The sequence below is a fragment of the Rattus norvegicus genome, chromosome 9, assembly GCF_036323735.1.
Source record: "Rattus norvegicus strain BN/NHsdMcwi chromosome 9, GRCr8, whole genome shotgun sequence".
NCBI lineage: Eukaryota > Metazoa > Chordata > Mammalia > Rodentia > Muridae > Rattus > Rattus norvegicus.
The window spans coordinates 2,247,658-2,522,961 of NC_086027.1; the positions used below are offsets into that span (position 1 = coordinate 2,247,658).

General features: G+C 42.9%; 2 protein-coding genes and 2 pseudogenes across 6 annotated transcripts; 2 read left to right on the top strand and 2 right to left on the bottom strand.

Annotated features, from left to right (window-relative positions):
• The first annotated feature begins 1,198 nt into the window (after nt 1–1,198).
• Vav1 (vav guanine nucleotide exchange factor 1) lies at nt 1,199–48,248 on the top strand. 2 transcript variants are annotated; one of them, NM_012759.2, is made up of 27 exons: nt 1,298–1,558; nt 19,152–19,268; nt 19,727–19,785; nt 19,876–19,944; nt 20,225–20,333; nt 20,422–20,517; nt 23,876–23,944; nt 24,120–24,223; nt 24,832–24,931; nt 26,204–26,299; nt 26,912–26,980; nt 27,125–27,211; nt 27,316–27,401; nt 28,094–28,226; nt 28,840–28,949; nt 29,683–29,784; nt 30,147–30,238; nt 30,321–30,343; nt 30,521–30,566; nt 31,305–31,441; nt 32,209–32,274; nt 34,651–34,682; nt 36,991–37,107; nt 40,189–40,276; nt 42,129–42,243; nt 44,826–44,977; nt 47,960–48,248. In NM_012759.2, exons 1-27 carry the CDS (start codon nt 1,355–1,357, stop codon nt 48,011–48,013), a joined length of 2,532 nt encoding a protein of 843 aa, NP_036891.2. In that variant the 5' UTR covers nt 1,298–1,354; the 3' UTR covers nt 48,014–48,248. The 2 variants fall into 2 exon arrangements, with proteins under 2 accessions (XP_063122732.1, NP_036891.2); XM_063266662.1 differs by lacking the exons at nt 31,305–31,441; nt 32,209–32,274; nt 34,651–34,682; ... (3 more) ...; nt 44,826–44,977; nt 47,960–48,248 and adding an exon at nt 31,202–31,266 and having other exon boundaries at nt 1,199–1,558.
• Nucleotides 48,249–81,740: 33,492 nt separating this feature from the next.
• Nucleotides 81,741–237,302, top strand: Adgre1 (adhesion G protein-coupled receptor E1). Of its 4 annotated transcripts, NM_001007557.2 has the most exons (22): nt 81,783–81,833; nt 94,133–94,195; nt 131,975–132,121; nt 133,080–133,235; nt 133,313–133,432; nt 142,628–142,774; nt 144,098–144,247; nt 161,908–162,048; nt 162,133–162,279; nt 164,957–165,045; nt 171,387–171,470; nt 174,599–174,776; nt 191,378–191,497; nt 194,495–194,679; nt 195,606–195,776; nt 198,422–198,616; nt 222,661–222,896; nt 226,337–226,403; nt 230,270–230,361; nt 232,879–233,047; nt 234,974–235,078; nt 236,890–237,302. In NM_001007557.2, the coding sequence occupies exons 1-22, from the start codon at nt 81,803–81,805 to the stop codon at nt 236,893–236,895; spliced, it is 2,799 nt and encodes a 932-aa protein (NP_001007558.1). In that variant the 5' UTR covers nt 81,783–81,802; the 3' UTR covers nt 236,896–237,302. The 4 variants fall into 4 exon arrangements, with proteins under 4 accessions (XP_006244342.1, XP_038939396.1, XP_038939395.1 ...); XM_006244280.5 differs by lacking the exon at nt 198,422–198,616 and having other exon boundaries at nt 81,741–81,833; nt 236,890–237,298; XM_039083467.2 differs by lacking the exon at nt 94,133–94,195 and having other exon boundaries at nt 81,780–81,833; nt 236,890–237,298.
• Hspa14-ps1 (heat shock protein family A (Hsp70) member 14, pseudogene 1) lies at nt 105,592–122,026 on the bottom strand (annotated as a pseudogene).
• Nucleotides 193,575–194,134, bottom strand: LOC103690497 (U1 small nuclear ribonucleoprotein C pseudogene; annotated as a pseudogene).
• Nucleotides 237,303–275,304: the final 38,002 nt, after the last annotated feature.

Below are 275,304 nucleotides of genomic sequence, written 5' to 3' on the forward strand. Positions count from 1 at the left end.
GCATGGTATTCACAACACAAGTTTAAAGGAAAAAAGGAAAGGTGAGAGGGCTCTGTGGGCAAAGGTGATTGCTGCTAAGCCTGATGATCTGAGTTCAATCCCTGGGGTTTGAGTGGTGGAAAGAGAACCTATTCCCTCATGTGTCCTTTGACCTCCACACATGTACTGTGCCCCACATGTACATTCACACATACACACATACAACACACAACACACACACAAAGTGAGAAAATAAAATGTAATAAAAGTAAAAAATGGCCTTTAAAGTAGAATATATTTTCTAATTTTACTATAGTTATATCCGTTGGTAATTTCCTACATGTTAACAGGCTATCTTGGTTCTTCCCACCGTCAGCCCCCCCCTCTGACTTTCCCCAAGCACTCCCGATGAGAGTGGACTCTCTACCTTGTCCCCACTTACTTGCTCTTTTTTAACGCGCTGCGCCCATTACTGCTGCCTGTGGGCAGTTGGCTCCTTCCTGGTTTGATCTTGTGCTGCCACCACAACTGCACTGAGTTCATGAGCACAGTGGCCATGGCATGGCATGGAGACAGCGCTTCATCCCCCACCCTACTCTCTCTCTTTTTTTTTTTTTTTTTTTTTTTTTTTTGATCTGGGGACCGAACCCAGGGCCTTGAGCTTCCTAGGCAAGCGCTCTACCACTGAGCTAAATCCCCAACCCCCCCCCCCTACTCTTACCTACTTTCTATCCCTTCTTCCAAGCCTTGGGGTGGCAGCGGAGATGTTCCACGCATGGCTGAGCACTCAGTAGTCAGTGACATAGGAAACGACGGAGTGAATTAGTGTGGTGGGTACAAGTGCAAAGGCTCTGGGGCAGGAGGGAGTGAAGGACAGAGAGAGAAGAGGCTGGCGGGGGTGGGGCAGGGTGAACTTGGGTTTTGACCCTGTGGAAGAAGGAAGGTGGATCCAGAAAGGTTATGGGTGGTGGAAGAATAGTCGAGACCTGACTCAGTGTTCAATGGTCCCCTTTGGCTGCTGCAGGGGCAACAGACTGTGAGAGAACAGGGCCATAGACAGGGGACCAGGAGAAGACAGAGGAGGTGACAGCCTATGTGCCTACAGCTGGATGAGGTAGTGCAGGTGCCCAGGTCTGCTCAATGTGGGTGGAGAAGGGGAAGGTCACACTAGTGAGGGGAAGGTGTGAGGGTGGAACTGCAGATGCTCCCCTCCGCCCCACGGCTCCTCCCCACCCCCACCCCGGGGCGACAGTTACAGTCATAGAAGAGGAAGTGGTGTTGTAGTTGTCCCCACTGGGGCAGGCAGCAGCGGTGGTGAAGGAACGAGGGTGCACGGGGCCTCCCCGAGGGGCCAAGGGAGAGGCAGGCAGCCACTATGGAGCTCTGGCGACAGTGCACCCACTGGCTGATCCAGTGTCGGGTGCTGCCTCCCAGCCACCGTGTGACCTGGGAGGGGGCCCAGGTGTGTGAGCTGGCACAGGCACTGCGGGATGGTGTCCTCCTGTGTCAACTGCTTAACAACCTGCTCCCCCACGCCATCAATCTGCGGGAAGTTAACTTGTGGCCCCAGATGTCCCAGGTAAGTCTGCCGGGTGATGGCAGGGCATGGCTGGATGGAGATGGGGAGGTCTGGCTCTGGCTAAGGGGAGGTGTTGAGCAGAACAGAGCTCTGGGTAGGTTTGTAGACTCTTGGTTGCCTTGTGTCTGTCCTGGGAAATTTCCCTAATCCCCAGCTGACTCTGTTTAGATCCATTTAAATTAAGGGGTCCTAAGAGGCCTCCTTGTAGTTAGCCAAGAGGGTGCATGAGGTTGGAGCACCAGATTCAAGCATTGAAGAAAGAGGCCTTCAGTTTCTCCTCCACCGTGGGTGGCTCCTCCTCTTCCGCCTCTTTTGTCTCTCCCCCCCCCCCCACTCCTTCCTCCTCACATCTTCCTTCACCTCCATTTCCTGTCGTGCCTTTGTGCTGTGTGGCATGGAGCGCTGGGGGCTGCAATGTGAGACCCCGTGGCATCCTAACTCTATCCATTTCATGAAGGGCCCATTGAATGCAGGGCCCAGGCCTAGGATCCTAAAAAGGTCCTGGGTGACCCCGACTTTCTGCATTCTCCATGCTTCAGGTGGACGGAGGCATGGTCAGACTATGCCCTGGTGAGCTTAGGAAATGTATTCAAATCCTTATTTGAATGTGGCTAAGGTGGTGGTGAAAGGTGACTGGTGGCTTTGTATTCTCTTGTCTGCTTTCCCAGGGATGCTGGGGTTTTGGGGGGCCTGATAGCCCTAGAAATGGAAGTATAGGTTCAAGTTAAAGGGACACAAAGCTTTACCATGGGGTGTGAAGGACATAGTCATATCTAAGGGAACATGGCCTTGCCCTGGGCTCTGAAGGACACAGCCTTGGTGTAAGTGACATCTGTCCTCTTGCCCTCAGACTGCCAGTCCTGCACAGCCTGTTTGTACAAGTCCCAGGAGGCTGTCCTTGGAAATGATGGTCAACGGGACTGGAGCCTGGTCTTTTCCCTCATGTGAGGGATCCGATGGAGTTGAAGGAGGAAGTTACTTTAAGAATGGCCTGCTGGGGTCTCTAGGATATTTCTGGGGTTGTCAGTGAGGCAGCAATCCCCCAAGCTGTTGCAAGTTCCCTGGAGGAAGTAGGGAAGAGCAGCCCCTGTCCCCCGCGGACTTTCCCTCTTCCTGGCTGCAGGTCAGCAGAGATTTGCTTACATTTGCCTGAACTCCAGTAGCTTCAAGGGCTTGGGGAAGTAGTCATGGGACTCTTGGGCCCCAGCTCTGGCGGGACTGGAGGTGCCCTACGATGTGGCAATCGCAGCTCTTGGGAAAACAGTTAGAGTTAAGGATGAACTTCCATCCCTGTGTATCATAGCCAAGGCTGATTTTCTGAAGGGCAAGTGTGCATGGTGTTAGTCCCCAGAGGACCAGCTGTGTTCCAATGACAGTCCTAGTATGTGTCAGCCAATGCTGGGAACTTGGCTCTGGCCCCCAAAGAATTCTTAAACTCAAGGAGACAGAAGAAGATGCATCTCAGGCCCTTGTGCTCTAAGAATGTAAGAAAAACACTGCTTGGGAGAATTAGGACTTATACAAGAGGGGATATTTAAGCTGGGTTTTGAAGAATCAGTAGGAGTTTTCTCTTTGTTCCGGCTCCCTATGCTCAGTTGTGTGAAGCCTCAGGCTGGGCCAATGTTCACTGTAATCTTCCCCACCACCTTCTCTCTAGCCTCTGGTCTTTCTGACTTCTTAGGGAATTCTACATCTGGTGGAGGTGTGTGTGTGTGTGTGTGTGTGTGTGTGTGTGTGTGTGTGAGAGAGAGAGAGAGAGAGAGAGAAAGACAGACAGACAGAGAGAGAGAGAGAGAGAGAGAGAGAGAGAGAGAGAGAACCAATGGGTATGCCAGAGGAAATACCTTATGGATGTCCCCTCTGGGCCTCTGAGGCATTTGTTAGCAGAATTAAGCCAGGAACAGAGTGGCCCATGGGATAGGGAGGGCAGAAAGAAAAAGAAAAAGCCATGGACTGGGAAACAGCAGAGATAAAGTTGTAGAGATTGGAATGAGAAGACTAGTTTCTTCCTTTCCTTATCTCTCTCCTTTGTTGAGGAAATATGGAGGAAATAATCTATATACCACGCACCCACTCATCTACCCACCCATCTATGCATCCTTCTATCCACTCATTCACCCTTCCATCTGTCTGTCCATCCATCCACCTTCCATCCATCCATCCATCATCCATCCATCCATCCATCCAGCCAGCCAGCCAGCCAGCCAGCCAGCCAGCTATCAGGTTCAAAAGAAACTTGGGGCAAATGGCTTACCACAGTGCCTATTAGCACACCAAAGCACATGCTGGTGTTTAGACTTCTTACCCCACTCTCCTCCCTACACATCACCAGCTTAGGGGGTTGCCTTCCCAGTTTCCTCTTCCTATAGAACCCTGCCATGTTGACCATGTGCTCTCTGCACTCTTGGTCCCATCTCTTGGCCCGCCCTCCTCGCTTGCTCTTCCCCCTCCCAGCAAGCCTGGTCTGTTCTGCTGGCTATGCTCAGTCTACTACTTTCTCTCCATGCGCTGTATGCTCATAGGTGATTCTGGCTGTATTCTTCCTCATAGCTACAACAAAACTTCCCCATCAACCATACCTCAGGATGGTCTTGTACTCACTTTATACATGTGGTGCTGAAAATCCCACTTTATGCTCTCCTCCCTCGCCCCTCTCTCCTTCCCTTCATCTCTCCATCCATCCATCCATCCATCCATCCATCCATCCATCCATCCACCCATCCACCCATCCATCCATCTACCCACCCATCCACCCACCCATCCATCCATCCATCCATCCATCCATCCATCCATCCATCCACCCATCCACCCACCCATCCATCCATCCATCCATCCATCTACCCATCCACCCATCCAACCACCCACCCACCCACCCACCCATCCATCCACTCATCCATCCATCCACCCACCCACCCATCCATCCATCCATCTACCCACCCACCCATCCACCCACCCACCCATCCATCCACTCATCCATCCATCCATCCACCCACCCACCCATCCACCCATCCATCCACCCACCCACCCATCCATCCATCTACCCACCCATCCACTCATCACCCGTCTACCTGTCCATCCACTCATCCATCCACTTACCCACCAAATCTATTGATCCACTTGTTCTATTCATTTATTCATTTATCCACCCACCTACTCTCTACCCATCCATCAAACAGTGACTGTTCAGGGAAAGCCCTGCCCTTGGTGCTGGGGACTATGGGAGTGGGACACACATGCTCATTTCTTATCCCACTATATCCTAAAGGAAGGAAATGCACCAACGAGACAATAGGGACAGGGTACACTTTCAGGAGGTGGCTCATACTTTGAAGAAAGCTATGCATTTTTGAGTAAGGAGTCTAGGAAACCTCACTAGACTAGAGCAGACACCTGGGGTTGGTGAAGGGGAGCCTTGTGGATGTGTGGGTAGTGACCCAGGTGTGTGTGTGTGTGTGTGTGTGTGTGTGTGTGTGTGTGTGTGCTGCCCATTCAAAGGTCCTGAGGTATGTAGTGGCAGGCAGGTATCCATGTGCTCAGGGCAGTGACTTTCCAGCTGTTTGCACTGGTGTTGGAGGTCTGAGTAGAGCATTTTCAGACTGGCCAGGGCCCATGAGGTCTAAGACCCACAAAAAGGCTGATGACATCATGGTTAGAAACAGAGGCTTCAGACATCACAATCGTATGCTTCCCTCCTCTGTGGGTCTGTGCAGTCCTCCATGTGGAACTCTGGTCTGAGGAGAAAGAGATAAGTTTTGGGAAAGGCCCAGCAGGATTCCAGACTCAATATACTCCAGGAGAAGCAGGAATTGGTGTATAACACATTGACAAGCCCCCAGCCCCAGAAAACCATGCAGACGGGCATGAGCTGTACCGGTTGTCATGGGCATAGCCCTGAGTTGGCATGTCTGAACTGGAAATAGAAACTAACATAGCAATTGGCTTGGGTCTAGTGACTTGGATATAGCATTTGCACATACATTAAAAAGCAAGGTGAGGCCCTCCCTGCAAACCCTGTGGGCTAGCTACAGGTTCAGTTAGAGACCCTGTCCCAACCAGACAGAGACTGATAGAGCAGAACACCTGATGTCCACATCTGCCCTCTGCATGCACATGCACACGCGCACATGCGTGAGCACACACACACGAGACAGCAGTGTGGAAACACAGGTACATAGTGCAGTATAGATGGAACGCAGGGTGTCAGTGTCTGGATGTCAGGGAACACAGCAGGAGCTTTCGCATAGCCAGGTGTTTGGTGAAATGATCCATTTGCGTGACCGAAATGTAAAGATTCGTGGAAATGAAACCCCCAACACTGTCCCTTGCTGGGAGGCACTCTCCTTTTGAATTTTCCTGTCACTTATGAGCCTCCCTGAGTGCGTGCATGCAAACAGCAACTAGGAATTCAGGCAGTTGTGGGCAGGAGAATGACCCCGGAACAGCCAAACCGGAAGGTCTGCACTCCTTGTGGACGGTGGCTTTGCTATGGCTATGGCTGTGCAGATGGAGCCCTTCCCACGCTGTGTACTGAATCACCTCCCCAGACCCGGAGGCCACACTCGGTTAGGGCGAGTTGTGCACAGTGGCCTACGGAGAATGGCTGGACACTCAGGTCAGGGTCTGATGCTCCCTTCCGGCCCTCCTCCGTCCAGGCCCAGCTGCAGTGATCTTTTGTAGGAAGCGGAGCCGAGCTCGTGGAGGTGGTGGCAGTTGGGTTCAGATGACAGTCCTGTACAACACTTCACTTCCTGAGCGCTGGATGGTACACGTGTACCACCTGGTATACAGGCTGCTGGAGATGGAACCCAGGGCCTTGTGAATGCAGGGCGAGTGCTCTACATACTAAGGCCCAGAAGCAGCATGTAGTCTTAACCCCAGGTCCAGGCGAGTGTGAGGGGGGTGGGGCGTTGGCGGTGCCTGGGCTCATTGCTATCTCCAGGAAGACTGGGAAGTTGTTGCTATTTACAGTGTGTGATCAAGCCAAGGATGCTGTGAAGATCCCACGGTGAACAGGACCTCACCTCCAAGACTTTAATTCAGGCTCAGTTGGACGAGATTTGAGGCCCTGAGGCTAGAGACCTGCTATGCTCTGATTTCTAATTCCAGCTGCAGGATCTTGGAGAAGTGTCATAGTTACTTCCCTATTGCTGGGATAAGTTGCCAAGGCAACTTATAGAAGAGTTCATTAGAGGTTATGGTTATACAGGGATAAGAGTGTGTCACCATCAAGGTGGGAGTCATGTGGCAGAAAGAGCTGGGAGCTCCCATCTTGAACAGCAAGCGGGAAGCAGAGAGAGCAAACACCAGTGCTGTGAACCACCTCCAGAGACAGACTAACAGGGCCACCACATCTAAACCTTGCCAAACAGTGCCATCCGTTGACGGCCACATGTTCAGATTCCAGAGATGATGGGACAGTTTTCCAGTGTTTGTCAGGCTCAAAGTTCCAGGCTACCGTCTACCATGGTGGGGAAGGTCTGGTGGAAGGAGTGAGGCAGCTGGCCACAAACTGTATCACTGTCCGGAAGCAGAGATGGACTTTGGTGTTTGACTCTCACTCTCTCCTTTTCTCTCAGCCCAGGACCCCAGCCTATAGGATTGCAGACCTACAGTTACAGTTGTGTCTTTCCACCTCAACTAACCCAATCTAGACCTCACAGGCAGGTACAGAGGTTAAATAATCTCTCACAGGTGTAATTGGAGGATTGGCTCCTACCTAACCCCATATCCAGTCAAGTTGATGACACTAAACATTACAGGAAGTTACTGAAAATCTCCACGACTCAGTTCCCTATTTATATCTCTCTTTGTCTCAGCTGCAGTGGAACTTAGGACTTCCTGAACTAGACCAGTGCTCTACCTCTGAGAACTTCCACCAGCCCCTCACTGGGGGATTCTAGGCATGCTTCCATCCTGACCACGCCCCCAGCCCCTCACTGGGGGATTCTAGGCATGCTTCCATCCTGACCACGCCCCCAGCCCCTCACTGGGGGATTCTAGGCATGCTTCCATCCTGACCACGCCCCCAGCCCCTCACTGGGGGATTCTAGGCATGCTTCCATCCTGACCACGCCCCCAGCCCCTCACTGGGGGTTTCTAGGCAGGGCTCCACCTTGACCACACCCCAGCCCCTCACTGGGGGATTCTAGGCATGCTTCCATCCTGACCACGCCCCCAGCCCCTCACTGGGGGTTTCTAGGCAGGGCTCCACATTGACCACACCCCAGCCCCTCACTGGGGGATTCTAGGCATGCTTCTATCTTGACCACGCCCCCAGCCCCTCACTGGGGGTTTCTAGGCAGGGTTCCACCCTGGCCACACCCTCAGCCCCTCACTGGAAATCGAGTCATTCAGTCCTTATTGTTGTCCTCTCAAGGACAAATGTCAAGGTTGGGTCTTGTGACAATCACAAACGTTATGTTTGTTTCACAGGCCCTAGTTTTGTTTCCTCAGACATCTGGTTCAATTGCCCCTCCACCCTCGTCTGGGGGGTTTATTCCAGCCACAGGCCTCTTAGCCTTTCCTTCAACACACCTATCATGGTTCTGCCTTAGATTTTTTGCGCTGGCTGTTTCCTGTCTGGAACAGTGCTCTTGTCAGTTTCCACCTGGTTGCCCTCTCACCTCCTCCGAGCCTTTGCTTAAAGATCAGTCTCTCAACACCTCACTGAACTCCCACCTTTCATGCACTGCTTAATCCACTTTTTCCTTGTGTGTCGTGTGCTCCCATATGTGTGCATGTTTGTACACAAGCCTGTGGAGGCCAGAGGTCAATGATGGGTGTATTCCCCAAGTGCTCTTCTTCTGCATTTAAAAGATTTTTTTTAAGGTTTCCAATTGTGAGCACTTGTCGGTGAGGACACCACACTTGTGTGTAGAAGCCAGAAAAAGCCTGAGGTGCTGCACACCGTGGAGCTGAAGTTATCAGTGGAGTTGGCTGCTGGAACTGAACTTGGGTCCTCTAAGAAACACTACATGCTCTTAATCATTTTGCCAGCTCTCTAACCCCACCATCTTTTTGAGGCTGGCTTGTGATACCCAAGAATCCTCCTGTTTGCACCACATGCTCACCCCAGTGCTGAGATTACAAGTGTCACCACTACATCCTGCTCTTGTCCTACTGGAATCCTGTTGGATTTGAACTCATGTCCTTGTGCTTGCACAGCAAGTGCTCTACCCACTGAGTCACCCTAACCACACCTAATTCTTTTTTATATATTTTCTCCTGTGGTGCCCACAACCTTCTGACAAGCCATATGTAGTTCCTTGGTACATGAGAGACTAGCTTCATTGGTTCCAGTATCAGCCTACGATTTGATTGCTTGTAGAAAATGGTGTGTTATTTTGATATATTCTACTTGCATCCTCCCTTGGCTTTTACATCATCTGTAGGTGAGTCTCCACAGCGGGCAGAATGCTATGGAAGGAACCACACACTCTATTATTTAGGGAATGATGACATTACAACCTGTGCAAGCTGAGTACAGCATAATTTATATAAAAAAATTCTTCAGACAGAATCTTATGTAGCCCAGGTTGCCCTTGAACTCGCTGTGCAGCCAAGGATGTTTTTAAAATAAAAATAAAATGGAGCTCAATCAAGGAAGGAAGATCCCCAATGCTGACTTCTGGCACACACACGTTTGTGTGCACACATACACGAGTGCACACACACACTCATATACACATATGCACAGTACACTCATATGTACACACACACACACAAACACACACACACACACACACACACACACACACACACACGACTAAATTTAATTTAAATAGAAAGCAGAAGGAGGGAAGAAGGCAGGAAGTAGTGACAGTTCACTGTGCTCTGTCTCCTAAAAGCAGCAGTCTGTAAAGGACCACAAAGCCTTCAGAGGAACAAGGGGCGAGTGTATGGTAATGAGAGGGAATGAAGCCACCATTGATAAGTGATGCAAAACACTCTCTTTGTTCATATTCCTGTCTTTCTGATAATAAAACAAGGCGGAGGGAAATATATACGGCTTCTATGCAAATCAATCTTTCTTAGAGCCACAGGGGATTCAAAACTGCTCCTGGCAGGGAACAAGTAGGAGGCTCCCATTGAGCCAGTCATCTCTTTGTTGATTCAGCAATTGTTACTCAGTGCTATCAGATCTGGGTATGGGGTGCACACCTGGAAAAAAAGGTGCATGCATCTGTGCCTTAGAGAGGGTGATATTCTCTCTCTCCCCCCACCCCTCTGGAGAGGGAGAGGGAGTGGGAGAGAGACACAGAGAGACAGAGACTTAGATGAGAGCTAGTGAGATGGCTCAGTGGGTAACACTTGCTGGCAAGCTTGACCACCTGAGTTTGATCCCTAGATCCCACATGGTGCAAGAATGATGTACACACACACACACACACACACACACACACACACACACACACGTATGCACGCAATGTCCAATTCATTTCTTCCCCCATATCTGACTGTGCCATGTCTGAGTTTAACCAATCATGGCTCAACTAGTAAAGAGCTTGCCTTGCAAGCAGTAGGACCTGAGTTCAAATCCTCAGCATTCTGGGCTTCAAAGCTCAGGAAATCTATGAGCTCCAGGCCAGTGAGAGACTCTGTCTCAAACAAAACACAAGGTGAATGGCTCCTGAAGAAGAGCCTTCTAGCTTGTTCTCTGGCTTCTGCATGCACAGCAAACTGAGTGGAAGCCCTGGGGAGGGGACTCCAGCCTGTGTTGGTCACCACAGATCGTCTGCTTTGCAGCCCTCAATCCTCAGCTCTCTCCACAGTCCTTCCATTCTATCAGCTGAGAGAAGTCACCATGGGTGGCTTCAGTCTCTGGGGGGATATGCAGGTTTGTGGCAGACTGCCCCAGCACATAGAAGGGTCTAATATGCAGGTTTGTGGCAGACTGCCCCAGCACATAGAAGGGTCTAATATGCAGGTTTGTGGCAGACTGCCCCAGCATATGGAAGGGTCTAAAAGGTATGGCGATGCCTGTTTCATTTGTTTTTTTTTTTTTTTAACTTGGGGATGAGGGCAGGGTCCTGAAAACAATCCACTTGCAGATACAGAGGATCGGGAGTAGCTGTTCTTTGTAAAACAGGGGTGTGGGGCCTGTCAGATCCCCATCATCTGGATAAAGCCGCAGTCATGAGGACCTGAGTTGACCAGATATGATAGAATCTGTCTGGACTCTTTACAGTGAGAATATTGATCTCTGACCACCCAGCCTAGTCCAGTGGGCCAACTCAAGGTTGAGAAAGAGACTTTGTCTCTAAAAACCTAGCTGAGGTCGAAGAGATGGCTCAGGGGTTAAGAGCGCTGGCTGCTCTTGCTGAGGGCCCAAGTTCAGTTCCCGGCACCCACGTGAGGCAGCTCCCAACATCTGTAACTCAGCTTCAGGGGCTCCAGTGCACATCTTCGGCCTCTCTGGTTCCTGCAGTCATGCATCCGCACAGCCTATCGCTGGGGGATTCTAGGCAGGGGCTTCCCACCCTGAGTCCCATCCCAGCCCTTAGGTGTTTTTACTTTTTTGAGTAGAGCTGCTCATCAGGAGTCCAGGTTGCACAGCTTTGTGTGTGTCACTGTAGATGTCGGGAGACTCTTTTCAAAGTGGATGCAACTGTCCCGTTGAAGGTCATGCTGTCCAACACTCTTCCCTACACTGGCCATCTCCACACTGGCCATCGTCTCTCTGACTTACTGTGGCTGCCAGCTGAGCCTTCCTTCCCTTCTGCCACCCCACGGCTGTACAGTTCGTTGTCCTTGTTACTGCACACCTCAGCTGTCTGTACTTCCTACCCATACTCACCAACACTGTCACCAGCTGGTATCCAGAGCACCGTGGCATCAGGGCCCTGTTTTCCTGATCCATTCCTGGGTCTCAGTACTGGGTAAACAGTAAATGCTTAATATATGCCCGCTGAGTCAATTCATGACTGGGTTTTGGGGTCAGGCTTTGTGTTGGTGCTCAGCTCTGAAGTGGAGAGGTAGAATCTCCTTTTTCTCTCTGTTTCTCGGGCTTTCTCCTTCTCTCCCTCTTTTCCTCTTTCCTTTTCTTCCCTCTCTCCGTTCTTCTTCCAACCCCTCCATATTTGTCCCTCTCCTTCCCTTCTATTCCATCATCTTTATTGTATGAATAATATTTTGTCTTCTGGGGGAGATGTGAACTCATGTCTACTCACCCCAGACAGGGCCGACATCTAGGAAAAGCAAGGATACCACCAAACTCCAACTTGGTGAAGCACGTGTCACTGGGTGACATATAGGAACGTGGGTCAGGGGTCACTTAACAGGAATGGAAATGGCTTTTTTTTTTTTTTTGGTTCTTTTTTTCGGAGCTGGGGACTGAACCCAGGGCCTTGCGCTTCCTAGGTAAGCGCTCTACCACTGAGCTAAATCCCCAGCCCTGGAAATGGCTTAAATACAGCTGTATCACCAAAGCTTGGCAAGGATGGTGATTGGTGGAAGCTGCCTGCGGACAGCTCCGCAGCGGGGCAGTTGTCTCTTCCAGATGCCTTGTCTTGTCTGAACCTCTTCTGGGCAGTTGAGCTTGTCTGGGAATGGTCACCAGTAGTCCTTACAGTTTGTGCTTGGGGAGGGCAGAGCCTAGAGCATCTAGTCTGTTTCAGGGACTTCCTACTTCTTTCCCGAGCCTAACGGACTTTTCCGTAGGATAGAATGTTGCACCTCCCCTTAGCACATCCTGTGTCTTAATGAGCTTCCTTCCAAGGTAGAAGGTTTCATCTTGAGGGAAATTGCTACACAACACCCTCTTCTCTCTCCCCTTGCCTTCTCTCCTGTCCACAATCTTCTCCCCTGCCCCTCGTTTCCCACCCGTTTTTGTGGTACCCTGGCCAACCTGGAGCTCACTCTGTAGTCCGTGCTTACCTCAGACTTTAGCCATCCTCTGCCTCATCTTCTGAGTTTACAGACATACACCACCACACTGGGATTTCATTCCTGAATTTTGGTCGGAGAACCCAAGGCATGATGACCTTCCAAGGTCCCCTGTTTACCAACTTCAGCAGGGAGCCACCAGACACCTAGTTGCTGAGGGCTTGCTGGGGTATGAGGTGACAGGGAGAGAAGAGGCAGCCTGACTCCCAGAATGCTTTAGACTCATGGTGAAGAGAGGGTCATCAGTTCCTCAGTTCAAAGCTCTGGACAGGACAGACAGCATGGCCACCCTCTGGGAAGCCTCAGTGAGCCAGCAGGACATGAACGATTACAGGGCTGAAGGAAGGCGAGAGCCATCCTTACACCCCTTTCTATCTTCCCCAGTCAAGCCTGGTAACAGGCATTTCCTGTTTCCGGCCATCTCCTGGGTTTGGGTTGTGGGTGTGGAAAGCACAGAAGACAGAATTTTTGTTGAGTCTGGGTGGCTTTCTCCCAGCCCCCAACAGAGCCCTCTGACCTGACTGCTACTTCCTTGAGCAGAATTCTCTCTAGTTTGGGCAGAGGCACCAAAAGCCAACTTCCTGCTTGACCACAGAGCCTGGCTACTGATTTGCCTGAGGCCTTGCTGCTCATCTAGTGCATGGTCCTCTTGTGCTGGAGAATAAGGGCAGCAGAGGGGTTGTCTCCACAAAACAAGGAAGAGTTCTCCTTCCACGTGCCTCCTGCAGCTTCCTGTCCCTCATCATCTTTTTACATGTCTCATGATACCGGGAAGTTCTTCTGGTGGTCTAACCGCAGTCACTGCTTTCTGGTTCTTTTTTTTTTTTTTTTTTTTTTTTTTTTTTTTTTTTTTTGGAGCTGGGGACCGAACCCAGAGCCTTGTGCTTCCTAGGCAAGCGCTCTACCACTGAGCTAAATCCCCAACCCCTGACACTGCTTTCTGAAGGAGCCCTCGCTCTAACCAGCTACTCTAAAGTAGTGGAAGGAGTTATGAATCATACTACCTTTGGAGGGGTCATGTGACTTGAGGGAAGGCAGTCTCAAAGCTCAGCTGATCCTCTGAAGTTAGGAGGGGATTTCCTTTCTTAGCCCAGTGGCCTTAGCCTTAGCTTCACCTCTGGTGTTGGCCTGCCAGTCCTGTCTGCCTGTCTAGGATTAGTCCAGGGCCCACAGGACTTCCGAGTGGTATATATAATTCCTGTGATGTGCTGGTACCTACTCTGTCCCTCTGCGGCCTGGCTGTGATGGCTCAGTGTAGTTCATGGAGCCAGGGGCTTAGTTCTGTGTGTTTCCCCACATTCCTGCTTCTGCATGTGTGACTCTGGCAGGTGATGTCCCTTTGAGAAGCCTCAGTTTTCCCACCTGTCAGACAGACGTCCTTTGTTTAGTCACTTTGTCTTTCACCTGTGCATGTGTTTCTTATTACAATTAAGTGTGTGTGCATGTGCGTGTGTGTGTACATGTGTGTGTGCATGCATGTGTGTGTGTATGTGTGCGTGCGTGTGTGTGTGTGTGTATGTGTGCGTGCGTGCGTGTGTGTGTGTGTGTGTGCGTGCGTGCGTGTGTGTGTGTGTGCATGCGCGTGTGTGTGTCTGTGTGTGTGTGTGTGTGTGTGTGTGTCTGTGTACATGGGTGCAGATGCCGGAGGAAGCCAGAAGAGGGCATTGGATGACCCAGAGTTGGAGTCACAGTTGTTTGTGATATGGGCTGGGAGCCAAACTTGGGTCCTCTGCAAGATGGATTGCTGGACAGTGTCAGCACTCCTGGACATTCTTGAGGGTTTTAGGTATTGAACCCAGGCCCTTGCTTTAGGACCGAGTTGTCTCTCTGACCTTCAGTAACTTAGAAATCAGAATGCATTGGCCTTTGGTCCGTGTATGTATGGGTTTTGATCATGGCTGCTCTACTTGCTTCTCCTTTGGAATCTTTTCTGGTTTTTTTTTTTTTTGACCCCATGAGTTGAGTTAAGAGTTTCTGACAGGAGTTGGGGCGAGGGGCCCATGTACCAGTGACTGCAACATTGAGGAAAATACCTCTCTCTTCCCTGGAAGCTGTTAGCTGCTTACAAATCCCCAGCGAGGAGGGGATCCTAGTGTGACTCCCCCCCTCCTTCAACACAACAGCTTCTCTTGAGCTCTATCCCTAGCCCCAGGTCTTAAATAGTTGTCCAAATCTAAGAGCAAGCCCTTGAGTGACCTGTGGTCCTTAGATAATGGTGAAGTGTCATGTAGGGTTGTTACAAGTGGACCAGTTAGTTGTCTGTGGGCTTTTGATGGTGCAGAGTTATACACGAGGATCGAGCTCCACTTGGCCGACAATCCAAGATAGCTCAAAGTATACTCTAAAGCTGGGGCTATGGCTCAGTGGGTAGAACATTTGTCCAGTGTGCACAGAGTCCTGGGTACCAGGCACAGCACCCACCCAACCTGGGGGTGAACTCCTGTCATCCCCAGCCAACCAAGAGTACAGGACTACATCCTTATCCTTGGCCATGCCGTGAATCTGAGGCCATCCTGGGCTGTATAACAGCCTCTCTCACAAACAGAAAGAAGGACTGTAGAGCGATGGTTTGAAGAAGAAAGTGTGCTGGTTAGTGTGCAGACTGGAGCTTTGTTTCCTACAATCCAGTGGAAAGCCAGGAGGGAAGTGAGGCATCCTGTGATGCGATGGGACTCGGAGACAGGGGAGTCCCTAGAGGCTCACAGGCATAGGACAACAAAGAAACTCTGTCTCTAGCAAGGTGTAAGTTGAGTTCAATGCTTGAGCTTGTCCTCTGACTTCTCACATGCTTGCATGTATGTACTAATACACATAACATGCACAGTCACGTACACATGCAAAGTCTTAGACACAGGACAGTTACAGCCTCTCTAGGCAATGGATGTTAGCCCCTACTGGGGCTAACAATAGGTTTGTAATGAGTTGATGGCCACACCCTTCTATCATTTTACACTGATGCCACTGGGTCCAGGAGCTGGGGAGCGATGGTTGCTGAGAAATGATCTTCGCCATCGTGTGATGGATGAGTTTACTGGGACCCCATCATCAGTTCAGACGGTTACGACATGGTGTGATTAATACCATGCATTCATTAGTAGAGGCTTAGACATTGGAATGTGTAGGTTGATGGAGAACTGTGCACATTGTGGTGATGAGTGTGATGATGGCAGTGGAGAAGGTGATAGTGGTGATGATGGTGATGATGGTGGTGGTGGTGATAGTGATGGTGACAGTGATAATGGTGATGATGATGGTAATGGTGATGGTGGTATCGATGATGATGGTACAGGTCATGATGATGATGATGGTGATGTTCATGACTGATGACAATGACAATAATTTCTAGATACTGAGGGCTCACACCAGGTCAAGCTCTTTGGAAGGCTCTATCACTGCATTTCCAGATACTGTAGACAAGCTCTCCCTGTGTTTGTAGCATCCCCGTTTACCTGCTTATCAATGTGCAACAAATTACTTCCTAGCTTGATAGTATGGTTATCATAGGCTTTTTGGGTCAAGAATTCTGAAGTGGTTTAGCAGGGCAGTTCACCCTTGAGGTTTCTCTTGAGGTCACAGCCAAATGTTGGACGAGGCACTTGATGGTCATTGGATGAGTCATTCGATGATCTACTTCTCAGGTGGTTCGGCCATGCAGAACCTCAGATCTCCTCCACAGCACTGATTGGGCAGACTCGTCACATGGCTGCGGTGAAATGAGCAAGAAGTCAGAGAGCACACAAGGCCACGGTGCCCAGCTTTGAACGGTCCCTTGTCATTTACCAATGCTCAGTCACGTAGAGTGAGCTGCTTCAGCATGGGAGGGGTTGTAGGAGAGATTACTGCGTTCTCTTCACGGACACTGGGAGCTGGGCACCATGACGGCTATCTTGGAGGCTGGGAGCTGTTATCACACTTTTGAAATAGCTGTAGATTTATGATGATAATTCCTATGGACAGGAGAGATATCTCAGTTGGTAAAATGCTTGCTATATATATACATTTGAGGACCTGAGTGTAAGTCTCTAGCACCCACATAAAAATGTACCTGTAATTCCCAGCACTGGAGGGGGAGACAGCCAGCCCGCCTAGGCTAACTGGGGGGCTGTGGTGTACTGCTTCAGTAAATAAACCAGAGAGTGAACATACAGCATACCTACACACACACACACACACACACACACACACACACACACACACACACACAAGATTTCTGATCATTTTTAATCTCTTGCAAGGCCAGCAGCCCCACATGAATTTTTTTTAATTGTCAGAACACCTTGTTTAGTATTTATACTTCTATGACTTGCTGTACAATCTTAATGAGTCATGTGCCAAGCCCGGTCATTTTTAAAGATGATTTTAGTATGAATTGCATTGAGTTTATAGCTTAATCTTGGCATGGTTGAAATACATTTTCCCCTACTCCAAGGCTCAGAGAATGTCTCAGAAGAGGAGGCAGAAAGAATGCCAGGAGGGATGCTGTCAATGGCTGGTCTTCTGTACGTGCATAGCCATAACTCTCATGAGCTGACCACAGCTGTCGGTCAAGGCAGACGTCCCCAGCATGGACTGGTGGGTAGAGGGTGGTAGGCTCCACCATCTCTGACATTGACAGCACACAGTTTGTAGGGGTGCAAATCATTCTTTGTAGATGATGTAGCTACTGGTGGAATTCCCCTCTCCAGTGAATGCTCCACACCCATGGGCAGCACGAACTGGACTGAGTGGGCTGTAAAAACCAAGAAGGACATGGAGTTGTGAGGGGACCATGTTGAGGAAGACTTGGGAGGGTAGACAGAGTGGACACCATTATATTTCCATTGTATACATAAATGAAATTCTCAAGGATAAAGAAAAATTAATATTAAGATAAAAAAGTATGGAAAAATTAAGAAAAAAGATCACAGCCCAGTTTTCTTTTAAAAGGTTTACTTTATTCTTGATGTTAAAAATTAATCCCAGCACTTGGGAGGCAGAGGCAGGTGGATCTCTGTGAGTTCAAGGCCAGCCTTGTCTACAAAGTGAGTTCCAAGATAGCCAGAGCTGTTACACAGAGAAACCCTGTCTATGAAAAACAAAAGCAAAAAAAAATTGTTTTGCTTTACGTGATTGAGTGTCTTGTGTGTTTGTCTGTCTGTGCCTCATGAACTTGCCTGATGTCCAGAGAGGATACTAGGTCTCCTGTAACTGGGCCATGATGGTGGTGAGCCACCACACAGGTACAAGGAACCAAACCCGGATCCTCTACAGGAGCCACAAGTGCTCTTAACCACTGAGCCGTCTCTCTAGCCCTAATTTCTGTGGCTTTTATACATAGATACGATGACATATGATCGAACTTCCATCCACCCCGCCCCCTTCTCCTGTGTCCCGCCCAGCACAGTTTCTCCCAAGTTCGTGTCATTTTTTTATAATTCATTATACCCTGCTAGTGCTGCTTGTGTGGGGGGCATCCACTGGCGCCCCACCGAGGACCTTACCCTCAGCAGAGCATGGTTTTCTTGCCCCCAAAGCTATGTGCTGCCAAGAGCTCCTTAGCAAGGGTGGGGCCCAGGACGTCTACCAGTCTATGTCAAGGTAAGTCAGCCGCTGTTCTCCCCATCCTCTGGCTCTCATGGTCTTTCTGTCCCCCCTTGCAGCAGTCTCCGAGCCTCATCTGGGGTGGAGTTAATGCCGACGTCTCATTAGGGCTAAGCACTTACCCTCTTCTTTTCAGCACAGAGTCCGATATTCCTACAAGATGCTCAATTGTTTGGGCTCTCCATGCAGTCACTTCTGGTTATCTTCAACCCTACTGCAGCCAGGTCCTTCCTGAGATAAAGAATGTGTCTAGCCTTTGTGTCTTTTTGAGTTTACCCCCCCCCCCGCCCTCATGCAACCTCTGATAAGTCCCATCACCACCCCCTGCACTTGCTCTAGGACTTTGACAAACAGTATCTTATCTTAAAAAATAACATTTTCGGGGCCCAAAGAGAGGGCTCAGGGGTAAAGGTGTTTGCTTTAAAGCCTAATTGCCCGAGTTTGATCCTCTGGACCCACACGGTGGGAGTAGAGTGCTGACTGCTGCAAGTCGTCCTCTGACCTCCATGTGTCACTTGGTCACACAGAGAAATGTGTAATAAAAATGTAAGATTGCCTAGCTGGGTATGGTGACACGTCCCAGCACTCATGAGCCGGAGGCAGGAGGGTTATACAAGTTCAATGCTAGCAAAGGTTACACGGTGAATTCCAGGCCAGGTTTTGTTAATTACCATCATTATTGTGGGTGTGGCTGTACATGCATATGCCACAGTTCCCTTGTAGAGGAGAAAGGACAACTTTGAGGAGTCCATTCACCTTGTCCATCTTTGTGTCGGTTCTGGGGATTGAACTCAGGTCCCCAGGTTTGCACAGCATGCACCTTCAGCTGGTGAGGCATCCTGCCAGCCCAATTTTGTTTTTATTTACACATATATTTATTTTTTATACCTGTGTTTTCTGGTTTGCCTGTGTGGTATGTGTGTGTGTGTGTGTGTGTGTGTGTGTGTGTGTTTGTGTGTGTGTGTGTATGTGTGTGTGTGTGTGTGAGGCGGGGGAGACAGAGACAGAGAGACAGAGAGAGAGAGAGAGACAGAGAGGGAGAGAGGGAGAAAGGGAGAGGAGAGAGTGAGGAGAGTCTGTGTGTGCACACTCGGTAGTGTATCCCCAGCTTCATTTCTTTTCCCCATAGTTCCTTTGTCTTAAGAACATCCGAACCTTCCTGTCTACTTGCTGTGAGAAATTCGGCCTCAAGCGCAGCGAACTCTTTGAGGCTTTTGACCTCTTTGATGTGCAGGACTTTGGAAAGGTAAGCTGGATTCCCAATGAGTGTGTGTGCGCGTGTGTGTGCGTGTGCGTGCACGCGCACCTGAGGGCCTGCCTGTGCATGTGCCCATAGACTACTAGGGAGCCGGTAGCAGAGCCAGGCTGGCCTTCCAGGATGCTACCCGGTGTGGGCTTGGGGAACGGGAAAAAGTTCAGGGTCTGTTCTACTTTCTGTGCGACTGTGACTTGTGCTGTGTGTTTCTGCCTCTCTGATCCCTCATTTCTCCTATGTAACAAATTAATGCCTTGCCTTGCCTGAGTGATTGTGTAGATCTGATAGTGGGGAGATTTTGTTTGGGGTACAGGGATATATAGAAGGTGCTGGGCTATGCCCCCCAAAGTCTGGTGGGCATGTCTAACTGCACTGTATAACCTCAGGTGCTGGGAGCCTGAGGGGTGGTTGTGGAAAGGAGTTTTGAGCAGTTATGATCTTTATCACAGGTCATCTACACCCTGTCTGCCCTGTCATGGACACCCATTGCCCAGAACAAAGGGATCATGTGAGTAGAGCCAAGGCTGTGAGGCTGGCCCCTTCTTGAAGCTACTGCCCACTGTCCCACAGCCCTGCTTATGCCCATCTGGTTCCTCAGGCCCTTCCCAACAGAGGACAGCGCCCTGGGTGATGAAGATATTTACAGTGGCCTTTCAGACCAGATTGAGTGAGTACTAGGACCCGATAGGTGCAGGTTTGTGAGACACAGTGGAGACCGGAGCCTGAGAGACACGAATCGGTTCTGTGGTCTGAGGGACACAAATCTGTCCCATGGTCTCAGGACATGAATCTGTCCTAGGGTCTGAGGGAACACGGATCTGTCCTGGAATTTAAGGGGACATATCGCAAGACTGGGGAGAGGGTGGCTGACATTTTGGATTCATCCTTGATTCTGAAAGTTTCTGATGGGTCCTTGGCTTGGGGTGTGGCCTGAATCTGTCCCTCAGTGACACCGCAGAGGAAGATGAGGACCTTTATGACTGCGTGGAGAATGAGGAGGCAGAGGGGGACGAGATCTACGAGGACCTAATGCGCTCGGAGTCGGTGCCCACACCTGTGCGTGGGTCTGGGAAGGGCCGGGCAGGTGGGAAGGGTGGAGACGGCTTCTGGGAGCTTCACCGGCCTCTTTGGTCCCTACTCACAGCCCAAGATGACAGAGTACGATAAGCGCTGCTGCTGCCTGCGGGAGATCCAGCAGACTGAGGAGAAGTACACAGACACACTGGGCTCCATCCAGCAGGTGTGCTACATCCCTGGGTCCTGCCAGGGGCATCTTCTTCCTGCCTCCTCATAGGGAGTCTTAACTCATAATCTTTCTGCCTTAGCTTTCCGAGAGCTGGGATGACAGGCATGTGCCACCACACCTGGCTCCAGTGCATGCGTGCGTGCGTGCGTGCGTGCGTGCGTGCGTGCGTGCGTGCGTGTGTACGTGCGTGCATGCATGCATGCACGCGTGCGCATGTGTGTGTTTTAAATCTAGATTAATAGAGAAGGATAAATACAGTAAACAACCCACTCGGTTGTTAAATCCAACGGTGGGCAGCCGTTGCCATTGTTTAATTATGTAACGTGCTACTGTTCTAGACAGATACACTGTATACCTTATCTGTAATCTTTAGGCTCCCCACCTTCCCCATCTGCCAGAACCCATGAATCCTCTTTATGTTTCTGAATTCCTCCATTCCCGACATTTCCTGTTGAGAAGCCCCACCCTGCATGGTCTCATGTGTGAGGTTCTCTCACCTAGCACACTATCCTTGAGGTCTTTCCACATGTGTTGGAGCCTGCTCATTGCTGAGTAATTTCTAGCCAGTAGATGAACCACACATGGTCTATCATCTACTGGTCAACATTTGATGGCATCCACTTTGGGCTACTCGTGATAACTCTGCCTTGGAACAGTTGATGGCAATTTTTTAATGAACATTCTATTTCTTTTGATATTTCTTTAATTAAAAAATTGAATTTATTAATTTTATTTAAGTGTGAGTATTTTACCTGTAGATATGTATGTGCAACTTGTGAGTGCTTGGCACCTGGGGAGGTTAGTAGAAGGCACCAGATCCACTAGAACTGGAGTTATGGAGTTTGAGAACCACCATATGGTGCTGGGAATTGAACTGGGTTCCTTGTCAGATCAATGGCACTGAGCCATCCCCTCATCCCTCTTTTTTTTTTTTTTTTTTTTTTTTTTTAGACATTTTCATTATGTAGCCTGGCTGGTCTTAAAACTTTTGATGTCCTTGCCTACACACTCTAGCACTGAGATTTCAGGCATGTGCCACCATACCTGGGTCTCCATTTCATTTCTAATCTCTGTATTTGCTTGTCTCTATTTATGTGTTTCTGCACATTTCTCTGTTTCTGTCTGTACGTCTCTTTTTTAAAAAATAATTTTTCTTGGATATTTTATGTATTTACATTTCAAATGTTATCACCTCCCTCGCATCACTCATACCCCTACCCTTCCCCCTGCTTCTATGAGGATGCTCCCATCCCACCCACCCACTCCAACCTCAATGCCCTGGCATTACCCTACTTTGGGGAAATGAGCCTTCACAGGACCAAGGGCTTTTCCTCCTATTGATACTGGACAATACTATCCTCTGCTACATATGTGTCTGGAGTCATGGGTCCCTCCATATGTACTCATTGGTTGGTGGTTTAGTCCCTGGGAGCTCTGGTGGGATCTGGTAGGTTGATATTGTTGTTCTTCCTATGGGGTTGCAAATCCCTTCAGCTCCTTCAGTCTTTTCTCTATTTCCTCCATTGGGATCCCCATGCTCAGTCCAATGGTTGGCTGCAAGCATCCTCATTTGTATCAGTAGGACTCTGGCAGAGCCTCTCAGGAGACCCCCATATCTGGCTCCTGTCAGCAAGCACTTCTTGGCATCAGTAATAGTGTCTGGTGACTGCATATGGGCTGGATCCCCAGGTGGGGCAGTCTCTGAATGGCCATTCCTTCAGTCTCTGTGCCAAACTTTGTCTCCATATTTCCTCCTATGAATATTTTTGTTCTCCCTTTTAAGGAATGGAGAATCCACACTTTGGTCATCCTTTTTGAGCTTCATGTGGTCTGTGGATTGTATCTTGGGTAATTGAGCTTTTGGGTTAATATCCACTTATCAGTGAGTGCATACCATTGTTTGTGATTGGGTTACCTCACTCAGGATAATACTTTCTAGTTCCATCCATTTGCCTATGATTTTCATGAAGTCATTGTTTTTGATAGCTGAGTAGTACTCCATTGTGTAGATGTACCACATTTTCTGTTGAAGGGCATCTGGGTTCTTTCCAGCTTCTGACTATTATAAATAAGGATGCTACGAACATAGTGGAGCACATGTCCTTGTTATGTGTTGGAGCATCTTTTGGGTATATGCTCAGGAGAGATATAGCTGGGTCCTCAGGTAGAACTATGTCCAATTCTCTGAGGAACCCCCAGACTGATTTCCAGAGTGGTTGTACCAGTTTGCAATCCCATCAACAATGGAGGAGTGTTCCTCTTTCTGCACATCCTCGCCAGCATCTGCTGTCACCTGAGTTTTTGATCTGAGCCATTCTCACCGGGATGAGATGGAATCTCAGGATTGTTTTGATTTGCATTTCTCAGATGACTAAGGATATTGAACATTTCTATAGTACTTCTCATCCATTTGATATTTCTCAGTTGAGAATTCTTTGTTTAACTCTGTACCCCATTTTTAATAGGGTTATTTGATTCTTTGGAGTCTAACTTCTTGAGTTCTTTGTATGTATTAGATATTAGCCCTCCATTGGATGTAGGATTGATAAAGACCTTCTCCCAATCTGTTGATTTTGTCCTATTGACAGTGCATTTGCCTTATAGAAGCTTTGCAATTTTATGAGGTCCCATTTGTTGATTCTTGATCTTAGAGCATAAGTCTTTGGTGTTCTGCTCAGGAAATTTTCCCCAATGCCCATGTGATCGAGGCTCAACCCCACTTTCTCTTCTATAAGTTTGAGTGTATCTGGTTTTATGTGGAGGTCTTTGATCCACTTGTACTTGAACTTTATAAAAGGAGATAAGAATGGGTTAATTTCTTTTTCTTTTTTTTTTTTTTTTTTTTTTTTGGTTCTTTTTTTCAGAGCTGGGGACCGAACCCAGGGCCTTGCGCTTCCTAGGCCCTGAGCTAAATCCCCAACCCCAGGAATGGGTTAATTTCTATTCTTCTACATTCTGACCTCCAGTTGAACCAGCACCATTTGCTGAAAATGCTATCTTTTTCCCCATTGAATAGTTTTATCTCCTTTGTCAAAGATCAAGTGAACATAGGTGTGCGGGTTCATTTCTGGGTCTTCAATTCTATTCCACTGGTCTATGTCTCTATGTCTCTTTATCTCTGTGTCTCTGCCCCAATTTCTCTCTCTGTTTATGTCTCCATCACTTTGTCTGTCTGTCCTTCTATCACTGTGTCTTCTCCTTGTCATTTCTGAGTTGTCGTTCTCTCTGTGTGTCATTTCTGAGTTGCCGTTCTCTCTGTGTGTGTCCCTCCTGGCTCTTCCTTGTTTCCATCTCCCTGGTTGACCTAAATGGAAGACCCTCTTCCACTTTACCTTCTTTCCGATCTCCTCAGCACTTCATGAAGCCCCTCCAGCGATTCCTCAAGCCTCAAGACATGGAGACCATCTTTGTCAACATTGAGGTGAGCTAGCAAGTCCCTAAACATCTTTGTCTTTTCCAAGGAGATCCTCTCTGACTGTCACTTGTCCTGGGGCTCATGTATGACTCTCCTGTCCTGCTGTTTTGTCTGTGCCTGTGTTTGTGCCCAGGCTCCAGCCCCAGCCGCATCTCTTTTTTTCCCTTTTCCCTCTGGATAGGAGCTGCTCTCTGTGCACACCCACTTCTTAAAGGAACTGAAGGATGCCCTGTCTGGCCCGGGAGCAACGATGCTGTATCAGGTCTTCATCAAGTATAAGGAGAGGTAAGACATGGCTGACAAGATCCTGGAGGTCATAGTCATGCCTGAGTGGGACACTGAGAGACATTAGAGACTACTGGGCAGGATTCTTCATTGAATGATAGTTGGAGGCTGAATGAATCCAGGACTTGGGGGATTCTAGGCAGGGCTTCCACCCCTGACCACACCCCGAGCCCTTCACTGGGGGATTCTAGGAGAGGACTCCCTCCTTGAGCCATACATACCCTCAGAGCTGGCTTTTCCAGATCTTGTTTAATTTTTACCTCTGTTGTGTGTCACTGGGAAGCTATTGTTTCCTCATCTATGAATGGACATGTTCAGGGTTACAGTGAGGATCAAATAAACCGTTGTATAAGGTACTTAGCACAGGGCTGACACACAGTTGGTGCTCGATAATTGTTGGTGAAGTCAGCAACCACTGGTCACAGACTGTATGCGGCACTCTGCCATTAACAATTATGTTAGCCCTCTAGGAGGCATTGTTGCCAGGCCTGTGTTGCAGAGGGAGACTGGCTGGGGTTATGCATTTGGGCTGAATGAGGCCAGAATGGGTGCTTAGATATCCCTGACTTAATACTCACCCTTGCGTGGTGTCCCACCCTGGCCCACAGGTTCCTTGTTTATGGCCGTTATTGCAGTCAGGTGGAGTCAGCCAGCAAGCACTTGGATCAAGTGGCCACAGCACGGGAGGATGTGCAGATGAAGCTGGAGGTGGGGCTGTGCCACCCTTGTGGGATCCTTGTGGGCTCCCTCTGCTTTATGGGTCCTGGGGAGCACAGGGCAGATGGAGTTGGGTCCATTTTGTGGTTTATAACTTTTTGTGTGTGTGTGGGGTGTGCACAAATATGTATGTGTCTGTCCATGGTCCACACGTGTATGTGTGCCCACATACATGTGTGTGCACATGCTTGTGGATATCAGAGGACAACCTGGGGTCTTTCTACCTCCCTTGTTTTTGAGACAGGGCCACTCACCTAGTAGGCTAGACTGGCCAGGTAGCCCCAGGGACCTGTGTGTCTCTATTTCCCCAAGGCTGGAATCTCGTGTGAACCACCATGCCTGATTGTGTGTGTGTGTGTGTGTGTGCACATGTGTGCATGGGTATGTTCATGTAGTAGCCAGAAATCTACACCATGCGTCTTCTTATCTACCACATTCTACCTTCATTTTAATTTAATTTTTATTTTATTTTTGTGGGAGTTTTGCCTGAGTGTATATATCTGTGCACCACTTTTGAGCAGTGCCTGCGGATGCCAGGAAAAGGCATCAGATCTCTTGGAACTGAAGTTAAGGATGGTTGTGAACCACAGTGAGGGTGCTGGTAATTGAACCCAGGTCTTCTGCAAAAACAGCTGGCACTCCTTAACCACTGAGCCACCTCTTCATTCCCTCTTTCACATTTATGTATGTATGTATGTATGTATGTATGTATGTATGTATTTTCTCTGTGTGCACATGCCGCAGTGTGTCTGTGAAGGTACCAGGGACTGGACTCAGTCGTTAGGTTTGGCAGTAAGCCTCTTTACCTGCTGAACCATGTCATTAGCCTCTTCACCTTGTTTGTTAGACATGGTCTCTCCCTGGGACTGGAGGCTTGCTCATTCGATTAGGCTGGTCAGCCAGTGACCATGTACTACCAGGGGTCAACCTGCCTCTGCCTCCTGAGTGCTGAGCTCACAATTGACTGCTGGCACCAAACATGCCCAGTGTTTCTTATTTGTTTTGTTTTGTTTTTGCTGTGGGTTCTGGGGATGGAATTCAGCTCCTCATGCTGGTATGGCAAGCACATCACAGACTGTCATTGTACATAGTCAAGTCTGTTTGCCCCTCCTCCCCTGTGTCCTGCCCTCCTCCTCCTCCTCCTCCTCCTCCTCCTCCTCCTCCTCCTCCTCCTCCTCCTCCTCCTCCTCCTCCTCTTCTTCTTCCTCCTCCTCGCCTGTGCCCATCTGGTTCCCATGATGCTCTTGTCTTTTACCCTGCCAGGAATGCTCTCAAAGAGCCAACAATGGCCGCTTCACCCTGCGGGATCTGCTGATGGTGCCTATGCAGCGGGTGCTGAAGTATCACCTCCTCCTCCAGGTGCTGGCACAGGGCTGGGCCCCAGGGCGTGGCTGGGCCCCTGGGTGTGGCTGGCTCCGCCCTCGTCTCAGTTTTGTTGCTTTGATAAAAACATCCAAGCAAAAGCAACTGGAAGGGAGGAAGCTTGTGCTTGGGAAGCCTAGCAGGGAAGAAGCAGCCAATCGCACCCACAAAGTCACCCACAGAGCACAGAGCCTACTGCACGCTTGCTCAATTGTGGTTGGTTAAGTTTCCACACTTACACAGGTCCAAACCTGGGGACTGATGCCACTCACGAGGGACATCCAGCCTTCCCACCTCTGTGAACACAATTAAGACAATTCCCCATAAACACACACACAGGCCACCCCCATCTAGGAGTCCCTCACTGGACTCTCTTTCCAGGTGGTTTTCAACTGTGTCGACAGGACAATGAAAACGAATCATTACAGCATCTGGGCTGGGCCTGGATTGTAGGCCCCAGAGGGTGGGGAAGGCTGGCTGTGAGGGGTTGGAACATCAGCTGTTGGGCTGTGTGCCAGCCTCTAGGAGGACCTGGTGGGTCAGCATCAGTTGGAAGTTCTAGGGAACGGGGATAGGCCCAGGTTAAGTCTGACTCCTTGGTCCACACAGGAGCTAGTGAAACACACACAGGATACTACAGAAAAGGAGAACCTGCGGTTGGCCCTGGACGCCATGAGGGTGAGGGAGCAGGTGCTGCTGGTTGGGTACCCATGCTGGCAGCGACCTCTCTGCTCAACTGGGGGCTGACCCTTCACCCTTGGCTGTGGAAGGGATTGGGCCAGGGGGTAGGCAAGAAAGCTTCTCACCATTTCCTACTCACAGGACCTGGCGCAGTGTGTGAATGAGGTCAAGAGGGACAATGAAACCTTACGGCAGATCACAAACTTTCAGCTGTCCATTGAGAACCTGGTAAGGGGTGGAGCTGGGTGGGCCAAGAGTGTGTACCTATGGGCAGGGTGCTGGTCCCCTTCTAGGGGACTCTGAGCCTAGATTCCACTCTGCCTATTGTGCAGGACCAGTCTCTGGCCAACTATGGCCGGCCTAAGATTGACGGTGAGCTCAAGATTACCTCAGTGGAACGGCGCTCCAAGACAGACAGGTGGGTGGAGCCAACTTGGACCTGGGGAAGAGCAGAGGTTTTGTGAGCAGGGCCAGGGCTTGGGTGGCAGCTGGAGGAAAGGCCAATGAGTCTGGGGTGAGCCTTGGGCGGTAGGTTGGGCCTGATTTCCACATAGGCAGGTAGGTGAGCAGGATCACTATAGACTTGAGGTGAGTCTGTGTGGTGGTAGGGTCTGTTAGCTTTGAGAGACGGTGTGTAGACCAGGCTGGCCTTGAACTCAAAAGGATACCTCTTCCTGAGTGCTGGGATAAAGGGTGAGGGACACCATACCCAGCTGAGGCCAAGTTTTTAGGCAGGAAGGTAAACTTGGATCTGGGGTACAGTCTGGCCAGGGGGTGTGGCTACAGCCTAGATAGCTAGGTGAGTGGAGCCAAGGTACACCAGAAGGATTCTTGGTGGGGCTCGCTTCCTGAATGGACGTGTAGGCAAGGTCTTCCTAGGTTTTGGGAGCAGCCTGACTCAAGATGGAAGTTGGGCCTGATTGACAGAAGGAAAGATTGGGGGAATCACTCTAACTGTAGAGTAGAGCCTTGATGGATGTGTGGTTGAGCAAAGTTGGACAGGACCAGCTTGGAGCATGTGGGTGAATCTAGGATGCACAGGCAGAGGCCCGAGAGATGGCAGGGACACTGGGAAGGGTCAGTTCTGGGTCCTGACCTGGAAGCTTGCAGGTATGCCTTCCTGCTGGACAAAGCACTGCTCATCTGTAAGCGCCGCGGGGACTCTTATGACCTCAAGGCCTCAGTGAACCTGCACAGCTTCCAAGTTCGGGATGACTCTTCCGGGGAGCGGGACAACAAGAAGGTGGGACTCTGTCACCAGGACTCGGCGGTCCAGGAGCTGGGCAGCTTGGCCTTGGGGTTGCCTGCATGTGTGTGTGTGTGTGGGAGAGAGAGAGAGAGAGAGAGAGAGAGAGAGAGAGAGAGAGAGAGAGAGAGAGAGAGAGAGAGAGAGAGAAAGAATGTGAGAATTTAACTATTTGCCCTTCAATCTTTTCATTGAAAAAATCCGTGTGCGAGTGGAATTCAGAGTCAACCTCAGGTGTCATCCTTCAGGGACTGGCCATCTACTTTTTTTTTTTTTTGGAGACAGGGCCTCTCACTGAGCCTGGAGCTTGACTTTTTGCCTAGACTGGCTGACTAGGGAGGCCCAGAGAGTCTCCTGTGCTGCTTCCCCAGCTCTGGGATTATAAACACATGGCATCATTCCTGATATTTTTAATGTAGGCACTTGGGATTGAACTCAGGTCCTCATTGACTTTTGGACTTGCTGATGTGTGTTTGGATGGTCTAGACAGTCTTGTTTGAACACACCCATGTATATGCCCTGAGTATATGCCCTGACGGATGAGGGGCAGGTGGGACGTGATCCTGCCTTCTGCAGGAGATCCATTTGTGATATGTTTTTCCATATACAGTGGAGCCACATGTTCCTTCTGATTGAGGATCAAGGTGCCCAGGGGTATGAGCTGTTCTTCAAGACTCGGGAGCTAAAAAAGAAGTGGATGGAACAGTTTGAAATGGCCATGTGAGCCCCCTTTTTCTTGGTTCAATTCTCACATCACAAAAACACCACAAAAATAAACTAAAAACAAAAAAAAAACCCAAAAGATAAACATAAGAAACCCAAAGCAAACAAAAACAGCACCAAACAAACTAAAAACAAATAGACAAAAAACAAAAACAAAAGACCATACAAACAAAACCAAACCCCAAATCTCCCACACCAAAACCCAAACCAAACACTGTCTCCTCACCTTTCTCCTCTACTGTTTCCTTCATTCCCTGCTCTTCTTCCCTTCGTCCTCCATGCACATACTCCTTGCCCACTTCTGTTTCTCTTTTTACCTTCTCTTCTTGTACTCAATGCCCTCTTCCTGCTCCTCTGTCTCCTCCTCTCTGCCCTTCATTCTGTTGATGTGAAAATTGCATAACTAAACCCTAAACATCTCACAGCTAGAACTTCATGGCATTTAATGCGTTCGAAAGTTTAATCATCACCTCTTAGCTCAAATCCCTTTCATCAGCCTCAAAGGAGACCCTGCACCCACTAAACAACCACTTTCCATCCTTCTAGCCTTTGGCACCTGCCCACCTGTTTCCTCTCTCTGTTGATTTTCATGACAGCCTGGAGTTGGGTACAACTCAAACATCTATGGATGGATGTCCAGATATGCTGTGATACCTTTATTCTGTAGACTGCTATTCGATTCATGTACAGGATGAAGTGTTGGTTCTCTGATTTCAAATTCTCTCTCTAGCTCCAACATCTACCCAGAAAATGCTACAGCCAATGGACATGATTTTCAGATGTTCTCCTTTGAGGAGACCACTTCCTGCAAGGCCTGCCAGATGTTACTCAGGTGTGTATCTGGGAGATCCTGACCCCGAGCTTGCTTGGCCTTTCCTCTCTAGAAAGGTCACCTGCTTGAGAGGAGGGGAGCTCTACTGTGACTCATTACTCTTCTTCTACACCTCTTCCTTCTTCTCTTTCTCTGCTTCTTCTTCCTTCCCTCTTCCTGCCTCTTGCTCCTCTTCCTCCTTTAGATAGTGTCCCCCTCAGCAGCCCATGCTAGGCTTGGATGCAGTATCTGCTTCCTCCTAGTGCTGGAATTGCAGGTGTACATCACCAAATTTGGCCTTTGCTTTCTTTCAAAGGACAAATATTGGTAGTCAGGGTGCCAGTAACTCCTCACGTCTCTCCTTTTTCTCTCCTGCATTCCAGGGGCACATTCTACCAGGGATATCGCTGTTACAGGTGCCGTGCACCCGCACACAAGGAGTGTCTGGGAAGGGTGCCTCCATGTGGCCGTCAAGGTATTTCTAGGATAATGTGAGGGAAGTGGGCTAGCTTCTCTGTAAGGGAGTTTCCTGCTGAATGAACTTTTCCCTTCTGTAGATTTCTCAGGAACCATGAAGAAGGTAAGATCCGATTTCATTCTGTACCTGGGAAATTACGAGACTCATGAGAGGAACCAGAAGACCCCAGGAATGAGCATCATCACCCTTGTCTGGACGGGGACAGTGAAGGGCTAAGGAATTACCTGGCTGGGAATAGGTGCCTACTTCTATGCCTACTTTCTTCATTCCTCCCTCCAGGACAAGCTACATCGAAGGGCCCAGGACAAGAAAAGGAATGAATTGGGTGCGTATGCAGAGTGCTGTGAGGGAGGCAACTGCATGATATTCCAGGAATGGGAGGAGGCCCCACCCCAACCATGTCCCCAACTTCTCACTGGGGGATTCTAGGGAGGGATCCACTTCTGACCACACCCTCACTGGGGGATTCTAGGCAGGGATCCACTTCTGACCACACCCCCTACCCCCTCACTGGGGGATTCTAGGCAGGGATCCACTTCTGACCACACCCTCACTGGGGGATTCTAGGCAGGGATCCACTTCTGACCACACCCCCTACCCCCTCACTGGGGGATTCTAGGCAGGGATCCACTTCTGACCACACCCTCACTGGGGGATTCTAGGCAGGGATCCACTTCTGACCACACCCTCACTGGGGGATTCTAGGCAGGGATCCACTTCTGACCACACCCTCACTGGGGGATTCTAGGCAGGGATCCACTTCTGACCACACCCTCACTGGGGGATTCTAGGCAGGGATCCACTTCTGACCACACCCTCACTGGGGGATTCTAGGCAGGGGCTTTACCTCTAGGCAATTGTGTATTTTTGTTTTCCTCAATGTTTACACTGCAGTGGTATTGCTGGGAACCAGGGTAGATGCACTTAACTTTAGTGGATACTGTCCAACTTGTGTTCTAGTTTCTCCACACTGTCATCACCACTTGGTGTCTTTTTCTGGCTGGGTCTGAAGACACACCTTTGCGTGTTCTACTGATCGAGTTGTTTCATCTCCCGCCTTCAGGCCTTCCTAAGATGGAGGTGTGTCAGGAATACTACGGGATCCCTCCTCCTCCCGGAGCCTTTGGGCCATTTCTGCGGCTCAACCCTGGGGACATTGTGGAACTCACTAAGGCAGAGGCTGAACACAACTGGTGGGAGGTATGGACACTGGCTGTAGGAGCCAGAAGCAGGGCTTTCGTGTGGAGTTGTGGATCAAACGACCTCATGAGGCTTCCTTAGGAGTGCAAGAGTACATAGGGTCATAATTATAGGCTCAAGTCAAGGTCATGGGTGCAGGGAATCTGAGGAGTGCGGTCGCAGTCTCCAGAGTTGGCCCCTGTAGGGAGGGTATGTGAGTGGAGATGTCTGGGGATGGTCACCTTTCTGGGAGCCTGGTACTCCTTGGTAGCTCATAGTACAATATCTTATATTCTATGGGTTAGATTCTTTTCTTTTCTTTTCTTTTTTTTTTTTCGGGGCTGGGGACCAAACCCAGGACCTTGCACTTGCTAGGCAAGCGCTCTACCACTGAGCTAAATCCCCAACCCCTAGATTCTTTTTTTGTGGTTCTGGATATGAATCTCAGGGCTTCAAGGGTGCTAAGCTCATACTCTATCTGTTGAGTAATATCCTAGACTCTCACTAAGGGATTCTAGGCAGGAGCTCCCCCCATGAGCCATGCCCCCAGTCCCTCACTGAGATGGGCTCTACCTTTGAAACATGTCCCAGGTTCCTCATGTTGAATGAGAGATGCATTAATAATAGTATCCATTGAGAGGAGAAATGGATACACACCTGCAAGTGAGTGGATAGACTCTCTCTCTCTCTCTCTCTGTCACACACACACACACACACACACACACACACACACACACACACACACACAAATGGTCTGATGATCATGCTTTTGTATCTTGCCTTTTTAGGGAAGAAATACAGCTACGAATGAAGTCGGCTGGTTTCCCTGTAACAGAGTTCGTCCCTACGTCCACGTGAGTGCCTCGATTCTGGATTATGTGAGGGGCAAGGGTCCAGATAGAGCCCTAGTAGCCTGGGCCATTCGGGAAGGTGAGAATAGGTCATGAGTCATCCACATGTCTTAGCCCCTCCCCATCCTGACAGGTCACATCTTGTCAAACCAAGGCCGTATCTGCTTCTCTGAGCCACCTTTAGTCAGCATGTGACTGCTGATACAGAAGCCTCTTGCTTTTTTTATGAAACAACTTGCATTTTCCTTGGGGTGTCCCCTGACGGAGCAGATGCTCAGAAGGTGGGCCAGTCCCTAACTTCTTTCCCAAGCACTGAGCTGAGTCCTCTGAGGGCATCATGGCCTCCTTCTTCCTGGCCACGCTCCTGATGGACAGATCTGTTGTTTCTTCTTCAGTGGCTCCCTGTTCATCATTATCTCTCTTTTAGTTTGATAAATACAACCCTTGGAGAATTTCCTACATACGTAGAATATATTTTGATCATATTCACCCACCATTCATCCCCCCTAATTCCTTTCAGATCCACTCGCATCCCTACCAAATTTGTGTTCTTTTTCTTTTTCTTTTTCTTTTTCTTTTTCTTTTTCTTTTTAAAAATAATCCCGAGTCTAAGTTGTGCTGCCCATACACTCATGGCCATGAAGCCATTGACTGGAGTTAGGTTCATCCCCCTTTAAGCTCAGCCTTCTTTATTCACTTTTAGATAGTTTTCCTGTTACTTTCTGCTTGTTGATTTATTTTGTGTGTGAGCGTGCATTCCATGGCCTGTACGTGAAAGTCAGAGAACATCTTGTAGGAGTTAGGTCTCCCCTTGCACTAGATAGATCCTGGGGATTAGACTCGTGTGCCCACAGGTGGAGGTGAGAACCTTACTCGCCCATTATCTTGCTGGCCTTAAATTAACTTTACTTACTATCAAAACAACGGGCTTCATGATGACAGTTTTATATGTTTCTGTCATTGTCTGTTGCTCCCATTGTTAACTCCCCCAAATGCCCTCCCTTCCCCATCTTCCTGCTTTTCCCTATCTTCTTCCCAAACGGTTCCCCTTTATTTTCACGTTACATGCCCTCACTCTGAACTTCAGTATCTGTAGTGTCAAATTACATTGTGAGTTTCAAACTCCATCGTTCCTTCCAGATTGGGTAGTGTTGATTGGTTATCTCAAGGTCTAGGCTGTGGTTCAGGGGTGTGGCTAGTCCCTTCCTAGAATCCTCCAATGAGGGGCTGGGGTTGTGGTTAGGGGTGGAGCCCTGCCTAGGATCTGTCAGTGAGGGGCTGAGACATAACTAGGGGGTGGAGTATTTGCTTTTATGTACACGGCCCCAAATCTCATCCCCGTCATTGCCAACAAACTCTGAACGATGACAAAAACCCATCATTTGGGATTGACAATGTAGCCGAGTGGTGAGGACCTTTCCTAGAAAGCCCTGCCTGCTTCTCTATCTCCATGGCCATTCATGTATCCACTGGCCTCCTGTGCACTGATCACCTCTGCAAGCAAGGATTTGTATAATTCGCACACTTAGGAAATCTTTTTAAATACTGTTTTAAGTAGTGAGTACTTATTGCACACAGCTGTGGACTTTATGTGTGTGACGTTCCTTGACTGTATTCATTGCTCCCGTGTCCGTCCTCCTTCATCCTCCCCAGTCTTGTTCCCATTCTTTCCTCCAGGCCTTCTTGCTCCTACTTCCGTGTCATCTGCCGTTATATCTGTTATGTCACGTAGCTGTTCATCCTTTGTCAAAGTAAATAAACACCATCCTTGGTGTTCTAGTTTCATTTCTGTTGCTGGGATAAAATACCCTGACAGAAAGCAACTTAGGGGAGAAAAGGGTCTATTTCAGTTTACAGTTATAGCCCATCATTGTAGGGAAATCAAAGCAAGAACTTCAGACCGATGCTCACATCACACTGACAGTCAAGAGCAGAGAGAAATGGCCGCCCGCATTGTCACCTGCTCACTTGCTTGTGTTCAGCTCAGTTTACCTTCTTAGAAAGTTCAGGATCTCTTGCCAGGGGAATGATCCCCACACAGTGGGCTGGGCTTCCTACATCAGTTAATGTAATTGAAAAAATCCCCCACAGACACGCCCACTGGGGGCTGAGACTCTCTTCGCAGGTGATTGTAGTTTGGGTCATGTTGAAACGCTAGCCCTCCTACTTGACTTGAGGTTATTATATGTAAGCTATATGTGATATGATGTAAACGCACAGGGGAATGGGGTTCTAGAATTGTTTCTCCCATGAATAGCACAGACCTGGAACATGGAGCCAGTTCAGCAAATGTTAATGGAGGGGATGTGTGTGGGTGTCCCTTTAGTCTTCAAGGCAAGGGCATCTTCTCTGAGTCCAGGTTTTTGTCTGTGTTCCCAGGGCCCTCCCCAGGACCTGTCTGTGCACCTCTGGTGAGTACAGTCGTGCTTCCATACTTTAAAATGGGTGTCTGTTGCAGGGGGGGGGTGGGGGAGGGAGGACTCGGGCTGAATGTGGAGGCTTTCAGAACGATCAGTAGTTTATTATTTGGATCCCAAGCACTTCTGAGTTTATCCTGGGCTAAAAGCTGCTGGACAGGGGAAAGGAAGGTCCATGCTTCTGGGCAATTATGAAAGTCACACGACAGTCATGATGGTGGTGGTGGTGACCGTGGTAATGGTTGTGATGGTAATGGTGATGGATAATGGTGTGATGGCGATGATGCTTGTGGTGGTGATGATGATGGTGTTAATTGTGGAGAGAGTATGATTGTGATGAATGTGATGGTGGTGATGATAGTTGTGGTAAGAGTGATAGCAACACAAGTAGTGATGGGGATGAGGTGATGATAACAGTAGTGGTGACAGTGGTGATGGTGTTGCTGTTGATATAGAAAATATATTATATATATATACTTACAACATATAAAAATCTACATATGATTATACATTGTATATAACTATTATTCATGCTATGTAGCAGCATAACACATTCTACATGTACTTAAGCATATAAATATGGACACCAGCATGTATTGTGTAAGGAGACATACATGGCTGGTGGATAACTCAGAGGACAGAAGTGATTGCTAAGTCCCAGGACCTGAGTTCAAGGAACAAAACAAATCTTTATTTCTCGGTGGGAGGAGAGACCTGACTGTCAGTCTCCACTCTGCTATGAAATATTTTGTGCCTGGCCCTTTAAATGACCCTATGCTCCTCCGTGGCAGTTGGCTCTTCTGGGAACAGGGTAAAAAGCCAGCAGAGGCTGAGGCAGTGGAGGAACAGTGAGAAAGGAGACAGAGGTGAAGAGATGAGCAGCCTGGGAAGAGTAGAAATTCTGAGGAGTGGAAATAAAAGATAGATGAAAGTGAACCAGACTTGCAGACGGAGAAGACAGGTGGTGAAGCTGAGCCAGGAGAAGCTGAGCCACAGAAAATATTGTTAGAGACAGGTAAAAGAATAACCCATGAAGGACCCACTAACAAAGTAGCTATGTAAGTTTATGAAGACAAAAATGATAAAACAAAAGCAACGTTTTTACATTTTACTCTTTTCACCTTTAAAAAAAAAGCCACACTCTACATCTAAAGCAACAATAACAAAGAAACTTAAAAGAGACATAAATGTATCACACCACAATATATTATATTACAATCATATTGACATTTGTGTTCACCATGTTCTGGTGCATGGTGGCTACTGTCTATAGTTCTAGAACATTCTACCTATCCCACAGTCCTATTCCTCCAATCGGGATTCTCCTGACCTGTCTCAGCACCCATGAATCTGCTCCCCTCTACCCCTCTCTCTCCTTCTCCTTCTCCCCCACCCCCACCCCTCTGGTCTCTCCTGCTGTGGACATTTCTCACATGGAGTTACACATTGTGTGGCCTTTGGTGTCTTTTTTGTGATGGCCTTGATGTCCTTGAGGCCTCAATGTGTGAGCATGGTGTCCTTGAGGCCTCAGTGTGTGAGCATGGTGTCCTTGAGGACCCACTGTGTGAGCATGGTGTCCTTGAGGACCCACTGTGTGAGCATGGTGTTCTTGAGGCTTCACTGTGTAAGCATGTCATCCTTAAGGTCTCATTGTGTGAGCATGGTGTTCTTGAGGACTCACTGTGTGAGCATGGTGTTCTAGAGGCTTCACTGTGTAAGCATGTCATCCTTGAGGCCTCATTGTGTGAGCATGGTGTCTTTGAGGCTTCACTGTGGCTGTGCATAGGCCTCATTCCTTTTTCAGTTGGCTTTTAATTGTTCTGTTTTTTTAAACATTGCATTAAAATACTATTGATTTATTTCAGGCCTTCCCTTAAATGTTTTTACACTTTGTGTGTGTGCATGCATGTGTGTGCATGTACCTATGCATTCATGTACATGTGTATGTCATGTGTATATGTTCATGTGTACATGTATGTGTGTGTGTGTTTGTGTGTGTGTGGGGGGGTCAGAGAAAAACTTGCAGGAGGTGGTTCTCTTTTTATCTAGTGGTTCCCAGGGATTGAACTCAAATCCTCAGGCTTGGCAGCAAGCTCCTTTACCTGCTGAGCCCTCCTGCTAGACCTTCCCTTAACCTTTGTATCTGAGGCTGACACCTCATTCTACCGTGGTGCTCAGAGATTAGTTTCTAAAGTAAGCTCGGAAGATGCCAAATGGCCAAATTCCAGGGATTCCTCAAAAGCCTGAGCTTCAACCGAATCCTGTACCCCTTGGCATGACTAACTCAGATGTGTCCTGGCAGGTATGCGGGCCCCATGGAGCGAGCAGGCGCCGAGGGCATCCTCACCAACCGCTCTGATGGGACCTACCTGGTGCGGCAAAGGGTGAAAGATACAGCGGAATTCGCCATCAGCATTAAGTAACTCCTCCCTCCTTGACCACGCCCCCTTTGACCTGGTCTCCTCCCTCCCTCACCTTACTCCTCTGATCTGAGCTTGCAAAGGCTGTCTTGCCATTTACCACACAAAAGTATACACTTGTCCACAAGCATCTTTTATTGAACTACTGTTTTCTACTGACTTTCACTCTCCTCCCCTTCTCTTCCCTCTCTTCCCTTGTGTCCTTTGCATCTTGTCTTGCTTTTCTTGTTTGAGGACAACACTTTTAGCTTTAATGTATGCTTTGGAAGCAGTGGCATTTGTCTTCCTGTGTCTTACTTATTTCACTTAACATAACGTCCTCCAGTTCCTCCATATTGTAAATGACAGGATGCTGTCCTTTTTGTGGCTGAATTATGTTCCACTGTGTGTGTCTGTCACGGTTTCTTCACCTTAGCTGACTTCGCGTTCTGGCTGTGGGTGATAGTTCGCACAATGAACACAGGCTTGTTGGTGTCATGCTGATATGCTGACCAAATATCCTTGGGAAATAAAATCCAGCTGACCCAGGGCAGATCTCCTGGTCTCCACACTGTACTAACTTCCGTCCTTACTACTGAACTGTGACGTTTACTTGTATTATTATTTTTTGTTATTTGTGGACATGCATGTGGGCGTTTGCCAAGGTGTCCGTATGTGGAGGCTGCAGGTTGATGATAGGTGTTTCTCAAGAAATCAAAAATTTTACTTCTCTACTAATTATTTATGTATAGGAAGGCATGTGTGCACACGCACGCGGAGTCAATGACGATTTGTGGGAGTCAGTTCTCTCCACAATACAGGTACAGGGCTTGAACTCATGGTGTTAGGCTTGGTGGCAAGCACCGTCTCAGCAGTCCTACCTCGAGTTTTGAAGCATTGTTTTTCACTGAGAATAGGCTATGCTGGCAGCAAGTCCTAGGGAGCCCCTGATTCTGCCTCCCTGGGCTGGGGTTATGAGTGTCACCACAACCTTGCTCTTCTTACATGGGCACTGAATCAGACTCTAGTCCTCGTGCTTGTGCAACAAGCCTGCCCCAACTTAGCCATCTCCCCAGCCACTGCAGATATCTTACCTTGGTATTGGTTGAAGAGTAGAATTCTAGCCTAGTTTTCATCAAGAGTTTGCAACCTCACAGGGTCTTTTGCTCGCCCAATCCTCTCTAGAATTTTGGTTGTGCTTTTTCTTGGCAACAGCCATAGTGACTGGGGTCAGATGACACCTAAATGTAGTTTTGATTTGCATCTGCACAATAGCTTCAGAAAATACCCCATGACAGGAGCTGGGGAGACAGCTGTGTGAGAAGTGCCCTCCACACCACAATCAGGCCTTGGTGTGATTTCTCAGCAGCCACTTAAAGCCCAGTATGGCTGTGCTTGTGACCCCAACAACTGGAGAGGGAGAGGCAGGAGGAGCCTAGGGCCTCACTGGGCATAATCCCTGGACTCGAGGACACTGGAGGGTGGAAACACTGCCTGTGCTTGTGGAGGGGCCACATGGAGTGTGAGGGAAGTAGCCATAGTGCCTGCTGGGACCCACTTCACCCGTGCACGTGACTGGCTGGTGCAGCCACTTGCATGCCAAGCTTAGTGCAGCTAGCAGGGAGTCAGCTTGCACTGGCTGGCTGCTCTACCCTTGTTTCTGACTTTATTTTTAGCGTTGGGGTTTTTTGTGAGAGTTCGACGGTTTGAAAACGTTTATTTCCAGTGTGCCCATGTACCTCTTGCATAAGTCAGTTCTCACTTCCTAACATGAGGGGCATAGGGGTTGAACTCAAGTTGTCAAACTTTATGGCAAGCCCCTTTACTCGCTGAGCCATCTGGGTGGCCCCTCAGCAATTAAAAGACAAAAGCGTTTCCCCTGTTGGTAGAAATGGTCAACTTCTCCCTATGCTGTCTTTTTTAGTGTGTCATCTGACGTATTCACGAGGTTGGGTGTTTCTTTCCATTTTGTTGTTCTGCAATCCTCCACATTAACAGAACCCCCATTCTTTGAGTCATTTCTATTCCACCATCTTTCGTATTGTGTAGCAGTCATTTCCTCTCTATCTAAGGACACTGTCTTCTTTGCTGGGTCCTACTGGCTTCTCAACACACCCTCGAGGCAGGGGGTTTACTGTTGCACTGCAGTGATAAACAAAACCACTTAGTGGAGAAAGGGTTGGTTCAGCTTGCTGTTGGAGAGACCTGTCCACTTTAGTGAGGAAGGCACAGTGGCAGGAGCATGAGGCTGCTAGTCAATCGCACTCACACGCAGGGAGCAAGCTTTGTCGTCTTAGGGTTTCTATTGCTGTGGAAAAAACACCATGACCCAAAGCACCTTGGGGAGGGAAGAGTTTGTCTCAGCTTACACCTTGACATTATATGCTCCACCACTGAGCTCAAGGCAGGAACTGGGAGGCAGGAGCTGAAGCAGAGGCCATGGAGGATCACTGCTTACTGGCTTGCTTCCCATGGCTTGCTCAGTCTGCTTTCTTGTAGAACTGAGGACCACCAGCCCAGAGATGGAGCCACCCACAGTGGGCTGGGTCCTCTCATATTAATCGTCAAGCAAGACAATGCCCTGCAGGCCACTCCGATGGCAACAGGTTTTCAGTTGGGTTTCCCTCTTCCCACATGACTGTAGTTCATACCAAGTTGATATAAACTGGACAGCGCGGAGATGAATGCTGGATGTTTCGCTTGCTTTCTCTCTCTTTTTTTATTCAGTCCAGAACTTCAGTTCACGGGATGTTGCCATCCTCACTCTGGGCGGGGCTTTACCTGTCAGTTAATTCAAGGTAGAAACTCCCACACGGACATGTCCAGAGGTATACGCTGTTTCTAGGCCCTGTCAGATGAGCCACCTCAGGGGGAACAGGAAACTCCTTTCATATAAGGCAACGAATGGAAGGTTTAGAGTAGTACAGACCCCAGGAAGGGATGGGTAGGGCATAGTTCCAAACTCTTGAGCTTCAGGGCTCCCTTTGCCTGAAGGAGTCCAGCTTGATTTTTCTATCTGTGGGGCTAACCTGGGTGGATGCGTGATGGCGATTCTCAGCCTTGGGGCTCAACCTACTGATTGTCTTTCTCCCTCGCTCCAGGTATAATGTGGAGGTCAAGCATATTAAAATCATGACGTCAGAGGGGTTGTACCGCATCACAGAGAAGAAGGCTTTCCGGGGCCTCCCGGTAAGGGCTGCTGTCGCTGCTGTCTGCTAACCCCACCTAAGCTACTCAGAGCCCCCACAGCAGTGTCTGCACCTGTGTCTTAGGGTCCTTACTTCATGTTTAGAGAAGCCCTTCCCAGGGAGTCACTAACCATGAACTAGTCTCCCTAAGGATCAGTCGGAAGCTGAAATCAAATACAAAGTCTTTTACAGAGGCCAGTTCTAAAACACAGCTGCTACCCATGATATAAATAAATATTAATAAATCCTGACGCAGGGTTCCTTCCCATCTTAAACCATTTATGTTCTCAGATGAAAGACATACACGCATACACACAGACAACACACACAGACATACACAGACACACACAAAGACACACACACACAGACACACACACACACAAAGACACACACATATGCACATACACAGACACACACATATGCACATACACAGACACACACATATGCACATACACAGACTCACACAGACAGACACACAGACAGACACACACACAGACACACAGACAGACACACAGGCAGACACACAGACACACACACAGAGACAAATACACACAAACACAGACACAGACACAAACACAGACACAGACACAGACACAGACACAGACACAGACACAGACACAGACACACACACACACACAGACACACACACACACACACACACACACACACACACACACACACACATCCTTTATATTTTTAAATGTGTCTTAGGCATCACAGTAGCTGGGCAGCTGCCTACCTTCCATGCTGTTAGAATCTGCCTTCCCATCCATAACCCCAAGTCATCACTTACTATTTTACCATTTACTATGTTCTATCTTGGCTTCTCTTACCCCAATTGGGCAGCCCTGTGGGCCATGGTCCGTCCCTTGGCCCTTAGCCCATGGCAGCTCCCCCTGCTTCTTCCTTGTGGTCTCTAGGGAAACCTCAACCCTGCCTGTGTCTCTTCTTCCCAGCTATTGGCTGCTGGCATCTTTATTTACCAATCAGATTTAACTGGGGACAGAGACCCGGCTACAGCAGACTCCAAATCTTGGAGTAAGTGCTGGCATCTAGCATTACAATAAACAGTAAAAGACAAAACCTTAGCATTCATTCCCCAAACAAACAAACACACACACAAACAACAAATACAACATGAGAGAATTGTGAGCATCCTCATTACTTGGGGTTCCTAGGAGACCTGGGTGACATGTTCTGTGCACACTGGTCTGCACTTGGATGATTATTAATTTTAAAGGCATGGGCACTTGATGGGAGGCCTCGAATTTGGTGAGCCTATTTGGTAAGCTTGGCAGGGAGTAAAGTGAACTGGCTGTCTGGCGAGACCCGGCCTGCGCCTGCGGTGCCTGTCGGCTACTCTGTTCATGGCTGTGAGAAAACAGCTGACAAAGCAGCCTAAAGAGGGACAGGCTCTTCCACAGCACAGTCTGAGGGCTGTTGTGAGGAGGACGTGGTGGCAGGAGCATGAGGAGGCTGGTCATGTCGCATCCTAGTCAGGGAGCAGGGACAAACCGAGGCTGTTGCTCAGCTGGATTTTCCTTTTTCTTCAAATTGGGACCCTCATGGGAAGGAGCCATCCACGCTCAGGTGACTCTGCCCACCCCAGTGAGCTTAATGTAAACATGGCGGAAGGCTAGTCTCTTAGGAGTCTAGGTCGAGTCAACATTACCCACCCCAGCGTCCCTTCCACAGACGTCCTTGCTGTTCCGGTAGAGGAAGGAGTTTCCCATCACAGGAGCAGCCAAACAGCTGTTTGGAGTGCAGACGCGGGCTTGGGCTCTGCTGCACCGTGGGCTGGTCATTTGGGGTAATGAATGTTCTGTGGTTTTGTTTTGTTTTTTCCCCCCCAGGAACTGGTAGAGTTTTATCAGCAGAATTCCCTAAAAGATTGCTTCAAGTCGTTGGACACCACCTTGCAGTTTCCTTACAAGGAACCTGAGAGGAGAGCCATCAACAAGCCGCCGGGTAGGAGGCTGGAGGCTGCACAATGCCTCCTCTTGGTGGAGGGGGAGCCTGAGTTCCCGGGGCCTGCACCTTTCCTTTTAATGATTCTTTATCAAATGCTTATTTTTGTGGCATTGTGTGATGTTGGAGATGACTTTTTGTTTGTTAAAGATTTATTTATATGTGTGCTGTGTGTGTATATCTCTGTGTGTTTCACACTAAGTGCAGTATCTGCAGTGGCCAGAAAAGGGCACTATGTCCCTGGACCTGTGAGCTGTCCAGTGTGGGTGCTGGGAACTGAACCTAGGTCTTCTGGAAGAGCTGTAAGTTTTTGTTTTTGTTTTTGTTTTTGTTTTTGTTTTTGTTTTTGTTTTGCTTCCTTCCCTCGTTTTTATTCTTTTTGAGGCAGGGTTTCTCTGTGTAGTCTTGGCCGTTCTGGAACTGAAACTTGCTCTAGATCAGGCTGGCTTTGAACCCAGAAATCACCTGCATCTGCCTTCCCAGTGCTGTGCATCTTCCTTGCCTGAGTGCAGCCAGCACTTGGGCCTTGGTGGCAGCACTGGTTGGAACTTCACCATGGCCTCGGGTGGAGCACAGGCTACTCACGTCAGTTTGTTTCTCACCACCCAGCTGTGTCTCCAGCTCTGCCTCTTCACAGTGCACAAACCCGTTTCCTTCTCCTCCTCTCCCACCCCCTCCTCCTCCTCTCCCATCCCCTTCTCCTCCTCTCCCATCCCCTTCTCCTCCTCTCCCATCCCCTCCTCCTCCTCTCCCATTCCCTTTTCCTCCTCTCCCACCTCCTTCTCCTCCTCTCCCATCCCCTTCTCCTCCTCTCCCATCCCCTTCTCCTCCTCTCCCATCCCCTTCTCCTTCTCTCCCATCCCCTTCTCCTCCTCTCCCATCCCCTTCTCCTCCTCTCCCACCCCTTCTCCTCCTCTCCCACCCCCTTCTCCTCCTCTCCCGTCCCCTCCTCCTCCTCTCCCATCCCCTTCTCCTCCTCTCCCACCCCCTTCTCCTCCTCTCCCATCTTTCCATCATTCTTGCTCATCACAGTGTGCCCCCCACAGAGCCATCGCTGACATCTTCTTTTGAAAGGTATGATGGTTAAATGTTTGTCCCAAAGACTCCAAAGGGAACACATCCCTGGCCAAAGTTAAACACAGCCCAGAAAAATGCATGTAGTTGCACAGTCTCGTGGTTGAACCACAAGCAACCGGAGAGATCAGCAGATAGGCCGGTGACGAGAGGCCAGTGCAGCCAGGCACGGCATCAGCTGTGGGCTCCACTGTGCAGCTTCTGCTCCTCCTCCTGGGCTAGGATGCAGCTCTGGGATCACAGCCACTCACACTGTCGTGGGCTTTCTCAAAGGAAAGGCACAGTCCCACTGGCACTTGGGTTTCTTACTGGCTCTATAGAGTAACCGTGTGAGTCACCATTTCCCAAGGAGCAAGAGCAACAGTGGATTTTGTGTCCCCAAGCCCACCTCTCTTCATAGTGCACAAACCACTCAGCTTCTTCTATCTCTGCACTTCGCTTCCTGCTGTGCCTGCCCCAGCGAGGCCTGCAGTGTTCTCTCTCTGTGCCTCCCAGACTGCATCTGGGCCAATTCAATGGAATCTGGATGGAACTCTAGAGACCGGAGGCTGCCATAGCCACCGCCCTTCTCCCTAACAATGCTTGTCTCGGTGCCACCGACACCGAGCCTTATTTTGAATTTTAAACTGTGTACATACATGTGTGTCTGTGTAAGGCTCTGTGCACTGAGTGCACTGTTTACAGAATACAGAGGAGAGTGTTAAATCTCCTGGAAATGGAGCTATAAGTGGTTGGCAGTCTCCATGTGGGTGCTGGAATTGAATCACCTTTCTAGCCACCTGTAATGACTTTTTAAGTCTCCCTGTGAATCTGGACTGAAATATGCTGTCTAGGGACTCACAGATATAAAGAAATTGAGTGCACACAAAACACTATTAAAATTATAGGAGAGCCGGTTTAGCAGGTGTGGTGGTTCATGTTTATAATCCCAGCACTGGATGACAAGTCGAACCACACTGGGCTACTTCATGAAACCCCACTTAAACCATTTACATTTCCTAAACGTGGGTACTCAGGCTGGGAGGACAACGTTAGAAGTAGAGTTGTGTCCCGTCGGCCTAGAGGTCACTCTGTTGTGCATGCTCTAGCTTCATGTCTACTGATGAGATAAACTATCACTGTGTGGGGGGGTATCACACGGGCAATCAGCAGTCATGAGCAGAAAGAGGTGAATGCATGCTCGCTCACTTGTACTCAGCTTACTTTGTCCACTCTGACTCAGTTTAAGTCTCCCCTCAGCCCCCGCCTAAGAATGATGCCACTCATGCGAGCTGCAGATTCCACATCAAGTCACTTCACTAAGACAATTCATATAGAAATACCCACAGGCCACCCCAGTCTACACATCCCTTACTGAGATTCTCTTCCCGGGTGGTTCTAGGATGGGTGAAGTTGACAGTTGACACTGACCATCACAAAAGCCCAACTAGATGACACCATGTCCACGCTGTCCACAGAGGATGGCTAGGTGTCCACCTCAGACGCTAAGGTCTCTTTCCATTCCACAGTTGGAAGCACCAAGTATTTTGGCACTGCCAAAGCCCGCTACGACTTCTGTGCCCGGGACCGATCGGAACTGTCCCTTAAGGAGGGTGACATCATCAAGATCCTCAACAAGAAGGGACAGCAAGGCTGGTGGCGTGGGGAGATCTATGGCCGGGTGAGGCTGGAGGGATGGCCGTCTGGATGCTGTGAGCGCCCTGGCTGTAGTGAGATGGCGTGTGGCTCCTGTGCAGGTCACATGGGCCGACTGTGGCATGGAGATGTTTCTGGGTGCAAAGGGAGCATCGTCCAATTGTTCCCTCTGTGAAACAATGTTTAGTGAGATTGTGCTGAACCCTACCGTGCAGTCACACTAGGCACTGGTCAGGATGGTGATGGGAAATAGGACTCCTGAGGGAGCTTCTTGCCATCTTTCCAGAGGTGAGGGTAAAATGACTGCCAGCAGGCTGGGTTGGTACTCAGCTGGTGAAGTGCTTGCATTACAATTTGAAGACTGAGTTCAAATCCCAGAACCTGTTGATCCATCAGTTTATATATCCCTCAGATACCATCCACCCACCGATCCATCCATCCTCCCATCCATCCATCCATCCACCCACCCACCCACCCATCCATCCATCCATCCATCCATCCATCCATCCATCCATCCACCCATCCACCCATTCATTGACTCATTCAGTCACCTGTGTATACATTTGTTCACTGGCCCACCCTTCCCTTCAATCCTTCCATTATTCATATAAAAAGAAAGGTGGGAATGGCGGTATCCATATATAATCTCAGTGCTGGGAAGGCTAAGACAAACAGATAACTCAGCCTCACTGAACAACCAGCCTCATCTAATTGGTGAGTTCCAGGCTGATAAGAGATCCTGTACATGTAACCCCCCCTCAAAAAAACAAACCCAGATTATCAGTAAGTGTCTTAGTCAGGGTCATTATTGCTGTAATGAAACACCATGTCCAAAAGCAGAGATGGGATGAAAGGATTTATTCACTCACAGTTTAATATAATAGTTTATCATCAAATTAGAGAGGGCAGGAACCTGGAGGCAGGAGCTGATGCAGAGGCCATGGACGGTGCTGCTGACTGGCTTGCTCTCATGGCTTGCTCAGCCTGCTTCTTAGAGAACCCAGGACCGCCAGCCCAGGGATGGCCCCACCCACAGTGGTGGAACACTAATTTAAAGAGTGCTTTACAGTCAGATCTTATGGAGGCATTTTCTCAATTGTGTCAAGTTGCTATAGAACTAGACAGGGCAGTAAGGTTGGGGAATATACAGAATCCCCCAGCGTAAAGCCCCTGGGAGAGAGAGTGATTGACAGATGAAATGGAGAGATTTCTGTCTGTGTGGCTCACTGCTTTGTCACAGGGTGGGGCACACAATAGGTTCTTGGTAATTATTGAATGTGTGAAGGGGCAGACTTGAGGTGAACCACAATGCTCTTTGCCTGCTCTGGTTCTGGTTTCAAGGAAAAAGATGTTCCTGAAGACACTTGAGGCTGGCTTGCTTTGGCTGAGTTCCTACTTTGGACTGTGGATGGAGACCTTTCTTCCTTTCAGCACCTGATGAATTTGAGCATCTAGTATTCTTCCTTGCTGGAAAGGTTTCTCAAATATTTGTTGAGTGGAATAGACACTGGTTAGAACTTTTATACTATTGGGAGAAACACTTCACAAGGCTCCCATGGTTTGGAGAAATGCTTCTAAACTTGTCAAACACATTTGCTGTCACATTTAGTGAGTAGTGGTAGATTGTAGGGGTCGAAAGAGTCATTTAGAGTGTTTAAGAATCTGCCAGCCAACCATCTCTCTGCACAACCATCATTTTTATGTGTCTCTCCACCCACCCATCCTTCCATCCATGTATTCATTAGACTATCATCACTGATATCATCTATCCATTTATCCATCTAATACCACCCATCCACTCATCATTATCCATCCATTCATTTATCCATTCATCCATTCATCCACTTACCCATCCATCCACCCTTCCATTCACCCATCCATCTACCTATCCAATTTCTATCTCTTCATCTATCTATGCTCCATCCATCCACCCATCTGCTCAATTATCTATGTATAATGATACATATATCATCATGTGTCTGTCTGTCTGTCTGTCTGTCTGTCTGTCTGTCTGTATCTATCTATCTATCTATCTATCTATCTATCTATCTATCTATCTATCTATCTATCTATCTATCACATCTGTCCACCCAACATTCCAAGAAATAGTGTTTACTAAGCACTGGGTTCTAGGCTCTTGGGAGCCTGGCGAGTAGGAGACAAACACCCCTGCCCTTGTTTTCCTGTTGTGTTTTGGGAGGGAAGTTGGTTTATCAATTAATCCTGTAAATAGGCAGAATATGTGATCATTCAGATGATGGGGAATTCTGTGGAGAGCAATGGAGAGAAAGAGTGTGTGAAGTGGCTGGGTATAGGGTTAATTGGTCCCATGTCTGCTCTTCCACAGGACTTGGTGGCTCAGGGAGGCAGGACATGGGAGTTTGATTGTGCCTATCCCATGCTGGGCAGGGGTCCGACTGTAGAGCAATAGTCCTTGGCTTAACAGCGGCAGGCTTGGTTTGGCTTGGTGGTAGCTGCAGCTGGGAGCGCAGGGAGGCCTTCTACAGAGATTAGACAGCTGCTCTGTAGGTGAAGGCCTTCTCTGTGGCTCTTTTCTCAATGAAAAGAGGCAGTCCATGGTTTTAAGACATTGCCATGAAGGAAGGAGAATGAGTAAAACCGCACCCCACTTCTCAGCGTGGGCCTGAGATTCAGTACCTTTTGCAGGGAGGGAGGTCTGGGAAGGAGAGGGGGGGCCTGGTTTCCCTGCAGTCAGGCGAAATGCCTACTGTCCTGTCCCTTCAGGGTCACCCAGGTTTCTAGTTTTAGCTCAACTGGGAACCAGGCTGCCTTTCAGTCTCACAGGTGGGGCTTACTGCGATAAGCAGGGTGACTGGAAGGCTTGAATGACAGGGTGACACATGAGCGAGGTCTATCCTTGTGTGTGCAGAGAGGAGCAATCAGCAGTGTGAAAGTCCCGGAAGTGTGTGTGTGTGGGGTCCGATCAGCTCTGATGAGGCATGCAGATGACAGCAGCTGTTCTGATGGGTTTCTCTTCTCTCTGCAGATTGGCTGGTTTCCCTCTAACTATGTGGAGGAAGACTATTCTGAATACTGCTGAGCCCGATGCCCTGCAGGACACAGAGAGAGGCAGATGATGGCTGAGCCCAGGATGCCAGCAGGGTTGAGGGGCTGTGAGCTGTTCTCATTGGCAGAGGATCTGGATGGAGCTCAGATGGCTAGTGGCCAGCTAGCAGGGTTCCCAGGATGAAGCCCAGAGATGGTTAATTTATAGCACACTGATTTTTTCGAGTCCTCCAAGAAAGCTGATTCTAATAAAGTGAGGACAGCAGGAACTGGTGCGCTCCAGACTGACTGTAAGGGGAGCCTCAGGGAGGGTGCACACTGACGAAAGTTCACTCAACAGTGCCCTCCTTGTGTCAAGGCCTCTTTTCTCCAACTTTTACAGTACAGGTTGAAGAAGACCTGGGATTCCTACCTACCAGAAAAGAGTGCTGTGTTTGCAGGGTCTGGAACACAGAAATCAAGTCTACACCTCTCCCCCCCCTTCCTTTTTTGTCCTTGATGCCAAGGATGAACTTCATGACCTCAGCACGATAGGAAGACACACTACTGCTGAGCCCCTCACTGGGGGATTCTGGGTGGGGCTCCACCCCTGACCTGACCCCAGCCCTTATTGTGTGATTCCAGGGGCAGGGGGGAGCTCTACTACTGTGCCACACTCCCAGTCACATTAAAATCTTCGAGACAGGGTCTTACTATATAGACCAGACTGACCTTGAACTTACTGAAGCCCAGGCTGGCCTTCAACTGGTCATTCTCCTGCCTCAGCTTTCATATAATAGAAGTTAATGTTTTGAGTTCTTTTCTTCTGCATTATGCTGAATAAGGGGAAAAAATTTCAATATATGCTCTTCAAAAATATAGTTTGAATCCTATAAACCTTGGCTCTGGTGTACTGGGGAGATAGCCAGCTCTCCTCTGCCATCTTGCTTCCTGTGGAGACATTGCTTACATCAGGCCCCTTCTTTGCCTGCCAGGCAGAACAACCACACTTCGTTTTACCCAGAATCATTTTGCCTGCTGCTCTGGTGTTGTTATTAATCATGATCTGTGTCCTACTTTGATTTTTGTTGCTGTGGCAAATGATCTGACCTAATGCTACTCGTGGAGGCAAAGATTTGCCTTTGGCTACACTGTCAGCGTCACTTCCACCACTGACGGAAGTCAGGACAGGAGCTGCATCAGGAACACACACAGGCCATGGCAGATTGCTCTTACTGGCTCTCTCTCTGCTTTATCCTCAGCTGCCTTTCTCTTTTATTAATAAAGTTTTTATTTACTTTATATCCAGATCACAGCTTCCCATCCCTTCTCTCTTCCAAGTCCCTCCCTCTCCTCTTTCTTCCCTGCCATCCACTCTTCCTCCCCCTCTCCTCAGAAGAGGGGAGGCCTCTCATGGCTGTCAACCAGCTTTGGCATATCAAAGTTGCTGCGAGAGGAGGCATCTCCTCTCTCCTTGAGGCCAGATGAGGCAACTCAATAGGAGGAAAGGGTCCCAAAGGCAGGCAACAGAGTCAAAGACAACTCTTGCTCCTGCTTTAGGGGTTCCACACGAAGACCCAGATGCACAACTGTAGCATATGTGTAGGGGGCCTGGGCCAGTCCCATGCATGCTCCCTGGTTGATGGATCAGTGTCTGTGGTTCTGTAGGTTTTATTGTGGTGTCCTTGACCCCTTTGGCTCCTTCAGTCCTTTGTACCCTCTTCCCGAGCTCTGCCTGATGTCTGACTGTGGGTCCCTGCATCTGTTTCCATCAGTTGCTCAGCTGGATTTCTTGGATAGCCCTGGACCACCTGTCAAGTCATGGTACCATCCATATCAGGGATCATCAGTTAAGGTCTCCTACATCAGTTAAAGTCTTTTAATCTGGTGCATTGCTCAGTGTAGACTCTCTCGGAGTAGCGGCGTTAACTTGAAAGCTAAAGCTGAGCAGGCACTCTGTTTCATTCTCAGTGTCACATTTTCATGGAACCCGCTCTTGTCATTGGTGGGATAAGATACTCTGAGAAAAGCAATTAAGGAAGAAAGATTTACCATGGTCACAGTTCCAGTCCACCACAGTAGGGAAGGCATGGTGGCAGATGTATATGCTGCCTGGCCACACAGTATCCACAGTCAGAAAGTGGAGAGGTGAATGCTGCTGTTCAGTCTGGCATCCCCGCGTGTAGGATGGGGCCTGCCCACAGTTAGTTAATCCCTTAGCTAGATAATCCCTTAGCCGCCACCAGAGAATGGGTTCCCAGGGGATTCTAGAGCGTGTCCACAACACCACCATCATGAATTTGCTGTCCTAGGCTGTTCCATAGGGTTATGGTAGGGTCCCACGTCTGCTCTGTCACTTGGCATGGCAGGCAGGACGCAGGTGTTTGACGGCACTTACCCCATGCCATTGCCAGTTGTCGAGTTATATGAGGGATCCCACAGGGCTCGGCCGCCAGGTAGGTATTGGGCTTAGCGAAGCCACAGGACACGCTCCAGGGCAGTGGGGAAGCACAGTCTGAGGCACAGGACACAGCTGGGGCTGGCTCAGGGGGCTCTAGGCCTGCAAGGAGGTGGGGGCAGTCGGGTTCTTAGGCTCTTGGGCATCTAGGTGCTGCTGGAAGCCGAGGAAGAGCTGAGAACTGAGTAGGGGTCTGCGGGCTTGATTTAGCCCCGGTTGAGGGGGAAAGAGGAGGGAGCTCTGGCTGGTCCTGCGGACATAGTCCTTGCCTTGCCGGTGGCAGGCTTGGTTTGGCTTGTTGGCAGCCACGGCTCGGAGCGCAGGGAGGCCTTCTGCAGAGATTAGGCAGCTGCTCTGTAGGTGAAGGCCTTCTGTGTGGCTCTCTACAGCAGATCACGATGAAAAACAGCAGTCCATGGTTTCACGACATTCATTGTCATGGCAGAAAGTGGATGAGTTAAAACCGTACTGCACTTTTCAGGGTGGGCCTGAGATTAAATACCTTTTGCAGGGAGGAGTGTCTTGGAAGGAAAGGTTATTGGCTAAGCCTCCAGGCCTTTAGGTACCTTATAATGGAGATCTGTCTTGAGCCTATGTGACCTGTGGTCAAGTCCTCTACCTGTGGAGGGGCTTGGGGTGTTGCCCTTATGTGACTGATGGCCACAAATTTATGGAGGGCTGTGGCTAGGGAGGTGGGGCCTGGTTTCCCTGGAGTCCGGTCAAATGCCTACTGTCCCTTAGGGTCACCCGAGTTTCTAGCTTTAGCTCAACTGGGAACCAGGCTGCCTTTCATGGTCCCATACACATGTGTGTATATATGTGTGTTCATATGTGTACCAGTGCACATGTAAGTGTAAGTATGCTTGCACATGTGTGCATGTATATGTGGAGGTCAGGGGTCAACTTGGTATATCATTTCTCACATGTCATCATTGTTTCTTTTGAGACAGGCTCTCTCTCTTGTTTGGAAAGCTGTCAGTGAGCTGTCAGACAGGAGGACAGCTTGGGCTGGAGAACAGAAGACTGTTTTCTCTGGGTGCTGGGAAAAAAGAATGTCAGAGCTTCTTCTTAACAATTAAAGAGTTCTTTGTTCTGGGGCTGGAGAGATGGGTCAGTGGTTAGGAGCCCTGGCTGCTCTTGCAGAGGACCTGGGTTCAGCTCCCCACACCCACATGGCAGCTCACAGCCATCTGTATCTTCAGTTCCAGGGGATCTGATGCCCTTTCAAGCCTCTGCAGGCACCACACACACAAAACAGTTTAAAAATGTTTCTTTATTCCTAAGAATTTCATATATGTGTACAATGAGTTATGGTCATACATAGTAAACATGTATACTTCCTTCCTCTAACTCTACCCACACTCTACTCAACACTTTCCCCTCCAAACTCCACGTCTGCAAACAAGCACGCAGACAAACAACCCCACTACCAAAATGTAGTTAGTGCTGCCCACTTGCAGGGCTGCAGGCTGTGTGCTGGAGTATGGGGCAAAGACTAGTGGCCACACCTTCAGCAAAGAATGACTCTTTCTTCCCCAGCAGCTCCCATTGCCGAGAGCTCCTCAGCGGGGGTGTGGCCTGGAGAACATCTTCCCAGCTGTGCTGGGACTTTGGCTGGCTTGGTCTTGTGCATGTAACCACAGCGGCTGCGAGTGTCTTCACCATGCCAGAGTCTCACTGTACTCTCCCAGCCTCCTGCCCTTCAGTCTTCTTGCTTCCTTTGCTGTGATTTCTAGCAAGCCTCAATGGTAGTGGGGTTGGGCTGGAGAGATGGCTCAGCGGTTAAGAGCACCCGACTGCTCTTCCAGAGGTCATGAGTTCAATTCCCAGCAACCACATGGTGCCTCACAACCATCTGTAAAGAGATCTGATGCCCCCTTCTGGTGTATCTGAAGACAGCTACAGTGTACTTATATATAATAAATAAAATAAATCTTTAAAAAAAATGGTAGTGGGGTTAATTGTTTAGGGATGAGCACTTCATCTTGTATTCTTTGACCAATAAGGCATCTCTCTACTGACCACGGTCTACTGTAGAAGGCCCTTCTGTGACCAGGCTAAAGGCTGCCAGGGTTGTGGGTGTACACATAAATACCTAGAAGGTATTTTAATAACATGACCATTTAGGAAAATGACAGCAGCAGGTGCTAGCCTAGAGCTAGCCCTCCTAGCCCTGGGCCTCCTAGCTCTGGGCCACATCCTCTCAGCCATAGGTCATGACCTCCCAGCCCTGGCTGTGACTCCCAGCTGAGGGCCTTTGACCAGAGCCACAGTCCTGAGCAGGAAAGTGCTTCTGTCAAAGACCCTTCGATTTTATTTTCATTTTGTTATTATTTGTTTTGGAGACAGGGTCTCATGAATCTCACACTGGCTATGCACTCACTGTATAGCCAAGGGTGACCTTGAACTCCTGATCTTCTTTTTCTACCTCCTAAGTGCTGGGAGGTGTGTACCAACATGCCTGGTTTATTCTGTGCTGTGGATGGAACCAGAGCCTCACACATGCCAGATGAGAGCTCTATCCACTGAGCCCCAGCTTCCTCCAGCACAGAGAAATCTCTTTTCTCATGGTACCCTATTTGGGGTGTGGATGGACTTGGGGGATAGAATTCCATCTCTTTACCACCTCAGACCGTAGCTCATTTTCTCCTGTCTATGCCATCTGTCGTCTGTTCTTTTGGCTTCAGACTTCTGTTTATTTTTGCATGTTTTTTTTTTTTTTGGTTCTTTTTTTTTCGGAGCTGGGGACCGAACCCAGGGCCTTGCGCTTCCTAGGTAAGCGCTCTACCACTGAGCTAAATCCCCAGCCCCTTTTTGCATGTTTTTAATAGTGACTATTACTGAAGCCTAGTAATGGGTTTTCTTATAACATTTCCATATATGTACTATTTATTTTGATCATATCCTCTGTCATGTTCTCTTGCCTCCTTCCACTCCTGCTGATCCCTTTCTTTTCCTACGCAGTACCTTCTACTTCCACGTCTAGTTTTTGATAGAACACTGAACTCCATCAGGGTTGAGAGGAGAGACTGTCACAGGAGTGTGGGCCACTGACTGTGGTTACACCCCTGAAGAAATGTGTGTCCCGTCCCCGGAGACCTTGAACTGTCTATCAATCCCAGGAAGGGGTGGGGCCTCGTGAGCCCCTCCCCTCCCAACTGTCAACTCTATCAAGCCCAGGAAGGGGCGGGGCCTCGTGAGCCCCATCCCCTTAGCTCTGTTCATTTTGTTTCAGAAAAGCCTGTGCATCAGACTGATTCTTTTTTAACATATATTATTCATGCCTTGGTGTCTCTTTCTTATTGAATAGACTTTATTTTTAAGATTGTGGTTAAACACAGCATGCAGTCTACCGTACCTGCCGTTTTGAGTGTTTTAACTATTGCTAAGTGTATTCATGACTCCAGGATCAATGCCCACTTTCCAGAACTTTCCCATCATTTACATGACACCCTCCACGCTCTGCCCCCAGGCCCTGACCTCTGTCTGTCAGACTTTACCTGCGGTACTTTAGGGCCAGGGCAAGAGCCAAGAAATTGCCTTTTTGGGTGGATTTCTTTTGATCAGCCTGGATCACCTTTACCAAGCTCAAATAGAAGAACAGCTAGTGTGGGTGGCCAGGGATGGGACAGGGCTTCAGAGTGTACATTATTCAGGAAGGCGCCATTGTATTGAACATCCCCATGGCCCAATATTAGGTCCAGTTTCCTGGGCAGTGGAGAAGGTGGTTGAGACATAATGGACTTGGAGGTCATCTCAACCCCTGGAAAATTCACTGTACATTACCAGAGAGTCAGGGGTTATACTTTTTTGAAGGCACAGCATCATGACGTGTCTGGGAGATGGCTCAGAGGTTAAGAATTCTTGCTGCACAAACATGAGGACCTGAGTTTGAATCCCCAGAACCCAGTAAACTCCTGGGCTTGGCCATGTGCGCCTGTAACAACCAACCCTGTGCAGGAGGATGTCTGGGCTGTCAGCCAAGCCCTGGGTTCAGCAAGAGTGTTGGGGCAAAGTGGGGAGTGTTAGCCTCCTGTAGCCTCCATACCGGTGATACTATGAGCATCTGCACGTGCGGGTGTTACAGGTGTGAATGTATTCTACACAGCACACACACTAAAAAAGCTGAGTCTCAGGGCTAATCTGTGGTCTCAGCACCCTAGTACAGTGGTCACCACCCCTCTGGGGGGTCGAATGACCTTTTCACAGGGGTCGCATATCAGAATATCCTGCATATCAGATATTTACATTACAATTCCTAACAGTAACAAAATTACAGTTATAAAGTAGCAATGAAATAATTTTATGGTGGGAGACTACCACAACATGAACTGAATTAAAGTGTCACAGCTTTAAGAAGGTCGAGAACTACTGGTCTAGTGACTAACAGAGGCCACGGCACTCCCTGGTTCTCTCTCAGGAAAGCCAATGCCCAAGCATTGCCTTATTCACACACTTGGCCAAGGATAGACTATGGCACAGGAGTCTGGTATGAAATGCTTGTCATGTCTGAGGGGTCTGCCTTCACCGTAGGGAGAGCCAATGGATTCACAGGTATCAAGAACTGCATTAGAGTTCTGCACTAGAGGAACAGGACTGATAGAATCAATAGATATCAAGGAGAGATTTATTAGTCTGGCTTATATGATGCAGCTTGGGCTGCCTGTGTGCTACGGAGGCTGAGAACCGGGGAACAGCTCAGTCTATGAGGTGGTGCGGCAAAGTCCAGATCTGAAGGCCTGGGGGCAGGGCGGTGGTTTCTGGAGGGTACCAGGTCTTCAATCTATGTTAGATAAGGATTGTAGGAACAACACAGAGGCAGCAACAGAGTGGATGTGCTCTCCAGGAAGGGGCAAGAACAGGCTGAAACCCAATAACATTTCCCTCTCTGGAAGCTGCCAGCCACTGTCTAGGAGGCCCTTCCCCCGTAGATTCCCCCAGAAGCATGTGTCTCAGCCGATTCAAGTTCAAGTCAAGTTTGACCATCACAAGAACCATGACAACAGAAGGTTGCCCTTTCCCATGGCTTTTCCATGAGAAGGAGAGGCTGAATCATGTGATGTTGAGGAGTTAGAGATCATGAATTTGCTCTTGGAGCAATTCCAGCCATTCCCAGAGTGCTCACTCTGTCTTTAAGGCTCAGGGCGGCAGAAGTTTGTATTCTGTGGTGCAGGCTAGGTTTTGCTGCAGTGACTGTCTACAGGTTGACCTGTAGGGTCTGTGGGGGATTGTCTTAACTATGTTAAGTGATGTGGGAAGAACCAGCCCACAGTGGGGCACATCATTCCCTAGGCAGGGATACAGAACTGTGTGTAAATGAGTAAGCTGGCCTTCATTTCTTCCTTCTTGACTGTGGTTGTCCTGTGACCAGTTGTTTGAGGTGTCTGTTATAATTGCCCCACCAAGATGGACTATACTCTAGAACTGTAAACTCAACCCCTAGCTCTCCAAAACTCCCCTTTTTTTGTCGGGATATTTTATTATAGCATCAGAGACTAGGACAATCCTCAAAATACTCCCCCTTAGCTGTTTTAATGATTTAAAAAGACGAAGATGTGGGAAATCAGATACAAGTTAAAACGCAGAGGCGGATATCCAAGCAGGCCTGGTCCAAGGCAGATAGCTGGAAATTAAAGGCACGATCACCCCCTGGTGGACATGTGCGATAATGACAACGTCTGCAGCTGGGCGGGTCGCTGGCGGGCAAGTGGGGGGAGGAAAGGGGGAAGAAATTGAGTTTGTGGGTGTGCACACGCGTGTTTGCTCACAAATCTATGTGTATGAGTTCAGAGAGGCATCCAGGAAGGGACCCTGGTATTTCTGGTACCTCCATTCAGCCTTCTAGAAGGAATGAACAGCAGCACTACCGGGATGATGTGGTGTTTTCAACTTATTTTTAGTTTCTTATTACATTTATTTGATTTGTGTGTGTGTGTGAGTGCACCGTGCGTGAATTTCACAGGAGCATGCGGAGGCCAGAGGACAACTTGCAGGAGTCAGTTCCCTCTTTCTACCATGTAGGTCTTAGGGATTGAACTCAGGTCGTTAGGGTTAGTGGCAAGCTCCTTTACTTGCGGAACCATCTCACAGCCCTATCCCTCAGTAATTTATTGTTACGTATTTTTCTTAAAAAATGTTTAAAACATATTTTTGGATCTGTAGTGATTTCTTTCTGAGCTTCATTTGTTGAATTGGTCTTTGGACAATTTTATTTTGTCTTTTAAAAGAGAAATGTGTAAAAGGAATTTTACTATGTGTACTAGTGGAATTTCATACAATGAAGTCAGGCATAGAGCCGTTTTGTCCTTAGGACTCCAGCGAGCTGTGTTTCCCTGTCTGTGTCGCTGAGAGGCCCTTGTTTCATTTCTATGGGGCCTAAGCACACAGCATTCACTTGCAGTGGTGTGCTGTCACCTAGTGTCCATGAGTGATATGGTCCCTGGGTTCAACTGTGTATGTTCCTCAGACTCACTGTCATCCCAATCTTCTTCCAATGTCATGCCTCTTTTTAAATTTAAAATAGCCCATCCAGTCCAATTTGGGATGTCCATGAGTCCTTGGTACGTGGCTATCCACTGGAGCCTGGTCAGCCTATGGGGTCAGGGACAGAGTTTAAAAACCTGCCTTTCCTTTTGTCTAGCTCTTCAGGGTGGACTTATTAGTCTTTCCACTTGCTGCAAGGTGGACTGGGCTGATCGTAAGCAGCAGCCGCAGCTGCTGGAGTTCATGAGTGCTGGGGTCCTGCTTTGGTCATGCCTGGCCTCTGGCTCTTACAGTCTTCCTGTCTCCTTCTAAGCCTTATTTTTGGGACAGGTTCTTCCACAGGCCTGGAGTTCACTAAGTAGGCTGGCCAGTCAGCGGGCCTTGGGGATACACCGATCCCTCCACACCTCTCCCTGTCCAGGACAGAATACAAAGCTTCGTTTCCGTACCCGGACTTTTATTTTATTTTTACATTTCAATTTTTTTCTTTAAAAGCAGTGAGTTGTGTACAAGGGGGTTAAATGCTTTATAGACAAGAAAAAAAACTGAGCTAGAACCAACTTATTAATCTTCTTCCTCTTCCTCATCTTCTTCATCCTCATCATCTTCCTCTATCTTCCTTTTCTTGATCTTTTCAATCTTGACCACCTCTACCCTCACCCCCTTTTTGCTGCATCAGGTTTTCCTTTAAGCTCTGTAGGCAGCAATATCCTTCTCATACTTCTCCTTCAGCTTGGCGGCCTTCTTCTCATAGGGCTGCTTGTTATCTGTGGCAGTGTTGTTCCACATCTCTCCTAGTTTCTTTGAAACATCACCAGTGGACAAGCCAGGATGCTCACCTTTGATTTTGGGGCAGTACTCAGAACAGAACAAGAAGAAGGCCGAAAGAGGCCTCTTGTGTATATTGGGGTCATTGAACTTCTTTTTGGTCTCCCCTTTGGGGGAGATGTAGGTTTTCATTTCTCTTTCATAATGAGCCTTGTCAGCCTTTGCTGCATCTTCAAATTTCCCCTTTTCTTTTCTTCTTCTTCTTCTTCTTCTTTTTTATCTTTATTAACTTGAGTATTTCTTATTTACATTTTGATTGTTATTCCCCTTCCCGGTTTCCGGGCCTCCCCTTTTCTTTTTTTCTCTCCATCTTATACCCAGACTTTTAAATTAGGGTGTGCAGAGCTCACTCAGTAAACACTTACTGAGTCTGACTCCCCAGGTTACTCCCCTCACTCCCTTATCGTAAGCCTGAGTCTCTCTGTGTAGCAGATCAAGGCTGGGTTTGCACTCATTATTCTCTTGCCTCAGCCTCCTGAGTAGCTGAGATTTTCTAACTCTGCACCACAAGGTTCGGCTACTATGAGCAGTTTATGCATTAATAAAAACTTAGGCTGGCTGTGGTGACATAGACCTTTTATCCCAGCACTTGGGAGGCAGGGGCAGGGGCAGGGGCAGGTGCATGCCTGTGGGACCAGTCTGGTCTCCAGAGTGAGTTCCAGGACAGCAAGGGCTACAGAGAGAAACCCTGTCTCAAAAAACCAAAATCCAAAAACCAAATAACATCCCCCCCAACCAACCAACCAAAACCAAAACCAAACCAAACCAGACCAAACCGAAAAAGAAAACAACAACAAAACCCAAAACCCAAACCAAACCAAAAACCAAAAACCAAAACAAATCCACCCCTCTCCCACCAAATGGGTGTGGGTTGGCGGGGCTGGAGATGGCTCGGTAGTGAATGCACTTGTCAATTTCTGATGACCTAAGTTCGACGACCTCTGGGACTTATATGGTAGAAGGTGAGAACCATTTCTTGAAAGCTGACCTCTGACCTCCGTATGCACATGGTGGCAGTAGACACATTTAAATAAATAAATAAATAAATAAATAAATAAATAAATAAATAAATAAATAAGAATGAACAAGGAAATGGAGGAGAGGGGGATGCTGCCTCAAGAGTTCATTTCACTCACAATATGCGTACCAAATTACTAAGGGGTGCATCACACAGTGGGTAGAAAGAAACAAAATACTCAAATGGTCTGTGTGGTTTGAAGTAGAATTAGCAAGGGAGGTAGAGAGGAGGATGGTGGGATTGAGGCACAGGTTGTACACAGAGCCTGGATCTTTTTGAAGCCCGAATTAGAAACCGGTATCTCTGGATGGTTGTGCTTTTCCTGAAGCTTTGTTGGGTAAGAAGGATGGCGCAGCTGGTCTAGTGCTTGCCCCACAAACATGAGACTCATGTTTCTATTTGTGGATTCTAGGGTAATGAGAGAGACCCCATCTTGAGAAAACACCTGAAGCTGCACAAATTTGACTTAGGAGGTTAGAAGACCAACCAACAAGGAGGGCACGAAGTTGATAATGGTGGGTGGATAAAAAGAGTTGGGGAGAGGGGGAGCAGGTGGCAGTCGTGAATGTGATCAGAATACACAAGCACACATGTAGGAAATTCTTAAAGAACTAATGACAAATACATTAAAACAGACAGTGGATGTTGTTTGATGGAGAAGATTAAAGTTGGTCTGTGTATGTGCACTCAAGTTTGCATGCACCCCTGTTGGGGGGCCAGCTCCTGCATTAGTCTTTCTCCTGTTAGTTCTTTTTGAGGCAGCGGAAGGGAAAGAGCGTCAGCGGAGGGTAAGACTGGGTTGCTGTATAATAATAAGTTTACTTATCTAAGTCTAAGTTACTATGTTACTGTAGGTGATTTACTTATCTATGTCTAAGTCACTATGCTTTGCTACTGTAACTGACCCTCCTTCTGTGTTCCTCTGAGGCCAGAAACTGCAGTCTCTGGCATTTAGCACCTCATTCTGAAACAGCAGGGGATAAAGTAGAGGATTAATTTTTTTTTTTCCGGAGCTGGGGACCGAACCCAGGGCCTTGCGCTTGCTAGGCAAGCGCTCTACCACTGAGCTAAATCCCCAACCCGAGGATTAATTGTTAGAGCCGTTCCCTTTTGTCCCTATGCCTCTTGCTTGTCTGGCTAGGGGGAAGTTTGGAGCAATAAATTTCTATTGAACCAAGATAAGTGAATAGCGCTTGCAGAAGGAAAAACTTTTACATAGCCAAATATGCATAAACATATATAATTTCATACACAGATTCATAAATGCACATTTATACATTTCCACACAAACAGTTGGGTCCAGCTTACATACATTATCACAATTACATTCTTTTTTTTTTTTTTATTTCTTTTTTTCGGAGCTGGGGACCAAACCCAGGGCCTTGCACTTCCTAGGTAAGCGCTCTACCACTGAGCCACACAATTACATTCTTACACACACACATGCATACATTCTCACAATTACATACTTACACATCCATGCTTACATAAGCATATGGAGCAAAAGACCAAGCACCAGTGCAGAAAGAATTCACTCATTCTGGATGAAAGATGAGCTCCAATCTTTATTACATAAAGAAAGAAATGGCTTCTCTTCTTTAAATGCTAAGTGAATTAAACCCAAGTTTGTAAGAGAAAAGGCTTGTTCCTTTTAGTAAGACGAAGCCTGCCTTGTTATTAAAAAGTGACCTGTTCTGTCCCATCATAAGGAGAAACCTGCCTGCTCCTTCTGCTCTCTCCAGCTTCTTCTTCTTTCCTCTTTTCCTCTGCATTCTGCACATTGCTCTCTTATGTTACCTATAGTCTCTAAGTTCTACTTAGCTCAGTTCTCCTTATCTCAAACCTGACTCCAGCTCAGTCCCCTCCAGCTCAGGCCTTTTGTGTCTCTTCTCTTTGTCCTCAGCACTTAAACATCTTTCAGAATACATGATCATGTGTTACAAAGTTCATCACATGAACTTTCATATGAAAGATCAAAGCATAAACTGAAATAGAAGTTTACAACAGAGAATGTTTACATGAATATCCATCAGGAGTAATTATCTGGCTAAACACTCATCACCAGTGTCATCTCTACAGGTTCACTGAAGGTCTAAAACCATAGTTGTTAGTGAAGTTATGTATAAATAAACCCAGTCAATATTTTATCCTTTGTCCTTGCACCTATAATAAATCATTTGTTCTCTTTTTATGACCCTTGATAATTGTTTTACAACCTCTTGGAATGTGCTCTGAGTAGGAGAAAGTCTGGTTACTATCTCAGAGCAATTAACTGGTGACACCTGGGAGACTGGCAGAGTTCTCACTGCAGTTTTGATTATCAGAGAAAGACTTAATAGCAGTCCCACTATAAAGAGCTTAATAATCACTGATAAAATTTTAGGAATTCTTATAGGATCATCATTAAGACTTAAGAAGTCATCTATTTGTCTATATAGCATCACTACAAGACAGTATATCTTCATATATTTGCATAGATCTGCTCCAAAGGGGTGTGCTATTACTTAATGATTGTTATATGTGTTTAATAATAACAGGAAAAGCCTTTTAATAGCAGGAATCTTTCCTAAAATGAATCCCTTACAGCCTTGCTTAATAAGGGTGAACCAGTTGCAGATTATATAATAATCCGAGGCTGGCCATCTCAGGATGATCACCTGCTAGTTATTAGCTTGTCCTGTTATGACTCCCGAAACCCCCCCCCCCACCCCCCCGGCCTCGATGCCACTGAAAAAGATGGGCTATATTTCATTATTCCAAGTCCTTTCTTTTCTTTTTTTTTTTTTCCAGAGCTGGGGACCGAACCCAGGGCCTTGCGCTTGCTAGGCAAGCGCTCTACTACTGAGCTAAATCCCCAACCCCCAAGTCCTTTCTGATTCTTAGAAGCTTTGCCTTATCGAGAGTCATGGCCTGCTGCCTCAATCTGACAAAGATGAAATGCAGTAAACAAGATTTGCAAACTTCTCCTTTCTGAGTCTCTGGTAACCATGGTGACCATGGCTCCAAATAAAGAAACCACTCTTCCCCAGAATTCAGAATGGCCCCTCTTTTCTCAGTTGGTTCTTTTTTTATTTTTCAAAAATATGATTCCTTTTATGATTTCTTCAAGAATTTCATTTATATATTTTTCAATGTCCTTTTTAAAAAATAAATTAAATTTATTTAATGAGTAAATGAAAACATTTAGACTTATTTTATGAGTATTTTGTCTACATGTATATATGTGCACCATATGCATGTTTGGTGCCTGCAGGGGTCAAAAAAAGGTGTCAGGTCTGGAACTGGAGTTATGGGTGGTTTTGAGTCACTATATGGGTACTGGAAATTGAACTTTTGGAAGAGCTTCCTCTCTAGTCCCCATGCTATGTACTTTAATGACATTCATTCCTCATCAATCCCAGCAACTTCTCTTAGATCCCTCACCCATTCTTTTTCAACTTGATTACCCCCCACCCCCTATAACACACTGACTCTGGCTTGAGCTGCCTATGTACTCCTAGATGGCTGCCCATTCACAAGTCACATCCCTTAAGAAAGCTGACTCTCAGGGTTGGGGATTTGGCTCAGTGGTAGAGCGCTTGCCTAGCAAGCGCAAGGCCCTGGGTTCAGTCTCCAGCTCTGAAAAAAAGAAAAGAAAAGAAAAAAAAAAAGAAAGCTGACTCTCTATCTCCCCCAGCCCCCATCTATCCAGCTCCTCAGTTAGGGGTGGGGCCGTGAGTCCCTGCCCTCTGTGCTGCAAGGCAGCCTGGCCTGATCCTGCAGCTGCTGTATATAGTTCACAGGTGCTGGTGCCACCATGGGCAGAAGACAGTGTTTGCTCTGGTTCTGCCTGGTCAGGCTCTGACAGTCTTTTTGTCAGCCCAGCTGGTCATGGCCTTTGGTCTCTCTGAATCTCCTCTGGTGTTTCCCTACTTTGTTTCCTGGTTACCGTCATCTCCTGGGGTAATGTCCCACTTTGTTTCCTGTCTAGCTGTTTTTCAGCCTATCCTGTGACCTTTCTAAGATCCTTCATCCTTCTTCTCCTCTTCACCTCTGTCTCTCTTTCTCTCTTCCTCCGTCTCTGTGCACCTTTCCATTTCTTTCTCTCTTCCTTCAGATTCCTTACATTTTATATTTATTCATTTATTAGCCTGTATTCATTGTACATGCTGGGTTGGTAACATTTACACACACACGTACACACACACACACACACACACACACACACACACACATTTTGATGATATTCACCTCCATTATTCTTCCTGTCCCCTCTATCCCTGCAGATTCCACCTTCTTCTCAACCAGTTCCCTCTCTACTTTTATGTCTTTTGTTTTTAGTTATCCAGTGAGGTTTTTTTCTTCTTTTCCTCTTTATGGATTTATTTATTTATATCCCAAATGCTACTCCTGCTCCAGCTCCCTCTCTCAGAGTCCAGTGAGTTTAATTATGTTTGCTTAGGAGCGTGGCCATCTCACCAGTGACTACACTACTTTAGTGTAGGAAGCAAACCTCTCCCAGCAACCACTAACTGCTGCTGATTTCCCCCTGGGGAGCAGGGCCTTGTGAGTCCCTCCAGGCTCCATGGTGGTGTCTGAGGGTGCCATCTTGTCCAGATCTTGTGCAGGCAGCCATAGTGGCTGTAAACTCAAAAGTTCAGGGCTCATATTGCTCCCAAGAGTCAGGGACCTCTGCACCCCTCTGCCTTCCTCCAACTCTCATGTTTTCTCTGTCAGTTCTTCCCCGATGTTAACTGTATCTTGGGAGCAGTGGGCGGTACCAGTGCCCTGTTTGAGACTGAGCACCCAACGGTCATTGATTCTCAGTACTCTGGCCAGTTGTGGGTTTCTGCTGTTGTTGCTCCTACTGCACAGAGGCCTCTCTGAGCTCTGCTGAGAGCAATGTTAATCTATGGGCAGACAAAGAGTTGCCCAGGAAACAGTGGAGTGGACACATCATGTCCACTCAGCAAGAAAGCAGTGCCTGGGTTGGTGCTGAACTCAGAAATCCTCCTCAGATTATATGCATGAACTATCACAGGTGGCTTTGTCCTTTATTTAAACTGTGCCTTTAATTTTTTTTTGATTTGTGTATACATACACAATCAAATATGATGATATTCACTCCTATTTTCCCTCTAAGTTCCCCCAGATCTTCCACTGCTTACTCTTCTCCTCCCACTTCCCCTCTGCCTTTTCCTCCTATCTTCTCCGGTTAGTGGTTGTATTGCATTTTTAAAAAAATTTTGAGATTATGTTAGAATCGCAACATTTCTCCTTTTCCTTTCCTCTCTCCAAATCCTCCCTTACACCCTTCCCTCCCCTTCTTCAGGTTCATGACCTCCTTTTTCATTAATTGTTATTCTATCCACACAGGTATATGTATGCATACACATGCATGCACAGACAGGCAGACACACACATTCCTAGGTGTAACCTGCACAGTCTGGAGAATGTTACTTGTTGTATGTTCTAGGGATGGTCATGTGGTATTAAGCCATTTGGTGTGCTTCTCCTTAGGAAAGACTGTTTCTTGGAATCTCAGCATTCCTTAGTTTCCTGTAATTCTTTGTGTAGGGTTGAGGCCTCATGACCTTTTCCCTGTCTGCTTTGGCGTGTGTGTTGTCATCCTTGTTCAGCTTGTGTTTAGGTAGTCATGTTGGGAAGACTTTATGAGCACAGCTTTTGACAGCTGAAGACACACTTATATAGAAAGCTCCTTGGTTCTCTGGTTCTCACAATTTTTCCACCATTTCCTCTACAATGTTCCCTGAGTCCTAGGTGTTGTAGATAGATCCTTGGAACTGGGTTCCACAATTGCACATTTTGATTGGTTGTGGTTTTCTCCTTCTATTGCAAACAGAAGTTTCCTTTGTTGAGGGATGAATGCCACACTTATCTTTGGCTATAAGGACAAATGTTAAGACTAGAGTTAGAGACTACGCTGGTTTAGGAAGGTGGTGGGTGTGGTTTTCTTCTTAGATCCATGACTTCACTAGTACAGTTGTTGGTTACTGTCAAGATATGTGTGCTACCACTGCACCCCAGGATGCAGTTTTTAAAAGAATCCTTTCCTTGGAAGCTTCGCTATCTCAGAGACTCAAGTCTAAGTCCTTGAACATGTAAGCCAGAGCACACACTTTTTGTTATACTTTTCTAGGTGGATAAGAGTGCTGAGAAGCAGGAGAGATGGCTCAGCCAGCAAAGTGCTTGCCATACACAAGCATGCCTCAGCAGCCATGTGAAAGCCAGGCATAGTGGTTTTGTCTGTAACCACAGTGTCTGGGAGATGTAGACAATAGGGCCCACAGAATAAGTTGGTTGCACTACCCAAATGGTGAAAGACTTGTCTCAATATAAGGCAGAAGAAGACACTTGACATCAACATCTGACCTTCACATGCACCTGAGAATGGGCACGCCCCCATTCATCATTCATCTGCACTATGTACACTGTGAGCTTATGTACACACATGTACACACATCACACACATAAATAAATAAGTAAATACATACTACATACATACATATGTACATACATATGTACATACATACATACATACAGATCAGTGGGTAAGGGTCAACACTGCCCTTCCTGGACACCCAAATTTAGTTCCCAGAACCCTCGTTGGGTGGCTCACAAGCATCTATAATTACAGCGACAGGAGGTATGATGACCTTTTCTGGACTCTCTGGGTACTGTACTTAGAGGCCCCCCCCACACAGTTAAAGACAATATTAAATATTAAACCTAGGACCAGGTATGGTAGCACACACCTTTAATCTCAACACTAGGAGACAGAGGCAGATGGCTCTCTGTAAGTTGGAGGCAGCTTGATCTATGTAGTAAGTTCCAGGGCAGGGCAGGCAGGGTAATATAGTGAGACACCATCTCAAAAAAATCTTAAAATAAAAGAAAAGCAAACATTAAGGATTAGTGTTTGGTCTTGGACACCATTTTACATGTCAAGGGCTGACTGTTCAGTTATAACCTTCCCATATGTACAGAAGAATCAACTCTAGATTCTTTAAGATTGACTTCCCACAAACTGGGACTCCTTCCTCCTCCAGCTCTGGCCCCAGTTTGTGGGTGCAAAGATGATGATGATGATGATAGATCCTTGTCTTCTGCAGCCTCCATAACTCCACATCCTCTTCTGAATCCACTTGTGTTGGTGTAAGAGGTGGGAGGAGGGGTGCAGCAGCTCCACTTGTTGCTGCTTTTGTATGTGGTGAGGTAGATACAAAAAGTTCAGGGAACTTGCTGGGCTGAAGCTTTTGCAGAAACATGCAGAGGAAGAGTAAAGAGTATGTTCACCCAATATCCCAGCTCCAAAGAAATAGGCAAGCTCTAAGAAAGAAAAGGGAAAGGAGTTCCGAGATTCCTCCTCCCTCCTCCTTCCTCTCTCTGCCTCCTGAGAAGACATTTTGAGACAAATGCAACTTAAGGAAGGGTTTGTTTGGATCACAGTTTGAGGGGATATGGTCCATCATGGTGGGGAAGGTATGGACAAAGGAGCTTGGGGCAGCTGTCACACTGTGTCCATGCTAAGGAAGCTGAGAGCTGTGGTGCTAGTGCTCAGCTCACAGTAATGGTTTGTTTAGTTGACCCAGTCTAGGTCATGCCTCACAGGCATGTCCAGGAGTCTTTTCCCCCTAGGTGGTTCTAGATCCCATGAAGCTATCAATCAATGGTAAGCATTTCAGTAGTTGACATACCCCATGATCCAGCGACTCATGGATCAGGATAGTGGACCTCTTATGAATCTGTTCTATACCTTGATCAGGTGCACTGGTTGGTTCTTGTCAACTTGACACAAACTACAGTCACTTGGGAAAAGGAAACCTCAGCGGAAGAATTGCCTCCATCAGGTCAGTCTGTGGGCAACTCTGGGTTGTGTTTCCTTGATTGATGTTTGTAGTGGGTGGGCCCTGCCACACCTGAGAAGGTGGAAGGGGGTAAGAAAGCCATAGGAGCAAGCTACCATTTAGTTCCTGCTTCCAGGTTTCCACACTGACTTTCTGTCCTGACTTCCCTCAATGATGGACTGTTATTTGAGGGTATAAGCCAAATCCGCCTTTTCCTTTGGTCAGTGTTTTATCACAGCAACAGAGGAGCAAAGTATGTATCTAAATTCTGGAAGCCACTCATGTAGGAAAGAGTTAACAAGGCTAGCTCCTGGTTAATGTGTGTTTGGGGATGGCCTGCATCAGTCTTGGTACCCATAAAAATGACTCATGGTGACCACAGTACTTATGACTACACGATCTTGCTTCTGAGTCTGTAATGGGAACCCCTGATAGAAACCCTTTCTAATGTTGTCACAGATAGAAGGGTTGGCTGGGCTCTGTGGGACTGCATGGGGCAACCACCCTTGGATATTTATTTGGCATTCTATGGGCCTCAGACCACATACTCTTTGTCTTTGTTGATTTATAGTTTATTATGTGACTTTCCTGGAGGAAGATGTGTATAAATGTCTACTTACCCCAAGCACCAAAAATGAACCAAGGAAGTGACTACACATAGTTCGAGCATAGTAAACCACTGCATTTTACGTGGGTGACTCAATGGTAATTACGTCACATAAAAGTCATCCAGCATGAATGAGTGATGTATGGGCAGCCTGGAGCTGTCTATGGTTCTTGCATGTAATGCTCCACACTGGACAGTGTCCCCTTCTTAGCAGCCATTTCTGATTATGTAACTTGGTGAGGGGCCCTGCCAATCTTGCAAGCTTCAATGTGAGAAGGTGGCTGGTCATGCTCTGTTCACAGTCAGAAAGCAGAGAGAGAGAGAGAGAGAGAGAGAGAGAGAGAGAGAGAGAGAGAGAGAGAGAGAGAGAGAGGAATGCTGCATCTCAGCCCACTATCTTTGTTGTCCTCCATCAAACAACTGTCTGACAGTTCATACACATACACAAGGGACTTCAAACCTTGTTCCTCTCCCCATAAAACTCCCTCCCCAACAAGGCCCCTCTGACTTTCACTTCTTCTTTTTGTATGTTTGTTTTCTGCTTTTTATTCAGTTTGGGGCCCCAGCCTGTGAGATGCCACCACCTACATTCAGAGTAGGTCTTCCATGCTCAGCTAACTCTCTCTCTGAAAATGCCCTTTCAGGCAGTCCCAGCACTGTGTCTGCTGGCTGACTCTATCCTGTCAGTTTGAACAGCCAGCATAGTTAGGATGTCGGCTAACCTTGCACCCCGGCTCCACTCAGCTTGGAACCTGGGGGCCCGAGAACCCTAGATAGGTTTGTCTTCTCTTAGGGTCTGTGGATTTCCATGTTTCTGTGATCTTAATAATTTGGGTCTGTGGTTTTCTGCAGCTGGTCAGTGAAGAGCAAAGGGGAAGCCGAGAGCTGATAGCAGTAGTCAGAGCAGTTGGGTGCAGGTCGGGCGTTCCCAGAATACATTACAGGGGCTCTCAGATTTTGGCAGGTGTATGTGGCAATGAATCAAGATGGCAGATGGGCAGATATCTTGGATTTCTTTTTGTCAACTTGACACCAACTACAGTTGTCTGGGAAGAAAAACCTTAGTTGAGAAAATGCCTCATGGGGTTGCCTGTAAGCAAGTCTGTGGGGGCATTTTCTTGATTGATGATTGGTGTGGGAGGGCCATGTCCACTGTGGGCACTGGAGCAGGTGGTCCTGGACTGCATGGAAGGCTGGCTGAGCGAGCCTGTAAGCAGTGCTCCTTTATGGCTCTGCGTCAACCCCTGTCTGCAGGTTCCTGCTCTAACTTCCCTCAGTGATGGCGTGTGACCTAAGAGCTGTAAGATGAGAAAAAGCATTTTCTTCCTATGCCACTTTTGGTTATGTTGTTAATCACAGCAACGGAGATCCTGAATAAGACACTAGACTAGGCTATGCCTATGCAGGGTCTTATGCTCTACTGGACTCAAATGTCCTTTCAAGGGCAGTGGGGAGCCATGGAAAGACTTAGAGCACTAGAGGGACACGCTCAACTCCAGTGGGGCTTCACTGGAGCTCTTTCCTGGGGTCCTCCAGGTTCTCCCCATTCAGGGTGACAGCTCAGGAGTTCTGTTCATTGTAGCTGACTTCTCTAATGGAGAATGTCTCGTGCTCTCTCCGCTGCTGGGAAAGTTATAAAGGGCTTTAGCTTGTGTAAGCAGCTTGGCTAGAATTACTCACTTCCCTGATTTCCCCCTTCCTATCCCCCCAGTATCTCATCAGGCCACACTGGACAGCCCCAGTCACCTTCTAGGTTATAAGATGTGTAGAGTCTTCTGGCTTCAATGATTCCTCACAATCAAGACCTCACCTGGGGATATGACTCCTGACTCACCACGTTCCTGTGTCTTTGACAAGGCCTGAGCCTGTTCTCTTCCATGGAAAAGGGGCCTTGCAGATGGGGTTTGGTTAAGGACTTTGAGAAGAGGACATTAGATAGACGTTCCAAAGTTACCACAGGGTTTTTGTATGATCAAGAAGTAGAGAAAGAGGAGGGGAGAGGACAGATATATGAAAAAAAGAGAGAGGAGAGAAAGGAGGGAGAAGAGAGAGAAAAGGAAGGAAAGAGGGGAAATGAGAAAGAGAGGGAAGTGGGGAAGAAAGGAAAAGATAGGAAGAGAAAGAAGAGGTGGTTGGGGATTTAGCTCAGTGGCAGAGTGCTTGCCTAGTAGGTGCAAGGCCCTGGATTTGGTCCCCAGCTCCGAAAAAAAGAAAAAACAAAACAAAAAACAAAAGAAGAAGACAGAGAAAGGCTGAGTGGGGAGAGGGGGAAATAGATAGATAGATAGATAGATAGATAGATAGATAGATAGATAGATAGATAGATAGACAGACACTACCCTGCCATTTCTGTAGACAGGTCTCTCTACAGTGTGGGACTTAGGGATTGAACTCAGGAGGTCAGGCTTGGCTGCAAATGCCCTTGTATTGAGCCTCCTCACCCAGCACAATACTCTTTCTGGAGGCAAATGAAGAACCACAAGCCAAGGAGGGTGGAAGCCAAAAGACTCTTTCCTTCAGCCTCTAAAGGATACAGGTGCCATCAGAACCCTGATTTTAGCCCCCAGGACCCAGAGCCCTGACTTCTAGAGTCATACTTTGCTCTTGTAACCCAAGTGTGTGTCAGCTCGCATACCAAGTACATGACACGTGTCTACTGTCTCCTTCCACCCCTTGCCCTCAGGCACCTGGGCTTGAGGGTAGAACCAACCTTGTAGCCTCAGGTTCTAGATTCTCTCTCTGCCTCATTTCCTGTCCATAGCCAGGTGTAACGCAAATGTTCTTGGTTTATTCCTCCAACCTGTTCCTTTTTGCACATTTGAACTTTACCCTGGCCAATGCAAACCTTGTATGGTACCAGTGATATAAAAATACTGGAACCCATTCATATTGTCACAAAGGTCAGACCCAGGGAAATGAAGTTGTGAACAGCTAGACTGGGAGCTGGACCAGAGTACAGGCCTTTGGACAGAGCACTAAGTGTTCTTTTTTTTCCTTTTTAAAAATATGATATTTTATTTACATTTTAAATGTTATCCCCTTTCCTGGTTTCTACTCTGCAAACCCCTTTACCTTCCTCCCTCCCCCTGCTTCTATGAGGGTCCCCCACCCACCCACCCACTCACCCACTCCGACCTCACCACCCTGGCATTTACCTACACGTGTTAAGTGAGCCTTTACAGGACCAAGGGCCTCTCCTCCCATTGATGCCCAACAAGGCCATCCTCTGCTACATATGCAGCTGGAGCCGTGGGTCCCTCCGTGTGTACTCTTTGGATGGTGGTTTAATCTCTGGGAGCTCTGGGGGAAGAATGGTTGGTTGGTACTGTTGTTCTTATGGGGTTGCAAACCCCTTCAGCTCCTTCAATCCTTTCTCTAACTCTTCCATTGGGGTCTATGTGCTCAGTTCAACAGTTGGCTGTGAGCATCCACATCTGTATTTGTCATGCTCTGGTAGAGCCTCTCAGGAGACAGCTATATCAGGTTCCTTCCAGCATGTACTTCTTGGCATCCACAATAGTGTCTGGGTTTGGTGTCTGTATATGGGATGGATCCTCCAGGTGGGGCAGTCTCTGGATTGCGTCTGCTTCAGTCTCTGCTCCACTCATTGTCCTGGTATTTCCTCTAATGAGTGTTTTGTTCCCACTTCTAAGAAGATCTGAAGCATCCCCACTTTGGTTGTCCTTCTTCTTGAACTGTATGTGGTTGGTGAATTGTATCTTGGGTAGTCTGAGCTTTTGGGCTAATAACCACTTATCAGTGAGTGCATACCATTTTTTTGGGGGGGGATTTGGCTACCTCAATCAGGTTGATACTTATAGTTCTACTAATTTGCCTAAGAATTGAGGGAAGCCATTGTTTTTCATAGCTGAGTAGTACTCCATTGTATAGATGTACCACATTTTCTGTATCCATTCCTCTGTTGAAGGGCATCTGGGTTCTTTCTAGCTTCTGGCTATTATAAATAAGGCTGCTATGAACATAGTGGAGCAGGTGTCTTTGTTGTATGTTGGAGCATCTTTTGGGTATATGCCCAAGAGAGGTATAGCTGGGTCCTTGGGTAGTGCAATGTCTAATTTTCTGAGGAACCTCCAGACTGATTTCCAGAATTACCAATCTGCAATCCCACCAACAATGGAGGAGTGTTCCTCTTTCTCCACATCCTCGCCAGCACCTGCTGTCGCCGGAGTTTGATTTTAGCCATTCTGACTGGTATGAAGTGGAATCTCAGGGTTGTTTTTATTTGCATTTCCCTTATGACTAAAGATGTTGAACATTGCTTTAGGTGTTTCTCAGCCATTCGGCATTCTTCAGCTGTGAATTCTTTGTTTAGCTCTGAACTCAATTTTTTAATAGGGTTATTTGTCTCCCTGTGGTCTAACTTCTTGACTTCTTTGTATATTTTGGATATAATCCCTCTATCAGTTGTATGATTGGTAAAGATCTTTTCCCAATCTGTTGGTTGCCATTTTGTCCAAACAATAGTGTCCTTTGCCTTACAGAATATTTGTAGTTTTATGAGATCTCATTTGTCAATTCTTGATCTTAGAGCATAAACCATTGGTGTTTTGCTCAGGAAATTTTCTCCAGTGCCCATGTGTTCAAGATTCTTCCCCACTTTTTCTTCTACTAGTTTGAGTGTATCTGGTTTGATGTGCAGGTCCTTGATGCACTTGGACTTAAGCTTTGTACAGGGTGATAAGAATGGATTGATCTACATTCTTCTACAAGCTGACCTCCAGTTGAACCAGCACCATTTGCTGAAAATGCTATCTTTTTTCTGTTGGATGGTTTTGGCTCCTTTGTCAAAAATCAAGTGACCATAGGTGTGTGGGTTCATTTCTGGGTTTTCAATTCTATTCCACTGGTCTATCTGCCTGTCTCTGTACCAATACCATACAGTTTTTAATCACTTTTGCTCTGTAATACTGCTTGAGTTCAGGGATAGTGATTCCCCCGGAAGTCTTTTTATTGTTGAGGATAGTTTTAGCTATCCTGGGTTTTTTGTTATTTCAGATGAATTTGCAAATTGTTCTGTCTAACTCTCTGAAGAATTGGATTGGAATTTCGATGGGGATTGCATTGAATCTGTAGATTGCTTTTGGTAAAATGGCCATTTTTACTATATTAATCCTGCCAATCCATGAGCATGGGAGATCTCTCCATCTTCTGAGGTCTTCTTCGATTTCTTTCTTCAGAGGATTGAAGTTCTTATCATACAAATCTTTCACTTGCTTGGTTAAAGTTACACCGAGGTATTTTATATTATTTGGGTCTATTATGAAGGGTGTCGTTTCCCTAATTTCTTTCTCGGCTTGTTTCTCTTTTGTGTAGAGGAAGGCTACTGACTTATTTGAGTTAATTTTATACCCAGCCACTTTGCTGAAGGTGTTTATCAGGCTTAGGAGTTCTCTGGTGGAACTTTTGGGATCACTTAAATATGATCATCTGCAAATAGTGATATTTTGACATCTTCCTTTCAATCTGTATCTCTTTGATCTCCTTTGTTGTCTGATTGCTCTGGCTAGAACTTCAAGAACTATATGGAATAAGTAGGGAGAGAGTGGGCAGCCTTGTCTAGTCCCTGATTTTAGTGGGATTGCTTCAAGTTTCTCTCCATTTAGTTTAATGTTAGCAACTGGTTTGCTCTATATGGCTTTTACTGTGTTTAGGTATGGGCCTTGAATTCCTGTTCTTTCCAGGACTTTTATCACGAAGGGGTGTTGAATTTTGTCAAATGCTTTCTCAGCATCTAATGAAATGATCATATGGTTTTTATCTTTTAATTTGTTTATATAGTGGATTACGTTGATGGTTTTCTGTATTAAATTATCCCTGCATCCCTGGAATTAAGCCTACTTGATCATGATGGATGATTGTTTTGATGTGCTCTTGGATTCGGTTTGCCAGAATTTTATTGAGTATTTTTGCGTTGATATTCAAAAGGGAAATAGGTCTGAAGTTTTCTTTCTTTGTTGGGTCTTTGTGTGGTTTAGGTATAAGAGTAATTGTGGCTTCATAGAAGGAATTCGGTAGTGCTCCATCTGTTTCAATTTTGTGGAGTAGTTTGGATAGTACTGGTATGAGATCTTCTATGAAGGTCTGATAGAATTCTGCAGTATACCCATCTGGACTTGGGCTCTTTTTGGTTGGGAGACTTTTAATCACTGCTTCTATTTCTTTTCTTTTCTTTTCTTTTCTTTTTTTTATTAACTTGAGTGTTTCTTATATACATTTCGAGTGTTATTCCCTTTCCCGGCTTCCGGACCAACATCCCCCTAGCCCCTCCCCCTCCCCTTCTTTATGGATGTTCCCCTCTCCATCCTCCCCCCCATTGCCGCCCTCCCCCCAACAATCACGTTCACTGGAGGTTCAGTCTTAGCAGGACCCAGGGCTTCCCCTTACACTGGTGATCTTACTAGGATATTCAATGCTACCTATGAGGTCAGAGTCCAGGGTCAGTCCATGTATAGTCTTTAGGTAGTGGCTTAGTCCCTGGAAGCTCTGGTTGCTTGGCAGTGTTGTTCATATGGGGTCTCGAGCCCCTTCAAGCTCTTCCAGTTCTTTCTCTGATTCCTTCAACGGGGGTCCTGTTCTCAGTTCAGTGGTCTGCTGCTGGCATTCGCCTCTGTATTTGCTGTATTCTGGCTGTGTCTCTCAGGAGCGATCTACATCCGGCTCCTGTCGGCCTGCACTTCTTTGCTTCATCCATCTTGTCCAATTGGGTGGCTGTATATGTATGGGCCACATGTGGGGCAGGCTCTGAATGGGTGTTCCTTCTGTCTCTGTTTTAATCTTTGCCTCTCTATTTCCTGCCAAGGGTATTCTTGTTCCCCTTTTAAAGAAGGAGTGAAACATTCACATTTTGATCATCTGTCTTGAGTTTCATGTGTTCTAGGCATTGGGTAATTCAAGCATTTGGGCTAATAGCCACTTATCAATGAGTGCATACCATGTGTGTTTTTCTGTGATTGGGTTACCTCACTCAGGATGATATTTTCCAGTTCCAACCATTTGCCTATGAATTTCATAAAGGCATTGTTTTTGATAGCTGAGTAATATTCCATTGTGTAGATATACCACATTTTCTGTATCGATTCCTCTGTTGAAGGGCATCTGGGTTCTTTCCAGCTTCTGGTTATTATAAATAAGGCTGCGATGAACATAGTGGAGCACGTGTCTTTTTTATATGTTGGGGCATCTTTTGGGTTTATGCCCAAGAGAGGTATAGCTGGATCTTCAGGCAGTTCAATGTCCAATTTTCTGAGGATCCTCCAGACTGATTTCCAGAATGGTTGTACCAGTCTGCAATCCCACCAACAATGGAGGAGTGTTCCTCTTTCTCCACATCCTCGCCAGCATTTGCTATCACCTAAGTTTTTGATCTTAGGCATTCTCACTGGTGGGAGGTGAAATCTCAGGGTTGTTTTGATTTGCATTTCCCTTATGACTAAAGATGTTGAACATTTCTTTAGGTGTTTCTCAGCCATTTGCCATTCCTCAGCTGTGAATTCTTTGTTTAGCTCTGAACCCCATTTTTTAATAGGGTTATTTGTCTCCCTCCAGTCTAACTTCTTGACTTCTTTGTATATTTTGGATATAAGCCCTCTATCTGTTGTAGGATTGGTAAAGATCTTTTCCCAATCTGTTGGTTGCTGTTTTGTCCTAACCACAGTGTCCTTTGCCTTACAGAAGCTTTGCAGTTTTATGAGATCCCATTTGTCGATTCTTGATCTTAGAGCATAAGCCATTGGTGTTTTGCTTAGGAAATTTCTTCCAGTGCCCATGTGTTCGAGATGCTGCCCTAGTTTTTCTTCTATTAGTTTGAGTGTATCTGGTTTGATGTGGAGGTCCTTGATCCACTTGGACTTAAGCTTTGTAGAGGGTGATAAGCATGGATAGATCTGCATTCTTCTACATGTTGACCTCCAGTTGAACCAGCACCATTTGCTGAAAATGCTATCTTTTTTCTGTTGGATGGTTTTGGCTCCTTTGTCAAAAATCAAGTGTCCATAGGTGTGTGGGTTCATTTCTGGGTCTTCAATTCTGTTCCATTGGTCTATCTGTCTGTCTCTGTACCAATACCACGCAGTTTTTATCACTATTGCTCTGTAATACTGCTTGAGTTCAGAGATAGTGATTCCCCCTGAAGTCCTTTTATTGTTGAGGATAGTTTTAGCTATCCTGGGTTTTTTGTTATTTCAGATGAATTTGCAAATTGTTCTGTCTAACTCTTTGAAGAATTGGATTGGTATTTTGATGGGGATTGCATTGAATCTGTAGATTGCTTTTGGTAAAATGGCCATTTTTACTATATTAATCCTGCCAATCCATGAGCATGGGAGACCTTTCCATTTTCTGAGGTCTTCTTCAATTTCTTTCTTCAGAGTCTTGAAGTTCTTACTGTACAGATCTTTTACTTGCTTGGTTAAAGTCACACCGAGGTACTTTATATTATTTGGGTCTATTATGAAGGGTGTCGTTTCCCTAATTTCTTTCTCGGCTTGTTTCTCTTTTGTGTAGAGGAAGGTTACTGACTTATTTGAGTTAATTTTATACCCAGCCACTTTGCTGAAGTTGTTTATCAGCTTTAGCAATTCTCTGGTGGAACTTTTGGGATCACTTAAATATACTATCAAATCATCTGCAAATAGTGATATTTTGATTTCTTCTTTTCCGATCTGTATCCCCTTGATTTCCTTTTGTTGTCTGATTGCTCTGGCTAGAACTTCAAGAACTATATTGAATAAGTAGGGAGAGAGTGGGCAGCCTTGTCTAGTCCCTGATTTTAGTGGGATTGCTTCAAGTTTGTCTCCATTTAGTTTAATGTTAGCAACTGGTTTGCTGTATATGCATTTTACTGTGTTTAGGTATGGGCCTTGAATTCCTATTCATTCCAGGACTTTTATCATGAAGGGGTGTTGAATTTTGTCAAATGCTTTCTCAGCATCTAATGAAATGATCATGTGGTTTTGTTCTTTCAGTTTGTTTATATAATGGATCACGTTGATGGTTTTCCGTATATTAAACCATCCCTGCATGCGTGGGATGAAGCCTACTGGATCATGGTGGATGATTGTTTTGATGTGCTCTTGGATTCGGTTTGCCAGAATTTTATTGAGTATTTTTGCGTTGATATTCAAAAGGGAAATTGGTCTGAAGTTCTCTTTCTTTGTTGGGTCTTTGTGTGGTTTAGGTATAAAGGTAATTGTAGCTTCATAGAAGGAATTTGGTAGTGCTCCATCTGTTTCAATTTTGTGGAATAGTTTATATCGTATTGGTATGAGGTCTTCTATGAAGGTCTGATAGAATTCTGCACTGAACCCGTCTGGACTTGGGCTCTTTTTGGTTGGGTGACCTTTAATGACTGCTTCTATTTCTTTAGGAGTTATGGGGTTGTTTAAATGGTTTATTTGTTCCTGATTTAACTTTGGTACCTGGTATCTGTCTAGGAAATTGTCCAGTTCCTCTAGATTTTCACGTTTTGTTGAATATAGGCTTTTGTGGTAGGATCTGATGGTTTTTTTAATTTTTTCTGCCTCTGTTGTTATGTCTCCCTTTCCATTTCTGATTTTGTTAATTTGGACACACTCTCTGTGTCCTCTCGTTATTCTGGCTAAGGGTTTATCTATCTTATTGATTTTCTCAAAGAACCAGCTTTTGGTTCTGTTGATTCTTTCTATGGTCCTTTTTGTTTCTACTTGGTTGATTTCAGCTCTGAGTTTGATTATTTCCTGTCTTCTACTTTTCCTGGGTGTTGTTGCTTCCTTTTGTTCTAGAGCTTTTAGGTGTGCTGTCAAGCTGCTGATATATGCTCTCTCCTGTTTCTTTCTGCAGGCACTCAGAGCTATGAGTTTTCTTCTTAGCACAACTTTCATTGTGTCCCATAGGTTTGGGTATGTTGTACCTTCATTTCATTAAATTTTAAGAAGTCTTTAATTTCTTTGTTTATTTCTTCCTTTACCAGGTTATCATTGAGTAGACCATTATTCAACTTTCTCGTATATGTGGGCATTCCTTCCTTATTGTTATTGAAGACCAGCTCTAGCCTGTGGTGGTCTGATAGGACCCATGGGATTATTTCTATCTTTCTGTATTTGTTGAGGCCTGTTTTATGACCGATTATATGGTCAATTTTGGGGAAAGTACCATGAAGTTGTGAGAAGAAGGTACATTCTTTTGTTTTAGGATAGAATGTTCTATAAATATCTGTTAAATCCATTTGGTTCATGACTTCTCTTAGTCTGTCTATCTCTCTGTTTAATTTCTCTTTCCATGATCTCTCCATTGATGAGAGTGGGGTGTTGAAATCTCCTACTATGATTGTGTGAGGTGCAATGTGTGCTTTGAGCTTTAGTAAGGTTTCTTTAATGTATGTAGGTGCCCTTGCATTTACAGCATATATATTTAGGATTGAGAGTTCATCTTGGTGGATTTTTTCCTTTGATGAACATGAAGTGTCTTTCCTTATCTTTTTTGATGACGTTTGGTTGACACTCAATCTTATTCGATATTAGAATGGCTACTCCAGCTTGCTTCTTCAGACCATTTGCTTGGAAAGTTGTTTTCCAGCCTTTCACTCTGAGGTAGTGTTTGTCTTTGTCTCTGAGGTGTGTTTCCTGTAGGCAGCAAAATGCTGGGTCCTCATTGCATATCCATTTTGTTAATATGTGTCTTTTTATTGGGGAATTGAGTCCATTGATGTTGAGAGATATTAAGGAATAGTGATTGTTGCTTCCTGTTATATTCGTGTTTGGATGAATGTTTGTGCTTGTCTTCTCTTTGTTTTGTTACAAAACGATTAGTTTCTTATTTTTTCTAGGGTGTAGCTTGCCTCCTTGTGTTGGGTTTTACCCTTTATTATCCTTTGTAGGTCTGGATTTGTAGAAAGATATTGTGTAAATTTGATTTTGTCATGGAATATCTTGGTTTCTCCATCTATGTTAATTGAGAGTTTTGCTGGATACAGTAACCTGGGCTGGCATTTGTGTTCTCTTAGGGTCTGTGTGACATCTGTCCAGGATCTTCTGGCTTTCATAGTCTCTGTTGAGAAGTCTGGTGTAATTCTGATAGATCTGCCTTTATATGTTACTTGACCTTTTTCCCTTACTGGTTTTAACATTCTTTCTTTGTTTTATGCATTTGGTGTTTTGACTATTATGTGATAGAAGGAGTTTCTTTTTTGGTCCAATCTATTTGGAGTTCTGTAGGCTTCTTGTATGTTTATGGGCATCTCTTTCTTTAGGTTAGGGAAGTTTTCATCTATGATTTTGTTGAAGATATTTACTGGTCCTTTGATTTGGAAGACTTCACTCTCTTCTATACTTACTATCCTTAGGTTTGATCTTCTCATTGTGTTCTGGATTTCCTGTATGTTTTAGGCCAGTAGCTTTTTCCGTTTTACATTGTCTTTGACAGTTGTGTCGATGATTTCTAAGGTATCTTCTGCTCCTGAGATTCTGTCTTCTATCTCTTGTATTGTGTTGGTGATGCTTGTATCTACAGCTCCTTGTCTCCTCTTTTCGTTTTCTATATCCAGGGGTGTCTCCCTTTGTGCTTTCTTTATTGCTTCTATTTCCATTTTTAATTCCTTCACCTGTTTGATTGTGTTTTCCTGTAATTCTTTCAGCGATTTTTGCATTTCCTCTCTATATGCTTCTGCTTGTTTATTTGTGTTTTCCTGCATTTCTCTAAGGAATTTCTTTATGTCTTTCTTGAAGTTTTCTATCATCATGATCAAATGTGATTTTAAATCTAGATCTTGCTTTTCTGGTGTGCTTGGATATTCAGTGTTTGCTTTGGTGGGAGAATTGGGCTCCAATGATGCCATGTAGTCTTGGTTTCTGTTGCTTGGGTTCCTGCGCTTGCCTCTTGCCATCATGTTGTCTCTGGTGTTACCTTGTTCTGCTATTTTTGACAGTGGTTAGACTGTCCTATAGGCCTGTGTGTCAGGAGTGCTGTAGACCTATTTTCCTGTTCTTTTTCAGCCAGTTATGGGTACAGAGTGTTCTGCTTTCAGCTGTGTAGTCATTCCTGTCTACTGGTGTTCAGGTGTTTCTGTGGGCTTGTGTCCTGGGTTCACCAGGCAGGTTACTTGGAGCAGAAAAGTTGGTTTTCCTCTGGTCTCAGGCCTGGAGTCGCTTCTCAGAGCTGGGTTTCAGGTCTTTGTGAAGGCAGCAACCAGAAGGGCCTGCCCCTCCTTCGCTCGGGACCCTGTGCACAGGGGGCCCAGATGGCGCTAGGCATTTTCCTCTAGAGTCAGAAATGTGGGCAGAGAGTAGTGTCCTCTGGCTTCCCAGGTGTGTCTGCCCCTCTGAAGGTCTAGCTCTCCTTCCCATGGGATTTGGGTGCAGGGAGCTGTTTGACTGGGTCCCTTCAGATCCGGGTGGTGTCTGGACCGCAGCGTTGAGTGCCTCTATCTTCCTGTTCCCAGAGGCCCAATTCAGATTCCTCTTGGGCTAGGGATGTGGGCAGGGGTGGGCAGTCCTGGTAGTCTCTCCTGCCCTGCAATCCCAGGAGTGCCCACCTATCTGGGTGGTGAGCTCTCTCTCCCATGGGGTTTGGGAGCAGGAAGCTGTGGGCCAGGATCAGCGAGGTTTGGGCCCCAGCTTGAAACTGGAAGTGCTTGGTCCCAGAGAAATTTTGCCTTTGTGAGTCCTGAGTGCACCAGGCAGATCACTTGGAGCAGAAAAGTTGGTCTTACCTCTGGTCTCGAGCCTGGAGTCGCTTCTCAGTGCCGGGTTTCAGCTCTCTGGGAGGGCAGCAACCAGAAGGGCCTGCCCCACCTTTGCTCGGGACCCTGTACACAGGATGCCCAGATGGCACTAGACGTTTTCCTCTTTTCCTATATTTCTTTAAGGAAGTTATTTATGTTTTTCTTAAAGTCCTCATCATCATCATGAGATGTTATTTTAAATCAGAATCTTGCTTTTCCAGTGTGTTGGGGTATCCAGTATTTGCTGTAGTGGGAGAATGGCTTCTGATGACCCCAAGTGTCCTTGCTCCTGTTGTTTAGGTTCTTGCATTGCATTGATTCTCTACATCTGGTTAGCTCTTTTGTTAGCTGGTATTGATGTCTCTGACAGTGGCTTAACTCTCCTGTAAGCCTGTGTTTCAGCAGTCCTAGAAGACCAGCTATTTCCTATTGGGATTTGTGTTCAGAGAACTGTGGCACAGGGTCAGCTCTAGGAGGAGATGGAAAACTCCAGCATTTTCTTAATTAGTGATTGATTGGGGAGCATCCATCCCATTGTGGGTGGCACAATCCCTGGGCTGGTGTCTTGGGTTCTATAAGAAAGCAGGCTGAGCAAGCCATAAGGAGCAAGCTAGTATTCAGCACCCTCCATGGCCTCTGTATGAGCTCCTGCTTCCAGGTTCCTGCTTTGACTTTCTTCAATGATGAACAGTGATGTGGAAGTGTAAGCCAAGTAAACCCTTTCCTGACTAAGTTGCTTCAGTCATGGTGTTTCCTCACAGCAATAGAAACCCTGAATGAGACAGATATGGAAATATACTATACCTCCTAGACACTAGCTTGATGGTCCTCATTTTGGCTCTTTTCTCACTTCCTTGCTTTTCAACTGGTCTATTGAGAGGTCATCTCTCTGACAAGCTACTTTGGCAAGGACCATTGTGTAAGGGCCTTCACCAAGGGGACCCCAGGTAACATATGACTTGCCTTCTGTATTTCTGAGGTTGTGTTTTCACATGTGTTGGGGGCTGATGTGTATGGTATGGTGTATATGGTGGTGGTAATATGTGGTGTATGCTGTGGTATATGTATGGTGATGATGTGTGTTGTGTTTATGGTGTGATGTATGTAGTGTGGTGTGTGGTGGTGGTGATGGTCTCTCTGTCTCTGTCTCTCTGTTTGTCTGTCTCTTCCTCTCTCTCTGTCTTTGTCTCTTTCTGGTATGGTATATGTATGGTGATGATGTGTGTTGTGTTTATGGTGTGATGTATGTAGTGTGGTGTGTGGTGGTGGTGATGGTCTCTCTGTCTCTGTCTCTCTGTTTGTCTGTCTCTTCCTCTCTCTCTGTCTTTGTCTCTTTCTGGTATGGTGTATGTGGTGTGTGTGTATTCTACAAGGTTGACATGATGACAGAATTGAATTTTCTTGGCAGCAAGCCAATGGATCCTGGTGATAAATGCAGCATGGCTTTGTTGAAATGACCTTGAGATCTTGAAAGGTGGGCTTGATCTCACCATGGGCAGCACATTCAATGTCACCTGTTTGGTGAAATGGAAGAAGGGAATGAGAGGTGTGTGGGGGAGGGTGGTGTTGGAAAAAAAATGATGGAGAGGAAATGGGAAATGGGAGGGGGTGAGGGAGATTGAGAAAGATGAAGTAGATGGTAAGATAAGGAAATGGAAAGAGAGGAAGGAAGAGGGGAAGGGGGAGAGGGAAAAATGTGTACACCAGCCAGATTTCGGGGAGAAATTAGGGGATTGCCAGGCTGTCCACCTCTGATGGTAACAACTCAGCAGAAAGCTGCTGGGGCTTTGTTTGGCTTTGTTGAGCAACCTTGGCCCCACCCCTTTCCTTCCCCAAAAGCAAGCTTTTAAAGGGAAGGCTCTCTTCACTGAATAGTTGCCACAGTATAATGTGGGGCTTTTGGCTGCTCCTCTTCTGGGGTGAGTATGAGGTTGAATGGGGCAAAGGAGGGATGGCTGTGATGTGGGATGGAAATAGACTGCAGGGAGAAGGGCCAGCCTCAGAGGGATCCAGATCAAAGGCTAATGTATTGGGTCTGTAAACCTTACCTTGGGAGACCTTTGACAAAATTCCTTGACTCAGGGAAGTCCATTCACCAGGGTAGATCTTCCTGTAGCTGTTCATTTGGTATGTTTGTGTTTGTGAGCCATCTCAGTTCTAGTTGGAATTTAGCATGGAGTAAACTTATGGGGCTCCTGGGTGCATCTAGGTCTCCTGTGATGGTACAAAGGGTAAGAAAGCCCTCAGAGCAATGGAAACCAACCCCTTACCATTGCATAGCATTTAATCTTCATGAAGGCATTATCAGCCACATGTCACAAAGCAGAACATGGGAGTGAAGGAGGTAACTTGCTGGGCTTAGGCAACAGTTTAGTGTGTAAAGTGCCTGTTCTGCAAGAACAAAGACTGTGTTTGATCCCAGAATTCATGTTAAAAAGTCAAGCATGATGCTTCTGCCTCTGGCTCTGGAAAGTAGAGAAGGAAGATCCCTTGTTCTTGATGACCAGCTAACCTAGCCCACTTGGTGGACCCTAGTGAGAAAACCTGTCTCTAAACAATTAAGGTAGATGGCACTTGAAGAAAGGTGTCTGAGGTTCTTCTCTGGTCCCTGCATGCCTATATACACATGTGCATGCTTACCTGAACTACACACTGCACAAAATGCAGTGCACACACAACACACATGCAGTGCACACACAGTCAAAAAGAAAGACTGTGAGCAAGTCTTTGCTAACGAGGGGTAGAGCCATGGTGTAAAATCATTCCAGCTTTGGCTTTGTTCAAACTCTTAGCCATGGCTGGTTTATGCTGCGGGGCATCAGAGAAGACAGTCCCATTCTGGAAATAGACTGGGGACTGCACCTTCCTTTCCTGGCTCCTGTTGCTTTTGTTTTGGGCACCAGTGTGTTTCGTTTCACGATCTTCCACTTCCCTGGTTTTCTTGCATGTTCGCAAGATTTTTTTCATTGATTTAAATTTAAAGATGGGAGATACAGAATTCCTGTTTTAGTGATGAGGAGAAACTGAGTCATGGAGTATTGCAATAAGTTTTCTCAGGGCATAAATTGTTATCTATGAAGACATAATTAAAAAATACACAAACATTTAAAGTGTTTGTGTGCATGTGGTCAGAGGTCAGAGAACATCTTTAGGTGTTGGTCCATACCTCTTATCTTGCTGTGAAAGAGTTTCCTCTGCACATTAGATTACCTGACTCTCTAACTTCTGGGGATTATGTGGTCTCTGCCTTGAATCTTGCTGTAGGAACGCTGGCATTATAGGCATGCACCATGGATAAACTTAGGTGCTTTCTGAAGGTCTGAAATCAGCTTCTCATGCTTGTATGGCCAGGGTCCTACCCACTGTCTGGATGGGTGTCTGTATAGTCTAATATCTTTTTAAAATCTCTCCATATTTATTTTCTGTTTATGTATGTATGCATACATGTGTATTCATGTATGAATGTATGTAAGTATGCATATAGGTATGAGTGTATGTGTGTATATTATCTATTTATCTATTATCTATCTTTTCCTATCTATCCATTCATCATCTATCAATTCTGTATGTCCATTATCCGTCAATTATCTACTTATATACATATCATACTTATATCATTTATCACTATACCTTTCATCGCTCTATATCTATCATATATCTAGCTACCTACCAACAGATGTATGTCATTTGGCAGGATGCTTTCTTTCTTTTTTCATTTTTTCTCAGATATTTTGTGTATTTACATTTCAAATGTTATCCCTTTTCCTGGTTCCCTCCTCTCTCACCCCATAACCTGTTTCTATGAGGATGCTCCCCCTTCCACCCACCCGCTCTCACCTTACCGCCCTGGCATTCCCTACACTGAGGAATCAAGCCTTCATAGGACCAAGGACTTTTCCTTCTATTGATGCCATCCTCTGCTACATACACAGGTGGAGCCATGGGTCTCTCCATGTGCATTCTTTGGTTGGTGGTTTAGTCCCTGGGAGCTCTGGGGTGTTTGGTTGGTTGATATTGTTGCTCCTCCTATGGGGTTGCAAATGCCTTCAGCTTCTTTAGCCCTTTTTCTAACTCCTCAATTGGGGTCCCCATGTTCAGGCCGATGGTTAGCTGCAAGCATCTTCATCTGTACTGATAAGGCTCTGATAGAGCCTCTCAGGAGACACCCATATTAGGTGGTATAACATTCATAAATTTGTGAATTTCCTTCCCAACACTGCATATGACAGGTGTGTTGGTACACACATATGTTTTCAGCACTTGGGAGATAGAGGCAGGAGAATGAAAGGTTGAAGGTAATCTTCAGCTACATACGGAGTTTGAGACCAGCCCAGGCTACATGAGAACCTATCTCATAAAAGTCTATGATTATTCTCATAACATTGATGATAGTGAAGAATCATGAAGAAGATTACAGTAAGTACACAGGTAGTGCTTCTCGTGGTCATTACATAGGTGGTGATGATGGTGGTGGCTTCACAGGTGGTGTTGGTGGTGGTGACTACACAGGTGATGATGGTGGTGGTTACACAGGTGGTATTACACATGTGATTAAAGATGGTGATGGTGGTGGTGGTGGCTACACAAGCTGTGAAGAAACATAATGGAAGATGGATCTATTTTGCTCCACAACTTGAGACCGTATGGTCTGCAATGTTGTAGAAGCCTTGGAAGAATCATGGTTGGATTGTGGGGCTGGCACTGCTTTTTGATTGTTGACTGTGAAGCAGAGAGCTAAGAAATTAGACGGGATACAGATTTTTCAGGTTCCTTCCAGGGCCTCATCTTTAAACTTCCCCAGAGAACAGTAGGTTAAATACATGACGGTGGGGGGTACATTTCACATCCAAACCATAGCAAACAGGGAGCCTTAATGTATATGTGTCTTTAAAGATTTATTCATTTATTATATGTAGTACACTGTAGCTGTCCTCAGACACACCAGAAGAGGGCTTCGGATCTCATTACAGATGGTTGTGAGCCACCATGTGGTTGCTGGGATTTGAACTCAGGATGTCTGGAAGAGAAGTCAGTGCTCATAAACCCTGAGCCATCTCTCCAGCCCATGTACACACATGAGCTTACACACACAAAGCAATACTTTTAATATCTTCTCAAGAATCTACTTAAAATATTGCATTTGTTTATTTAAATATATTTCAATTTATTCTTTGAAGATTTCATACATAAACACAGTAATTTTGATCACGTGCATCCTCACACTACTCCACAACTCTTCTCAGACCCGTCTTCATGGTGACCACCTCTAACATAATGTCCTACCTAAAAAAATCCACTGAAAGGGGAAGTCCTGGGTCCTGCTAAGACTGAACCCCCAGTGAACGTGATTGTTGGGGGGAGGGTGGTAATGGGGGGAGGATGGGGAGGGGAACACGCATAAAGAAGGGGAGGGGGAGGGATTAGGGGGATGTTGGCCCGGAAACCGGGAAAGGGAATAACATTTGAAATGTAAATAAGAAATACCCAAGTTAATAAAGAAAAAAAGGAAAAAAAATCCACTGAAATGAATAAGCACTTCCTAGATGCACGTGAGCATAGGGCCATCCAACTGGAGAGCAGGTTGCCCTAGGCAAACCTTCTGGGGCACATCCCTGAAGCAAGAGGATTCTCCTCTCTGTAGCCACTGACTCTCAGGATTCTCCTCTCAACAGCCATTGATTCTCAGTAGATTGTTAGCTGAGGATAGGACCAGACTGGAATGTTCACTGGCTTGACTTTGCAGGTTTTGTGTAGGCAGCCACAACTGACATGAATCTTTAAGTACAATCATGCTTGGAAGGCATAGCTTTGCCTAGTCCTCTTCAACTCTTCACTCTGGCTCAGGAACTATTGCAGAAGATGGGGCAATAGTCTCGCCATCTACTTTATTTCTCATGGGATCGAACTTAATACCTGTGGGGTTTAAACTTCATGGGAGAGCAGGATGGGTATTAAGATTATTTATTGTCTTTGTGTTACCATTGCTGTGATGAAATACCATGGCCAAAAAGCAAGTTGGGTAAGAAAGTGCTTACTTGGTTTACACTTCACATCATAGTTCATTAGTGAAGGAAGCCAGGACAGGAAATGAAAGTGTGGGAACCTGGAGGCTAGAGCTGATGCAGAGGCCACTGAGGGGTGCTGCTTACTGACTTGCTCAGCCTGCTTCTTATAGAACACAGGACCACAAGTCTAAGGATGGCATCACCCATCATGGGCTTGGCCCTCCCGCATCAATAATGAATCAATACAATGCCTTATTAGCTTGCCTGCAATTACATCTGTACCGGCTGGTTTTGTGTGTAAACCTGACAGCAACTAAAAATCATCAGAGAGGAAGGAGCCTCAACTGAGGAAATGAGTCCACGAGATCCTGCTGTAATGCATTTTTTTCAATTAGTGATTGATGGGGGAGAGCCCAGCCCATTGTGGGCGGTGTCCTGGGTTCTATAGGGAAGTAGGCTGAGCAAGCCATGAGGGCAAGTCAGTAAGCAGTCCCTTCCATGGCCTCTGCATCAGCTTCTGTCTCCAGGTTCTTAGCTTGTGTGAAATTCTTACAATGTTAAAGAAAGTGCTGTAGGAAAGTATTTTCTTTTTTTTTTATTTTTTTTTATTTTTTATTTTTTTTTTTATTATCTTGAGTATTTCTTATATACATTTCAAGTGTTATTCCCTTTCCCGGTTTCCGGACAGACATCACCCTCCCCCCTCCCCTTCCTTGTGGGTGTTCCCCTCCCAAACCTCCCCCCATTGCCACCCTCCCCGCATAGTCTAGTTCACTGGGGGTTCAGTCTTAGCAGGACCCAGGGCTTCCCCTTCCACTGGTGCTCTTACTAGGATATTCATTGCTACCTATGGGGACAGAGTCCAGGGTCAGTCCATGTATAGTCTTTAGGTAGTGGCTTAGTCCCTGGAAGCTCTGGTTGCTTGACATTGTTGTACTTTTGGGGTCTCGAGCACCTTCAAGCTCTTCCAGTTCTTTCTCTGATTCCTTCAACGGGGGACCTATTCTCAGTTCAGTGGTTTGCTGCTGGCATTCGCCTCTGTATTTGCTGTATTCTGGCTGTGTCTCTCAGGAGCGATCTACATCCGGCTCCTGTCGGTCTGCACTTCTTTGCTTCATCCATCTTGTCTAATTGGGTGGCTGTATATGTATGGGCCACCTGTGGGGCAGGCTCTGAATGGGTGTTCCTTCAGTCTCTGTTTTAATCTTTGCCTCTCCCTTCCCTGCCAAGGGTATTCTTTTTCCTCATTTAAAGAAGGAGTGAAGCATTCACATTTTGATCATCCGTCTTGAGTTTCCTTTGTTCTAGGGATCTAGGGTAATTCAAGCATTTGGGCTAATAGCCACTTATCAATGAGTGCATACCATGTATGTCTTTCTGTGAGTGGGTTAGCTCACTCAGGATGATATTTTCCAGTTCCAACCATTAGCCTACGAATTTCATAAACTCGTTGTTTTTGATAGCTGAGTAATATTCCATTGTGTAGATGTACCACATTTTCTGTATCCATTCCTCTGTTGAAGGGGATCTGGGTTCTTTCCAGTTTCTGGCTATTATAAATAAGGCTGCGATGAACATAGTGGAGCACGTGTCTCTTTTATATGTTGAGGCATCTTTTGGGTATATGCCCAAGAGAGGTATGGCTGGATCCTCAGGCAGTTCAATGTCCAATTTTCTGAGGAACCTCCAGACTGATTTCCAGAATGGTTTTACCAGTCTGCAATCCCACCAACAATGGAGGAGTGTTCCTCTTTCTCCACATCCTCGCCAGCATCTGCTGTCACCTGAGTTTTTGATCTTAGCCATTCTCACTGGTGTGAGGTGAAATCTCAGGGTTGTTTTGATTTGCATTTCCCTTATGACTAAAGATGTTGAACATTTCTTTAGGTGTTTCTCAGCCATTCGGCATTCCTCAGCTGTGAATTCTTTGTTCAGCTCTGAACCCCATTTTTTAATAGGGTTATTTGTTTCCCTGCGGTCTAACTTCTTGAGTTCTTTGTATATTTTGGATATAAGGCCTCTATCTGTTATAGGATTGGTAAAGATCTTTTCCCAATCTGTTGGTTGTCGTTTTGTCCTAACCACAGTGTCCTTTGCCTTACAGAAGCTTTGCAGTTTTATGAGATCCCATTTGTCGATTCTTGATCTTAGAGCATAAGCCATTGGTGTTTTGTTCAGGAAATTTTTTCCAGTGCCCATGTGTTCCAGATGCTTCCCTAGTTTTTCTTCTATTAGTTTGAGTGTGTCTGGTTTGATGTGGAGGTCCTTGATCCACTTGGACTTAAGCTTTGTACAGGGTGATAAGCATGGATCGATCTGCATTCTTCTACATGTTGCCCTCCAGTTGAACCAACACCATTTGCTGAAAATGCTATCTTTTTTCCATTGGATGGTTTTGGCTCCTTTGTCAAAAATCAAGTGCCCATAGGTGTGTGGGTTCATTTCTGGGTCTTCAATTCTATTCCATTGGTCTATCTGTCTGTCTCTGTACCAATACCATGCAGTTTTTATCACTATTGCTCTGTAATACTGCTTGAGTTCAGGGATAGTGATTCCCCCTGAAGTCCTCTTATTGTTGAGGATAGTTTTAGCTATCCTGGGTTTTTTGTTATTCCAGATGAATTTGCAAATTGTTCTGTCTAACTCTTTGAAGAATTGGATTGGTATTTTGATGGGGATTGCATTGAATCTGTAGATTGCTTTTGGTAAAATGGCCATTTTTACTATATTAATCCTGCCAATCCATGAGCATGGGAGATCTTTCCATCTTCTGAGGTCTTCTTCAATTTCTTTCCTCAGTGTCTTGAAGTTCTTATTGTACAGATCTTTTACTTGCTTGGTTAAAGTCACACCGAGGTACTTTATATTATTTGGGTCTATTATGAAGGGTGTCGTTTCCCTAATTTCTTTCTCGGCTTGTTTCTCTTTTGTATAGAGGAAGGCAACTGATTTATTTGAGTTAATTTTATACCCAGCCACTTTGCTGAAGGTGTTTATCAGCTTTAGTAGTTCTCTGGTGGAACTTTTGGGATCACTTAAATATACTATCATGTCGTCTGCAAATAGTGATATTTTGACCTCTTCTTTTCCGATCTGTATCCCCTTGATCTCCTTTTGTTGTCTGATTGCTCTGGCTAGAACTTCAAGAACTATATTGAATAAGTAGGGAGAGAGTGGGCAGCCTTGTCTAGTCCCTGATTTTAGTGGGATTGCTTCAAGTTTCTCTCCATTTAGTTTAATGTTAGCAACTGGTTTGCTGTATATGGCTTTTACTATGTTTAGGTATGGGCCTTGAATACCTATTCTTTCCAGGACTTTTATCATGAAGGGGTGTTGAATTTTGTCAAATGCTTTCTCAGCATCTAATGAAATGATCATGTGGTTCTGTTCTTTCAGTTTGTTTATATGATGGATCACGTTGATGGTTTTCCTTATATTAAACCATCCCTGCATGCCTGGGATGAAGCCTACTTGATCATGGTGGATGATTGTTTTGATGTGCTCTTGAATTCGGTTTGCCAGAATTTTATTGAGTATTTTTGCGTCGATATTCATAAGGGAAATTGGTCTGAAGTTCTCTTTCTTTGTTGGGTCTTTGTGTGGTTTAGGTATAAGAGTAATTGTGGCTTCATAGAAGGAATTCGGTAGGGCTCCATCTGTTTCAATTTTGTGGAATAGTTTGAATAATATTGGTATAAGGTCTTCTATGAAGGTTTGATAGAATTCTGCACTAAACCCGTCTGGACCTGGGCTCTTTTTGGTTGGGAGACCTTTAATGACTGCTTCTATTTCCTTAGGAGTTATGGGGTTGTTTAACTGGTTTATCTGTTCCTGATTTAACTTCGATACCTGGTATCTGTCTAGGAAATTGTCCATTTCCTGAAGATTTTCAAGTTTTGTTGAATATAGGTTTTTATAGTAAGATCTGATGATTTTTTGAATTTCCTCTGAATCTGTAGTTATGTCTCCCTTTTCATTTCTGATTTTGTTAATTTGGACGCACTCTCTGTGTCCTCTCGTTAGTCTGGCTAAGGGTTTATCTATCTTGTTGATTTTCTCAAAGAACCAACTTTTGGTTCTGTTGATTCTTTCTATGGTCCTTTTTGTTTCTACTTGGTTGATTTCAGCTCTGAGTTTGATTATTTCTTGCCTTCTACTCCTCCTGGGTGTATTTGCTTCTTTTTGTTCTAGAGCTTTTAGGTGTGCTGTCAAGCTGCTGACATATGCTCTTTCCTGTTTCTTTCTGCAGGCACTCAGCGCTATGAGTTTTCCTCTTAGCACAGCTTTCATTGTGTCCCATAAGTTTGGGTATGTTGTACCTTCATTTTCATTAAATTCTAAAAAGTTTTTAATTTCTTTCTTTATTTCTTCCTTGACCAGGTTATCATTGAGTAGAGTATTGTTCAATTTCCACGTATATGTGGGCATTCTTCCCTTATTGTTATTGAAGACCAGTTTTAGGCCGTGGTGGTCCGATAGCACGCATGGGATTATTTCTATCTTTCTGTACCTGTTGAGGCCCGTTTTTTGACCAATTATATGGTCAATTTTGGAGAAAGTACCATGAGGAGCTGAGAAGAAGGTATATCCTTTTGCTTTAGGATAGAATGTTCTATAAATATCCGTTAAGTCCATTTGGCTCATGACTTCTCTTAGTCTGTCTACATCTCTGTTTAATTTCTGTTTCCATGATCTGTCCATTGATGAGAGTGGGGTGTTGAAATCTCCCACTATTATTGTGTGAGGTGCAATGTGTGTTTTGAGCTTTAGTAAGGTTTCTTTTACATATGTAGGTGCCCTTTTATTTGGGGCATAGATATTTAGGATTGAGAGTTCATCTTGGTGGATTTTTCCTTTGATGAATATGAAGTGTCCTTCCTTATCTTTTTTGATGACTTTTAGTTGAAAATTGATTTTATTTGATATTAGAATGGCTACTCCAGCTTGCTTCTTCTGACCATTTGCTTGGAAAATTGTTTTCCAGCCTTTCAGTCTGAGGTAATGTCTCTCTTTGTCTTTGAGGTGTGTTTCCTGTAGGCAGCAGAATGCAGGGTCCTCGTTGCGTATCCAGTTTGTTAATCTATGTCTTTTTATTGGGGAGTTGAGGCCATTGATATTGAGAGATATTAAGGAATAGTGATTATTGCTTCCCGTTATATTCATATTTGGATGTGAGGTTATGTTTGTGTGCTTTCATTCTCTTTGTTTTGTTGCCAAGATGATTAGTTTCTTGCTTCTAGGGTATAGCTTGCCTCCTTATGTTGGGCTTTACCCTTTATTATCCTTTGTAGTGCTGGACTTGTAGAAAGATATTGTATAAATTTGGTTTTGTCATGGAATATCTTGGTTTCTCCATCTATGTTAATTGAGAGTTTTGCAGGATACAGTAACCTGGGCTGGCATTTGTGTTCCCTTAGGGTCTGTATGACATCTGTCCAGGATCTTCTGGCCTTCATAGTTTCTGGCGAAAAGTCTGGTGTGATTCTGATAGGTCTGCCTTTATATGTTACTTGACCTTTTTCCCTTACTGCTTTTAATATTCTTTCTTTATTTTGTGCGTTTGGTGTTTTGACAATTATGTGACGTGAGGTGTTTCTTTTCTGGTCCCATCTATTTGGAGTTCTGTAGGCTTCTTGTATGCCTATGGGTATCTCTTTTTTTAGGTTAGGGAAGTTTTCTTCTATGATTTTGTTGAAGATATTTACTGGTCCTTTGTGCTGGGAGTCTTCACTCTCTTCTATACCTATTATCCTTAGGTTTGATCTTCTCATTGAGTCCTGGATTTCCTGTATGTTTTGGACCAGTAGCTTTTTCTGCTTTACATTATCTTTGACAGTTGAGTCAATGATTTCTATGGAATCTTCTGCTCCTGAGATTCTCTCTTCCATCTCTTGAATTCTGTTGGTGAAGCTTGCATCTACAGCTCCTTGTCTTTTCTTTTGATTTTCTATGTCCAGGGTTGTTTCCATGTGTTCTTTCTTGATTGCTTCTATTTCCATCCTTAATTCCTTCAACTGTTTGATTGTGTTTTCCTGGAATTCTTTCAGGGATTTTTGCGATTCCTCTCTGTAGGCTTCTACTTGTTCTCTAAGGGAGTTCTTTCTGTCTTTCTTGAAGTCCTCCAGCATCATGATCAAATATGATTTTGAAACTAGGTCTTGCTTTTCTGGTGTGTTCGGATATTCCGTGTTTGCTTTGGTGGGAGAATTGGGCTCCGATGATGCCATGTAGTCTTGGCCTCTGCCGCCTGGGTTCCTGAGCTTGCCTCTCGCCATCAGACCATCTCCAGTGTTACTTTGCTCTGCTATTTCTGACAGTGGCTAGACCGTCCCACAACCTGTGTGTCAGGAGTTCTGCAGACCTGTTTTCCTGTCTTCCTCCAGTCAGTTATGGGGACAGAGTGCTCTGCTTTCGGGCGTGTAGTCTTTCCTCTCTACAGGTCTTCAGCTGTTCCTGTGGGCCTGTGTCTTGAGTTCACCAGGCAGGCTTCTTGCAGGGGAAAAGTTGGTCCTACCTCTGGTTCCAAGGCTCAAGCTTGCTCGTGGGGCACTGCCTAAGTCCTCTCCGCTGTGGCAGCAACCGGGAAAATCCGTGCCGCTCCTTCCGGAAGCCTCCGTGCACCAGGGTTTCAGATGACGTTTGGTGTTTTCCTCTGGCGCCTGGATGTGCACAGAGTGCAGTCTCCCCCGGCCTCCCAGGCGCGTCCGCCCGTCTGAAGGTTCAGCTCTCCCTCCCACGGGATTTGGGTGCAGAGAACTGTTTATCCGGTCTGTTTCCTTCAGGTTCCGGCAGTGTCCCAGACGCAGGGGTCCTGCCGTCCCGGGCCCTCCCCTATGGGAACCCAGAGGCCCCACACAGTTGCCTCCCGGGCCAGGGATGTGGGCAGGGGTGGGCAGCGCCGGTGGTCTCCTCCGCTCTGCAGCCTCAGGAGTGCCCACCTGATCAGGCGGTGAGGTCTCTCTCCCACGGGGTTTGGGAGCAGAGAGCTGCTGCGGTCCGGGACCCGCCAGCGTGGGACCTCCGGTAAACACAGGAAGTGCCCGGCCCTAGAGGAACTCTGCCTCTGTGCGTCCTGAGTTCACCAGGCAGGTTTCCTGCAGGGGAAAAGCCGGACCTACCTGCAGTTCCAAGGCTCAAGCTTGCTCGTGGGGCACTGCCTAAGTCCCCTCCGCTGTGGCAGCAACCGGGAAGATCTGCGCCGCTCCCTCCAGGAGCCTCCGTGCACCAGGGCTCCAGACGGCGCTTGGTGTTTTCCCCTGGCGCCTGGATGTGCACAGAGCGCAGTCTCCCCTGGTCTCCCAGGCGTGTCCGCCTCTCTGAAGGTTCAGCTCTCCCTCCCACGGGATTTGGGTGCAGAGAACTGCCCATCCGGTCTGCTTCCCCCAGGCTCCGGCAGTGTCCCAGGCGCAGGGGTCCCGCCGCTCCTGGGCCCTCCCCCACGGGAACCCAGAGGCCCCACACAGTTGCCTCTTGGGCCAGGGACGTGGGCAGGGGTGGGCAGTGCCGGTGGTCTCCTCCGCCCCGCAGCCCCAGGAGTGCCCACCTGATCAGGCGGTGAGGTCTCCCTCCCACGGGGCCCGGGAGCAGAGAGCTGCTGCGGTCCGGGATCCGCCCAGGAAAGTATTTTCAATATCCTCACACAAAGAAATGACAAACTTTTGAGGAGAAGCATAAAAGTTAAAAACAAAACAAGACCTCCACACAAAAAAGAGACATGAGACTAGGGACAGACAGGGTTAGTTGGGGAAGAGAGGAGTCAACAGGAGTGGGAAGGGAGATAAAGGCAGACCATGGTGGGTGCATGAGCACAGTACGGAGCATACAAGTCAGAAACTCCCAAGTATACAAACCACCACCAGTAGCAACACCAACAAAATGTAGGCTCAGAGAGATGCTTCTGCACTTAAGGCACTGGCTGCCCTTTAAGAGGACATGGGTTCTGGTCCCGGCACCTATGTGATGTCTCACAGCCACCTGTAACTCCAGTTCCAGGGGATCCTTCTAGCCTGTGTGGACACTGCACCCCTTAAAACCAAAAGCCCTAACAAGACAAAGTGCAAAGAAATCAGGAGTGTTCTGTGAAAATTGTACAAAATGACAAGGCTTCCTCAGTGGGAGTTCCCATGCAGCTTTGTCTGGTTTATAGGAGGCAAAGCTTCAGTCTGAGCACATCCAACTTTTCAACAGTTTACGTCGTTTCCTCCACTTCACAGGCTTCAGTGGAACGCACAGATGGGGGATGACCACACTTGCCATCCTGGGACAAAGACTTAACGGTGAGTCAGATAAAGAGAACAAATGAATGGCCTGAACAAGGTGTGTTTTTGGGGGACGCTCTCGTGTCCCAGCAGATGACCCTCACTCTTTGTGGGACCAAGTTAAAGGCAGAAGCAATGGGATGTACATCCCCTGGTTCCTGCTCCAGGACAGTTCCTCCATGCTCTGAAATTACTGCACAACCCTAGGCAAAGTATGTAATCTCTCTGGTGTTCAGTTCCTGCAAGGGTGGGCTTTAGAGACCTATGTGTGCATTGTCACTGGATGCTGTGAGGCCTCTCCTGTAGTATAAGTCCATGCCCAACAATATTCTGCAGTCCTAACATAAATTCTCTTTTCTTGTTCTTTGTTTTGGAGACAGTAATAGAGACATTAGGATGTCTTTCTTTGTTTTGTAATTCTGGAATGCCATAATCAAACCTGGTTATTGGATCTGAGCTGGCTTTGGGTCTGTGTAATCCAGCTTTGACTACAAAAAATATCCAAGCCAATCAGTTTATACAGAGAAGAGGTTTGTTTTGTCTTTATTGATGGGGATCTCCATCTGTTGTTGGTTAGTGCTGAGAGCCTGCCTGGCTGGAATGGGCTGAAGTGGGATGCAGCATTGAATGCTGGCCCAAAGACTCTCTGGCCTTGTAGGAAACGTAACTCGTTCTTACTATTATGTGCTTCATTGAGTACGGGGGAAATTGAACTCTTTATCTCTCTGCTTACTTACTTTATAAATCTCTGTGTTTGATTAAGCACTGGAAAACTTAATTCTTACATACTTTATAATTGTCAATAAACATATGCTGTATAGTAGTGGGGGATTCATTAGAGGATTTATTGCTAAAGTTTCTTAGCTCGCCTGGAAGCCTGACCTCTCACTGGGCAGGCTTGGGGCAACTAATATTTAGTGAACCAGGAAAAGAGAGTCATGTTTGCAGAAAGAAAAACATTCACACAGGCAATATGCACAAAACACGTGAAATTATACACACACACAAAGATACATTCACACATATTGTCTGGCCCAACAACCTGTCTCATCCACTCCACAAGTATTCATGCATACTTACATACATACGCCTACTACACACACACACACACACACACACACACACACACACACACACACACACACACACACGTGTTTGCTGGATGGAGCAAAAGCCCCCAGGAGCAGGTTTCACTGGGCAAGTGCCAGTGCAGAAAGAATAAATAATAATGAAAAGTAAGTCCCAACCTTTATTGCTTAGAGAAAGAAAAAACTTCTACCTTTTTATTGAGTATAAAAAGGCTCTGTCCTTGTCAGTAAGAAGCCTGCTGTTGAGAAAACACCTGTCTCGTGGTAACAAGAAGCCAGCCTGCTCTGTCTGCTCTCTCTGTTCCCTCTGCTGTCTTATTGTCATTGTCCCTAGTTCCTGTGCTTTTGCAGAATACATGATTACATGGTATTATAAGCATCTTTTTTTCAAAAGTTCACAAGTTCAAACATAAATTCAAGCCATAAATTGAATAAGAAGTTACAACAGAGATGTTTTACATGTGTTTCAACTAAGCCTGGTTATCTAATAAACATTCATGGTCTGTCACTAGCTCCATAGATTCATTAAGAGTTTAAAACACTAATTCTTATGTCTTAAGTTAGCACGGTTTTGTCAAGAGCCAAATCTGCCTAGTGTCTCATTAGTTAGATGTTTTATACAGATAAATCCAGTCAATGTTTTATGTTCTGTCCTTACACCTACAGTAAATTGTTCATTCTCAATAAATTTACATATCTGGTCTTTTTCTTTAATTGATCTTGTGTTATTACTACACACACACACACAAACTCATATATACACACATACATATACAGAACCCCCCAACATACTAACACAACAGACACACAGATCCTCTCTCTATATAAACATATACACAGACATTCCCTCAAAATACCAATACAACACACACACACACACATGCACATTTACACCACCCCACATATATAATACTCCCTATTTACACACATACACACATATCCCCACACATATATACATGTATAAGCACCCACACATATATATATACATACCCACATCGACATACATATACATACCCTCATACACATATATACATATACACACATATACCCCCAGATACTAACATACACATATATACATACCCACACACCCACACACAGACACATAGATAGCACCCCCTTCCCAGACATGAATGTGACTTGCTTAGTCCATTTAATGTTACTTGTGTGTATATAATTTCAGGGCTGATCATTTGTTATGGGATAGCGAATTGGAGCTTTTCCCTGGGAAGAATGATTCTCCCTCTCACTACATTCCTTGGTTGCTTATACTTCTTTTCCAGGGGTGAGGGACCTGAGGTTCTCCTTTCCGCATTAGTGTGTCTACTGTTGCCATCCTTTTTCAGGTAATTTAGACCATTGTATTGCTGAGGTGTCATGGGTAAAGTGTTTCTGTCACTTCTTGGAGTCTGACTCTCTCAGCACACTTTCTTGTTTTGTTTTGAAATTTTGTTAGTTTTATCCGAAATATTTCTTTATTTACATTTCAAATGTTATTCCCTTTCATGGTTTCCTGTCCATAAGCCCCTATCCCCTCTCCCTCCCCCATATGGGTGTTCCGCCCGATCCATCCCCTTTACCGTTCCCACCCCTCCGACATTCCCTTGCACTGTGGGTCCAACCTTGGCAGGACCAAGGGCTTCCCCTTCCACTGGTCCCCCAACAAGGCTATTCTCTGCTACATATGCAGTTGGAGCCCTGGGTCAGTCCATGTATAGTCTTTGGGTAGTGGTTTAGTCCCTGGAAGCTCTGGTTGGTTGGCATTCTTGCTCTTATGGGGTTGCAAGCCCCTTCAGCTTTTCCAATTCTTCCTCTAATTCCCCCAAAGGGGGTCCTGTTCTCGGTTCAGTGGTTTGTTGCTAGCATTGACCTCTGTATTTGACATGCTGTGGATGTTTCTCTCAGGAGAGGTCTATATCTGGTCCTTTTCAGTATGCACTTTTTAGCTTCATCCATCTTACCTAGTTTTGGTGGCTGTATATATATGAGCCACATGTGGGTCAGGCTCTGAATGGCTGTTCCTTCAGTCTCTGCTCTAAACTTTGCCACCCTATCCCCTCCTAAGGGCATTCTTGTTCCCCTTTTAAGAAGGTGTGGGAGAATCTGCATTTTGGTCATCCTTCTTCTTGAGCTTCCTGTGGTCTATGTATTGCATCTTGAGTAATTCGAGCTTTTGGGCTAATATCCACTTATTAATGAGTGCATACCATGTGTGTGTTTCTGTGATTGGGTTATCTCACTCAGGATAATATTTTCTAGTTCATTCCATTTGCCTATGAATTTCACAAAGTCATTGTTTTTGATAGCTGAGTAGTACTCCATTGTATAGATGTACTGCAATTTCTGTACCCATTCCTCTGTTGAAGGACATCTGGGTTCTTTCCAGCTTCTGGCTATTATAAATAAGGCTGCTATGAACATAGGGGAGCATGTGTCTCTGTTGTATGTTGGAGGATCTTTTGGGTATATGCCCAGGAGAGGTATAGCTGGGTCCTCAGGTAGTGGAATGTCTAATTTTCTGAGGACCCTCCAGACTGACTTTCAGAGTGGTTGTACCAATTTGCAATCCCACCAGCAATGGAGGAGTGTTCCTTTTTCTCCACATCCTTGCCAGCATCTGCTGTCACTTGAGTTTTTTTTTTTTTTTTTTTTTTTTTTTCGGAGCTGGGGACTGAACCCAGGGCCTTGTGCTTGCTAGGCAAGTACTCTACCACTGAGCTAAATCCCCAACCCCTTGAGTTTTTTATCTTAGCCATTCTGACTGGTGTGAAGTGGAATCTTAGGATTGTTTTGATTTGCATTTCCCTGATGACTAAGAATGTTCTTTAGGTGCTTTTCGGCCATTAGATATTCCTCAGCTGAGAATGTTTTGTTTAGCTCTGTACCCCATTTTTTAATAGGGTTATTTGGCTCTCTGGAGTCTAACTTCATGAGTTCTTTTTATATTTTGGATATTAGCCCTCTATCAGATGTAGGATTGGTAAAGATCTTTTCCCAATCTGTTGGTTGCCATTTTGTCCTAATGACAGTGTCTTTTGCCTTACAGAAGCTTTGCAGTGTTCTGAGGTCCCATTTGTCAATTTGTCATCTTAGAGCATAAGCCATTGGTGCTTTGTCCAGGAAATTTTCCCAGGTGCTCATGTGATCGAGAATTTTTCCCATTTTTTCTTCTATTAGTTTGAGTGTATCTGGTTTGATGTGGAGGTCCTTGATCCACTTGGACTTAAGCTTTGTACAGGGGGATAAGAATGGATCAATTTGCATTCTTCTACATGTTGACCTCCAGTTGAACCAGCACCATTTGCTGAAAATGCTATCTTTTTTCCGTTGGATGGTTTTAGCTCCTTTGTCAAAAATCAAGTGACCATAGGTGTTTGGATTGATTTCTGGGTCTTCAATTCTATTTTGCTGATCTACCTGCCTGTGTCTGTACCAATACCATACAGTTTTTTACCACTATTGCTCTGTAATACAGCTTTATGTGAGGGATGGTGATTCCCCCAGAAATTCTTTTATTGTTGAGTATAGTTCTCACTACCCTGGGTTTTTTGTTATTCCAAGTAAATTTGAAAATTGCTCTTTTTAACTTTATGAAGATTGAGATGGAATTTTGATAGGGATTGCATTGAATTTGTAGATTGCTTTTGGTAAAATTTCCATTTTCACTATATTAGTCTTGCCAATCCCTGAGCATGGGAGATCTTTCCATCTTCCGAGATCTTCTTCAATTTCTTTCTTCAGAGACTTATAGTTTTTGTCATAGAGATCTTTCCCTTGCTTGGTTAGGGTCACAATGAGGTATTTTATGTTTTTTTTTTTTTTTTGTGACTATTGTGAGTGGTGTCGTTTCCCTAATTCTTTCTGAGCCTGTTTATCCTTTGAGTAAAGGAAGGCTACTGATTTGTTTGAGTTAATTTTTTACCCAGCCACTTTGCTGAAGTTGTTTATCAGGTTAAGTAGTTCTCTGGTGGAACTTTTGGGGTCACTTAAGTACACTATCTTATCATCTGCAAATAGTGATGTTTTGACTTCCTCCTTTCCAATTTGTATCCGTTTGACCTCATTTGTTGTCTGATTGCTTTGCTTAGGACTTTGAGTACTATATTGAATAAGTAGGAAGAGAGTAGGCAGCCTTGTCTAGTCCCTGATTTTAGTGGGATTGCTTCAAGTTTCTCTCCATTAAGTTTAATGTTTACTGGTTTTCTGTATATTGCTTTTACTATCTTTAGATATGGACCTTGAATTCCTATTCTTTCCAGGACTTTTTATCATGAGGCAGTGTTGAATTTTGTCAAATGCTTTGTCAACATCTAATGAAATGATCATGTGTTTTTTTTCTTTGAGTTTGTTTATATAGTGGATTATGTTGATGAATTTCCGTATACTGAACCATCCCTGAATCCCTGGGACGGAGCCTACTTGATCATGATGGATGATTGTTTTGATGTGTTCTTGGATTCAGTTTGTGAGAATTTTATTGAGTATTTTTGTGTCGATATTCATAAGGGAAGTTGGTCTGAAGTTCTCTTTCTTTGTTGGGTCTTTGTGTGCTTTAGGTATAAGAGTAATTGTGGCTTCATAGAAGGAATTAGGTCATGCTCCTTTTGTTTCTATTTTGTGGAATATTTGGACAGTATTGGTATGAGGTCTTCTGTGAAGGTCTGGTAGAATTTTGCCCTACATCCGTCTGGTCCTGGCCTCTTTTTGGTTGTGAGAATTTAATAACTGCTTTACATATCTTTAGGAGTTATGAGGTTGTTTAGATGGTATATCTGTTTCTGATTTAACTTTGGTACCTGGTATTTGTCTAGAAAATTGTCCACTTCATCCAGATTTTCCAGTTTTGTTGAATATATGCTTTTGTAGTAGGATCTGATGATTTTTTGAATTTCCTCATAGTCTGTTGTTATGTCTCCCTTTTCATTTCTGATTTTGTTAATTTGGATACACTCTCTGTGACCTCTGGTTAGTCTGGCTAAGGGTTTATCTATCTCTTTGATTTTCTCAAAGAATCATCTTCTGATTTTGTTGATTCTTTGTATAGTCCTTTTTGTTTCTACTTGGTTGATTTCAGCCCTGAGTTTGATTATTTCCTTCCATCTACTCCCATTGGTTGTATTTGCTTCTTTTTTTTTTAATCTTTATTAACTTGAGTATTTCTTATTTACATTTCGATTGTTATTCCCCTTCCTGTTTTCCAGGTCAACATCCCCTTAACCCCTCCTCATCCTCCCCCCATTACCACTCTCCCCCCAACAATTACGTTCACTAGGTGTTCAGTCTTGGCAGGACCAAGGGCTTCCCCTTCCACTGGTGCTCTTACTAGGCTATTCATTGCTACCTATTCATTCCTGGTTGGAGCCCAGGGTCAGTCCATGGATAGTCTTTGGGTAATGGCTTAGTCCCTGGAAGCTCTGGTTGGTTGGCATTGTTGTTCATATGGGGTTTCAAGCCCCTTCAAGCTCTTCCAGTCCTTTCTCTGATTCCTTCAATGGGGGTCCCGTTCTCAGTTCAGTGGTTTGCTGCTGGCATTCGTCTATGTATTTGCTGTAATCTGGCTGTGTCTCTCAGGAGAGATCTACATCCAGTTCTTGTCAGCCTGCACTTCTTTGCTTCATCCATCGTATCTAGTTTGGTGGCTGTATATGTATGGGCCACATGTGGGGCAGGCTCTGAATGGGCATTCCTTCAGCCTCTGTTCTAAACATTGCCTCCCTATTCCCTGCCAAGGGTATTCTTGTTCCCCTTTTAAAGAAGGAGTGAAGCATTTGCATTTTGGTCATCCTTCTTGAGTTTCATGTGTTCTGTGCATCTAGGGTAATTCAAGCATTTGGGCTAATAGCCACTTATCAGTGAGTACATACCATGTGTGTTTTTCTGTGATTGGGTCACCTCACTAAGGATATTTTCCAGTTCCATCCATTTACCTATGAATTTCATAAAGTCATTGTTTTTGATAGCTGAGTAATATTCCATTGTGTAGATGTACCACACATTCTGTATTCATTCCCCTGTTGAAGGGCATCTGGGTTCTTTCCAGCTTCTGGCTATTATAAATAAGGCTGCTATGAACATAGTGGAGCATGTGTCTTTGTTATATGTTGGGGCATCTTTTGGGTATATGCCCAAGAGAGGTATAGCTGGGTCCTCAGGTAATGCAATGTCCAATTTTCTGAGGAACCTCCAGACTGATTTCCAGAATGGTTGTGCCAGTCTGCAATCCCACCAACAATGGAGGAGTGTTCCTCTTTCTCCACATCCTCGCCAGTATTTGCTGTCACCTGAGTTATTGATCTTAGCCATTCTCACTGGTGTGAGGTGAAATCTTAGGGTTGTTTTGATTTGCATTTCCCTTATGACTAAAGATGTTGAACATTTCTTTAGGTGTTTCTCAGCCATTCGGCATTCCTCAGCTGTGAATTCTTTGTTTAGCTCTGAACCCCATTTTTTAATAGGGTTATTTATCTCCCTGTGGTCTAACTTCTTGACTTCTTTATATATTTTGGATATAAGGCCTCTATCTGTTGTAGGATCGGTAAAGATCTTTTCCCAATCTGTTGGTTGCCGTTTTGTCCTAACCACAGTGTCCTTTGCCTTACAGAAGCTTTGCAGTTTTATGAGATCCCATTTGTCGATTCTTGATCTTAGAGCATAAGCCATTGGTGTTTTGTTCAGGAAATTTTCTCCAGTGCCCATGTGTTCGAGATGCTTCCCCACTTTTTCTTCTATTAGTTTGAGTGTATCTGGTTTGATGTGGAGGTCCTTGATCCACTTGGACTTAAGCTTTGTACAGGGTGATAAGCATGGATCGATCTGCATTCTTCTACATGTTGACCTCCAGTTGAACCAGCACCATTGCTGAAAATGCTATCTTTTTTCCATTGGATGGTTTTGTCTCCTTTGTCAAAAATCAAGTGACCATAGGTGTGTGGGTTCATTTGTGGGTCTTCAATTCTATTCCACTGGTCTTTCTGTCTCTGTACCAATACTATGCATTTATTATCACTATTACTCTGTAATTCTGCTTGAGTTCAGGGATAGTGATTCCCCCTGAAGTCCTTTTATTGTTGAGGATAGTTTTAGCTATCCTGGGTTTTTTGTTATTCCAGATGAATTTTCAAAATGTTCTGTCTAACTCTCTGAAGAATTGGATTGGTATTTTGATGGGGATTGCATTGAATCTGTAGATTGCTTTTGGTAAAATGGCCATTTTTACTATATTAATCCTGCCAATCCATGAACATGGGAGATCTTTCCATCTTCTGAGGTCTTCTTCAATTGCTTTCTTCAGAGACTTGAAGTTCTTATCATACAGATCTTTTATTTGCTTGGTTAAAGTTACACCGAGGTATTTTATATTATTTGGGACTATTATGAAGGGTGTCGTTTCTCTAATTTTTCTCGACTTGTTTCTCTTTTGTGTAGATGAAGGCTACTGACTTATTTGAGTTAATTTTATACCCAGCCACTTTGCTGAAGGTGTTTATCAGGCTTAGGAGTTCTCTGGTGGAACTTTTGGGATCACTTAAATATGACCATCTGCAAATAGTGATATTTTGACTTCTTCCTTTCAATCTGTATCCCTTTGATCTCCTTTGTTGTCTGATTGCTCTGGCTAGGACTTTGAGAACTATATTGAATAAGTAGGGAGAGAGTGGGCAGCCTTGTCTAGTCCCTGATTTTAGTGGGATTACTTCAAGTTTCTCTCCATTTAGTTCAATATTAGCTACTGGTTTGCTCTATATGGCTTTTACTGTGTTTAGGTATGGGCCTTGAATTCCTGTTCTTCCCAGGACGCAAAAGGGTGTTGAATTTTGTCAAATGCTTTCTCAGCATCTAATTAAATGATCATGTGGTTTTTTTCTTTCAATTTGTTTATATAGTGGATTACGTTGATGGTTTTCTGTATATTAAACCATCCCTGCATCCCTGGAATTGATCATGATGGATGATTGTTTTGATGTGCTCTTGGATTCGGTTTGCCAGAATTTTATTGTGTATTTTTGCGTCGATATTCATAAGGGAAATTGGTCTGAAGTTCTCTTTCTTTGTTGGGTCTTTGTGTGGTTTAGGTATAAGAGTAATTGTGGCTTCATAGAAGGAATTCGGTAGTGCTCCATCTGTTTCAATTTTGTGGAATAGTTTGGATAGTATTGGTATGAGGTCTTCTATGAAGGTCTGATAGAATTCTGCACTGAACCTGTCTGGACCTGGGCTTTTTTTGGTTGGGAGACTTTTAATGACTGCTTCTATTTCTTTAGGAGTTATGGTTGTTTAAATGGTTTATCTGTTTCTGATTTATCTTCAGTACCTGGTATATGTCTAGGAAATTGTCCATTTCCTGTAGATTTTCACGTTTTGTTGAGTATAGGCTTTTGTAGTAGCATCTGATGCTTTTTTGAATTTCCTCTGATTCTGTAGTTATGTCTCCCTTTTCATTTCTGATTTTGTTAATTTGGGCACACTCTCTGTGTCCTCTCGTTAGTCTGGCTAAGGGTAATCTATCTTGTTGATTTTCTCAAAGAACCAGCTGTTGGTTCTGTTGATTCTTTGTATAGTCCTTTTTGTTTCTACTTGGTTGATTTCAGCCCTGAGTTTGATTATTTCCTTGCATCTACTCCTGTTGGTTGTATTTGCTTCTTTTTGTTCTATAACTTTTAGGTGCGCTGTCAAGCTGCTGATGTATGCTCTCTCCTGTTTCTTTTTGCAGACACTCAGAGCTGTGAGTTTTCTTTTTAGCACTGTTTTCATTGTGTCCCATAATTTGGGTATGTTGTGCCTTTATTTTCATTAAATTCTAAGAAGTTTTTAATTTCTTTCTTTATTTCTTCCTTAACCAAGTTATCATTGAGTAGAGCATTGTCCAACTTTCATGTATATGTGGGCTTTCTGTTGTTTTTTTTTTTTTTTTTTTTGTTATTGAAGACCAGTGTTAGTCTTTGGTGTTGTTATTTCATATTTGGAAAGCTAAATAAAATCTCATTTTGTGTGTTTGTGTGTGTGTTGTTAATTTGGTTCCTGATCTAATTTTCATATCAAGAGTCATGATGGTGTTTTTGTGCTTTATTATATAGCTGTTTCATAAATGAACCAGATTAAATCCCATACTTGTACTCTGGAACAAATTATACATGTGAACCCTATAGACTTTTGGAGATGAACTACTTCCATATATAATTCTCCCATTTTCTCCATGAGAAAATTCCAGGAAGTTTCTAATTCTGACACTTAAGCTTTTGGCCATATAGATGGAATACTCAGATATCTATGTACATTTTAATTTATTTAGTTTTGAATAACTAATTTTATTTTCAATGTAAATGTGTGTGGCATGTATGCATGTGTGTATGAATGTCCCTGTGTAGATACACCTCAGAAAATAATGATTCTTTATGGATTTTCCAAAAATCCTTATCCCTCCCCACTACCTTGCATTTCTAATTAAAACTCCCCTATTTTTCCATCTTCTTTTTCTGTTACCTGTATTCCAATGTTACCCTTTTTCAGGTGCCCTTCCATTGTGGCCCATCTTTACTTTCCTATTTTTCTGAGTTAGTCTAGAATTTGTACTCACATCTGAAGACTAGCACGGTGAGAGAAAACATGTTTCTATGTGCATGGGTGTGGAAAAGTCAGTCAGGGTTTTAAAATTGTTTGTACATGTGTGTGCTTGCATACATGTGTGTGTGTGTGTGTGTGTGTGTGTGTGTGTTTGTGTGTGCACACATGTCTTACCCTATAGCCCAGACTGGCCTTAAAGTTGTGAACTCTTATCTCCCTTTCCTCAGCAGCTAGGATTTCAGGCACAAAGTTCCACGACTAGTGTTAGTTTTCTTTTTAACAATAACAATCCTTGTGCTCTATTGGCTGTGCTAACAGGATGTATAGGGAATAAAGAAAGCAAAGGCACAGGGAAGAGTTGGAAAATTCCACAGCCTTTCACACCCCTTGATTTGTACAGTTTTTTCTTTGTCTCCAAAGACTTGGATTAGATCAAGAAGCTATTAGTTTTATTATGGCAAACTCTAGGCTTATAAAAACTTAAAGCATTTATTAGAATTTTATTTACTTTGGTGTGTGTGTGTGTTTGTGTGTGCATGTACATACATGTGGTACATGTGTGAAAATCAGAGACGAGACGAATTCTCTGTCTCTACTATGTGGGTCCTGGGACTGAAGTTTTTTAACTAATCAATTGTATTTTAATGGAAGCATAGGTTACAACATTCATTAAAAAATGAAAATTTTACTCTAAACAACACTTATACATAAAACAAAATAATGTTGATAGTATAGTTCTAAAAAATTTCTTTTTGGTTTGTCTAAAGGTTAGGACGTAATCTCAACAGTGATGGCTTCCCATTTCCCAGTATCTTGGTCTGTGCATACCATCTGCAAAGATACATCTGTTTTCATAGTAAGAACAGCCACTATATCACACAATCCATTTTCTTTTTTATCAGAATTCTGGAGCACAACCTGTGCAAACTTGGTCTCCTCTTTAGCAGAGTTCTTCCTCTTAGACTCATAGAGTTGAAGGCAAACAGAAGATATACTGCCAGTGGCTTGTAGTGTGGGCTGTCCTTGGGATGGCAGAGGAGCCCTCGATGGAAATAGTACTGGAAAGCTATTGGCACCTGATTCATTGCCCCCTTAACTAACACTATCATGACAGAGAGTCATCCCCTGAACTTCTCTCTTTCCCAACAAGAATCCCAGCTTCTATGGCTGCACCAGGTGAGAAGAGATCTTCAGTCAGCTGCTGCAGCCTTGGGATTCTTGAAGATCCACTACAGAGCACAACCTTGTTAATATCATGGGCTGGAAATCCACTTTGAAGTAAGAGTTCTTAGACTTGCTTCTATGCATTTGTTAAAAAGCAAAGAACAAAGAAGCACAAATCTTGCTCTGGATACATTGAAATCAAACTCCTGACCTTCACATAGTGCATCTGTGAAACAATTGGCACTTCCCAAGGTGACAAAGAGAGCTTGGCTGCTTTAGCACTGCTCATCAATCTCATCATGGCTTGGGCATTTCCCCTTAAATCGTGCTTGAACAACCTCTGGAAATATGAAGCCAGGTACTGGGATACGGTCTGTGTGAAATGTGCGCTCCCTATGTCATCACATACATCCTACTGTTAACTTCCATAACACTGAGCAATAAGATTTTCCTCCATGCTTAAACACCAAAACGTTGCTCTTCCCGGTAGGGCAGTCTCGTCCAGTCCCATAAGCAAGAAAAGCTCGCACACATTACATCCAGTGGCTCCAGCTGCTTCTCCCAGAACAGATTTTTGCTTTGCTGCAAAATCAAATGTGACAGCAACATTTCCCCTCTGAGCCCAAGACAGAACACGCTGTTTCTTTCAGTAAATGATTATCAGTCTGGCAACATCTTCTGGGTTTACAGATTTTGTTTCTTCTCCTGTATCTACTTCATTCCGCAATTCCCCATTTTCTCAATGACTAAGCGTTTACTTTCCGAGATTTATTTCTGAGCTTGTGGATTGGCAGAGCTGGTAGACAGCCGCACAGGCTGATGTGCAGTCCAGGTAGATGCTGATCCTTGAGGTGGAGACTATGAGGGGCAGAGGCCAGGGAAGCTCAATGAAGGATCCTTCAGCAGCCCCTGGACTGAATTTGGGTAATACGGTTTGGGGTAAGCACATTTACCTTTGAGACATTTATTTATCTGTGTTTTAATTTTAAAAATTCTTAAGTACTTTCTCACATTCATACAATGAAATGTAATCATTTCCATCTCTACTTCTCTTTCAGGTCCTAAGATCCCCTAACGCACCCTTCCAAATTCATGTGCTCTCTGTCTTTTTAAAAGTAACCCACTAAACACAATCAGAGTCCCCTGTACCCAATCTGCCCATGAACTCACCATGTATCCAATCTGGCCATGAACTCACCATGTAGTCAATTTTTCAAGTTTATTTTTTGAATGCTCCTATGTTCATCTCACAATTGCTGGAGTGACAGGAGTGTGCCATTGTATCCTCTCATTTATCTTCTGAGAATTATGTTCTTTTTAGAAAGAAGCACCACTTGTTTCTTGTAGGACTTTATAGAGAGAATCCCTCTCTTTCTCTTTTAAAGATTTATTTATTTATTTCATGTATATGAGTACATTGTTACTATTCTCAGACACCAGAAGAGGGCATCAGATCCCACGACAGATGGTTGTGAGCCACCATGTGGTTGCTGGGAATTGAACTCAGGACCTCTGGAAGAGCAGTCAGTGCTCTTACCTGCTGAGCATATCTTTCCAGCCCGAGAGGATCTCTTGAAGATGGGGCTGGGTATTCAAACTGACCAGATTAAACAATAGGGACAGGAGGCCAGTCTAGTAGCAAGACTTCATGTACAAAGGTCCTGGGCCTGCCAAGACGTTGACTCTTAGGACAGGGCAGGCTGTGATCTGGGGCAGTCAGTAGGTGCCCAGACATGTAGGAAGGACTTGAAGTTTGAGAGATTAAGAGAGATGTTCCTAGAAGTGTGTAAAGAGGCCATTGCAGAGAAAGAGGAACCTGGAGAGAGATGTGATCCCAGGCACTGTGTATGGGTAGACTGCAGGACCAAAAGGTTGGGTGTCAGAAGCAGTGTGACAAGAATAGAAGAGATAACAATAAGAGGAGTGATAGTCTGTTTCTGAGGTGTAGGGCACTTTTCAGGGGTTCCCATTCTCCCATTTGATGTTTGCATTATTTTTGTTTTCTAATGCTTTTTATTAGCACATGTTATAATGGGTTTTTCTATGACATTTTCTTTTTTTTTTTATTAACTTGAGTATTTCTTATATACATTTCAAGTGTTATTCCCTTTCCCGGTTTCCGGGCAAACATCCCCCTCCCCCCTCCCCTTCCTTATGGGTGTTCCCCTCCCGACCCTCCCCCCATTGCCGCCCTCCCCCCATAGTCTAGTTCACTGGGGGTTCAGTCTTAGCAGGACCCAGGGCTTCCCCTTCCACTGGTGCTCTTACTAGGATATTCATTGCTACCTATGGGGTCAGAGTCCAGGGTCAGTCCATGTATAGTCTTTAGGTAGTGGCTTAGTCCCTGGAAGCTCTGGTTGCTTGGCATTGTTGTACATATGGGGTCTCGAGCCCCTTCAAGCTCTTCCAGTTCTTTCTCTGATTCCTTCAACGGGGGTCCTATTCTCAGTTCAGTGGTTTGCTGCTGGCATTCACCTCTGTATTTGCTGTATTCTGGCTGTGTCTCTCAGGAGCAATCTACATCCGGCTCCTGTCGGTCTGCACTTCTTTGCTTCATCCATCTTGTCTAATTGGGTGGCTCTTTATGTATGGGCCACATGTGGGGCAGGCTCTGAATGGGTGTTCCTTCTGTCTCTGTTTTAATCTTTGCCTCTCCCTTCCCTGCCAAGGGTATTCTTTTTCCTCATTTAAAGAAGGAGTGAAGCATTCACATTTTGATCATTTGTCTTGAGTTTCGTTTGTTCTAGGGATCTAGGGTAATTCAAGCATTTGGGCTAATAGCCACTTATCAATGAGTGCATACCATGTATGTCTTTCTGTGAGTGGGTTAGCTCACTCAGGATGATATTTTCCAGTTCCAACCATTAGCCTACGAATTTCATAAACTCGTTGTTTTTGATAGCTGAGTAATATTCCATTGTGTAGATGTACCACATTTTCTGTATCCATTCCTCTGTTGAAGGGCATCTGGGTTCTTTCCAGTTTCTGGCTATTATAAATAAGGCTGCGATGAACATAGTGGAGCATGTGTCTCTTTTATATGTTGGGGCATCTTTTGGGTATATGCCCAAGAGAGGTATAGCTGGATCCTCAGGCAGTTCAATGTCCAATTTTTTGAGGGACCTCCAGACTGATTTCCAGAATGGTTTTACCAGTCTGCAATCCCACCAACAATGGAGGAGTGTTCCTCTTTCTCCACATCCTCGCCAGCATCTGCTGTCACCTGAGTTTTTGATCTTAGCCATTCTCACTGGTGTGAGGTGAAATCTCAGGGTTGTTTTGATTTGCATTTCCCTTATGACTAAAGATGTTGAACATTTCTTTAGGTGTTTCTCAGCCATTCGGCATTCCTCAGCTGTGAATTCTTTGTTTAGCTCTGAACCCCATTTTTTAATAGGGTTATTTGTTTCCCTGCGGTCTAACTTCTTGAGTTCTTTGTCTATTTTGGATATAAGGCCTCTATCTGTTGTAGGATTGGTAAAGATCTTTTCCCAATCTGTTGGTTGCCGTTTTGTCCTAACCACAGTGTCCTTTGCCTTACAGAAGCTTTGCAGTTTTATGAGATCCCATTTGTCGATTCTTGATCTTAGAGCATAAGCCATTGGTGTTTTGTTCAGGAAATTTTTTCCAGTGCCCATGTGTTCCAGATGCTTCCCTAGTTTTTCTTCTATTAGTTTGAGTGTATCTGGTTTGATGTGGAGGTCCTTGATCCACTTGGACCTAAGCTTTGTACAGGGTGAAAAGGATGGATCGATCTGCATTCTTCTACATGTTGACCTCCAGTTGAACCAGCACCATTTGCTGAAAATGCTATCTTTTTCCATTGGATGGTTTTGGCTCCTTTGTCAAAAATCAAGTGACCATAGGTGTGTGGGTTCATTTCTGGGTCTTCAATTCTATTCCATTGGTCTATCTGTCTGTCTCTGTACCAATACCATGCAGTTTTTATCACTATTGCTCTGTAATACTGCTTGAGTTCAGGGATAGTGATTCCCCCTGAAGTCCTTTTATTGTTGAGGATAGCTTTAGCTATCTTGGGTTTTTTTTTTTTTTTTTATTAACTTGAGTATTTCTTATATACATTTCGAGTGTTATTCCCTTTCCCGGTTTCCGGGCAAACATCCCCCTCCCCCCTCCCCTTCCTTATGGGTGTTCCCCTCCCAACCCTCCCACCATTGCCGCCCTCCCCCCATAGACTAGTTCACTGGGGGTTCAGTCTTAGCAGGACCCAGGGCTTCCCCTTCCACTGGTGCTCTTACTAGGATATTCATTGCTACCTATGGGGTCGGAGTCCAGGGTCAGTCCATGTATAGTCTTTAGGTAGTGGCTTAGTCCCTGGAAGCTCTGGTTGCTTGGCATTGTTGTACTTTTGGGGTCTCGAGCCCCTTCAAGCTCTTCCAGTTCTTTCTCTGATTCCTTCAATAGGGGACCTATTCTCAGTTCAGTGGTTTGCTGCTGGCATTCGCCTCTGTATTTGCTGTATTCTGGCTGTGTCTCTCAGGAGCGATCTACATCCGGCTCCTGTCGGTCTGCACTTCTTTGCTTCATCCATCTAGTCCAATTGGGTGGCTGTATATGTATGGGCCAAATGTGGGACAGGCTCTGAATGGGTGTTCCTTCAGTCTCTGTTTTAATCTTTGCCTCTCCCTTCCCTGCCAAGGGTATTCTTTTTCCTCATTTAAAGAAGGAGTGAAGCATTCACATTTTGATCATTTGTCTTGAGTTTCGTTTGTTCTAGGGATCTAGGGTAATTCAAGCATTTGGGCTAATAGCCACTTATCAATGAGTGCATACCATGTATGTCTTTCTGTGATTGGGTTAGTTCACTCAGGATGATATTTTCCAGTTCCAACCATTTGCCTACGAATTTCATAAACTCGTTGTTTTTGATAGCTGAGTAGTATTCCATTGTGTAGATGTACCACATTTTCTGTATCCATTCCTCTGTTGAAGGGCATCTGGGTTCTTTCCATTTTCTGGCTATTATAAATAAGGCTGCGATGAACATAGTGGAGCACGTGTCTCTTTTATATGTTGAGGCATCTTTTGGGTATATGCCCAAGAGAGGTATAGCTGGATCCTCAGGCAGTTCAATGTCCAATTTTCTGAGGAACCTCCAGACTGATTTCCAGAATGGTTTTACCAGTCTGCAATCCCACCAACAATGGAGGAGTGTTCCTCTTTCTCCACAACCTCGCCAGCATCTGCTGTCACCTGAGTTTTTGATCTTAGCCAATCTCACTGGTGTGAGGTGAAATCTCAGGGTTGTTTTGATTTGCATTTCCCTTATGACTAAAGATGTTGAACATTTCTTTAGGTGTTTCTCAGCCATTCGGCATTCCTCAGCTGTGAATTCTTTGTTTAGCTCTGAACCCCATTTTTTAATAGGGTTATTTGTTTCCCTGCGGTCTAACTTCTTGAGTTCTTTGTATATTTTGGATATAAGGCCTCTATCTGTTGTAGGGTTGGTAAAGATCTTTTCCCAATCTGTTGGTTGTCGTTTTGTCCTAACCACAGTGTCCTTTGCCTTACAGAAGCTTTGCAGTTTTATGAGATCCCATTTGTCAATTCTTGATCTTAGAGCATAAGCCATTGGTGTTTTGTTCAGGAAATTTTTTCCAGTGCCCATGTGTTCCAGATGCTTCCCTAGTTTTTCTTCTATTAGTTTGAGTGTGTCTGGTTTGATGTGGAGGTCCTTGATCCACTTCGACTTAAGCTTTGTACAGGGTGATAAGCATGGATCGATCTGCATTCTTCTACATGTTGCCCTCCAGTTGAACCAGCACCATTTGCTGAAAATGCTATCTTTTTTCCATTGGATGGTTTTGGCTCCTTTGTCAAAAATCAAGTGACCATAGGTGTGTGGGTTCATTTCTGGGTCTTCAATTCTATTCCATTGGTCTATCTGTCTGTCTCTATACCAATACCATGCAGTTTTTATCACTATTGCTCTGTAATACTGCTTGAGTTCAGGGATAGTGATTCCCCCTGAAGTCCTTTTATTGTTGAGGATAGCTTTAGCTATCCTGGGTTTTTTGTTATTCCAGATGAATTTGCAAATTGTTCTGTCTAGCTCTTTGAAGAATTGGATTGGTATTTTGATGGGGATTGCATTGAATCTGTAGATTGCTTCTGGTAAAATGGCCATTTTTACTATATTAATCCTGCCAATCCATGAGCATGGGAGATCTTTCCATCTTCTGAGGTCTTCTTCAATTTCTTTCCTCAGGTTTTTGAAGTTCTTATTGTACAGATCTTTTATTTGCTTGGTTAAAGTCACACCGAGGTACTTTATATTATTTGGGTCTATTATGAAGGGTGTCATTTCCCTAATTTCTTTCTCGGCTTGTTTCTCTTTTGTATAGAGGAAGGCAACTGATTTATTTGAGTTAATTTTATACCCAGCCACTTTGCTGAAGTTGTTTATCAGCTTTAGTAGTTCTCTGGTGGAACTTTTGGGATCACTTAAATATACTATCATGTCATCTGCAAATAGTGATATTTTGACCTCTTCTTTTCCGATCTGTATCCCCTTGATCTCCTTTTGTTGTCTGGTTGCTCTGGCTAGAACTTCAAGAACTATATTGAATAAGTAGGGAGAGAGTGGGCAGCCTTGTCTAGTCCCTGATTTTAGTGGGATTGCTTCAAGTTTCTCTCCATTTAGTTTAATGTTAGCAACTGGTTTGCTGTATATGGCTTTTACTATGTTTAGGTATGGGCCTTGAATTCCTATTCTTTCCAGGACTTTTATCATGAAGGGGTGTTGAATTTTGTCAAATGCTTTCTCAGCATCTAATGAAATGATCATGTGGTTCTGTTCTTTCAGTTTGTTTATATAATGGATCACGTTGATGATTTTCCGTATATTAAACCATCCCTGCATGCCTGGGATGAAGCCTACTTGATCATGGTGGATGATTGTTTTGATGTGCTCTTGAATTGGGTTTGCCAGAATTTTGAGTATTTTTTCGTCGATATTCATAAGGGAAATTGGTCTGAAGTTCTCTTTCTTTGTTGTGTCTTTGTGTGGTTTAGGTATAAGAGTAATTGTGGCTTCGTAGAAGGAATTCGGTAGTGCTCCATCTGTTTCAATTTTGTGGAATAGTTTGGATAGTATTGGTATGAGGTCTTCTATGAAGGTTTGATAGAATTCTGCACTAAACCCATCTGGACCTGGGCTCTTTTTGGTTGGGAGACCTTTAATGACTGCTTCTATTTCCTTAGGAGTTATGGGGTTGTTTAACTGGTTTATCTGTTCCTGATTTAACTTCGATATCTGGTATCTGTCTAGGAAATTGTCCATTTCCTGAAGATTTTCAAGTTTTGTTGAATATAGGTTTTTATAGTAAGATCTGATGATTTTTTGAATTTCCTCTGAATCTGTAGTTATGTCTCCCTTTTCATTTCTGATTTTGTTAATTTGGACACACTCTCTGTGTCCTCTCGTTAGTCTGGCTAAGGGTTTATCTATCTTGTTGATTTTCTCAAAGAACCAACTTTTGGTTCTGTTGATTCTTTCTATGGTCCTTTTTGTTTCTACTTGGTTGATTTCTGCTGTGAGTTTGATTATTTCCTGCCTTCTACTCCTCCTGGGTGTATTTGCTTCTTTTTGTTCTAGAGCTTTTAGGTGTGCAGTCAAGCTGCTGACATATGCTCTTTCCTGTTTCTTTCTGCAGGCACTCAGTGCTATGAGTTTTCCTCTTAGCACAGCTTTCATTGTGTCCCATAAGTTTGGGTATGTTGTACCTTCATTTTCATTAAAGTCTAAAAAGTTTTTAATTCCTTTCTTTATTTCTTCCTTGACCAGGTTATCATAGAGTAGAGCATTGTTCAATTTCCACGTATATGTGGGCATTCTTCCCTTATTGTTATTGAAGACCAGTTTTAGGCCGTGGTGGTCAGATAGCACGCATGGGATTATTTCTATCTTTCTGTACCTGTTGAGGCCCATTTTTTGACCAATTATATGGTCAATTTTGGAGAAAGTACCATGAGGAGCTGAGAAGAAGGTATATCCTTTTGCTTTAGGATAGAATGTTCTATAAATATCCGTTAAGTCCATTTGGCTCATGACTTCTCTTAGTCTGTTGACATCACTGTTTAATTTCTGTTTCCATGATCTGTCCATTGATGAGAGTGGGGTGTTGAAATCTCCCACTATTATCGTGTGAGGTGCAATGTGTGTTTTGAGCTTTAGTAAGGTTTCCTTTACGTATGTAGGTGCCCTTGTATTTGGGGCGTAGATATTTAGGATTGAGAGTTCATCTTGGTGGATTTTTCCTTTGATGAATATGAAGTGTCCTTCCTTATCTGTTTTGATGACTTTTAGTTGGAAATTGATTTTATTTGATATTAGAATGGCTACTCCAGCTTGCTTCTTCTGACCATTTGCTTGGAAAGTTGTTTTCCAGCCTTTCACTCTGAGGTAGTGTCTGTCTTTGTCTCTGAGATGTGTTTCCTGTAGGCAGCAGAAAGCAGGGTCCTCGTTGCGTATCCAGTTTGTTAATCTATGTCTTTTTATTGGGGAGTTGAGGCCATTGATATTGAGAGATATTAAGGAATAGTGATTATTGCTTCCCGTTATATTCATATTTGGATGTGAGGTTATGTTTGTGTGCTTTCATTCTCTTTGTTTTGTTGCCAAGACGATTAGTTTCTTGCTTCTTCTAGGGTATAGCTTGCCTCCTTATGTTGGGCTTTACCATTTATTATCCTTTGTAGTGCTGGATTTGTAGAAAGATATTGTGTAAATTTGGTTTTGTCATGGAATATCTTGGTTTCTCCATCAATGTTAATTGAGAGTTTTGCTGGATACAGTAACCTGGGCTGGCATTTGTGTTCTCTTAGGGTCTGTATGACATCAGTCCAGGATCTTCTGGCCTTCATAGTTTCTGGCGAGAAGTCTGGTGTGATTCTGATAGGTCTGCCTTTATATGTTACTTGACCTTTTTCCCTTACTGCTTTTAATATTCTTTCTTTATTTTGTGCGTTTGGTGTTTTGTCAATTATGTGACGGGAGGTGTTTCTTTTCTGGTCCAATCTATTTGGAGTTCTGTAGGCTTCTTGTATGCCTATGGGTATCTCTTTTTTTAGGTTAGGGAAGTTTTCTTCTATGATTTTGTTGAAGATATTTACTGGTCCTTTGAGCTGGGAGTCTTCACTCTCTTCTATACCTATTATCCTTAGGTTTGATCTTCTCATTGAGTCCTGGATTTCCTGTATGTTTTGGACCAGTAGCTTTTTCAGCTTTACATTATCTTTGACAGTTGAGTCAATGATTTCTATGGAATCTTCTGCTCCCGAGATTCTCTCTTCCATCTCTTGTATTCTGTTGGTGAAGCTTGTATCTACAGCTCCTTGTCTCTTCTTTTGGTTTTCTATATCCAGGGTTGTTTCCATGTGTTCTTTCTTGATTGCTTCTATTTCCATTTTTAATTCCTTCAACTGTTTGGTTGTGTTTTCCTGGAATTCTTTCAGGGATTTTTGTGTCTCCTCTCTATGGGCTTCTACTTGTTTATTTATGTTTTCCTGGAATTCTTTCAGGGATTTTTGTGTCTCCTCTCTATGGGCTTCTACTTGTTTATTTATGTTTTCCTGGAATTCTTTCAGGGATTTTTGTGTCTCCTCTCTATGGGCTTCTACTTGTTTTTTTATGTTTTCCTGTAATTCTTTCAGGCATTTTTGCAATTCCTCTCTGTAGGCTTCTACTTTTTCTCTAAGGGAGTTCTTCATGTCTTTCTTGAAGTCCTCCAGCATCATGATCAAAAATGATTTTGAAACTAGATCTTGCTTTTCTGGTGTGTTTGGATATTCCATGTTTGTTTTGATGGGAGAATTGTGCTCCGATAGTGCCATGTAGTCTTGGTTTCTGTTGCTTGGGTTCCTGCGCTTGCCTCTTGCCATCAGATTATCTCTAGTGTTACTTTGTTCTGCTATTTCTGACAGTGGCTAGACTGTCGTATAAGCCTGTGTGTCAGGAGTGGTGTAGACCTGTTTTCCTCTCTTTCAGTCAGTTATGGGGACAGAGTGTTCTGCTTTCGGGCGTGTAGTTTTTCCTCTCTACAGGTCTTCAGCTGTTCCTGTGGGCCTGTGTCTTGAGTTCACCAGGCAGCTTTCTTGCAGCAGAAAAGTTGGTCTTACCTGTGGACCCGAGGCTCAAGTTCGCTCGTGGGGTGCTGCCCACGGGCTCTCTGCAGCAGTAGCAACCAGGAAGACCTGTGCCGCCGTTTCCGGGAGCTTCAGTGCACCAGGGTTCCAGATGGTCTTTGGCTTTTTCCCCTGGGGTCCGAGATGTCTGTGCAGAGAGCAGTCTCTTCTGGTTTCCCAGGCTTGTCTGCCTCTCTGAAGGTTTAGCTCTCCCTCCCACGGGATTTGGGTGCAGAGAACTGTTTATCCGGTCTGTTTCTATCAGGTTCCGGCGGTGTCTCAGGCAGGGGTCCTGCCGCTCCTGGGCCCTCCCCCACGGGAGCCCAGAGGCCTTATACAGTTTCCTCTTGGGCCAGGGATGTGGGCAGGGGTGAGCAGTGTTGGTGGTCTCTTCCGCTCTGCAGCCTCAGGAGTGCCCATCTGACCAGGCGGTGAGGTCTCTCTCCCTCTCGGGGTCTGGGAGCAGAGAGCTGCTGCGGGCCGGGATCCACGGGTGTGGGACTTCCGGTAAACACAGAACGTGCCCGGTCCTAGAGGAATTCTGCTTCCGTGTGTCCCAAGCTCACCAGGCAGCTTTCTTGCAGCAGAAAAGTTGGTCTTACCTGTGGTCCTGAGGCTCAAGTTCGCTCGTGGGGTGCTGCCCACGGGCTCTCTGCAGCGGTAGCAACCAGGAAGACCTGTGCCGCCGTTTCCGGGAGCTTCAGTGCACCAGGGTTCCAGATGGTCTTTGGCTTTTTCCTCTGGCGTCCGAGATGTGTGTGCAGAGAGCAGTCTCTTCTGGTTTCCCAGGCTTGTCTGCCTCTCTGAAGGTTTAGCTCTCCCTCCCACGGGATTTGGGTGCAGAGAACTGTTTATCCGGTCTGTTTCCTTCAGGTTCCGGTGGTGTCTCAGGCAGGGGTCCTGCCGCTCCTGGGCCCTCCCCCACGGGAGCCCAGAGGCCTTATACAGTTTCCTCTTGGGCCAGGGATGTGGGCAGGGGTGAGCAGTGTTGGTGGTCTCTTCCGCTCTGCAGCCTCAGGAGTGCCCACCTGACCAGGCGGTGAGGTCTCTCTCTCTCACGGGGTCTGGGAGCAGAGAGCTGCTGCGGGCCGGGATCTGCAGGTTCTATGACATTTTCTTACACATATACAATGTATTTTCATCACATTCACTCCCACTCTCTTGTCTTGTGACCCCACTTCCACTGATCTCTCTTTTTCCAACTGAAAGTATCAGTAATATTCCTATACAAATGACATAGATACCAGGAAAGAAATCAGAAATAAACCCTGTAGACAATAGCTCCAAACCAAACCAAATAAAACAGAACATGTATGTGTGCACAGACACATATGCACATACATAGCCACATACATAGATACACAGAAAAATATGAGCACATATACATACATACATACACATATGCACACACATATTCACAAACTTACACACACATACACCCATACCATACACATACACACATATGCACAAACATATATATGCAAATTTGCATGCATGCACACACAAACACATGCACACACATAGACACATACACACACTTGCACACACATGCAACAAAATCCCACCCCACCCGGAAATAAACCTTAACAACAAGGGAACAGATTCTACTCTGACAGTTTTAAAACTGAAGGACAATATTGAGGCCATTTCTGTGGATGGAAGGCTCTCTTGTGCTCATGGGTACGGAGTGAACACTGAGAGCAACCATCTTGCTTACAAAAAACCACACAGCCACCACATAATCTTCAACAAAATGCCAAAACTGTTCTTCACAGAAATAGGACAAGTCTTAAAATTCATACAGAAGCCCAACAGACCCTGGAAAGTCAAAGGCAATTCAGACTCGAGAGGTCAGCGCTGGCAGTGTGACCTCTATGATTTCATTTTATGTCATAGAGCTGAAGTAGACAAATAGCACATGGAGTTGGGTCAAGCCAATATCTGCATACATTGTATCCATCACGTCAGCCTTTCTCTCAAAGCCAAACCAGAATCCCATGTTCTTCCTCTTTCTGCCTGGATTATACTGAACTTGTCACTCATGGGCATAGGGCAATTGCTCCACTGCCCATCCATCTTTCTTCTGAACCTCTGAAATTCACCAGTCTAAAGTTTCAGAAGGGTTGGTAAAACTGTCATCATGCTTATGCTACCAAACCCCCTGCCATGGCTCCATGCCATGGTGAGCACTACTAGCTCACCTCAGTAGCTGCTTCTCCCACTGCTGGGACCACATTCCCAGCAAGAAGCAACACAAGAGAGCAAGGTCTGATTTGAGCTTGTGGCTTTAAGGTATATAGTCCATCAATGCAGGGACAGGTGTGGTGTAGCTGTCACATTGTGTCTGTGATAAGGAAGCAGAATGATATGGATGATCATTCTCTGTCCCTTTGCTCTGCCTAGGTCTCTAGCCAATGGTGTACTGGCCTTCTTCCCAGAGGTATTTTTTCCTCTTTTTTCTCCATCTTTATTAAATCGAGTATTTCTTATTTACATTTCAATTGTTATTACCTTTCCCGGTTTCCAGGCCAACATCCCCCTAGCCTCTCCCCCTCCCCTTCTATATGGGTGTTCCCCTCCCCATCCTCCACCCATTCCCCCCAACAATCCCTTTCACTGGGGGTTCAGCCTTGGCAGGACAAAGGGGTTCCCCTTCCACTGGTGCCCTTACTAGGCTATTCATTGCTACATATGCAGTTGGAGCCCAGGGGTCAGTCCATGTATAGTCTTTGGATAGTGGCTTAGTCTCTGGAAGCTCTGGTTGCTTGGCATTGTTGTTCACATGGGGTTTCGAGCCCCTTCAAGCTCTTCCAGTCCTTTCTCTGATTCCTTAAACGGGGGTCCCATTCTCAGTTCAGTGGTTTGCTGCTGGCATTCGCCTATGTATTTGCCGTATTCTGGGTGTGTCTCTCAGGAGAGATCTACATCCGGTTCCTGTCAGCCTGCACTTCTTTGCTTCATCCACCTTATTTAGTTTGGTGGCTGTATATATATATGCGCCACATGTGGGGCAGGCTCTGAATGGGTGTTCCTTCTGCCTCTGTTCTAAGCTTTGCCTCCCTATTCCCTGCCAAGGGTATTCTTGTTCCCCTTTTAAGGAAGGAGTGAAGCATTCGCATTTTGGTCATCCTTCTTGAATTTCATGTGTTCTGTGCATCTAGGGTAATTCAAGCATTTGGACTAATAGCCACTTATCAGTGAGTGCATACCATGTGTGTTTTTCTGTGATTGGGTTACCTCACTCAGGATGATATTTTCCATTTCCATCCATTTGCCTATGAATTTCATAAAGGCATTGTTTTTGATAGCTGAGTAATATTCCATTGTGTAGATGTACCACACATTCTGTATCCATTCCTCTGTCGAAGGGCATCTATTATAAATAAGGCTGCTATGAACATAGTGGAGCACGTATCTTTGTTATATGTTGGGGCATCTTTTGGGTATATGCCCAAGAGAGGTATTGCTGGGTCCTCAGGTAGTGGAATGTCCAATTTTCTGAGGAACCTCCAGACTGATTTCCAGAATGGTTGTACCAGTCTGCAATCCCACCAACAGTGGAGGAGTGTTCCTCTTTCTCCGCATCCTCGCCAGCATCTGCTGTCACCTGAGTTTTTGATCTTAGCCATTCTCACTGGTATGAGGTGAAATCTCAGGGTTGTTTTGATTTGCATTTCCCTTATGACTAAAGATGTTGAACATTTCTTTAGGTGTTTCTCAGCCATTCGGCATTCCTCAGCTGTGAATTCTTTGTTTAGCTCTGAACCCCATTTTTTAATAGGGTTATTTGTCTCCCTGCGGTCTAACTTCTTGAGTTCTTTGTGTATTTTGGATATAAGCCCTCTATCTGTTGTAGGGTTGGTAAAGATTTTTTCCCAATCTGTTGGTTGCCATTTTGTCCTAACAACAGTGTCCTTTGCCTTACAGAAGCTTTATAGTTTTATGAGATCCCATTTGTCGATTCTTGATCTTAGAGCATAAGCCATTGGTGTTTTGCTCAGGAAATTTTCTCCAGTGCCCATGTGTTCGAGATGCTTCCCCACTTTTTCTTCTATTAGTTTGAGTGTACCTTCCCAGAGGTATTTATCCCTGGAAGTATATCACATACTAATTCAGAGATATAATGTACTTAGGTGATTCTCAATTCAATCAATCTGACAGTGAAGATGAATCACCACACTCATTTGTATATAAAAGAAATAAAAATCATGCTATGCCCTAGAGGTCCCGTATGATCTCCTTTCCCCTTCTTCCTCCCCTTCTTCTTACTCATTCTGGTCTCAAATTTGCATTGGCCTTCTTGCTACCTGTATGATCAGGAATGATTCTGCTTCAGGGTCCTTACAAATTTCTCTAATTCATTTGGAAAAGAAATATATTACCATATTATCTATCTATCTATCTATCTATCTATCTATCTATCTATCTATCTATCTATCTATCTTTATTTGCACGTACACATGTGAAGCTCAGAGGACAGAGTGGGGAGAGTTTGTTCTAGCCTTTTACCATATGGCTTTTAGGGATTAAATTTAAGTAATCAGGATTGGCCAGCAAGCGCCTTTTACCACTGACTCCTCTAACTGGTCCAAGATCTATAACTCTTTTGCTCATTTGTTTTATGATTTTGCTAAATGCTGCAGAGTGAAGAAAGCCTGTATGGGTTTCTTCTAAAAAATTTAATGCCTTCTCCTGCCTTCCAACTTTCTCCTCTCCGTTTCTCTTTATTTTTTAAAACTTGATCTTTGCTCTCCATCTGACATACTATGAAGTTCAATTATTTAATTCTTCACACCCTTTGCAGAGCCTCTTTAAATTCATTCACCAGAGAAAACCTCCTGTTGTTATGTTCTGGGCCCAGCTCTATGCAGCGCATCCCTCTCCCTGGTGGTTTTGTGGTATGATGGCTATGGGTAGAACAAACCACTTTCTAATTGGTTGTGAGGCCTAACCCACAGCAGGGAATCCATGCCTGAATATGTAAATGGAGTCAAAAGATAATGCCTGAAGAACATAGGTAGGAACCTACTGGTGTTGTTTTGATAAATGGTCCTATTGCCAATTTATGTCGATGTCTGTAGATTGGGGTTCTCAGCCTTGGCCAGAAGGTTGTGGGCCATCAGGCCACGCCTCACTGGTCAAAGTGATGAAAATAAGTGATGTGAACATCCTCCTCAGACTCGGGAAGTTAAAACATCTTCCATGTCAGACCCACAAGGCCTCTTCTCATGGTTATATGATCAATAAACAATTGAGCTGCCTCGGTGTGGGGCAGGGATAATATTTTTGGACAATGGCCAGTTTTCTATCTGGGATGAAAGTAAATGTTTATTCTTGTCTTTTGTTTATGTTGAAGCCATTGAACATAAACTCATCTTCACATTCTACTCTTGGCCTCTTAAAGTTGGGTTGTCATCTTTGGGCAGCAGTGATACTTTTTTTTTTTTTTTTTTTTTTTTTTTGGTTCTTTTTTTCGGAGCTGGGGACCGAACCCAGGGCCTTGCGCTTCCTAGGCAAGCGCTCTACCACTGAGCTAAATCCCCAACCCCCCGATACATTTTTTTTTGGTGGCATTTAAAGGCAGAGAGTTCTCTAATGCCATCTTCCATCATGTGTTTGCTTTCCTGCTTGGTGGTGGCTGTTGATGGTTTTCACCATGGTTTAAAAATATGAATCATGAACTTCAGTTGCCTTCTCTTTTCAACATGTCTCTTTATTTACAGCTTCCCCTCACCTCATGAACTTCAGCTTTGCTCTCTGGTTGGCTTTGCAGACTCCCATCTCCTGAGCTGGCTTTATCTTCTGTGTTGCAGTTCTTCCTCCAGCCTGGGTTGATTTCCTCATTGCACTTCCTGTTTTCTGACACAGCCTTTGAGGTCAGGTCACAGATCATTTTGTTAGCACAGTTTTTTTTTTGGGGGGGGGGAGAAATACTGATGCTATTATTTTAAATATATATATATATATATATATAATTTCATGTGCACTGGTGTTTTGCCTGTATCTATATCTGTGTGAGGGTGTTGGATCTGCTGGAACTGGAGCTACAAACAGTTGTCAGCTGCCATATGGGTGCAGAAAGTTGAACATGGGTCTTCTGGAAGAGCAGCCAATGCTCTTAACCACTGAGATATCTTGCAACCACAACATTTTTATTTTAGAAAGGTATGCTTAAAATTCCTGGTGCACACTTCACTAGGTTTTGTTTACTGAACTGGAAATTCTTACCTCTTCAGAAACTATGGCTTATCTTTTTTGTGGTGTCTGGGACCCCTTTGGCTCCTACAATCAATCCTTCATTCCTCTCTTCCACAGGATTTCCCAAGTTCTGACTTGCTTCCATGGGTCTCTGCATGTGTTCCTATCAGTTGATAGGTAAAGCCTCTTTGATGACAATTTTGCTGGGCTCTTCTCTGCAAGTATAATAGAATATCATTAATGGTGCCAGAGGGGCTCCCTCTCATGGCATGCTTCTCAAGATGAACCAGTCATTCATTGGCTGCTCCCTCAATTTCTGTGCCACCTTTACCCCATATCATCTTGTAGGCAGGACAAATTGTAGGTCAAAGGTTTTGTGTCTGAGTTGGTGTCTCAGTTCATCCAGTGGTTACAGGAGATAGTTGATTCAGGCTCCATAGCCCTGATGCAAGGAGTCAGCTAGGGTCACTTTTCTGAGAGTTCCATTACCCTTGATTTCTAGCTTGTCCCAGAGATGACCCCCCCCCATTCCGGTTGTCTCTTTCATCCTTCTCCACCTGATCACTCCTGTGCCCATATGCATCCCACTCCCATCCATTCCCCACTCTCACAAGATATCCATTCTATTTCTCCTCCTCAGTGAGATTCATGTGCCCCCTTGAGCTCTCCTTGTTATTGAGCTCTTTGCTTGTAGGGACTGTAGCATGGGCATTTTACATTTTGTGGATAGTATCCATTTATAAGTGAGTACACATCACGTATATCCTTTTGGGTCTAGATTATCTCAGGATGAGCTTTTCTAGTTCCATTTATCTACTTATAAATTTCATGATGTGATTGTTTTTAACAGCTGAGTAATACTCCATTTTGCAAATGTACCACATTTTTTAAAATCCATTCTTCAGTTGAAGGACATCTAGGTTATTTCTAGATTAAGGCAGTTATGAATAAGGCATCTATGAACATAGTTGAGCAAGTGTCTCTGTGGTGGGATGAAGCATCCTTTGGGTACAAGCCCAGGAGTGACATAGCTGGGTCTTGGGGTAGAACTATTCCCAATTTTCTAAGAATCTGCCAAGTTGATTTCCAGAGTGATTGTACAAGTTACGCTCTCATTGGCAAAGGAAGAATGCTCTCTTGCTTCAGACATCCTCATCAGCATGTGCTGTCATGTGGCTTTTTGATTTTGGCTATCTGATGCATGTAAGGTGGAATCTCAGGGTCATTTTGCTTTGCATTTCCCTGTTGACTAAGGATATTGAACAGTTCTTCTTTTTGTTGGGTACTTTTTATTTACATTTTAAATGTTAATCCCTTTCCCGGTTTCCTGTCCTCAAATCCCCTATGCCCTCCACCTCCCCCTTCTAAAAGCGTGCTCCCCCACCCAACCACTGATTCCTTCTGGTTTCCCTGCCCTGACATTCTCATTCCCTGGGGGCTTGAACCTTGGCAGGACCAAGGGCTTCTCCTCCCATTGGTGCCAACAAGGCCATCGTCTGCTACATATGCTGCTGGAGTCATGGGGCTGTGTACTCTTTGGGTAGTGGTTTAGTCCTTGGGATCTCTGGTTGGTTGGCATTGTTGTTCTTATGGGGTTGCAAGCCCCTTCAGCTCCTTCAATCCTTTTTCTAACTCCTTCAATGGGGATCCTGTTCTCAGTTCAATAGTTGGCTGTGGGCATTCGCCTCAGTATTTGTCATGCTCTGACAGAGCCTCCTAGGAGACAGCTATATCAGGCTTCTGCCAGCATGCACTTCTTGGCATCAGCAATATTGTCTGTGTTTGGTGGCTATATGTTTATAGGCTGCATCCCCAGGTGAGGCAGGCTCTGAATGGCCATTCCTTCAGTCTCTGCCCCAAACTTTGTCTCTATATCCCCTTCTATGAATATTCTCCCTTTTAAGAAAGTCTGAAGCATCAGCACTTTGGTCATCCCTCTTCTTGAGCTTCAGATGGTCTGTGGATTGTATCTTAGGTAATTTGAGTTTTAGGGCTAATAGTCACTTATCAGTGAGTGCATAGCTTTGTGTGTGTGTGTTTGTGTGTTTGTGTGTGTATGTGTGTGTGTGTGTTTTGTGATTGGATTACCTCACTCAGGATGATATTTTCTAGTTCCATCCATTTGCTTATGAATTTCATGAAGTCATTGTTTTTGATAGCAGAGTAGTATTCCATTGTGTAGATGTACCACATTTCCTGTATCCATTCCTCTGTTGAAGGGCATTTGGGTTCCTTTCAGCTTCTGTCTAATATATATATCCTTTTCAATTTGTATCCCTTTGACCTTTTGTTGTCAGATTGCTCAGGCTAGGACTTCAAGAACTATACTGAATAAGTAGGGAGAGAGTGGGTAGCCTTGTTTAGTCCCCGATTTTAGTAGGATTGCTTCAAGTTTCTCTCCATTTATTTTGATGTTGACTACTGGTTTGGTGTATATTGTTTTTACTATGCTTAGGTAAGGATCTTGAATTCTTGGTCTTTCTAAGATTGTTAACATGACGGGGTGTTGAATCTTGTCAAATGCTTTGTCAGCATCTAAAGAGATGATCATGTGGTTCTTATCTTTGAGTTTGTTTATATAGTGGATTACATTGATGGATTTCTGTATATTGAACCATCCCTGCATCCCCGGGATGAAGCCTACTTGATCATGATGGATGATCATTTTGATATGTTCTTGGATTCAGTTTGCAAGAATTTTATTGAGTATTTTTGCATTGGTATTCTTTTTTTTTTCTTTTTTCTTTTTTTTTTTCGGAGCTGGGGACCGAACCTAGGGCCTTGTGCTCGCTAGGCAAGCGCTCTACCGCTGAGCTAAATCCCCAACCCCTTGCATTGGTATTCTTGAGGGAAATTCGTCTGAAGTTCTCTTTCTTTGTTGGGTTTTTGTGTGGCTTAGGTATAAGCATAATTGTGGCTTCATAGAAGGAATTGGGTAGTGCTCCTTTTGTTTCTATTTTGTGGAATAGTTTAGACAGTATAGGTATGAGGTCTTCTATGAAGGCCTGTCAGAGTTGTGCACTAAATCCATCTGGTCCTGGGCTTTCTTTGGTTGGGAGACTTTTAATGACTGCTTCTCTTTCTTTAGGAGTTATGGGGTTGTTTAGATGGTTTAGCTGATCCTGATTTAACTTTGGTACCTGGTATCTGTCTAGGAAATTGTCCATTTCGTCCAGAATATCCAGTTTTTTTGAGTACAGGCTTTTGTAGTAGGATCTGATGATTTTTTGAATTTTCCCAGTTTCTGTTGTTATGTCTCCATTTTCATTTCCTATTTTGTTAATTTGGCTACTCTTTCTGTGCCCTCTGCTTATTCTGGCTAAGGGTTTTTCTATCTTGTTGATTTTCTCATAGAACCAGCTCTTGGTTTTCTTGATTCTTTGTATAGTTCTTTTTGTTTCTACTTGGTTGATTTCAGCCCTGAGTTTGATTATTTCCTGCCTTCTGCTCCTCTTGGGTGTATATATTTTTCTTGTTCTACTGCTTTCCAGTGAGCTGTCAAGCTGCTAGTGTATGTTTGCTCCAGTTTCTTTGTGGACACACTCAGCGCTGTGAGTTTTCCTCTTAGCACAGCTTTCATTGTGTCCCATAAGTTTGGGTATGTTGTACCTTCATTTTCATTACATTCTAAAAAGTCTTTAACTTCTTTATTTATTTCTTCCTTGACCAGGTTATCATTGAGTAGAGTGCTGTTCAGCTTCCATGTATATGTAGGTTTTCTGTCATTTTTGTTGTTATTGAAGACCACCCTTTGTCCCTGGTGATCTGATAGGATGCATGGGATTATTTCAGTCTTTTTTATCTGTTGAGGCCTGTTTTGTGACCGATTATATATGGGAAGTTTTGGAGAAAGTGCCATGAGGTGCTGAGAAGAAGGTATATTCTTTTGTTTCAGGATAAAATGTTCTATAGATATCTGTTAAATCCATTTGGTTCATCACTTCTGTTAGTTTCTCTGTATTCCTGGTTAGTTTCTGATTCCTTGATCTGTCCATTGCTGAGAATGGGGTGTTGAAATCTCCCACTATTATTATTGTGCAATGTGTGCTTTGAGCTTTAGTAAGGTTTCTTTTATGAATGTAGGCGCTCTTACATTTGGAGCATAGATATTCAGAATTAAGAGTTCATCTTCAATTTCCTTTGGTGAATATGAAGTGTCCTTCCTTATCTTTTTTTGTTAACTTTTGGTTGAAACTCGATTTTATTCGATGTTAGAATGGCTACTCCAGCTTGTTTCTTGGGACCATCTGTTTGGAAAATTGTTTTCTAGCCGTTTACTCTGACATAGCGTCTATCTTGTCACTGAGGTGTGTTTTCTATATGCACCAAAATGCCAGGTCCTCTTTACCTATTCAGTCTGTTAATCTATGTTTTTTTACTGGGGAATTGAGTACATTGATATTGAGAGATATTAAGGAACAGTGATTTTTGATTTCTGTATTTTTGTTGTTAGAGGTGGAATTGTGTTTGTGTGGCTATCTTCTTTTGCTTTAGTTAAAATTACATTACTTTCTTGCTTTTTTCAGGGTGCAATTTCCCTCCTTTTGTTGGCATTTTTCACCTGTTATCCTTTTTAGGGCTGGATTTGTGGAAAGATATTGTATAAATTTGGTTTTGTCATGGAATATCTTGGTTTCTTCATCTATGTTAATTGAGAGTTTTGCGGGATATAGTAGCCTGGGCTGGCATTTGTGTTCTTTAGGGTTTGTATGCTGTCCAGGATCTTCTGGCTTTCATATTCTCTGGTGAGAAGTCTGGTGTAATTCTGATAGGTCTGCCTTTATATGTTACTTGACTTTGCCCCTTACTGCTTTTAATATTCTTTCTTTATTTTGTGTATTTGGTGTTTTGACTATTATGTGATGGGAGGAATTTCTTTTCTGGTCCAATCTATTTGGAGTTCTGTAGGCTTCTTATATGTTTATGGGCATCCTTTTCTTTAGGTTAGGAAAGTTTTCTTCTATAATTTTGTTGAACATATTTATCGATCCTTTAAATTGGGAATGTTAGTTCTCTTCTATGCCTATTATCCTTAGGTTTGATCTTCCCATTTTGTCCTGGATTTCCTGGATGTTTTGGGCTAGGAGCTTTTTACGTTTTACATTATCTTTGACTATTGAGTCAATGTTTTCTATGGTATCTTCTGTCCTGAGATTCTCTCTTTTATCTCTTGTATTCTCTTGGTTATACTTGTGTCTGTAACTCTTGATCTATTTCCTAGGTTTTTATCTCCAGGTTTGTTTCCCTTTGTGATTCTTTTTTAATTACTTCTATTTCCAATTTTAGATTCTGGATGGTTTTGTCAATTCTTTCACCTGGTTTTGTGTGTGTGTGTGTGTGTGTGTGTGTGTGTGTGTGTGTGTGTGTGTGTATGTGTTTTCCTGTAATTCTTTAAGGGACTTTTAAAAAAAACCTGTGCTGTCCTGTATTTTTTTTTTTTTGTCCAATATTTTTTTAAGGGAGTTAATTATGTCCTTCTTAAAGTCCTCTAAAATCATCATGAGTTGTATTTTTTAAATAAAAATCTTGCTTTTTTGATGTTTTGGGCTATCCCAGGCTTGCTGTGGTGTGGGAACTGGGTTCTGATGATGTTAAGTGGCCTTGGTTTCTGTTGCTTAGGTTCTTGCCCTTGATTCTTGACATCTGCTTGTCTCTGGTGTTAGCTGGTCTTGATGTCTCTGACAGTGGTTTGACCTTCCTGTAAGCCTGGGTGTCAGCACTCTTGGAGACCAGCTTTCTACTAGCAGGATCTGGGTATAAAGAGCTGTGTCACAGGTTCAGCTCTGGGTGCAAGCCAAAACCGGAAGGATCCTGTCTCAGACTGCTACTCAGTTCCTGTGTCCAGAGTGCTCCAGGGGGTTCCCCCTGGAATGTGAGCAGTAGTGCTTGTCTCACTTGTGCTTTTAGGATTGTCTGCCCTTCTGAGAATCCAGCTCTCTACCCGTGAGATCCGGGTACATAGAGATTTTACACAGGACAAGCTCAGGGTGCAGGCCGAGGACTGGCTCATTATGGTGCCAAGTGACATTGGTTTCTTTTTCTTTTTATTAACTTGAGTATTTCTTATATACATTTCGAGTGTTATTCCCTTTCCTGGTTTCTGGGCAAACATCCCCCTAATCCCTCCCCCTCCCCTTCTTTATGGGTATTCCCCTCCCAATCCTCCCCCCATTGCCGCCCTCCCCCCAACAATCTAGTTCACTGGGGGTTCAGTCTTAGCAGGACCCAGGGCTTCCCCTTCCACTGGTGCTCTTACTAGGATATTCATTGCTACCTATGAGGTCAGAGTCCAGGGTCAGTCCATGTATAGTCTTTAGGTAGTGGCTTAGTCCCTGGAAGCTCTGGTTGTTTGGCATTGTTGTACATATGGGGTCTCGAGCCCCTTCAAGCTCTTCCAGTTCTTTCTCTGATTCCTTCAACGGGGGTCCTATTCTCAGTTCAGTGGTTTGCTGCTGGCATTCGCCTCTGTATTTGCTGTATTCTGGCTGTGTCTCTCAGGAGCGATCTACATCCGGCTCCTGTCGGTCTGCACTTCTTTGCTTCATCCATCTTGTCTAATTGGGTGGCTGTATATGTATGGGCCACCTGTGGGGCAGGCTCTGAATGGGTGTTCCTTCAGTCTCTGTTTTAATCTTTGCCTCTCTCTTCCCTGCCAAGGGTATTCTTGTTCCCCTTTTAAAGAAGGAGTGAAGCATTCACATTTTGATCATCCATCTTGAGTTTCATTTGTTCTAGGCATCAAGGGTAATTCAAGCATTTGGGCTAATAGCCACTTATCAATGAGTGCATACCATGTATGTCTTTCTGTGATTGGGTTAGCTCACTCAGGATGATATTTTCCAGTTCCAATCATTTGCCTACGAATTTCATAAAGTTGTTGTTTTTGATAGCTGAGTAATATTCCATTGTGTAGATGTACCACACATTCTGTATCCATTCCTCTGTTGAAGGGCATCTGGGTTCTTTCCAGCTTCTGGCTATTATAAATAAGGCTGCGATGAACATAGTGGAGCATGTGTCTTTTTAATATGTTGGGGCATCTTTTGGGTATATACCCAAGAGAGGTATAGCTGGGTCCTCAGGTAATGCAATGTCCAATTTTCTGAGGAACCTCCAGACTGATTTCCAGAATGGTTGTACCAGTCTGCAATCCCACCAACAATGGAGGAGTGTTCCTCTTTCTCCTCATCCTCGCCAGCATCTGTTTGTCACCTGAGTTTTTGATCTTAGCCATTCTCACTGGTGTGAGGTGAAATCTCAGGGTTGTTTTGATTTGCATTTCCCTTATGACTAAAGATGTTGAACATTTCTTTAGGTGTTTCTCAGCCATTCGGCATTCCTCAGCTGTGAATTCTTTGTTTAGCTCTGAACCCCATTTTTTAATAGGGTTATTTGTCTCCCTGCGGTCTAACTTCTTGAGTTCTTTGTCTATTTTGGATATAAGGCCTCTATCTGTTATAGGATTGGTAAAGATCTTTTCCCAATCTGTTGGTTGCCATTTTGTCCTAACCACAGTGTCCTTTGCCTTAGAGAAGTTTTGCAGTTTTATGAGATCCCATTTGTCGATTCTTGATCTTAGAGCATAAGCCATTGGTGTTTTGTTCAGGAAATTTTTTCCAGTGCCCATGTGTTCCAGATGCTTCCCTAGTTTTTCTTCTATTAGTTTGAGTGTGTCTGGTTTGATGTGGAGGTCCTTGATCCACTTGGACTTAAGCTTTGTATAGGGTGATAAGCATGGATCGATCTGCATTCTTCTACATGTTGACCTCCAGTTGAACCAGCACCATTTGCTGAAAATGTTATCTTTTTTCCATTGGATGGTTTTGGCTCCTTTGTCAAAAATCAAGTGACCATAGGTGTGTGGGTTCATTTCTGGGTCTTCAATTCTGTTCCATTGGTCTATCTGTCTGTCTCTGTACCAATACCATGCAGTTTTTATCACTATTGCTCTGTAATACTGCTTGAGTTCAGGGATAGTGATTCCCCCTGAAGTCCTTTTATTGTTGAGGATAGTTTTAGCTATCCTGGGTTTTTTGTTATTCCAGATGAATTTGCAAATTGTTCTGTCTAACTCTTTGAAGAATTGGATTGGTATTTTGATGGGGATTGCATTGAATCTGTAGATCGCTTTTGGTAAAATGGCCATTTTTACTATATTAATCCTGCCAGTCCATGAGCATGGGAGATCTTTCCATCTTCTGAGGTCTTCTTCAATTTCTTTCTTCAGTGTCTTGGAGTTCTTATTGTACAGATCTTTTACTTGCTTGGTTAAAGTCACACCGATGTACTTTATATTATTTGGGTCTATTATGAAGGGTGTCGTTTCCCTAATTTCTCTCTCGGCTTGTTTCTCTTTTGTGTAGAGGAAGGCTACTGATTTATTTGAGTTAATTTTATACCCAACCACTTTGCTGAAGTTGTTTATCAGCTTTAGTAGTTCTCTGGTGGAACTTTTGGGATCACTTAAATATACTATCATATCATCTGCAAATAGTGATATTTTGACTTCTTCTTTTCCGATCTGTATCCCCTTGACCTCCTTTTGTTGTCTGATTGCTCTGGCTAGAACTTCAAGAACTATATTGAATAAGTAGGGAGAGAGTGGGCAGCCTTGTCTAGTCCCTGATTTTAGTGGGATGTGACATTGGTTTCTATTCCTTATGTTCTTGAGCTTGTCTCTCACAATCTGGCTATCTCTGGTGTTAACCCAGCCTTGCTGTCTTTGACTGGATCCTGTCTCTCCTGTAAGCCGTGTTATAATGGATTTCCTCAAGTCAAGCCAGCTCTGGGTCTGTGAGGGGGCCTGGAACTTGCCTATGTCCAGGGCAGAGTTGAAGGCCAGAAGCAAGATGTGTCTTCAGCAGGATGAATAGTTTCTGCCTCTGTTGGGCTTTGTGGGTGTCCCAGTTATGCCAGATATTGGGGTGGGGATTGTTTAACCTGTGAACCTGGTTATGACAGACTTCCTGGAAATCAAGCTGTCTCTTCATGTGGGTCATGGGGGCTGGAGCATCTGATCCTCCCCTGAGCACAGCCATGGACTGAAAAGATGATATGTCTCTTTCTTATTGATTGATTGATTTTTACTTTACATCCTGCTCACTGCCCCTCCTCAGTCACTTCCTCCCACAATTCTTCCCCCTATCACCGTTAACATCCTCCCTTCTCCTCTGAGCAGGAGGGTATCCCACAGGTTTTCCCCAACCCTGGCACAAGTCTCTGTGAGGCTAAAGGCATCCTCTCCCACTGAGGCCAGAAAAAGTAGCCTAGCGAGAAGAATATATCCCATGTACAGGCAATAGCTTTTGGAATAGTCCCCTGCTCCAGTTTTCCAGGACCCACAGGAAGACCAAATTGCACATATATGTGGAAAGACCTAGGTCCAGTTCATGGAAGCTCTTTGGTTTGTGTTTAAGACACCTACTCTGGAGAGGGGCAAACATGCTTGTTTCTAGGGTGTTCTTATAAAGACCAGTTACTCCATCTATTTATTTTTGTTTCTCACATAGGCAAGACATGAATAAGATCTCTCCCAGAGGCAGGAAACTCTAGGGTATGGCTCCTCCATTCCTTTTTGTAACCCCTTGAAAACCCTGCTCTAGTGCTTTATACAGATCCATATGCTTTTTTCCATACTACCTAGGTGTGAATGAATGTCAAGACACTACCACTTGTCCAGCTTATGCCACCTGCACTGACACCACGGAGAGTTATTACTGTACCTGTAAACAAGGTTTTCTGCCCAGCAATGGACAAACCAACTTTCAGGGCCCAGGAGTGGAATGTCAAGGTGAGTTTATGTTGCATGACTTCTTGGGGAGACATGAATAAACATCTACTCTCACCACACAGATAGGGTACTGGCCACAGGCTGAAGAAATTATCCCTATATCACACTCAGGCAGTTCATTTGTGTATTGCTCATATAACCAAGGGAAGGGGCCTTGTGAATCTGGTGTGGAAGGTGTTTTTACTTCCTTAGTCTTAGGAGTTTCCTCTTCCCTCAGAAGGGAATGCTTCAGTTTAGAAGAAATCACTACACAAGTGTTCACATTCTAAAAAAGCCTGTAGTGTTTGGTAGAAAGTCAGTGCACACTGGCTAGGTTGTTACTACCTCCCATTCCTACCAAATGTTCCAACGTCCTTCCCTTCCCATTCACTCCTCATTATTGTTTTAGCTATCCTTTGGTACATCTAGATATACGCAAAGCTTTCCTTTTTTCCTTCCCTCACTTCCTCTCCCCCAGGTTCATCTATACACCCATCCATGCATTTGCCTATCTATCCATCCACACATCTGTGTATTTGCATGCCCAGCCATTATGCCTATCAATTCATCCATACATGTCCATATATAGGAAAGCCATCTACACTCCCTCCCTCCTTGCCTCATGCTCTTCTTTCTTCTTTCTTTTTCTAATCATCTATTCATCTAACCATCTATACATAGGGATAATTATTTCCACACACCCTACTCTCCTTCCCTTTATCCACTTCTTTTTCTGATTCCTGTTCCCTGCAAAAGTTCACAGATATCTGTTCTTTAAGACTGTATCTCAAGAGGAAAAGTATGGTGTTTAGCAACCCAATTTTATGAACTTTGAACAGAATTATAAGACTGCTTAGGTTTAAAAAGAGGGACCCCAGACCCCACCAAAGTTACCAAATAATGAGCTCACAGGATCTTATTTCAACTACTAGTTCCAGAACAAGAGCAGCTTGTCACTCCAACCTTTCTCTTTGCTCAGATGTTAATGAATGTCTTAGAAGCGACTCGCCTTGTGGTTCTAACTCAGTCTGCACCAATATCCCAGGACGAGCCAGGTGCAGTTGTCTTAGTGGCTTCTCTTCTTCCGCTGGTGGAAGTTGGATCCTGGGAAGTCCGGGTCATTTTCTCTGCACAGGTAAGGCTTTCTGCCATGAGTCTTTGGTGGTCAGCACACAGACATAGTTCACTAACTCCCTTTTTGCTGCCCTGCAGATGTTGACGAGTGTCTGACAATTGGGATCTGCCCTAAGAATTCTAACTGCTCTAACTCTGTGGGGAGCTACAGCTGCACCTGCCAATCAGGCTTTGTCTCGAATGGCTCCACTTGTGAAGGTTTGTAACACCTGGTTAATTTTTCATTTTTTCAATTAAATTAATTTATATCCCCAAATCAGCTCCCCTCTCCTCCCAGTACTTCCCTTACACAGCTCTACCCTTCATTGTACCATCTTCTCCTCTGAGAAGGCAGAGGCCCAACTTATGTATCACCTGGCATATCAAGTTACACTGCGGGACTGGGTACATCCTCTCCCGTTGAAGCCCAACAAGGCAGTCAAGCCAGGGAAAGGTGATCCAGTGTTAGTCAAGAAAGACAACCCCTGCTGAAAGATGTTAGGGGACCCAAAGGTAGACTAAGCTGCACATCTGTTACATGTGTGAATGTTAGGCTGAGACCAGGCCATCTTTGGTTGGTGGTTCACTCTTGGGGAGCCCACAAGTGTCCAGGTTAATTGACCCTGTTGGTTCTTCATGATCTTTTCAGGTCCCTCAATCTTTCCCCCAACTCTTTTTTTATTGGATATTTTTATTTACATTTCAAATATTATTTCCTTTCCTGGTTTCCTGTCCATAAGCCCCCTATCCCACTCCCCTCCCCTACTATAAGGGTGTTCCCCCTACCAAACATCCCCCCTTCCCAACCCACCCGACATTCTAATGCATTAGGGGGTCCAGCCTTGGCAGGACAAAGGGCTTCTCGTCCCATGGGTTCCCAACAAGGCCATTCTCTGCTATATATGCAGCTGGAGCCAGGGGTCTGTCCATGTTTAGATTTTGGGTAGTGGTTTAGTCCCTGAGAGCTCTGGTTGGTTGGTATTATTGTTCTTAAGGGGTTGCAAGCCCCTTCAGTTCCTTCAATCCTTTCTCTAATTCCTCCTACAGGGTCCCCATTCTCAGTTCAATGATTTGCTGCTAGCTTTCACCTCTGCATTTTTCACACTCTGGCTGAGCCTCTAAGGAGATTGGTTATATCAGGCTCCTGTCAGAATGTACTTCTTGGCTTCATCAAAATTGTCTAGTTTTTTTGGCTGTATGTATATGGGGTGGATCCCCAGGTGGGGCAGGCTCTGAATGGCCATTCTTTCAGTATTTGTTCCAACCTTTGTCTCTATATCCCCTCCTATGAATATTTTTGTTCCCCCTTTTAAGAAGGGCTGAAGCATCCTGACTTTGTCCTTCTTCTTGAGCTTCATGTGGTCTGTGGATTGTATCTTGGGTAACTTGAGCTTTTGGGCTAATATCCAGTTATCAGTGAGGGTATACCATATGTGTTCTTTTTTGTGACTGGGTTACCTCACTCAGGATGATATTTTCTAATTCCATCCATTTTCCTATGAATTTTATGAAGTCATTGTTTTTGATAGCTGAGTAGATGTACTACATTTTTGGTATCCATTCTTCTATTGAAGGGCATCTGGGTTCTTTCCCTATTCAACAGATGGAGCACTACCAAATTCCTTCTGTGAAGCCACAATTACTTTTATACCTAAACCACAAAAAGACCCAACAAAGAAAGAGAACTTCAGACTAATTTCCCTTATGAATACTGACAGAAAAATACTCAATAAAATTCTTGCAAACTGAATCCAAGAAGACATCAAAACAATCATCCATCATGACCAAGTAGGCTTCATTCCAGGGATGCAGGGATGGTTTAACATATGGAAATCCATCAACGTAATTCACTATATAAACAAACTCAAAGATAAAAACCACATGATCATTTCATTAGATGTTGAGAAAGCATGTGACAAAATTCAACAACCCTTTGTGATAAAAGTCTGGAAAGATCAGGTATTCAAGGCTCATACCTAAACATAATAAAAGCAATATATGGCAAATCAGTAGCTAACATCAAACTAAATGGAGAGAAACGTGAAGCAATCCCACTAAAATTAGGGACTAGACAGGCTGCCCACTCTCTTCCTACTTATTCAGTATAGTACTAGAAGTCCTAGCCAGAGCAATCAGACAATGAAAGGAGGTCAAAGGGATACAAAATGGAAAGGAAGAAGTCAAAATAGCACTACTTGCAGATGATATGATAGTTTACTTAAGTGATCCCAAAAGTTCCACCAGAGAACTACTGAACCTGATAAACACCTTCAGCAAAGTGTCTGGGTATAAAATTAATTCAAACAAATCAGTAGCTTTCCTCTACTCAAAGGATAAATCGGCTGAGAAAGAAATTAGGGAAATGACAGCCTTTATAATAGTCCCAAATAATATAAAATACCTCGGTGTGACTTTAACCAAGCAAGTGAAAGATCTGTATGAGAAGAACTTCAAATCTCTAAAGAAAGAAATTGAAGAAGATCTCAGAAGATGGAAAGATCTCCCATGTTCATGGATTGGCAGGATTAATATAGTAAAAATGGTCATTTTGCCAAAAGCAATCTATAGATTCAATGCAATGCTCATCAAAATTCCTACTCAATTCTGTCTATTCATTTGGAATAACAAAAAACCTAGGATACCAAAAACTATCCTCAACAATAAAAGAACTTCTGGGGGAATCACCATCCCTGACCTCAAGCTGTATTGTAGAGCAATAGTGATAAAATCTGTATGGTATTGGTACAGAGACAGGCAGATAGGTAAGTGGAACAGAATTGAAGACCCAGAAATCAGCCCACACACCTCTGGTCACTTGATCTTTGACAAAGAGGCTAAAACCCTCCAATGGAAAAAAGATAGCATTTTCAACAAATGTTGCTGGCTCAACTGGAGGTCAGTATGTAGAAGAATGCAAATCGACCCATTCTTATTGCCCTGTACAAAGCTGACATCTAAGTGGATCAAGGACTTCCACATCAAACCAGATACACTCAAATTATTAGAAAAAAAGTGGAGAAGAGCCTCGAACACATGGACACTGGGGAAAACTTACTGAACAAAAGACCAATGTCTTATGCTCTAAGATGAAGAATCAACAAATGGGACTTCATAAAACTGCAAAGCTTCTGTAAGGCAAAGGACACTGTCATTATGACAAAATGGCAAACAATTGATGGGGAAAAGATCTTTACCAATCTTATATCTGAGAGAGGGCTAATATCCAAAATAGACAAAGAACTCAAGAAGTTAGACTCCAGAGAGCCAAATAACTCTATTAAAAATGGGGCACAGAGCTAAAAAAATTCTCAGCTGAGGAATATCGAATGGCTGAGAAACACCTAAAGAAATGTTCAACATCTTTAGTCATCAGGGAAATGCAAATCAAAACAACACTGAGAATCCACCTCACACCAGTGAGAATGGCTAAGATCAAAAACTCAGGTGACAGCAGATGCTGGCGAGGATGTGGAGAAAGAGGAACAGTCCTCCATTGTTGGTGGGATTGCAGACTGGTACAACCATTCTGGAAATCAGTCTGGAGGCTCCTCAAAAAATTGGACATTGCAGTACCAGAGGACCCAGCTATATCTCTCCTGGGCATATACCCAAAAGATGCCCCAACATATAACAAAGACACATGCTCCACTATGTTCATAGCAGCCATATTTATAATAGCCAGAAGCTGCAAAGAGCCCAGATGCTCTTCAACAGAGGAATGGATACAGAAAATGTGGTACATCTCCACAATGGAGTACTACTCAGCAATCAAAAACAGTGACTTCACGAAATTCATAGGCAAATGGATGGAACTAGAAAATGTCATCCTGAGTGAGGTAAACCAATCACAGAAAAACACACATGGTATACACTCACTGATAAGTGGATATTAGCCCAAAGGCTCGAATTACCCAAGATACGATCCACAGACCACAGGGAACTCAAGGAGGATGACCAAAATGCGGGTGCTTCCACTCCTTCTTAAAAGGGGGAACCAAAGTATCCATAGGAGAGGATATGGAGGCAAAGTTTAGACCAGAGACTGAAGGAATAGCCATTCAGAGCCTGCACCACATGTGACCCATATATATATACAGCCACCAAAACTACATATGATTGTTGAAGCTAAAAAGTACATGGTGTAAGCGACTGGATATAGACCTGGAGAGAAACATCCAGAGCATGTCAAATACAGAGGTGAATGCTAGCAGCAAACCACTGAACTGAGAACAGGATCCCCTTTGAGGGAATTAGTGGAAGGATTGAAAGAGCTGAAGGGGCTTGCAACCCCATAAAAACAACAATGCCAGCGAAACCAGAGTTTCCAGGGGCTAAACCACTACCCAAAGACTGTACATGTACTGACCCAGGGATCCAACTGCATATGTGTCAGAGAATAGACTTTTTCGGGCATCTGTGGAAGGGGAAGCCCTTGGTCCTACCAAGGTTGGGTACAGGAGAATGTTGGGGGGGTTGTTAAGGGTGGGAAGGGGGGAACACCCTTATGGGGGAGAGGATAGGGGCCTTATGGACAGGAAACCGGGAAAGGGAATAACATTTGAAATATAAATAAAGAAATATATCCAATAAAAAAAGAAAAAAAAAGAAAGGTTGCAAAGAGGAAAAAAATATAAGCCTGATATGATCGTAGTGGAACATGTGTCTTTTTTTTAGGTTGGGACATCTTTTGGGTATATGCTCAAGAGAGGTATAGCTGGGTCCTCAGGTAGTGCAATGTCCAATTTTCTGAGAAACCTCTAGACTGATTTTCAGAATGGTTGTACCAGTCTGCAATCCCACCAACAATGGAGGACTGTTCCTCTTTCTCCACATCCTCGCCAGCATCTGCTGTCATCTGAGTTTTTAATTTTAGCCATTCTGAGTGGTGTGAGGTGGAATTTCAGGGTTGTTTTGATTTGCATTTCCCTGATGAATAAGGATGTTGAGCATTTCTTTAGGTACTTCTAAGCCATTTGATATTCCTCAGTGGAGAATTATTTTTTTAAGCTTTGTACCCCATTTTTAATAGGGTTATTTGTCTCTCTGGAGTCTAACTTCTTGACTTCTTTGTATATATTGGATATTAGCCCTCTGTTGGATGTAGGATTGGTGAAGATCTTTTCCCCATCTGTTGTTTGCCGTTTTGTACTAATGACAGTGTCCTTTGCCTTACAGAAGCTTCGCAGTTTTATGAGGTCCCATTTTTCTTTCTTTCTTTCTTTTTTTATTAACTTGAATATTTCTTATATACATTTCGAGTGTTATTCCCTTTCCTGGTTTCTGGGCAAACATCCCCCTAATCCCTCCCCCTCCCCTTCTTTATGGGTATTCCCCTCCCAATCCTCCCCCCATTGCAGCCCTCCCCGCAACAATCTAGTTCACTGGGGGTTCAGTCTTAGCAGGACCAAGGGCTTCCCCTTCCACTGGTGCTCTTACTAGGATATTCATTGCTACCTATGAGGTCAGAGTCCAGGGTCAGTCCATGTATAGTCTTTAGGTAGTGGCTTAGTCCCTGGAAGCTCTGGTTGCTTGGCATTGTTGTACATATGGGGTCTAGAGCCCCTTCAAGCTCTTCCAGTTCTTTCTCTGATTCCTTCAACGGGGGTCCTATTCTCAGTTCAGTGGTTTGCTGCTGGCATTCGCCTCTGTATTTGCTGTATTCTGGCTGTGTCTCTCAGGAGCGATCTACATCCGGCTCCTGTCGGTCTGCACTTCTTTGCTTCATCCATCTTGTCTAATTGGGTGGCTGTATATGTATGAGCCAAATGTGGGGCAGGCTCTGAATGGGTGGTCCTTCTGTCTCTGTTTTAATCTTTGCCTCTCTATTCCCTGCCATGGGTATTCTTATTCCCATTTTAAAGAAGGAGTGAAGCATTCACATTTTGATCATCCGTCTTGAGTTTCATTTGTTCTAGGCATCTAGGGTAATTCAAGCATTTGGGCTAAAGCCACTTATCAATGAGTGCATACCAAGTGTGTTTTTCTGTGATTGGGTTACCTCACTTAGGATGATATTTTCCAGTTCCAACCATTTGCCTACGAATTTCATAAAGTCGTTGTTTTTGATAGCTGAGTAATATTCCATTGTGTAGATGTACCACATTTTCTGTATCCATTCCTCTGTTGAAGGGCATCTGGGTTCTTTCCAGCTTCTGGCTATTATAAATAAGGCTGCGATGAACATAGTGGAGCACGTGTCTTTTTTATATGTTGGGGCATCTTGTGGGTATATGCCCGAGAGAGGTCTAGCTGGATCCTCAGGCAGTTAAATGTCCAATTTTCTGAGGAACCTCCAGACTGATTTCCAGAATGGTTGTACCAGTTTGCAATCCCACCAACAATGGAGGAGTGTTCCTCTTTCTCCTCATCCTCGCCAGCATCTGCTGTCATCTGAGTTTTTGATCTTAGGCATTCTCACTGGTGTGAGGTGAAATCTCAGGGTTGTTTTGATTTGCATTTTCCTTATGACTAAAGATGTTGAACATTTCTTTAGGTGTTTCTCAGCCATTCGGCATTCCTCAGCTGTGAATTCTTTGTTTAGCTCTGAACCCCATTTTTTGATAGGGTTATTTGTTTCCCTGCGGTCTAACTTCATTTTCATTAAATTCTAAAAAGTTTTTAATTTCTTTCTTTATTTCTTCCTTGACCAGGTTATCATTGAGTAGAGCATTGTTCAATTTCCACGTATATGTGGGCATTCTTCCTTGATTGTTATTGAAGACCAGTTTTAGGCCGTGGTGGTCCGATAGCACGCATGGGATTATTTCTATCTTTCTGTACCTGTTGAGGCCCGTTTTTTGACCAATTATATGGTCAATTTTGGAGAAAGTACCATGAGGAGCTGAGAAGAAGGTATATCCTTTTGCTTTAGGATAGAATGTTCTATAAATATCCGTTAAGTCCATTTGGCTCATGACTTCTCTTAGTCTGTCTACATCTCTGTTTAATTTCTGTTTCCATGATCTGTCCATTGATGAGAGTGGGGTGTTGAAATCTCCCACTATTATTGTGTGAGGTGCAATGTGTGTTTTGAGCTTTAGTAAGGTTTCTTTTGCATATGTAGGTGCCCTTGTATTTGGGGCATAGATATTTAGGATTGAGAGTTCATCTTGGTGGATTTTCCTTTGATGAATATGAAGTGTCCTTCCTTATCTTTTTTGATGACTTTTAGTTGAAAATTGATTTTATTTGATATTAGAATGGCTACTCCAGCTTGCTTCTTCTGACCACTTGCTTGGAAAGTTTTTTTTCCAGCCTTTCACTCTGAGGTAGTGTCTGTTTTTGTGTCTGAGGTGTGTTTCCTGTAGGCAGCAGAATGCAGGGTCCTCGTTGCGTATCCAGTTTGTTAATCTATGTCTTTTTATTGGGGAGTTGAGGCCATTGATGTTGAGAGATATTAAGGAATAGTGATTATTGCTTCCTGTTATATTCATAATTGGATGTGAGGTTATGTTTGTGTGCTTTCTTTCTCTTTGTTTTGTTGCCAAGACGATTAGTTTCTTGCTTCTTCTAGGGTATAGCTTGCCTCCTTATGTTGGGCTTTACCATTTATTTTCCTTTGTAGTGCTGGATTTGTAGAAAGATATTGTGTAAATTTGGTTTTGTCATGGAATATCTTGGTTTCTCCATCAATGTTAATTGAGAGTTTTGCCGGATACAGTAACCTGGGCTGGCATTTGTGTTCTCTTAGGGTCTGTATGACATCAGTCCAGGATCTTCTGGCCTTCATAGTTTCTGGCGAGAAGTCTGGTGTGATTCTGATAGGTCTGCCTTTATATGTTACTTGACCTTTTTCCCTTACTGCTTTTAATATTCTTTCTTTATTTTGTGCGTTTGGTGTTTTGACTATTATGTGACGGGAGGTGTTTCTTTTCTGGTCCAATCTATTTGGAGTTCTGTAGGCTTCTTGTATGCCTATGGGTATCTCTTTTTTTAGGTTAGGGAAGTTTTCTTCTATGATTTTGTTGAAGATATTTACTGGTTCTTTGAGCTGGGAGTCTTCACTCCCTTCTATACCTATTATCCTTAGGTTTGATCTTCTCATTGAGTCCTGGATTTCCTGTATGTTTTGGACCAGTAGCTTTTTCTGCTTTACATTATCTTTGACAGTTGAGTCAATGATTTCTATGGAATCTTCTGCTCCTGAGATTCTCTCTTCCATCTCTTGTATTCTGTTGGTGAAGCTTGTATCTACAGCTCCTTTTCTCTTCTTTTGGTTTTCTATATCCAGGGTTGTTTCCATGTGTTCTTTCTTGATTGCTTCTATTTCCATTTTTAATTCCTTCAACTGTTTGATTGTGTTTTCCTGGAATTCTTTCAGGGATTTTTGGGATTCTTTCAGGGATTTTTGCGATTCCTCTCTGTAGGCTTCTACTTGTTTATTAATGTTTTCCTGTGTTTCCCTAAGGGAGTTCTTCAGGTCTTTCTTGAAGTCCTCCAGCATCATGATCAAATATGATTTTGAAACTAGATCTTGCTTTTCTGGTGTGTTTGGATATTCCATGTTTGTTTTGGTGGGAGAATTGGGCTCCGATGATGCCATGTAGTCTTGGTTTCTGTTGCTTGGGTTCCTGCGCTTGCCTCTCGCCATCAGATTATCTCTAGTGTTACTTTGTTCTGCTATTTCTGACAGTGGCTAGATTGTCCTATAAGCCTGTGTGTCAGGAGTGCTGTAGACCTGTTTTCCTCTCTTTCAGCCAGTTATGGGGACAGAGTGTTCTGCTTTCGGGCGTGTAGTTTTCCTCTCTACAGGTCTTCAGCTGTTCCTGTGGGCCTGTGTCTTGAATTCACCAGGCAGCTTTCTTGCAGCAGAAAAGTTGGTCTTACCTGTGGTCCCGAGGCTCATGTTCGCTCGTGGGGTGCTGCCCACGGGCTCTCTGTGGCGGCAGCAACCAGGAAGACCTGTGCCGCCCCTTCCGGGAGCTTCAGTGCACCAGGGTTCCAGATGGCCTTTGGTGTTTTCCTCTGGCGTCCGAGATGTGTGTACAGAGAGCAGTCTCTTCTGGTTTCCCAGGCTTGTCTGCCTCTCTGAAGGTTTAGCTCTCCCTCCCACGGGATTTGGGTGCAGAGAACTGTTTATCCAGTCTGTTTCCTTCAGGTTCCGGCGGTGTCTCAGGCAGGGGTCCTGCCGCTCCTGGGCCCTCCCCCACGGGATGATAATTATGTTTTTAAGCTCTTTGAAACATTCCTGCTTACATACTTTTGTCCAGGATTTATTTTTATGGCTTTGTAAAGCTACAAGGGAGGATAAAAAGCATGTCTCTGTGTGCCAAGGAAGAAAGAGAACAGATGTGTATTGGGAAAGCCTTCATCTTGTCAGCTACTAGTTAGTACACAGAGTGCATCTCTACTATGTATTCTTCACTTTTTGCTCCCTCATTTGAATTCTCCTGCATTTTATTCCCAACACATCAGATGAAGATGAATGTGTGACTCGTAATGCTTGCCCAGAGCATGCAACCTGCCACAACACTCTTGGAAGCTATTATTGTACATGCAACGAAGGACTTGAATTTAGTGGAGGAGGACCAATGTTCCAGGGCCTGGAAGAATCTTGTGAAGGTAGGTGGAGGTTTTAACCAGAAACTCAAATAAAATCTATTGAAAGGACAGTGCTAAGAGGTTTGGGCTTAGGATGAGTTTAAAAATTTCATCTGAAAAGCTGAAGCAAAGATTCCTCCCTCCCCTCTTCTCCCTTCTTTTTTCTTTCCCTCCCCGCTCCCTCCTCCCCTCTCCCTCCCTCCCACTTTTCCTCCCTTCCTTTCTCTCTTCTCATTCCTTCCATGAGTGTGGGCATGTGTACATCATGTGTGGAGGTCAGAAAAAACTTTTGGGAGTCATTTCTTGCCTTCCACATTACTGAGATGGGGTTTTTGTTTCTGCTGCTGTGCTGCTTGCTGTCTACTTACTAAGATCATCTAACTGTCCCCCACTTTGATGTAAATTACAAATGCATGGAGGTTCTGGATTGTTGTGTAATTAGTACCACTCCATCAGAGCATAGCTTACCAAACTTCAGCTTTCCTGCACACGTGTCTCTGTGTCTATTCTTTATTTATTCCCTCACCGCCTCAGCCAGGTTTCCACGACTTCAGTGTGTGAGATGCAACACACTTCCATGTGCGTGAGTTTGAATGTGTGTATGCCAGGGCATGTGTGTGGAGGTCAGAGTGTCAGTCCTTGCCTCTCGTTGAAAATGGGTCTCTTTGCTGTTCACTGCAGCATGTACCAGGTTTCCTAGCCCATGGGAATCTGGATTCTCCTATCTCTGCCCCTTACCTTACTTTGAGAGTGTTGGCATTGAACATGAACTGTGAAGTGTAAATGGCTTCATGTCTTCACAATCCCACAGCATATTAGTTATTTCTGAGCTGTGAAAAAGGACACTCTAACCAATGGCACCTTGGGGAAGATGGAGTTAATTTGGTCTATGTGTACAGAGTGATGACTTCATTATGGGGTGAGAACATGGCAAGGGTAGAAGGCAAGGCAAGGGTTGGGAGACATGACAGCAGAAACATGAGAGACAAAGCTCATACACAAGCATCAAGCAGAGAAAGCAAACAGGAAATAGGGTGAAGCTATATACTCCCAAAGCTTGCTTAATTGCCCCCCACCCCCTGGTGACATACTTTCTCTAGCAAGTTCTCCAGCAGGGTTCTTCTGAACCTCTCCAAATAGGATCAACAACTGGGGACCAAGGGTCTAGATGCCTAAGTCGACGGAGGTCATTTTATTCAAGCCACCACGTTATACTACCTGACCTCCACCAGCTTGTGGCCATACCATAATGGGAAATGCATTTAGTCACAGCCCAAGGTTTACCTGCTAACAATTTCATGGTTCAAAAGTCATTGTTTTGTCTAACTCTGACATTCTGTTTAGATGTGGATGAGTGCTCCAGGAATTCAACGCTTTGTGGTCCCTCCTTCATTTGCATCAACACGCTGGGATCCTACAGCTGTTCTTGCCCAGCTGGATTCTCTTTGTCAACTTTTCAGATCCCTGGTCATCCAGCAGATGGGAATTGTACAGGTAATGTCCCCGGTCATGTAGAGGACTTGCCAATGGGTAGTAAGTTAACCTAAAACATAGTGTCTGATAGCAACTGCTGTTTGTCCTTGATTATAATAGGCAACCTTTTCTGTTTTATTTAGTGTCTCTAGGGACTGTGCCTACAGCAGCTGGCAGGTCTCAACAGTTGATCTCCTTTGGCTGAAAACTCTATTGAAACACCCAGTTTCCCCAGTGATACATGGGCTTCCTTATAACATGGTTCCTGTTTAAAAAAAAAGATGTGTTTCTAAAAGGAAGAATGCAAAATGTGCCAGGTGCTTGAGTCTGGGCTTAGAGAACTCAGAACGTTACTAATATTGATCTGTGGGTATATGTTCTTGTTTCAATCTGTTGCTGTGACACTATAACCAAAAGCAATTTGGAGAAGAAAAGGTTCATTTGGCTCATACTTCCAGGGCACAGTTGATCACTGAGTAAAGTCAGGGCAGAAGATCATGTCAGAAATATTGAGGCAGAAACCATGAAAAAATGTTTCTTGCCAGCTTACTTTCAGGTTTGCTTACAGGCTTATGCTTAGATACCTTTTTTATACAACCGAGGACTACCTGGTTGGTAGCAGGGAATGGTACCACTCACAATGGGCTTGGTTCCATCAATTAAGACTTTGAAGACAATTTCTCATAGACATGTTTACAAACAAATTTGATACAGAGAATTAATGAAGATTTTCTTTTAGGTGTTTCTAAGCTGTATCATGTTGATGGTTAATGCTAATTCTGTAAAGACTATAGGTTAGATCCTGGACTTCATGAGAAAGCATTCACACCTTCAGTTCTCTCTGCTCCATTTATTTATTTCTTTAATCTTTTAATTAATTCTTATTTTCATTATTTTTATATTTTTGGTTGTGAGCCTAGCCTTTAACGGCTGAGCCATCTCTCCAGCCCTATTTTCATTATTTTTATTGGATATTTTTTATTTACATTTCAAATGTTATTTCCTTTTCTGGCTTCTGTTTCATAAGCCCCCAACCCTTTCACCCTCCCACTTCTATAAGGGTGTTCCACATCCCCAACCACCCATATTCCCAACCACCCAGACATTCTGCTGCACTGGGACTCCAGCCTTGACAGAACCAAGGACTTTTCCTCCCATTGGTGCCCAACAAGGCCATCCTCTGCTACATATGCAACTAGAGCCATGCATTTGGCCATGTGTAGTCTTTGGGTAGTGGTTTAATCCCTGGGAGCTCTAGTTGGTTGGCATTGTTGTTCTTATGGGGTTGCAAGCCCCTTTAGCTCCTTCATTCCTTTCTCTAATTCCTAATGGTTTGCTGCTAGCATTCGCCTCTGTGTTTGTCATGCTCTGGTTAACACTCCCAGGCTCCTGTCATCATGTACTTCTTGGCTTCATAGATATTTTTTAGTTTTGGTAACTGAACATATGGGCTATATCTCCAGGTGAGGCAGGCTCTGAATGGCCATTCCTTCGGGCTCTGCTCCAAACTTTGTCTCTATATCCCCTCCTATGAATATTTTTGTTCCCCTTTTTAAGAAGGACTGAGCCATATGCCTTTTGGTCATCCTTCTTGAGCTTCATGTGGTCTGTGGATTGTATCTTGGGTAATTTGAGCTTTAGGACTAATATCCACGTATCAGTGAGTGCATACCATGTGTGCTTTTTGTGATTGGGTTACCTCACTCAGGATATTTTCTAGTTTCATCCATTTGCCTATGAAGTTCATGAAGTCATTGTTTTTGATAGTTGAGTAGTACTCCTTTGTGTAGATGTAACACATTTTCTGTATACAATCCTCTGTTGAAGGGCATCTGGGTTCTTTCCAGTTTCTGGCTATTATAAATAAGAGTGCTATGAACATAGAGGAATATGTGTGTTTGTTGTATGTTGGAGCATCATATGCCCAGGAGAGATATAGCTGGGTCCTCAGGTAGTACTCTGTCTAATTTTCTGAGGAACTTCCAGACTGCTTTCCAGAGTGGTTGTGCCCATTTGCAATTCCTACCAACAATGAAGGAGTGTTTCTCTCTCTCTCCATCCTCCCCTGCATATATTGTCACCTGAGATCTTAGGCATTCTGACTGGTGTGAGGTGAAGTCTCATGCTTGTTTTGATTTGCATTTCCCTGATGACTAAGGATGTTGAATATTTTTTTAGGTACTTTTCAGCCATTTGATATTCCTCAGCTGAAAATTCTTTGTTTAGCTCTGGACCCCATATTTTTAATAGTGTTATTTGATTCTCCGTAGTCTAACTTCTTGAGTTCTTTGTACATTTTGGTATTAGCCCTCTATCGAATGGAGGATTAGTAAAGATCTTTCCCTAATCTGTTGGTTGCCATTTTGTCCTTTGCCTTACAGAAGCTTGGCAGTTTTATGAGGTCTCATTTGTTGATTCTTGATCTTAGAGCATAAACCATTGGTACTCTGTTCAGGAAATTTTCTCCAGTGCCCATGTGTTTGAGGCTCTTCCCCACTTTTTTTTCTATTAGTTTGAGTGTATCTTGTTTTATGTTGAGGTTCTTGATCCACTTGGACTTAAGGTTTGTACAGGGCAAAAAGAATGGTTTGATTTGCATTCTTCTACATGCTGATCTCCAGTTGAACCAGCACCAGTTGTTGAAAATGCTATCCTATTTCTACTGGATGGTTTTAGCTCCTTTCTCAAAGATCAAGTGACCATAGGTGTGTGGATTCATTTCTGGGTGCTCAATTCTATTTCACTGATATACCTGCCTGTCTCTGTACCAATACCATACAGGTTTTATCATTATTGCTCTGTGATACTGCTTGAGGTTAGGGATGGTGATTCCCCAAGAAGTTCTTTTATTGTTGAGGATAGTTTTCGCTATCCTGCGTTTTTTGTTATTCCAAAGGAATCTGCAAATTGCTCTTTCTAATTCTATGAAGAATTGGGTTGGAATTTTAATGGGGATTGCATTGAATCTGTACATTGTTTTTGGCAAAATGGCCACTTTTACCATATTAACCCTACCAATCCCTGAGCATGAGAGATCTTTCCATTTTCTGAGATCTTCAATTTCTTTCTTCAGAGACTTGAAATTCTTGTCATACAGATCTTTCCCTTGCTTGGTTAGAGTCACGTAGAGGTATTTTATGCCATTTGTGAATATTGTAAATGGTATCATTTCACTACTTTCTTTCTCAGCCTGTTTATCCTTTGTGTAGAGGAACGCTACTGATTTTTTTGAGTTAATTTTATATCCAGTCACTTTGCTGAAGGTGTTTATCAGGTTTAGGTGTTCTCTGGTGGAACTTTTGGGGTCACTTAAGTGTACTATCATACCATACACAAATAGTGATCTTTTGACTTCTTAATTTCCAATTTGTAACCCTTTGACCTCCTTTTGTTGTCTGATTGCTCTGCCTAGGACTTAGTACTATATTGAATAAGTAGGGAGAGAGTGGGCAACCTTTTCTAATCCCTCATTTTAGTGGGATTGCTTCAAGTTTTTCTCCATTTAGTTTAGTGTTGGCTACTGGTTTGCTGTATATTGCTTTTACTATGTTAGGTATGGGCCTTGAGTTCCTGATTTTTCTGAGACTTTGAATATGAAGTGGTGTTGAATTTTGTCAAATGCTTTCTCAGCATCTAATGAAATGATCATGTGATTTTTTTTCTTTGAGTTTGTTTATATAGTGGATTATGTTGATGGATTTCCGTATATTGAACCTTCCCTGCATGCCTGGGATGAAGCCTACTTGGTCATGGTGGATGATTGTTTTGATGTGCTCTTGGATTTGGTTTGCCAGAATTTTATTGAGTATTTTTGCGTCGATATTCATAAGGGAAATTGGTCTGAAGTTCTCTTTTTTGTTGGGTCTTTGTGTGGTTTAGGTATAAGAGTAATTGTGGCTTCATAGAAGGAATTCGGTAGCACTCTGTCTGTTTCAATTTTGTGGAATAGTTTGGATAGTATTGGTATGAGGTCTTCTATGAAGGTTTGATAGAATTCTGCACTGAACCTGTCTGGTTCTGGGCTTTTTTGGTTGGGAGAATTTTAAGGACTGCTTCTATTTCTTTAGGAGTTATGGGATTGTTTAAATGCTTTATATGATCGTGATTTAAGTTTTGTACCTGGTATCTGTCTAGAACATTGTCTTTTTCCTCCATATTTTCCAGTTTTGTTGAATATAGGCTTTTGTAGTAGGATCTGTTGATTTTTTGAATTTTCCCAGATTCTGTTTTTATGTCCCCATTTTCATTCCTGATTTTGTTAATTGGGCTACTCTCTCTGTGCCCTCTGCTTATTCTGGCTAACGGGTTTTTTTTTTTTGATTCTTTGTGTAGTTCTTTTTATTTCTACTATGTTGATTTCACTCCTGAGTTTGATTATTTCCTGCTCTCTACTCCTCGGTGTATTTGCTTCTTTTTGTTCTAGAACTTTTATGTGTGCTTTCAAGCTGCTCATGTATACTCTCTCCAGTTTCTTTCTGCAGGCACTCAGAGCTATGAGTTTTCCTCTTAGCACAGCTTTCATTGTGTCCCATAGGTTTGGGTATGTTGTGCCTTCATTTTCATTAAGTTCTAAGAAGTCTTTACTTTCTTTCATTATTTCTTCCTTGACCAAGTTATTCATTACAGAGTTGTTCAACTTCCATGTGTATGTGGGCTTTCTGTCAGTTTTATTGTTATTGAAGACCAACATTAGTCCGTGGTGATCTGATAGGATGCATGGGATTATTTCAATCTTCTTGTGTCTGTTGAGGTTTGTTTTATTACTGATCATATTGTCAATTTTATAGAAGGTACCATGAGCTGTTAACAATAAGGGATATTCTTTTGTTTTAGGATTAAGTGTTCTGTAGATATCTGCTAATTCATTTGGTTTATTACTTCTGTTAGTTTCTCTGTTTCTGTTTATGAGTTGTTGAAATCTCCCGCTATTATTGTGTGATGTGCAATATATGCTTTGTGCTTTAGTAAGGTTTCTTTAATGAATGAAGGTGCTCTTGCATTTGGGGGCATAAATATTTAGTATTGAGTTCATCTTGGTGGATTTTGCCTTTGATGAATATGAAGTGTCCATACTTTTTTTTTGATAACTTTTGGTCGAAAGTCGATTTTTTTTGATATTAGAATGGTTACTCCTTCGTTTCTTGGGACCATTTGCTTGGAAAATTGTTTTCCAGTCTTTTATTCTGAGATAGTATTTGTCTTTTTTACTGATATGTGTTTCAGCAAAATGCCAGGTCCTCTTTCCATATCCAGTCTGTTAGTCTATGTCTTTTTATTGGGGAATTCAGTCCATTGATTTTTAAGAGATATTAATTAATAGTGATTGTTGTTTCCTGCTATTTTTGTTGTTAGAGGTGGAATTATGTTTGTGTGTCTCTCTTATTTTGGGTTTGTTGCAAGAAGATTACTTTCTTCTTTTTTTTAGGACATAGTTAACCCCTGTATTGCAGTTTTCGATTATCTTTTGTAGGACTGGATTTATGTAAAGATATTTTGTAAATTTGGTTTTGTCGTGGAATAGCTCGATTTTTTTCATCTATTTGAATTTGGAGTTTTGCCGCAGATAGTAGCCCGGGCTGGCATTTGTGCTTTCTTAGGGTCTGTATGACATCTGCCCAGGATCTTCTGGATTTCATAGTTTCTGGTGAGAAGTATGGTGTAATTCTGATAAGTCTGCCTTTATATGTTATTTGACCTTTTCCCCTCATCGTTTTTAAAATTCTTTCTTTGTTTTGTGCATTTGGTGTTTTCACTATTATGTGACTAGAGGATTTTCTTTTCTCTTCCAATCTATTTGGAGTTCTGTAGGCTTCTTGTTTGTGTATGGGCATCTCTTTCTTTAGGTTGGGAATATTATCTTCTATAATTTTGTTGAAGATATTTACTGGTCCTTAAGTTTTGGAATATTCTCTGTCTTCTATACCTATCATCCTTAGGTTTGATCTTCTCACTGTGTTTGGATTTCCTGGATGTTTTGGGTTAGGAGCTTTTAGCATTTTAAATTTTCTTTGATGGCTGTGTTAATGTTTTCTATGGTATCTACTGCCCCTGACATTCTCTCTTTTATCTCTTGTATTCTGTTGGTGAAGCTTGAACCTATGATTCCTGATATCTTTCCTAGTTTTTTTTTTTTTAATCTCTAGTGTTGTCTCCCTTTGTGATTTCTTTTTTGCTTCTATTTCCATTTTTAGATCCTGTATTGTTTTGTTCAATTCCTTCACCTGCTTGGTTGTGTTTTCCTGTAATTCTTTAAGGGATTTTTTTTTTTATCTCTTTTAGGGTTTCCCGTTGTTTACCTGTGTTGTCCTGTATTTCTTTTTTTAAAAAACTTTTTATTAGATATGTTTCTTTACTTACATTTCAAATGTTATTCCCCTCCCTGGTTTCCTTTCCATAAGCCCCTAGACCCCTCCCCTACCCCTGCCACATAGGGGTATTCTCCCATTTGTCCCCCTTACTGCTCCCCATATTCCCCTGCACTGGGGGTCCAACCTTGGCAGGACCAAGGGCTTCCCCTTCCACTGGTGCCCCAACAGGGCTATTCTCTGCTACATATGCAGTTGGAGCCCTGTGTCAGTCCATGTATGGTCTTTCAGTAGTGATTTAGTCCCTGGAAGCTCTGGTTGGTTGGCATTGTTGTTTTTTATGGGGTGGCAAGCTCCTTCAACTCTTTCAATACTTCCTCTAATTCCGTCAAAAGGGGTCCTCTTCTCAGTTTGATGGTTTGCTGCTAGCATTGACCTCTGTATTAGACATGCTCTGGATATGTCTCTCAGGAGAGATCTATATCCAGTCCCTTTCAGCATGCATTTCTTAGCTTCATCAATCTTATCTAGTTTTGGTGGCTGTATATATATGGGCCACATGTGGGGCAGGCTCTGAATGGCTATTCCTTGAGTCGATGCTCTAAACTTTGCTTCCATATCCCCTTCTATGGATATTTTTCCACCTTTTAAGAAGGAATGGGAGCATCCACATTTTGGTCATCCTTCTTCTTGAGCTCCCTGTGGTCTGTGGATTGCATCTTGGGTAATTTGAGCTTTTTGGCTAATATCCACTTATCAATGAGTGCATACCAAGTGTCTTTTTCTGTGACTGGGTTACCTCACTCAGAATATTTTCTAGTTCATTCCATTTGCCTATGAATTTCATGAAGTCGTTATTGATAGCTGAGTAGTATTCCATTGTGTAGATGTGCCACATTTTTTGAATCCATTCCTCTGTTGAAGGGCATTTGGGTTCTTTCCAGCTTCTGGTTATTATAAATAAGGCTGCTATGAACATAGTGAAGCATGTGTCTTTGTTGTATGTTGGAGCATCTTTTGGGTATATGCCCGGGAGAGGTTTAGTGGAATGTCCAATTTTCTGAGAACCTCCAGAATGATTTCCAGAGTGGTTGTACCAGTTTGCAATACCCCCCAAAATGGAGGAGTGTTCCTTTTCCTCCACATTCTCACCAGCATCTGCTGTCACCTGAGTTTTTTTATCTTAGCCATTCTGACTGGTATGAGGTAGAATCTCAGGGTTGTTTTGATTTGCATTTCCCTGATGACTAAAGATGTTGAACATTTCTTTAGGTGCTTTTTGGTCATTTTATAATCCATAGCTGAGAATGTTTTCTTTAGCTGTGTACCCCATTTCGCCCCTCCCCTAACCATGTACCCCATTTTTAATGGGGTTATTTGGCGCTCTGGAATCTAAATTCTTTTTTGTGTGTGTGTTTCTGCTTGCTCTTTTTTCTTTTTTTTTATTACCATGAGTATTTCTTATTTACATTTCGATTGTTATTCCCTTTCCCGGTTTCTGGGCCAACATCCCCCTAACCCCCCACCTCCCCTTCTATAGGGGTATTCCCCTCCCCATTCTCCCCCCATTACCACCCTCTCCCAAACAATCATGTTCACTGGGGGTTCAGTCTTAGCAGGACCAAGGGCTTCCCCTTCCACTGGTGCTCTTACTAGGCTATTCATTGCTACCTATGAGGTTGGAGCCCAGGGTCAGTCCATGTATAGTCTTTGGATAGTGGCTTAGTCCCTGGAAGCTCTGGTTGGTTGGCATTGTTGTTCATATGCGGTCTCGAGCCCCTTCAAGCTCTTCCAGTCCTTTCTCTGATTCCTTCAACGGGGGTCCCGTTCTCAGTTCAGTGGTTTGCTGCTGGCATTCGTCTATGTATTTGCTGTATTCTGGCTGTGTCTCTCAGGAGAGATCTACATCCAGTTCCTGTCGGCCTGCACTTCTTTGCTTCATCCATCTTATCTAGTTTGGTGGCTGTATATGTATGGGCCACATGTGGGGCAGGCTCTGAATGGGTGTTCCTTCTGCCTCTGTTTTAATCTTTGCCTCCCTATTCCCTGCCAAGGGTATTCTTGTTCCCCCTTTAAAGTGAAGCATTCGCATTTTGGTCATCCCTCTTGAGTTTCATGTGTTCTGTGCATCTAGGGCAATTCAAGCATTTGGTCTAATAGCCAGTTATCAATGAGTGCATACCATGTGAGCTTTTCTGTGATTGGGTTACCTCACTGAGGATGATATTTTCCAGTTCCCTCCATTTGCCTATGAATTTCATAAAGTCATTTTTTGTGATAGCTGAGTAATATTCCATTGTGTAGATGTACCACATTTTCTGTAAGCATTCCCCTGTTGAAGGGCATCTGGGTTCTTTCCAGCTTCTGGATTTTATAAAAAAGGTTGCTATGAACATAGTGGAGCATGTGCCTTTGTTATATGTTGGGGCATCTTTTGGGTATATGCCCAAGAGAGGTATAGCTGGGTCCTTGGGTAGTGCAATGTCCAATTTTCTGAGGAACCTCCAGACTGATTTCCAGAATGGTTGTACCAGTCTGCAATCCCACCAACAATGGAGGAGTGTTCCTCTTTCTCCACATCCTCTTGATCTTAGCCATTCTCACTGGTGTGAGGTGGAATCTCAGGGTTGTTTTGATTTGCATTTCCCTCATGACTAAAGAGGTTGAACATTTCTTTAGGTGTTTCTCAGCCATTTGGCATTCCTCAGCTGTGAATTCTTTGTTTAGCTTTGCACTCCATTTTTTAATAGGGTTATTTGTCTCCCTGCAGTCTAACTTCTTGAGTTCTTTGTATATTTTGGATATAAGGCCTCTATCTGTTGTAGGATTGGTAAAGATCTTTTCCCAATCTGTTGGTTGCCGTTTTGTCCTAACCACAGTGTCCTTTGCCTTACAGAAGCTTTGCAGTTATATGAGATCCCATTTGTCAATTCTTGATCTTAGGGCATAAGCCATTGGTGTTTTGTTCAGAAAATTTTCTCCAGTGCCCATGTGTTTGAGATGCTTCCCCACTTTTTCTTCTATTAGTTTGAGTGTATCTGGTTTGATGTGGAGGTCCTTGATCCACTTGGACCTAAGCTTTGTACAGGGTGATAAGCATGGATTGATCTGCATTCTTCTACATGTTGATCTCCAATTGAACCAGCACCATTTGCTGAAAATGCTATCTTTTTTCCATTGGATGGTTTTGGCTCCTTTGTCAAAAATCAAGAGTCCATAGGTGTGTGGGTTCATTTCTGGGTCTTCAATTCTGTTCCATTGGTCTATCTGTCTGTCTCTGTACCAATACCATGCAGTTTTTATCACTATTGCTCTGTAATACTGCTTGAGTTCAGGGATAGTGATTCCCCCTGAAGTCCTTTTATTGTTGAGGATAGTTTTAGCTATCCTGGGTTTTTTGTTATTCCAGATGAATTTGCAAATTGTTCTGTCTAACTCTTTGAAGAATTGGATTGGTATTTTGATGGGGATTGCATTGAATCTGTAGATTGCTTTTGGTAAAATGGCCATTTTTACTATATTAATCCTGCCAATCCATGAGCATGGGAGATCTTTCCATCTTCTGAGGTCTTCTTCAATTTCCTTCTTCAGAGTCTTGAAGTTCTTATTGTACAGATCTTTTACTTGCTTGGTTAAAGTCACACTGAGGTATTTTATATTATTTGGGACTATTATGAAGGGTGTCATTTCCCTAATTTCTTTCTCGGCTTGTTTCTCTTTTGTGTAGAGGAAGGCTACTGATTTATTTGAGTTAATTTTATACCCAGCCACTTTGCTGAAGTTGTTTATCAGCCTTAGTAGTTCTGTGGTGGAACTTTTGGGATCACTTAAATATACTATCAAAACATCTGCAAATAGTGATATTTTGACTTCTTCTTTTCCAATCTATATCCCCTTGATCTCCTTTTGTTGTCTGATTGCTCTGGCTAGAACTTCAAGAACTATATCGTATAAGTAGGGAGAGAGTGGGCAGCCTTGTCTAGTCCCTGATTTTAGTGGGATTGCTTCAAGTTTGTCTCCATTTAGTTTAATGTTAGCAACTGGTTTGCTGTATATGGCTTTTACTATGTTTAGGTATGGGCCTTGAATTCCTATTCTTTCCAGGAATATTCTTTTATCATGAAGGGGTGTTGAATTCTGTCAAATGCTTTCTCAGCATCTAATGAAATGATCATGTGGTTTTGTTCTTTCAGTTTGTTTACATAGTGGATTACGTTGATGGTTTTCCATATATTAAACCATCCCTGCATGAGTGGGATGAAGCCTACTTGATCATGGTGTTCTGATAGGATGCGTGGGATTATTTCTATCTTTCTCTATGTGTTGAGGCCTGTTTTATGATCAATTATATGGTCAATTTTGGAGAAAGTACCATGAGGTTGTGAGAAGAATGTATATCCTTTTGCTTTAGGACAGAATGTTCTATAAACATCTGTTAAGTCCATTTGGTTCATGACTCCTCTTAGTCTGTCTATGTCTCTGTTTAATTTCTGTTTCCATGATCTGTCCATTGATGAGAGTGGTGTGTTGAAATCTCCTACTATTATTGTGTGAAGTGCAATGTGTGTTTTGAGCTTTAGTAAGGTTTCTTTTATGTATGTAGTTGCCCTTGTATTTGGAGCATAGATATTTAGGATTGAGAGTTCATCTTGGTGGATTTTTCCTTTGATGAATATGATGTGTCCTTCTTTATCTTTTTTGATGACTTTTAGTTGAAAATTGATTTTATTTGATATTAGAATGGCCACTCCAGCTTGCTTCTTCTGACCATTTGCTTGGAAAGTTGTTTTCCAGCCTTTCACTCTGAGGTAGTGTCTGTCTTTGTCTCTGAGATGTCTTTCCTGTAGGCAGCAGAATGCAGGGTCCCCATTGCGTATCCAGTTTGTTAATCTATGTCTTTTTATTGGGGAGTTGAGACCATTGATGTTGAGAGATATTAAGGAATAGTGATTATTGCTTCCCGTTATATTCATATTTGGATGTGAGGTTATGTTTGTGTGCTTTTCTTCTCTTTGTTTTGTTGCCAAGACAATTATTTTCTTGCTTTTTCTAGGGTGTAGCTTGCCTCCTTATGTTGGGCTTTACCATTTATTATCCTTTGTAGTGCTGGATATGTAGAAAGATACTGTGTAAATTTGGTTTTGTCATGGAATATCTTGGTTTCTCCATCTATGTTAATTGAGAGTTTTGCAGGATACAGTAACTTGGGCTGGCATTTGTGTTCTCTTAGGGTCTGTATGACATCTGTCCAGGATCTTCTGGGTTTCATAGTCTCTGGCGAGAAGTCTGGTGTGATTCTGATAGGTCTGCCTTTATATGTTACTTGATCTTTTCCCCTTATTGCTTTTCATATTCTTTCTTTGTCTTGTGTATTTGGTGTTTTGACTATTATGTGACAGGGGTAGTTTCTTTTCTGGTCCAATCTATTTGGAATTCTGTAGGCTTCTTGTATGTTTATTATGGCCATCTCTTTCTTTAGGTTAGGGAAGTTTTTTTCTATGATTTTGTTGAAGATATTTACTGGTCCTTTGAGCCGGGAGTCTTCACTCTCTTCTATACCTCTTATCCTTAGGTTTGATCTTCTCATTGAGTCCTGGATTACCTGTATGTTTTGGACCAGTAGCCTTTTCTGTTTTAGATTATCTTTGACAGTTGTGTCAATGATTTCTATGGAATCTTCTGCTCCTGAGATTCTCTCTGCTATCTCTTGTATTCTGTTGATGATGCTTGTATCTATGACTCCTTGTCTCTTCCTTTTGTTTTCTATATCCAGGGTTGTTTCCTTGTGTTCTTTCTTCATTGCTTCTATTTCCATTTTTAATTCCTTCACCTGATTGATTGTGTTTTCCTGTAATTCTCTCAGGGATTTTTGTGATTCCTCTCTACAGGCTTCTACTTGTTTATTTATGTTTTCCTGCGTTTCTCTAAGGGAGTTCTTCATGTCTTTCTTGAAGTCCTCCATCATCATGATCAAATATGATTTTAAATCTAGATCTTGCTTTTCTGGTTGGTGTGTTTGGATATTCAGTGTTGCTTTGGTGGGAGAATTGGGCTCTGATGATGCCATGTAGTTTCTTGGTTTCTGTTGCTTGGGTTTCTGCACTTGCCTCTCGCCATCAGGTTGTCTCTGCTATTTCTGTCAGTGACTAGTCTGTCCTATAGACCTGTTTGTCAGGAGTGCTGTAGACCTGTTTTCCTGTTTTCTTTCAGCCAGTTATGGGAACAGAGTGTTCTGTTTTTGGGTGTGTAGTTTTTCCTGTCTACAAGTCTTCAGCTGTTCCTGTGGGCCTGTGTCCTGAGTTTACCAGGCAGGTCACTTGGAGCAGAGAAGTTGGTGTTACCTGTGGTCCCGCAGCTTAAATTTGCTCGTGGGGTGTTGCTTTTTAGCTCTCAGAGAGGACGGCAACCAGGAGGGCCTGCGCCGCCTTTTCTGGGAGCCCCCTGTGCACCGGGGTCCCAGAGAGCATTAGGTGTTTTCCTCTGGAATCAGAAATGTGGGCAGACCTCTGAAGGTTTAGCTCTCCCTCCCACGAGTTTTGGGTGCAGAGAACTGTTGATCCAGTCCCTTCAGGTCCTGGCAGTGTTGGAATCTAAATTCTTGAGTTCTTTGTATAATTTGGATATTAGCCCTCTATCAGATGTAGGATTGGTAAAGATCTTTTCCCATCTGTTGGTTGCCATTTTGTCCTAATGACAATGTCTTTTGCCTTACAGAAGCTTTGCAGTTTTATGAGGTCTCATTTGTCGATTCTTAGAGCATAAGACATTGGTGTTTTGTTCAGAAAAATTTCCGCAGTGCCCATGTGTTTGAGACTCTTCTCCACTTTTTCTCCTATTAGTTTGAATGTATCTGTTTTGATGTGGAGGTCCTTGATCCACTTAGACTTAAGCTTTGTTCATGGTAATAAGAATGGGTCAATTTGCATTCTTCTACATGCTCACCTCCAGTTGAACCAGCAACATTTGTTGAAAATGCTATCTTTTTTTTATTGGAGGGTTTTAGCTTCTTTGTCAAAGATCAAGTAACCAAAGGTTTGTGGGTTCATTTCTGGGTCTTCAATTCTGTTTCACTGATCTATCTCCCTGCCTCCGCACCAATACCATACCTTTTTTTTTTTTTTTTTTAAATCACTATTGCTCTGTAATACTGCTTGAGATCAGGGATGGTGATTCACCCAGAAGTTCTTTTATTGTTGAGTATAGTTTTCGCTATCCTGGGTTTTTTGTTATTACAAATGAATTTGCAAATTCCTTTTTCTATCTCTATAAAGAATTTAGTAGGAATTTTGATGGGGATTGCATTGAATCTGTAGATTGCTTTTGGCAAAATGGCCATCTTTACCATATTAATCCTGCCAATCCATGAACATGGGAGATCTTTCCATCTTCTGAGATCTTCCTCAATTTCTTTCTTCAGAGACTTGAAGTTCTTGTCATACAAATCTTTCACTTGCTCGGCTTAAGTCACATCAAGATATTTTGTATTATTTGGGACTATTGTGAAGGTTATCATTTCCCTAATTTCTTTCTCAGCCTGTTTATATTTTGAATAGAGGAAGGCTACTGATTTGTTTGAGTTAGTTTTATACCCCGACAGTTTTCTGAAGTTGTTGATCAGGTTAAGTCGTTCTCGGGTGGAACTTTTGGGGTCGCTTAAGTACACTATCATATCACCTGCAAATAGTGATATTTTGATTTCTTTCCTTCCAATTTGTATCCCTTTGACTTCCTTTTGCTGTCTGATTGCTCTGGCTAGGACTTCGAGTACTATATTGAATAATATTGAATAGGGAGAGAGTAGGCAGCCTTGTCTACTCCCTGATTTTAGTGGGATTGCTTCAAGTTTCTCTCCATTTAGTTTGATGTTAGGTACTGGTTTGCTGTATATTGCTTTTACTATGTTTAGGTGTGGGCCTTGAATTCCTGATCTTTCTAGGACTTTTATCATGAAGGTGTGTTGAATTTTGTCAAATGCTTTCTCAGCATCTAATGAAGTGGTCATGTGGTTCTTATCTTTGAGTTTATTTATATAATGGATTATGTTGATGGATTTTCATATTTTAAACCATCCCTGCATCTCTGGGATGAAGCCTACTTGATCATGATGAATGATAGTTTTGATGTGCTCGTGTATTCAGTTTGCAAGAATTTTATTGAGTATTTTTGCATTGATATTCATAAGGGAAATTAATCTGAAGTTCTCTTTCTTTGTTGGGTCTTTGTATGGTTTAGGTATTAAAGTAACTGTGGCTTCATAGAAGGAATTTGGTAGTGCTCCATCTGTTTTAATTCTGTGGAATAGTTTGGACAGTATTGGTATGAGGTCTTCTAGGAAGGTCTGATAGAATTCTGCACTAAACCCATCTGATCTTGGGCTCTTTTTGGTTGGGAGACTTTTGGTAACTGCTTCTATTTCTTTAGGAGTTATGGGGTTGTTTAGATGGTATATCTGATTCTGATTTAACTTTGGTACCTGATATTTGTCTAGAAAATTGTCCATTTCCTTCAGATTTTCCAGTTTTGTTGAATATATGCTTTTGTAGTAGGATCTGATGATTTTTAAAAAAAATTTCTTCAGATTCTGTTGTTATGTCTCCTTTTGCATTTTTGATTATGTTCTTTTGGATACACTCTCTGTGACCTCTCGTTAGTCTGGCTAAGAGTTTATCTATCTTGTTGATTTTCTCAAAGAACCAACTTTTGGTTCTGTTGATTTTGTGTATCGTCCTTTTCATTTCTACTTGGTTGATTTTAACCCTGAAGTTGATTATTTCCTGCTTTCTACTCCCCTTGGGTTTATTTATTTCTTTTTGTTCTAGAGATTTTAGGTGTGCTATCAAGCTGCTGACTTATTTGCTCTCTTTTTTTCTTTTTGCAGGCACTCAGAGCTATGAGTTTTCCTATTAGTACCACTTTCATTCTGTTCCTTAACTTTGGGAATGTTGTATCTTCATTTTCATTAAATTCTAAGAAGTCTTTAATTTCTTTCTTTATTTCTTCCTTGACCAAGTTTTCATTGAGTAGAGCATTGTTCAACTTCCCTGTATACGTGGACTTTTTGTCATTATTGTTGTTATTGAAGACCAGCCTTAGTCTGTGGTGATCTGATAGGATGTGTGGGATTATTTCTATCTTCCTGTATCTGTTGAGGCCTGTTTTGTGACCGATTATATGGTCAATTTTGGAGAAGGTTCCATGAGGTGCTGAGAAGGTATATCCTTTTGATTTAGGATGGAATGTTCTATAAATTCTGTTAAATCCATTTGGCTCAAAACTTCTGTTCATTTCTCTATGTCTCTGTTTAATATCTGTTTCCTTGATCTGTCCATTGATGAGAGTGGGGTTGAAATCTCCTACTATTATTGTGTGAGGTGCAATGTGTGTTTTGAGCTTTAGTAAGGTTTCTTTTATGTATGTAGGTGCCCTTGCATTTGGAGCATAGATATTTAGGATTGAGAGTTCATCTTGGTGGATTTTTCCTTTGGTGAATATGGAGTGTCTTTCCTTATCTTTCTTGATGACTTTTTGCTGGAAGTTCAATTTTGTTTGATATTAGAGTGGCAACTCCAGCTTGTTTCTTTGGCCCCTTTGCTTGGAAAGTTGCTTTCCAGCCATTTACTCTGAGGTAGTATCTGTCTTTGTCTCTGAGGTGTGTTTCCTGCATGCAGCAAAATGCTGGATCCTCTTTACATATCGACTGTAAGTCTGTGTCTTTTTATTGGGGAATTGAGTCTGTTGATGTTGAGAGATATTAAGGAATAGTGATTGTCACTTCTTGTTATTTTCATTATTAGAGGTGGAATTATGTTTGTTTGTCTCTCTTTTGGTTTCTTTGCAAGGAAATTATATTCTTGCTTTCTGTACAGTGTAGTTTCTCTCCTTGTGTTGGAGTTTTCCATCTATTATCCTTTTTAGCGCTGGATTTGTGGAAAGATATTGCATAAATTTGGTTTTGTCATGGAATATCTTGGTTTCTCCATCTATTTTAATTGAGAGTTTTGCTGGATAAAGTAACTTGGGCTGGTATTTATGTTCTCTTAGGGTCTGTATGACATCTGTCCAGGATCTTCTGGCTCATAGTCTCTGGTGAGAAGTCTGGTGTAATTCTTATAAGTCTGCCTTTATATGTCACCTGACCTTTTTCCCTGTCTTGTATTTCTTTATGTCCTTCTTAAAGTCCTCTGTCATCATCATGAGATGTGATTTTAAATCCATGTCTTGCTTTTCCAGTATTTTTGGATATTCAGTATTTGCTTTGGTCGGAAAACTGGGCCCTGATGATGCCAAGTAGTCTTGGTTTTTGTTTCTTTGGTTCCTGTGCTTACCTCTCAACATCAGGTTGTCTTGGTGTTAGCTGGTATTGCAGTCTCTAACAGTGGCTTGTACCTTCTGTAAGCCTGTGTCAGCATTCCTGAAGACTGGCTTTTTTCTAGCAGGATCTTGATACAGAGAGCTGTTGGACTAGGTCTGCTCTGGGTGTAGGGAGACACTGGCAGGGTCTTGTCTCAGAATCCTCCTAGGTTCATGTGTCCTGGGTACAGAAATCTCTCAGACCTGGTCAGCTCTGGCCACAGGCAGGAAACCCTTGCTTTCTCTTCTTTTGGTTTATGATTATCTATGTGTATGATCATGTATATGTTTGTGCACATGTGTATAAATGCATGTACAGATATGAATGCCATAGTTCAACGTTGGGTGTCATTCTTCGTGGTTTGTTCATCTTATTTGCTTGAGAGCTTTTCTCTGAGCCTTGAGTTCATTAATATTACGTGTAAGATTAGTTTTAATTGCCAAATTGACATAAGCTAGAACCATCTGGGAAAAGAGTCTCAATGAAGGATTGTCTGGATCTGGTTGGCATATAGGCGTATCTACGGAGGACAGTCTTGATTACATATAGTTGTTGAAGAAAGACCCAGCCATCATGGGTGACAAGCAGGGGCTTCTGAATTGCATGTAGTAAAAGCTAGTGACATACATTCATTCTCTTGCTGCTTTGGCTATGGGTACAAATGGCTGCATTGAGTGTCTTGACTTCCCTACAATGATGTCTTCAATCTGGACTTGTGAGCTGAAGCAAACATTTTTTTCCCCTAAACCACTTTTCACAAGAGTGTGTTTTATTCACTTTGCATCCTGTTCACTGCTCCCTAACAGTCACCCCCTCCTACAATCCTTTCTCTATCCCCTTTCCCGAGCTGGTAGGGGCTCCCCTGGGAATCACTGTATGCCAGGATATTTTCTTATCACAATAACAGAAGTGAAATCAGGGATCTGGCTTCTGGGGATCAAACTGAGGTCCTTATGCTCACACTGCAAGGTCTTTTCCTGCTAAGCCATTACTCCAGCCGTTCACGCTCATTCTCCTCTGTGTAGATATAGATGAGTGTGATGACATATGCCCTTCCAACTCATCATGTACCAACACCCTTGGGAGCTACTTCTGCACTTGCCACCCTGGCTTTGCCTCAAGCAATGGACAGCTGAATTTCACAGACCAAGAAGTGACATGTGAAGGTGAGCAGAGGATTTCCCAGATGGCCTGGTGTACAATTTGCCATGTTCCTCTGAATTTCTTTACATGTTTGGTTTTTATTGCAGATATTGATGAGTGCACTCAAGATCCATTTCGATGTGGACGAAATTCTTCCTGCACCAATGTACCAGGTTCCTACAACTGCAGCTGTCTTCCCGACTTTCGAATGGATCCAGGAGGCTCCCAAGCACATGGAAACTTCACATGCAAAAGTAATGTCTTAGTGCATTGGCAAGGGGAGCTGCATCTTTGCCTCGCTCATAAACCTTACTTTTCCAATACTAAGTTCTCTACTTACTTTCATGTCACGCATACAGTGTTTTCCTACATATTCACTCCTTTACTCAGTAGTAGGTTATTAGTGAGTTTTGTATCAACTATATTTTTTGTATGCAGGGTCTCATGTGGTATAGGTTAGCCTCAAACTCACAGCTAGCCTTGAACCCCATTCCTCATTCCTATACCTCCCAACCTCTGGCATCGTAAGTGTGGAGGTCCATATCCAGCTTGAAAGAATAAAATACCCAGAACTGCAAGAGTAGAGACACATTGTCACGGGTTACAGTATGCGCAAAGGTCCTCGGAATTCACACAGAGTAAAACACCTTACATGTGTCTGTAGCCATGGCTAGAGTTCAGGCTCTTTGACCCTTTGGTGTCTTATGAATATTTATTTTTTTCTCTCAAGACCAATAAAATGTTGAATTTTTTTGTTTGTTCTTCAGGACAGGATTTCTGTATATCTCTATGTATCTCTTGCCATCCTGGGATTTACTCTGTAGACCAGACTGGCCTCAAACTCAGAGATTTACTTGCATTTGCCTTTCAAGTGCTGGGATTAAAGATGAGAACTATGACTAGTTGGCTAAAACTTTAAAATTTACAGTACTGAGCATAAATATGGATGGGAGAGGAGCTCAATAGCTATTTCTTACTGAGGGGCAGTAATAGCAGCCCAGGGAAGGCCACTTTTCTATATGGGTGTGGCCCTATGTGTTTGTGTTGGGAGTTTATTTGGACTTATGACCAGAGGGTTAGAGTCCATGATGCTGGAGAGTGACTAAGACCCCCAATGCCAACTTCTGGATTTCACATGGATGGGCAGAAATAATATACACACATGAGCATATTCACATATATGTATACCATACCCACATAAACTAAAGTCTAAAACAGAATATATGTATCTTGAATGGCTGTATTGAAACATAACAACAACAGAAATTTTCTAAGATCCTTGCCCACATAGAGGTGAGGATGTCATCAGTGCAATTCTGTCTCCTATATACTTCTTCCGCTCTTCATCTTCCTGTATTTTCCTCACAAAGAGCCATCCATAAAAATGTATTTAATATGCCTTTTCTTTCTACCTTTTATTTTTATTCATGGTGCCTAGCACAGGTGTAAAGGCCATGCCAGTTATCTCTGAGGAAATCATGAATGCTATTCAGATGTAATCCCTCTTCTCTTCTTTTTCTTTCCTTTCCCTCCATTTCTCTCTACTTGTACCCTTCCTCCCCTTCTCTCCTCCTTTCCTTTTGTCTTCTTTTTTTCCCCTCCCTATGCCTCCTACCCTCTCTTTCGTCCCTCTCCTCCACTATCTTCTTATCCTCTGCTCCTTCCTCTCCTCTCCTTCCCCTCTTCTCGTCCCACTTTCCTCCTCTCTCATTTCTCCTCACCCTCTCCATCTTCCCATTCTTTCCCATTTCTTCCTTCCCTCTTCAATGCTTCCTTTTCCCTGTATTTTTCTTTTCCCAATAGTTCCTGCTCTCTCCTCTCATATTTCATGTATTTTGTTATGCTTTACAGCCCATTCTTTAACTTCCCTCTGGTGACCTGTCTTCTCTCACACTTAATCCACTTAAATATAGTTAACCTGTAGAAATCAGGATCTGTGTGTGACAATATGTAGTGTTTGTTTTCCTAAGTCTTTTTTTTAACTTCAATGTAATATTTTCAAGTTTCATTCACTTTCTTAATAACTAATTTCTTATGGCTGAATAATATTCTGTTGTGTATAAGTACCACATTTACTTATCTAGTCACCTGTTTGTGAACATCCAGGCTGATATCACTTCCTGGTTAAATTCTTCTACTTGAAAAAAGCATGGTGCCTTTAGGCAAGCACCAGCTTGCTTACCTTTCTTTGTCTTAGAGTTTTGTATCACTGATATCTTAGTTTTTGTCAATGTAAAAAATACACAAAGAAAAGCAACCAAGGAGAAAGGGTTTATTCTGGTCATTGTTCGAAGTGTTGTTCATTACGGTGTGGAATTTGAGGTAGCTGATCACATCACATGCACTGTCAGGAGGAGAGGGCAATGAATGCTGCTGCTGGGGCTGCTCGATTTTCCCATTCTGAGCATAGTTTCCTGACCAGGAAATGGTCCTGCTCACAACTGAGATGTGTCTTCCCACACTAATTAACCTAACCAAGATGATCCCCATAAGCATGCACAGAATCCCATCTCCCAGGTGATACTGGATATGGCTGAGATGATAGTTGACACAAATAGTCACTGTGGCACTGGGCGTTGTGACCCCTCTTGCTCCCTTTAAACTCATGCCATGCTCTTACACTTACATCCACTTAAATATAGTTAGCCTGTGGAAACCAGGATCCGTGTATGTGTGACAATGTGTAGTGTTTGTTTTTCTAAGTCTTTTTTACCTCAATGTAAAATTTTCAAGTTTCATTCACTTTCTTAAAACCTAACCTGGTGCAGTTAGTTTTTAAGTAGTAGTAGGGCAGTTTGCTCCAAGTCACTTCTGTTTACAATGGCTGGGGTCAGATGTTATGTATAAAGAACACAGAATCAGTTTTGTCTAGTAGTCACTCATACCTCACTGGGCTGAACATTTTCCATGGTTGATTTTTCTTCCTTCTAGGGATTCCCTTCAAGTGTAAGGAAGACTTGATACCCAAAAGTGAGCAGATAGAGCAGTGCCAAGCAGGGCAAGGCCGGAATCTTGATTATGTAAGTTTTTTTTAAAAAGAAAACTTCTTTATTCTTGAGAATTTCATCCACATATACAATATTCACTCCTACTTTTCCCTAACTCCCCAACATCCCTCAAACCAGTTCCCTTCCAATTCTGTGTTTTTCATTGATGACATACTAAGTTCATCATGAGTGCCCATACAAGCATGGGTGTGAGACATCTACTGGAACATGAGACTCTACCAGTCCCCACACCATCAAGAAAGAATGATTCCTTGTCCCAGAAGCTCTTGCTGCTGAGAGCTTCTCAGTGAGAGATGAGCTGGAGAGCATCTTCTCAGTCTATGCCTAGAATTTTGGCTGGTTTGGTTTTGAGTAGGTACCCATAGCTTCTGTGTGTTTGTAAGTACCATCACCATGTCATACCCAGAAGACAGCATCTCATTGCTTTCTTCTCTACTCTTCTACTCTTACATTCCTTTTGCCTCTTTATCTGCTATGTTCCATGAACCTTGGTATCTGTGTGGCTTTGATATTGATACTCCTATAGGGATGGATGAATATTCTTATTGAATATGTAAGTATTGAACATTCTTAGTTATGATGTTTTCCAAGAGGATTCTAAGGATAAACATTGCTACATCAATCCTAACCAAATAAATGCAAAAGTAAAATAGCATAACCCATAGTAGCCATATTATATTTTTCCTTTTTTTCTTTTTTTATTGGATATTTTTATGTACATTTCAAAAGTTGTTCCCTTTCTTAGTTTCCTGATCATAAGTCCCTATCCCATTCCCCTCCCCTTCTCCTATAAGAGTGTTCCCTGGCCACAACCAACCTTCCTTCCTGCTCCCCCTGACATTCCTCTGCACTGGGGGGGGGTCCAGCCCTGGCAGGACCAAGGGCTTCTCCTCCCATTAGTGCCCAACAAGGTCATCTTCTGCTACATATGCAGCTAGAGCCATGGGTCTGTCCATGTGTAGACTTTGGGTAGTGGTTTATTCCCTGAGAGTGCTGTTTGGTTGGTATGGTTGTTCTTATGGGGTTGTAAGCTCCTTCAGTTCCTTCAATCCTTTCTCTAATTCCTCCAAGAGGGACCCTGTTCATAATTCAAAGGTTTGCTGCTAGCATCACCTCTGTATTTGGCATGCTCTCAGGAGAAAGCTATATCAGGCTTCTGTCAGAATGTACTTCTTGTCTTCATCAATATTATCTAGTTTTGGATATATATATATATATATATACATATATATATATGTGTGTGTGTGTATATATGTATATATATGTGTATATGTATGTATGTATGTATGTATGTATATATATATATATATATATATATATATATATATATATATATGCTGTATACCCAGGTGGGGCAGGCTCTGAATGGCCATTCTGTCTCCATATCCCCTCCTATGAATATTTTTGTTTCCCCTTTTAGGAAGGACTGAAGCATCTGTATTTTGATTGTCCTTCTTGAGCTTCATGTGGTCTGTGGATTGTATTTTGGGTAATTGGAGCTTTTGGTCTAATATCCACTTATCAGTGAATGCATACCATGTGTGTTTTTCTGTGATTGGGTTACCTCACTCAGGATTATATTTTCTAGTTCCATCCATTTGCCTATGACTTTCATGAAGTCATTGTTTTTGATAGTTGAGTAGTACTCCATTGTGTAGATGTACCATATATTCTGTATCCATTTCTCTGTTGAAGGGCATCTGGGTTCTTTCCAGCTTCTGGTTATTATAAATAAGACTGCTGTGAACATAGTGGAGCATGTGTCTTTGTTGTATGTTGAAGCATCATTTGGGTATATGCCCAAGAGAGGTATAGCTGGGTCCTCGGGTAGTGCAATGTCCAATTTTCTGAGGAACCCCCAGACCGATTTCCAGAATGGTTGTACCAGTTTGCAATCCCACCAACAATGGAGGAATGTTCCTGTTTCTCCACATCCTTGCCAGCATCTGCTGTCACCTGAGTTTTTTTTATCTTAGCCATTCTCACTGGTGTGAGGTAAAATCTCAGGGTTGTTTTGATTTGCATTTCCCTGATGACTAAGGACATTGAATATTTCTTTAGGTGCTTTTTGGCCATTCAATAATCCCTAGCTGAGAATGTTTTGTTTAGCTCTGTACCCCACTTTTTAAAATTTTATTTATTTATTTATTCATTCATTTATTTATTTTCATCTTTATTAACTTGGGTATTTCTTTTTTCTTTTTTTCATCTTTATTAACTTGGGTATTTCTTATTTACATTTCAATTGTTATTCCCCTTCCTGGTTTCCAGGCCAACATCCCCCTAACCCCTCTCCCTCCCCTTATCTATGGGTGTTCCCCTCCCCATCCTCCCCCCATTACTGCCCTCCCCCCAACAATCGCATTCACTGGGGGTTCAGTCTTGGCAGGACCAAGGGCTTCCCCTTCCACTGGTGCTCTTACTAGGCTATTCATTGCTACCTATGTAGTTGGAGCCCAGGGTCAGTCCATGTATAGTCTTTGGGTAGTAGCTTAGTCCCTGGAAGCTCTGGTTGGTTGGCATTGCTGTTCATATGGGGTCTCAAGCCCCTTCAAGCTCTTTCAGTCCTTTCTCTGATTCCTTAAACGGGGGTCCCATTCTCAGTTCAGTGGTTGGCTGCTGACATTCGCCTATATATTTGTCATATTCTGGCTGTGTCTCTCAGAAGACCCAGCTATACCACTCCTGGGCATATATCCAAAAGATGCTCCACCATAGCACAAGGATACATGCTCCACTATTTTCATAGCAGCTTTATTTAAAGTATCCAGAAACTGGAAACAACCCAAATGTCCCTTAACTGAAGAGTGAATATAGAAAATGTAGTTCATGTACACAATGCACTACTACTCAGCCATTAAAAACATGGACATCATGAATTTTGTAGGCAAATGGATGGAACTAGAAAACTCTTTCTAGAAAACTCTTTCTTAACACAGGATTCCTGCTGTGTGCATCAAAATGGCTGCTCTAGCTCCTGACATCCAATCTGTATTTTAGGTAGTGGAGAGAAGACAAGAAAATGTGAAAGCCACCCTCCTTTTTCTTAAGAGTATGACTCAATAAGAATGTTGGAGCTGAAACAAAGAATTCAAAGCTGAGGAATGTCAAATGGCTGAGAAACACCTAAGGAAATGTTCAACATCTTTAGTCATAAGGGAAATGCAAATCAAAACAACCCTGAGATTCCACCTCACACCAGTGAGAATGGCTAAGATCAGGAGGATGTGGAGAAAGAGGAACACTCCTCCATTGTTGGTGGGATTGCAGACTGGTACAACCACTCTGGAAATCAGTCTGGAGGTTCCTCAGAAAATTGGACATTGCACTACCTGAGGACCCAGCTATACCTCTCTTGGGCATATACCCAAAAGATGCTCCAACATATAACAAAGACACATGCTCCACTATGTTCATAGCAGCCTTGTTTATAATAGCCAGAAGCTGGAAAGAACCCAGATGCCCTTCAACAGGGGAATGGTTACAGAAAATGTGGTATATCTTCACAATGGAATACTACTCAGCTATCAAAAATAATGACTTTATGAAATTCATAGGTAAATGGATGGAACTGGAAAATACCATCCTGAGTGAGATCACAGAAAAACACACATGGTATGCACTCATTGATAAGTGGCTATTAGCCCAAATGCTCAAATTACTCTAGATGCACAGAACACATGAAACTCAAGAAGAATGACCAAAATGTGAATGCTTCACTCCTTCTTTAATAACCTTGGGAGGGAATAGGTTGGCAAAGTTTAGAACAGAGGCTGAAGGAACACCCATTCAGATCCTGTCCCACATGTGGCCCATACATATATAGCCACCAAACTAGATAAGATGGATGAAGCAAAGAAGTGCAGGCCAACAGGAACCAGATGTAGATCTCTCCTGAGAGACACAGCCAGAATACAGCAAATACATAGGCAAATGCCATCATTAAACCAGTGAACTGAGAATGGGATCCCCATTGAAAGAATCAGAGAAAGGACTGAAAGAGCTTGAAGGGGCCTGAGACCCCATATGAACAACAATGCCAACCAACTGGAGCTTCCAGGGACTAAGCTACTACCCAAAGACTATACATGGACTGACCCTGGGCTCCAACTGCATAGGTAGCAATGAATAGCCTAGTAAGAGCACCAGTGGAAGGGGAAGCCCTTGGTCCTGCCAAGACTGAACCCCCAGTGAACGCAATTGTTGGGGGGAGGGCAGTAATGGGGGGAGGATGAGGAGGGGAACACCCATAGATAAGGGGAGGGAGAGGGGCTAGGGGGATGTTGGCCTGGAAACCAGGAAGGGGAATAACAATTGAAATGTAAATAAGAAATACCCAAGTTAATAAAGATGGAGGGAAAAAAAGATATTCCTCAGGGAACTGGAAAAATCACTCAAAGGTTAGGATCACTGCATGCTTTTCCAGAGGACCCTGGTTTAAATCTCAGCACCGTGTATGTGGTTTACAACCACTTAAACTCCAGTTCTAGGGGAATTGATACTCTCCTCTATCCTCTATAGGTATCGGACAGCCATAGACACACAGGCAATCAAAATACAAAATACTCATACACAAAGAATAGTAAGTTTTTCTTAAAAAAAAAAAGGAGTCCCCTACATGTATCCCCAAAGTGCGTCTCCCAAGGGATGTAGATTTCATCAGGTTGATAATTGATATTAGCCATCACATCACTACCTAAAAGTTAGCAGTTCAGTGGTATGTAGTGGATTTATAATGTCATACAAAAATCATTAGTATCTTGTGTATTTTCATAAATCACAGCGGAACCTTCCCACCTATTAAACAGGAGCTGCCATACCTTCTCAAGGCCCCTGAAACACTAATTAGTTCTCTGTGTACAAATCTTTGTATTTTGGCCATTTCCTATAGCCGAGACAATTCCTTTAGCATATCCTCATGCTAGGTCACATAGTAGGTCTGGTTTTCACCTTGTGAGGGGCCTGAAAACTGAGTTCTATACCAGTCATTCTTATGGACTCCCCAGAAGTTCACAAAGGCTGTCTTCTACAAGCCGTCATTGCATTTTTGTCATTTTTGTTGTATAATTCTGTTCATTGAAATTTTGATCAAATCTACCCATTCCTTCTCTTCCATCCCCCCTACCACATTCCTTCCTAACCTTATTCCACTGAATGCTGCTGTTGTCTTTTTTGATGGTATCATACTGACTTGGATGAGATGAAATCTCAATATACTTTTGAAATATATTTTCATTTATGACCAACAACTGAACACATTTCTTTAATGTAATCCTTAGTCATTTGCAATTCTTTAAAAAAAAACTAGCTGTTCATTCATATATTTGTTATATTAACATGTGTGGTATTTGTTTTTTTGTTTGTTTGTTTGTTTGTTTGTTTTGGTTTACTTATTTTTGAGACAATGTGGCTCTGGCTGGCCTGGAATTTGATGTTTAGACCAGGCTGGCCTCAAACTCACAGAGATCTGCCTGTCTCTGCCTTTCAAGTGCTAGGATAACAGGTGTGCACCACACTATGCCTGGACTTGATAACGAATTTTAATTGGCAGTTGGACCCAACTTATACTCCACTGGGAAGAGAGTTTCAATGAAGGACTGTCTACACTGTGATGGCCTTTGAGCATGTCTGTGAGGGTATGTTAATTAAGGCAATTGACGTGGAAAGGCCCAGTCTACAGTGGGAAGCACCATTTCCTAGGCTCGGGGTCCTAAACTATGTATTAGTAGAGAAATAGTGCTCAGCATAAGCAAGCACATGGAAAAACATGCTCATCACTCAATGTTATGGACTACAGCCATGATGAACCATTTCAGGTTCGTACCTTGATTTCCCACCATGATGGATAGTAGCCTAGAACTGTAAGCTGAAATAAACCCCCTTTTCCCCACTTTGCTTCTTGTTAAGTTTTTTTTTTAATCCAGGCAAAAGAAATGAAATCAGGACAGTGTGTAATAACTCTGCATACCAAGAGCATATATTGGGGCTTTTTAAGCATTGACATACAATGTGCTCTAATCAAATCAGGTCAGTTTAGCACTTTTTTTTTTGCCTTTGGTTTATTACTGGAGTCTTTACCTTTCCTAGTTACTCATGAACTTTATTGGGCTCTTATGAACCATAGTTTCCCTGTTGGCAGGGGATTCTAGGTCTCTCCAGAGTAAATGCATCTTTTATTTACCACCCAACCTCTCTGAAATGAAGATTTGATGGGATGAGTATTTATTTCCCTGAGAATGGAGACTCAGGAATTTGAACCACTCATACATTGAGCTTTATTGCTCAATTTTTGTGCTTTGCAATTCATGTCAGACTGGCCAGTACTCACAAGTTCTCTTTCTCTTGTAACCCAGACTTCCTTCTGCACATTTGTGAATGCCACCTTTACCATCCTGGATAACACCTGTGAAAACAAAAGTGCTCCAGTGTCCTTACAGGTAAGGGGAGTGTCTTCTTCATTGGTGTCTATCGCTTCCCTCCACTTGTGTACATGCCTACGTGTGTGTGTGGTATAGTCATCTGTGGAGGCCAAAACTGGGCACTGGATCCCTTGAAGATATTGTTTGTCTGTCAACCACTTGATGTATGTGATGGGATCTGAATCTCAGTTCTCATGCATGAGCATTGAAAACTCTTAGCCATGGAGACGCATCTACAGCCCTCACAGCTCAGAGTAGTGATGTCACTTAATATAAATAAAACGTGAATACTCATTTTCTCATCTCAAACCAGAAATAATAATTGCCTGTAATTTCATAAATATCGTATCCATACTAAATAAGGTGATATGTACATATATGTGTACATAAGGTAATTAAACTATGCATATGACTCAGGTTGTGGCTCAGTGAGTAAAGAGCTGCTTTGTAGGGCTGAAGACCTAGGTTCTATACCCAGAATCCATATACGAAAAGACAAAACATAGACATAGCTTATACATTTGGAATCCCAGCACTGGGAGGCAGAGCCTGGAGATCACTGGCCATTCAACAGAGTCTGTTTGCTGAGTTGCAGGCTGATGAAGGACCCTGTCTCAACTAGATGAATGACATTTGGCATCTGAAACGCAACACCATTTGTTATTTGGCCTCTAGATGAGCATGTAGCCAGTGTGGTTGCACACACACTAATACACGTGCAGACACATGCTCTATTTCACAACTCTATATAGATTTTATTCTTATTTGCCAGAAATATAAACACCATTCTTAGACTTTAAGGATTTATTTTTTTGTCAACTTTATACATCTTATGTGTGAGTTCCCGCAGAGGCCAGATGTGTCAGATCTCACTGGAGCTGGAGTTATAGGCAGTTGTGAGCCACCCAAAATGGGTACTAGAACTGAACTTGGATATTTTGTAAGATCAGTATGTGCTCTTGACCTCTGAGCTATTTCAGCCCCATACTTATAACACATTTAACAAAAATTTTCACTAGTTTTGACACTTTCATAGATCTGTCTGTATACCCATCCTCTGTATTGTGTATATTCTCCCTGTTTCACTCTGGCATCACATTTCATCTCCCTGGGATGACTTCTGCCCACCCAGGCCCCACTGACTCCAATATAGGTTGTAGTTTAAGAATGATAGCCTTATCTGTTTCTATTTTAGCTCTCAAATAATTGATACAAAGACCTATTAAGCTCGTCAACAAGCTCTAAGGACCGTGACTGGACAGATATTCATTTACTCTAAGCTATGTTATTCCCAGCCACAGGCCCCATGTTATTTGTATTCTGAGTCTTGTCCTGGTTTGCTCTGCTTCATGTGTATCCTCATGGTGAATCCCTTAGTGACCCGCTCACCATGACTCCTCCTGGGCCTTCTTACTCATGACCACCTCTTCTCTTCTTTTCTCTCCCATTTTGGGACTCTCCCCTGGGAATGGAAGTCCTACCTTCTCTGTCCAGTCAGCTCTATGATCAGTACCCAATCAGAGATAATTGGGAAGCATTCCTTTTTTTTTTTTTTTAAAGATTTATTTATTTTATGTATGTGACTATACTGCCACTCTCTCCAGACACACCAGAAGAGGGCATCGGATCCCATTACAGATGGTTGTGAGCCACCATGTGGATGCTGGGAATTGAACTCAGGACCCCTGGAAGAGCAGTCAGTGCTCTTAACAGCTGAGCCCTCTCTCCTGCCACCCCTCCCCCCCAGGCATTGTTTACACAACACAGATACAGGAGATGGTTCAGTAGTCATGCTAATTTAGTACTGGGCTATAACTTGACCCCTGGGCACAGAAATCAGCATCAGAATAAACACAGTGCTCAAAACCGTCCCCCAACACCCCATCATTAGTGAAAAAGACACACATTCTATGGCAGCCATTGACAGTCATTAGTGTCACAGGAAAGGATGGAGCCTTGTGGGGAGCTCTGTGATCCATGGTGGAGAGAGATGGCTGAGTCTTGTGCAGGTATTCATGGCTGCTGTGTTTATGACTGCCATGGTGATGTTGTATCTGGATAGCAGCATTTCATGACACTCCCCCTCCTCTCCCAGCTCGTCAGTGCTTTCTGTCTATTCATCTGAATGTTCCCTTGGTCTTGGGGTAGAGATCTGACGTACCTCTTCTGTCTAGAGCTGAGTTCATCAGTCACACTGAGCACTTGGGCCAGACGTGCATCTCTGAAGTACATTTTAAACTTGCTGTTGTTCCTAGCCCAGGGTAGATAGGATATGAATGTTAGTTTGTTATGTTCTCTCAGTGCTTGCAGGTGCCCTGTTTATTTTCACATATGTTGCTTTGTACATCATTCTTTCTTATCTTGTCTGTCAGCCATCATGTGACTGGATTCCATGTTGAAACTGTTCATCTGCTTCTTGAGAACTTAATATATTAGAAAGTATTTTAAATGATCACCACTGAGTGAGCTCTTTGAAAATTTTTAGATGTATATGAAGAGATTAATCTCTCCAAAGTTTCTGGGTCAAAGAGCATGTGGCATACAGATTGGTTCAGGCACTGGCTTATGGTGTCCTGCAAAGGCAAAACTGAGCTTAAACATTCCTAACAGGGCCTCTTAAGTATAGAACTGGAGCTGAGAGGGTACTGATTTTGTCTCTTTTGTTTGTGAGACAGGGTCTTGCTGTCATTTGGGCTAGACTATAACTTGCTATGTGGCCCAGGATCCACTAGCCTCTAGCGCCAGCATTTTGAAACCTGTGAATTCCCAACTGCCTCACCACATTCAGTTGCTTTTTCTTTTGTCTCATCCTTAACTGTTTTTCTCCTCTAGGGCTAGAGAGAGCATGGATTATTTTACTAACAAGAGAGAGGGAGGTGGAGAAAGAAGAACAGGGAAAGGAGAGGGACATGGAGATGAGGATCTTGGGGAGGAGGAAGGACAGGAAGAGGAAGGGGAAACAGAAGGAAGAGGAGGAGGAGGGAGAGGGGCATGGAGAGTAGAAGACTGAGGAGGAAGAGAACTAGGAAGAGAGGAGAGGAGGAAAGGAGGAATAGTGGAGAAGAGGGAGCAGGAGAAGGAACAGGAGAGAGAGGAGGAGTGGAAGTGGTCAAAAAGAACATTAGCAAATGTTTCTTTCCTTGCAGAGTGCAGCTACAAGTGTCTCCCTCATGCTGGAGCAAGCATCGACCTGGTTTGAGTTCAGCAGGGAAGAGACATCTACTCTGGGCACTATCTTGCTGGAGACTGTGGAAAGCACCATGTTGGCTGCTCTTCTGACACCCTCTGGGAATGCCAGTCAGACCATTCGGACGGAGTACTTGGGTAATGCATACCCTTGAGGGAAAGGCTGATTTTCAGGGGTGTCTTATAGTTGTGTTTTCATGGCTGTCCACATACATTCAAAAGCTGTAACCCACAACAAAGAAGGTCTAATATTAGTGACATTTACAATTTATCAATCACTTGGCTAAGATCAGACATGAGACAAAGAGTGTGTTATTAATTCATTCAAATGAACATTTGTGGTTTGTCTATTATATAGTTTAAGATATGATAATTGATTTCTTGTTTAGATATTTCCAGTTTTCCCTGAGGTGATAATTAGATTGTGCCTCTTGGTTTGACATTGGGAAAAGGTTTGTGACTCTACCAGGTCATAGTTCTAGAGTATTTGTCCTTTGCCCTTTCCCTAAGTGACTGAGCATAATTTTTTCCCATTAATTAATTTATTTATTCACTTTACATCCTAATTGTACTTCCTGCCTTTCCCCCCATTTCCATCCTTAGAAATCCCTCCCCCATTAACCTCTCCCTTTCTCTTTAGAGAAGGGGAAGCCCCCCTTGGGTACAATCCAGCCCTGGGACATTGAGTCCCATCAGGTACATCCTTTCCTACTGAGGCCCAATCAGGCAATACTGCTAGGGGAAGGGAATCCAATAGTAGGCAACAGAGGCAGGGACAGAGTTTGCTCTAATTGTTAGGGGACCCACATGAAGACAAAGCTGCGTATCTGCTCCAAATGTATAGGGGACCAATGTCCAAACTGCATACTCTTTGTTTGGTGCTCAGTCTCTGAGAACCCCCATGGTCCCAGGTTAGTTTGCTAGGACTGAAGATAAGAAGGGCTGAAGCATCCACACTTTGGTCTTCCTTCTTCTTGAGCTTCCTATGGTCTGTGAATTGTTTCTTGTGCATACTGTGCTTTTGGGTTAATATCAACTTATCAGTGAGTGCATACCATGTGTGTTCTTTTGTGATTGGGTTACCTCACAAAGGATATTTTCTAGTTCAATCCATTTGCCTAAGAATTTCAGGAAGTCATTGTTTTAATAGTTGAGAAGTACTCGATTGTGTAGATGTACCACATTTGCTGTATGAATTCCTCTGTTGAAGGGCATCTGGGTTCTTTCTAGCTTCTGGCTATTATAAATAAGGCTGCTATGAACATAGTGGAGCACGTGTCTTTGTTGTATGTTGGGGCATCTTTTGGGTATATGCCCAGGAGAAGTATAGCTGGGTCCTCAGGTAATGCAATGTCCAATTTTCTGAGTAACCACTAAACTGATTTCGAGAGTGGTTGACAATCCTACCAACAATGGAGGAGTGTTCCTTTTTCTACACATCCTTGCCAGCATCTGTTGCCACCTGAGTTTTTGATCTTAGCCATTCTGACTGGTGTGAGGTGAAATCTCAGGGTTGTTTTGATTTGCATTTCTCTGATGACTAAAGATGTTGAACATTTCTTTAGGTGCGTCTCATCCATTCATTTGATATTCCACATCTGAGTATTCTTTTTTTTTTATTTTTAGCTCTGTACCCATTTTTTATTAGCTATTTTATTTACATTTCTTTCCTTTTTCAGAAAACACACTGTATTTTTATTTTACTTTAACATAACCTTGCGGTAGTATTTCTGTCAGAGATATCAAATTAAATTTGAAAGTCAAATGAAACAAATAGAAATGTAAATAACATGATCTGCTCACTTAAACCTAGACATTAGCAATGATGAATATGAATGAAAACTACAAAGATATCCATATACACCGGAACTTCGTTCAGAGGGGAAAATGTGGTATAAAAACTGTTTTCTAAGGAAATAGCTACAAAGAGTGATAAACACTAAAATTGTCAATGAAAACAGTATGGATTTATCTATGTTAAAATGTTTATCTTGCTGAGGATCGGCCTTGCACTGCAGACAATTAAAACAAGTTTCTGCAACTGGAAGATCTACAATTTCTATTTTTAAACATGATTTTTAAGCTTTCTATGCATTTCTCATTTCTTTCTTTCCATTTTTTATTGGATATTTTTTATTTACATTTCAAATGTTATTCCCTTTCCCAGTTGCTTGGACATAAGTCCTCTATCCCATCCCCTCCCCTTCTTCTTTTTTTTTTTTATGTTTATTAACTTGAGTATTTCTCATTTACATTTTGATTGTTATTCCCTTTCCCCTTTTCCAAGCCAACATCCCCCTAGCCCCTCCCACTCCCATTCTATATGGGTGTTCCTCTCCCCATCCTCCCACCATTACCGCCCTCCCCCAAACAATCACATTCACTAGGTGTTCAGTCTTGGCAGGAGCAAGGGCTTCCCCTTCCACTGGTGCTCTTACTAGGCTATTCATTGCTACCTATGAGGTTGGAACCTAGGGTCAGTCCATGTATAGTCTTTGGGTAGTGGCTTAGTCCCTGGAAGCTCTGGTTGGTTGGCATTGTTGTTCATATGGGGTCTCGAGCCCCTTCAAGCTCTTCCAGTCTGTTCTCTGATTCCTTCAACGGGGGTCCCGTTCTCAGTTCAGTGATTTGCTGCTGGCATTAGCCTATGTATTTGCTGTATTCTGGCTGTGTCTCTCAGGAGAGATCTACATCCAGTTCCTGTCGGCCTGCACTTCTTTGCTTCATCCATCTTATCTAGTTTGGTGGCTGTATATGTATGGGCCACATGTGGGGCAGGCTCTGAATGGGTGTTCCTTCTGTCTCTGTTTTAATCTTTGCCTCCCTATTCCCTGCCAAGGGTATTCTTGTTCCCCTTTTAAAGTGAAGCATTCATATTTTGGTCATCCCTCTTGAGTTTCATGTGTTCTGTGCATCTAAGGCAATTCAAGCATTTGGTCTAATAGCCAGTTATCAATGAGTGCATACCATGTGTGCTTTTCTGTGATTGGGTTACCTCACTCAGGATGATATTTCCCAGTTCCCTCCATTTGCCTACGAATTTCATAAAGTCATTGTTTTTGATGGCTGAGTAATATTCCATTGTGTAGATGTACCACATTTTCTGTATCCATTCCTCTGTTGAAGGGCATCTGGGTTCTTTCCAGCTTCTGGCTATTATAAATAAGGCTGCTATGAACATAGTGGGGCATGTGTCTTTGTTATATGTTGGGGCATCTTTTGGGAATATGCCCAAGAGAGGTATAGCTGGGTCCTCAGGTAGTGGAATGTCCAATTTTCTGAGGAACCTCCAGACTGATTTCAGGAATGGTTGTTCCAGTCTGCAATCCCACCAACAATGGAGGAGTGTTCCTCTTTCTCCACATCCTCGCCAGCATGTGCTGTCACCTGAGTTTTTGATCTTAGCCATTCTCACTGGTGTGAGGTGAAATCTCAGGGTTGTTTTGATTTGCATTTCCCTTATGACTAAAGATGTTGAACATTTCTTTAGGTGTTTCTCAGCCATTCGGCATTCCTCAGCTGTGAATTCTTCGTTTAGCTCTGTACTACATTTTTTTTTTCTTTTTTTCGGAGCTGGGGACCGAACCCAGGGCCTTGAGCTGCACTCCATTTTTTAATAGGGTTATTTGTCTCCCTGTGGTCTAACTTCTTGAGTTCTTTGCATATTTTGGATATAAGCCCTCTATCTGTTGTAGGATTGGTAAAGATCTTTTCCCAATCTGTTGGTTGTCATTTTGTCCTAACCACAGTGTCCTTTGCCTTACAGAAGCTTTGCAGTTTTATGAGATCCCATTTGTCGATTCTTGATCTTAGAGCATAAGCCATTGGTGTTTTGTTCAGGAAATTTTTTCCAGTGCCCATGTATTCGAGATGCTTCCTCACTTTTTCTTCTATTAGTTTGAGAGTATCTGGTTTGATGTGGAGGTCCTTGATTCACTTGGACTTAAGCTTTGTACAGGGTGATAAGCATGGATCGATCTGCATTCTTCTACATGTTGACCTCCAGTTGAACCAGCACCATTTGCAGAAAATGCTATCTTTTTTCCATTGGATGGTTTTGGCTCCTTTGTCAAAAATCAAGTGACCATAGGTGTGTGGGTTCATTTCTGGGTCTTCAATTCTATTCCACTGGTCTATCTGTCTGTCTCTGTACCAATACCATGCAGTTTTTTTTTTTTTATTAACTTGAGCATTTCTTATTTACATTTCGAATGTTATTCCCTTTCCCGGTTTCAGGGCAAACATCCCCCTAATCCCTCCCCCTCCCCTTCTTTATGGGTATTCCCCTCCCCACCCTCCCCCCATTGCCGCCCTCCCCCCAACAATCACGTTCACTGGGGCTTCAGTCTTAGCAGGACCCAGGGCTTCCCCTTCCACTGGTGCTCTTACTAGGATATTCATTGCTACCTATGAGGTCAGAGTCCAGGGTCAGTCCATGTATAGACTTTAGGTAGTGGCTTAGTCCCTGGAAGCTCTGGTTGCTTGGCATTGTTGTACATATGGGGTCTCGAGCCCCTTCAAGCTCTTCTAGTTCTTTCTCTGATTCCTTCAACGGGGGTCCTATTCTCAGTTCAGTGGTTTGCTGCTGGCATTCGCCTCTGTATTTGCTGTATTCTGGCTGTGTCTCTCAGGAGAGATCTACATCCGGCTCCTGTAGGCCTGCACTTCTTTGCTTCATCCATCTTGTCCAATTGGGTGGCTGAATATGTATGGGCCACATGTGGGGCAGGCTCTGCATGGGTGTTCCTTCAATCTCTGTTTTAATCTTTGCTTCTCTATTCCCTGCCAAGGGTATTCTTGTTCCCCTTTTAAAGATGGAGTGAAGCATTCACATTTTGATCATCTGTCTTGAGTTTCATGTGTTCTATGCATTTAGGGTAATTCAAGCATTTGGGCTAATAGCCACTTATCAATGAGTCCATACCATGTATATTTTTCTGTGATTGGGTTACCTCACTCAGGATGATATTTTTCAGTTCCAACTATTTGCCCATGAATTTCATAAAGTCATTGTTTTTGATAGCTGAGTAATATTCCATTGTGTAGATGTACCACATTTTCTGTATCCATTCCTCTGTTGAAGGGCATCTGGGTTCTTTCCAGCTTCTGGCTATTATAAATAAGGCTGCTATGAACATAGTGTCTTTGTTATATGTTGGGGCATCTTTTGGGTATATGCCCAAGAGTGGTATAGCCTGATCCTCAGGGAGTTCAATGTCCAATTTTCTGAAGAACCTCCAGACTGATTTCCAGAATGGTTGTACCAGTCTGCAATCCCACCAACAATGGAGGAGTGTTCCTCTTTCTCCGCATCCTCGCCAGCATCTGCTGTCACCTGAGTTTTTGATCTTAGCCATTCTCACTGGTGTGAGGTGAAATCTCAGGGTTGTTTTGATTTGCATTTCCCTTATGACTAAAGATGTTGAACATTTCTTTATGTGTTTCTCAGCCATTCGGCATTCCTCAGCTGTGAGGTCTTTGTTTAGCTCTGAACTCCATTTTTCAATAGGGTTATTTGTCTCCCTGTGGTCTAACTTCTTGAGTTCTTTGTATATTTTGGATATAAGGCCTCTATCTGTTGTAGGATTGGTAAAGATCTTTTCCCAATCTGTTGGTTGCCGTTTTGTCCTAGCCACAGTATCCTTTGCCTTACAGAAGCTTTGCAGTTTTATGAGATCCCATTTTTCGATTCTTGATCTTAGAGCATAAGCCATTAGTGTTTTGTTCAGGAATATTTTTCCAGTGGCCATGTGTTCGAGATGCTGTCCTAGATTTTCTTCTATTAGTTTGAGTGTATCTGGTTTGATGTGGAGGTCCTTGATCCACTTGGACTTAAGCTTTGTACAGGGTGATAAGCATGGATTGATTTGCATTCTTCTACATGTTGACCTCCAGTTGAACCAACACCATTTGCTGAAAATGCTATCTTTTTTCCATTGAATGGTTTTGGCTCCTTTGTAAAAAATCAGGTGCCCATAGGTGTGTGGGTTCATTTCTGGGTCTTCGATTCTGTTCCATTGGTCTATCTGTCTGTGTCTGTACCAGTACCATGCAGTTTTTATCACTGTTGCTCTGTAATACTGCTGGAGTTCAGGGATAGTGATTCCCTCTGAAGTCCTTTTATTGTTGAGGATAGTTTTAGCTATCCTGGGTTTTTTGTTATTCCAGATGAATTTGCAAGTTGTTCTGTCTAACTCTTTGAAGGATTGGATTGGTATTTTGATGGGGATTACATTGAATCTGTAGATCACTTTTGGTAAAATGGCCATTTTTACTATATTAATCCTGCTAATCCATGAGCATGCGAGATTTTTCCATCTTCTGAGGTCTTCTTCAATTTCTTTGTTCAGAGGCTTGAAGTTCTTATAATACAGATCTTTTACTTGCTTGGTTAAAGTCACACTGAGGTATTTTATATTATTTGGGACTATTATGAAGGGTGTCGTTTCCCTAATTTCTTTCTCGGCTTGTTTCTCTTTTGTGTAGAGGAAGGCTACTGATTTATTTGAGTTAATTTTATACCCAGCCACTTTGCTGAAGTTGTTTATCAGCTTTAGTAGTTCTCTGGTGGAACTTTTGGGATCACTTAAATATACTATCATATCATCTGCAAATAGTGATATTTTGACTTCTTCTTTTCCGATCTGTATCCCCTTGACCTCCTTTTGTTGTCTGATTGCTCTGGCTAGAACTTCAAGAACTATATTGAATAAGTAGGGAGAGAGTGGGCAGCCTTGTCTAGTCCCTGATTTTAGTGGGATTGCTTCAAGTTTCTCTCCATTTAGTTTAATGTTAGCAACTGGTTTGCTGTATATGGCTTTTACTATGTTCAGGTATGGGCCTTGAATTCCTATTCTTTCCAGGACTTTTATCATGAAGGGGTGTTAAATTTTGTCAAATGCTTTCTCAGTGTCTAATGAAATGATCATGTGGTTTTGTTCTTTCAGTTTGTTTATATAATGGATCACGTTGATGGTTTTCCGTATATTAAACCATCTCTGCATGCCTGGGATGAAGCCTACTTGGTCATGGTGGATGATTGTTTTGATGTGCTCTTGGATTCGGTTTGCCAGAATTTTGTTGAGTATTTTTGCGTCGATATTCATAAGGGAAATTGGTCTGAAGTTCTCTTTCTTTGTTGGGTCTTTGTGTGGTTTAGGTATAAGAGTAATTGTGGCTTCGTAGAAGGTATTCGGTAGTGATCCATCTGTTTCAATTTTGTGGAATAGTTTGGATAGTATTGGTATGAGGTCTTCTATGAAGGTCTGATAGAATACTGCAGTGAACCCCTCTGGACCTGGGCTCTTTTTGGTTGGGAGACCTTTAATGACTGCTAATTTCATTAGGAATTATGGGGTTGTTTAAATGGTTTATCTGTTCCTGATTTCACGTCGGTACCTGGTATCTGTCTAGAAAATTGTCCATTTCCTGAAGATTTTCAAGTTTTGTTGAATATAGGCTTTTGTATTAGGATCTGATGATTTTTTGAATTTCCTCTGATTCTGTGGTTATGTCTCCCTTTTCATTTCTGATTTTGTTAATTTGGACACACTCTCTGTGTCATCTCCTTAGTCTGGCTAAGGTTTTATCCAACTTGTTGATTTTCTCAAAGAATCAACTTTTGGTTCTGTTGATTCTTTGTATGGTCCTTTTTGTTTCTACCTGGTTGAGTTGGTGTCTGAGTTTGTTTATTTCCTGCCTTCTACTCCTCCTGGGTGTATTTGCTTCTTTTTGTTCTAGAGCTTTTATGTGTGCTGTCAAGTTGGTGATATATGCTCTCTCCTGTTTCTTTCTGCAGGCACTCAGAGCTATGAGTTTTCCTCTTAGCATGGCTTTCATTGTGTCTCATAAGTTTGCATATGTTGTATCTTCATTTTCATTAAGTTCTAAGAAGTTTTCAGTTTCTTTTCTTATTTCTTCCTTGACCAGATTATCATTGAGTAGAGCATTGTTCAACTTCCATGTATACGTGGGTTTTCTTCCCTTGTTGTTGAAGACCAGCTTTAGCCCATGGTGATCTGATAGGACGGATGGCATTTTTTTATCTTTCTGTATCTATTGAGGCCTGTTTTATGACCAATTATATGGTCAATTTTGGAGAAAGTACCATTAGGTGTTGAGAAGAAGGTATATCCTTTTGTTTTAGGATAGAATGTTCTATAAATATCTGTTAAGTCCATTTCGTTCATGACTTCTCTTAGTCTGTGTACGTCTCTGTTTAATTTCTGTTTCCATGACCTGTCCATTGATGAGAATGGGGTGTTGAAATCTCCTACTATTATTTTGTGAGGTGCAATGTGTGTTTTGAGCTTCAGTAAGGTTTCTTTTATGCATGTAGGTGCCCTTGTATTTGGAGCATAGATATTTAGGACTGATAGTTCATCTTGGTGGATTTTTCCTTTGATGAATATGAAGTGTCCTTCCTTATCTTTTTTGATGACTTTTTGTAGAAAATCGATTTTTTTCCGTATTAGAATGGCTACTCTAGCTTACTTCTTCAGACCATTTGCTTGGAAAGTTGTTTTCCAGCCTTCCACTCTGAGGTAGTGTCTGTCTTTGTCTCGGAGGTGTGTTTCTTGTAGGCAGCAGAATGCAGGGTCCTCACTGCATATCCAGTTTGTTAATCTGTGTCTTTTTATTGGGTAGTTGAGTCCATTGATGTTGAGAGATATTAAGTAATAGTGTTTGTTGCTTCCTTTTATATTCGTATTTGGATGTGAGATTATGTCTGTGTGCTTTTCTTGTCTTTGTTTTGTTGCCAAGACTATTAGTTTCTTGCTTTTTCTAGGGTGTAGCTTGCCTCCTTATGTTGGGCTTTACCATTTATTATCCTTTGTAGTGCTGGATTTGTAAAAAGATATTGTGTAATTTGGTTTTGTCATGGAATACCTTGGTTTCTCCATCTATGTTAATTGAGAGTTTTGCTGGATACAGTAACCTGTGCTGGCATGTGTGTTCTCTTAGGGTCTGTATGACATCTGTCCAGGATCTTCTGGCTTTCATAGTCTCTGACGAGAAGTCTGGTGTGATTCTGATAGGTCTGCCTTTATATGTTACTTGACTTTTTCCCTTACTGCTTTTAATATTCTTTCTGTGTTTTGTGCATTTGGTCTTTTGACTATTAGTGACAGGAGGAGTTTCTTTTCTGGTCCAATCTATTTGGAGTTCTGTAGGCTTCTTGTATGTTTATGGGCATTTCTTTCTTTAGGTTAGGGAAGTTTTCTTCTATTATTTTCTGAAGATATTTACTGGTCCTTTGAGCTGGGATTCTTCACTTCCTTCTTTACCTCTTATCCCTAGGTTTGATCTTCTCATTGAGTCCTGGATTTCCTGTATGTTTTTGACTAGTAGCTTTTTCCGTTTTACATTATCTTTGACAGTTGTGTCGATGATTTCTGTGGAATCTTCTGCTCCTGAGATTCTCTCTTCTATCTCTTTTATTTGTTGTTGATGCTTGCATCTAGGACTCCTTGTGTCTTCCTTTTGTTTTCTATATCCAGGGTTGTCTCCCTTTGTGCTTTCTTTATTGCTTCTATTTCCATTTTTAATTCCTTTACCTGTTTGATTGTGTTTTCCTGGAATTCTTCAAGGGATTTTTGTGATTTCTCTCTGTAGTCTTCTACTTGTTTATTTATGTTTTCCTGCGTTTCTCTATGGGAGTTCTTTATGTCTTTCTTGAAGTCCTCCAGCATCATGATCAAATGTGATTTTAAATCTAGGTCTTGCTTTTCTGGTGTGTTTGAATATTCAGTGTTTGCTTTGGTGGGAGAATTGGACTCCGGCGATGCCATGTAGTCTTGGTTTCTGTTGCTTGGCTTCCTGTGCTTGCCTCTCACCATCGGGTTGTCTCTGGTGTTACCTTTTCCTGCTAACTGTGACAGTGGCTAAGCCATGCTATAGGCCTGTGTGTCAGGAATGCTGTAGACCTGTTTTCCTGTTTTCTTTCAGCCAGTTATGGGAACAGAGTGTTCTGCTTTCAGGCGTGTAGTCTTTCCTGTCTACTGGTCTTCAGCTGTTCCTGTGGGCATGTGTCCTGAGTCCACCAGGCAGGTTGCTTGGAGCAGAAAAGTTGGTCTTACCTGTAGTCCCGAGGCTCAACTTCCTCCTAGTGGGCTCCTTTTGAGCTCTTCGTGTAGGTAGCAACCAGAAAGGACTGTTCCGCCTTTTCCAGGGCCTCCCGTGCATGGGGTCCCAGATGGCATTAGGTGTTTTCTTCTGGAGTCAGAAATGTGGGCAGAGTGTAGTCTCTTCTGCCTTCCCAGGCGTGTCTGTGCCTCTGAAGTTTTAGCTCTCTCTCCCACAGGATTTGGGTGTAGTGAGCTTTTGACAGGGCCCCTTCAGGTCAGGGAGGTGTCTGGACTGCAGGGGACCTGCTGCTTGAGTGTCCCTATCTCCCTGTTCCCAGAGGCCCTATACAGTTTCCTTTGGGCCAGGGATGTGGGCAAGGGTGGGCAATATTGTTGGTCTCTCCTGCTCTGCAGCCTCAGGAATGCCTGCCTGTTGTGGCGGGTTTGGGAGCAGGGCTCTCTTCTATCTCTTTTATTCTGTTTGTGATGCTTGCATCTATGACTCCTGATCACTTTCCTAGGTTTTCTATCTCCAGGGTTGTCTCCCTTTGTGCTTTCTTTATTGTTTCTATTTCCATTTTAAATCCTGGACAGTTTTTTTCAATTCCTTTATCTGTTTGTTTGTTTTTTCCTGTAATTCTATAAGGGATTTTTGTGTCTCCTCTTTAAGGGCTTCTACTTGTTTACTTGTGTTGTCTTGTATTTCTTTAAGGGAGTTATTTATGTCCTTCTTAATGTTCTCCATCCTCATCATAAAATGTGATTTAAAATCTAAATCTTGCTTTTCCGGTGGGTTTGGATATCCAGTATTTGCTTTGGTAGGAGAACTGGCCTCTGATGATGCAGAGTAGTCTTGGTTTTTGTTGCTTAGTTTCCTGCACTTGCCTCTTGACATCAGGTTGTCTTTGGTATTAGCTTGTCTTGATGTTTCTGACAGTGATTTGAACTTCCTGTAGGCCTGTGTGTTAGCACTTCTGTTTTCCTGTTTTCTTTCAGCCAGTCTGGGAACAGAGTGCTCTGCTCTCAGGTGTATAGCTGCTCCTGGTGACTGTCTTTCAGCTCTAGGCACAGGCAGGAACCAGGAGGTTCCTGCCCTTGAATGCTCCTAGGTCCCTGCGCCCAGGGGGCACAGATGGCACTAGGAGATTCCCTCTTGGTTCTGGAATGTGGGCAGAAGGTAGTCTCCTCTGATTTCTCAGGAGTGTCCACCCTTCTGAGGGTACAGCTCTCTCCCTCGTGGGATTTGGGTGCAGGGAACTGTTTGACTGGTTCAGTTCAATTCTGGGCTCAGACTGAAACGACAGGTACCTGCTGCTGACTGCTCCTATATTCCTGTGTCCAGAGGCACTATGCAGTTTCCTCTTGGGTCATGGATATGGACAAAGGTGGGCAGAAGTGGTAGTCTGTCTTGCGGTCTCAGGATGATCTGCACTTCTGGGTGTTCAACTCTCTCCTCCACGGATTTAGGAGCCTGTGTTTTCTTTATTGTATCTATTTTCCTTTTCAGTTCTTGGACACTTTTATTTATCCTTCACCTGTTTGATTTCATTTTCTTGTAGTTCTTTAAATTTATTTGCTTTCTTTTTTAATGTCTCCCCATAGTTTACTATATTTTTGCATAGTATTAAGGGATTTTTCCATACATACTGTAAAGGGCTCTCTCATTTTTTAAGACTGAATTTAATATCCTCTTTTTGTGCTTTGGTGTCATTAGGATATCCAGAGTTTGTTATAGCAAGATAGCTGGTCTTTGGTGATGTCTTATTGCCCTAGTCTTTTGATTATGTTTTCTTAGCTGTAGGCATCTGGTTTCCCTGGTATTGGCTGGATGATTCTGATGGCATTAGGACTTCTCAGGAAGGTGGTTTGGGGGCTGTGGACCAGACAGTGGAGGTCAGTGTACCTGAATTTGCAGTCTGTGTCATTGGCAGACCCTACTCTGCAGGCTGTGTCTTTGGCAGACCCTATTCTGTAGGCTGCATCCCAGTCAAATCCAAAATGGATTGCCAGTGGCTCCTATGCTGCAGGATGTGTCTTAGGTGAATTGGCTGGGATGGCAGACAGATATGACTCTGCAGGCTGTCCACAGTGGACTAACTGTGATGGTGAGAGGATCCGAGTAGAATGGGATTGGTCAAGGCAGGGTTCTAAGATGGTTAGTTTTGGGAACCTCAAAGACTTCCACAGGGAGGCAGGACAATCTTGGGCTCTGTCATGTTTCTTCTTGATCAAGGAGTAAGCCCACAGCTAGGCAATGGGGTTCAGTGGACCAAGTGCCACTCACCTCTGTAGGTTGTCTCAAGCAGATCAACTGGAATGGTGGACAGATCTGACTAGGATGGGTAGTTGGACAGCATTCTAAACTGGTTAGTTTTGGGGCCCCTGAAGCTTTCCACAGGGAGGCAGGGTGCTCTTGGGGTTCTGCAAAACTTTTCTAGATAGAATAGCATGCCCAGAACTAGACAAAATAGACAAAATTGAGAAATACATGCTATTTTACTGCAGAAAGTCTTGGAGCAGTTTGTTACTGCAGCATGGATCCTTTCCTGACTCATACATGCTGAGCACTTCGGGATATTGGGTGCCACCATTGATCTTTGTATGTAATTCCCACTCCAGTTAATAGCTCTTGTATCCATTAATCCCACAAACACCAGAGATCTTTTCTAATTGCTGCTCTGACCAAGCCTGACCAAGGCATAAGAATGTATACAGCATTTTATCAGCTTTGGGAATTTAGGAATCTGATGCATGTGATATAGACATAATGTTATCAGGAAAAATCCCACAAATGAAGAAAATTAAGGAGAACAAAGTTATTTTATGTAGTATGATCTAAATAGTAGGGACTATTATCAGGGCAGTGTGGCGGTAAATTGTGATTGCGTTGAAAGATACCTGGGAGACTGGTAAAGCATACTTCTTGATGTATCTGTCAGGGGATCTCCAGAGATATCTTGGTTTGTGGACAGTGATGGATGGGAAGGTTGCCTTTTAGCAAAGGTGGGGCTGCATAGCAGATGACAGAACCCACTGGGTCAGACAAGAGACGGAAGAATCAACTTCTTCCATCAATGTAGGCCTACTTTCTCCCTCTCTTCCTTTGCTTCATGGATGCCATGATGGATGGAGCCCTCTGAAGCCAATGTTTCCGGTTGTAAGCTGTTTCTCTCAGATATTTGTCACATGACTAATACAGGATTGTATCTTAGGGATGGCAACAACATACATGCAGGAAGTGTATTTTATTCATCTCAAAATGTAGCCTCTGTTTGCCTGAAACTCACTGTGAAGACCAGGCTGGCCTCAAACTCATTGAGATCTTCCTGCTTCAGCCTCCTGCATGCTGCAATTTAAGACACAAGCCACCACACCAAGCAAGAAGAGGGCTCTCCAATGTAGCTGATGAGTATAAGGAACAGTGACAAGGCCAGCATTACTAAAGTAGAATTTTAAATGACAGTTCTTTTTTTTCATTTTTTATTGGATTTTTTTAAATCTATACTTCAAATATTATCCCTCTTCCCGGTTGTGAAATAAAAATTCTATAAAGGAAACAGCCACAGGGAAAGAGTGAGAGGGTGCTGAAGGTTTTGTTGAAGTGAGATGTCAGGGTAAGCACTAGAGAACATGGGGGCAGGAATGGTGTTTGACTCACTTTGACAACAGTATTGACTTTTGGCACCGCTGTGTGTCAGTCAGCATTTTGTTACTGTAACAAATTCTTGAGACAAATAAACTCTTCAAATGGAAAGGTTTGATTATGACACTTACTTTCAGAGGTTTCAACCATGGTTGCTTGGGATCCACTGCTTTCTGTCTGTGGAGACACAGTACCTTATACTAGGAGCATGCATTGAAGAGGGATCTAGCCTCATGGTTATAGAGGATAGTGAGAATGTGTTCAAGAGCAATAGCCCCTCAAAAGGTTCCACCAATGACTCAACTTTGTCCTAGACTCACATCTTAAAATTTATACCACTTATCACTGGTGTCACAAGTGGGTAACCAAACATTCAATACAATGATTCTTAGGGGATATTCTATATTCAAGCTGTAGAAATTGACTTCAATTCTATTGCTTTCAGATGCATGCCCTTAAAATGTGAAAGCCCATCTCTCTTTCTCCCTTTCCCTCTCTCTGTGCCCTTTCTCTCTCCTCCTTTCTCCCTCTCTTATCTCTCTCCTGCTCCTTTCTTCCTCCCTCTTTTCCTATTCTATCTTTGTATTCATTTACATTGAGGTATAAATGCATATATGTGCATGCATATGGAGACCAGAAGACATGCTAGGCTTTAATTTCTCCCAGGTGCCATTCACTTGTTTCTTTGTAGCAGGGCCTCTCCATGCCCTGAAATATGCTCTGTGGCTTAAGATGTCCAATAAGGCCCAGAAGTGGAATTGCAATTGTGTATCACCATTCCTAAATTTGTCATATATGTGTATTCTGGGAATGGAAACCAGGTCTCCATGCTTCAAGGTGAGCACGTTGCCTGGTGAGCTATGGTTCTAGATGGAAAATCTCACTTCCGAATCTACAGATAGGATTCTTACTGTTTTGTGATAATGTCTGTAATTAGTGAATTGTCCTGTGTAAGATCACTGAGGTGCCAGCTCAGAGGTGGGACTCTTCACTTCAGCCACAAACATGATTGTTTTAGAGTGCCTCCAGGACCCCTTTGTCTAGGGGTGGGATGGTCCCCCAGCCCTGTGAGGAGAAAGGAGAATTAAAAAGAAACAGCCAGAGAGTAGAAGACTATACCTTGGGAACAGTTATGCCTACTGTGAAAATATTATTTCTTAAATAGGGCTAGAAGGTGAAGCATTCCCAGGCACGTTCCAAGTTAGTAACTCAATTACTGTTTAACCTGTGATATAATGATGTTTGTGGTGGGAATGGTCAAGGGACAGTCTTGGAAAGGAGAAGATTGCTTCCATGGTTGTCCTCTCTGATGTTTGGGATTCCAGTTGTATGTTTTGTCATCAGGCCTCCAGTGTTCATTTCTGTTGATGGTGGAAGTGTCCAGTCTGGTCTCCTCTATGTTTCTGCTTATTGTTTTATTATTTTATGACAGACTGATTCACACTTAATAATCCCACTTACTCAAAAACCCAAGCACAGCTATGGTGGATGTCCTCCCCAGGGAACACTCCCTGTCATCTCTCAGTGATAAAGTGTTTCTCCACGATTAACTGTTTTTCCATTATCTCTTTTATTTTCAACTGTTTATTTGCATATTTTACTTTTAAAGATATGGTTTTTATTATTTAAAATTATGTGTTTCTGTGTGTCTCTGTGTGAGTATATAACCTGAGTGCAGGAGCCTGTGGCAGCCAGAAGAGGGCATTGGATTCCCTGGAGTTAACATGTTTTGTGGCCCACCTGACATGGGTGCTGGGAACTGAACTTGGGTCTCCTGCAAGAGCAGCAAATACTCTTAACCATTGAACTAGTCCCTGTGCATCTTATTTATTTATTTATTTATTTATTTATTTATTTATTTACATTTTGACTACAGTTTCCCCTTCCTCCTCTCCTCCCAGGCTTCTTTAGCTCACCTTCATCTCTTTTCCATTCCCCATCCACTCTTCCTCCCTTTCTCTTCAGACAAGGGGAAGCCTCTCTGAACACCAATCATCCTTAGCATATCAAGTTGCAGTAAGACTAGGTACCTCCTCTCCTATTGAGGCAACCCAGTAGGAGGAAGGGGTCCCAAAAACAGACAACAGAGTCCAAGCCAGTCCCTGCTCCTACTGTTAGTAGTTCAAGCTACACAGCTGTAATGTATGTGCAGAGGGTTTAGGTCAGTCACATGTTGGTGGTTCAGTCTTTGTGAGCCCTTATAAGCCCAGGTTAGTTAATTCTGTGGGTTTTATTGTGGTGTCCTTGACCCTTCAAACTTCTACAATCCTTCCTTCTCCTCTTCTTCAGGATTCCCTAAGCTCTGCCTAAAGTTTGACTGTGGGTCTCTGCACCTATTTCCATCAGTTTCTGGGTGAAGCCTCTCTGATGGCAATTGATCTGTGTACCAATCTATGAGTACAACAGAATATTATTAGGGATCATTTCATTGACTTGCTTTGCCAGTTGTGTTTGGTTCTTTCCTAGGTCTCTGGGTTATTCAGCATCTGGTTCCTGGCCCTCCAGGCAGTGTTAGGGGTGGGCTCTCTTTCATGGCATTGGTCACAACCTAGAACAGTCAGTGGTTGGTCACTCTCACAATTTCTGTGTTACTTTTACCCCAGCATATTGTCTAGGCAGGACAAATTGTAGGCCAAAGGTTTTGTGGCTGGGTTGGTCCCTCCAATAGAGGTCCTTCCTGGTTATTAGTGATGGCTGATTCAGGCTTATCTCCCATTGCTGGGAGTTTTTCCCTCATAGATTTTATGTGAGTTCTCATTGCACTAGGTTTCTAGCTCATCCAAGATATAACCTCCCCTTTCCACTTTTCTCTCCCAGTTCTCTCTTCCTCTCACGTCATCCCTCCTGCTCCCATAATCCCCTTCTCCTGTCCGCTCATGATGCATATTTTATGTTTTCTTTGAAGTGAGATTCATTTGCCCTTGAGTCATCCTTGTTACTTAGCTTATTTGATTTCTTAGACTAAAACCAAATTCAATATGCATATACTTTCTGTGTGTCTTAACAAAAGCAACCCCCTTTACTTTCAGAAATTGAAAGCAAAGTCATCAATGAAGAATGCAATGAGGAGAATGTGTCCATTAACTTGAAAGCCAGAGGGGACAAGATGGATGTTGGCTGTTTCATAATCAAAGAATCAGAATCTACAGGTACAGAGCCACCTTGATAGTAAACCTACTGGGCTTGCTGATCATTGCAAGGCAGTTGTGGGTGGTAGAGGGCTGATGAGAGAGAGTTTCTACCTGCTGGGGATGCTGAATATTAAAAGTGAACGTTAAGATCAAGATACTGGAGCATGGCCTGTCACCAGTAGGGTGTAGCCACCAGCTATGTGTGACTGTCTTGGGTTCTGATGATCCACCCACCCAGTCCATTCTATTGTAAGGCTTTTTACTGAGTTCTAAAATTTGATTTTTTGAGCTTATCATTCTGTGAATCTCCCTTCCTGTGTTCAGCTCTAGGCTGTATTTTTTCATAGCTAGAGAGAGTGGTTTGTGGACTTGGCAGTTGTGGCTTTTGTGTGTGTGTTTTTTAAATCAAGGCTGGATTCAAGTTTCTTCTTGTAGTTCTGGCTCTCTTAGAACTACCCATATTTACAGGCTGGCCTTGAACTCACATCTGCTTCTTCCTCCAAGCTGAGGGGCTGTTGGCAGCTGATGGGTGCTGGGGAGGGAGAATCAGTTTTCTTCAGCGATATGGTCTGGGGTAAAATGTCCAGGTTCCAGCAGATGGCTCTATGTACAGGCAAGATGGACTCTGTGGGTTAGAATCTCTCGCTCCTTCTATCCTGTCCTTTATTTCTTTCCCTTTCTCCCCCTCTCCTCCCTTTCTTTCCTTTTCTGAGTAAGCTCTGTGCTGGTTAGTTTTTAAATACCAAGTCAACACAACCTAGAATAATTTGGAAAGAGTGTTAGTGAAGGACTTACTAGATAAGGATGGCCTGTGGATGTGTCTGTGGATATCTGTCTTACATTAGTTAATGTGGGAAGATTTGGCCCTGGGTGGCACCATTCTCTGGACTATGTGAATAGAGGAAGCAAGCTCAGTAGTGCAGAGAGCAAAGAAGCAAAAATACACACTCTCTTTTTGCTCTTGACTGTAGATGTGATGTGACTAGTGGCTTGAATTCCTGCTCTGACAAATTTTAAATACTAGGGAGTTAATTAACACAACAGAAAGTAGATTAAGTGGGTGTGTGAGAGAGAGAGTGAGAGAGAAATTTTAGGTGTCTTTACATCTATCTATCTATCTATCTATCTATCTATCTATCTATCTATCTATCAATCATCTATCTATCTATCTATCTATCTATCTATCTATCTATCTATCTATCTATCTATCTATCATCTATCTACCTATCTACTTATCCATATCTATCTATCATCTATCTATCTATCTATCTATCTATCTATCTATCTATCTATCTATCTATCTATTATCTATCTAGCTATCTAGCTATCTATCTGTTTTTATGTGTGTGTATGTGTGTGTGCATGTGTGTATGTGTATGAACATGCATTTGCATGTGCATGTATGCACACACACATACCAAGGTAGGTACACAAATGGCAGTTACATGACAACTTTTAGGAGTCAGTTTGGTTCCCTTTTCTGTGTGGGGACTGTACGGAACTCAGGTCTTCTGGGTTGGTGACAAACACTTTTCCCTGATGAGCCATATTTCCAGTGCCAGGTGTCTTTACAATGGCTGTGTGTGTGATTCTGTGGCTCCTAAGTTACGTTGCTTATTGGTGTCATTTGCATACAATTTATGGTGTATGATACTAGGTGTCAAGCATGAGCCCTCATACATACCAGGCTAACTCTCTCCTAAGCTCCCATCCCTAACATGAGATTTACAGATGATGCTGAGCTGAAGTTTAAGCTCATTTTAAAATTTGAGAAAAATCATGAGGTCTGCTTCCTCACTTTTCAGAAACGACTCCCTTTGTATGTAAAATCATATGGTGGCTTCACAAGCTGTACTGTTTATATCAGGGAGGAGTGAAGAGTGTAGATGGGTAAAGGTATAAACTTTCTGTCCTTAAGTTACTGAGCTCTGTTGGTATTTCTAGTGCCCTCTTTGAGGTGGCTCCAGCAAACATGTCTCTTTGTGTATTTTTTGACAGTTTATTTTCACATTTCACAATATATGTAAAAAAACTGTATCACTTCTCCCTCCAAAAGAATTTTCTCTGTTAGGAAGGGAAGTTCCTTGCCATGCATCTAGTAAACACCCAGGCTCAGCACCAAGATTTCCTGGTGAAACAGAACAAGAAATACAAATGATAAAGAGCCTTTCTGCTCTTCTCTCTTTGGCTGAGCCATGCGAGGCCATGTGGGCATCATGATAGGGTGGGCAGGGAGTCTCATTATTGGAGGCCCGGGCATCATGGGCATGTGGCCTCCCAGGGGTGGTCTCATCCCAGGAGCTGATCCCACAGACATTATCCCAGGAGGAGGAGGGTCTATCATTGGCATCACGGGAGGGCATTCCATATGGGGTGCAGCCATCATGCCAGGCCGAGGAGGACCCGAGAGACTGGGTGGAGGTAGAATCAAGGTCCACAAAGGTAGAGGAGCAGAGAATGGAGCTGGAGTTATCTTTTCTTGTTGAAATGCAGCCATTGTTTTGTCAGTCAGGCTCTGGGCCCGCTCTTCCATTCACTTCTGGTAACAGCCTTTCACATTCTCTTGTGTTTTGGACCACTGCAGTATGTCTTCCTCATAGATGGAGAACCATAGGTAAGATAAATATCACAGTAGTCACAATAAAACTTAGGCATGTTGCTCCACAGGCCATTAGCTACCCTTGTCATTACTGCCAGGAGCTGGTGTTTGGTGCATTAGGCCAGGTTTTCTGATTCTCAGTGAGCAGGAACAACAGCCTGGAGATTGGGTGGGGTTTCTTTTCTTTCCTATGTCTCCTCTTTCCCTGGTCTTCCAACCCTGCCTCAGCTGATATGGAAATTCTTGGTTATTTAAGTCCTTAGAGTAAACTGGGGAGAGTCTGTGTACATGTCAAATGTGCTGTATATTTATGCATATGTTGCTTTGTGATTCCATATTTCCTGTGTGTACATGTGCTATCTATAATATCTATGGAACAATTTCCCCCTCTTTATTTTTATTTTGGGAACACACAGGGACCCCAGGAGTGGCTTTTGTCTCCTTTGCACACATGGACTCAGTTTTAGATGAGCGCTTCTTTGAAGATGGTCAGGCCTCCTGGAAACTGAGGATGAATTCCCATGTTGTTGGTGGCACTGTAACCGGGGAGAGGAAGGAGGACTTCTCCAAGCCTATCGTCTATACCCTCCAGCACATCCAGGTTTGTACAGTGTCTTTTGAGACCTCTGACTGTATATGGAGGAGTCTTGTTACCCAGAATGCTCTTGCCTATTTAAGAAATGATTGTTTTCTTTTCAAATGATCACAAATTTGGGTGCAAGAAATGCATTCACATTTTTCCTTTACTAAGAGAGATGCTGTGTGTCCTTTTCTAAGTTTCCTCAGTAGTGACCCACTACAGCCCATAATGCAACAAGTGTTCATGCTTGAATGTATGCATTTGTGCCAGTGTGTATGTGGTATCTAAAGATTAATGTTAGATGGTTTTATTGCTCTCATTTTATTTTTTAAAGACTTATTTTTATTATTTATAATTATGTGTATTCTTGCCTGTGGGTATGTGCATTCAAGTGCATGTGCACATGGAGTCCAGAAACATCAGATCTGATGAAGCTGGAGTTACAAGTGGTTGTGAGCCACCTCATATGGATACTGGGGACCAAACTCAGCTCTTCCAGAAGAGTAGCAAATGCTACTAACCACAGAGCAATATACCTTGCCTCCTCAGTTTTTGAGACCAACTCTATTGCAGGACCAAGAGCTTGTTGATTCAGCCAGGCTGTCTGGTTAGCAGGTCACATAAACTCTTCTCTTTCTACCTTCCAAGGCTATGATACCAGGCCTATGATGGCACCTGCAGCTTTTAAAATGTGTGTGCTGGGTAGTTGAACAGTTCTTCATACACATACAGCATGGGCTTTTGTCTGCTGAGCTCTCTTCCCAGTTCTGAAAGATTTCTTGAAGTAATAACAGTAGTTTAACACCAGATCAAGCACCACTACAGGCTGAAATACAGTCAGTTTTTCCATTTCCTGAGTCTCTAGTCCCAGACGGATCTCAAGTCTGGTCACATTGAACCCATTCCAGTGTGGAGTTCTTAGGATCCTGGGGCTTTTGATCTTTCAGCCAAAGCAGAAGTCTGAGAGGTCTATATGTGTCTCCTGGAACACCGATGTGGAGGATGGGAGATGGACACCCTCGGGCTGTGAGACTGTAGAAGCATCTGAGACACACACAGTCTGCAGCTGTAACCGGATGACAAATTTGGCCATCATCATGGCTTCTGGGGAGCTTACAGTGAGTATTAGTAAATCATTCTTGTGTCCCTGAGCATCTTTCCTGAAACCTAGTGGAGCTGATTGACAGAACATCTTTTGTGTCTCCCCATGGTCTTGGGTATTACAGAGGTAGCCATAAAGGGAGAGGGATGTAGGTCACACCTCCATGGTTAATAAATTCATTATGTGGTTAGAAAGCTATGACACTGAAGTACAAAATCAGACATAATAACCCTGCATTATTCAGATTTTCTAAGAGAAAGAGAAACAAAAGAATGAACGCTTGTTAGAGGAATTTTTTGAGGTTGGCTTGTGTAATATGATGTGCACATTCCAACAATGGCTGCCTTCACATTAGAGTGGCCGAGAACCCAGTAAACATCAGTATCAGGAGCTGGATATCTCAGCAGCCTCACTCTGGCACCAACAGTCCACATTGGAAACCCGAAGAATCTGGATCTGGAATCAGCCAAGGAGCTACAATATTAGAACAGTTGAACTTGCCAGCAAGATGTGAAGGCAACGAGGCAAAAAAGCAAAGATTTTCTCTTCTGCCTTTTTTTTTTTTTTTGGTCTAGGCTGCTACTCAAATATAGGCTGGGTCTTCCCACTTCAAATAACCTGATCAATAACATTTCTCAAGGGTGTGCCTGATAGCTGATCTCTTAGTAGATTTCTGATTTAACTAAGTTGACCAACAAAATGAACTGTCACAGACTATAATCAAACATACCCAATATATTTCACAGGTATCGTTTAATGAGAAATTTAATGATTTCCTCCACTAATGAGGAATTTAATGATCTAGGACTTGTTGCTTGAAGCTAATTGTTTATTTGTCAGTTTCAAATTTCATGGGACAGAAGACTGATGCTCAGTAACATATCTCATCATGTAGTTTGTGACTCATGGAGGTAGGACCTGGACCTTGAGATAGCCTGGCCCCTTACTATTAAACTGTAGACATCAGCCAGAAATTGAGTTGTAGGAATTCCTATATGCCAGTAAAGGTAGATAATACACTAACATCACTCAGTATTCATCCCCACCCTCAAAGGATGCTCTACACTCCATTACTGCAGAGAACATCTACAAATTATAATTCCTAGAATCCCTTGCGATTAGGTCAAAGGTATAGTGTAGAGTCTCCATTGAGATATATCCAAAACAGGGTCCATGAAGCAAGCGCAGATGAGTGTATTGACTTAATCAAGAGTAAATGTTCCTTAATGGGTGTGGAAAGTGTCCTTGGCTAATGCAATAGGGACAAGGGCAGTCCCTACTACGGAAGTACCAAGCATCTTATAGACGAATGTATAGCTTGGTACTTGCACTGGGACAACAGGGAAAGAACCTTTCAGGTTCTGTGTGGGTCACTTTTTCTTGGATAAGCCACTCTACCCCTTTGAGTGGAGTCTAACTTTCTCATGTTAAAGAAGCAAGAATAAAAAACTAACACATAGTTAATACTACAGGACACAGTTATAAGTACGCATATGCATTTACTGTAATCTTACAGAAATGACTATGTAAAGCAGCTATGGGCTGGGGATATGGCTGACTCTGTAAAGTGCTTGCCATGTGACATAGAGTTTATTCTCTAGCACTCATGTCAAAAAGCCATTGGATGGTGACAAAGGCTTAAAATCTCTCCAGTTGGGGAGGCAGAGACAAGTAGATCTGGGAATTCACTGGTGAGCTCCAGGACAATGAGAGATCTCATGGCTAATATTCCTTATTGTGGCCCATGAAGTTGTCCTCTGTTCTTTACATGCATGTGTACACAAGTGTACCTGCACACACATATGTGTGGACATACAGATATGCACAGTCCTATTTTACTGATTAGCAAATAGACATTTATGTCCCATCATAATTCATATGACTGGGAGATGACAAAATTGTGGGCAGTTTTTTTAAAACAGTCTATGACAGTGTTACGTAGAGGACCATGTGATCTACTGGTTGGCATTTTTAACACAGAGAAGGCACCATGAATTTTAAACTATCCATTAATGAAAAGTACAGGGAAAGGACTGTTACTTCGATTTAAATGGAAATGTCTCAGATATCAGCAACTCCGTTAGTGCTCAGCTCCAGAGGCAGACATCACTTCAGATATTTAGAGGAATGAGGGATTTAACAGAGGCAATCGTGCACTCACAAAACCTTTAGAAAGAGATGGAGGGGCTTCAGGGTCATCCTTCTCTCACAGCTCACTTTAAAAGGCCCAGATTTGCTGGTGTCATTTGTGTTCTATTCTTGGGCAAGGGGAAGTTTGGCCACAACTCATCTGACCTATAGGTGACTGGTAGTTTACTTTTTTCTGCCTTCCCAGATGACTGTATATATATTTCAGAAAGAATCTATACTACACCCAAAAGGGTATAGTACCCACTCTCTGACAAGGGATTCTGGGAAACGTAGTTTGTAGATGTCCTCTGTAGGAAGGCCAAGAAAATACTGGAGGTTGTGTGTGAGTACTCAGGGATGCTAGCATATTGCTCAGAATGTCTTGAATAACATTCAGATTATTCTGAGACTAGGGGATAGAAGTCTTGAGACTTTCAGGAGGTCTGGGTAAGGTGTTACCTTTTTTTTTTCTGGTGCTGGGGGGGATTTTAGTTCCATTGTGAGGTTAACAATTGTTCTCCTTCCTGATAGATGGAATTTTCCTTGTATATCATCAGCTATGTGGGTACAGTCATCTCTCTGGTATGTCTCGCCTTGGCCATAGCCACCTTCCTGTTGTTTCGTGCAGTTCAGAACCACAACACCTACCTGCACCTGCACCTTTGTGTGTGTCTCTTCTTGGCCAAGATTCTCTTCCTCACCGGTATAGACAAGACTGACAACCAGGTTTGTGACCCTTGGGCTGTGCCCCTATCCAGCCGAACAATCTGCCCATGTTCCTTTGCTCATCACTATCTAGTTCCCTCTCCAGAGTCTTTTCATAGTGTCCCCTGACAGTGTCCTAGTTTTCTCTCTGTTGCTGTAATAAACAATATTACAAAAGCAGCTTGGGCAAGAAAGGCATTCTTTTAGCCTACACTTTCATGTCACAGTTCAGCAAGGCAGGAACTAAAGTAGGGACCATGAGGGAATGCTGCTTTCTGGCATTCTCCTCTTGCCTTACTCAGCCTGCTTCCTTATATAGTGTAGGACTACCAGCCCAGGGATAGTGTTGCCCATGAAGAACTGAGTCCTTCCGTCTCAATGCTCCATACCCCTACCTACAGGTCAAACTATTTTTTTTTTCATTCTTTTTATTGGATATTTTCTTTATTTACATTTCAAATGTTATCCCCTTTCTTGGTTTTCCTCCAGAACCCCACTATCCCATTCCCCTCCCCCTGCTTCTATGAGGGTGCTCCGTAACCACCTACCAACTCCCTCCCATATCCCTGCCCTGGCATTCCCTTACACTGGGCATTCAGCCTTCACAGGACCAAGGGACTCTCCTCCCATTGATGCCCGACAAGGGCTTCCTCTGCTACATATGCAGCTGGAGCCATGGGTCCCTGCATGTGTACTCTTTTGTTGGTGATTTAGTCCCTGGGAGCTCTAGGGTGTCTGGTTTGTTCATACCCCTTCAGCTCTTTCAGTCCTTTGTCTAACTCTTTCTTTGGGGACCACATGCTCAGTCCAGTGGTTGGCTGTGAGCATCTGCCTCTGTATTTGTCAGGCTCTGGCAGAACCAATCAGGAGACAGCCCAGGCTCCTGCCAGCAAGCACTTCTTGGTAGTGTCTGGGTTTGGTGACTCTATATGGGATGGATCCTTAGATGGGACAGTCTCAGGATGACCTTTCCTTAAGTCTCTGCTCTACTCTTTGTCCCTATATTTCCTCCCTTGAGTATTTTGTCCCTCCTTCTTTTTTCCTTTTTTTATTGGATATTTTATGTATTTACAATTCAAATGTTATTCCCTTTACTCCCTCTCCCATTCCTTTCCTCCCTTCTACCTGCTTCTATGAAGATGCTACCACCCCCACCCATCCACTCCCACCTCAACGCCCTGGCATTCCCCTACATGGGGGGAAATGAGTCTTCACAAGACCAAGGCTTCTACTCCAATTGATGCCAGAAAATGCCATCTTCTACTACATATATGACTGGGCCATGGGTTCCTCCATGTATACACATTATTGGTGGTTTAGAACCTGTGAGCTCTGGGGGTGGGGTGCAGTCTAGTTTGTTGATATTGTTGTTCTTCTTATGGAGTTTCAAACACCTTTAGCTCTTACAGTCCTTTCTTTAATTCCTCCACTGGGGTCCCTGTGCTCAGACCAATGGTTAGCTGCAAGCATCCTCATCTGTATCAGTAGGGCTCTGGGAGAGCCTCTCAGGAGACATCCATATTAGGTTCCTGTCAGCAAGCACTTCTTGGCATTAGCAATAGTGACTGGGTTAGTGGTTGCATATGGAATGAATCCCCAGGTGGGGCAGTCTCTGGATGACCTTTTCTCCAGCCCCTACTCCACCCTTTGTCTCTGTATTTCCTCCCTTGGGTATTTCCTTCCCCTTTCTAAGAAGGACTGAAATATCCACACTTAGTTCTTCCTTCTTCTTAAGCTTTATGTGGTTTGTGAATTTTATCTTGGGTATTTCAAGATTTTGGGCTGGTATCAACTTATCAGTGAGTGCATACCATGTGTGTTCTTTTGTGAATGGATTACCATTCAGTATGATATTTTCTAGTTCCATCCATTTGCCTAAGAATTTTATGTAGTCACTGTTTTTAATAGCTGAGTAGTATGCCATTGTGCAAATGTACATTTTCTGTATCCATACTTCAGTTCAAGGACATCTGGGTTCTTTCCAGCTTCTGGCTATTATAAATAGGGTTGCTATGAATACAGTGGAGCATGTGTCCTTGTTATATGTTGGAGTATCTTTTGGGTTTATGCCCAGGAGAGGTATAGCTGGGTCCTCTGGTAGTACTAGGTCCAGTTTTCTGAGGAACCTCCAGACTGATTTCCAGAGTGGTTGTACCGGTCTGCAATCCCACCAACAATGGAGGAGTGTTCCTCTTTCTCCACATCCTCGCCAGCATCTGCTGCCACCTGATCTTAGCTGTTCTGACTGGTGAGAGGTGGAATCTCATGGCTGATTTGCATTTCCCTGATTACTAAGGATTTTGAACATTTCTTTAGGTGCTTCCCAGCCATTTGGTTCCTCAATTGAGAATTCTTTGTTTAGCTCTGTACCCCATATTTTAATAGGATTATTTGATTCTCTGGAGTCTTACTTCTCAAGTTCTTTGTATATATTAGATATTAGCCTTCTATCAGATGTAGGATTGGTAAAGATCTTTTCCCAATCTGTTGGCTGCCTTTTTGTCTTACTGACAGTGTCCTTTGCCTTACAGAAGCTTTGAAATTTTATGAATTCCAATTTGTTGATTCTTGATCTTAGAGCATAAGCCATAGCTTTTCTGTTCAGGAAAATTTCCCCTGTGTCCATGTGTTCGAAGCTCTTCCCCACTCTCTCTTCTATTTTTTAAAATCTATTTTCTTGGATATTTATGTATTTACGTTTCAAATGTTATGCCTTTTCCCCCTCTCCCATGCCCTCTCCTCCTGCTTTTATGTGGTTGCTCCCACTCCCACCCACCCACTCCAACCTCAATGTACTGGCATCACCATACATTGGGGGAAAGGAGTCTTCAAAGGATCAAGACATTTCCTCCTAATGATGCTGGACAATGCCATTCTCTACTACATATATGGCTGGAGTCATGGGTCCCTCGATGTGTACTCATTGGTTGGTGGTTTAGTCCCTAAGAACTCTGGTGAAGTCTGGTTAGTTGATATTGATGTTCTTCCTATGGGGTTGCAAACCCCTTCAGCTCCTTCAGTCTCTTCTCTAAATACCCCATTGGGGTCCCCCTGTTCAGTCCAATGGTTAGCTGTAACCATCCTCATCTGTATCAGTACGGCTCTGGTAGAGCCTCTCAGGAGACACCCACATCTTGCCCCTGTCAACAAGTGCTTCTTGGCATCAGCAATAGTGACTGGCTTTGGTGGCTGAAAGTGGGATGGATCCCCTGGTAGGGCAGTCTCTGGAAGACCTTTTCTTCAGTTCCTGCTCCATTCTTTGTCCATGTATATCCTCCCTTGAGTATTTTGTTCTTCCTTCTAAGAAAGAATGAAGCATCCACAGTTTGGTCTTCCCTCTTCTTGGGCTTCATATGATCTGTGAAGTTTTTCTCAGGTATTCCAAGCTTTTGGGCTAATATCTACTTATCAGTGAGTGTATACCCTGTGTATTATTTTGTGACTGGGTTACCTCACACAGGATAATATTTTCTAGTTTCATCCATTTGCCTAAGAATTTCATGTAGTCATTGTTTTTATTAGCTAAGTGGTACTCCATTGTGTAAATGTACTGAATTTTCTGTATCCATTCCTTTACTGAAGGGCATCTTGGTTCTTTCCAGGTTCTGGCCGTTATAAATAAAGCTGCTATGACCATAGTGCAACATGTGTCCTTGTTATATGTTGGAGTATCTTTTGGATGTATGTCTAGGAGTGGTATATCTGGGTCCTTCATATAGAACTATGTTAATTTTTTGAGGAACATCCAGACTGATTTCCAAAGTGGTTGTACCAGTCTTCAATCCCATCAACAATGGAAGATTGTTCCTATTTCTCCACATCCTCGCCAATATCTGCTGTCACCTGAGTTTTTGATCTTAACCATTCTGACTGGTATGATGTGGAATCTTAGGGTTGTTTTGATTTGCATTTCCCCAATGACTAAGGATATTGAATGTTTCTTTAGATGCTTCTCAGCCATTCAATATTTGTCAGGTGAGAATTCTTTGTTTAGCTCTGTATCCCACTTTTAAAAATAGGATTATTTGATTCTCTGGAGTCTAACTTCTTGAGTTCTTCGTATATATTGAATATTAGCCCTCTATTAGATGTAGGATTGGTAAAGACATTTTCCCATTCTGTTGGTTGCTGTTTTGTCCTAATGACAGTGCCCTTTGCCTTACAGAAGCGTTGCCATTTTATGAGTTCCCATTTATTGATTCTTGATCTTAGAGCGTAAGTCCTTGGTGTTCTGTTCAGGAAATTTCCCCCTGTGCCTATGTGTTCAAGGCTCTTCCCCACTTTCTCTTCTATTAGTTTCAGTGTATCTGGTTTTGTGTGGAGGTCTTTGATCCACTTGGACTTGAGCTTTGTACAAGGAGATAAGAATGGGTCAATTTGCATTTTTCTACATGCTGACCTCTAGTTGAATGAGCACCATTTGTTGAAAATGCTGTCTTTTTTTCTGTTTTTAATTTCTTATTGGTTATTTTTTATCTCATTTCAAATGTTATTCCATTTTCTGATTCCTTCTCACAAACCCCTATCTCATCCCCTCTTCACCCTGCTTTGATAAGGGTACTCTACCACCTACCCAGTCCTGCCTCACTGATCTACCACTCACCTATGCTGGGGCTTTAAACCGTCACAGGACTAAGGGCCTCTCATTCCATTGATGCCATAAAAACATCTTCTGTTAACAAGGTAATCTTATAAGGACAGCATTTAACTGGGGCTGGCTTACAGGTTCAGAGATTTAGTCCATTATCACCATGACAGAAACTTGGCAATTCCAGACAGGCATGGTGCAGGAGGACATGAGAGTTCTACATCTTTATCTGAAGGCTGCTAGTAGAAGACTGTCTTGGAGGCAGCTAGGATGAGAGCATTAAAGCCCACACCCACAGTGACATACCTACTCTAACAGGGCCACACCTCCAAATAGTGTCCCTCCATGGGCAAAACATTACAGCATCCCTTTCTATATCCAATTGATAATTCTGTAAATGCTGGCAAGATCTTGGTATTTTATTTTTATGACCCATCATGGATCTCATATTTTGTAAATATTTGTCCTTTTTTTATATGTCTAGATGGCTTTTATTACATATTGTCTTCTTTTTTTTTATTAACTTGAGTATTTCTTATATACATTTCGAGTGTTATTCCCTTTCCCGGTTTTCGGGCAAACATCCCCCTCTCCCCTCCCCTTCCTTATGGGTGTTCCCCTCCCAACCCTCCCCCCATTGCCGCCCTCCCCCCAACAGTCAAGTTCACTGGGGGTTCAGTCTTAGCAGGACCCAGGGCTTCCCCTTCCACTGGTGCTCTTACTAGGATATTCATTGCTACCTATGAGGTCAGAGTCCAGAGTGAGTCCATGTATAGTCTTTAGGTAGTGGCTTAGTCCCTGGAAGCTCTGGTTGCTTGGCATTGTTGTACATATGGGGTCTCGAGCCCCTTCAAGCTCTTCCAGTTCTTTCTCTGATTCCTTCAACGGGGGTCCTATTCTCAGTTCAGTGGTTTGCTGCTGGCATTCGCCTCTGTATTTGCTGTATTCTGGCTGTGTCTCTCAGGAGCCATCTACATCCGGCTCCTGTCAGTCTGCACTTCTTTGCTTCATCCATCTTGTCTAATTGGGTGGCTGTATATGTATGGGCCACATGTGGGGCAGGCTCTGAAGGTGTTCCTTCAGTCTCTGTTTTGATCTTTGCCTCTCTATTCCCTGCCAAGGGTATTCTTGTTCCCCTTTTAAAGAAGGAGTGAAGCATTCACATTTTGATCATCCGTCTTGAGTTTCATTTGTTGTAGGCATCTAGGGTAATTCAAGCATTTGGGCTAATAGCCACTTATCAATGAGTGCATACCATGTGTGTTTTTCTGTGATTGGGTTACCTCACTCAGGATGATATTTTCCAGGTCCAACCATTTGCCTACGAATTTCATAAACTCGTTGTTTTTGATAGCTGAGTAATATTCCATTGTGTAGATGTACCACATTTTCTGTATCCATTCCTCTGTTGAAGGGCATCTGGGTTCTTTCCAGCTTCTGGCTATTATAAATAAGGCTGCTATGAACATAGTGGAGCACGTGTCTTTTTTATATGTTGGGGCATCTTTTGGGTATATGCCCAAGAGAGGTATAGCTGGATCCTCAGGTAGTTCAATGTCCAATTTTCTGAGGAACCTCCAGACTGATTTCCAGAATGGTTGTACCAGTCTGCAATCCCACCAACAATGGAGGAGTGTTCCTTTTTCTCCGCATCCTTGCCAGCATCTGCTGTCACCTGAGTTTTTGATCTTAGCCATTCTCACTGGTGTGAGGTGAAATCTCAGGGTTGTTTTGATTTGCATTTCCCTTATTACTAAAGATGTTGAACATTTCTTTAGGTGTTTCTCAGCTATTCGGCATTCCTCAGCTGTGAATTCTTTGTTTAGCTCTGAACGCCATTTTTTAATAGGGTTATTTGTCACCCTGCGGTCTAACTTCTTGAGTTCTTTGTATATTTTGGATATAAGGCCTCTATCTGTTGTAGGATTGGTAAAGATCTTTACCCAATCTGTTTGTTGCCGATTTGTCCTAACCACAGTGTCCTTTGCCTTACAGAAGCTTTGCAGTTTTATGAGATCCCATTTGTTGATTCTTGATCTTAGAGCATAAGCCATTGGTGTTTTGTTCAGGAAATTTTTTCCAGTGCCCATGTGTTCCAGATGCTTCCCTAGTTTTTCTTCTATTAGTTTGAGTGTGTCTGGTTTGATGTGGAGGTCCTTGATCCACTTGGACTTAAGCTTTGTACAGGGTGATGAGCATGGATCGATCTGGATTCTTCTACATGTTGACCTCCAGTTGAACCAGCACCATTTGCTGAAAATGCTATCTTTTTTCCATTGGATGGTTTTGGCTCCTTTGTCAAAAATCAAGTGACCATAGGTGTGTGGGTTCATTTCTGGGTCTTCAATTCTGTTCCATTGGTCTATCTGTCTGTCTCTATACCAATACCATGCAGTTTTTATCACTATTGCTCTGTAATACTGCTTGAGTTCAGGGATAGTGATTCCCCCTGAAGTCCTTTTATTGTTGAGGATACTTTTAGCTATCCTGTGTTTTTTGTTATTCCAGATGAATTTGCAAGTTGTTCTGTCTAACTCTTTGAAGAATTGGATTGGTATTTTGATGGGGATTGCATTGAATCTGTAGATAGCTTTTGGTAAAATGGCCATTTTTACTATATTAATCCTGCCAATCCATGAGCATGGGAGATCTTTCCATCTTCTGAGGTCTTCTTCAATTTCTTTCTTCAGTGTCTTGAAGTTCTTATTGTACAGATCTTTTACTTGCTTGGTTAAAGTCACACCGAGGTACTTTATATTATTTGGGTCTATTATGAAGGGTGTCTTTTCCCTAATTTCTTTCTCGGCTTGTTTCTCTTTTGTGTAGAGGAAGGCTACTGATTTATTTGAGTTAATTTTCTACCCAGCCACTTTGCTGAAGGTGTTTATCAGCTTTAGTAGTTCTCTGGTGGAACTTTTGGGATCACTTAAATATACTATCATATCATCTGCAAATAGTGATATTTTGACTTCTTCTTTTCCCATCAGTATCCCCTTGATCTCCTTTTGTTGTCTGATTGCTCTGGCTAGAAGTTCAAGAACTATATTGAATAAGTAGGGAGAGAGTGGGCAGCCTTGTCTAGTCCCTGATTTTAGTGGGATTGCTTCAAGTTTCTCTCCATTTAGTTTAATGTTAGCAACTGGTTTGCTGTATATGGCTTTTACTATGTTTAGGTGTGGGCCTTGAATTCCTATTCGTTCCAGGACTTTTATCATGAAGGGGTGTTGAATTTTGTCAAATGCTTTCTCAGCATCTAATGAAATGATCATGTGGTTTTGTTCTTTCAGTTTGTTTATATAATGGATCACGTTGATGGTTTTCTGTATATTGAACCATTCCTGCATGCCTGGGATGAAGCCTGCTTGATCATCGTGGATGATTGTTTTGATGTGCTCTTGGATTCGGTTTGCCAGAATTTTATTGAGTATTTTTGCGTCGATATTCATAAAGGAAATTGGTCTGAAGTTCTCTTTCTTTGTTGGGTCTTTGTGTGGTTTAGGTATAAGAGTAATTGTGGCTTCATAGAAGGAATTCGTTATTGCTCCATCTGTTTCAATTTTGTGGAATAGTTTGGATAATATTGGTATGAGGTCTTCTATGAAGGTCTGATAGAATTCTGCACTAAACCCGTCTGGACCTGGGCTCTTTTTGGTTGGGAGACCTTTAATGACTGCTTCTATTTCCTTAGGAGTTATGGGGTTGTTTAACTGGTTTATCTGTTCCTGAATTAGCTTCGATACCTGTTATCTGTCTAGGAAATTGTCCATTTTGTGTAGATTTTCAAATTTTGTTGAATATAGGCTTTTATAGTAAGATCTGATGATTTTTTGAATTTCCTCTGAAGCTGTAGTTATGTCTCCCTTTTCATTTCTGATTTTGTTAATTTGGACACACTCTCTGTGTCCTCTCGTTAGTCTGGCTAAGGGCTTATCTATCTTGTTGATTTTCTCAAAGAACCAACTTTTGGTTCTGTTGATTCTTTCTATGGTCCTTTTTGTTTCTACTTGGTTGATTTCAGCTCTGAGTTTGATTATTTCCTGCCTTCTACTCCTCCTGGGTGTATTTGCTTCTTTTTGTTCTAGAGCTTTTAGGTGTGCTGTCAAGCTGCTGACATATGCTCTTTCCTGTTTCTTTCTGCAGGCACTCAGCGCTATGAGTTTTCCTCTTAGCACAGCTTTCATTGTTTCCCATAAGTTTGGGTATGTTGTACCTTCATTTTCATTAAATTCTAAAAAGTCTTTAATTTCTTTCTTTATTTCTTCCTTGACCAGGTTATCATTGAGTAGAACATTGTTCAATTTCCACGTATATATGGGCATTCTTCCCTTATTGTTATTGAAGAGCAGTTTTAGGCCGTGGTTGTCCGATAGCACGCATGGGATTATTTCTATCTTTCTGTACCTGTTGAGGCCCGTTTTTTGACCAATTATATGGTCAATTTTGGAGAAAGTACCATGAGGAGCTGAGAAGAAGGTATATCCTTTTGCTTTAGGATAGAATGTTCTAGAAATATCCGTTAAGTCCATTTGGCTCATGACTTCTCTTAGTCTGTCTACATCTCTGTTTAATTTCTGTTTCCATGATCTGTCCATTGATGAGAGTGGGGTGTTGAAATCTCCCACTATTATTGTGTGAGGTGCAATGTGTGTTTTGAGCTTTAGTAAGGTTTCTTTTGCATATGTAGGTGCCCTTGTATTTGGGGCATAGATATTTAGGATTGAGAGTTCATCTTGGTGGATTTTCCTTTGATGAATATGAAGTGTCCTTCCTTATCTTTTTTGATGACTTTTAGTTGAAAATTGATTTTATTTGATATTAGAATGGCTACTCCAGCTTGCTTCTTCTGACCATTTGCTTGGAAAATTGTTTTCCAGCCTTTCACTCTGAGGTAATGTCTGTCTTTGTCTCTGAGGTGTGTTTCCTGTAGGCAGCAGAATGCAGGGTCCTCGGTGCATATCCAGTTGGTTAATCTATGTCTTTTTAGTGGGGAGTTGAGGCCATTGATGTTGAGAGATATTAAGGAACAGTGATTATTGCTTCCTGTTATATTCATATTTGTGTGCTTTTCTTCTCTTTGTTTTGTTGCCAAGATGATTAGTTTCTTGCTTCTTCTAGGGTATAGCTTGCCTCCTCATGTTGGGCTTTACAATTTATTATCCTTTGTAGTGCTGGATTTGTAGAAAGATATTGTGTAAATTTGGTTTTGTCATGGAATATCTTGGTTTCTCCATCTATGTTAATTGAGAGTTTTGCAGGATACAGTAACCTGGGCTGGTATTTGTGTTCTCTTAGGGTCTGTATGACATTAGTCCAGGATCTTCTGGCCTTCATAGTTTCTGGCGAAAAGTCTGGTGTGATTCAGATAGGTCTGCCTTTATATGTTACTTGAACTTTTTCCCTTACTGCTTTTAATATTCTTTCTTTATTTTGTGCGTTTGGTGTTTTGACTATTATGTGACGGATGTGTTTCTTTTCTGGTCCAATCTATTTAGAGTTCTGTAGGCTTCTTGTATGCCTATGGGTATCTCTTTTTTTAGGTTAGGGAAGTTTTCTTCTATGATTTTGTTGAAGATATTTACTGGTCCTTTGAGCTGGGAGTCTTCACTCTCTTCTATACCTATTATCCTTAGGTTTGATCTTCTCATTGAGTCCTGGATTTCCTGTATGTCTTGGACCAGTAGCTTTTTCTGCTTTACATTATCTTTGACAGTTGAGTCAATGATTTCTATGGAATCTTCTGCTCCAGAGATTCTCTCTTCCATCTCTTGTATTCTGTTGGTGAAGCTCGTATCTACAGCTCCTTGTCTCTTCTTTTGGTTTTCTATATCCAGGGTTGTTTCCATGTGTTCTTTCTTGATTGCTTCTATTTCCATTTTTAATTCCTTCAACTGTTTGATTGTGTTTTCCTGGAATTCTTTCAGCGATTTTTGCGATTCCTCTCTGTAGGCTTCTACTTGTTTATTAATGTTTTCCTGTGTTTCTCTAAGGGAGTTCTTCACGTCTTTCTTGAAGTCCTCCAGCATCATGATCAAATATGATTTTCAAACTAGGTCTTGCTTTTCTGGTGTGTTTGCATATTCCATGTTTGTTTTGATGGGAGAATTGGGCTCCGATGATGCCATGTAGTCTTGGTTTCTGTTGCTTGGGTTCCTGTGCTTGCCTCTAGCCATCAGATTATCTCTAGTGTTACTTTGTTCTGCTATTTCTGACAGTGGCTAGACTGCCCTATAAGCCTGTGTGTCAGGAGTGCTGTAGACCTGTTTTCCTGTTTTCTTTCAGCCAGTTATGGGGACAGAGTGTTCTGCTTTTGGGCGTGTAGTTTTTCCTCTCTACAGGTCTTCAGCTGTTCCTGTGGGCCTGTTTCTTGAGTTCACCAGGCAGGTCACTTGCAGCAGAAAAGTTCGTCTTACCTGTGGTCCCGAGGCTCAAGTTCGCTCTCGGGGTGCTGCCCACGAGCTCTCTGCGGCGGCAACAACCAGGAAGACCTGTGCCGCCGTTTCCGGGAGCTTCAGTGCACCAGGGTTCCAGATGGCATTTGGTGTTTTCCTCTGGCGTCCGAGATGTGTGTGCAGAGTGTCTTCTGGTTTCCCAGGCGTGTCTGCCTCTCTGAAGGTTTAGCTCTCCCTCCCACGGGATTTGGGTGCAGAGAACTGTTTATCTGGTCTGTTTCCTTCAGGTTCCGGCGGTGTCTCAGACGCAGTGGTCCTGCCGCTCCTGGGCCCTCCCCCACGGGAACCCAGAGGCCTTATACAGTTTCCTCTTGGGCCAGGGATGTGGGCAGGGGTGGGCAGTGTTGGTAGTCTCTTCCGTTCTGCAGCCTCAGGAGTGCCCACCTGACCAGGCGGTGGGGTCTCTCTCCCACGGGGTCTGGGAGCAGAGAGCTGCTGTGGGCTGGGATCCGTGGGTGTGGGACTCCCGGTAAACACGAGGTGCCCGGTCCTAGAGGAATTCTGCCTCTGTGTGCCCCGAGTTCACCAGGCAGGTCTCTTGCAGCAGAAAATTTGGTCTTACCTGTGGTCCCGAGGCTCAAGTTCGCTCGCAGGGTGCTGCCCACGAGCTCTCTGCGGGGCAGCAACCAGGAAGATCCCTTTTTTTTTTTTTTTACTATTCCGGAGGCAATCTAGAATTCTATCTGATTGGCTGTAGTAAAAATCTGACAGCCAATCACTGGGCGGGAAGTAGAGGCAGAACTTGAGAGGTGGGGAAGGCAGGTACTGGTAGAAGAAATGAGACAATGGAAATGTGTCCCCTACAGAAAGAGAGGGGCAGGGAGGTGCTGTGGCAGGCATTGTGAGAAGAAATGAGGCAAGGAAAATGTGCCAGCAGACATGGAGGTGAACAATGGATCAAAATGGAGAAGAGATGTAGAACTAGCAATGTGATAGAACATAGTGCCAAGATTAGTCAGGTTAAATTAGGTAGCTGGCTGGGAGCTAAAAGGTCTAAGCTTTAAAATATTAAAAAACCTTGTATCATTATGTATATTGAAAATCCCACTATATAAATCCCAAGGAGGCAGTTCTGTATGACAGCTGCATTTGGGAACAGATAATATATAAATGATAATTATTGTGACAGGAGTGGGTGCAGTGTCCCATGACTCCATAAACAATGCTCAACACAACTTGAAGGGGATCCATTTACATAGGCTGTGTTATGAATTGTGTTTCCTAGACCTAGGCAGAGACATGGCCATGGATGAAGACAAGACAGCCACTGAAGGAAGATACAGTGAGCAGAAAAGTGATCTTCAAGGAAGCTTCAGCATTCGGTCGACAGGCTAAGAGGGAATAGATATTAATAGAAGGGGAAATAAAGGCTATGAAGAGGGTATCTACGGGAGCAATGTGACTGAGGTGGTTGATGGAAAGGATATCAAGGGGGCAGTGGCCAATGGTATCCAGGGGAGCTGAGAAACCCATCAAGGTACCTGGTGGAGTGCTTATCTTGTTAGCTTGATGGGATTTGGAGTCACTTAGGAGATATGCCTCTGGTATGTCTTCGAGAACACTTCGAGAGAGGTTTAAGTGAGGAGGTGAAAGCCTATCTGGAAAATGAGCAATGCCATCACATCAGCTGTGGCGCTGAACAAAATAGAAGCAGGTGGAGGACCAGCATTGGCTTTGTCAGGTTTCTCCTTACAAGAGCAGCATGAGTAGCTGCCTCTTATTTCCATCACCACACTGTAGTGGCCTGAATGAGAATGTCCCCCAAAGGCTCAGGTGTTTAAACACATAGTCTCCAGTTGGTGGTGTTGCTTTGAGAGGGTTAGGAGGTACAACCTTGGTGCAGGAAGTATGCCACTGGGGTGGGCTGTGCTTCCGATTTGCTTTTTCTGCTCAGTGTTTACATTTGAAGATGTGAACTCTCAGCTTCCTGTATCTGCCACCAAGCCTGCTACCTGCTGCATTGCATTTTTGCCACAGTGACTCTTATCCTGTAAGCCCAAAGAATCTCTTCCTTCTATCAGTTTCCTTGGTCATCGTGTTTTATCACAGCCACAGAAAATTACTTACACACATGCCTTCTTTGTTATGGTGGGCCATATCCTTAAATTATGAGCCCAAATAAACCTCTCCTTCCTTAAACCACTCCTGTCAGTGATTTTTGCAACAGTGAGACAAACTGAATAAATAGTCATGGATTGGCAGCCACTCCTGCCCCTGCCTTTTAAATTGGCTTCACCATTTTCTCAGCAGCCTATTGGTCATCGACCTCAGCAAAAAGCTAGTCCCCTTCCCCCACCAGGAGTCTTAAGGGTGATGAAGTACCAAGGTCAAAGTGGAATGGACTGAAGAATGACTGTGAGGTAAGAGAACTAACATGAAGGATGTCTTCCAGCCATGTAGGCCAAGTTCCTGGATGGGCTGAAGTTAGCACAAAGGGACATGGTAACTTTACAAGAACCCCAATTTAAAGTTCAGAAGTAGTTAGGTTTTTTGAGTCTAGGTTTGTCTTACTTATTTTTCTCTGCCATTTTCTCCCCTTCTGGAATATGACATTGATTAGAATGTGAGTGTTTGAGGTGTTGACAAGGGAACAAGGGGCTGGAGTTTCCAGAACAAACATTGAGTTAATTCTACTGCTACATCTGAACAATGTGGATAAATTAGAAAAACATGGCACAGACCACACACAATGCTTGAATGGTCCCCCACTGATGTAAGGATTAATAAGTCCCTTAGTCCCTTTTGTTAAGTATTCACTACCATCCTCCATCAGTGTAACAGCTATTCTTTAAGGAACACCAACTTTGTCATCCCTCCTAGGACATGATGTCTCTCAACTCTGTGGATGGAAAGGCATGAGGGGAGGGGCCTAGGGAGCTCATTGGCTTTAGGCATGCTTGTCTGGATTGGCAACAACTTTTGCCTTGTCTTTCATGGTTTCTGTAGATTGCCTCTGCCGCTCAGGCACCTAAAATCTTGCTCTCTGAGGCGCTGCATAACATGAAGCTTCCTTCCAGAATGTTCTTTAGAGAGAACCCCAAGAACTGGCATTTATGTTAATTCAAAGAAAGCATATATGAATAGCCTACCCACTCAGTTCTGTTCTTGCAACAGAACACTCATTTACAACATGTCAATGTCAGCAATGTCTTTTTCTATTGGATGGTTTTAGCTCCTCTGTCAAAGATCAAGGGACCATAGGTGTGTAGGTTCATTTCTGGGTCTTTGATTCTATTCCACTGATCTACCTGCCTGTCTCTGTACCAATACCATACAGTTTTTTATCACAATTTCTCTGTAATACAGCTTGAGGTCAGGGATAGTGATTTCCCAGAAATTCTTTTATTGTTGAGAATAGTTTTCCCTATCCTGAAATTTTTGCTTTTCCAAATTAATTTTCAAATTGCTCCTTCTAATTCCATCAAGAATTGTGATGGGGATTGCATTGAAACTGTAGATTGCTTTCGATAAGATGACCATTTTTACTGTATTAATCCTGTCAATCCATGAGCATGGGAGATCTTTCTATCTTCTGATATCTTCTTTGATTTCTTTCTTCAGAGACTTGAAGTTCTTGTCATCCAGATATTTCACTTGCTTGGATAGAGTCACACCAAGATATTTTATTTTATTTGTGGATATTGTGAAGGGTGTTGTTTTTTCTAATTGTTTTCTCAGCCTGTATATCCTTTGTGTAGAGAAAGGCTACTATTTGGGTTAGTTTTATATCCAGACACTTTGCTGAAGTTGTTTATCAGCTGTATGAATTCTCTGGTGGAATTTTTGGTGTCACTTAAGTATACTATCATATCATCTGCAAACAGTGATATGTTGACTTCTTCCTTTCCAATTTGTATCCCTTTGACATCTTTTTGTTGTCTAATTGCCCTGGCTAGGAATTCAAGTACTGTATTGAATAGGTAGGGAGAGTTGGGCAGCCTTGTCTAGTCCCTGATTTTAGTGGAAATTGCTTCAAGTTTCCTTCCATTTAGTTTGATATTGGCTACTGGTTTGCTGTATATTGCTTTTACTATGTTAAGATATGGGCCCTGAATTCCTGATCTTTCCAAGAGTTTGAATTCAAGGGATATTGAATTTTGTCAGATGCTTGCTCATCATCTAATGAAATGATCAGGTGATTTTTTCCTTGAGTTTGTTTATATAGTGGATTAAATTGATGGATTTCTATATATTGAGCCATCTCTGTATCCCTGGGATGAAGCCCAGGATCATGATGGATGATGGTTTTAATGTTGTTGTGGTAAAAAAGAAAAATGTCATGACCAGTTTTCACACATACAGGTCTGTGCTTTCTCTCCTGAACATACAGCTTTCCTTCCCAGCTCTCTCTTTGACCCAGGCAGTCTGCATGCCATTCCAGTGTGGCCCCTTGCCACACTGTTTTGCTTTAACTCATAGTTCCCTTGGGTTGTTACCTCACCAATTCCGTAACGGGCTTGGTGCACCCCACCACCACAAATTCTCTTGAACGCAATTAAGTCGCCACATGAAAAAAAATCACACAATAACCTCTGATCCAATTGATAATATATAATTTGCCCATCTAGACAGCACAAGATCCTATACACATCCATCCCTTATAAATAGTCATAGGACCTGTATCTATGCACAGAGAAGATTCTTAACATCTGCTGCTATGTTCTCCCAGCTCCTTCTCCTTGCTCCTTCTCCTTCTCTCCTGTATCTCCCTTCCTTCTAAAACCTCTGTTCCTGCCTCCCTTCTCATCCAATGACAGGCCTCGTTTTATCTTATCTGCCTTTACCTGCATAATGGCATCAACCTACACTTCACCCTTCTGGTCTAATTAAAAAAAAATTCTCTCTCAAATGTAAGCTGAGCACAACTATTATAATTTTGTAATAATTAACACCCAGTCCAACATTTTATCAGTTAAACAGAATATTTAGTTATCTATTCCAACTTAAGAAAGGCTTAAAATCCATGTTATATCCTGGATATCTTGTATACTATGTGATAACTATCTAATTAAATATGTATTCTCAAGGTTAAACAGCCTTGATGGGCTATGAGACTATAACTAGTTTCAACCCCATCAGAAATCAGAGACAACCAATATATCTGTAAATATAGGAAGCCTAACATGACTCCCAGAACTGAGAAAGGTGAGACATTTTTTTACTTGCACAGTTACCTGTTAGTGACATATGAGAGCAGGTCTTCAGCCTTTTGGCCTAGGATCATCTGACAGATTTTTTAAGTGCAGAATTTCAAAGGGCTGGTCCTTCTGGCTCAGCAGAAATTATCAATTCACTATTCTGCAATGTGTCTTTTTCTGGACAGTATTTAGTCTGTAGAATAATCAGGCAATTTCTGTCCAGTTACTACCCAGTCACAATGGAGGTGGATATATTCAATTTCTTCTTTGAATCCACCAAAGGGGATAACATTAAATGTCATATTTTTGGATTTCTGCCATTTTTGAAAACAATTTATCTATATAAAGAAATCTGGACTGTTGTCCATTAACCACTCTCAGCTATTTCTGATGAGAATACTTTGAAAACACCTTAACAGTAAACTATCAGCCATGAGTTTTTTATTTAGTCCTTAATTCCTATGCTTAATCATCTCAGATTAGTTTACAATGGCATTAAGAGAAGGATTGGGTCCAAACCTTGTACTTTTAAATTTTTGGTAACAATAAAGGGAATTTATGCCAATGAAAGCCTTAACTTGTATCAAATAAATTCTATACCAATATAAAGATTATAACTTTAGCTTAGTAACAAATACAAGGATTTTTACCAAATGAGATTATGGCTATACAATCAATTCTAGCTAATTCCTTTCTGTTAAATTATGACCATTTTTAAATTCTTTAGAAAGACAACCTTAGAATAACCACTTTTAGCCTCTCAAAGTTTAGGGAATCTGGGCAATGACTCTTCAATAACTTCTTCAAGCTGTATGTGGGCATTGAGATATCCTTGTGGGGAGAGGGTATGGAAAATGGAGGAATAATTGTTGTAGCCTGATGTCTGTCTTGACTGGACTCAGGGGAAAGTCCTTGAGATCAGGAATCCAAGCAGCCAGGTCAGCATTCGGATGATGAGCTTTACAAAGCTGTACATTCTCTAAGATATAAATCTCAAAACAAAATTTTAGTATCACGATATCTTTTTGTTTGAGTGTCTTGAATTTAATTTTTCAGTAGGTCTAACTTTGTCAAATCTAATCAATATAACTGGATTGATATGATTGGATTGAATGGAAGATGTCCAAAGCCTAATCACCATTTTTAAAAACACAAAGACAAAAAATGTTTCTTCCAAAATATTGTGTTCTTTAGTCTGTAGCCAGAAAAGCTTGTATCTTGTACTCTGTCCCAGAGAAATAATGTAACCACAAGATTAAAAATCATGCCCATTGTGAAAATTAAAGCAATATAAAACAGAGAAGTAAGCTAAACAATACCGTATGAGCCTGTTTAGGCTTCTCTAATCTGTCATGCTAGGAAATTAACCCAGAATTCCCATGGAGCCTGTGTTAAGAGAATATGAACCTTCTGTTTTGGTAAACATAAAAAATAACTACAAATCCTCACTAGCTAGCATTGATGAGCCATATGGCATAGCGAGGTAATTCATAAAACAATTTAATCACTTTTTTATTAATACCAATAACAATACAAAGTAAGCAACTTGTCAAACTAAGACTTTAGACCAAAATATTACCATGTTAAAATATTACAGATGTTAAGCTCTCTGCCTGGAGCATCAAACTTTTATTTATTAATATCTTCTATAATATATATCTGTATTCACTCTGTCTGGTGTACAGACTTCCATTTTATAATAACTTTTATGATTTGCAAATATCACCACTCTCTACTTGGAGTCAGTGACTAATCTTCCCTATCTAAGTTCTGAACTGCAGGTGAAAATCCCCATGTGATTCGGATAAACTCTGTACTCTCTCCTTCCAACTATAAAAACAAATTTAACCACATTTCCATTAATACATGTCATTAAGAAGCAGGCAACTTGTCAAACCAGGATTTTAGCTTAAAATTCCTGTGGAGCCCACATTAGAGAGAATCTGAGTATCCTGTAGACCAAAATATTACCATCTATCTGTTAAGCTCTCTACCTGGAGTGTCATACTTTTATTAATAACTTCTATGGCATATGTCTGTATTCACTCTGCCTGGTGTTACAGACTTTAATTTATTTCCACCTAGTTCTGAATCATGGATGAAATTCCCCATGTGATTCAGACAAAGTCTGTATATAAGTATTCTAAAAGCAAATAAACCAGGCTTTTAAATAAACCATACTCTAATCAACACCGGCTAAGGAAGCAGGCATCTTCCATTTATTTAGCTCTCTGTGGCTAGGAGCAGCCTGCACTTTCCACAGCAGGGGACCTGAGCCTGCTAGCAGACTGCCTCTGTTTCTTTTGTTTAAGATTCCTGAGCTAGCAACATCATGTGACTCAACATGGCACTGGACCCTTCTTAGAAAATAAAACACTTTCAGGCTGAAAAACTTCAATTTTTCATGGATTCTTGCCTCACGTTTGGTGCCACTTATGGTAAAAAAAAAAGAAAAAAACTGTGAAACTGGTTTCCATGTATATTGCTCAGCACTTTGTCTCCCCTTGACTTTCTCTCTGACCTGGGCGGTCTGCGTACTATTCCAGTGTGGCACCTTGCCATGCTGTTTTGATTTCACTCACAGTTCCCTTGGCAGGTATACACCAGGCATACACATCTCAACTCTATGGCAAGTTTGGTGGGTTCCGCCACCACAACTTTTAACTCAATTAAGTCACCACATGAAAGAACACACCACACAATAACCTCTGATCCATTTGATAATATATAATTTGCCCATCTAGACAGCACAAAATCATGTACATACCTATCCCTTATAAATAGTCATGAAAACTTGTATCTATGTGCAGAGAAGAATCTTAACGTCTGCCGCCATGTTCTCCCAGCTCCTGGCCCTCGCTCTGGCTCCTCCTCTTCTGCTTCTCCCTTCCTTCTAAAACCTCTGTTCCTGCCTCCTTTCCTTCTCATCCAATGACAGGCCTCATTTTAGCTTGTCTGCCTTCACCTGCATAATGACATCAACCTATACTTATTTGTTCTTGGATTTGGTTGCGTGTATTTTATTGAGTATTTTTGCATCAATATTCATAAGGGAAATTTGTCTGAAGTTATCTTTCATTGTTGGGTCTCTGTGTGGTTTAGGTGTAAGAATAATTGTGACTTCATAGAATGAATTGGATAGTGTTTCTTTTCTTTCTATTTTGTAGAATACCTTGAACAGTATTGGTATTTGTGTTCTTTGAAGGTCTGATAGAATTCTATCCTAAACCCTTCTGGGCGTTTTTTGCTTGGGAGACTTTTAATGACTGCTTCTATTTCTTTATGGGTTATGGGACTGTTTAAATCATTTATCTCATTCTCATTTACCTTTGGTACCTGATATCTGTCTAGAAAATCATCCATTTCATCCAGATTTTCCAGTTTTGTTGAGTATATGCTTTTGTAGTAGGATCTGATGATTTTTTAGATTTCTCCAGTTTCTATTGTTATGCCTCCATTCTCATTTCTGATTTTGTTACTTTAGATACTGTCTCTGTGTCCTCTGGTTAGTCTGGCTAAGGGTTTATCTATCTTGTTGATTTTATCAAAGAACCAGCTCCTGGTTTTGTTGATTCTTTGTATAGTTCTTTTTGATTCTACTTGGTTGATTTCAGCCCTGAGTTTGATTATTTCCTGCTATCTACTCCTCCTGAGAGTATTTGCTTTTTTTTGTTTTGTTGTTGTTGTAGAGCTTTCAGATGTACTGTCCAGCTGCTATTATATGCTCTCTCCAGTTTCTTTTGGAGGCACTCGGAGATAATGAGTTTCCCTATCATCATTGCTTTCATTGTGTCCCATATGTTTGGGTGTGTTGTGCCTTTATTTTTCATTAAATTCTAAAAAGTCTTTAATTTCTTTCTTTATTTCTTTCTTGGCCAAGTTATCGTATAGTAGAGCATTGCTCAGCTTCTGTGTGTATGTGGGCTTTCTGTGCTTTTTGTTTTTATTAAAGATCAGCCTTTGTCTGTGGTGATTGGATAGGATACATGGGATTATTTTATTCTTTTATCTGTTGAGGCATGTTTTGTGACCAGTTATATGGTTAGTTTTGAAGAAGGTGTCAGGAAGTGCAGAGAAGAAGGTATATTCTTTGTCTTAGGATGAAATGTTCTATAGATATCTCTCAAATCCCCTTCATAACTTCTGTTAGTCTCACTGTGTCTCTGTTTAGTTTCTGTTTCCATGACCTGTCCACTGCTGTGAGCGGTTTGCTAAAATCTCCTAGTAATACTGTGTGAGGCTCAATGTGTGCTTTGAGCTTCAGTAATGTTTCTTTTACAAATGTGGGTGCCCTTGCATTTGGGGCATAGATGTTCAGAATCAAAAGTTCCTCTTGTTGGATTTTTTCTTTGATGAGTATTGTTGTCTTTCTCCATCTTTTTTGATAAATTTATTTGAAAGTCTATTTTATTGGATATTGGAATGTCTACTCCAGCTTGTTTCTCTAGTGCATTTGCTTGCAATTTTTTCCCAGTCTTTTACTTTGAAGTAGTGTTTGTCATTGTCACTGAAGTATGTTTTCTGTATGCAACAAACTGCTTGATCCTGTATCCGGTCTTTTCACCTATGTCTTTTTATTGGTGAACTGAGTCCATCAATGTTGAGAGATATTAGGGATCAATGAATATTGCTTCCTATTATTTTTGTTATTCGAGGTAGAATTATGTTTGTGTGTTTCTCTTCTTTTAGGTTTGTTGCGATAAGATAATTTCTTGTTTTTCTTGGGTGTAGTTTCCCTCCTTGTGGTAAAGTCTTTTCCTTCTATTAGCCTCTGTAGGGCTGGATTAGTGGAAAGTTATTGTTTAAATTTCATTTTGTCTTGGAATACCTTGGCTTCTCCATATATGGTAATTGCAAGTTTTGCTGGCTATAGTAGCGTGGGCTGGCATTTTTGTTCTCTTAGGGTCTGTATGACATCTGTTCAGGATCTTCTGGGTTTTAGAGTCTCTGTTGAAAAGTCTGGTGTAATTCTTATTTTTCTGCCTTTATATGTTACATGACCATTTTCCCTTACTGCTTTAAAGATTCTTTCCTTTCTCTGTACATTTGGTGTTTTATTTATTATGTGACGGGATGAATTTCTTTTCTGGTACTACCTGTTTGATGTTCTTCAGGCTTCTTGTATGTGTATGGGCATCTCTTTAGTTTAGCAAATTGTCTTCTATAATTCTGTTGAAGATGTTTGCTGGCTTTTTGAGTTGGGAATCTTCACTCTCTTCTATATGCATTATTTTTAGGCTTGGCTTTTTTTTTTTCATTATGTCCTGGATTTCTTGAATGTTTTGAGATAGAAGATTTTTGCTTTTTTTTTTTTTTACTTGACTGTTGTGTAAATGTCTTCTATGATATCTTTTTTTTTGTTAAACACATATGCTATATATTTATTTTTTACTAAAATAGGAAATTATATATATATGTACATATATATATTTCATATTTTCCTTAAAGTTTATTGTGGAGCCAGGTGTGGTGACTCACATCTATAATCCCAGCATTCAGGAAGCTGAAGGAAGAGGATTGCTGTGAGTCTGAGACCAGCCTGAGCTACAGAGAGAGCCTCTGTCTCAAAAGTCACAGTGACAAAAACTCCTGTGGATATTCTTGGGCATCAGTGCAGTAATGCCACCTTAGGGTTAAGCGACTCGGGGTCTTTTCTAGCCCATTGTCCAGACTGGCATCTATTTCAGCTTTTGCTGGGTGACTCCATCTTTCCAGGTTGTTTAATCATAAAAAGTGTAGCGGTGGCCTGACTCGTCCATTGACACCTGTGCACCCTCGGGCAAGCCTGTCAGAACGGCTGGATAGAAGCCATGCATGCACGCCTTTGACTCTTTTTTTTTTTTATTAACTTGAGTATTTCTTATATACCTTTCGAGTGTTATTCCCTTTCCCGGTTTCCGGGCAAACATCCCCCTTCCCCCTATGATATCTTTTATGGCTGAATTTCTCTCTTCTATCTCTTGTATTCTCTTGGTGACGCTTGCATTTGTGACTCCTGATCTCTTTCTTAAGCTTTCCATCTCCTGGCTGTCCCCCTTTGTGTTTTCTTTAATGTTTCTATTTCCATTTTTAGATTCTGTATAGTTTGTTTAATTCCTTCACCTGTTTGATTGTGTTCGCCTATATTTCTTTATAGGATTTATGTGTTTCCTCTTTAAGGGCTTCTCAGTGTTTACTGGTATTCTCCTGTGTTTCTTTAAGGGAGTTATTTATATCCTTCTTAAAGCTCTCTATCATCTTCATGAAATGATAATTTAGATCTGAATCTTGCTTAAAAGGTGTGTTGGGGTATCCAGGAATTACTGTGGTGGGAGGACTGGGTTCTGATATTGGCATGTCAAATTGGTTTCTGTTGCTTATGTTCTTATGCTTGCCTCTTGCTATCTGGTTATCTCTGGTGTTGTCTGGCTTCCTTGTCTCTGACTGGAGCCTGCCTTTCCTTTGATTTTGTGATCCTGTGATCCTGGATGTGTCAGAACCCTTCTGGGTTTGAGCTGCAACTGGGGTGTGGGCTGAGTGGCTTGGGATCCAGGGCATTGGCTCTGCTCTAAGCATATGTGCAAACTGGATGGCATGTAGGTCTCTGGCTTGGTGTGTCCTGGGATCCCAGGGGTCCTGGTAACATGGTGTATTTGGATGGACTTTGGGGTCTTCCTTGTAATCCTGGATTTTTCAGAATACCTGGGGAGTTGAACTGCAACTGGGATGTGGGCTGTCTGGGTTTGGATCCAGAGCCGAGGCTCTGCTCCCTGCACAGGTAAAAACCGGAAGGTGTGCCGGTCTCTGGCTGAACCCCATTACTCTTGAGTATGTGGTATGCATATGTGTGTGTGTGTGTGTGTATGTGTGTGTGTGTGTGTGTGTGTTTACACCACGTGTGGTATGAATATGGAGGCCCAATGTAAGAAAACACCCTCAATCATCCTTCCACATTTCTCACTGAGGTAAAGTCTCTCAGTCAAACCAGAGCTGACTAATATGGTTAGTCTCACTATCAGGCTTCCTTCCAGGGCTGGAATTACATGTGGGCCACTGTGCCCAGTTAGCATTTATGTGGGTTCTGGGAATCCATACTTTTGGGAATCAGTTCTCTCCTTTCATGTGATCAAGCTTGGCAGCAAGTTCATTGATCAGCTGAGCCATCTCATTGGCCTGACCTTGTGTTTTTGAGACAGAATCTGTCTTTGGTCTGGAACTCACCAACTAGTCTAGGCTGGGTAGGTAGTGATCCCTAGGCAGTCTACATTCATCCTCCATACTGTCAGGCCTATGGGTACACATTTTCTTGGCTGTCTTTTATAAGGATCCTTGGGATGGATTTTCTTACCTATGGGGCATGGAGTGGGCAACTACTCTACTGACTGACAACTGACTGAAAGATTCCACGTAAGTCTAGTTGGTGAATGAATGTGATAGTGGACTTACTTAGAGAGCACATGGAGCACTCGCAGGAGTGTGGACGACTCCCAAGTAGTTGCATCACTGCAGAGTCGCACTGCATTATGGATGATGATCTCATGGAAGTGTTATCCTAGAATCCCTTTTCCCTTCAAGCTTCCATTGCTTATGTACCTTAACTTTTTCTAGGGCTACTCTCAGCTCTGGGAAACTTGGAGGAAGTATACTTGGAGTCCCAGGTGGCCATTTGCTCCCTTCCTTGATGAGATTCCTTGCTCCATTACCATGACCACAGACCTTTGTCTAGTTGCCATGGCTACCTGGTCAAGATACTCCCTACTTCTAGATGTTGAAGGGGTGAATACATTATGCTTAGTGGGAAACAGGCTATATTGTTTGAGAAACCCCAGTAGAGGCCATTCCTCCCTTGCATTTGTAAATCAACCTTCTACCTACATGGGGGATCCTGACATGCAGACTTCTTCTCTGCAGACAGCTTGCGCTATCATTGCGGGATTTCTACACTATCTTTTCCTTGCCTGCTTCTTCTGGATGCTGGTGGAGGCAGTGATGCTCTTCCTGATGGTGAGAAACCTGAAGGTGGTGAATTATTTCAGCTCTCGCAACATCAAGATGCTGCACCTCTGTGCCTTTGGCTATGGGCTCCCAGTCGTGGTGGTCATTATCTCTGCTACTGTACATCCATGGGGCTATGGAATGCATAATCGGTGAGTATCATTTTCTTCTTTATGAAGACCTTGTTACCAGGCTTCATGATAACTCTACCAGCCACTTGATCAATGCCATGACAAAATAAATATAATAATAATAATGATGATAATAATAATAATAACAACAATAATAATTAAGGGAGAAAACTTTCATTTTAAATACATGTTGAAGGTATGTGTTACATCATGGCAGGGAAGGGACTAAAGCAGGAACCTGGAGGTGGGGACCATGAAGAAAGGATAACCTCTGGCCCACTTATGGCCATTTTCATTTAGCCCAGGCCCAACTGTCTAGAAATGGTGTTGCCCACAATAGACTAGGACCTCTCGCATCAACTAACATTTAATGAAACAATCCAAAAATATGCTCCCAGGCCAATTTGATGGAGGCAGTTCCTCCTTCCCAGAAGGCTTTAGTATGTATTGAGTTAATAAGCACTAACTGTCACAACATTCAAACCACAGAATACTCTGTGGCCACTAAGAACAGTAATCACAGCAGTGATGTCACCAAGTGACTCAACCCCGATTGATCATGTATATAGGCAAGAAGACATTTCTGGGGTGGAAATTACAGGCTTTTGAGCATTCAAGGCTGATGCAGGTACCTGTAGCTTTTAACTGCAAGAGTTAGGCTTCTGCAGCTGCAGGCTGTAGAACTCAGCAATTTATGTCTCAAAGTACTCAGATTGGAGGCGTTCTAGTTTCATATCTGTTTTTCTGATAAACTACTTTGGAAAAGGCAGTGCAGGAGAGAAGAGGTTCTATTTCAGTTTGCTGTTCTAGGTTATAGTTCATCATTGTGGGGAGTCAAGCAGGGACCTCAAACATCTGGTCACACGGCATTCACAGTTCAAAGGAGAGAGGAATGCACTCAGTTCCATTTCCTGCCTTTACGCAGTTTAGGAACTCCTATCTAGGGAACGGTTCTGTGCACATCAATTAGCTCCATTTAGATACCGAGCAACTGAGCCTGACCCCAGCTCCCCGTGAGCCTCGTCTGCTTTTATGTCACATCTGGCGGCAATCTCGTGAGTTTAATTAGGCTTACTTATAAAGTATGGGTGAGAGTTTATTTACAGGAGTGTGAAGAAAAATCTCTCTCTCTCTCCCTCTCTCTCCTAGCAACTATTAACCACCTATAAATCCTCAGGAAGAAGTGAGGCCTTGCATTGTTCTCAAGGTAGCCAGCTGGGTTAGCATGAAGGCAGGTGTTGGCTGGTAGTCCTTTGCAACTGGGATGCCATGGAAGGATCTAACAGCTGTCAATTAGTCAACCCTCCCTGGATCTCAGCATTATTATCTTATTTAAAAAAATATGGAAATGTGTCCTTGACATTGCGGTTTATCATTAGCATGAAATACTGGTTTAACAGTATTTTACAATACTCTAGCAATGCTCAACTCTTGCTCTGCCCTGGTGAGGAGTATGTCTCTATAGTTATATAGTTATCAGGACTACCAAATTGTTTACTACATAGAAAACATATAACTGTCTGAGTGTACTATTCCAGGAAAAGATGATATAGTTGAGCTCATTTGACTATTTGACTGTTTTTCTAAATGCATAAATAAAATCTGCTCAGTCTGTATAATGCTACTTGTGCATATGCTTTCATAACTGATCATTTAGTATTGGATGAGCATTGGTATGCTCTTCCCCAGGGAAGACTATTTCTCCTGCTATCAGAATTCTCTAGTTTTACCAATATTTCTTTGTGTAGGGATGAAGTCTTGTAGATTTCCCTCACATGAAGCCTCTGAACCACAACAATGACTCGTGGCTTGATAACCCTACAGGTGTAGCACTGGTGTGCGTGCCTGGGTGGTAACCAACAGCTCTCTAATTTGACTTAAGACCTACTCAGTGAGGGCTCTGCACCATCTCTGGGTAGGACAATAGAGCTGGGCCTGGTGGTGTGGGCAAAGGAGATCCAGCTCTGACGGGTCCTGCTAAGACTGAACCCCCAGTGAACTAGACTGGTGGGGGGAGGGCGGCAATGGGGGGAGGGTTGGGAGGGGAACACCCATAAGGAAGGGGAGGGGGGAGGGGGATGTTTGCCCGGATACCGGGAAAGGGAATAACACTCGAAATGTATATAAGAAATACTCAAGTTAATAAAAAAAAAAATAAAATGTAAAAAAAAATATAAAACTCAAAAAAAAAAAAAAACGAGCAGGAGAGCTGGCTCTGCCCCTTGCCAGCTGATGTACTCTGGTAAGCTGGCACCACACTTCCCTTGGGCAGTGCTGGAATACTGCCTAAGTGGTGTGAGCATGGGAAAGCCACCCACTCAGCTACCACCCAGGCCCAGATCTAGGGCTTTGAGTTGTCCAGGCCCAATATCTGTCCTATTTATGAAATGCTGGAGTGCATGAAGGGGCTGGTCCTCCAGAACCAAAGCTACATGATCTCCAAAACACAGGGTAACTTTAAGATATCTAAGAGGAGTCCAGTCATGATCCTGTGTTGATAGTGTAACAGAAGCCAGAGGCCTCAAACCAGACCAGTGACTTGCTGCAATGAATATTTGCACAAAAGGCTGTTTGGGCAAAAGGTTATACTGTGTGACACACTGTAGCAGCTTCCTTGATAAGGTTTTTTAAAAATTATATATAATATATATAATACATAATTATTTTTGCATGTTTGGTTTTTTTTGGGGGGAAGTTGTAAAGGTGGAGGATGAATATAGAAAGATGAGGAGATGAAGGTGATTGTGGTACATGATCTGAAATTCACAAGGAATCAATAAAAAGTAAAATAAAGACCAGCTCAGCAAAAGGTAAATCATTCCTACTAATAGAAGCCTAACCAACTACAGGGCTAGTGAAGTCACAGATGTTGGAGGAGGTCTGACAACCCGTACTTTTACTAAATTAGCATAATTTTTAACCATATTCTAAATATTTGTTCTTATCTCCAAAAATAAATGTAGTCTTCACTCTTCAAGGAAACCTCTTTACAGCAGAGACTACAAAAAAACCCCTACAATCAAACTACAGAATTGTGAGGCCCTGCTCCAACTGATAGAGCTATCCCTCTTCACCTAAGGCTCAGGAAATACTGAGTAAGAGGGAGTAAAAATATTGTAAGACCCTGAGTATATTCCGTAGTCAAGGATGATGAATAATGACTTCTTAATAGAGGGACTGTTGGTGTTGAGGTTTGAATGACATAGTGTACTAGTGGAGGATTACGTGGATGTAGAAAGTTCTACGAAGGCTATGAACTGATCATTATCCTGGACTCCATTCCAGGCAAAGGTCTCATGAGTATTTGTCCAGGGTCCATTTTGGCTCACATCACACTGGCACCCACCCACCTTCCCCATAATCAGCATTTTGAATGGATATCAGTCTGCAGCATCGAGGATGCACAATTGCCAGGGCATGTACTGAGACAATGCCCTTGCCTCTTGTATTTTCCTTTACAGCTGCTGGCTGAATACGGAGACAGGATTCATTTGGAGTTTCTTGGGGCCAGTCTGCATGATCATCACGGTAGGGAAAACATCTCTTCAAGAACATTTGGTGACCTTTCTTTGGTCAAATTAGAAAGTGTCATCACACTGTGAAGCTTGCTAATCTCAAAACTCTTTCCTGTGATTCTTGGTTCTTGAGGTTTCTGGGTTAGGATGTAACTGATTTGGGATGTGATTTCTCTGTCAACTTTATTGTTGCTCAATTGCAAAATGTGTATAAGGGACAACAGCTCTTTTTGGTCATGCTTTGAGTTTAGTGGGAAATAGGTTTGTCTGTAGAAAGAATCTCTTATGCACTGGATGGAAACATCATCTGTCAATAAAAAGGTGATGGCTGACTGCTGAGTCAGAATATATTAGGTTGGAGTCTGGTAGGGAGATAGGAACTCCTGGATAGGGTCAGATGTGGGGAGAGATTTCCCCTGAACTCTGAGGAGACAGACACATGAAACTCAGGAAAGGTAACCAGCCATGTGGCAGAGCTTAGACTAGCTTTAATGGGATAACTGAGTTATAAGCTAGCAGGCACCAGTCAAAGCTTTTAGCCTAGGTGTTTATTCACTTACAATTTCATATAGGGTTTCATCATTAAAACCAGTGAAGGCAGGAATTCAAGCAGCACAGGAAACTGGAGGCAAGAGCTGATGGAGAGGCCATAGAGGAGTGTTACTTTCTGGTTTTCTCATCAGGACTTATTCAGTCTGCTTTCTTATGGCACCCAGGATCACCTGCCTAGGGGTGGCCCTACCCACAATGGGCCAGCCCCTCGCTGACCAATCACTAAGAAAATGCCCTAAAGGCTTGCCTACAGCTTGATCTTATGTAGGCATTTTCTCAGGAGGCTTGCTTCTCTCAGATGACTCTAGCCTGTTTCAAGTTGACATACTGCTAGCCAGTACAATGGTTTTCATCTCTTAAACCTGAGTGGCTGCTGATAGTATGGCCTTTCCTGGGGAAATGTGAACACATTTTTACTTACCTCAGATAGGGTACCCAGGATGCACCAGAGCCATGATTCTATCACAGTTCAGTTTGTCAGACCAATGAACTTACTGGGATTACACAAAGGAGCCTGAGTTGGGGTAACCCTGAGCATAAATTGCTTGAAAGCAGCTGCTTCATTAGAAATCTGGGGGCATAAATGTTTTGGGAATAATCAACTGGGGGACATGCCAAGCTGGGGTACAATTCATGAAAAGTACCCAGTCATTCTTCCATGGATCAGGCATTTAGCAAGTTGGAGAATCTCCCTTCCCAAGAGTCATTATGATTTCTATAACCTAGGGTGGGGTGGTGTAATCCTGTAAGTTTAAGGAAATTCCTGAGACTTGTGAGCTATTTATTTCCAGAGTCTTTACTGTAGGACAGGTTGTTTTAGCTTAGAGATTGTTCCACAAGTGTTATACTTTTCCACCTAGCCCTGTTACATGGCCTAATGTCCCTCTTAGGGGACTGCATGCTTTCTTGTTTGGCTATATCAAAGGATTTTCTTCTCCCTCATAATTCCAGCCCTGTCATGGAGAGTGGTATTGGAAAACAGAGATTGTGATTAGGATAATTAGCAAAATGCCTGACATTGACTGTTCCTCAACACATAATAGATTTGAGAAATGATGGAGATAAAAATAATAATGAAATGTTTCTGTCTTTAAAAAAATTTAAAATATTTTTGTATTTTCCATATTTTTCTATGTGGTGGGATTCAAATCCAATCAGGAAGTAGTTGGTTACTTCCAAAAATATTCATGCCACTATTGCACCAGTAGGCATATCTTGCCTGGCAGGTTGGTATTTTATTAATTTTGCACAGGATACAGAGAGGTTAGACTATTGACAGTTGTACTCTCCTGCCCAGCAAAGAGCCTTCTAGAACTATGAATGTTTTTTTTAAAGATTTATTTATTTATTATATATAAGTACACTGTAGCTGTCTTCAGATACACCAGATACATCTCTTTACAGATGGTTGTGAGCCACCATGTGGTTGCTGGGAATTGAACTCATGACCTCTGGAAGAGCAGTCAGGTGCTCTTAACCGCTGAGCCATCTCTCCAGCCCTAGAACTGTGAATGTTAACCAGCATGGAGGAAGCTGAAATGTTTATTTCACCCACTTCCAAATTTTCAAAACAATTTTCCACCTGAAAAATTTAGTTGTAAAGAAAAATAATCCCCTTATACCTTAGGCTCTCCACTGGGGTAATTTTGCCTTTCAGGGGACTGATGGGAAAGTATTTTTTCTGTTCCCACAACAAGGAAGGAGGATAACACTGGCATCTAATGCACAGTGTCCAAGAAGTTGTTCGGCAAACTCTAAGAAGGGAGCCTTGTACATCCCACATTAAAGGTTATATGACCCCAGATGTCAATATTACCAACATGGAAAAACCTATGTCCATGGTTTACATGAATCCTATTTTCTTTGTTTCCTTCCCTGTTGCTGTGATAAAATGCACTGCCAATTTCTCCCATTCATAGCAGTCCTGGGTTGTCTGTTTTTCTTTGTGTAGGGTTGAAGCCTCATGGTCTTTCCCTTATCTACTTTGACATGTCCATTGCTATTGTTTTTGTCCAGCCAATGTTTCTTCAGTCATGTTGAGACATTCTGGGTGTAACTCCTGACATTGTAAGGAAATATAATCTCACAGCAAAATCCCTCATAGCCTGGCTCCTAGAATATTTTTGTTCCCACTTCCATAATGTGCCCAGAGCCTTAAGTATAGGAGTTGTGTTCCCAAGAAAGAGCATATCAATTGGTTATCCAATACCAAATGGTCATCTCTGAAAACATACATGCAAGTAATATGTCAATGAGCAGGTTTTATTTAGAAATATATATGTATACAATACACACACATATACATATGTATATGTAATAATGGAAAAAGAGGCCATGGATTTCAAAGAAAGCAAGGAGGGGTATATTGGAGGGTTTAGAAAAAGGACAAGAAAGGGAAAATGAATATGAATATATTCTAAGCTCCCTCTCTCCCTAGAATCCTGACCAAGCCAACTTAAGGGCAAAAGAATTTATGTGGCACACAGTTCCAAGATACATCCAAGCACTGTGAGAAGTCAAGACTAAAAGAATTCAAAGCAGTCCATCACAGTACACTCATAGTCAGGAGCAATGAATTTATGCACTGTGCTCAACTCACTCTCTCCATTCGCATACATCCATAAGTCTCTACTTAGGCTATGGTACCACCCACAATGGCTAGGTTTTCTCACTAATCAAGATAAACCCCAACATGCATACTCATAGACTAACTTTAAATTAGACAGTCCCTTACTGGTGTTCCTGGAGGCTTGCCTCCTAGGTGTTGACAGTTAATACCAACCATCACACACTACTTTGAGAAGGTTGAGGGAACACCATTCAAGAGAAGGAACCATCTGTTTTGTGTCACAGTATATGACATCGACATTGGTTTCAGTTCTAACTGAAATGATAGGAAATAGCTGGTGCAAATAAAAATATCTACATGGGAACAACAAAGAACAATTAGTTCCAAGATAGTTACAGTATAATAGCAGAGGTATGCATTATCATCACCCACACTATAGACTCAGAAGCAGGCAGGGAGGTTCAAGGCTTAAGAAATGGGCTATGGACGCTGTGGCACACAATAGCAGGTTGGATAACTACATGTGGGGTGTCCTATGGGATCCATCAGTCATGATTCTGGCTTTCTGATGCCCACCCTAAATTGGAAGCTGTCAGTTATGTATCAAGTCCAAGCTATTTAGACCTAACAAATCCAGAATTGCAACCTGGCATCCTCCATCTAGAATGGGTTACTAGAAGCCATATTTCAACATGTAGATGAACTGGTCATAATCCGTCTATGTATCTTGTCTACACACCCTCTGGTTATCTTCGCAGATCAACTCTGCCCTCCTTGCCTGGACACTGTGGGTGCTGAGGCAGAAGCTCTGCAGTGTCAACTCAGAAGTCTCTAAGCTCAAGGATACGAGGTACAGTCTTTCTCACCTTTACTCACTCATTCCCTTCCTTCTAACAAAGCCTCATCAATCAGCTTTCTCTATCATGTTCATGTGCAGATGCATGCATGCCATGATGCACATGTATGGGTCAGAAGACACCTTGGGTGTTGGTCTCTATTCTGTCTCTTCCTTTCATCTCACCTCTGGGGCACTGGAATTACAGATGTTCATGTTAGAACTAGAACTCAGATCTTCATGTTTGTGCACTTAGCACTTCACCCATTGAGCCTCCTGCAAGTCTGGTCACTTTTTGTATGTTTATTGCAGAGAAATGATGAGGTTTGTATAGAATAAAAGAGTCCAGACAGAAAACTTGCCACTCCATTGATGTCCTTTATGACCTGTATGGCATTATGTTACTTATATAGGACGTCTACAAAGTTCACTTTCTTCATCTGTAGAAAGGGGATATTAATATGGTTTACTTTATGTAGCTAATAAAGCATTTCTATAATTTCTGGGAACACTGAGCCTTTCATGGATCACAACTGTTGATACATTCAGTATTAGTGTGAGCACCCCAACACAAACATGGACACACATGCCTAATGCACTATACAAACATAAATATATGTACATATGCATGCACACATAAAAACATGGATGTACACACGTGTAAACACATAAACACACAGAAACAGGAACATATATGCACACACATACTCATGGACATAAGCATACATGGATGCACATGTACACATGAACTCACATACATACCTACACATGCACATAAACATATGCACACATACCAATATGGATATATGCACACACACACACATGCACACAATACATTCACATGCCCACCCCCATATGCCCATGTACACACAAATGCAAGCACAACATACACATACACATTCACATGTACACTTATATACATACTGAACCACTCACATGTTCACATACAATGCACATCCACACATGAAATCATAAATACGCATCTATTCGCAAACATGCAGATGTACATGCATACACACAGAGACACATGCACAATACATTGACATCACACATGTACACACACACCATACACATATGCACACATATATACACATATAACACAAAAACATATAAGAAGACTCATAATATTTTTAAACGCTTGTCTAGTTTGAGACAGACTGTCCTTCTGTGGGACAAGCATGTCTGGAATCCATAGTTCTTCAGGGCTGGGGTTACTCAGTGTGCCACATGGTCTGTTTCAGAGTCTCTTTCTCTGGCTGGGAGTCACATGGGACAGTGCGATGCACAGAGAGGGTGAGCGTCTCGTAAATGTCAGAGGATTAGTGATTGAATAAATCATTCACTAACTGGCCCAAAGCCTGGACCACTGCTTGTCACTCAGTTCTTTTCTCCTCCTCCTCCTCTTCCTCTTATCCCTCCTCCTCCTTCTTCTTCCTCTTCCTCCTCCTCTTCCTCCTCTTCTTCCTCTTCCTCCTCCTCCTTCTTCTTCCTCTTCCTCCTCCTCCCCTCTTCCTCCTCCTCCCCTCTTCTTTTTCATCTTCTCCTCCTTGTAATCATCCTCATTCTCCATATCCATCATCATAATAAATATTGAATAAATATTATATTATAATAATAATGAATATTATTATTAATTATTTTAAAAATAGCATCACAATTTGTTCTGTTTCTATCGTTCTTTTCCTGTCTTAGTTTATTTTTATATCAAAATAAATTTAACCATGCAGAAGCTTGCTTCTGTCTAGATTTTTGTTTATTGTGAATTTATAGGATCTGTGCATAGTCTTTCAGCTACCACTGCCTCACTCCTTATTGTGACAGTGTAATGTCCCACTGCCTCATTCCTTATTGTGACAGTGTAATGTCCCACTGCCTCATTCCTTATTGTGACAGTGTAATGTTCCACTGAATGGCCATGCTACATTTTCTTTAACCTACATTTATGTTTTTATTTTATAGTATGTCCATTAACTGGTTTTTACCAAATCTGATCTAGCCTATATTTATCTATAATTAATCCATTCCTTCAAATTCTGATGAATATTGCTAATTGTCTTCCTTTGGGAGGGAAAAAGAGAATGATTGCTTCACCTGCAACCATTTCTTTTCATGTATGTGTCTATTTCATTTTTAAGATAATAAAAAGAACTAAGTGATGATTGCATAATATGTGAGTGTACTCAAAGTCACTGAATCACAGTTTTTGTACTTAACATGGTGAATTTGTCTCAGTGAAAGGACCTATAAGTGTTTTATAACCATGGATTTACCATTCACATGAGATCTAAGTGTCTGTATGTGGGTCTTTTTAGCCACTCATTGCTAAACCAAAAATCTATTCAATACACACACATCCACACATCTTTGAATACATGTGTATTTGTGGATAGCATTTTAATTGCCTGTAGGAGTTGAGACAGCAATTTTTACTGTTTTTATCACCCATATGATATCATCTTTAGACAGTGCCATGTCTTCATGGAGACCATACCAGCTCCCAAGACAATTCAATTTGTAAATATTATCTTCCAGGTTGCTGACCTTCAAGGCCATTGCCCAGATTTTCATCTTGGGTTGCTCCTGGGTGCTGGGCATTTTCCAGATTGGTCCCTTGGCAAGCATAATGGCATACCTGTTCACCACTATCAACAGCCTTCAGGGGGCCTTCATCTTCCTCATTCACTGTCTGCTCAACCGCCAGGTATGTTGCCTACTTGCATCTGATTCTCTGAATAGAACCACTTACTGCATGTGTTTGTAGCAGACCTACTCCCACACCTAGAACTGTGATATATGTGTGTGCTTTGTATGTTGTATGTATTTGTGTGTATATGTGTTTTTTTTGATATGTGTTATATGTGTGGATTCACACCTGTGCTCTTGGCTAGACACAGATTTTGGAACTCTTTCTCTATCATGTCCCCACACATCTCTAGTATTTTATTTAAATAAAATTGTTGTACACATGTGTGTAATCTCTTCATGGAGCAGTTTGACAGGGAAAAAGTGAAACTGAGAATTCCTCGCTTCTCCTTCTGGGCCTTCTGTGTGTCTATAGTCTGTGGTCTGTAGCCTATTTGGCCATCATGTTGTGTTTGTCAGATCTTTCTGAATTGCCTGTGTGCTATCTATCTATCTATCTATCTATCTATCTATCTATCTATCTATCTATCTATCTATCTATCTGTGTGTTATCTATCCTCCGTCTAATAAAGGGCTTACCTTGTGTTTATTAAATAGCGCAGAAAACAGAGCATAGAAAAGGGACAAGGAGTTATTTTTGGAAAAATTTGACAAAGCTTTACCGTGGGAGAAATTACTTTACAGGCCATGGCCGACCCAGAAGAGCACCCTGAACGGCTGCAGATCTTATCATCCTGTTTCCACATGCTGCTTTCCACATTTATGAGACATTTGTTTTGTTTCAGGTTGCTTTCAACTTGTTTGTTGCTCTCAGCAATGAGCACTCCCTCACACATCCCACATACATTTTGCTGGGCCAGGGATATGGGAAGTCATATAATTTAATGGTTTAGATTTTAAAAACTGATAACCTGAATAATTGAAGGCATAGTAAGGTTGATTGCATTGTTCTCTTAAAAACATGTTAGACTTAGACATGCTGAGCATATGACAGGATAGAATGTGGAACACATAATCTTAGATTACTTCAAGGTATATTATTAACTTGGCAACGATGTCTAGAAAAAGTTCAGTGTCTTTAAAGACAGATGGTATTTGGACAATAATGTATCACTTCTATGCACATGAGTGTAGTGCATGTAAAGGCCAGAAGAGAGTCCCTAGAGCTGAAATTGTGGGTCCTTTGCACAAATAGGGGAGACTCTTAAGGCACCAAGTCTTTTCCTAGCTCTTCCATTCTGTCTTTTGAGACAGAGTTTTTCAATGAGTTTGAAGGATCAATTGGTCTATACTGGCCAGCCTCAGAAAGTGTTCGATCTCTACCTCCTTAGAATTGGGATGCTGGTGTAGAGTCATGCTGGTACCCACCACCAAATTTTCTTTATTCTTGAGAATTTAGCGCACATACACAATGAAATATTATCATACCTACTGCCATTCCTCTTCACCAGATTCCACACATACCTTCTAACATGACCCCCAACCAATGTCATGTTTCATGACTTAAAAAATCCTACTAAGTCCAGTTAGTGTTTTCCATATTTGCATGAGTGTAGAGCTATCCATTGGAGCATATCCCCAGAAAAGACGGGTTCTTTGTCTGTCAGAAAATATCAATTTCCAATAAATCCTCTGGAAGGGTAGAACCTAGAGGTCTTCTACTCAATACATACTAGAATTTGGTTGGCACGATCTTGTGCAGGTACCACTAGCTACCATGAGTTCATGAGTGTGATGGGCATGTCATGCCCAGAAGACGGTACTTCACAGTACCCCCCTTATCTCGTCCAGTCCTTACATTCTTTCTAACTTCTTTTCTATGATGTTTCCATTTTGTGTTGGTTGATGTAGGTCTTGTTTAGGGCATTTCATAAAAATGTGGGTGCTGGAGATCCAAACTTAGAACCTCACATTGTATAGCAAACTTAGTGACTGGGTATTTCCCAGCTTGGTTAACTTTGCTTTCTTTTGTCTCCATCTCCAGGTACGAGATGAATATAGGAAACTCCTCACCAGGAAGACTGATCTTAGCTCCCATTCCCAGACTTCTGGGATTTTACTGTCATCTATGCCTTCCACTTCTAAGACGGTAAGGGACTTTACATTTCCCACTGGTGCTGATTAGAAGGGCCACATCTGCTCAATAAAACCAAAGAATACCTTGTGTCAGTACTGCTGGCTGCTAAGTGTGCTCACTGTGGGGATTGTAGGATGGGGATATTGGGGCCAGGATCCCCACATTTACCACTTATTAACTCTGCAACCCAAATAGGGTGACATCCACCAATGCAAAGAGAATATACATGCTAAAATTTTTATCCTAGTCAGTGACCAATGAGGATGTCAGAGAGCTGGTATTACTCATTCAAAGAATGTGATAGTTGACATTCACAAGTTCTGTGACTAGCTTTGTTGTTAAGTCACAGGTTGGTGGATTAGGCTAAGAAGGTGTCATAGCTACAGTTTTGTTACCAGGACCCAATACCCAGCAAAAGCAACATAAGGAAGGAAGAGTTTATTTCATTACAGTTCAGAAATCAGCATCAGGAGCATGGGGCAGTTGGTCACATGGCATCCACAATCAGGAAGCAGGGAAATGAATGTTGATGCTTGGATCACTTTCTCCTTTTTATTTAATCTTGTCTCCTAGCTCATGGAATGATATCACAACACAAAGAGTGGGTCTTCAAATTTCAGTTAATGTAATGTACATGATCCCTCTTAGACATGATCAGAGGCTTATAAGTAACTCCAGAATCTTTCAAGGTGGCAGTAAATATTAACCATTAGAGATGGGGTTTTATTCTAACATAAATAAAAATAAATGTAATAAATTTCAGAAACATGGTTAAAATTTGAAATCATTCTGTTAAGTGAAATAATCCAGACACAGAAGTACAAATATCTCATATCATCTGTCATATGTAGAATTCATGGTCATAGGTGACATGCATGTAGAAGTATAACCATTTGAGAGGAGAAAGAGGATGAATGGAAAGAATTGATCAAAGTATATAATGTATATGCATAAAACCATTAAAGAGAAACACATTATTTTGTTCAATATACCAATAAAGACAAAACAAATAACATACATGTTTATATAGCTATATTCTGGGATTATTATATATAAATAATATTTATTGAATTTATTCAATGAGTTTGTATCAGTTTTTATCTTAACATAACTTTATGCTGTAACATCATTATTCACTTAGTGCATACCAAATACTTAGTCAAATGGATCTACCTTAGTTTCAGTTCCTTTGACAATCCCTTGACAAAAGCAACTTTATAGAAAAAGAGTTTATTTCACATCAAAGTTCCAGATAACAATTCATTATCAGGGAAGTCACAGCAGTAGATATCGAGAGACTTGGTCACATTACATTCACAGTCATCAGCGGGGAGCAACTAATTCAAGCATGTATGCAGTGCTCCGCACAGCATCCATTCTTAACAGTTTAGAACCACATTTCTAGGGATTGGTGCCAACCATGCCACTACATCAGTCAGTATAATCAAGGCACATCTCTAGGTCAGTCTAGTCTGACAATCCCAAACTGAGACTCTCTTCCCTGGTGAGTCCAGACTGTGTGTTGCTGACAGATAAAATTAACCACTACCCTTGTCACTTGTCATATTCTTTGGTGCTGTACCCCTGATAAATAGCCCATGCTCTAGTAAATCACCTCCCCCAAAGATGCTCACACAAGTAACAAGTTAAATCCAGTGAATCACAAAGGACAACTGTGTTTAGAATTTCAATGTTTATGCTTATAGCCTGTTTCTATATTGATATCCATGTACATGTGAGATGGTTGCCCCCACAGATAAGACTGGATAATTTAGAGACCAATTCTGTTTCTGACTGAGGTCATTCTTTTTTGTGTTTTTCAGGGTTAACATTTTTCTTGCTTTTAAATATATTATGGAGCAACATTTGAGGATTGTAAGTGCTTCAAGACTACTTCGAATCATTATATAGCTTATGGAAATTTAAGGTATCGTTAGTTGGCGGCAGCTTTATATTTAACTCAAAACATGGATAAGTGGAACCAAACTCCAAGAGCTTCATGCACCAAGGAGAAACATAAGTTACTTACTCAAATGAACTCAAATGTCTTCTGTGCCTTGCAACTATGAAGCTCCACATGTTTTGAAAAGAGCATATCCAGTTTCAATGCCACAAGGGATTAGCATTTTTGTGTCTTCTATGTCCTTTCTTGTGGGGTTCCAGAAATTCTCATTTAACACCTATCAAGTAGTGAGCACAGAATAGCTCTCAATAAAGTATTTGTTGTCTGTCTGAATGACTTATCTTTTATTTACTCTTTTACAATTTTAGACATGTATGCATTGGTTATATCTTCCCCAATTCTCCCACTTCCTGGGCAAAGCCATCTTCACATTCTATTTCTCTTGTAAAACAATAAGCCCAGTTATTGCTTCTGAATGCTGGGATGTGGACTGATTTTGTTGATGTTGTGGCTTGAACATGTGCAGAAACCACAACTACAGTGAGTACACGGGTCCATGCCATGTCCAGAAGACATGATGACACTTCTTTCATCCCCGTATATAATATATTATATATACATATATATAATATAGTTCATATATTCTTTCTATCTTCTCTTCCAAAATGTTTCCTGAATTGGGGGTTTCATATAATTGTCTTAATTATGAACAAGCATTAAGTAGTCATTTATTCTCAGTACTTGAAAAGTTTTGAGTCTCTGTATCTTTCTGGTTTAAAATAAATGACCAGTAAAACCATAATGGGAATACCAAGCAAGCAACATTACCCAAAGAGGGGAGCAACTGTCACACAAACACTAAAAAATCACATACATTGTATTTTAAATATTAATCATTCCATTCATTTACATCTCAAATAACTTCTTGGTTACCTCTTCACAACTCCCCATCCCACATCTTCCATTCCCCCTCCCCTTTGCCTCTGTGAAGGTGCTCATCCACCTACCTTCTGCTGCCCCACTGCTCCAGTTTCCTCCTGTGCTATGACATCAAACCTCCACAGGACCAATGGCCTCCCCATCCACTGATGTCAGACAAGGCTATCCTCTGCTAAATATGTATCTGAAAGCTTAGATCCCTTCCTGTACACTCCTTGGTGGGTGGTCTGGTCCATGGGAGCACTGGGTGGTCCAGCCAGCTGACATTGTTCTTCCAATGGGGTTGCAATCCCCCTCCTCCTCCAGATCTTCCACAAGTCCCCAACTGGGGTCCCTGAATTCAGTCTGGTGGTTGACTTTAAGTATCCATACCTGCATTCATCAGTTGCTGGCAGAACCTCCCAAGGGAACACCAGGTTTCTGTGAGCAACACCTCTTGGCAACTATAACAGTCTTGGGGTTTGGTGTCTGCAGACAGGATGGATCCAGAGGTAGGGCAGTACCAGATGGCTCTTCCTTCAGTCTCTGCTCCATTTTTTGCCCCTGTCTTTCCTTTGGACAGGAACATTTCTAGATTAAAAACTTTGAGATAGGTGGATGGCCCCATCCTTCAACCGAAGACCATGCCTATCAACTGGAGGTGGTCTCTACAGGGTCTATCTCCCCTTCTCTGTGCATTTCAGATAAAATCAACCCCTTAGGTATCCTGGAGTCTCTTGCTTCCCTGGCATCTGGGACTATCCAGTGGCTATTCCCAGTTCCTCATCCCCCAAACCTACATGTTGTACTCAATATCCTGACCTTTGTACCTCTCTCCTGTCCCCTTCAGTACCTAATACTACCCATTTATTTCCTCCCCTTCCTATCTCCCTCCAAGATAACCCTTTTTTCACTCCCTCAATTATCCTGTTCCCTTCTCCATGAAGGACTGAAGAACTCACACCCTGGTCTTGCTTCCTCCTAAGCTCCATCTGGTTTGTGGGTTGTGTCATGGGCATTGTGATAATTTGGGATAGTATCCACTTATCAGAGAGTACATACCATGTGGGGTTTTGTGTCTGGGTAACCTGACTCACAATGACATTTTCCATCCATTTGCCTGCACATTTCATGAAGTCATTGTTTTTGATAGCTGAGTAGTACTCCATTGTGTAGATGTACCACAATTTTTGTATCCATTCCTCTGTTGAGGGACATCTGGGTTCTTTCCAGCTTCTGGCTATTACAAATAAGGTTGCTATGAACATAGTGGAGCATGTGTCCTTGTTATGTGCCAGACTGACTTCCAAAATGGTTTTATCAACTTGTAGTTCCACCAGAAATGAATGAGTGTTCCTCTTTCTCTACAACCACAGTCTCACCAGCATCTGCTGTCACCTGCATCTTTTTATCTTAGCCATTCTAATTGGTGTGAGGTAGAATCTCAGGGTTGATTTGATTTGCATTTCTCTGATGAACATGTTGAACATTTCTTTAGGTGTTTCTTAGCTAGTTGAGATTCCTCAGTTGAGAATTCTTTGTTTAGCTATGCACCTCATTTTAATGGGGTTATTTGTTTCTCAGGAGTGTAGCTTCTTAAGTTCTTTGTATATATTGGATATTTGCCCTCTATCAGATTAGTAGCTAAAGATCTTTTCTCAATTTGTAGGTTGCCATTTTGTCCTTCTGACAATATCCTTTGCATTACAGAAACTTTTCAATTTTATGAGATTCCATTTGTCAATAGCTGATCTAAGAGACTGAGCCATTTGTGTTCTGTTCAGGAAATTTTCCTCTGTACTGATGTAAGGCTCTTGCCCACTTAGTATTCTATCAGATTTAGTGTATCTGGTTTTATCCACTTGGACTTACAAGGAGATAAGAGTGGATCAATTTACATTCTTTTACTTGCTGACCACCAGTTGAACCAGCCCTATATGTTGAGTATGCTGTCTTTTATCCACTTGATGGTTTTGGACTCTTTACCAAAGGTCAGGTGACAATTTGTGTGTGGGTACATTTCTGGGATTTCAACTCCATTACACTGATGTACTTGTCTTTCTATGTACCAATTTTTTAACCAGTTTTTATTAAAATCACAATTTCTTATCTATGCCCCAAATACAAGGGCAACTACATACATAAAAGAAACCTTACTAAATCTCAAAACACACATTGAACCTCACACAATAATAGGAGGAGATTTCAACACCCCACTCTCATCAATGGACAGATCATGGAAACAGAAATTAAACAGTGATGTCGACAGACTAAGAGAAGTCATGAGCCAAATGGACTTAACGGATATTTATAGAACATTCTATCCTAAAGCAAAAGGATATACCTTCTTCTCAGCTCCTCATGGTACTTTCTCCAAAATTGACCATATAATTGGTCAAAAAACGGGCCTCAACAGGTACAGAAAGATAGAGATAATCCCATGCGTGCTTTCGGACCACCACGGCCTAAAACTGGTCTTCAATAACAATAAGGGAAGAATGCCCACATATACTTGGAAATTGAACAATGCTCTACTCAACGATAACCTGGTCAAGGAAGAAATAAAGAAAGAAATTAAAAACTTTTTAGAATTTAATGAAAATGAAGGTACAACATACCCAAACTTATGGGACACAATGAAAGCTGTGCTAAGAGGAAAACTCATAGCGCTGAGTGCCTGCAGAAAGAAACAGGAAAGAGCATATGTCAGCAGCTTGACAGCACACCTAAAAGCTCTAGAACAAAAAGAAGCAAATACACCCAGGAGGAGTAGAAGGCAGGAAATAATCAAACTCAGAGCTGAAATCAACCAAGTAGAAACAAAAAGGACCATAGAAAGAATCAACAGAACCAAAAGTTGGTTCTTTGAGAAAATCAACAAAATAGATAAACTCTTAGCCAGACTAACGAGAGGACACAGAGAGTGCGTCCAAATTAACAAAATCAGAAATGAAAAGGGAGACATAACTACAGATTCAGAGGAAATTAAAAAAATCATCAGATCTAACTATAAAAGCCTATATTCAACAAAACTTGAAAATCTTCAGGAAATGGACAATTTTCTCGACAGATACCAGGTATCGAAGTTAAATCAGGAACAGATAAACCAGTTAAACAACCACATAACTCCTAAGGAAATAGAAACAGTCATTAAAGGTCTCCCAACCAAAAAGCTCCCAGGTCCAGATGGGTTTAGTGCAGAATTCTATCAGACCTTCATAGAAGACCTCATACCAATACTATCCAAACTATTCCACAAAATTGAAACAGATGGAGCACTACCGAATTCCTTCTATGAAGCCACAATTACTCTTATACATAAAACAGCACACAAAGACACAACAAAGAAAGAGAACTTCAGACCAATTTCCCTTATGAATATCGACGCAAAAATACTCAATAAAATTCTGGCAAACCGAATCCAAGAGCACATCAAAACAATCATCCACCATGATCAAGTAGGCTTCATCCCAGGCATGCAGGGATGGTTTAATATACGGAAAACCATCAACGTGATCCATTATATAAACAAACTGAAAGAACATAACCACATGATCATTTCATTAGATGCTGAGAAAGCATTTGACAAAATTCAATACCCCTTCATGATAAAAGCCCTGGAAAGAATAGGAATTCAAGGCCCATACCTAAACATAGTAAAAGCCATATACAGCAAACCAGTTGCTAACATTAAACTAAATGGAGAGAAACTTGAAGCAATCCCACTAAAATCAGGGACTAGACAAGGCTGCCCACTCTCTCCCTACTTATTCAATATAGTTCTTGAAGTTCTAGCCAGAGCAATCAGACAACAAAGGAGATCAAAGGGATACAGATTGAAAGGAAGAAGTCAAAATATCACTATTTGCAGATGGTCATATTTAAGTGATCCCAAAAGTTCCACCAGAGAACTCCTAAGCCTGATAAACACCTTCAGCAAAGTGGCTGGGTATAAAATTAACTCAAATAAATCAGTAGCCTTCCTCTACACAAAAGAACAACAAGCCGAGAAAGAAATTAGGGAAACGACACCCTTCATAATAGATCCAAATAATATAAAGTACCTCTGTGTGACTTTAACCAAGCAAATAAAAGATCTGTACAATAAGAACTTCAAGACTCTGAAGAAAGAAATTGAAGAAGACCTCAGAAGATGGAAAGATCTCCCATGCTCATGGATTGGCAGGATTAATATAGTAAAAATGGCCATTCTACCAAAAGCTATCTACAGATTCAATGCAATCCCCATCAAAATACCAATCCAATTCTTCAAAGAGTTAGACAGAACAATTTGCAAATTCATCTGGAATAGCAAAAAACCCAGGATAGCTAAAACTATCCTCAACAATAAAAGGACTTCAGGGGGATCACTATCCCTGAAATCAAGCAGTATTACAGAGCAATAGTGATAAAAACTGCATGGTATTGGTACAGAGACAGACAGATAGACCAATGGAACAGAATTGAAGACCCAAAAATGAACCCATACACCTATGGGCACTTGATTTTTGACAAAGGAGCTAAAACCATCAAATGGAAAAAAGGTAGCATTTTCAGCAAATGGTGCTGGTTCAACTGGAGGTCAACATGTAGAAGAATGCAGATCGATCCATGCTTATCACCCTGTACAAAGCTTAAGTCCAAGTGGATAAAGGACCTCCACATCACACCCGCAGATCCCGGCCCGCAGCAGCTCTCTGCTTCCAGACCCCGTGGGAAAGAGACCTCACCACCTGGTCAGGTGGGCACTCCTGAGGCTGCAGAGTGGAAGAGACCACCAACACTGCCCACCCCTGCCCACATCCCTGGCCCAAGAGGAAACTGTATAAGGCCTCTGGGCTCCCGTGGGGGAGAGCCCAGGAGCGGCAGGACCCCTGCCTGAGACACCGCAGGAACCTGAAGGAAACAGACCAGATAAACAGTTCTCTGCACCCAAATCCCGTGGGAGGGAGAGCAAAACCTTCAGAGAGGCAGACAAGCCTGGGAAAACAGAAGAGACTGCTCTCTGCACACACATCTCGGATGCCAGAGGAAAACACCAAAGGCCATCTGGAACCCTGGTGCACTGAAGCTCCCAGAAGGGGCGGCACAGGTCTTCCTGGTTGCTGCCGCCACAAAGAGCCCGTGGGCAGCACCCCGCGAGCGAACTTGAGCCTCTGGACCACAGGTAAGACCAACTTGTATGCTGCAAGTGACCTGCCTGGTGAACTCAAGACACAGGCCCACAGGAACAGCTGAAGACCTGTACAGAGGAAAAACTACACGCACGAAAGCAGAACACTGTCCCCATAACTGGCTGAAAGAAAACAGTAAAACCGGTCTACAGCACTCCTGACACACAAGCTTATAGGGACAGTCTAGCCACTGTCAGAAATAGCAGAACAAAGTAATACTAGAGATAATCCGATGGCGAGAGGCAAGCGCAGGAACCCAAGCAACAGAAACCAAGACTACATGGCATCATCGGAGCCCAATTCTCCCACCAAAACAAACATGGAATGTCCAAACACACCAGAAAAGCAAGATCTAGTTTCAAAATCATATTTGATCATGATGCTGGAGGACTTCAAGAAAGACGTGAAGAACTCCCTTAGAGAAACACAGGAAAACATTAATAAACAAGTAGAAGCTTACAGAGAGGAATCGCAAAAATGCCTGAAAGAATTCCAGGAAAACATAAATAAACAAGTAGAAGCCCATAGAGAGGAGACAAAAAAATCCCTGAAAGAATATCAGGAAATCATAAATAAACAAGTAGAAGCCCATAGAGAGGAGTCACAAAAATCCCTGAAAGAATTCCAGGAAAACACAATCAAACAATTGAATGAATTAAAAATGGAAATAGAAGCAATCAAGAAAGAACACATGGAAACAACCCTGGATATAGAAAACCAAAAGAAGAGACAAGGAGCTGTAGATACAAGCTTCACCAACAGAATACAAGAGATGGAAGAGAGAATCTCAGGAGCAGAAGATTCCATAGAAATCATTGACTCAACTGTCAAAGATAATGTAAAGCGGAAAAAGCTACTGGTCCAAAACATACAGGAAATCCAGGACTCAATGAGAAGATCAAACCTAAGGATAACAGGTATAGAAGAGAGTGAAGATTCCCAGCTCAAAGGACCAGTAAATATCTTCAACAAAATCATAGAAGAAAACTTCCCTAACCTAAAAAAAGAGATACCCATAGGCATACAAGAAGCGTACAGAACTCCAAATAGATTGGACCAGAAAAGAAACACCTCCCGTCACATAATAGTCAAAACACCAAACGCACAAAATAAAGAAAGAATATTAAAAGCAGAAAGGGAAAAAGGTCAAGTAACATATAAAGGCAGACCTATCTGAATCACACTAGACTTCTCGCCAGAAACTATGAAGGCCAGAAGATCCTGGACTGATGTCATACAGACCCTAAGAGAACACAAATGCCAGCCCAGGTTACTGTATCCTGCAAAACTCTCAATTAACATAGATGGAGAAACCAAGATATTCCATGACAAAACCAAATTACACAATATCTTTCTACAAATCCAGCACTACAAAGGATAATAAATGGTAAAGCCCAACATAAGGAGGCAAGCTATACCCTAGAAGACACAAGAAACTAAATGTCTTGGCAACAAAACAAAGAGAATGAAAGCACACAAACATAACCTCACATCCAAATATGAATATAACAGGAAGCAATAATCACTATTCCTTAATATCTCTCAACATCAATGGCCTCAACTCCCCAATAAAAAGACATACATTGGTGGCTGCCGCTGCAGAGAGCCCACGAGCGAACCTGAGCCTCGGGACCACAGGTAAGACCAAATTTTCTGCTGCAAGAAAGCTGCCTGGTGAGCTTGGGACACAGGAAAGCAGAATTTCTCTAGGACCGGGCACGTTCTGTGTTTACCGGAAGTCCCACACCCGCGGATCCCGGCCCGCAGCAGCTCTCTGCTCCCAGACCCGGTGAGAGAGAGACCCAACCGCCTGGTCAGGTGGGCACTCCTGAGGCTGCAGAGTGGAAGAGACCACCAACTCTGCTCACCCCTGCCCACATCCCTGGCCCAAGAGGAAACTGTATAAGGCCTCTGGGCTCCCGTGGGGAAGGGCCCAGGAGCGGCAGGACCCCTGTGCCTGAGACAAGGCCGGAACCTGAAAGAAACAGACCTGAAAGAAACAGACCGGATAAACAGTTCTCTGCACCCAAATCCCGTGGGAGGGAGAGCTAAACCTTCAGAGAGGCAGACAAGCCTGGGAAACCAGAAGTGACTGCTCCCTGCACACACATCTCGGACGCCAGAGGAAAAAGCCAAAGACCATCTGGAACCCTGGTGCACTGAAGTTCCCGGAAGGGGCGGCACAGGTCTTCCTGGTTGCTGCCGCTGCAGAGAGCCCGTGGGCAGCACCCCACGAGCGAACCTGAGCCTCGGGACCACAGGTAAGACCAAATTTTCTGCTGCAAGAAAGCTGCCTGGTGAACTCAAGACACAGGCCCACAGGAACAGCTGAAGACCTGTAGAGAGGAAAAACTACACGCCAGAAAGCAGAACACTCTGTCCCCATAACTGACTGAAAGAGAGGAAAACAGGTCTACAGCACTCCTGTCACACAGGCTTATAGGACAGTCTAGCCACTGTCAGAAATAGCAGAACAAAGTAACACTAGAGATAATCTGATGGCGAGAGGCAAGCGCAGGAACCCAAGCAACAGAAACCAAGACTACATGGCACCATCGGAGCCCAATTCTCCCATCAAAACAAACATGGAATATCCAAACACACCAGAAAAGCAAGATCTATTTTCAAAATCATATTTGATCATGATGCTGGAGGACTTCAAGAAAGACATGAAGAACTCCCTTAGAGAACAAGTAGAAGCCTACAGAGAGGAATCGCAAAAATCCCTGAAAGAATTCCAGGAAAACACAATCAAACAGTTGAAGGAATTAAAAATGGAAATAGAAGCAATCAAGAAAGAACACATGGAAACAACCCTGGATATAGAAAACCAAAGGAAGAGACAAGGAGCTGTAGATACAAGCCTCACCAACAGAATTCAAGAGATGGAAGAGAGAATCTCAGGAGCAGAAGATTCCATAGAAATCATTGACTCAACTGTCAAAGATAATGTAAAGCGGAAAAAGCTACTGGTCCAAAACATACAGGAAATCCAGGACTCAATGAGAAGATCAAACCTAAGGATAATAGGTATAGAAGAGAGTGAAGACTCCCAGCTCAACGGACCAGTAAATATCTTCAACAAAATCATAGAAGAAAACTTCCCTAACCTAAAAAAAGAGATACGCATAGACATACAAGAAGCCTACAGAACTCCAAATAGATTGGACCAGAAAAGAAACACCTCCCGTCACATAATTGTCAAAACACCAAACGCACAAAATAAAGAAAGAATATTAAAAGCAGTAAGGGAAAAAGGTCAAGTAACATATAAAGGGAGACCTATCAGAATCACACCAGACTTCTCGCCAGAAACTATGAAGGCCAGAAGATCCTGGACTGATGTCATACAGACCCTAAGAGAACACAAATGCCAGCCCAGGTTACTGTATCCAGCAAAACTCTCAATTAACATTGATGGAGAAACCAAGATATTCCATGACAAAACCAAATTTACACAATATCTTTCTACAAATCCAGCACTACAAAGGATAATAAATGGTAAAGCCCAACATAAGGAGGCAAGCTATACCCTAGAAGAAGCAAGAAACTAATCGTCTTGGCAACAAAACAAAGAGAATGAAAGCACACAAACATAACCTCACATCCAAATATGAATATAAAGGGAAGCAATAATCACTATTCCTTAATATCTCTCAATATCAATGGCCTCAACTCCCCAATAAAAAGACATAGATTAACAAACTGGATACGCAATGAGGACCCTGCATTCTGCTGCCTACAGGAAACACACCTCAGAGACAAAGACAGACACTACCTCAGAGTGAAAGGCTGGAAAACAACTTTCCAAGCAAATGGTCAGAAGAAGCAAGCTGGAGTAGCCATTCTAATATCAAATAAAATCAATTTCCAACTAAAAGTCATCAAAAAAGATAAGGAAGGACACTTCATATTCATCAAAGGAAAAATCCACCAAGATGAACTCTCAATCCTAAATATCTATGCCCCAAATACAAGGGCACCTACATACGTAAAAGAAACCTTACTAAAGCTCAAAACACACATTGCACCTCACACAATAATAGTGGGAGACTTCAACACCCCACTCTCATCAATGGACAGATCATGGAAACAGAAATTAAACAGTGATGTCGACAGACTAAGAGAAGTCATGAGCCAAATGGACTTAACGGATATTTATAGAACATTCTATCCTAAAGCAAAAGGATATACCTTCTTCTCAGCTCCTCATGGTACTTTCTCCAAAATTGACCATATAATTGGTCAAAAAACGGGCCTCAACAGGTACAGAAAGATAGAGATAATCCCATGCGTGCTATCGGACCACCACGGCCTAAAACTGGTCTTCAATAACAATAAGGGAAGAATGCCCACATATACGTGGAAATTGAACAATGCTCTACTCAATGATAACCTGGTCAAGGAAGAAATAAAGAAAGAAATTAAAAACTGTTTAGAATTTAATGAAAATGAAGATACAACATACCCAAACTTATGGGACACAATGAAAGCTGTGCTAAGAGGAAAACTCATAGCGCTGAGTGCCTGCAGAAAGAAACAGGAAAGAGCATATGTCAGCAGCTTGACAGCACACCTAAAAGCTCTAGAACAAAAAGAAGCAAATACACCCAGGAGGAGTAGAACGCAGGAAATAATCAAACTCAGAGCTGAAATCAACCAAGTAGAAACAAAAAGGACCATAGAAAGAATCAACAGAACCAAAAGTTGGTTCTTTGAGAAAATCAACAAGATAGATAAACCCTTAGCCAGACTAACGAAAGGACACAGAGAGTGCGTCCAAATTAACAAAATTAGAAATGAAAAGGGAGACATAACTACAGATTCAGAGGAAATTCAAAAAATCATCAGATCTTACTATAAAAACCTATATTCAACAAAACTTGAAAATCTTCAGGAAATGGACAATTTCCTAGACAGATACCAGGTATCGAAGTTAAATCAGGAACAGATAAACCAGTTAAACAACCCCATAACTCCTAAGGAAATAGAAGCAGTCATTAAAGGTCTTCCAACCAAAAAGAGCCCAGGTCCAGACGGGTTTAGTGCAGAATTCTATCAAACCTTCATAGAAGACCTCATACCAATATTATCCAAACTATTCTACAAAATTGAAACAGATGGAGCACTACCGAATTCCTTCTACGAAGCCACAATTACTCTTATACCTAAACCACACAAAGACACAACAAAGAAAGAGAACTTCAGACCAATTTCCCTTATGAATATCGACGCAAAAATACTCAATAAAATTCTGGCAAACCGAATTCAAGAGCACATCAAAACAATCATCCACCATGATCAAGTAGGCTTCATCCCAGGCATGCAGGGATGGTTTAATATACGGAAAACCATCAACGTGATCCATTATATAAACAAACTGAAAGAACAAAACCACATGATCATTTCATTAGATGCTGAGAAAGCATTTGACAAAATTCAACACCCCTTCATGATAAAAGTCCTGGAAAGAATAGGAATTCAAGGCCCATACCTAAACATAGTAAAAGCCATATACAGCAAACCAGTTGCTAACATTAAACTAAATGGAGAGAAACTTGAAGCAATCCCACTAAAATCAGGGACTAGACAAGGCTGCCCACTCTCTCCCTACTTATTCAATATAGTTCTTGAAGTTCTAGCCAGAGCAATCAGACAACAAAAGGAGATCAAGGGGATACAGATCGGAAAAGAATAGGTCAAAATATCACTATTTGCAGATGACATGATAGTATATTTAAGTGATCCCAAAAGTTCCACCAGAGAACTACTAAAGCTGATAAACAACTTCAGCAAAGTGGCTGGGTATAAAATTAACTCAAATAAATCAGTTGCCTTCCTCTATACAAAAGAGAAACAAGCCGAGAAAGAAATTAGGGGAACGACACCCTTCATAATAGACCCAAATAATATAAAGTACCTCAGTGTGACTTTAACCAAGCAAGTAAAAGATCTGTACAATAAGAACTTCAAGACACTGAGGAAAGAAATTGAAGAAGACCTCAGAAGATGGAAAGATCTCCCATGCTCATGGATTGGCAGGATTAATATAGTAAAAATGGCCATTTTACCAAAAGCAATCTACAGATTCAATGCAATCCCCATCAAAATACCAATCCAATTCTTCAAAGAGTTAGACAGAACAATTTGCAAATTCATCTGGAATAACAAAAAACCCAGGATAGCTAAAGCTATCCTCAACAATAAAAGGACTTCAGGGGGAATCACTATCCCTGAAATCAAGCAGTATTACAGAGCAATAGTGATAAAAACTGCATGGTATTGGTACAGAGACAGACAGATAGACCAATGGAATAGAATTGAAGACCCAGAAATGAACCCACACACCTATGGTCACTTGATTTTTGACAAAGGAGCCAAAACCATCCAATGGAAAAAAGATAGCATTTTCAGCAAATGGTGCTGGTTCAACTGGAGGTCAACATGTAGAAGAATGCAGATCGATCCATGCTTATCACCCTGTACAAAGCTTAAGTCCAAGTGGATCAAGGACCTCCACATCAAACCAGACACACTCAAACTAATAGAAGAAAAACTAGGGAAGCATCTGGAACACATGGGCACTGGAAAAAATTTCCTGAACAAAACACCAATGGCTTATGCTCTAAGATCAAGAATCGACAAATGGGATCTCATAAAACTGCAAAGCTTCTGTAAGGCAAAGGACACGGTGCTTAGGACAAAACGGCAACCAACAGATTGGGAAAAGATCTTTACCAATCCTACAACAGATAGAGGCCTTATATCCAAAATATACAAAGAACTCAAGAAGTTAGACCGCAGGGAAACAAATAACCCTATTAAAAAATGGGGTTCAGAGCTAAACAAAGAATTCACAGCTGAGGAATGCCGGATGGCTGAGAAACACCTAAAGAAATGTTCAACATCTTTAGTCATAAGGGAAATGCAAATCAAAACAACCCTGAGATTTCACCTCACACCAGTGAGAATGGCTAAGATCAAAAACTCAGGTGACAGCAGATGTTGGCGAGGATGTGGAGAAAGAGGAACACTCTTCCATTGTTGGTGGGATTGCAGACTGGTAAAACCATTCTGGAAATCAGTCTGGAGGTTCCTCAGAAAATTGGACATTGAACTGCCTGAGGATCCAGCTATACCTATCTTGGGCATATACCCAAAAGATGCCTCAACATATAAAAGAGACACGTGCTCCACTATGTTCATCGCAGCCTTATTTATAATAGCCAGAAAATGGAAAGAACCGAGATGCCCTTCAACAGAGGAATGGATACAGAAAATGTGGTACATCTACACAATGGAATATTACTCAGCTATCAAAAACAACGAGTTTATGAAATTCGTAGGCAAATGGTTGGAACTGGAAAATATCATCCTGAGTGAGCTAACCCAATCACAGAAAGACATACATGGTATGCACTCATTGATAAGTGGCTATTAGCCCAAATGCTTGAATTACCCTAGATCCCTAGAACAAACGAAACTCAAGACGGATGATCAAAATGTGAATGCTTCACTCCTTCTTTAAATGAGGAAAAAGAATACCCTTGGCAGGGAAGGGTGAGGCAAAAATTAAAACAGAGACTGAAGGAACACCCAATCAGAGCCTGCCCCACATGTGGCCCATACATATACAGCCACCCAATTAGACAAGATGGATGAAGCAAAGAAGTGCAGACCGACAGGAGCCGGATGTAGATCGCTCCTGAGAGACACAGCCAGAATACAGCAAATACAGAGGCGAATGCCAGCAGCAAACCACTGAACTGAGAATAGGTCCCCCGTTGAAGGAATCAGAGAAAGAACTGGAAGAGCTTGAAGGAGCTCGAGACCGCAAAAGTACAACAATGTCAAGCAACCAGAGTGTCCAAGGACTAAGCCACTACCTAAAGACTATATATGGACTGACCCTGGACTCTGACCCCATAGGTAGCAATGAATATCCTAGTAAGAGCACCAGTGGAAGGGGAAGCCCTGGGTCCTGCTAAGACTGAACCCCCAGTGAACTAGACTATGGGGGGAGGGCGGCAATGGGAGGAGGGTTGGGAGGGGAACACCCATAAGGAAGGGGAGGGGGGAGTTGGATTTTGCCCGGAAACCGGGAAAGGGAATAACACTTGAAATGTATATAAGAAATACTCAAGTTAATAAAAAAAAAAAAGACATAGATTAACAAACTGGATACGCAACGAGGACCCTGCATTCTGCTGCCTACAGGAAACACACCTCAGAGACAAAGGCAGACATTACCTCAGAGTGAAAGGCTGGAAAACAATTTTCCAAGCAAATGGTCAGAAGAAGCAAGCTGGAATAGCCATTCTAATATCAAATAAAATCAATTTTCAACTAAAAGTCATCAAAAAAGATAAGGAAGGACACTTCATATTCATCAAAGGAAAAATCCACCAAGATGAACTCTCAATCCTAAATATCTATGCCCCAAATACAAGGGCACCTACATATGTAAAAGAAAGCCTACTAAAGCTCAAAACACACATTGCACCTCACACAATAATAGTAGGAGATTGCAACACCCCACTCTCATCAATGGACAGATCATGGAAACAGAAATTAAACAGAGATGTAGACAGACTAAGAGAAGTCATGAGGCAAATGGACTTAACGGATATTTATAGAACATTCTATCCTAAAGCAAAAGGATATACCTTCTTCTCAGCTCCTCATGGTACTTTCTCCAAAATTGACCATATAATTGGTCAAAAAACGGGCCTCAACAGGACCAAAAAGATAGAAATAATCCCATGCGTGCTATCGGACCACCACGGCCTAAAACTGGTCTTCAATAACAATCAAGGAAGAATGCCCACATATACGTGGAAATTGAACAATGCTCTACTCAATGATAACCTGGTCAAGGAAGAAATAAAGAAAGAAAGTAAAAACTTTTTAGAATTTAATGAAAATGAAGGTACAACATACCCAAACTTATGGGACACAATGAAAGCTGTGCTAAGAGGAAAACTCATAGCGCTGAGTGCCTGCAGAAAGAAACAGGAAAGAGCATATGTCAGCAGCTTGACAGCACACCTAAAAGCTCTAGAACAAAAAGAAGCAAATACACCCAGGAGGAGTAGAACGCAGGAAATAATCAAACTCAGAGCTGAAATCAACCAAGTAGAAACAAAAAGGACCATAGAAAGAATCAACAGAACCAAAAGTTGGTTCTTTGAGAAAATCAACAAGATAGATAAACCCTTAGCCAGACTAACGAGAGGACACAGAGAGTGCGTCCAAATTAACAAAATCAGAAATGAAAAGGGAGACATAACAACAGATTTAGAGGAAGTTCAAAAAATCATCAGATCTTACTATATAAACCTATATTCAACAAAACTTGAAAATCTTCAGGAAATGAACAATTTTCTCGACAGATACCAGGTACCGAAGTTAAATCAGGAACAGATAAACCAGTTAAACAACCCCATAACTCCTAAGGAAATAGAAGCAGTCATTAAAGGTCTCCCAACCAAAAAGCTCCCAGGTCCAGATGGGTTTAGTGCAGAATTCTATCAGACCTTCATAGAAGACCTCATACCAATATTATCCAAACTATTCCACAAAATTGAAACAGATGGATCACTACCGAATACCTTCTACGAAGCCACAATTACTCTTATACCTAAACCACACAAAGACACAACAAAGAAAGAGAACTTCAGACCAATTTTCCTTATGAATATCGACGCAAAAATACTCAATGCTTATGTCCAAGTGGATCAAGGACCTCCACATCAAACCAGACACACTCAAACTAATAGAAGAAAAACTAGGGAAGCATCTGGAACACATGGGCACTGGAAAAAATTTCCTAAACAAAACACCAATGGTTTATGCTCTAAGATCAAAAACTCAGGTGACAGCAAATGCTGGCGAGGATGTGGAGAAAGAGGAACACTCCTCCATTGTTGGTGGGATTGCAGACTGGTACAAACATTCTGGAAATCAGTCTGGAGGTTCCTCAGAAAATTGGACATTGAACTGCCTGAGGATCCAGCTATACCTCTCTTGGGCATATACCCAAAAGATGCCCCAACATATAAAAAAGACACGTGCTCCACTATGTTCATCGCAGCCTTATTTATAATAGCCAGAAGCTGGAAAGAACCCAGATGCCCTTCAACAGAGGAATGGATACAGAAAATGTGGTACATCTACACAATGGAATATTACTCAGCTATCAAAAACAATGACTTTATGAAATTCGTAGGCAAATGGTTGGAACTGGAAAATATCATCCTGAGTGATGTAACCCAATCACAGAAAGACATACATGGTATGTACTCATTGATAAGTGGCTATTAGCCCAAATGCTTGAATTACCCTTGATGCCTAGAACAAATGAAACTCAAGACGGATGATCAAAATGTGAATGCTTCAGTCCTTCTTTAAAAGGGGAACAAGAATACCCTTGGCAGGGAAGAGAGAGGCAAAGATTAAAACAGAGAATGAAGGAACACCCATTCAGAGCCTGCCCCACATGTGGCCCATACATATACAGCCATCCAATTAGACAAGATGGATGAAGCAAAGAAGTGCAGACCGACAGGTGCCGGATGTAGATTGCTACTGAGAGACACAGCCAGAATACAGCAAATACAGAGGCGAATGCCAGCAGCAAACCACTGAACTGAGAATAGGACCCCCGTTGAAGGAATCAGAGAAAGAACTGGAAGAGCTTGAAGGGGCTCGAGACCCCATATGTACAACAATGCCAAGCAACCAGAGCTTCCAGGGACTAAGCCACTACCTAAAGACTGTACATGGACTGACCCTGGACTCTGACCTCATAGGTAGCAATGAATATCCTAGTAAGAGCACCAGTGGAAGGGGAAGCCCTGGGTCCTGCTAAGACTGAACCCCCAGTGAACTAGACTGGTGGGGGGAGGGCGGCAATGGGGGGAGGGTGGGGAGGGGAACACCCATAAGGAAGGGGAGGGGGGAGGGGGATGTTTGCCCGGATACCGGGAAAGGGAATAACACTCGAAATGTATATAAGAAATACTCAAGTTAATAAAAAAAAATAAAATGTAAAAAAAAAAAAGGACCTCCACATCAAACCAGACACACTCAAACTAATAGAAGAAAACTAGGGAAGCATCTGGAACACATGGGCACTGGAAAAAATTTCCTGAGCAAAACACCAATGGCTTATGCTCTAAGATCAAGAATCAACAAATGGGATCTTATAAAACTGCAAAGCTTCTGTAAGGCAAAGGACACTGTGGTTAGGACAAAACGGCTACCAACAGATTGGGAAAAGATCTTTACCAATCCTACAACAGATAGAGGCCTTATATCCAAAATAGACAAAGAACTCAAGAAGTTAGACCGCAGGGAGACAAATAACCCTATTAAAAATGGGGTTCAGAGCTAAACAAAGAATTCACAGCTGAGGAATGCCGAATGGCTGAGAAACACCTAAAGAAATGTTCAACATCTTTAGTCATAAGGGAAGGCAAATCAAAACAACCCTGAGATTTCACCTCACACCAGTGAGAATGGCTAAGATCAAAAACTCAGGTGACAGCAAATGCTGGCGAGGATGTGGAGAAGGAGGAACACTCCTCCATTGTTGGTGGGATTGCAGACTGGTACAACCATTCTGGAAATCAGTCTGGAGGTTCCTCAGAAAATTGGACATTGCACTGCCTGAGGATCCAGCTATACCTCTCCTGCGCACATATCCAAAAGATGTCCCAACAAATAACAAAGACACGTGCTCCACTATGTTCATAGCAGCCTTATTTATAATAGCCAGAAGCTGGAAAGAACCCAGATGCCCTTCAATAGAGGAATGGATACAGAAAATGTGGTACATCTACACAATGGAATATTACTCAGCTATCAAAAACAATGACTTTATGAAATTCGTAGGCAAATGGTCAGAACTGGAAAATATCATCCTGAGTGAGGTAACCCAATCACAGAAAAACACACATGGTATGCACTCATTGATAAGTGCCTATTAGCCCAAATGCTTGAATTACCCTAGATGCCTAGAACAAATGAAACTCAAGACAGATGATCAAAATGTGAATGCTTCACTCCTTCTTTAAAAGGGGATCAAGAATATCCTTGGCAGGGAATAGAGAGGCAAAGATTTAAACAGAGACAGAAGAAACACCCATTCAGAGCCTGCCCCACATGTGGCCCATACATATACAGCCATCCAATTAGACAAGATGGATGAAGCGAAGAAGTGAAGGCCAACAGGAGAGGGATGTAGATCTCTCCTGAGAGACACAGCCAGAATACAGCAAATACAGAGGCGAATGCCAGCAGCAAACCACTGAACTGAGAATAGGACCCCATTGAAGGAATCAGAGAAAGAACTGGAAGAGCTTGAAGGAGCTCGAGACCCCTTATGAACAAGAATGCCAAGCAACCAGAGCTTCCAGGGACTAAGCCACTACCCAAAGACTATACATGGACTGACCCTGGACTCTGGACTCTGACCTCATAGGTAGCAATGAATATTCTAGTAAGAGCACCAGTGGAAGGGGAAGCCCTGGGTCCTGCTAAGACTGAACCCCCAGTGAACTCGATTGTTGTGGGGAGGGCGGCAATGGGGGGAGGGTGGGGAGGGGAACACCCATAAAGAATGGGAGGGGGAGGGATTTGGGGGATGCTTGCCCAGAAACCGGGAAAGGGAATAACACTCGAAATGTAAATAAGAAATACTCACGTTAATAAAAAAAAAAAGCAAAAAAAAAAAAAAATCACAATTTCCCTGTTTTACAGCTTGTGCTCAGGTATTATGATCCCCTAGAAGTTCTCTTAGGGTAGAGAATAGTTTTTACTATCCTTAGTTTTTTGATATTGCAGATGAATTTGAGAATTGCTTTTTATACCTCTTTGATTGGACTTGAAATGAATTTATAGATTGATTTTGGTAAGATGGCCATTTTCTACTATGTTAATCCTTCTGATTCAAGGGCACGGGAGATCTTTCTATCTTCTGAGGTCTCCTTTGAATTTCTTTCTTCAGATACTTGAAGTTCCTGTCATACAGATCTTTCACTTGCTTGGTTAGAGTTATGCCAAGATATTTTATATTATTTGTGACTATTGTAAAAGGTGTTGTTTTCCTATTTTCTTTTTTTTTCAAATTTTTATTGGATATTTTCTATCTATATTTCAAATGTTAACCTCTTTCTTGGTTTCCCCTTCAGAACAACCATCCCATCCCCCAACCAACCCCCTTCTCTTTGTTTTGTTGCCAAGACAATTAGTTTTTTGTTTTTTTCTAGGGTGTAGCTTGCCTCCTTATGTTGGGCTTTACCATTTATTATCCATTTTAGGGCTGGATTTGTAGAAAGAAATTGTGTAAATTTGGTTTTGTCATGGAATATCTTGGTTTGCATCTATGTTATTTGAGAGTGTTGCAGGATACAGTAACCTGGGCTGGCATTTGTGTTCTCTTAGGGTCTGTATGATATCTGTCCAGAATCTTCTGGCTTTCATAGTCTCTGTTGAGATATCTGGTGTAATTTTGATAGGTCTGTCTTTATATGTTACTTGACCTTTTCCCTTACTGCTTTTAATATTCTTTGTTTTGTGCATTTGGTGTTTTGACTATTATGTGACAGGAAGAGTTTCTTTTCTGTTCCAATCTATTTGGAGTTCTGTAGGCTTCTTGTATGTTTATGGGCATCTCTTTCAATAGGTTAGGGAAGTTTTCTTCTACATTTAGTTGAAGATATTTACTGGTCCTTTCAACTGGGAGTCTTCACTCTCTTCTATACCATCCTAGGTTTGATCTTCTCATTGAGTCCTAGATTTCCTATATGTTTTGGACATGTAGCTTTTTCCTTTTATTTCTTCCCATCTTTATTAACTTGAGTATTTCTTATTTACATTTCCATTGTTATTCCCCTTCCAGGTTTCAGGGCCAACATCCCCCTAATCCCTTCCCCTCCCCTTCTGTAGGGGCGTTCCCCTCCCCATCCTCCCCCCATTACCACCCTCCCCACAACAATCATGTTCACTGGGGGTTTAGTTTTGGCAAGACCCAGGGCTTCCCGTTCCACTGGTGCTCTTACTAGGCTATTCATTACTACCTGTGAGGTTGGAGCCCAGGGTCAGTCCATGTATAGTCTTTGGGTAGTGGCTTAGTCCTGGAAGCTCTGGTTGGTTGGCATTGTTGTTCATATGGGGTCTCCAGCCTCTTCAAGCTCTTCCAGTTCTTTCTCTGATTCCTTCAATGGGGGTCCTGTTCTCAGTTCAGTAGTTTGTTGCTGGCATTCACCTATGTATTTGCTGTATTCTGGCTGTGTCTCTCAGGAGAGATCTACATCTGGTTCCTGTCGGCCTGCACTTCTTTGCTTCATCCATCTTATCTAATTGGGTGTCTGTATATGTATGGGCCACATGTGGGGCAGGCTCTGAATGGGTGTTTCTTCTGCCTCTGTTCTAAACTTTGCCTCCCTATCCCCTCGAAAGGGTATTCTTGTTTACCTTGTAAAGAAGGAGTGAAGCATTTACATTTTGGTCATCCTTCTTGAGTTTCATGTGTTCTGTGCATCTAGAGTAATTCAAGCATTTGGGCTAATAGGCACTTATCAATGAGTGCATACCATGTGTGGTATTCTGTGATTGGGTTACCTCACTCAGGATATTTTCCAGTTCCAACCATTTGCCTACGAATTTCATAAAGTCATTGTTTTTGATAGCTGAATAATGTTCCATTGTGTAGATGTACCACATTTTCTGTATCCATTCCTCTATTGAAGGGCATCTGGGTTCTTTCCAGCTTCTGGCTATTATAAATAAGGCTGCTATGAACATAGTGGAGCATGTGTCTTTGTTATTTGTTGGGGCATCTTTTGGATATATGAGCAAGAGAGGTATAGCTGGGTCCTCAGGTAGTTCAATACCCAATTTTCTGAGGAACCTCCAGACTGATTTCCAGAATGGTTGTACCAGTCTGCAATCTCACCAACAATGGAGGAGTGTTCCTCTTTCTCCTCATCCTCGCCAGCATTTGCTGTCACCTGAGTTTTTGATCTTAGCCATTCTCACTGGTGTGAGGTGAAATCTCAGGGTTGTTTTGATTTGCCTTCCCTTATGACTAAAGATGGTGAACATTTCTTTAGGTGTTTCTCAGCCATTCGGCATTCCTCAGCTGTGAATTCTTTGTTTAGCTCTGAACCCCCTTTTTTAATAGGGTTATTTGTCTCCCTGCAGTCTAACTTCGTGAGTTCTTTGTATATTTTGGATATAAGGCCTCTATCTGTTGTAGGATTGGTAAAGATCTTTTCACAATCTGTTGGTTGTCATTTTGTCCTAACCACAGTGTCCTTTGCCTTACAGAAGCTTGGCAGTTTTATGAGATCCCATTTGTCGATTCTTGATCTTAGAGCATAAGCCATTGGTGTTTTGTTCAGGAAATTTTCTCCAGTGCCCATGTGTTCCAGATGTTTTCCCACTTTTTCTTCTATTAGTTTGAGTGTATCTGGTTTGATGTTGAGGTCCTTGATCCACTTGGACTTAAGCTTTGTATAGGGTGATAAGTATGGATCTATCTGCATTATTTACATGTTGACCTCCAGTTGAACCAGCATCATTTGCTGAAAATGCTATATTTTTTCCTTTGGATGGTTTTGGTTCCTTTGTCAAAAATCAAGTGACCATAGGTGTATTGGTTCATATCTGGGTCTTCAATTGTATTCCACTGTTCTATCTGTCTGTTACTATACAAATACCATGCAGTTTTTATCACTATTGCTCTATAATACTGCTTGATTTCAGGGATAGTGATCCCCACAGAATTCCTTTTATTGTTGTGGATAGTTTTAGCCATCCTGGGTTTTTTGCTATTCCAGATGAATTTGCAAATTGTTCTGTCTAACTCTCTGAAGAACTGGATTGGTATTTAGTGGGGATTGCATTGACTCTGTCAATTGGTTTTGGTAAAATGGCCATTTTTACTATATTAATCCTGCCAATCCCTGAGCATGGGTGATCTTTCCATCTTGTGAGGTCTTCTTTGATTTCTTTCTTCAGAGGTTTGAAGTTCGTATCATATAGATCTTTCACTTGCTTGGTTAAAGTCACACCAAGGTATTTTATATTATTTGGGACTATTATGGAGGGTGTTTTTTCCCTAATTTTTTTTCTCGGCTTGTTTCTCTTTTGTGTATAGGAAGGCTACTGATTTATTCGAATTAATTTATACCCAGCCACTTTGCTGAAGGTGTTTATCAGGTTTAGTAGTTCTCTGGTGGAACGTTTGGGATCACTTAAATATACTATCATATCATCTGCACATAGTGATATTTTGACTTCCTCTTTTCCAATCTGTATCCCTTTGATCTCCTTTTGTTGTCTGATTGCTCTGGCTAGAAATTGAAGAACTATGTTGAATAAGTAGGGAGTGAGTGGGCAGTCTTGTCTAGTCCCTGATTTTAGTGGGATTGCTTCAAGTTTCTCTCCATTTAGTTTAATGTTAGCAACTGATTTTCTGTATATGGCTTTTACTATATTTAGGTATGGGCCTTGAATTCCTATTCCTACCAGGACTTTTATCATGAAGGGGTGTTGAATTCTGTCAAATGCTTTCTCAGCTTCTAATGAAATGATCATGTGGTTTTGTTCTTTCAGTTTGTTTATATAATGGATCACGTTGATGGTTTTCCATATATTAAACCATCCCCTCATGCCTGGGATGAAGCCTACCATGGTGGATGATTGTTTCTTCTTTTTTTTTTTCTTTTTTTCGGAGCTGGTGACCGAACCCAGGGCCTTGCGCTTCCTAGGCAAGCGCTCTACCACTGAGCTAAATCCCCAACCTTGGTGGATGATTTTTTGATGTGCTCTTGGATTCGGTTTGCCAGAATTTTATTGTGTATTTTTGCATCGATATTCATAAGGGAAATTGGTCTGAAGTTTTCTTTCTTTGTTGGGTCTTTGTGTGGTTTATGTATAAGAGTAATTGTGGCTTCATAGAAGGAATTCGGTAGTGCTCCATCTGTTTCAATTTTGTGGAGTAGTTTGGATAGTACTGGTATGAGGTCTTCTATGAAGGTATGATAGAATTCTGCACTGAACCCCTCTGGACCTGGGCTGTTTTTGGTTCAGAGATCTTTAATGACTGCTTCTATTTCCTTAGGAGTTATGGGGTTGTTTAAATGGTTTATCTCTTCCTGATTTAACTTCGGTACCTGGTATCTGTCGAGAAAATTGTCCATTTCCTGAAGTTTTTCAAGTTTTGTTGAATATAGGCTTTTGTAGTAGCATCTGATGCTTTTTTGAATTTCCTCTGAATCTGTAGTTATGTCTCCCTTTTCATTTCTGATTTTGTTAATTTGGACACACTCTCTGTGTCCTCTCGTTAGTCTGGCTAAGGGTTTATCTATCTTGTTGATTTTCTCAAAGAACCAACTTTTGGTTCTGTTGTTTCTTTGTATGATCCTTTTTGTTTCTACTTGGTTGATTTCTGCTCTGAGTTTGATTATTTCCTGCCTTCTACTCCTCCTGGGTGTATTTGTTTCTTTTTGTTCTAGAAATTTTAGGTGTGCTGTCAAGTTGCTGATATATGCTCTCTCTTGTTTCTTCCTGCAGGCACTCAGAGCTATGAGTTTTCGTCTTAGCACAGCTTTCATTGTGTCTCTTAAGTTTGGGTATGTTTTACCTCCATTTTCATTAAATTCTAAGAAGTCTTTAATTTTTTTCTTTATTTCTCCCTGACAAGGTTATCATTGAGTAGAGCATTGTTCAACTTCCATGTATATGTGGGTATTCTTCCCTGATTGTTATTTAAGACCAGTTTAGCCTGTGGTAATCTGATAGGATGCATGGGGTTATTTCTATCTTTCTGTATTTGTTGAGGCCTGTTTTATGACCAAGTATATGGTCAATTTTGGAGAAAGTACCACGAGGTGGTGAGAAGAAGGTATTGCCCTTTGTTTTAGGATAGAATGTTCTATAAATATCTGTTAAGTCCATTTGGTTCATGACTTCTCTTATTCTGTCTATGTCTCTGTTTAATTTCTGTTTCCATGATCTGTCCATTGATGAGAGTGGGCTGTTGAAATCTCCTACTATTATTGTGTGAGGTGCAATGTGTTCTTTGAGCTTTAGTAAGGTTTCTTTTATGTATGTAGGTTCCCTTGTATTTGGAACATACATATTTAGGATTGAGAGTTCATCTTGGTGGATTTTTCCTTTGATGAATATGAAGTGTCCTTCCTTATCTTTTTTAATGACTTTTAGTTGAAAATTGATTTTATTCGATATTAGAATGGCTACTCCAGCTTACTTTTTGTGACCATTTGATTGGAACACTGTTTTCCAGCCTTTCAGTCTGAGGTAGTGTCTGTCTTTGTCTCTGAGGTGTGTTTCCTGTAGGCAGCAGAATGCATGGTCCTCATTGCATATCCAGTTTGTTAATCTGCGTCTTTTTATTGGGGAGTTGAGACCATTGATGTTGAGAGATATTAAGGAATAGTGATTATTGCTTCCCGTTATATTCATATTTGGATGTGAGATTATGTTTGTGTGCTTTTCTTCTCTTTGTTTTGTTGCCAAGATGATTAGTTTCTTGCTTTTTCTAGGGTGTAGCTTGTCTCCTTATGTTGGGCTTTACCATTTATTATCCTTGTTGTGCTGGATTTGTAGAAAGATATTGTGTAAATTTGGTTTTGTCATGGAATATCTTGGTTTCTCCATCTATGTTAATTGAGAGTTTTGTTGGACTCAGTATCCTGGGCTGGCATTTTTGTTCTCTTATGGTCTATATGACATCCTTCCAGGATCTTCTGGCTTTCATAGTCTCTGGTGAGAAGTCTAGTATGATTCTGATAGGTCTGCCTTTATATGTTACTTGACCTTTTCCCCTTACTGCTTTTAATATTCTTTCTTTATTTTGTGCCTTTGGTGTTTTGACTATTGTGTGACAGGAGGAGTTTCTTTTCTGGCCCCATCTATTTGGAGTCCTGTAGGCTTCTTGTATTTGTATGGACCTCTCTTTCTTTAGGTTAGGGAAGTTTTCTTCTATGATTTTGTTGAAGATATTTACTGGTCCCTTTGACCTCGGAGTCTTCACTCTCTTTTATACCTATTATCCTTAGGTTTGATCTTCTCATTGAGTCCTGGATTTCCTGTATGTTTTGGACCAGTAGCTTTTTCCTTTTTATATTATCTTTGACCACTGTGTCGATGATTTCTATGGAATCTTCTGCTCCTGAGATTCTCTCTTCTATCTCTTGTATTCTGTTGGTGATGCTTGTATCTGTGGCTCCTTGTCTCTTCCTTTGGTTTTCTATACCCAGGGTTGTTTCCATGTGTTCTTTCTTGATTGCTTCTATTTCCATTTTTAATTCATTCAATTGTTTGATTGTGTTTTCCTGGAATTCTTTCAGGGATTTTTGTGATTCCTCTCTATAGGCTTCTACTTGTTTATTTATGTTTTCCTGGAATCCTTTCAGGGATTTTTGTGATTCCTCTCTATAGGATTCTACTTGTTTATTTATGTTTTCCTGCATTTCTCTAAGGGAGTTCTTCATGTCTTTCTTGAAGTCCTCCAGCATCATGATCAAATATGATTTTAAATCTAGATCTTGGTTTTCTGGTGTGTTTGGATATTCAGTGTTTGTTTCATGGGAGAATTGTGCTCCATGTACTCTCGGTTTCTGTTGCTTGGGTTCCTGAGCTAGCGTTTTGCCATCAGGTTGTCTCTGGTGTTACCTTGTTCTGCTATTTGTGGCAGTGGCTAGACCATCGAATAGGCCTGTATTTCAGGTTTGCTGTAGACCTGCTTTCCTGTTTCCTTCAGCCAGTTATGGAAACAGAGTGTTCTGCTTTCAGGCCTGTAGTCTTTCCTGTCTACTGGTCTTCAGCTGTTCCTGTGGGCGTGTGTCCTGGGCCCAACAGGCAGGTCACTTGGAGCTGAAAACTTGGTCTTACCTCTGGTCCCTGGCCTGAAGTTGCTCCTGGGGGGCTGCGTTTGAGGTCTCCGTGAGGGCTGCCATCATAAGGGCCTTCCCTGCCTTTTCTCAGGCCTCTGTTCACAGGGATGGTGTTAGCTGTTTTCCTCTAGAGTCAGAAATGTGGGCAGAGTGTAGTCTCTTCTGGTTTCCCAGGCGTGTCTGGCCCTCTGAAGGTTTAGCTCTTCCTCCCATGGGATTTGGGTGCAGGGAGCTGTTGATCGGGTCCCTTCAGATCCGGGCGGTGTCTGGACTGCAGGGGACCTGCTGCTTGAGTGCCCCTATCTTCCTGTTCCCAGAGGCTCTATATAGTTTCCTCTTGGGCCAGGGATGTGGGCAAGGGTGGCCAGTATTGGTGGTCTCTCCTCAGTGGCAGTCTCAGGAGTGCCCACCTGTCTGTGTGGTGAGCTCTCTCTCCTACTCCTTCTTAAAAAGGGGAAATATTCATAGGAGGGGATGTGGAAGCAAAGTTTAGAGGAGTGACTCCAGGAATGGCCATTCAGAGCCTGACACACAAGTGGCCAATATACATACAGCCACCAAAACTAGATAAGATTGATGAAGCTAGAAAATGCATGCGGAAAGGGACTGGATATAGATCTCTCATGAGAGACACATCCAGAACACGTCCAATACAGAGGTCAATGCTAGCAGCAAACCACCGAACTGAGAACAGGACCCCTTGGTGGGAATTAGAGGAAGTATCGAAAGAGTTAAAGGAGCTTGCAACCCCATAAAACAACAACACCAACCAACCAGAGCTTCTAGGGACTAAACCAGTACTGAAAACTATACATGGAGTGACCCAGGACTCCAACTGCATATGTAGCATAGAAGAACCTTGTTGGGGCACCAGTGGAAGGGAAAGTCCTTGGTCTTGACCTGGTTGGACCCTCACTGCAGAGGAATATGCGGGGGGCAATAGGAGAGATCTACAGGGGGATACCCTTATGGGGGGAGGAGAGGAAATGGGGTTTATGGACAGAAAACCGGGAAGGGGAATAATGTTTGAAATGTAAGTAAAGAAATATGCAATAAATATTAAGAAAAATCCCCAGAATATCTGAAACTGTCCTCAACAATAAATGAAATTATGCGGGAAACACCATCCATGACCTCAAGCTGTATTAAAGAGCAATAGGGACAAAACCTGTATGTTATTGGTATAGAGACAAGTGGGTAGATCAGTGGAATATAATTGAAGACTCAGAAATGAACCCCAATAACTCTGGTCAATTGATCTTTGACAAAGGAGCTAAAACCATCCAGTGGGAAAAAGATAGCATTTTCGACACATGGTGCTGGTTCAACTGGAGGTCAGCAAGTAGAAGAACATGAATCGAACCATTCTTATTGCACTATACAAACCTTAAGTTCATGTGGATCAAGGACCTCCACATAAAAGCAGATACACTCAAGCTAATAAAAGAAAAAGTGGGGAAAAGTCTCAGTGTACTGGGGAATACATATGCACTGGGGAAAATTTCCTGAGGAAAACATGAATGGCTCATGCTCTAAGATCAAGACTTGACAAATAAGACCTTATAAAATTGCAAAGCTTCTGTAAGCCAAAGGACACTGTCTTTAACACAAAACAGCAGCCACTGTTGGGAAAAGATCTTTACCAATCTGTATCCCATAGATATACATTGTATAATATATACAAATAATTCAAGAAGTTAGACTCCAGAGAGTCAAATAACCCTATTAAAAATGGGGTACAGAGCTAAACAGAATATTCTCTGTTTAGGAATATCAAAAGGCTGAGAAGTACTTAACGAAATGTTCAACATTCTTAGGAATCAGGGAAATGCAAATCAAAACAATCCTGAGATTCCACCTCACACCAGTCAGAATGGCTAAGATCTCACCTCACTCAGGTGACAACAGATTCTGCAGATGATGTGGAGAATGAGGAACACTCCTCCATTGTTGGTGGGATTGCAAGCTGGTACTACCACCCTGGATATCAGTCTGGAGGTTCCTCAGAAAATTGGACATTGTACTACCTGAGGACCCAGCTATAACAATCTTGGGCATATACCCAAAAGATGCTCCAACAGAAAAGAAAGACACTTCCTCCACTATGTTCATAGCAGCCTTATTTATAATAGCCAGAAGCTGAAAAGAACCCAGATGCCCTTCAAAAGAGGAATGGATACAGAAAATGTGGTACATCTACACAATGGAGTACTACTCAGCTATCAAAAACAATGACTTCATGAATTTCATATGAAATGCATTAAACTAGAAAATATCATCATCAGTGAAGTAACCCAATCACAAAAATTCACACATCATATCCACTCACTGATAAGTGGATACTAGATCTAAAGATCGAATTACACAAGATACAATAAATACACAGAGCTCATGAAGCTCAGGAAGAAGGATGGCCCAAGTGCACATGCTTCAGTCCTTCTTAAAAGGGGAAACAAAATATTCATAGGAGATGATTTGGAGACAAAGTTTGGATCAGAGACTGAAGAAGTGGCCATTCAGAGCCTGCCCTTCCTGGGGATCCAGACCAGATACATACAGCCAACAAAACTAGACACTATTGTTGAAGCCAAGAAGTCTATGCTGACAGGAGCCTGATAGAGTCATTTCCTGAGAAGCTCAGCCAGAGCATGACAAATACAGAGGCAAATGCTAGCAGCAAACCGTTGAATGAACTGAGAATGGGGACCCTATTGAAGAGTTAGAGAAAGAGTTGAAGGAGCTTGCAACCCCATAAGAACCATAATACCAACCAACCAGAGCTCCCAGGGCTAAACCAGCTAAACCACTGCATACGACTTCATTTGTTTCCATGACTCCAGCTGCATATGTAGCAGAGGATGGGCTTGTTGGTCACCAATGGGAGCAGAAGCCCTTGGTCCTGTCACAGCTAGATCCCCATTGTAGCGAAAAGTTTGGTGGGGAGGTTGAAGGGGGTGTATTTGGGGAGGTGGAACATAAAATGTGACATAAAATGAAACCATGGAGGTCACAGTATAAGCACTGACCTCTCTCATTTTTTTCTTTATTAACTTGAGTATTTCTTATTTACATTTCGATTGTTATTCCCTTTCCCGGTTTCCGGGCCAACATCCCCCAACCCCTCCCCCTCCCATTCTATATGGGTGTTCCCCTCCCCATCCTCCCCCCATTACCGCCCTCCCCCCAACAATCATGTTCACTGGGGGTTCAGTCTTAGCAGGACCAAGGGCTTCCCCTTATAGTGGCTGTTCTTACTATGAAAACAGATGTATCTTTGCAGATGGTGTGCACAGACCAAGATACTGGGAAATGGGAAGCCATCACCGGGAAAGGGAATAACACTCGAAATGTAAATAAGAAATACTTAAGTTAATAAAAAAAAGTATACAAAAACAAAACAAAACAAAAAAAACTATAACCTTTCAAAAAAAAAAAAAAGGACATCCTAATGTCCTTTTACTATTACTGTCTTCAGAACAAAAATTAAAAAACAAGAAAAGAGAATTTATGTTAGGACTGCAGAATATTGTTGGGCATGGACTTATACTACAGGAGAGGCCTCAGAGCATCCAGTGACAATGCACACATAGGTCTCTAAAGCCCACCCTTGCGGGAACTGAACACCAGAGAGATTACATACTTTGCCTAGGGTTGTGCAGTAATTTCAGAGCATGGAGGAACTGTCCTGGAGCAGGAACCAGGGGATGTACATCCCATTGCTTCTGCCTTTAACTTGGTCCCACAAAGAGTGAGGGTCATCTGCTGGGACACGAGAGCGTCCCCCAAAAACACACCTTGTTCAGGCCATTCATTTGTTCTCTTCATCTGACTCACCGTTAAGTCTTTGTCCCAGGATGGCAAGTGTGGTCATCCCCCATCTGTGCGTTCCACTGAAGCCTGTGAAGTGGAGGAAACGACGTAAACTGTTGAAAAGTTGGATGTGCTCAGACTGAAGCTTTGCTTCCTATAAACCAGACAAAGCTGCATGGGAACTCCCACTGAGGAAGCCTTGTCATTTTGTACAATTTTCACAGAACACTCCTGATTTCTTTGCACTTTGTCTTGTTAGGGATTTTGGTTTTAAGGGGTGCAGTGTCCACACAGGCTAGAAGGATCCCCTGGAACTGAGTTACAGGTGGCTGTGAGACATCACATAGGTGCCGGGACCAGAACCCATGTCCTCTTAAAGGGCAGCCAGCGCCTTAAGTGCAGAGGCATCTCTCTGAGCCTACATTTTGTTGGTGTTGCTACTGGTGGTGGTTTGTATACTTGGGAGTTTCTGACTTGTATGCTCTGTACTGTGCTCATGCACCCACCATGGTCTGCCTTTATCTCCCTTCCCACTCCTGTTGACTCCTCTCTTCCCCAACTAACCCTGTCTGTCCCTAGTCTCATGTCTCTTTTTTGTGTGGAGGTCTTGTTTTGTGTTTAACTTTTATGCTTCTCCTCAAAAGTTTGTCATTTCTTTGTGTGAGGATATTGAAAATACTTTCCTACAGCACTTTCTTTAACATTGAAAGAATTTCACACAAGCTAAGAACCTGGAGACAGAAGCTGATGCAGAGGCTATAGAAGGTGCTACTTACTGACTTGCCCTCATGGCTTGCTTAGCCTACTTCCCTGTTGAATCCAGGACACCACCCACGATGGACTGGGCTCTCCCTTATCAATCACAAATTGAAAAAATGCCTTATAGCAGAATCTCATGGACTCATTTCCTCAGTTGAGGCTCCTTCCTCTCTGATGATTTTTAGTTACTGTCAGGTTGACACACAAAACCAGCTGGTACAGATGTAATTGCAGGCAAGCTAATAAAGCATTTTATTAATGCATTATTGATTGGGGAGGGCCAAGCCCATGATGTGTGATGCCATCCTTAGACTTGTGGTCCTGTGTTCTACAAGAAGCAGGCTGAGCAAGTCAGTAAGCAGCATCCCTCCATGGCCTCTGAATAACTCCATCCTCTAGGTTCCCACCTTTTTTGATTTCCTATCCTGACTTCCTTCACTGACGAACTATGATGTGAAGTGTAAGCCAAGTAAGCACTTTCTTACCCAAGTTGCTTTTTGGCCATGTATTTCATCACAGCAATGGTAACACAAAGACAATAAATAATCTTAATACCCATCCTGCTCTCCCATGAAGTTTAAACCCCACAGGTATTAAGTTTGATCCCATGAGAAATAAAGTAGATGGGGAGACTATTGCCCCATCTTCTGCAATAGTTCCTGAGCCAGAGTCAGGAGTTGAAGAGGACTAGGCAAAGCTATGCCTTCCAAGCATGATTGTACTTAAAGATTCATGTCAGTTGTGGCTGCCTACACAAAACCTGCAGAGTCAAGTCAGTGAACATTCCAGTCTGGTCCTATCCTCAGCTAACAATCTACTGAGAATCAATGGCTGTTGAGAGGAGAATCCTGAGAGTCAGTGGCTGCAGAGAGGAGAATATTTAAAGACATGTGTACATTAGTACACACACACACATACATATATATACATATACATACATACATACATACATACATACATACATACATATATACACACACACACACACACACACACACACACACACCCCACACACACCCACACACCCACACACACATATGCAGGCTACCTGTTTCTTGTGGTTTGGATGTAATGTAACCCCCATAGTCATGTGTTTAACCTATTCGTCCCCAGACTGTGGTGTTGCCTGGAGAAGTTTAGAGATGGGGCTGTGGAAGGGAACCTGAAAAATCTGTATCCCAGTCCAACTTCTTAGCTCTCTGCTTCACAGTCAACAAGCAGAAAGCAGTGCCAATCCCACAATCCAATTATGACTTTTCCAAGGCATCTGCAACATTGCAGACCATACGGTGTCAAACTGTGAGACAAAATAGATCCTTCCTTTAAGTTGCCTCACAGTTTGTGTAGCTACCACCACCACCATCATCATCAATATGTGTATGGTCACCACCACCATCATCGATATGTGTATGGTCACCACCACCATCATTGTCTTTAATCACATGTAATACCACCTGTGTAACCACCATCATCACCACCTGTGAAGCCACCACCGTCATCACCACCTATGTAATGACCACGAGAAGCACTACCTGTGTACTTACTGTAATCTTCTTCATGCTTCTTCACTATCATCAATGTTATGAGAATAATCATAGACTTTTATGAGATAGGTTCTCATGTAGCCTAGGCTGGTCTCAAACTCCGTATGTAGCTGAAGATTACCTTCAACCTTTCATTCTCCTGCCTCTATCTCCCAAGTGCTGAAAACATATGTGTGTACCAACACACCTGTCATATGCAGTGTTGGGAAGGAAATTCACAGATTTATGAATGTTTTGCCACTGATATGGGTGTCTCCTGAGAGGCTCTATCAGAGCCTTACTAGTACAGATGAGGATGCTTGCAGCTAACCATCGGCCTGAGCATGGGTAACCCAATGAAGGGATTTGAAAAACAACTGAAGGAGCTGAAGGGGCTTGCAACCCCATAGGAGGAGCATCAATATCAACCGGCCAGACACTCCTGAGCTCCCAGGGACTAATCCACCAACCAAAGAGTGCACATGAAGAGACCCATGGCTCCAGCCACATATATAGCAGAGGAAGGCATCAATAGGAGGAAAAGTCCTTGGTCATGTGAAGGCTTGATTCCCCAGTGTAGGGGGGAATGCCAGGGCAGTAGGTGAGAGCAGGTGGGTGGGAGGGGAAGCATTCTCATAGAAGTAGTTTGGGGGAGTGAGAGAGGAGGGAACCAGGAAAGGGGATAGCATTTGAAATGTAAATAGATAAAATATCTGAGACCCCCAGTGAATGTGATTGTTGGGGGGAGGGCGGTGATGGGGTGTGGATGGGGAGGGGAACACCCATATAGAAGGGGAGGGGGAGAGGTTAGGGGGATGTTGGCCTGGAAACCAAGAAAGGGAATAACATTTGAAATGTAAATAAGAAATACTCAAGTTAATAAAGATGGAAGAAAAAAAAGAAGCAAATATACTCCAGAGGAGTAGATGTCAGGGAATAATAAAACTCAGGGCTAAAATCAGCAAAGCAGAAACAAAAAGACCTGTGCAAAGAGTAAAAAAAAAAATTGAGAGATTATTCTTTGAGAAAATCAAAGATAGATAAACCTTTAGCCAGACTAACCAGAGGGCACACAGAGAGTGTATCCAAATTAACAAAATCAGAAACAAAAAGCGAGACATAACAGCAGAATCTGAAGAAATTAAAAAAAACCATCAGATCCTACTACAAAGGCCTATACAGGAAACTGGAAAATGAGGAGGAAATGGACAATTTTCTAGACAGATACCAGTTACCAAAGTTAAATAAGGACCAGATGGCAAAAACAATTATCAAAAGTTGCTCATTAGGGGGATGTTTGCCGGGAAACCGGGAAAGGGAATAACACTCAAAATGTAAATAAGAAATACTCAAGTTAATAAAAAAAATTAAAAAAAAGCCCAGGACCAGATGGGTTTAGTGCAGTAATTTATCATACCTTCAAAGAACACCCAATACCAATACTCTCCAAACTATTCCAAAAATAGAAACAGAAGGAACACTATCCAATTCATTTAGAATAACATAAAACCCAGGATAGCTAAAACTATCCCCAACCATAAAAGAACTTCTGGGGGAATCACCATTCCTGACCTCTAGCTGTATTACAGAGCAATAGTGATAAAAAAACCTCTATGATATTGGTACAGAGACAGGCAGGTAGATCAATGGAATAGATTTGAAGGCCCAGAAATAAACCCACACACCTCTGGTCACTTGATTTTTGACAAAGGAGCTAAAACCATCCAGTGATAAAAAAGACAGCATTTTCAACAAATGGTGCTAGTTCAACTGGCAGTTAACATATGGAGGAATGCAAATTGATCTGTTCTTATTGCCCTGTATAAAACTCAAGTCCAAGTTGATCAAAGGCCTCCTCATAAAACAGACACTCTTTGATAGAGAAAATATTGAGGAAGAACCTCAATAACGTGGGCACTGGGGAAAATTTCCTGAACAGAACACCAATAGCTTATGCTCTACGACCTGGAATCGACAAATGGGACCTCATAAAATTGCAAAGCTTCTGTAAGGCAAAGGTCACTGTCATTAAGACAAAACGGCAACCTACTGGTTGGAAAAAGATCTTTATCAATCCTATATCCGATAGATGGCTAATTTCTCTTATATACAAATATGACAAGAAGTTACACTTCAAAGAATTAAATGATCCTATTAAAAATGGGGCTCTGACATAAAGAAAGAATTCTCAACTTAGGAGTAGCTAATGGCTGTGAAGCACCCAAAAATGTTGAACATCTTTAGTCATCAGGGAAATGAAAATGAAAACAACCCTGAGATTGCACCTCACGCCAGTGAGAATGGCTAAGATCAAAAACTCAGGTGACAGCAGATGCTGGCGAGGATGTGGAGAAAGAGGAACACTCGTCCATTGTTGGTGGGATTGCAGACTGGTACAACCATTCTGGAAATCAGTCTGGCGGTTCCTCAGAGAATTGAACATAGAACCACCTGAGGACCAGGTTTATCATTCCTGGGCATATTCCTAAAAGATGCTCCAACATATACCAAGGACACATGCTCCACTATGTTCACAGCAGCCTTATTTATAATAGCCAGAAGCTGGAAAGAACCCAGATGCCCTTCAATAGAGGAATGTGGTACATTTACACAATTGAGTATTACTTATCTATCAAAAACAATGACTTCATGAAATTCTTAGGCAAATGGATGGAACTAGAAAATATCATCCTGAGTGAGCTAACCCAATCACAAAAGAACACACATGGTATGCACTCACTGACAAGTGGATATTAGCCCAAAAGTTGGAATACCTAAGAAAAAATTCTCAGAGCATGTGAAGCCCAAGAAGATGGAGGATCAAAATATGGATGCCTCGGTTCTTCTTAGAAGGGAGAACAAAATACTAATGGGGGATATATACGGACAAAGATTGGAATAGGGACTGAAGAAAAGGTCATCCAGAGACTGCCCCACCTGTGGACCAATGCCATATGCAGCCATCAAACCCAGTCATTACTGCTGATGTCAAGAAGTGTTTGCTGACAGAAGCCTGATATAGATGTCTCCTGAGAGGCTCTATTGGATGCTTGCAGCTAAGCATTGGTGTGAGCAAAAGATCAAGTGCCCATAGGTGTGTGGGTTCATTTCTGAGTCTTCAATTCTATTCTATTGATCTACCTGCCTGTCTCTCTACCAATACCATACAGTTTTTTTCACCATTGCTCTGTAATACTGCTTGAGGTCAGGGATGGTGATTCCCCCAGTTCTTTTATTGTTGAGGATAGTGTTTCCTATCCTGGGTTTTATGTTATTCCAAATGAGTTTGCAAATTGCTTTTTCTAGCTATATAAAGAATTGAGTTGGAATTTTGATGGGGATTGCATTGAATCTTTATATTGCTTTTTGGCAAAATGACCATTTTTACTATATTAATCCTGCCAATTCCTGAGCATGGGAGGTCTTTCCATCTTCTGAGATCTTCAATTTCTTTCTTCAGAGACTTGAAGTTCTTGTCATACAGATCTTTCACTTGCTTGGTTAGAGTCACACCAAGGTCTTTTATGCTATTGGTGATCATGAGTTTTTTTCCTTTGAGTTTGTTTACATAGTGGATTTTGTTGATGGATTTTCACATATTAAACCATCCCTGTATCCCTAGGATGAAGCCTACTTGATCATGGTGGATGATCGTTTTGATGTGTTCTTGAATTCAGTTTGCGAGAATTTTATTGAGTATTTTTGCATCGATATACATAAAGGAAATTGGTCTGAAGTTCTCTTTCTTTGTTGGATTTTTGTATGTTTTACATATAGTTATTCTTAATAGGGATGAGATGGAATATCAATGTAATTTTGGTTTATATGTAAATTCATATTAATTTTTTTGTTTTCTCTGCATTCATTGCTTTTTAAAAGATGCTGTGGTAGAATTTCATTTCAAAATGAAGGCTTTTGTTTGGACCTTAATTAGACTGTTGGGGGGAGGGTGGCAATGGGGGGAGGGTTGGGAGGGGAACACCCATAAGGAAGGGGAGGGGGGAGGGGGATGTTTGCCTGGAAACCAAAGAATTATTATTAAGTATTAAATAAATTTAAAAAAGAAAAAAAAAGACCATGATAATCGTAATGTTACTAGGGATATTGGCCATGAAACACTTCATGCAATGAATTAATAATTTAAGTATTTTAGCTCACAAGGAATATTTATTTAACAATAGTAATCAGTTGCTCATCTCAATATTACCAAGAGACTATAGATCAAGAATGAAATTGTCATAGTTTTTAAAAACTGTAATGCTTTAAAATACTTGGGGGACTGAAGATATAGCTCAGTAACAGAGTCCTTGCCTTGCATGAGTAAGGCCCTAAGTTTAATCCCCAGCACCATGAATAAATAAATTAATATAAATTTGCCATTAAAAAAAAAAGAAGAGTGGGTCTTACCTCTGCTTTCAGGGGTATTATCACTGTTGGTGATTGCCTTTCAGCTCCGGGTGTAGGCAGAAACTAGGTGAGTCCTGCCTCTTACTGCTCTTAGGTTCCTGTGCCCAGAGAGCACAGAGGGCTCTAGGTGGGTTCCTCTTGGGCCAGGAATGTTAGCAGAAGTAGTTGTCTCCTCTTAGCTGTCAGGATTGTCCACACATCTGAAAGTCCAGCTTCCTCCCCTATGGGATCTTAGTATAGAGAGATGTGGGCCTAAATTCTTAAATCTAATTATTCTTAGTCATTTCTCTTTGAGTACAGTTAAAACACTTTATTATAATTAAATCAGAATCAAATATAACTGTGAGTTTACTATAAGGACCTTAACTTGTGTTACTTAATTATCCTAAAAAGTTTGTAAAGCCAGTTCGTAGTCTAAGCCTTGTTTTCTCAAAGGAGTTGCATAGACACAATGCCTATCAAAGTGTAACAATATTAATTTGAAATTTTGTATCAATATAAGAAATTTGCCCCAATCGCAACCTTACATTTGTATCAATCAATAAATTCTGTACCAATGTAAAAAAAATAATAATTTATTATGCAGTAATGTTATTGAATGGTGCATTTTGTTCTAGTTGACAATTAGTCTACTCAAATTGACCTGGTGGTGGCCATGCATGTTCCTTGCTGCCTGTCCCAATGTTCTGGGTTCCTGAATGAAATACACACACACACACACACACACACACACACACACACACACACACACACATACACACACACACACACACACACACACACACACACACGTGCGTGCATCCTTATATTTTAACATGCTTTAAACAGCTCAAAGGCTGGGCCAACCCCAAACCTCCAATATTTCTGAGTTATTACTTACTAAAATCTATATTAAATCTTAGCTGCCCTAGACCTAGTTGGGGGAAGAGGCTGTTCTTCCCTGACTCTTACATGATTGCTGTGCTCTCTCTTCTGCACCTTTTGAGCCTGGTCTTTACTCCTTTCCTGGCATGGTAACTTCTTCTTCCTTATCTCTATGTCTCTTGTCTAAGAATCCTAAATTTCTGCCTCTGTCTCCGTGACCTGCCATTGGCAATTTTATTTTCCAATCAAAACCATCTGGGGCCAGAAACCCTAAACACCGTATATGTAGTTTTAGAGATCCAATAAACATAATACAAGCATTAGACAAAATCCACAACACATTTTGTATTTGTAAAACAAAAATGCGATTGATTAATAAATGGAGACATTTAAAATAAAGTGTGTATTTATCCATTCGTGTATGAGAAACCTAATAGTGGCCACATTCTTAAAGAAGAATGATTTTACCTTTCTTAGTAGTTATGAACTACCAATAGCTCCTTAACAATGTGTGGACATGTAGGTTGTCTTTCCCACCAATATGAGAATTTTGACTTCTTGATCATATGTAGGTATTCTGTAGGTAACAACATTTAGCAGCAAATCATGGGTGCAATAGCCATTTATGTCTATTACTCGCATATGTAATCTGGAATTACATATGAATTCCAGATCTAGACAGTAAATTTTGCTATGTCTTGAAAAGTACACTTACTACAATTGCGTCGTATTGGGAACTAACTAAAATAGTCAAGAAAATGAGAATCCATTCATGAGAATTTTGCTATATCTTGAAAAGTACAATTATTACAAGCACGTTTTACTGGGAACTAACTGAGCCACTTACATATATGCAACACTGATAAGATTCAGTGATTTATTGAAAACACAGTATTTGGGGGCCAATTTGTGAAGATATATGAAAAATAAGGGAGAAAATCAGGATATATGT

Bases quoted from the DNA above. Each gene is read 5' to 3' on its own strand.
- Adgre1 (NM_001007557.2), top strand. From the start codon at position 81,803: ATGTGGGGCTTTTGGCTGCTCCTCTTCTGGG. The intron at 133,433-142,627 runs GTTTGTAACACC...CCAACACATCAG, and splicing joins GAATGGCTCCACTTGTGAAG to ATGAAGATGAATGTGTGACT. The intron at 222,897-226,336 runs GTGAGTATCATT...TTTCCTTTACAG, and splicing joins GGCTATGGAATGCATAATCG to CTGCTGGCTGAATACGGAGA.
- Vav1 (NM_012759.2), top strand. From the start codon at position 1,355: ATGGAGCTCTGGCGACAGTGCACCCACTGGCTGATCCAGTGTCGGGTG. The intron at 1,559-19,151 runs GTAAGTCTGCCG...TTTTCCCCATAG, and splicing joins TGTGGCCCCAGATGTCCCAG to TTCCTTTGTCTTAAGAACAT. The intron at 37,108-40,188 runs GTAACTCCTCCC...CCCTCGCTCCAG, and splicing joins GAATTCGCCATCAGCATTAA to GTATAATGTGGAGGTCAAGC.